The sequence below is a fragment of the Triticum aestivum genome, chromosome 3D (genome assembly GCF_018294505.1).
Source record: "Triticum aestivum cultivar Chinese Spring chromosome 3D, IWGSC CS RefSeq v2.1, whole genome shotgun sequence".
NCBI lineage: Eukaryota > Viridiplantae > Streptophyta > Magnoliopsida > Poales > Poaceae > Triticum > Triticum aestivum.
The window spans coordinates 191,864,906-192,153,263 of record NC_057802.1 but is presented as its reverse complement, the minus strand read 5'-3'; positions in this window follow the sequence as shown (position 1 = coordinate 192,153,263).

Below are 288,358 nucleotides of genomic sequence, written 5' to 3'. Positions count from 1 at the left end.
ACCGTTTTTACGTACTATTGGTGCCGTGATTGATATGAAAGAATGCAATATTAAATTTCAATTTCCACTAATGAAGGGTATGGAACACTTCCCTGGAACAAGAATTAAGCCACCATATGAATCAATCATGAGGGCATCCTATGGACCTAGAACCAAAGATGACAATACTTATATCTTTGCTTTATGCCTAGCTAGGGGCATAAAATGACAGTGCTTGTTGGGAGGCAACCCAATGAATAAGTTTTTTACCTTTTTCTATCTATTCTTGAGTGTTTGCACAATTATGCCTCTGTTATGATTGTGTTTTTTTACATTTTAATTAGTGTTTGTGCCAAGCAAAGCCTTTGGGATCTTATTGGATGATAGTTGATTTGATCTTGTTGGAAACAGAAACTTTTGCGTCCAGTAAAACAATTTTGAAAAATCACATAAGCGACGCAAAATTCTGATTTTTTACACAAGATTGATATACAAATTGCCTACGTTGTCCTATTTTTTAGAATTTTTGGAGTTACAGAAGTATACGAAGTTTTCATATTTCTACAGACTGTTCTGTTTTTGACAGATTATGTTTTCTTTGCGTTGTGTGCTTATTTTGATGAATCTATGGACTCTTTCGGGGGGTATGAGCCATAGTAAAGTTGGAATACGGTAGATATAATTCAAGAATAAAATATTAATGGGTTTGCAACAGTACTTAGAGTAGTAATTCGCTTTGTTATACTAACGGATCTCACGAAGGTTTTGTTGAGTTTTGTGTGATTGAAATTTTCAAGTTTTGGGTGAGATCACGATGGTCGAAGGAATAAGGAGTAAGAAGAGCCTAAGCTTGGGGATGCCCCATGGCATCCCAAGCTATTATCTAAAAGATAAGGAAGCAACTAAGCTTGGGGATGCCCTCGAGTGGCATCCCCTCTTTCTTCTAACGACCATCGGTATTTTACTTGGAGCTATATTTTTATTCGTCACATATCATGAGTTTTGCTTGGAGCGTCTTGTATTATATGAGACTTTGCTTGCTTTCCTTTTTTTGTCATCTATCCTTGTTGGACACACCTATTTGAGAGAGCCAAAATTATGTTATGATTTGTTGGAATTGCTCTAGTGCTTCACTTATATCTTTTTTTAGCATGGCGTGCTTTATTGTTTTTGAAGAAATGCTGATACGTCCATTTTGCATCATGCTTTTATATCGATGTTTATTGCATTATGGGCTATTATTACACATTATGTCACAATACTTATGCCTATTCTCTCTTATTTTACAAGGTTTATATGAAGAGGGAGAATGCCGGCGGCTGGAGTTCTGGGCTGGAAAAGGAGCAAATATTAGAGACCTATTCTGCGCAGCTCCAAAAGTCTTGAAACTCCACGGAAGTTATTTTTGGAAATAATAAAAAATACTGAGCGAAGAAAATACCAGAGAGGGCCCACACCCTGGGCACGAGGGTGGGGGCGCGCCCTACCCCCCTGAGCGCGCCCCCTGCCTCGTGGGCCCCCTGCTGGCCCTCCGGTGCCCATCTTCTGCTATATGAAGTCTTTCGTCCGAGAAAAAATCATAAGCAAGCTTTCGGGACGAGACTCCGCCGCCACGAGGCGGAACCTTGGCGGAACCAATCTAGGGCTCTGGCGGAGCTGTTCTGCCGGGGACACTTCCCTCCGGGAGGGGGAAATCATCGCCATCATCATCACCAACGCTCCTCTCATCGGGAGGGGGCCAATCTCCATCAACATCTTCACCAGCACCATCTCCTCTCAAACCCTAGTTCATCTCTTGTATCCAATTCTTGTCTCTAAGTCTGAGATTGGTACTTGTAGGTTGCTAGTAGTGTTGATTACTCCTTGTAGTTGATGCTAGTTGGTTTATTTGGTGGAAGATCATATGTTCAGATCCATTATGCATATTAATACCCCTCTGATTATGAACATGAATATGCTTTGTGAGTAGTTACGTTTGTTCCTGAGGACATGGGAGAAGTCTTGCTATTAGTAGTCATGTGAATTTGGTATTCGTTCGATATTTTGATGAGATGTATGTTGTCTCTCCTCTAGTGGTGTCATGCGAACGTCGACTACATGATACTTCACCATTATTTGGGCCTAGAGGAAGGCATTGGGAAGTAATAAGTAGATGATGGGTTGCTAGAGTGACAGAAGCTTAAACCCTAGTTTATGCGTTGCTTCCTAAGGGGCTGATTTGGATCCATATGTCTCATGCTATGGTTAGGTTTACCTTAATACTTCTTTTGTAGTTGCGGATGCTTGCAATAGGGGTTAATCATAAGTGGGATGCTTGTCCAAGTAATGGCAGCACCCAAGCACCGGTCCACCCACATATCAAATTATCAAAGTACCGAACGTGAATCATATGAACGTGATGAAAACTAGCTTGACGATAATTCCCATGTGTCCTCGGGAGCGCTTTTCTCTATATAAGAGTTTGTCCAGGCTTGTCCTTTGCTACAAAAAGGATTGGGCCACCTTGCTGCACTTTATTTACTTTTGTTACTTGTTACCGGTTACAAATTACCTTATCACAAAACTATCTGTTACCGATAATTTCAGTGCTTGCAGAGAATACCTTGCTGAAAACCGCTTATCATTTCCTTCTGCTCCTCGTTGGGTTCGACACTCTTACTTATCGAAAGGACTACGATAGATCCCCTATACTTGTGGGTCATCAAGACTCTTTTCTGGCGCCGTTGCCGGGGAGTGAAGCGCCTTTGGTAGGTGGAATTTGGTAAGGAAAAATTTATATAGTTTGCTAAAATTTACTGTCACTTGTTACTATGGAAAGTAATCCTTTGAGGGGCTTGTTTGGGGTATCTTCACCCCGACTGGTCGAGCAAATTGTTGCTCCTCAACCTACTGAACCTACTGAAAATGTCTACTTTGAAATTCTTTCGGGTATGATAGAAAAAACTGCTAGCTAATCCTTTTGCAGGAGACAGAACATTACATCCTGATGAGCACCTAATCTATGTGGATGAAGTTTGTGGATTATTTAAGCTTGCAGGTATGCCCGATGATGTTATCAAGAAGAAGGTCTTTCCTTTATCTTTGAAGGGAGATGCATTGACATGGTATAGGCTATGTGATGATATGGGATCATGGAACTACAAACGATTGAAATTGGAATTTCATCAGAAGTTTTATCCTATGCATCTTGTTCATCGTGATCGTAATTATATATATAATTTTTGGCCTCGCGAAGGAGAAAGCATCGCTCAAGCTTGGGGGAGGCTTAAGTCAATGTTATATTCATGCCCCAATCATGAGCTCTCGAGAGAAATGATTATTCAAAATTTTTATGCTCGGCTTTCTGACAACAATCGCACCATGCTCGATACTTCTTGTACTGGTTCTTTTATGATGAAGACTATTGAATTCAAATGGAATTTATTGGAAAGAATTAAATGCAACTCTGAAGATTGGGACCTCGATGAAGCTAAAGGGTCAGGTATGACACCTAAGTTTGATTGTGTTAAATCTTTTATGGATACCAATGTTTTCCGTGAATTTAGCACTAAATATGGACTTGACTCTGAGATAGTAGCTTCTTTCTGTGAATCATTTGCTACTCATGTTGATCTCCCTAAGGAGAAGTGGTTTAAATATAATCCTCCTGTTGAAGTAAAAGTAGTTGCACCTATTAAAGTTGAAGAAAAGGATATCACTTATAATAATCCTATTGTTCCTACTGCTTATGTTGAGAAACCACCTTTCCCTGTTAGAATAAAGGATCATGCTAAAGCTTCAACTGTAGTCAACAAAAGTAATATTAGGACACACAAACCCCCTGAGCAAGTTAAAGTTGAACCTAATATTGCTATGGTTAAAGATCTCTTGGCTGATAATATTGATGGGCATGTTATTTACTTCTGTAATGAGACTGCTAGAATTGCTAAACCTAGTGCTAAAGATAAACATAGACCTGTGGTAGGCATGCCTGTTATTTCTGTTAAAATAGGAGATCATTGTTATCATGGCTTGTGTGATATGGGTGCTAGTGCTAGTGAAATACCTATTGACTTATACAAAGAAATTATGCATGATATTGCACGCGCTGAGTTAGAAGAAATTGATGTCACCATTAAGCTTGCCAATAGAGATACTATTTCACCAATTGGGATTGTTAGAGATGTTGAAGTCTTGTGTGGAAAAGTTAAATATCATGCTGATTTTCTTGTTCTTGGTTCCCCACAAGATAGCTTTTGTCCCATTATTTTTGGTAGACCCTTCTTGAATACTGTTAATGCTAAGATAGATTGCAAGAAGGATGTTGTTACTATTGGTTTGGATGATATGTCTCATGAGTTTAATTTCTCTAAACTTCATAGACAACACCGTGAAGAGGAATTGCCTAGTAAGGATGAAATTATTGGTCTTGCTTCTATTGTCGTACCTCCTAGTGATCCTTTAGAACAATATTTGCTAGACCATGAAAATGATATGTTTATGAATGAAAGAAGGGAAATAGATGAAGTATTCTTTAAATAGGGACCTATTCTGAAACACAACTTGCCTGTTGAAATCCTAGGGGACCCTCCTCCACCCAAGGGTGATCCCGTGTTTGATCTTAAACCATTACCAGATACTCTTAAATATGCTTATCTTGATGAAAAGAAGATATATCCTGTTATTATTAGTGCTAACCTTTCAGAGAAGGAGGAAGAAAAATTATTGAAAACTCTGAAGAAGCATCGTGCTGCTATTGGATATACTCTTGATGATCTTAAGGGCATTAGTCCCACTCTATGCCAACACAAAATAAATCTGGAGAAAGATGCCAAACCAGTTATTGATCATCAATGACGGCTGAATCCTAAGATGAAAGAAGTGGTAAGAAAGGAAATACCAAAGCTCCTTGAGGCAGGTATAATCTATCCCGTTGCTGATAGTCAGTGGGTAAGTCCTGTCCATTGTGTCCCTAAGAAGGGAGGTATTACTATCGTTCCTAATGATAAAGATGAATTGATTCCGCAAAGAATTATTACAGGTTATAGGATGGTAATTGATTTCCACAAATTAAATAAGGGTACTAAAAAAGATCATTACCCCTTACCTTTTATTGATCAAATGCTAGAAAGATTATCCAAACATACACATTTTTACTTTCTAGATGGTTACTCTGGTTTCTCTCAAATACCCGTGTCAGCTGATGATCAAGCAAAGACCACTTTTACTCGCCCTTTCAGTACTTTTGCTTATAGACGTATGCCTTTTGGTTTATGTAATGAACCTGCTACCTTTCAAAGATGCATGATGACTATATTCTCTGATTTTTGTGAAAAGATATGTGAGGTTTTCATGGACGATTTATCCGTTTATGGCTCCTCTTTTGATGATTGCTTGAGCAACCTTGATCGAATTTTGCAGAGATGTGAAGAAACTAATCTTGTCTTGAATTGGGAGAAGTGTCACTTTATGGTTAATGAAGGTATTTTCTTGGGGCATAAAATTTCTGAAAGAGGTATTGAAGTGGATAAAGCTGAAGTTGATGCTATTGAAAAGATGCCGTGTCCCAAGGACATCAAAGGTATAAGAATTTTCCTTGGTCATGCCGGTTTTTATAGGAGGTTCATTAAGGACTTCTCAAAAATTTCTCGGCCTCTGACTAATCTCTTACAAAAAGATATACCTTTCGTTTTTTATGATGATTGTGTAGAAGCATTTGAAATACTTAAGAAAGCATTGATCTCTGCACCTATTGTTCAGCCACCTGATTGGAATTTACCTTTTGAAATTATGTGTGATGCTAGCGATTATGCCGTAGGTGCTGTTCTAGGGCAAAGAGTTGATGAGAAATTAAATGTTATCCAATATGCTAGTAAAACTCTAGAAAATGCCCAGAGAAATTATGCCACTACTGAAAAAGAATTCTTAGCAGTTGTATTTGCATGTGATAAGTGTTGGAAATATGCCCTAGAGGCAATAATAAATGGTTATTATTATATTTCTTTATTCATGGTAATTGTCTATTGTTCATGCTATAATTGTATTGTCCGGAAATCATAATACATGTGTGAATACATAGACTACAACGTGTCCCTAGTAAGCCTCTAGTTGACTAGCTCGTTGATCAACAGATAGTCATGGTTTCCTGACTATGGACATTGGATGTCATTGATAACGGGATCACATCATTAGGAGAATGATGTGATGGACAAGACCCAATCCTAAGCATAGCATAAAAGATTGTGTAGTTTCGTTTGCTAGAGCTTTTCCAATGTCAAGTATCTTTTCCTTAGACCATGAGATCATGCAACTCCCGGATACCGTAGGAGTGCTTTGGGTGCACCAAACGTCACAACGTAACTGGGTGACTATAAAGGTACACTACGGGTATCTCTGAAAGTGTCTGTTGGGTTGGCACGGATCGAGACTCCGTGTGACGGAGAGGTATCTTTGGGCCCACTCGGTAATGCATCATCATAATGAGCTCTATGTGACTAAGGCGTTAGTCACGGGATCATGCATTGCGGTACGAGTAAAGAGACTTGCCGGTAACGAGATTGAACAAGGTATTGGGATACCGACGATCGAATCTCGGGCAAGTAACATACCGATTGACAAAGGGAATTGCATACGGGATTGATTGAATCCTCGACATCGTGGTTCATCCGATGAGATCATCGTGGAACATGTGGGAGCCAACATGGGTATCCAGATCCCGCTGTTGGTTATTGACCGGAGAGGCGTCTCGGTCATGTCTACATGTCTCCCGAACCCGTAGGGTCTACACACTTAAGGTTCGGTGACGCTAGGGTTGTAGAGATATGTGTATGCGGAAACACGAAAGTTGTTCGGAGTCCCGGATGAGATCCCGGACGTCACGAGGAGTTCTGGAATGGTCCGGAGGTGAAGAATTATATATAGGAAGTCAAGTTTCGGCCACCGGGAAAGTTTCGAGGGTTACCGGTATTGTACCGGGACCACCGAAAGGGTCCCGGGGGTCCACCGGGTGGGGCCACCTATCCCGGAGGGCCCCGTGGGCTGAAGTGGGAAGGGAACCAGCCCCTAGTGGGCTGGGCGCCCCCCATGGGCCTCCCCCCTGCGCCTAGGGTTGGAAACCCTAGGATGGGGGGCGCCCCACTTGCCTTGGGGAGCAAGGCACCCCCTTGGCCGCCGCCCCCCCATCTAGATGGGTTGTGGCCGGCGCCCCCCCTTCCAGGGGGCCTATATAAAGGGGGGAGGGAGGGCAGCAATATTACAGCCTTGGGCGCCTCCCTCCCCCCTGCTACACCTCTCTCTCTCGTAGAAGCTCGGCGAAGCCCTGCCGGCATCCCGCTACATCCACCACCACGCCGTCGTGCTGCTGGATCTCCATCAACCTCTCCTTCCCCCTTGCTGGATCAAGAAGGAGGAGATGTCGCTGCACCGTACGTGTGTTGAACGCGGAGGTGCCGTCCGTTCGGCACTCGGTCATCGGTGATTTGAATCACGGCGAGTACGACTCCGTCATCCACGTTCATTGGAACGCTTCCGCTCGCGATCTACAAGGGTATGTAGATGCACTCCTTCCGCCTCGTTGCTAGTATACTCCATAGATGCATCTTGGTGAGCGTAGGAAAATTTTAAAATTATGCTACGATTCCCAACAGTGGCATCATGAGCCAGGCCTATGCGTAGTTACTATGCACGAGTAGAACACAAAGAAGTTGTGGGCGTTAATGTTGCCAATTCTTCTTGCCGCTACTAGTCGTTTCTTGTTTCGGCGGCATTGTAGGATGAAGCGGCCCAGACCGACCTTACACGTACGCTTACGTGAGACAGGTTCCACCGGCTGACATGCACTAGTTGCATAAGGTGGCTAGCGGGTGTCTGTCTCTCCTACTTTAGTCGGAACGGATTCGATGAAAAGGGTCCTTATGAAGGGTAAATAGAAATTGGAAAATCACGTTGTGGTCATACGTAGGTAAGAAACGTTCTTGCTAGAAACCTACAAACCACGTAAAAACTTGCAACAACTATTAGAGGACGTCTAACTTGTTTTTGCAGCATGTGCTATGTGATGTGATATGGCCAGAAGATGTGATGAATGATATATGTGATGTATGAGATTGATCATATTCTTGTAATAGGAATCACGACTTGCATGTCGATGAGTATGACAACCGGCAGGAGCCATAGGAGTTGTCTTTATTATTTTGTATGACCTGCGTGTCATTAATAACGCCATGTAAATTACTTTACTTATGTTGCTAAACACGTTAGCCATAGAAGTAGAAGTAATCGTTGGCGTGACGACTTCATGAAGACACAATGATGGAGATCATGGTGTCATGCCGGTGACGAAGATGATCATGGTGCCCCGAAGATGGAGATCAAAGGAGCATAATGATATTGGCCATATCATGTCACTATTTGATTGCATGTGATGTTTATCATGTTTTGCATCTTATTTGTTTAGAACGGCGGTAGTAAATAAGATGATCCCTTATGATAATTTCAAGAAAGTGTTCACCCTAACTGTGCACCGTTGCGAAGGTTCGTTGTTTCGAAGCACCACGTGATGATCGGGTGTGATAGATTCTAACGTTCGCATACAACGGGTGTTGATGAGCCTAGCATGTACAGACATGGCCTCAGAACACACGCAATACACTTAGGTTGACTTGACGAGCCTAGCATGTACAGACATGGCCTCGGAACACGGAGGACCGAAAGGTCGAGCATGAGTCGTATAGAAGATACGATCAACATGGAGATGTTCACCGATCTTGACTAGTCCGTCTCACATGATGATCGGACACGGCCTAGTTAACTCGGATCATGTTTCACTTAGATGACTAGAGGGATGTCTATATGAGTGGGAGTTCATTGTGTAATTTGATTAGATGAACTTAATTATCATGAACTTAGTCTAAAATCTTTACACTATGTCTTGTAGATCTAATGGCCAACGTTGTCCTCAATTTCAACGCGTTCCTAGAGAAAACCAAGCTGAAAGATGATGGCAGCAACTATACGGTCTGGGTCCAGAACCTGAGGATCATCCTCATAGTAGCCAAGAAAGATTATGTCTTAGAAGCATCACCAGGTGAAGCACCAATCCCAGAGAACCAAGACGTATGAACGCTTGGCAGCAGCGTGCTGATGATTACTCCCTCGTTCAGTGCGGCATGCTTTACAGCTTAGAACCGGGTCTCCAAAAGCGTTTTGAGAAACATGGAGCATATGAGATGTTCGAGGAGCTGAAATTGGTTTTCCAAGCTCATGCCCGGGTCGAGAGATATGAAGTCTCCGACAAGTTCTTCAGCTGTAAAATGGAGGAAAATAGTTCTGTAAGTGAGCACATACTCAGAATGTCTGGGTTGCACAACCGCTTGACTCAGCTGGGAGTTAATCTCCCGGATGACGCGGTCATTGACAGAATCCTCCAGTCGCTTCCACCAAGCTACAAGAGCTTTGTGATGAACTTCAATATGCAGGGGATGGAAAAGACCATTCCTGAGATATATTCAATGCTGAAATCAGCGGAGGTGGAGATCAGAAAAGAACATCAAGTGTTGATGGTGAATAAAACCACTAAGTTCAAGAAGGGCAAGGGTAAGAAGAACTTCAAGAAGGACGGCAAGGGAGTTGCCGCGCCCGGTAAGCCAGTTACTGGGAAGAAGTCAAAGAATGGACCCAAGCCTGAAACTGAGTGCTTTTATTGCAAGGGAAGTGGTCACTGGAAGCGGAACTGCCCCAAATACTTAGCGGACAAGAAGGCCGGCAACACCAAAGGTATATGTGATATACATGTAATTGATGTGTACCTTACCAGTACTCGTAGTAGCTCCTGGTATTTGATACCGGTGCGGTTGCTCATATTTGTAACTCAAAACAGGAACTAAGGAATAAACGGAGACTGGCGAAGGACGAGGTGACGATGCGCGTCGGGAATGGTTCCAAGGTCGATGTGATCGCCGTCGGCACGCTACCTCTGCATCTACCTACGGGATTAGTTTTAAACCTCAATAATTGTTATTTAGTGCCAGCTTTGAGCATGAACATTGTATCTAGATCTCGTTTAATTTGAGATGGCTACTCATTTAAATCCGAGAATAATGGTTGTTCTATTTATTTGAGAGATATGTTTTATGGTCATGCCCCGCTGGTCAATGGTTTATTCTTGATGAATCTCGAACGTGATGTTACACATATTCATAGTGTAAATACCAAAAGATGTAAAGTTGATAACGATAGTCCCACATACTTGTGGCACTGCCGCCTTGGTCACATTGGTGTCAAGCGCATGAAGAAGCTCCATGCAGATGGACTTTTGGAGTCTCTTGATTACGAATCATTTGACACGTGCGAACCATGCCTCATGGGTAAGATGACCAAGACTCCGTTCTCCGGAACAATGGAGCGAGCAACCAACTTATTGGAAATCATACATACCGATGTGTGCGGTCCAATGAGTGTTGAGGCTCGCGGAGGATATCGTTATGTTCTCACTCTCACTGATGACTTAAAGTAGATATGGGTATGTCTACCTAATGAAACACAAGTCTGAAACCTTTGAAAAGTTCAAGGAATTTCAGAGTGAAGTTGAGAATCAACGTGACAGGAAAATAAAATTCTTACGATCAGATCGTGGTGGAGAATATTTAAGTCACGAATTTGGTACACACTTAAGGAAATGTGGAATAGTTTCACAACTCACGCCGCCTGGAACACCTCAGAGAAATGGTGTGTCCGAACGTCGTAATCGCACTCTATTGGATATGGTGCGATCTATGATGTCTCTTACTGATTTACCTCTCTCATTTTGGGGCTATGCTTTAGAGACTGCCGCATTCACTTTAAATAGGGCTCCGTTGAAATCCGTTGAGACGACACCGTATGAATTATGGTTTGGGAAGAAACCTAAGCTGTCGTTTCTAAAAGTTTGGGGATGCGATGCTTATGTCAAGAAACTTCAACCTGAAAAGCTCGAACCCAAGTCGGAGAAATGCGTCTTCATAGGATACCCTAAGGAAACCATTGGGTATACCTTCTACCTCAGATCCGAAGGCAAGATCTTCGTTGCCAAGAACGGGTCCTTTCTGGAGAAGGAGTTTCTCTCGAAAGAATTGAGTGGGAGGAAAGTGGAACTTGATGAGGTGATAGTCACCCCTTCCGAACCGGAAAGTAGCGCAGCGCGGGAAAATGTTCCTGTGGTGCCTACACCGACTGGGGAGGAAGTTAATGATGATGATCATGAAGCTTCGGATCAAGTTACTACTGAACTTCGTAGGTCCACAAGGACACGTTCCGCACCAGAGTGGTACGGCAACCCTGTCCTAGAAATCATGTTGTTAGACAATGGTGAACCTTCGAACTATGAAGAAGCGATGGCGGGCCCGGATTTCGACAAATGGCTAGAAGCCATGAAATCCGAGATAGGATCCATGTATGAAAACGAAGTATGGACTTTGACTGACTTGCCCGATGATCGGCGAGCCATAGAAAACAAATGGATCTTTAAGAAGAAGACAGACGCGGATGGTAATGTGACCATCTATAAGGCTCGACTTGTCGCTAAGGGTTATCGACAAGTTCAAGGGGTTGACTACGATGAGACGTTCTCACCCGTAGCGAAGCTGAAGTCCGTCCGAATCATGTTAGCAGTTGCCGCATACTATGATTATGAGATATGGCAGATGGACGTCAAAACGGCATTCCTTAACGGCTTCCTTAAGGAAGAGTTGTATATGATGCAGCCGGAAGGTTTTGTCGATCCTAAGAATGCTAACAAAGTATGCAAGCTCCAGCGCTCAATCTATGGGCTGGTGCAAGCGTCTCGGAGTTGGAACATTCGCTTTGATGAGATGATCAAAGCGTTTGGTTTACACAGACTTATGGAGAAGCCTGTGTTTACAAGAAAGTGAGTGGGAGCTCTGTAGCATTTCTCTTATTATATGTGGATGACATACTATTGATGGGAAATGATATAGAATTCTTGGAAAGTATAAAGGCCTATTTGAATAAGTGTTTTTCAATGAAGGACCTTGGAGAAGCTGCTTATATATTAGGCATCAAGATCTATAGAGATAGATCAAGACGCCTCATTGGTCTTTCACAGAGTACATACCTTGACAAGATATTGAAGAAGTTCAATATGGATCAGTCCAAGAAGGGGTTCTTGCCTGTATTGCAAGGTGTGCAATTGAGCACGGCTCAATGCCCGACCACGGCAGAAGATAGAGAAAAGATGAGTGTCATCCCCTATGCCTCGGCCATAGGGTCTATTATGTATGCCATGCTGTGTACCAGACCTGATGTAAACCTTGCCGTAAGTTTGGTAGGAAGGTACCAAAGTAATCCCGGCATGGAACACTGGACAGCGGTCAAGAATATCCTGAAGTACCTGAAGAGGACTAAGGATATGTTTCTCGTTTATGGAGGTGACGAAGAGCTCGTCGTAAAGGGTTACGTCGACGCTAGCTTCGACACAGATCTGGATGACTCGAAGTCACAAACCGGATACGTGTATATTTTGAATGGAGGAGCAGTAAGCTGGTGCAGTTGCAAGCAAAGCGTCGTGGCGGGATCTACATGTGAAGCGGAGTACATGGCGGCCTCGGAGGCAGCACAGGAAGCAGTCTGGATGAAGGAGTTCATTACCGACCTAGGGGTGATTCCCAATGCGTCGGGCCCGATGACTCTCTTCTGTGACAACACTGGAGCTATTGCCCTTGCGAAGGAGCCCAGGTTTCACAGGAAGACCAGGCATATCAAGCGTCGCTTCAACTCCATTCGTGAAAGTGTTCAAAATGGAGACATAGATATTTGTAAAGTACATACGGACCTGAATGTAGCAGATCCGTTGACTAAACCTCTCCCTAGAGCAAAACATGATCAACACCAGGACGCAATGGGTGTTCGATTCATCACAATGTAACTAGATTATTGACTCTAGTGCAAGTGGGAGACTGTTGGAAATATGCCCTAGAGGCAATAATAAATGGTTATTATTATATTTCTTTATTCATGGTAATTGTCTATTGTTCATGCTATAATTGTATTGTCCGGAAATCATAATACATGTGTGAATACATAGACTACAACGTGTCCCTAGTAAGCCTCTAGTTGACTAGCTCGTTGATCAACAGATAGTCATGGTTTCCTGACTATGGACATTGGATGTCATTGATAACGGGATCACATCATTAGGAGAATGATGTGATGGACAAGACGCAATCCTAAGCATAGCATAAAAGATCGTGTAGTTTCGTTTGCTAGAGCTTTTCCAATGTCAAGTATCTTTTCCTTAGACCATGAGATCGTGCAACTCCCGGATACCGTAGGAGTGCTTTGGGTGCACCAAACATCACAACGTAACTGGGTGACTATAAAGGTACACTACGGGTATCTCTGAAAGTGTCTGTTGGGTTGGCACGGGGATTTGTCACTCCGTGTGACGGAGAGGTATCTCTGGGCCCACTCGGTAATGCATCATCATAATGAGCTCTATGTGACTAAGGCGTTAGTCACGGGATCATGCATTGCGGTACGAGTAAAGAGACTTGCCGGTAACGAGATTAAACAAGGTATTGGGATACCGACGATCGAATCTCGGGCAAGTAACATACCGATTGACAAAGGGAATTGCATACGGGATTGATTGAATCCTCGACATCGTGGTTCATCCGATGAGATCATCGTGGAACATGTGGGAGCCAACATGGGTATCCAGATCCCGCTGTTGGTTATTGACCGGAGAGGCGTCTCGGTCATGTCTACATGTCTCCCGAACCCGTAGGGTCTACACACTTAAGGTTCGGTGACGCTAGGGTTGTAGAGATATGTGTATGCGGAAACACGAAAGTTGTCCGGAGTCCCGGATGAGATCCCGGACGTTACGAGGAGTTCCGGAATGGTCCGGAGGTGAAGAATTATATATAGGAAGTCAAGTTTCGGCCGCCGGGAAAGTTTCGGGGGTTACCGGTATTGTACCGGGACCACCGAAAGGGTCCCGGGGGTCCACCGGGTGGGGCCACCTATCCCGGAGGGCCCCGTGGGCTGAAGTGGGAAGGGAACCAGCCCCTAGTGGGCTGGGAGCCCCCCATGGGCCTCCCCCCTGCGCCTAGGGTTGGAAACCCTAGGGTGGGGGGGCGCCCCACTTGCCTTGAGGGGCAAGGCACCCCCTTGGCCGCCGCCCCCCCATCTAGATGGGTTGTGGCCGGCGCCCCCCCTTCCAGGGGGCCTATATAAAGGGGGGGAGGGAGGGCAGCAATATTACAGCCTTGGGCGCCTCCCTCCCCCCTGCTACACGTCTCTCTCTCATAGAAGCTTGGCGAAGCCCTGCCGGCATCCCGCTACATCCACCACCACGCCGTCGTGCTGCTGGATCTCCATCAACCTCTCCTTCCCCCTTGCTGGATCAAGAAGGAGGAGACGTCGCTGCGCCGTACGTGTGTTGAATGCGGAGGTGCCGTCCGTTCGGCACTCGGTCATCGGTGATTTGAATCACAGCGAGTACGACTCCGTCATCCACGTTCATTGGAACGCTTCCGCTCGCGATCTACAAGGGTATGTAGATGCACTCGTTCCCCCTCGTTGCTAGTATACTCCATAGATACATCTTGGTGAGCGTAGGAAAATTTTAAAATTATGCTACGATTCCCAACAATAAGTTCATACCTTATATTGTTGATTCTAAAGTAACTATTGACACTGATCATGCTGCTATTAAATATCTTATGGAAAAGAAAGATGCTAAACCTAGACTTATTAGATGGGTTCTCTTGCTACAAGAATTTGATTTACATATTATTGATAGAAAGGGAGCTGAGAACCCCGTTGCAGACAACTTGTCTAGGTTAGAAAATGTTCTTGATGACCCACTACCTATTGATGATAGCTTTCCTGATTAATAACTGAATGTCATAAATGCTTCTCGTACTACTCCAAGGTATGCTGATTATGCCAATTACATTGTTGCCAAATTTATACCACCTAGTTTCACATACCAGCAAAAGAAAAAGTTTTTCTATGATTTAAGACATTACTTCTGGGATGACCCACATCTTTATAAAGAAGGAGTAGATGGTGTTATTAGACGTTGTGTACCTGAGCATGAACAGGAACAGATCCTACGCAAGTGTCACTCCGAGGCTTACGGAGGACACCACGCTGGAGACAGAACTGCACATAAGGTATTGCAATCCAGTTTTTATTGGCCTACTCTCTTCAAGGATGCTCGTAAGTTTGTCTTGTCTTGTGATGAATGTCAAAGAATTGGCAATATTAGTAGATGTCAAGAAATGCCTATGAATTATTCACTTGTTATTGAACCATTTGATGTTTGGGGCTTTGATTATATGGGTATACACATATTTTAGTTGCTGTTGATTACGTTACTAAGTGGGTAGAAGCTATTCCAACTAGTAGTGTTGATAATAACACTTCTATTAAGATGCTTAAAGAAGTTATTTTCCCGAGGTTTGGAGTCCCTAGATATTTAATGACTAATGGTGGTTCACATTTTATTCATGGTGCTTTTCGTAAAATGCTTGCTAAGTATGATGTTAATCATAGAATCGCATCTCCTTATCACCCACAATCTAGCGGTCAAGTAGAATTGAGTAATAGAGAGCTCAAATTAATTTTGCAACAGACTATTAATAGATCTAGAAAGAATTGGTCCAAGAAACTTGATGATGCATTATGGGCATATAGAACTGCATATAAAAATCCTATGGGTATGTCTCCGTATAAAATGGTTTATGGAAAAGCATGTCATTTACCTCTCGAACTAGAACATAAGGCATATCGGGCTATTAAAGAGCTCAATTATGATTTCAAACTTGCCGGTGAGAAGAGGTTATTTGACATTAGCTCACTTGATGAATGGAGAACCCAAGCCTATGAGAATGCCAAGTTGTTTAAAGAAAAATTTAAAAGATGGCATGACAAAAGGATACAAAAGCGTGAGTTTAATGTAGGTGATTATGTATTGCTATACAACTCTCGTTTAAGATTTTTTGCAGGAAAACTTCTCTCTAAATGGGAAGGTCCTTACGTTATCAAGGAAGTCTATCATTCCGGTGCCATAAAATCCAACAACTTCGAAGGCACTAATCCGAAGGTGGTAAACGGTCAAAGAATCAAACATTATATCTCAGGTAATCCTATAAATGTTGAAACCAATGTTATTGAAACCATAACCCCGGAGGAATACATAAGGGACACTTTCCAGAACGTTTCAGACACCGAAAAGGAATAAGTATGTGGTACGGTAAGCAAACCGACTCCAAAACAGTTCTAATGGCAATTTTTCTCTGTTTTGGAATATTTAGAAAAATAGAAAAATAAGAAGCAGCCCGGGAAGGACACGAGGGCTCCACAAGGGTGGAGGGCACGCCCCCCACCTCGTGGGCACCTCGTGCGCTCTCCGGACTCCGTTTTCTTGCACGATACTTCTTCCGGTCGGTAAAAATTCATTATATAATCTCCCGAAGGTTTTGACCACTGTATCACGCAAATATCCTCTGTTCTTCTTTCGAGCTGTTTCTGCCGCAGAATAGAGCAAGATGTCATCTCAGGATTCTGACGGAGAGAGCTATGTCTCATACCTCATTGCTGACCCCAAGACCTATGGAGATTTATATCCTTGTGGTCGAACTACGGATGAGGAGGAGGATGCTCATTTGATGAAGATCAAAGATTCAAGTTCGGAGGAGGAAGATGTCCCCCTACCTCGACCTTGGGATATGCACGTGAAGTTTAAGAAGTCTAGTCTCCCTAAGAGGGCTAAACTGTCTAACAAGCGATCTATTCCTTCTCGTTTTCGGCAGAAAAGCAAGGGAGATTTATGTGACAAGATCTTGAAGCTGGAGTCGGAAGTCGATGATTTAAAAGAGGAAATTGCTCTCCTCAACTACAACATGAAGAAGCTGAAAGCACAGTTCACATCATCAACAACTCCCTCATCATCACCCTCGAAGAAGGAAATATAATCACATGGGTATGGGCACTCCCCTTGGCAACTGCCAAGCTTGGGGGAGGTGCCCCGGTAGCGTATCACCATCACACTCCTATCTTTACCGTTTTCTTAGTTTGATCCTTTTAGTAATATCTTGTTCTAGTAGAATAAAAGTTTTTGGTATGATCTAGTTTTGAGTTTTGCTTTATGATCCCTCTATGTAATCGAGTCCGTGAGCTATATAATAAAGATTAGTGTTGAGTCAAGGGCTTGATTATCTTGCTATGATTATGAGGGAATAAAAGAAAAAGAAAGAGTAAAAAGAAATAAAAAGAGATCATATTGATCTTATGGAGAGTAATGACTTCACATAGAAAGAGTATGATGATTAAAAGTTGTTGAGAGTTGACAAACATAGCTTTGGTCATTGTTGCAATTAATAGGAAGTAATAAAGAAAGAGAGGTTTCACATATAAATATACTATCTTGGACATCTTTTATGATTGTGAGCACTCATTAAAATATGACATGCTAAAGAGTTGATGTTGGACAAGGAAGACAACGTAATGGGTTATGTTTTTTTATATCTGAAATAAAGTATATTGTCATGGATCATCCAACATGTTGAGCTTGCCTTTCTCCCTCATGCTAGCCAAATTCTTTGCACCAAGTAGAGATACTACTTGTGCTTCCAAATATCCTTAAACCCAGTTTTGCCATGAGAGTCCACCATATCTACCTATGGATTGAGTAAGATCCTTCAAGTAAGTTGTCATCGGTGCAAGCGATAAAAATTGCTCTCTAAATATGTATGATTGATTATTGTGTAGGAAATAAGCTTTATACGATCTTGTGATGTGGAAGAAATAAAAGCGACAGACTACATAATAAAGGTCCATATCACAAGTGGCAATATAAAGTGATGTTCTTTCGCATTAAGATTTTATGCATCCAACTATAAAAGCACATGACAACCTCTGCTTCCCTCTGCGAAGGGCCTATCTTTTATTCTTGTCTTATACCTTATACAAGAGTCATGGTGATCTTCACCTTTCCTTTTTACATTTTATCCTTTGGCAAGCACAGTGTGTTGGAAAGATCCTGATATATATATATCTAATTGGATGTAAGTTAGCATGAGCTATTATTGTTGACATTACCCTGGAGGTAAAAGGTTGGGAGGCAAAACTATAAGCCCATATCTTTCTCTATGTCCAATTAAAACTCCGTAACCACAAGTATTGCGTGCGTGTTAGCAATTGTGAAAGACTAAATGATAGTTGAGTATGTGGACTTGCTGAAAAGCTCTTATATTGACTCTTTCTGATATTATGATAAATTGCAATTGCTTCAATGACTGAGATTATAGTTTGTTGGTTCTCAATGAAGTTTTTGATTCATACTTTGCATTGTGAATAGATTATTACTTGAGCATAAGAAATCATATGACAATATCCATATATGTTGATGTTATAAGAATAATCATGATGCCCTCATGTCCGTATTTTATTTTATCGACACCTCTACCTCTAAACATGTGGACATATTTATCGTTATCGGCTTCCGCTTGAGGACAAGCGAGGTCTAAGCTTGGGGGAGTTGATACGTCCATTTTGCATCATGCTTTTAGATCGATATTTATTGCATTATGGGTTGTTATTACACATTATGTCACAATACTTATGCCTATTCTCTCTTATTTTACAAGGTTTATATGAAGAGGAAAATGCCGGCAGCTGGAATTCTGGGCTGGAAAATGAGCAAATATTAGAGACCTATTCTGCGCAGCTCCAAAAGTCCTGAAACTCCATGGAAGTTATTTTCGGAAATAATAAAAAATACTGAGCGAAGAAAATACCAAAGGGGGCCCACACCCTGGGCACGAGGGTGGGGGGCGCGCCCTACCCCCCCGGGCGTGCCCCCTGCCTCGTGGGCCCCCTGCTGGCCCTCCGGTGCCATCTTCTGCTATATGAAGTCTTTCATATGAGAAAAATCATAAGCAAGCTTTCGGGACGAGACTCCGCCGCCACGAGGCGGAACCTTGGCGGAACCAATCTAGGGCTCTGGCGGAGCTGTTCTGCCGGGGACACTTCCCTCCGGGAGGGGGAAATCATCGCCATCATCATCACCAATGCTCCTCTCATCGGGAGGGGGCCAATCTCCATCAACATCTTCACCAGCACCATCTCCTCTCAAACCCTAGTTCATCTCTTGTATCCAATTCTTGTCTCTAAGTCTGAGATTGGTACTTGTAGGTTGCTAGTAGTGTTGATTACTCCTTGTAGTTGATGCTAGTTGGTTTATTTGGTGGAAGATCATATGTTTAGATCCATTATGCATATTAATACCCCTCTAATTATGAGCATGAATATGCTTTGTGAGTAGTTACGTTTGTTCCTGAGGACATGGGAGAAGTCTTGCTATTAGTAGTCATGTGAATTTGGTATTTGTTCGATATTTTGATGAGATGTATGTTGTCTCTCCTCTAGTAGTGTCATGTGAACGTCGACTACATGATACTTCACCATTATTTGGGCCTAGAGGAAGGCATTGGGAAGTAATAAGTAGATGATGGGTTGCTAGAGTGACAGAATCTTAAACCCTAGTTTATGCGTTGCTTCGTAAGGGGCTGATTTGGATCCATATGTTTCATGCTATGGTTAGGTTTACCTTAATACTTCTTTTGTAGTTGCGGATGCTTGCAATAGGGGTTAATCATAAGTGGGATGCTTGTCTAAGTAAGGGCAGCACCCAAGCACCGGTCCACCCACATATCGAATTATCAAAGTACCGAACGCGAATCATATGAACGTGATGAAAACTAGCTTGACGATAATTCCCATGTGTCCTCGGGAGCGCTTTTATCTATATAAGAGTTTGTCCAGGCTTGTCCTTTGCTACAAAAAGGATTGGGCCACCTTGCTGCACTTTATTTACTTTTGTTACTTGTTACCGGTTACAAATTACCTTATCACAAAACTATCTGTTACCGATAATTTCAGTGCTTGCAGAGAATACCTTGCTGAAAACCGCTTATCATTTCCTTCTGCTCCTCGTTGGGTTCGACACTCTTACTTATCGAAAGGACTATGATAGATCCCCTATACTTGTGGGTCATCAAATGCTCTCATGCTTCACTTAGATTTATTTCAGAGTTAGTAAATTTTTTAAAGAAATTCTCTCATGCTTCACTTAAATTATTTTGAGAGAAGAAATTTTTTATGCTCATGTTCTTCACTTAGATTTGTTTGAGCTATCAAAGCAACATATGAAGTTAGTCCCAAAGTGATATATATTCAAGAGGCATATAATAAAAACTTTCATGAAGATCATTGGACAAAATAAACTTGATTCTTTGTAATAGTTTGGCGGTATGATGATATAATATGTGAGTCATGTTGATGAGTAATGATGCTTTGGTAAAAATATTGATGTTAAGGTTTGTTATTCCCTATGTAAGCATGAAAGTCAATAGTTATGCAATGAAATTACATCCTACTTGTGGTGCATTATTCGGTGTTAGTTATGCTTAATGCTCGCTTATGAGATTTTTCGTTTCTTGGTTGGAGGTGATACGTCTCCGTCGTATCTATAATTTTTGATTGTTCCATGCCAATATTATACAACTTTCATATACTTTTGGCAACTTTTTATACTATTTTTGGGACTAACATATTGATCCAGTGCCTAGTGCCAGTTCCTGTTTGTTGCATGTTTTTTGTTTCGCAGAAAATCCATATCAAACGGAGTCCAAATGGGATAAAAACTAACAAAGATTTTTTTGGAATATATGTGATTTTTGGGAAGAAGAATCAATGCGATACGATGCTCGAGGGGGCCACGAGGCAGGGGGCGCGCCCCTGGGGGTCAGGCACGCCCTGGGCCCTCATGGCCACCCCGTAAGGCGGTTGGTGCCCTTCCTTCGCCGCAAGAAAGCTAATATCTGGATAGAGATCGTATCCAAAATTCAGCCCAATCGGAGTTACGGGTCTTCGGGAATATAAGAAACGGTGAAAGGCCAGAATCTGTAACGCAGAAACAGAGAGAGACAGAGAGACAAATCCAATCTCGAAGGGGCTCTTGCCCCTCCCACGCCATGGAGACCAAGGACCAGAGGGAGAACCCTTCTCCCACCTAGGGAGAAGGCCAATGAAGAAGGAGAAGGAGGGGGGCTCTCTCTCCCTCGCTTCCGGTGGCGCCGGAACGCCGCCGGGGCCATCATCGTCACCGCAATCTACACAAACAACTTCACCGCCATCATCACCAACTCTTCCCCCTCTATGCAGCGGTGTAACCCCTCTTTTACCCGCTGTAATCTCTACTTAAACATGGTGCTCAACGCTATATATTATTTCCCAATGATGTATGGCTATCCTATGATGTTTGAGTAGATCCGTTTTGTCCTATGGGTTAATTGATGATCGTGATTGGTTTGAGTTGCATGTTTTATTATTGGTGCTGTCCTATGGTGCTCTCCATGTCGCGCAAGCGTGAGGGATCCCCGTTGTAGGGTTTGTAATATGTTCATGGTTTGCTTATTGTCTGTGTTGCGTGAGTGACTGAAACACAAACACGGATAAGTGGGTCATGGCATATGGGAATAAAGAGGACTTGATACTTTAATGCTATGGTTCGGTTTTTCCTTAATGATCTTTAGTAGTTGTGGATGCTTGCTAGAGTTCCAATCATAAGTGCATATGATCCAAGAAGAGAAAGTATGTTAGCTTATGCCTCTCCCTCAAACAAAATTGCAATAATGATTACCGGTCTAGTTATCGATTGCCTAGGGACAAATAACTTTCTCGTGACAAAAAGCTCTTTACTAAAACTAACTTAGTTGTGTCTTTATCTAAACAGCCCCTAGCTTTTTTACGTGCTCTTTATATTCTTGCAAACCTATCCAACAACACCTACAAAGTACTTTTAGTTTCATACTTGTTCTAGGTAAAGCGAACGTTAAGCGTGCGTAGAGTTGTATCGGTGGTTGATAGAACTTGAGGGAATATTTGTTCTACCTTTAGCTCCTCGTTGGGTTTGACACTCTTACTTATTGAAAGAGGCTACAATTGATCCCCTATACTTGTGGGTTATCAAGACCTTTTTCTGGCGCCGTTGACGGGGAGTTATAGCGCGGGGTGAATATTCTCGTGTGTGCTTGTTTGCTTTATCACTAAGTAGTTTTTATTTTAAGATCTTGTTTTCTATCTTTATTTATGGGTAGGAAACGCAAAATACCAAAAAATTAGTTGTACCTACTACCCCAATGGTTGAAGAACCACTCAAAATCTATCACACTCCTGAAGCTTTTTACTTGGATCATCTTCGATCCCTATGTGCTCGTGCTGAAACCCCAACTAGCTTAGTTGAGGGCAAATCTTTAGATGAGCATGCTTGTTATGTGCGACACCGCATATCTGAAAAAGGGAAACTTTTACTGGATCAAATTCATCGTTTGCAGTGCTATGCTTGGAATTTATGTGAAATATATGATTGTACTTGTTGTTCTAAAACCCCCAAGAAACACCTTCCTTACCAATGTGAGTTTAGTGATAATGGAATCGTATCTTCGTATACTAAGGGTGTTTATAATTACTATGATGTTCAACAAATTGAAGAATTTGTTGCTTTTAGGGGTACTGGTGAAATTGCTTCTTTTATTGAAGAGTGTGATAACTACTCTCTACAAATCCGAAAATTTGGCCATACTTAAATATTGCTATGATAATTATGCTTCTAATACTTATATTAAACCATATATTGAGGACTCCTCCGCTGTCCAAGAAGAGACTAATATTTTGCTGGAGTCTATGGAAGAAGGAATTGATGAAACTGTGAGCTCATTGGATGAAAAAGATGATGAGGAGAGCGAAGAACAAAAGGAGGAAGAGCGGATTAGCTACCCGTGCCCACCTTCTAATGAGAGTAACTCTTCAACTCATACATTGTTTAATTTCCCTTTGTGCTTACCGAAGGATGAATGCTATGATGATTGTTATGATCCCGTTGATTCTTTTGAAATATCCCTTTATGATGATGCTTGCTATGCTTGTGGCCAAGATGCCAATATGAATTATGCTTATGGAGATGCACTTGCTATAGTTCCTTATGTTAAACATGAAATTGTTGCTATTGCACCCACACATGATAGTCCTATTATCTTTTTGAATTCTCCCGACTACACTATATCGGAGAAGTTTGCACTTATTAAGGATTATGTTGATGGGTTGCCTTTTACCGTTGCACATGATGATTTTGATGAATATAATATGCATGTGCTTGCTGCTCCTACTTGCAATTATTATGAGAGAGGAACTATATCTCCACCTCTCTATGTTTCCAACATGATTAAATTGCAAGAAACTGTTTATACTATGCATTGGCCTTTACTATATGTGCATGAATTGTTCTTTTATGACATGCTGATGCATAGGAAGAGAGTTAGACTTCGTCATTGCTTGATATATGTTGCTTTGTGCTCACTACTAAATTCTAAATCATTGTTGATTCAAATTGGCTTTGATATACCTTGGGATCCGGGTGGATCCATTACTTGAGCACTATATGCCTAGCTTAATGGCTTTAAAGAAAGCGCTGCCAGGGAGACAACCCGGAAATTTTAGAGAGTCATTTATTTCTGTTGAGTGCTTTTATAAAGTTTAAAAACAAAAAAAATAAAGAGGGGAACCTAAAAATTTTTCAAAAAGAAAAGCGAAAGTGAGAAAGACGAGCATTGTTAAAGTGGGAGCTAGCCTTGAACTTTGTTCATGCTCACAGAAACTTTGTGAATCTTGATTACAGAAACTTTTCAACAAAAATAATTATCCCCTTGTACAATTCCATTGTATAATAAAAATAATGTGCCAAGGTTTTCCTTTAGGATGTTTACAATGCTTGTTGGTTTGTGTGGTGTAGGACAGAAACTTTGGTTGTGGTGCGCGATTTTATATTTTTTACTGGAATGTCAAATGGTTCTGAAACTTTTTGCACTGTCTTTCTATACAAATTTTTTATTTTCCCTAATTTTTGCAGAATTTTTGGAGTACCAGAAGTATGGTGAGTGTTCAGATTAGTACAGACTGTCCTGTTTAAGACAGATTCTGTTTTTGATGCATAGTTTGCTTGTTTTGATGAAACTATCAATTTCTATCAGTGGATTAAGCCATGGAAAAGTTATATTACAGTAGCTACAATGCAAAAACAAATATGAATTGGTTTGCAACAGTACTTAGAGTAGTGATTTGCTTTATTATAATAACGGATCTTACCGAGTTTTCTGTTGAGTTTTGTGTGGATGAAGTGTTCGAAGATCGAGGAGGTCTTGATGTGAGGAGAAGGAGGAGAGGCAAGAGCTCAAGCTTGGGGATGCCCAAGGGACCCCAAGTAAATATTCAAGGAGACTCAAGCGCCTAAGCTTGGGGATGCCCCGGAAGGCATCCCATCTTTCTTCAACAAGTATCGGTATGTTTTCGGATTCGTTTCGTTCATGCGACATGTGCAAATCTTGGAGCGTCTTTTGCATTTAGTTTTCATTTTATTTTATGCACCATGCTGGTATGAGATAGTCCATGGTTGATTTATAGAATGCTCATTGCACTTCACTTATATCTTTTGAGTATGGCTTTATAGAATGCTTCATGTGCTTCATTTATATCTTTTGAAGTTTGGATTGCCTGTTTCTCTTCACATAGAAAACCGCCATTTGTAGAATGCTCTTTTGCTTCACTTATATTTGTTAGAGCATGGGCATATCTTTTGTAGAAAGAATTAAACTCTCTTGCTTCACTTATATCTATTTAGAGAGATGACAGGAATTGGTCATTCACATGGTTAGTCATAAAATCCTACATAAAACTTGTAGATCACTGAATATGATATGTTTGATTCCTTGCAATAGTTTTGCGATATAAAGGTGGTGATATTAGAGTTGTGCTAGTGAGTAGTTGTGGATTAGTAGAAATACTTGTGTTCAAGTTTGTGATTCCCGTAGCATGCACGTATGGTGAACCGTTATGTGATGAAATCGGAGCATGATTTATTTATTGATTGTCTTCCTTATGAGTGGCGGTCGGGGACGAGCGATGGTCTTTTCCTACCAATCTATCCCCCTAGGAGCATGCACGTAGTACTTTGTTTCGATGACTAATAGATTTTTGCAATAAGTATGTGAGTTCTTTATGACTAATGTTGAGTCCATGGATTATACGCACTCTCATCCTTCCATCATTGCTAGCCTCTTCGGTACCGTGCATTGCCCTTTCTCACCTCGAGAGTTGGTGCAAACTTCGCCGGTGCATCCAAACCCCGTGATACGATACGCTCTATCACGCATAAGCCTCCTTATATCTTCCTCAAAACAGCCACCATACCTACCTATTATGGCATTTCCATAGTCATTCCGAGATATATTTCCATGAAACTTCCATCATCATCATATACATGACTTGAGCATCATTGTCATATTGCTTTGCATGATCGTAAGATAGCTAGCATGATGTCTTCATGGCTTGTCCGTTTTTTGATATCTTTGCTATGCTGGATCATTGCACATCCTGGTACACTGCCAGAGGCATTCATATAGAGTCATATGTTTGTTCTAGATATCAAGTTGTAATATTGAGTTGTAAGTAAATAAAGTGTGATGATCATCATTATTAGATCATTGTCCCATGTGAGGAAAGGATGATGGAAGCTATGATTCCCTCACAAGTTGGGATGAGTCTGCAGACTTTATGAAAAATAAAAGAGGCCAAAGAAGCCCAAATAAAAAAAGAGAGGCCAAAGAAGCCCACCAAAAAAAAACAAGAAAATGAGAGAAAAAGAGAGAAGGGGAAATGCTACTATCCTTTTACCACACTTGTGCTTCAAAGTAGCACCATGTTCTTCATATAGAGAGTCTCTCGAGTTATCACTTTCATATACTAGTGGGAATTTTCATTATAGAACTTGGCTTGTATATTCCGACGATGGGCTTCCTCAAATGCCCTCGGTCTTCATGAGCAAGCAAGTTGGATGCACACCCACTTAGTTTCAGTTTGAGCTTTTATACACTTATAGCTCTAGTGCATTCGTTGCATGGCAATCCCTACTCCTCGCATTGACATCAATTGATGGGCATCTCCATAGCCCGTTGATTAGCCGCGTCGATGTGAGGCTTTCTACCTTTTTGTCTTCTCCACACAACCTCCACCATCATATTCTATTCCACCTATAGTGCTATGTCCATGGCTCACACTCATGTATTGCGTGAAAGTTGAAAAGGTTTGAGAACGTCGAAAGTATGAAACAATTGCTTGGCTTGTCATCGGGGTTGTGCATGATTTGAATATTTTGTGTGGTGAAGATGGAGCATAGCCAGACCATATGATTTTGTAGGGATAACTTTCTTTGGCCATGTTATCTAGAAAAGACATGATTGCTTTATTAGTATGCTTGAAGTATTATTGTCTTAATGTCAAATGATAGACTATTGCTTTGAACCACTCGTGTCTTAATATTCATGCCATGATTAGATTATATGATCAAGATTATGCTAGGTAGCATTCCACATCAAAAATTATCTTTTTTATCATTTACCTACTCGAGGACGAGCAGGAATTAAGCTTGGGGATGCTGATACGTCTCCGTCGTATCTATAATTTTTGATTGTTCCATGCCAATATTATACAACTTTCATATACTTTTGGCAACTTTTTATACTATTTTTGGGACAAACATATTGATCCAGTGCCCAGTGCCAGTTCCTGTTTGTTGCATGTTTTTCGTTTCGCAGAAAATCCATATCAAATGGAGTCCAAACGGGATAGAAACTGACGGAGATGTTTTTGGAATATATGTGATTTTTTTAAAGAAGAATCAACGCGATACGATGCCCGAGGGGGACACGAGGCAGTGGGGGCACGCCCTAGGCCCTCTTGGCCACCCCGTAAGGCGGTTGGTACCCTTCTTTTGCCGAAAGAAAGCTAATATCCGGATAGAAATCGTGTCCAAAATTCATCCCAATCGGAGTTACGGATCTCCGGGAATATAAGAAACGGTGAAAGGCCAGAATCTGTAATGCAGAAACAGAGAGAGACAGAGAGACAGATCCAATCTCGGAGGGGCTCTCGCCCCTCCCACGCCATGGAGACCAAGGACTAGAGGGAGAACCCTTCTCCAACCTAGGGAGAAGGCCAAGGAAGAAGGAGAAGGAGGGGGGGCTCTCTCTCCCCCTCGCTTCCATTGGCGCCGGAACGCCGCCGGGGCCATCATCGTCACCGCAATCTACACCAACAACTTCACCGCCGTCATCACCAACTCTTCCCCCCTCTATGTAGCGGTGTAACCCCTCTTTTACCCGCTGTAATCTCTACTTAAACATGGTGCTCAACGCTATATATTATTTCCCAATGATGTATGGCTATCCTATGATGTTTGAGTAGATTCGTTTTGTCCTATGGGTTAATTGATGATCGTGATTGGTTTGAGTTGCATGTTTTATTGTTGGTGTTGTCCTATGGTGCTCTCCATGTCGCGCAAGAGTGAGGGATCCCTGCTATAGGGTTTGCAATATGTTCATGGTTTGCTTATTGTCTGTGTTGCATGAGTGTCTGAAACACAAACACAGATAAGTGGGTCATGGCGTATGGGAATAAAGAGGACTTGATACTTTAATGCTATGGTTGGGTTTTACCTTAATGATCTTTAGTAGTTGTGGATGCTTGCTAGACTTCCAATCATAAGTGCATATGATCAGAAAAGAGAAATTATGTTAGCTTATGCCTCTCCCTCAAATAAAATTGCAATAATGATTACTGGTCTAGTTATCGATTGCCTAGGGACAAATAACTTTCTCGTGACAAAAAGCTCTTTACTAAAACTAACTTAGTTGTGTCTTTATCTAAATAGCCCCTAGCTTTTTATTTACGTGCTCTTTATATTCTTGCAAACCTATCCAACAACACCTACAAAGTACTTCTAGTTTCATACTTGTTCTAGGTAAAGCGAACGTTAAGCGTGCGTAGAGTTGTATCGGTGGTCGATAGAACTTGAGGGAATATTTGTTCTACCTTTAGCTCCTCGTTGGGTTCGACACTCTTACTTATCGAAAGAGGCTACAATTGATCCCCTATACTTGTGGGTTATCAGGATGCTTCTCAATCTTTTGCTAGCCTTCACTTGTACTAAGTGGGATTACTACTTGTGCATCCAAAATCCTTAAACCAGTTTTACCATATGAGTCCACTATACCTACCTATATGTGGTATTCTTTTGCCATTCTAAGCAAATTTGTATGTGCCATCTCTAATCTTCAAAATAAATTTCCTTTTTGTGTGCTCGTACCGCTCATGAAACGGTAGGGGGTGGCTCATATTTTTCCATGCTAGATGTGTTATTATCAAGATGAGTGTTTATTCACTTGTCATTGCATGAGAGTACGGCAAATGTATTAGGGATGCCCAATCCCGAAATGGAAAATGAATTTACTTTATGTTTTCCAATAATAAATTCCTTGGAAAGTGTTGGTATGGACGGTACCCGTGGATTCGGTTAGCCGTGGAATGTGAAAGTATGGTGGAAAAAGGAATGAACTTTATTTTCTATTTGGGAACCGCTTATGATATATCTAGCATGGAAAGTATTGGGAACTACTCGATCATTTTCGTTGACAGGAAAGGCATGCCACTCAAAATGTTTTATCTCTATCTTTTTCACTTTGAGCTCTAGCACCTCTACAAATCCCTGCTTCCCTCTGCGAAGGGCCTTTCTATTTACTTTATGCAATTTTTACTTTTATTTGAGTCTCCATCTTCTCTTATAAAGCACCAACTAAGGGGTACTATGATCGTACTTGAGCATTGGATGTAGCTAATATGCGAGTGTATTTCATGAATGGATCAATGATTGAGCATAATTGGCTAGGGATAACTTGCTTTAGTGTTGATATTTTGAAAGACATGGTTGCTTGTTGATATGCTTGAGTATTGAAATCTTCATGTTAAAACTAGACTATTGCTTTGAATCATATAAACGTCCAAATGTCCATGCTACAAAGAAAGGATATGTGATGAACATGTTAGGCAACATTCCACATCAAAAATTCTGTTTTTATCATTTTACCTACTCGAGGACGAGCAGGAATTAAGCTTGGGGATGTTGATACGTCTCAAAAATTCTGTATTTCTTCTTCGAATCTTTGGTTTAGTTAGGCCGACTAGATCGATTTTTCTTGCCATGGGAAGAGGTGCTTTGTGATGGGTTCGATCTTACGGTGCTCAATCCCAGTGACAGAAAGGGAAATGAAACGTATGTATCGTTGCTATTAAGGATAACAAGATGGGGGTCTATTCCTACATGAATAGATCTTGTCTACATCATGTCATCATTCTTATTGAATTACTCCGTTTTTCATGAACTTAATACACTAGATGCATGCTGGATAGCGGTCGATGTGGAGTAATAGTAGTAGATGCAGGCAGGAGTCGGTCTACTAATCTTGGACGTGATGCCTATATAATGATCATTGCGTGGATATCGTCATAATTATTTGAAGTTCTATCAATTACCCAACAGTAATTTGTTTACCCGTCGTATGCTATTTTTCTCGAGAGAAGCCACTAGTGAAATCTACGGCCCCCAGGTCTCTTCTTTATCATATTTGCCTTCGAGATCTATTTTTATTCGCTTTTATTTTCAGATCTATTAATCCAAAAACCCAAAAATACTTTGATGAAATTTTTTTATCTCGCGTTCCCGCGAGATCTATTTATCCAATCTACTACAATTTTATCTATCTTTTACCCAGGAGGGATTGACAACCCCTCTTTCACGTCGGGTTGCAAGTATTTGTTCTTTGTGTGCGGGTACCGTTTACATAGTGTTGCGTGGTTCTCCCACTGGTTCGATAACCTTGGTCTTACCTATCGTAGCTATGCTGCATCATCCCTTCCTCTTTGGGGAAATACCGATGTAGTTCAACCGCATCACCGTTGCCGGGGAGGTGAGTGCTTGAAGGTATATCTTTAGATCTTGAAATTGAATCTTTTAGTTTCTTGTTTTATCACTAGTTTGGTTTATAAAATAAAACTACACAAAAATGAAAATGAGTTTGCCTCGTATTATTCATCTTTATAATGTCTTTCGTGAAAATGATGGAAGGGAAAATTGTGCTCAATTGATAGAAGAAGAATTTAATAAAATGTTTGGCATAAAATATATGAATGATGAGCATGATTACAATGTTGTTAGTATGCTTGCTATGAATATCCATTACACTAATGATATGCAAAGGCATAAGCTTGGGGATGCTATGTTTGATGAAGATGATATTTTTAGTCCCCCAAGTTTTCATGTGCAAATTTGTTATGATGAAATCATGCCACCTATTTATGATGATTATATTGATGAAAGTGGGTTTAGAAGAGTGTCAACTCTAGGTACTAAAGATCCCACTATTTTGGAGGGTGTTGAATCTTATTGTAATAATTATAAAAGTGGATTTGGAGAGGTCATGACTTTATTTAATGATGAATCCACTATTTTGGAAGATTTTCCAATTGATTATGAGAACAAAGTTGCTATATATGATGATTTGTAACATCCCAAATTTTCAATTTGGAATGTTATACAATAGATCATCATTGCATATCATATTTTTTTTTTGCATCTTGGCTAGATCCTAGAAATTCTACGCAACTCAAGGACCCACAGAGAGAGTTGGGGATTTCGTTATTTTCATATTTGGGTTTTCTCAAACTTTGAAAATAGGATCATTTGATTTTATTTATTTTATCTTCAATTATTTCAATAATAAAAAGAAGAGAGAGGGAATAAAATGACTTTCCCAAAATAAAGAAATATTGGGATTTAATAATAAAATCAAATAAGATTTTATTTCGGATTTTATCGCTATTTTATTTGCCTAGGAAAAATATGCGTTTTTCAAAATTTCATTTTAGGCCAAAATAAATGTTCATCTTGTCCGTCTTGTGTTTAGAGGACGGGGAAAATTTATTTCGGGATTTTTGGAGTTTGTTTAGTATTTCTTTTATTTGTTTTTCTGCGCGGAATATTAAAAAAAAGAGTCCACCGCCTTAGCCGGGCCGTACCCGACCCGGACTCGTCCGGCCGGCCCCTTTGAAAGGCCGCGGCCCGACCCCGCCGCCAGCCCAAGTCGCCGCCCCCGCAAACCCTAACCCTAATCGGAATCAGGCGATTCAAGCGCCTAGAGTTTCATCTCGAAACCCTCTTTCCGTTTAACCAACTTAAACAAGTTTTTGCTACTGTAAAATTTGACTTAGGTCCAGATTAGTAAACGGAGATTGTTTCTTTCACCGTTTGAGTTTTGTTGCTTCATTCGATTTGATTCTTTTTGCAAACCGGGGTTCCTAAGTTGAACTTTCTGGTTAGATCTCTTATTTTGAGTATTACCCGTGCACCCTTGCTTATGTATGTATTGTTTGTTTGTGATAGAGTAACCGGAGTGCGAAGCGTGCTACTACGAGTCTCTAGGTTTCACGGATCATCAACAAGGCAAGTAACACTTTGATCATACATCTTTACCACCCAGTTTTATTGCATTAGATCAACCCTCAAACTATTGCATGGTTAGGAACTGTTTAATATGTGGGTTTTGGGAAGTAGATGAGGTAGTACCTATTGCCCTGTTTATTATCAAACCGTTGGGAGTTACTTCTACGTTTGCTTATATTGCTATGCTATGCTCGTAGACGTGGATTGGGTGTGAGTGAATTTCCATGACAGATGTGAGGATGTTAATTAATGGTTCAACTTAAGGTGGTTACTTTAATTCACATCTGGGTGGATTGAGGCACCTGGGGAACCCAGTGTTGCCTGTATTTTTGGATATCCCGGAGTACCCGTGAGATTATCCTATGGACCGCCACCCAGGCTCAAAGGGATCATGAGATTATTCATGCTAGAAACTTTCGTGTGCAGCCACAAGCTATTATGGGCTCTAGCATAGTTGAGTATGTTGCATGACCTCTTTCAGTGGTGGGCTAGCAGATGTAGGGGAAAGTAGGTGTAACTGTCCACCCGGAGTAAAGAGTTATTTTTTTCTGAAAGACTGTGTCTCGGTCATCCGTTTCTCAAACACCATGTAGTGCGAGAAATCAAACGGAGGAGATCGAGTCTTGTGGGGAAAAGTGCGCAAACCTCTGCAGAGTGTACAAACTAATCATGGTTAGCCATGTCCCCGGTTATGGACATCTTGAGTATCTAGTTCTTGGATTATCATGTGAATCTCATCATCATGTTACTTAATTTAATTTGATTGGGTTAATCACGTTCTTAATTGGGATTGAGTTGGAGGTACCTTCTCAATGTTTAACAACCACCACGATAGTTAAATAAAATTTATTTCTTTGCTGTAGGGAAAATTTGGCTTTTCGCAAAACTATACCCATAGAGCTTTCCACCAGCCATATATGCATGTAGAGATAGCATTATTATGTTCATTACTCTCTATGTGTTACTTTGCCAGCATATTCCATGTGCTGACCCGTTTTCGGGCTGCAACGTTCATGTTGCAGACTTTTCAGACGACGAGTAAGGTGCCATAGGTCGTGGTCTTATACTCGGTGATGCCGTTGGAGTTGATGGACTCACTTTATCTTCCAAGCCTTCCGCTGTTATCGTATTTAGATGGCCTTAAGCCATATTTATTGTAATAAGTTCTCTCTAGAGACTATTCGATGTAATAAGTGTGTGATTGCTACTCTGTTATAAATCCTTCAAGTACTGTGCGTGTCAGCATTACCGATCCAGGGATGACACTGATGCACAGAGACTAGACTGTTTGAGGTCTGGTCGCTACAAGATGGTATCAGAGCACATGCTCACTGTAGGACACGACCACTAAGCTAAAGCCCTAGATCACTACTCTCTGCTCATTTCTGACTCCTCTCCTTTCTTCCACTCTTTTAGGATGGCGGATGCAAGGAACAAGTTCGCGCAACCGGATGAGGATACACCTTTTGGATGACACTTGAAGGAAGTTACTAGGTACCTGAACATCGGAATACCAAGCTTCACCGGGACCTACAATGCCACACTACCAGAAGAGGAGCGCTGGATGATTCAAGTTCAAGTTCCAGGAAGGACGTTCATGCCAGTCACTAAGCCCATAGAGTTTTCCTTTGATGCACCAACCTGAAGTTCAGGAAAGAGCATGGCAGCCCACATCACCATGGGACGCATTGGAGAAGTGTACCACAATGATCTCAAGGATACTATCTATCAGATTTGTGGGCGCCGAGACGAGCAATGGGAGATGATCAGCACCAGGAAGGATAGATCTATTGCAGCTTTCATTCAGGAGTTAAACCAGCACATTCGTCGCCAGGAGAACCAGATGTGCGCAGGCATGATAGATCTGAAGAAAGCAATGACCAGGATCACGGAGCTGGAGGAAGAACTCAAGTCTACACGCGATGGATATGAGGAGGAAATCGCAACATTATTGGAGAAGAATGACGACGTGATAAAGAAGATCGGAGTATTCATGGGAGACCCAGCACCAGGAGGAGATGACGACGATTCTACTTGTCCAGAGAACTACATCATCATCGACGACACCGACTCGGACCCCAGTGATGATGATTTGGAGGATGAAGCCGGAGCAGATATCATGGAGTCTTTGACCGATCAAAATTTCTAGTAGACCACCAAATTAGTAGTAGTATTTTCCCCATGTATATAGTATAGTCCAAGCACTTTGTAACGATAGTTAGATCGATTGTATGCCTTGTTTGAATTGATTGGAGTGATATGATTGTGTTTGTCTCATGTGCATATGGGTAGTGTTTTCCCTATAGATCTCATTCTATCCTATTTTCTCATCTTTTCTAAACCCATCAGATGCCTCCGAGACGCGACACCGGATTTGTTTTCCCACTGGAGATCACTCAGTTGATTCAGCAGCATAATGCCCTGATGCAAGTGCTAGTTCAGAACCAAGGCAACAACAACCCACCACCACCACCACCTGTTGATCACTTAGCCCGTTTCTTGAGGCTGAATCCGTCGGTGTTTTCCAGCAGCACCGAGCCGATTGTTGCAGATGATTGGCTCCGCAAGATTGGAAGGGAATTGACCACTGCGGCATGCACAGATGCAGAGAGACTGCGTTTTGCCGCACATCAGCTTGATGGACCCGCAACATCATGGTGGGAGAATTACACAGCCACTCACCCCATTGACACTGTCACATGGGACCAGTTTCAGCAAGCTTTCTGTACTGCCCATGTTTCAGCAGGAGCTATGGCCATGAAGAAGCGTGAGTTTCGCAACTTACGCCAAGGAGGACGTACCGTTGGCCAATACGTGGAGGATTTCAGTAAGTTAGCACGTTATGCCCCAGATGATGTTGCTACGGATGCAGCTAAGCAGGAGAAGTTTCTGAAAGGACTGAATGATGAGCTGAGCATGCAGTTGATGGTGGCAACTTTTAACAACTACCAGGAGTTGGTAGACAGAGCTCTCATGATTGAAGGGAAGTAGCAGCAGATTGAGAGCCGTAAGAGGAAGTATGGACAAGGAAAGTACAGTACAGGAGCTCATCAGAAGCCTCGTTTTACCCCGAACTCGGGAGGACACCTTCAGCATAACCATGGAGGTCACAATCACAATGGAGGGAGCTCGCACAATCATAGTGGCCCCAAGAATGGCAATGGGAACGGAGGAAGCAACAGACAGAACCGTACCAACCCATCAACCCCAGCCAAGAGGGATCTGAGCCACATTACTTGTTTCAAGTGCCAGAAGACTGGACATTATGCAACTGAATGTCCGGAAGCTAAGAATGGAAATGGCAATGGAAGCTCGGGGAAGAAGCCGAACCCTTTCAACAGGGGACAGGTGAACCACGTTAGCGTGGAGGAGGTTGAAGCACAGCCTGATGCAGTAATAGGTAAGTTTTTGGTTAAGTCATTTACTGCAATCGTTCTTTTGATACTGGTGCATCACATTCATACATATCAAGGGGATTTGTGGATAAGTATAAGTTACCCACCAAAGTTCTTAGAACACCTATGTTAGTAACCTTGCCAGGAGCAGAGTATATGGCAAGCCAAGGATGTTTTCAGATGCCATTGGCCATAGGTAGGCATGTTTTCCCCTCAGACCTAATAGTTTTGGAGTCGCAAGGTTTGGATGTGATTTTGGGAATGGATTTGCTATCGATGTATGGAGGAAACATCGATTGCGCCAGTAAGACAATCTGCTTACTACCCCAGAAGGAAGAAGGATTAAGTATGTATCCCGGCATGTGCCGAAGAGGACTCAAGTGAATTCCTTATCAGGAGTTGTACAGGAGGAAGTGCCAGTGATGAAGGATTTCCCTGACGTATTTCCCGAGGAGTTGCCAGGCATGCCACCGGATAGAGACATTGAGTTCTTGATTGAGCTTTTGCCAGACACAGGGCCGATATCTAAGAGACCGTACAGGATGCCCGCTAAGGATTTGGAAGAAATTAAGAAGCGGATTAAGGAGTTATTGGATAAAGGATATATTCGCCCAAGTTCGTTACCTTGGGGATCACCAATACTTCTAGTGGAGAAGAAAGATGGATCGTTGAGGATGGTTGTTGATTATCGTGGATTGAATGAAGTAACAATCAGAACAAGTACCCACTGTCGATGATCAATGATCTGTTTGACCGACTACAAGGAGCTAAAGTATTTTCCAAGATTGATTTGCGATCAGGATACCACCAGTTGAAGATTCGAGAGCAGGATATACCCAAGACAACTTTTACCACAAGGTATGGGCTATATGAGTACACCGTTATGTCATTTGGCCTGACTAACGCACCTGCCTATTTCATGAACATGATGAACAAAGTGTTTATGGAGTTTTTGGATAAGTTCGTCGTAGTGTTCATTGATGATATTCTGGTCTACTCGAATAATGAAGAAGAGCATAAGGAGCATTTGCGTTTGGTACTTGGAAAGCTTAGAGAACATCAGTTATATGCCAAGTTCAGCAAGTGCGAGTTTTGGTTAAAGGAAGTTGGATTCCTTGGACATGTTATATCCGGAGAAGGAATAGCAGTAGATCCCACCAAGGTTAACACTGTGACAAATTGGGAATCACCCACGTCAGTTGGAGAGATCTGGAGTTTTCTTGGACTCGCAGGATACTATCGGAGATTCATTGAGAATTTCTCGAAGATTGCAAAACCTATGACCGAGTTGTTGAAGAAGGACACCAAGTTCAATTGGACGGAGGAATGTGAGGTTAGTTTCCAGGAGTTGAAGAAATGTTTAGTTACAGCACCAGTGTTGATTTTGCCAGATCAACGCAAGGATTATGAAGTATATTGCGACGCTTCTCGTCGAGGACTTGGAGCAGTGCTAATGCAGGAGGGAAGAGTTGTTTCGTATGCCTCACGACAACTTAAACCCCATGAGTTGAATTATGCTACACATGATTTGGAGTTAGCAGCCATAGTGCATGCGTTGAAGACGTGGAGACATTTTCTCATCGAAAACCATTGTGAGGTGTACACGGATCACAAGAGTTTGAAGTACATTTTCACGCAGAAGGAGTTGAATCTCAGGCAAAGGAGATGGTTGGAGCTCATCAAGGATTATGATATGAGATTGCATTATCACCCAGGGAAGGCTAACGTAGTAGCTGATGCGTTGAGCCGCAAGAGCCATGTCAACACACTCATGACCGGAGAGTTACCCAAGGAGTTAGCCGAAGATCTTCGTGAACTATGTTTGGAAATAGTTCCAAGAGGCTTTGTAGCAGCATTGGAGATTCAGTCTACTTTGATGGATAAGATCAGAGAAGCTCAGAAGACAGACAAGGATATTGCTGAGATAAAGGAAAGGATGAGCAAAGGAAAAGCCAAGGGATTTCGTGAGGATGAGCACGATACCTTATGGATTGAGGACCGCGTTTATGTGCCCAATGATACAGAGATTAGGAAGTTGATCTTGCAAGAGGCCCATGATTCACTGTATTCAATTCACCCAGGAAATACCAAGATGTACCTGGATTTAAAAGACAGTTTCTGGTGGACCAGAATGAAGAAGGATATTGCGGAGTATGTAGCAGTTTGTGATGTATGTCAGAGAGTGAAGGCAGAGCATCAGAAGCCAGCAGGATTGCTACAACCATTGCCGATACCCGAATGGAAGTGGGATAAACTAGGCATGGATTTTATCATGGGATTTCCCAGGACTCGTTCAGGCTATGAATCGATATGGGTTGTAGTCGATCGTTTGACGAAGGTAGCTCATTTCATCCCAGTAAAGACCACTTATACTAGTGCTAAGTTGGCAAAGATATACATGACCAGGATCGTATGTCTGCATGGAGTTCCAAGGACCATTGTATCAGATAGAGGAACCCAGTTTACCTCAAAGTTCGGGCATCAGTTGCACGAGACTTTGGGTACCAGGCTAGAGTTCAGTACAACCTTTCATCCACAGACAGACGGACAGACCGAGAGAGTCAATCAGATTTTGGAGGACATGCTGAGAGCTTGTGCGCTAGATTATGGATCCAGTTGGGATGATAATTTACTGTATGCAGAGTTTTCTTACAACAATAGCTACCAATCCAGTTTGAAGATGGCCCCTTTCGAAGCTTTGTACGGAAGGAGATGCAGGACACCGTTGTTGTGGGACGAAGTTGGAGACCGTCAGTTGTTTGGACCAGATTTGATTAAAGAGTCTGAAGAGAAGGTTAAGCTGATTCACGATAGGCTCAAGGTAGCCCAGTCCAGGCAGAAGAGTTATGCGGATTCTAAACACAAGGAGACAGTTTACGAAGTCGGAGACAGAGTTTATCTTCGTGTGTCCCCACTTCGAGGAGTTAAGCGTTTTGGAGTTAAGGGAAAGTAGCACCACGTTTTGTAGGACCATACAAAGTTTTGGAGTGTATGGGAGAAGTTGCTTACAAATTGGAATTGCCCGAAGGATTGTCAGGAGTTCACGATGTGTTCCATGTTTCTCAGTTGAAGAAGTGCCCCGCAGAGATGGCTGATATTCCTCTGAGAGATACAGTGCCCCTGGAAGCGATTCAGTTGGATAGCGATCTGACCTACGAGGAGAAACCAGTTAAGATTCTTGAGTTTGCCAGCAGGGTCACCTGCAGCAAGGTTATCAAGTTTTGCAAAGTTCAGTGGAGCCACCATACCGAGGATGAAGCCACCTGGGAGCGAGAGGAAGATCTATGGAAGGACCACCCTCACCTATTTTCTATCCAACCCGAATCTCAAGGGCGAGATTCATCTTAAGGGGGGTAGGTTTGTAACATCCCAAATTTTCAATTTGGAATGTTATACAATAGACCATCATTGCATATCATATTTTTTTTTGCATCTTGGCTAGATCCTAGAAATTCTACGCAACTCAAGGACCCACGGAGAGAGTGGGGATTTCGTTATTTTCATATTTGGGTTTTCTCAAATTTTGAAAATGGGATCATTTGATTTGATTTATTTTATCTTCAATTATTTCAATAATAAAAATAAGAGAGAGGGAATAAAATGACTTTCCCAAAATAAATAAATATTGAGGATCTAATAATAAAATCAAATAAGATTTTATTTCGGATTTTATCGCTATTTTATTTGCCTAGGAAAAATATGCGTTTTTCAAAATTTCATTTTAGGCCCAAATAAATGTTCATCTTGTCCGGCTTGGTTTTAGAGGACGGGGAAAATTTATTTCGGGATTTTTGGAGTTTGTTTAGTATTTCTTTTATTTGTTTTTATGCGTGGAATATTAAAAAAAAAGAGTCCACGGTACCCGACCCGGACTCGTCCGGCCGGCCCCTTTAAAAGGCCGCGGCCCGACCCCGACGCCAGCCCAAGTCGCTGCCCCTGCAAACCCTAACCCTAACCGCGCCCGGCGCCACCGCCGCCGCTGCCGCCGCCGGTTGCCGCCGCCGACGCCGGAGCCGCCGCCGGTTGCCGCCGCCGACGCCGGAGCCGCCGCCCGACGCCGCTGCCGCCGCCCCGTCGTCCCGCCGCCACCCGCCGCCGCCCCGCCGTCCTGACGACCCCGCTGGAGCTGCCCGCCGTCGCCGGAGCCGCCGCCGTCCCGCCCGCCGGAGGTAGCCGCCGCCGCCCCGCCCGACCGCCGGTTTTCTCTGAAAACTGATCGGTTTTTTTCGCGAAAACCCTAGATTCGTTTTTTTATTTTTTTTCTCGGTTCGGTTTTTTTTTGGTTTATTTATTTTGCGGACGTTCGTCCATACGTTCTTTTTAACGAACGGTTTTCGTCGTTTAACCGCAGACAGCGAACGTTCGTTCGTTAGCCTGTTCGTCAGTTTTTCTTTTTCTTGGATTTTTCGCGATTATTTTCGATCGCGATTTTCGATCTGTTTTTCGTTTTAGTATAACTTTTCGCTCGTTTATCGGAATCAGGCGATTCAAGCGCCTAGAGTTTCATCTCGAAACCCTCTTTCCGTTTAACCAACTTAAACAAGTTTTTGCTACTGTAAAATTTGACTTAGGTCCAGATTAGTAAATGGAGATTGTTTCTTTTGCCGTTTGAGTTTCGTTGCTTCGTTCGATTTGATTCTTTTTGCAAACCGGAGTTCCTAAGTTGAACTTTCTGGTTAGATCTCTCATTTTGAGTTTTACCCATGCACCCTTGCTTATGTATGTATTGTTTGTTTGCGATAGAGTACCCGGAGTGCGAAGCGTGCTACTACGAGTCTCTAGGTTTCACGGATCATCAGCAAGGCAAGTAACACTTTGATCATACCTCTTTACCACCCAGTTTTATTGCATTAGATCAGCCCTCAAACTATTGCATGGTTAGGAACTGTTTAATATGTGGGTTTTGGGAAGTAAATGAGGTAGTACCTATTGCCCTGTTTATTATCAAACCGTTGGGAGTTACTTCTACGTTTGCTTATATTGCTATGCTATGCTCGTAGACGTGGATTGGGTCTGAGTGAATTTCCATGACAGATGTGAGGATGTTAATTAATGGTTCAACTTAAGGTGGTTACTTTAATTCACATCTGGGTGGATTGAGGCACCTGGGGAACCCAGTGTTGCCTGTATTTTTGGATATCCCAGAGTACCCGTGAGATTATCCTATGGACCGCCACCCAGGCTCAAAGGGATCATGAGATTATTCATGCTAGAAACTTCCATGTGCAGCCACAAGCTATTATGGGCTCTAGCATAGTTGAGTATGTTGCATGACCTCTTTCAGTGGTGGGCTAGCAGATGTAGGGGAAGTTAGGTGTAACTGTCCACCCGGAGTAAAGAGTTATTGTTTCTGAAAGACTGTGTCTCGGTCATCCGTTTCTCAAACACCATGTAGTGCGAGAAATCAAACGCAGGAGATCGAGTCTTGTGGGGAAAAGTGCGCAAACCTTTGCAGAGTGTACAAACTAATCATGGTTAGCCGTGTCCCCGGTTATGGACATCTTGATTATCTAGTTCTTGGATTATCATGTGAATCTCATCATTATGTTACTTAATTTAATTTGATTGGGTTAATCACGTTCTTAATTGGGATTGAGTTGGAGGTACCTTCTCAATGTTTAACAACCACCATGATAGTTAAATAAAATTTATTTCTTTGCTGTAGGGAAAATTTGGCTTTTCGCAAAACTATACCCATAGAGCTTTCCACCAGCCATATATGCATGTAGAGATAGCATTATTCTGTTCATTACTCTCTATGTGTTACTTTGCCAGCATATTCCATGTGCTGACTCGTTTTCGGGCTGCAACGGTCATGTTGCAGACTTTTCAGACGACGAGTAAGGTGCCATAGGTCGTGGTCTTACACTCAGTGATGCCGTTGGAGTTGATGGACTCACTTTATCTTCCAAGCCTTCCGCTGTTATCGTATTTAGATGGCCTTAAGCCATATTTATTGTAATAAGTTCTCTCTAGAGACTATTCGATTTAATAAGTGTGTGATTGCTACTCTGTTATAAATCCTTCAAGTACTGTGCGTGTCAGCATTACCGATCCAGGGATGACACTGATGCACAGAGACTAGACTGTTTGAGGTCTGGTCGCTACATGATTATTGTGATGACATGTATGCTATAAAGAATAATGATAACCATGGAACTTTTCATCATGGTTTTAATTTTCAATTGGATTATGCCAATCAAGTATCACATGATAGTTATTTCATTGAATTTGCTCCCACTATTATGAATGAGAAGAAATTTGCTTATGTGGAGAGTAATAAAAATTATATGCTTATGCATCATGAAAAGAATGCTTTATGTGATAGTTATATTTTTGAATTCATTCTTGATGCTACTAAAAATTATTAAGAGAGAGTAACATATGCTTTTACATATCTTAATAATATCAAGTTTCCTCTATATGTGTTGAAAATCTTGAAGTACTTCTTGTTTTGCCTTCCTATGCTAGTTGGTTCTTGCTCCCATAAATTGTTTGCTCACAAAATCCCTATGCATAGGAAGTGGGTTAGGCTTAAATGTGCTAGTCATTTGCTTCATGATGCTTCCATTATGTTTCAATTCATATGTTTTATGTGAGCATCATTGAAATCATCATGCCTAGCTAGAAAGGCATTAAAGAAAAGCTCTTGTTGGGAGACAACCCAACATTTACCCCTACTATTTTTGTGTGTTCACATGATTAAGCTACTGTAGTAATCATGTTTTATAGCTTTTGTTTCAATAAAGTACCAAGTAAAGCCTTTGGGATAGTGTGGACGATAGTTGACTTGATTGTGTGCAAAAACAGGAAATTTTGCGCCCAGTAACAGAATTGTTAAATCATTGGAGCGTTGATTTTTTTTTTGAAATTTTACAGATAATTGATATACAAATTGTCTATGTTTTTCTAATTGTTTAGAATTTTTGGAGCAACAGAAGTGTATCCAGTATTCAAATCTTTACAGACTGTTCTGTTTTTGACAGATTCTATTTTCAATACATAGTTTGCTTGTTTTAGTGTTTCCATAGCTTATATTAAGTGATATAAATTTTTGAAATGATGGAGTACATTAGGCATTATGTGGAAACAATTTTGAATCTTGTCTTGACAGTACCAAAGTGAATGATTTGTTTTATCATACTAACCCATCTCACGAAGTTCCGTTAAGTTTTGTGTGATTGAAGTTTTCAAGTTTTGGGTGAGATATCAATATGAGGAAAATAAGGAGTGACAAGACCCTAAGATTGGGGATTCCCAAGGCACCCCAAGATAATATTCAAGGAAGATCCAAGCAACTAAGCTTGGGGATGCCCCGGAAGGCATCCCCTCTTTCGTCTCCAATATCACCGGTAACCTCACTTGGAGCTATATTTTTATTCTCACATGATATGAGTTTTGCTTGGAGCGTCATTTTATTTTATTAGGACTTGCTTGCTGTTATTTAGAATAATGTTTTGCATATTTATTTCAATAAAAATGTCAAGTATAGCCTTTACCATGCTTATTTTGCAAGTCGATATGTTGCTGTTTGAAAATAGAAAGTTTGTTGTTACGTTTGGAATATTTGTGAATAGTCAGGACATGATAAAATCTTGAAATTTTTACACGTTGAGATATAACAAATGTTATACAATGTGGTAATTTTAAAGAATTTTTGGAGTTAGGTAAGTATGAATATTATTGCACTCTTTACAGATTGTCCTATTTAGACAGATTGCTGTTATGTTTGCATTGTTTGCGATAGGAGTATTAAATATGTAGAGGCATTTAGTGTGCAATGTTAAATTATAATTTTAGTGATTTGCTACAGTATAGAATGATAAGGCTTTGCATTGATTTATACTAACCCATCTCACGAAGTTCTTGTTGAGTTTTGTGTGGGTGAGTTTTTAAGAATTAGGGAAACCATGATATGAAAGGAATTAGGAGACACAAGAGGTCAAGCTTGGGGATGACCAAGGCATCCCTAGTTAACATTTCAAGAAGTCTCAAGCATCTAAGCTTGGGGATGCCCTGGTTGGCATCCCACCTTTCTTCTTCAACAATGATCGGTCGGTTTTGGTTAAGCCTAAGTCTTTGCTCCTTCACATGATATGTGCTATTCTTTGAATCTCATTTTTTTTGTTTTGCTTGCTGTTTGAATAAAATACATAAGATCTAAAAAAATATGAGAGAGTCTTCACATAGCTACTTAATTATTTGACTACTCATTTGATCTTCACTTACATCTTTTTGGAGTAGTTTGTCATTTACTCTCGTGCTTCACTTATATCCTATGAGTAAATGGTTGAATGAATTGAATATCATAAATCTAAAATTATATATGTTTAATATGCTTATCCCATGGGGAGTAATGACTTCACATATAAGTATAGATGGTAAAATTTATTGAAAGTTAGCAAACACAACATTGGTCACTTGAACAATTCATGAAAGAATATTGAAGGAAGAGAGATTTCACATATAAATATACTATCTTGGACATCTTCTATGATTGTGAGCCCCATTAATTATTTTCAAACTTGAGCAAATTAGTTGAAGTTGGACAAGGAAGACAACGTAATGAGTTATGTTTGGGTATATTTGTATAGAAGTTATATTGTTATGGATCCTCCAACATGTGGTACTTGCTTAGGATCTTTTGCTAGCCTTCACCTATACTAAGCGGGAATACTGCTTGTGCATCCACTTTCTTAAACCCGAAGTTATTCCATTTGAGTCCACCATATCTACCTATATGCGGTATTTACCTGCCGTTCCAAGTAAATTTGCATGTGCCAAACTGTAAATCTTCAAATAACAATATGTTTTGTATGCCCAAATCACTCATGAAGCGACATGGAGCGGCCAGTATCTTCCATGCTAGGTGGGTTATTCTCACAATGAGTGTTTTTGTGCTTGTCATCCACGACAAAGTGGCTGGTAATTGGGATGCCCAGTCCTATGATGAAAATCAAAATAAAAATATAATAATGAAACAAAATGATACGTCTCCAACGTATCTATAATTTTTGATTGTTCCATGCTATTATATTATCTATCTTGGATGTATTATATGCTATTTTATATGATTTTTGGGACTAACCTATTAACCTAGAGCCCAGTGCCAGTTTCTGTTTTTTCCTTGTTTTTGAGTTTCGCAGAAAAGGAATATCAAACGGAGTCCAATTGACCTGAAAATTTACGAAGAATATTTTTGGAAAATATAAAAAATACTGGATTGAAAAGATATCTGAGAAGAGTCCCGAGGCCACCACAAGGGTGAAGGGCGCCCCCCGTCCTTGTCGTCGCCTCGTGGGCCCCCTTGACTTGTCCCCGACGCCAACGCCTCCTATAAATCTCAAAACCTCCAGAACAAAACCTAGATCGGGAGTTCCGCCGCCGCAAGCCTCTGTAGCCACGAAAAACCACTCGGGAGCCCGTTCTGGCACCCTGACGGAGGGGGAAATCATCACCGGTGGCCATCTTCATCATCCCGGTGGTCTCCATGACGAGGAGGGAGTAGTTCACCTTCGGGGCTGAGGGTATGTACCAGTAGCTATGTGTTTGATCTCTCTCTCTCTCTCTCTCTCTCTCGTGTTCTTGATTTGGCACAATCTTGATGTACCGCGAGCTTTGTTATTATAGTTGGATCATATGGTGTTTGTCCCCCTCTACCTTCTTGTGATGAATTGAGTTTTACCTTTGAGGTTTCACTATTATTGGATTTGAATACTGTTATGGATTTGAGAACACTTGATGTATGTCTTGCGTGGTATACCCGTGGTGACAATGGGGTATTATATTGATTAACTTGATGTATGTTTTGGCACTCAACTTGCGGATTCCCGAGGTGACATTGGGGTAATCTATGCATAGGGGTTGATGCACGTTTTCGTCCTTGTTTCTCTGGTAGAAATCTTGGGGCACTCTTTGAGGTTTTTTGTGCTAGATTGAATATTATGAATCTGAAGTTGTTTGATGCATATCGTATAATTGACCCACAGATACTTGTGGTGACATTGGAGTATCTAGGTGACATTAGGGTTGATTGATGTGTGTCATATGGTGTTATTTACTATGAACTCTAGGGCTGTTTGTGACATTTATAGGAATAGCTCAATGGATTGATCGGAAAGAATAACTTTGAGGTGGTTTCGTACCCTACAAGCAATTTCATCTTATGTTCTCCGTGATAGGAACTTTGGAGTGACTTTTGTCGCACATTGAGGGATTGCCATATGATCTAATTATGTTATCGTTGTTGAGAGAACTTGCACTAGTGAAAGTATCAACCCTAGGCCTTGTTTCCAAGCATTGCAATACCGTTTTCGCTCACTTTTACTACTTGCTACCTTGCTGTTTTTATATTTTTCAGATTACAAAAACCTGTATCTACTATCCATATTATGGTTGTATCACCATCTCTTTGCCGAACTAGTGCACCTATACAATTTACCATTGTATTGGGTGTGTTGGGGACACAAGAGACTCTTTGTTATTTGTTTCTAGGGTTGTTTGAGAGAGACCATCTTCATCCTACACCTCCCACGGATTGATAAACCTTAGGTCATCCACTTGACTAAAATTTGCTACTGTCATACAAAACTCTGCGCTTGGAGATCCAACACGAGTCTACAAGAAGAAGGTTGTGTGGTAGACATCAATCTCTTTTCTAGCGCCGTTGCCGGGGAGGCTAGGTTAGCGGCACTCACATCCCGTCAACGAAGATCTTTTCTGGCGCCGTTGCTGGGGAGGTTAGTGCTTGAAGGTATATCTTTAGATCTTGCAACCGAATCATTTAGTTTCTTGTTTTATCACTAGTTTAGTCTATAAAGAAAATTACAAAAAAATGGAATTTAGGTTGCCTCATATGCTTCATCTTTTTAATGTCTTTCGTGAAAATGATGGAAAGGAAAATTGTGCTCAAGTGTTAGAAGAAGAAGTCTATAAAATGTTTGGCACTAAATCTTTGAATGATGAGCATGATTCCAATGTTGTTAGTATGAATTCTTTGAATATCCATGATGCTAATGATATGCAAAGCCACAAGCTTGGGGATGCTATGTTTGATGAGAATGACATGTTTGAGAATTTATTTGCTGCAATTAATGTTTGTCCCAAGCTAGGGGATGCTATGTTTAATGAAGATGATATTTTTAGTCCCCCAAGTTTTGACGTGCAAATTTATTATGATGATAGCATGCCTCCTACTTACGATGATTGCAATATTTATGAAAGTGGACTTGGAAGAGCGTCAACTTTAGATAATAGTTATCCCACTATTTTGGAGAGTGTTGAATCTTATTATAATGATAAAAGTGGATTTGGAGAGGTCATGACTTTATTTAGTAATGATTCCACTATCTTGGAAGAGGTTTCAATTGATTTTGATGAGAACAAAGTTGCTACTTATGATGATTATTGTGATGACACTTGTGTTATAAAAAGTAGTGATGATTATATTTATAAAAATTGTCATGATTATGATTACCCTTTTTCTGAACATTACTCTTTTAATGTGGAAACAATTTATAGTATTCGAGTTTCGTATGATACTCCCACTATTCCGAATGAGAAGAATTTTGCTTGTGTGGAGAGTAGTAAAATTTCTATGCTTATGGATCATGAAAGTAATGCTTTATGTGATGGTTATATTGTTTAATTCATTCATGATTCCACTGAAAATTATTATGAGAGAGGAACATATGCTTTTACATATCTCAATAATACCAAGTTTCCTCTCTATGTGTTGAAAGTTTTGAAGTCATCTTGTTTTGCCTTCCTATACTAGTTGATTCTTGTTCCCATAAGTTGTTTGTTCACAAAATCACTATGCATAGGAAGTGGGTTAGACTTAAATGTGCTTGCCACATATGTTTCATGATGCTATCTTTGTGTTTCAATTCTTTACTTTTATGCGAGCATCATTGAAATCATCATGCCTAGCTAGAAAGGCATTAAAGAAAAGCGCTTGTTGGGAGACAACCCAATATTTATACCTAATGTTTTTGTGTGTTCCCATGATTAAGCTATTGTATTAATCATGTTTTATAGCTTTTGTTCCAATAAAGTGCCAAGTAAAGCCTTTGGGATAGTATGAATGATAGTTGACTTGATTCTCTGCAAAAACAGAAACTTTTTCTCCTAGTCCAGGAATTTTGAAAATTCACTGGAACGTGTGATCTGAATTTTTTACACAAGATTGATATACAAATTTTATAGATTGTCCTAATTTTTCAGAATTTTTGGAGTTACAGAAGTATGATTTCGATTCAGATCTTTACAGACTGTTCTATTTTTGACAGATTCTATTTTCGATGCACAGTTTGCTTGTTTTCTTGTTTCTATGGCTTATATTGCTTAATATAAATTGTAGAAATGATAGGGTACGGTAGGCATCATGTGAGAAAAATTATGAATCTTGTCTTGACTGTACCAAAGTGAAATGGAGCTTATGAGTTTTCTGTTGAGTTTTGTGTTGTGAATTTCTCAAGTTTTGGGTGAAGTTTTGATGGACTACAGAATAAAGAGTGGCAAGAGCCTAAGCTTGGGGATTCCCAAGGCACCCCAAGGTAATATTAAAGGACAACCAAGAGCCTAAGCTTGGGGATGCCCTGGATGGCATCCTCTCTGTCGTCTTCGTTCATCGGTAACCTTAGGTCATCCACTTGAGGGAAATTTGCTACTGTCCTACAAAACTCTACGCCTGGAGGCCCAACACGAGTCTACAAGAAGAAGGTTGCGTAGTAGACATCACACAACTCCCCCGGATCGTTGTTGGTATGGAGGGCACCTGAGGATTCGGCTAGCCATGGCTTGTGTTTGTTACTGGAGGGGGGTAAAAACTTTACCTTTCTGTTTGGGAACCACCTATAATTTGTCTAGCATGGAAGATATTGGGAACTCTCGGTCGTTACGTTGACAATGAAAGCATACCTCTCAAAATTATATTCATCTTTGTTTTAAAAGCTTCGAGCTCTGGCACCTCTGCGAATCCCTGCTTCCCTCTACGAAGAGCCTATCTTTTACATTTATGCAAGAGTCAGTAGTATTCCTTCTCATTTCAACCTCAATTATTCTCTAGTTTTCAAGTATCATGTGGTGGGGAAAGATCCAACCATATATGGACATTCAAATATATTTGATCATGAATTATTATTTGACTGACCACAGCTTCCGGGGAGCAGTCTGCTCCCGGGATGCAGAGGCGTCCTCACAGTCAGCCAAAAAAGCTTTGAATAGCTCTTCCGAGTTAGTGGGTCCAGAGGGAGGCATTGAAGGGCCTGGGTCCACTGGATCTCTTCCCGGGGGTACCCCTTAATTTCAGGTTAAGAAGATGGTAAATCGCCTTTCTCTCTATAAGAACAGTGCGTTCCGAGGTGTGAAGTGGGAGAGAGGGGATGTGATGATTGAGGTTTTGAATAAGACGACCTTTTCATTTTAGATTTGGATATTTGTCTTATTTCAAATTAGTGAAAAAGTCAAATAAGAGGTGTTAAGCTTTTTATCATTCTGGCATCGAGCTATTTTGCCGCAGGACCTCCCATACAGTATCGTCATCGCGGTAGAGTTTAACCACCAAATCGGGATGGAATGGTGTGGTGCAATTCGAAGTCTTACTATTTTCTCAAAATGGACTCAAATGGTTGATTGAACTTCACAGAGGACTAAAGCCGATCAATAGCTAGCTCATGTGTTTCAATTGAATCAGACCTCTTGGTCAGTACAACAGTGCCGGGGGCCCTCTCGAGGGCTTGCTTATGAATAAGTAAGAATAATCTTATGGAAATAGCATGGAATAAGGTTTGATCTTATTCATGGGGATTCCGAGATCTTCCCCTTTGGCATGAGAACCGCCAACCCACGCTAACGTAACTAATGCATATGGCGTAAGTTAGTAGTTCTCGTATGTTGTATTGAGAGCGGGCGGGTGACATGCATTAAGCGAATTCAGTTGTTATGTTTTTGATATTATTTGCGCGAGAAGACCCTTTACTAAGGAGACGTGTTTGGCTTGGATGATGTCGCTATGCTCGACTACTGGAACCACAAGGAAAACGGAACACGAGCGGGAATGTGGGACTGGGTCCTTGCATATAGTTGGCTTGATGACCCTTGTGGACAGAGTCTGTTCTCATTAGAGAATTGACCTTAGAACTTTGTGATCAAAACCCGTGGTTAGTCCAGTAGAAACTTGATCTCTGGAAAGGAGGTCCGCTTATTTACTTATCTGAAAAAGTTGACAATTATCTGTATGATAAATAAGTTGGGAGGCGAAACATTAAGCCCCTATCTTTCTTTGTGTTCGATGGATGCTATTTGTTCTAAAAATATGCTTTGAGTGTCAGCAATCATGGAAGACTATATGATAGTTGAGTATGTGGAATTTGCTAAATCAAAGCTCTTACAGAGACCCTTCCTGAAAATAAGATGAATTGCAATTGTTTGATGACCGAGAACATAGTTTGTTAGTTTTCAAGAAAGTTTCTGGCCTATGCTTTAACATGTGAATAACTTGTTACTTGATCATGAGAAGTTTTATGAGATGAGCTATTGTTTATGATAAATAACGATGCTAGAATAAGTGTTTGGAACTATCATTGATCAAATTAATGCACTATGCTAGCATTCACACTTCATAAATCGTTTCTCTTATCATTTACCTACTCAAGGACGAGCAAGAATTAAGCTTGGGGATGTTGATACGTCTCAATGTATTTATAATTTATGAAGTATTCATGCCATGTTTACAATGATTTTATATGGTTTTGGTATGATTTGCTTATAACTAACCCGGACTAACGTTGTTTTTAGCAGAACTACTGTGGTGTCTTTTTTTGTGTAGAAATAAAAGTTCTCAGAATGGGCTGAAAATTTACGGTGATCATTTATGTACCAGAAGAGACCCACGGAGCGCTGGAGCTGGACCGGGAGGTCACCGAGGAGGCCACAAGCCTGGGGGGCGCGCCCACCCCCAGGGCGCGCCTCCCGAGCTTGTGGGGCCCTCGGGCACCCCCCTGACTTGATTCCAACGCCAAATACCCATATATATGCAGTAACCTCTGAAAAGAACCCTAAATGAGAAGTTCCGCCGCCGCAAGCCTCTATAGCCACAAAAAACCAATTGGGACCCCATTCCGGCACCCTGCGGAGGGGGAAATCATCACCGGAGGCCATCTTCATCATCCTGACAGCCACCATGATGAGGAGGGAGTAGTTCACCCTCGGGGCTGAGGGTATGAACCACTACTATGTGTTTTATCTCTCTCTCTCTCTCTCTCTCTCTCGTGTTCTTGATTTGGCACAATCTTGATGTACCGCGAGCTATGTTAATATAGTTGGATTTCGTGGTGTTCTTCTGATGTCTACTACGCAACTTTATTCCTGTAGACTCATGTTGGGCCTCCAAGCGCAGAGTTTTGTAGGATAGTAGCAATTTTCCCTCAAGTGGATGACCTAAGGTTTATCAATCCATGGGAGGCGCAGGATGAAGATGGTCTCTCTCAAACAACCCTGCAACCAAATAAAAGAAATCTCTTGTGTCCCCAACGCACCCAATACAATGGCAACTTGTATAGGTGCACTAGTTCGGCGAAGAGATGGTGATAAAAGTGTAATATGGATAGTAGAAATATATTTTTATAATCTGAATAAATAAAAACAGCAAGGTAGCAAATAACAAAAGTGAGCACAAACGGTATTGCAATGCTTGAAAATGAGGCCTAGCGTCCATACTTTCGCTAGTGCAATCTCTCAACAATGCTAATATAATTGGATCATATAACCACCCCTCAAATTGTGATGAAGAATCACTCCAAAGTTCTTATCTAGCGGAGAACATAAGAAATTGTTTGTAGGGTACGAAACCACCTCAAAGCTATTCTTTCCGATCGATCTATCCAAGAGTTGGTACTAAAATAACACCAAATCAAATTCAGATTCGTAATACTCAATCCAACACAAAGAACCTCAAAGAGTGCCCCAAGATTTCTACCGGAGAAACAAAGACAAGAACGTGCATCAACCCCTATGCATAGATTACCCTAATGTCATCTCGGGAATCCGTGAGTTGAGTGGCCAAACATATATCAAGTGAATCAATATAATACCCCATTGTTGCCACGGGTATTCGTATGCAAGAGATATATCAAGTGTTCTCAAATCTAAAAAAGTATTCAATCTAATAAAACAAAATCTAAAAGGGAAAACTCAATTCATCACAACAAGATAGAGAGGGGAAAACACCATATGATCCGACTATATTAACAAAGCCCGTGATACATACAGATCGTGACATCTCAAGACCACGGGAGAGAGAGAGATTAAACACATAGCTACTGGTACAAACCCTTAGCCCCGAGGGTGGACTACTCCCTCCTCATCATGGTGGCTGTTGGGATGATGAAGATGGCCACCGGTGATGATCTCCCCCTCCGGCAGGGTGTCGGAACTGGCTCCCAATTGGTTTTTGGTGGCTACAGAGGCTTGCGGCAGCGGAACTTCTGATCTAGGGTTACCCCGAGAGTTTTTGGAATATTTGGTGATTTATAGGGCAAAGAGGGGGTGCGGGAGGCCACCAAGGATGGCACACCCACCGGGGGCGCCTGGGGGCCAGGCGCGCCCTGGTGGGTTGTTCCCCCTCGAGGCACCCCCAGGTGCTGCTGTGGCCCATTGGATGTCTTCTGGTCCATAAGAAATCCACAAAAAGTTTCGCTGCGTTTGGACTCCGTTTGGTATTGATTTTCTGCGATGTAAAAAACAAGCAAAAAATAACAACTGGCACTGGGCACTGAGTCAATAGGTTAGTCCCAAAAAATTATATAAAGTTGCTATAAAATGATTGTAAATCATCCAAGAATGATAATATAACAGCATGAATACTTCATATATTATAGATACGTTGGAGACGTATCAGCATCCCCAATCTTAATTCCTACTCGTCCTAGAGTAGGTAAATGATAAAAGAAATAATTTATGAAGTGTGAATGCTAGCAAAGTGCATAAGTTTGATCAATGATAGTTTCAATCACTTTTCCTAGCATCATAATAGCAATTCTTTCTCGTAAAACTCATCATGGTAAAGTAGCAACCAATTCACATGTTAAGGTTCAAATAATGAAGTCTCTTGAAACTCAACAACCTATATTCTTAGTCACCAAACAATTGCAATTCAACTTATTCAACAGAGTCTTAAGTAAGAGCTCCACATAATCAACCATCATATAGTCTTCTATGATTCCTAACACTCACCGCATACACATGAGCAAAACGTTTCAACCGGACACATAGAAAGATAGGGGCTTACAATTTCGCCTCCCAACGTATTCACCTCAAGGGTGAGGTCAACAATAATAACTCATGCTACCCATATCCGACTGGATATATGTGCCTAGGAAAGATCTTTCCTCACCACATGATGCTTGCCAAAATAGAAAAATAAAAAGGAATAGAGAGCAAATTTTTGACTCTTGCATGAAAGTAAATACATAAAATTAAAAGATAGGCCCTTCGCAGAGGGAAGCAGATGTTGCCATGCGCTTTTTGTTTGTATGCTCAACCCCTTAGTGCAAAAGAACGTCACGTTATATTGCCCCTTATGATAGCAACCTTTATTATGGAGTCTGTCACTTTTATTCTTTGCCATCACAAGTTCGTACAACGCTCAATTTTCTCTTACACTAAATGATCTAACACTTTTAGAAGCAATTTTTATTGCCTTATTGCGCCAATGACAACTTACTTGAAGGATCTTACTCAATCCTTAGGTAGGTATGGTGGACTCTTGAAAATAAGATTTGGGTTTAAAGTTTTTTGGATGCACAAGTAGTATCTCTACTTGGTGCGGAATTTTTGGCTAGCCAAGATGGGGGCAAGCACCAGACATTGAAGGATCTATGACAATATAACTTCTATGTGAATATGAACAAACATAAATCATTACATTGTCTTCCTTGTCCAACGACAACAATTTTGGCATATAATATTTTGATGGGGGCTCACAATCACAAAAGATTTCCAAGATAGTGTATTTGCATGTGAAAGTTCTCTTCCTTCTACTTATCATTCACGAATTGCTTGTATGACCAATATTGTGATTGTCAAGCCTCAAAAGATTTCACTTTCTAAACCCATTGTGAAGCTACCACTAGGCATGATATTAACATATAATTTCAACTTCATTACAATCAATTTATTCAACAAGTTACTCATAGGATATAAGTGAAGCACAAGAGTAAATGACAAGCTACTCCAAAAAGATATAAGTGAAGATTGATCGAGTAGTTAAGTGAATAGATAGCTATGTGAGGACTCTCTCTCTTATTTAAAACTTTTAGATCTAAGTATTTTATTAAAACAGCAAGCAAAATGAAAATAAAATGACATTTCAAGGATCGCACAACTCATGTGAAGAAGCAAAAACTTAGGATCAACCGATACTAACCGATAATTGTTGATGAAGAAAGGTGGGATGCCTACCGGGGCATCCCCAAGCTTAGATGCTTGAGACTTCTTGAAATATTATATTGGGATGCCTTGGACATCCCCAAGCTTGATCTTTTGTGTCTCCTTAATTCCTTTTATATCACGGTTTCCCTAAATCTTTCAAAACTTCATCCATACAAAACTCAACAAGAACTCGTGAGATAAGTTAGTATAAACCAATGCAAAAACCTTATCATTCTCTGCTGTAGCAAATCATAAAAAATATTATTCTAGATTGCATACTAAATTTTTAATTAAAAAAGGAGGAGGACCCCGGGCCTCTGCATCTGGACGATGCATGCAGCCACTTTATTAATTATTCACACAAGACCTTACAAAGTGATACAACAGTAAGACTAAAGCCACCGTCTAGGCAACATCTGTCGCTACTCCTATCCAGTTGATGAAGGGATGCTGATAGTCTGGGCCTAATACCAAACAGACCTCGCAGCCAAACCTAACATCTAAGACCTGAGGTCCCAACCAGGACGCCTACGGGGTATGGGGCACCCTCCAGTCTGGCGCACTTCTCAACCAGGACGTCTGCCGGGTATGAGGCCGCCGCAGCCACCTGCCACCAATCCATCTTCAGTGTTCTATTGCTGCATCCACCTTGCCCGGCCTCTCTGCCATCGATGCCACCATGACACCAGACAACGTCACCCTCCTGCGCGAGTCCCTCGCCACACATCGGACGCCGAGTCTCCACTGCGCCACGCCGCCGAGATACGCCACCATTAATGTCTAGGATGAAGCACCGCTCCACCAAATAATCTGTCCACTGGTCGCTCGAGCCCGTGCACACCTCTAAGAATGACGCCCCAAGAGGGAAATGACACAATAATGCCGCCGTGATCCAATCTACTAATCTAGGGTTTCCCCCGGAGGTAGCAAATAGTGGCCTGGAACTTCTCAATAGCGATGCCTTCAACAAGGGAACGACACCGAATAGTGCCGCCATCACCGGCCTCGGCAGCAGCCGCGAGCAGGTTTTCACCCAGATCTGTTCCAATGGCCTCCATCAAGCTTCTTGTGCACGGATTGTCCAACACCGCGGCCGCCGCATCGCCCATCGCGAGTCCACAGCCGCCGACACATCCTCCGCCGTCCCGGGGCCGCCGCCCCGGGATCCAGCCCTTGCCGGCCGCCGAGTCCGGCCGCCGCACGCTCGATGCGCATCGGACCGGGACGCCGCTGGCCGCGACCAGGCCGCGACCAGATCTGGGAAGAGGAATCAACCTCCAGCGCAGCATCTAGCCATGCGCCAGAGCATCCAAGCGCCGCTAGCCCCCGGCCAGCGCCCGCCATGAAGCCCCACACGCCTAGGTCGTCGCTCCCGCAAGTCCAGATCGAAGCTCCCGCGACCCTCCTCCAACCGCTAGATGCTCCCAAGACGAGAGGGAAGAATAGACCTTGGGGAGACGCCCCACCGCCACCGTCACTGGAGCCCGCCCGGGCTTCGCCGGCGGCGCCTCAGGCGGCAGCGCGACGAGGGAGGAGAAGGGGAGGGCGATGGGTGTCGCTGGGAGTCGCCCCCATGTCGCCAGAGGAGGGCGACGCGGGGGTTAGAGTTCTCACATTGCATACTAAATGCCTCTGCATATTTAATACTCCTATCCTCAAATAGAATCATTAAACAAGCAAACATAACAGCAATCTGCCAAAACAGCACAGTCTGTAAAGAATGCAAGAGTATTAGTACTTCTTTAACTCCAAAATTATGAAAATTTACCACACTGTAGAAAATTTATTAGAGCTTACTGTGCAAAAAGTTTCAACATTTTATCACATTCTGGCTTTTCTCGGAAATTTTTGCAACATCGATAAACTTTCTGTTTTGAAACAACAACTCATATACTTACAAAATAAGCATGGTGAAGGCTATCCTTGACATTTTTATTGAAGTAAAAGATGCAAAACATTATTATAAATAACAGCAAGCAAATCCTAACAAAATAAATTGATGCTCCAAGTAAAAGACATATCATGTGACGAATGAAAACATAGCTCCAAGTGAGGTTACCGATAATGTTGCAGACGAAAGAGGGGATGCCTTCCGGGGCATCCCCAAGCTTAGTTGCTTGGATCTTCCTTGAATATTACCTTGGGGTGCCTTGGGCATCCCCAAGCTTAGGGTCTTGTCACTCCTTGTTCTCCTTATATCGATATCTCACCCAAAACTTGAAAACTTCAATCACACAAAACTTAACGGAACTTCGTGAGATAGGTTAGTATGATAAAGAGCAAACCATTTCACTTTGGTACTGTCAAAGACAAGATTCATAATTGTTTCCACATAATGCCTAATGTAGCATATAATTTCTACAATTTTATATTGAGAAATATAAGCCATAGAAACTAGAAAACAAGCAAACTATGCATTGAAAACAGAATCTATCAAAAACATAACAGTCTGTAACGATATGGACAACTACCATACTTCTACTTCTCCAAACATTCCGAAAAATTAGAACTACGTATAAAATTTGCATATAAATCAGCTGTAAAAAATTCAGAATTTTATCACGTTCCAGTGAATTTTCAAAATTCCTGGACTGAGCGCAAATGTTTCTGTTTTTGGACAGAATCAAGTCAACTATCATCCACACTATCCCAAAGGCTTTACTTGGCACTTTACACTGGTACGCGCCGGTCCTAAACAAACAGTTTTTAACACCTTTTCGCGACGACATTTGGAACCGTAGCCAAGTGAGTGTGGGCGATGGGGGGGGGGGTCCTTCCCACACGACCTAGAAATCGTCGGGGATAGGCCCTCCTGGGACCCAGGCTGGGGCCATGTGCGATCGAGCGAGGCATCGAAACCCAATCATTTCCGTAGGTATGTACATCCCACATGGTAATCCGAGAAAAACATTTCTGTAGGTATGTACATCCCACACGGTGAATCCTAGAAAAACATTTCCGTTCGTATGTATATCACACACAGTCAATCCAAGGAATACGTTTCCGTTCTTATGTACATCCCACACAGTCAATCCAGGGAAAACGTTTTCGTTCGGACGTACATCCCACGCAGTTTTATGTGTAGGCTTGTGTGTGAAAGGTGTAACTATCACACACGGTCTGCCTTGGTTAACTATTTGCTTTTATCAACTATATCACACACGATTTGATGAAGAAAACCGTGTGGCATTGGGCTATCCATCGCAAGCGCTTTTACTGCTAGAACCGTTTGCAAAGGTCCATGACACATTTAGCAGGTTTATTAGTTTACAATTAATAATTCCAATATTACGCAAATTCACATTTCATGTCGAACAACTGTTTCCAATTTCATATAAGGCACATAAATATATTATAACATCACAATACGGTAGCTACATGAAAACACCACAATACACCATATAGCTAGTTCAACTTCATAAGAACAATATATTCATTTCGCTAATCGAAATCATCCAGGCTCGTCTTATCCACCTCTGCTTTCAGTTCAGTAAGAACCCGTTTTGCACGGGCCAACTGGGAAAGTGCCTCCTCCTTCGCCAACACCATCTTAGCAAAGTCAAAAAATCTGAGCTCATTCTCCACCTTCAACTTTTTATCCCGCATCTTGAAATATGCTTCAGCGTTGACAACTGTTTCTCTAAGTCTACGTGTGTTCTCTTCCTCATACATGCTCCAGAGCTTCGCTAGGCATATCTTCAACTGTGGCCACTCTTGATCAACCCACTCCAAGTAAGAACACTTCCGTTCATCCTATAATATTTAAAACTAGATCAGTAACAATTGTAGGGGAAATGGGTTTATAGCAACATAGAAAATCACCAATGCTTATTTTGAAAAACTGAAGAAACATGTTAATTATGACATATCTTCTCAAAAAGATCAATGTGCAAATGAAATAATTGGTACTGAGACAACAACCAAATTCTATAACATCAGAAGCTATAATTAACTACAACGATGCTACAAGTTCTTACTCATGTACAATAAATAACAAATTGAACATTTTATGAGGAGGGTAAATATAACTGCAACAGCATAGCGACAGTGTTTGGATGACAACAAATTGATACTAACAGGTGTGTACATGCACAAATTTAGCAGCATAGAACTAATAGCACTAAGGCCATCCACTATGTATGCCAAAACTGGGGTAAAGACAACTGTTGCTACATCTCACACCGGTGCCTTGCACTGGCAAGCCGATGCAGCGGAAAAAAAATCAGGGACCCGGACTCCGGAGCACGTAGTTGCTCCGATGCCCAGCTCCTTCGTGCCATCAAGATTTAGTATTTTACTGCTTGGCTGCTCGGATGTGTGGACCAAAGTTGGCTGCACAAACTGCTGAAGCGGTGCCAAATAATTTTCTAATGGCACCGCTGATGAGATGGCAACAATTTAAGATACTAGGTACAACTGTGACACTGTCTTAGGATGCGTTTGGTTGAAGGTGCGGTATGAATGGGTTGGGACCGTGACAGTGTCTGAATCACATCTAACAAATTATTTGTAGCAACGAAAGAGGGTCTAACCTTCTCTGCACATGCCAGAAACTTCCTCCCACTGTCCACAGAATCAAACGCAACTAGCTTCACGCATGGAGATTGATGGTGACAACGAGCAGATAGATCTTCACCCACCCCGCTCCATTCGTTGCCACTGATGGTCCTAGGGAGCTACAAGAGGAAGAAATGACTCAAATCGACCGTCGGGTAAAAATCCTTCATTCCAAGTCATTGCCCAAGAGAGAGAGAGAAGAGAGGCATACCCGGGTGGTGAAGGAGTAGTCGCCAGAGGAGGAACCGCTGGAGAGGTCTTTGAAGAAGACCATGCGAACCCGATGGTAGGATGTGAGACGGCGAGAGCGAGGAAGCGGCTATAGCTTAGCAAGCAAGCAAGGAAGGAGGAAATAGGGGAAATGTGACTTGTGGTCGGGGAGAAAAGGGGGTGGGGGTAATTATTTTTGCCGTAGGCCAAAATTTTGGAAATGTGGAGGGAAACTTTGCGCGCGGTGCCGCCGGACCATTCACTTTGAACGATTGTGTGCATCGCAAACGATTCTTCTACTTTACGCGCATGGGATGAGTTTGATAATTCAAATTTTGGTGGAAATTTCCTCGGGTATGTCATTGCATAATTTAACATCGCTTGCTAATTTGGGCACACAAAAGAGCGTACAGCAGAAAGACCACACTTACTGAATGGAGCAATTTTAGTAATTAAACAGAGCCAGTTGACCTAAACATTGCTCTAACAAAAGACCAGCATTAAAAACAAAGCCTAAGTACGCATAATTTTAACAAATCCACCGCCGCGCCGGCCTATGCATCGCTGCTGTGAGATGAGACGTGATGACTTTTCCTAGCGACATGCCGCCGTTGGTGGACTCCGCGTCCCCCGTGCTGAAGTCGACCGCGTCCTCGTCCTCGGCGCCGCCCTCAAGGTTGTAGTACTCGTAGTAGTGGCTGCGCCAGAGCTCGCGTTGGTACTCCAGCGCCGATTCCTCGACGGACAGACTCTTCTCTACCTCGACCTCGGCCACGCGCAACTCCTCCTCCCGGCGCTCCTCGATCTCCGCCGCCTCCTGCATCTCCAGCTCCCAATCGGCGACCTCATGAGGAAGCAGGTGCTCCATGGACATCGCCGGCTTTTCAGACATGGGTTGCATGCTGGAGTCCGAGGTGGCCTGGAATATCTTGGCGTGTGCATCCTCGATCTTGGCGTGGATGGCCTCGACCCTGGCCAGGGCAACATCGACGGCACGGACGGCAGCTCGAGCGCTCTCGGCGTTTGCAGCCGCCGTCGCAGCAGCAGCTGCAGCCGTCTCGGCTGCTGCAGCTGCCCTGTCGGCTGCTGTAGACGCCCTCTTAGCGGAAGCGGCCGCGCTCAATGCGGATGCGGCGGCACTCTCGGCGTAGGCGGCGGCGCTCGGGGGGGACGCGGCCATCGTACGGGCCTTCACGAAGCGTTTCCATGGCATCATCTTTGCAAGAAGGGGGTGCGGGAATGGGGATCGAGATTCATGGATTCGAGGGTTACCGACACTAGAGCAGACGTGCCGGCGAAGCTTAAGGAGGGAGACTTAAATAGACCCAGATATTTTCATCGCAAACGGTTCCTAGAAAACAACTGTGTGTGATGTTGTAGATATTTTTATTAGCTATGAAAGACGAATTTGGAGTAAAGTGCCAACGGATGGTGTTTTAAATGAACGAGAAATTTTGTAGTACTAATACAACTGTCATGTCAAATTTTGGAAAATTTCAGGGGTCATTTGACCTTTTAAGACATTTAAGTGATTTTCTAGCCATTTAATGACCGTAATTGAAATTTGAACTACATGTACATGCAACAGCTAACCATAACGGTTTGAAAACTCATATTTCGTGTACTTGTGTGTGATTTAATTCCATGTGCAGTAAATTGGAAGGAATTTTCAAACATATTGGTCTAACGGCTATGACATAATTAAGCATGGAGTGACATGGCATTTTAATTCCAAAAATAAAAAAATCAGAAACACATGAAACCTTGGTTGATGTAATGTCATGCCACCAAGATGATGTGGTAAAAAATTGGCATGTTTGACGAAAGTTTGGACACACACCCCTCACAAACCGGAGCAACTCACTAGAAGGCTCGTGGTTCCGGGAGGGAACAATGCATGTTTGATGACAAACGGGAGATAGCTTCCTCTTACGGCCTTCAATTTTTTTCTACGTCTAACGTGCACTACTACAACTGTAATGTGAAATTTTTGAAAATTCTAGGGGTCATTTGACCTTTTAAAGACATTTAAGTGATTTTCTAGCCATTTAATGACCGTAATTCAAATTTGAACTACATCTACATGCAACGCCTAACCAAAACGGTTTGAAAAAACATATTTGTGTACTTGTGTGCGAGTTAAATCCATGTGCAGTAAACTAGAAGGAATTTTCAAACATATTTGTCTCACGACATGGACACATGCATGCATACGTATGCATGGAGTGACATGGCATTTTAATTCCAAAAAAAATCAGAAACACATGAAACCTTGGTTGATGTAATGTCATGCCACCAAGATGATGTGGTAAAGAAATTGGCATGTTTGACGAAAGTTTGGACACACACCCCTCACAAACCGGAGCAACTCACTAGAGGGCTCGTGGTTCCGAGAGGGAACAATGCATGTTTGATGACGAATGGGAGATAGCTTCCTCTTACGGCCTTCAATTTTTTTCTACGTCTAACGTGCACTACTACAACTGTAATGTGAAATTTTGGAAAATTTCAGGGGTCATTTGACCTTTTAAAGACATTTAAGTGATTTTCTAACCATTTAATGACCGTAATTCAAATTTGAACTACATCTACATGCAAAGCCTAACCAAAAGGGTTTGAAAAATCATATCTGTGTACTTGTGTGCGAGTTAATTCCATGTGTAGTAAATTAGAAGGAATTTTCAAACATATTGGTCTCACGACATGGACACATGCATACGTATGCATGGAGTGACATGGCATTTTAATTCGAAAAAATAAAAAATGATCAGAAAAACATGAAATCTTGGTTGATGTAATGTCATGCCACCAAGATGATGTGGTCAAGAAATTGGCATGTTTGACGAACGTTTGGACACACACCCCTTACAAACCGGAGCAACTCGCTAGAAGTTCGTGGCTCCGAGAGGGAACAATGCATGTTTGATGACGAATGAGAGATAGCTTCCTCTTACGGCCTTCAAATTTTTCCTATGTTTAACATGCACCAATACAACTGTCATGTAAAAATTTGGAAAATTTCAGGGGTCATTTGACCTTTTAAATACATTTAAGTGATTTTCTAACCATTTAATGACCGTAATTCAAATTTGAACTACATCTACATGCAATGCCTAACCATAACGGTTTGAAAAATCATATTTTTGTGTACTTGTGTGCGAGTTAATTCCATGTGCAGTAAATTAGAAGGAATTTTCAAACATATTGGTCTCAAGGCATGGGCACATGCATGGAGTGCCATGGCATTTTAATTCCAAAAAATTAAAAAATGATAGAAAAACATGAAACCTTGCTTGATTTAATGTCATGCCACCAAGATGATGTGGTAAAAAATTGGCCTGTTTGAAAAAGTTTGGACACACACCCCTCACAAACCGGGAGCAACTCGCTAGAAGGTTCGTGGTTCCGAGAGGGAACAATGCATGTTTGATGACGAACGGGAGATAGCTTCCTCTTACGGCCTTCAATTTTTTCCTACGTTTAACATGCACTAATACAACTGTCATGTGAAAATTTGGAAAATTTCAGGGGTCATTTGACCTTTTAAAGACATTTAAGTGATTTTCTAACCATTTAATGACCGTAATTCAAATTTGAACTACATCTACATGCAACGCCTAACCATAACGGTTTGAAAATCATATTTTTGTGTACTTGTGTGCGAGTTAATTCCATGTGCAGTAAATTAGAAGGAATTTTCAAACATATTGGTCTCAAGGCATGGGCACATGCATGGAGTGCCATGGCATTTTAATTCCAAAAAATAAAAAATGATCAGAAAAACATGAAACCTTGCTTGATTTAATGTCATGCCACCAAGATGATGTGGTAAAAAATTGGCCTGTTTGACGAAAGTTTGGACACACACCCCTCACAAACCGGAGCAACTCGCTAGAAGGTTCGTGGTTCCGAGAGGGAACAATGCATGTTTGATGACGAACGGGAGATAGCTTCCTCTTACGGCCTTCAATTTTTTCCTACGTTTAACGTGCACTAATACAACTGTCATGTGAAAATTTGGAAAATTTCAGGGGTCATTTGACCTTTTAAAGACATTTAAGTGATTTTCTAACCATTTAATGACCGTAATTCAAATTTGAACTACATCTACATGCAACGCCTAACCATAACGGTTTGAAAAATCATATTTTGTGTACTTGTGTGCGAGTTAATTCCATGTGCAGTAAATTAGAAGGAATTTTCAAACATATTGGTCTCAAGGCATGGGCACATGCATGGAGTTCATGCCATGGCATTTTAATTCCAAATAAATAAATAAGTAATGACCAGAAAAACATGAAACCTTGCTTGATTTAATGTCATGCCACCAAGATGATGTGGTAAAAAATTGGCCTGTTTGACGAAAGTTTGGACACACACCCCTCACAAACCGGAGCAACTCGCTAGAAGGTTCGTGGTTCCGAGAGGGAACAATGCATGTTTGATGACGAATGGGAGATAGCTTCCTCTTACGACCTTCAATTTTTTTCCTACGTTTAACATGCACTAATACAACTGTCATGTGAAAAATTTGGAAAATTTCAGGGGTCATTTGACCTTTTAAAGACATTTAAGTGATTTTCTAACCATTTAATGACCGTAATTCAAATTTGAACTACATCTACATGCAACGCCTAACCATAACGGTTTGAAAATCATATTTTTGTGTACTTGTGTGCGAGTTAATTCCATGTGCAGTAAATTAGAAGGAATTTTCAAACATATTGGTCTCAAGGCATGGGCACATGCATGGAGTGCATGCCATGGCATTTTAATTCCAAAAAATTAAAAAATGATCAGAAAAACATGAAACCTTGCTTGATTTAATGTCATGCCACCAAGATGATGTGGTAAAAAAATTGGCCTGTTTGACCAAAGTTTGGACACACACCCCTCACAAACCGGAACAACTCGCTACAAGGTTCGTGGTTCCGAGAGGGAACAATGCATGTTTGATGACGAACGAGAGATAGCTTCCTCTTACGGCCTTCAAATTTTTTCCTACGTTTAACGTGCACTAATACAACTGTCATGTGAAAATTTGGAAAATTTCAGGGGTCATTTGACCTTTTAAAGACATTTAAGTGATTTTCTAACCATTTAATGACCGTAATTCAAATTTGAACTACATCTACATGCAACGCCTAACCATAACGGTTTGAAAAATCATATTTTGTGTACTTGTGTGCGAGTTAATTCCATGTGCAGTAAATTAGAAGGAATTTTCAAACATATTGGTCTCAAGGCATGGGCACATGCATGGAGTGCATGCCATGGCATTTTAATTCCAAAAAATAAAAAAATGATCAAAAAAACATGAAACCTTGCTTGATTTAATGTCATGCCACCAAGATGATGTGGTAAAAAAATTGGCCTGTTTGACGAAAGTTTGGACACACACCCCTCACAAACCGGAGCAACTCGCTAGAAGGTTCGTGGTTCCGAGAGGGAACAATGCATGTTTGATGACGAACGGGAGATAGCTTCCTCTTACGGCCTTCAAATTTTTCCTACGTTTAACGTGCACTAATACAACTGTCATGTGAAAATTTGGAAAATTTCAGGGGTCATTTGACCTTTTAAAGACATTTAAGTGATTTTCTAACCATTTAATGACCGTAATTCAAATTTGAACTACATCTACATGCAACGCCTAACCAAAACGGTTTGAAAATCATATTTTGTGTACTTGTGTGCGAGTTAGAAAATCAACAGATGATGTAAATATCTGGTGTTCAAAAAAGAAAATGTAAAGATCTGGCAAGACAACCGGCCCCCACACGATTGGCACTCTATCTCGCTGCTCGAGGTTTGGTAGGTGATTGGCGGGGATCATTAATCAGACACGGTTCTGTATTGGAAACCATCAGCTATTATGTTCACACATGGATTTTGCTGCGGAAATCGTGTGTAATTCAAACTACAGTACTCGTAAATTCGGCGACCGGCGTGTGTACTGTCCCCGTCAATCTAGGTTCCGGCCGCCAATAAATACTACCTTGCTCATGTCGTCCCGCCTGCATTCTCATCTACATCCTCCCCTCGCTCGCCTCTCTCTCTCTCTCTCTCTCTCTCTCTCTCTCAAATCTCTGCCATGTCGCCGCCCCCCGAGGACGCTCACTCGATTAGCAGCGACGAGGACCCCTACGCGCCGCCTAACAAGGTTGCGCCGGACCCCCCAACTTTGGATTGGTTTTGGGGCCAGTGCAAACTTTGTCTGTGGAAGTCGCTGCCGCCGGTTAAGAAAGCAAAGCAAGTGGCGTTCAAGAAGGAGATGGCGGAGGAGGAAGCCAGGTACCAGGCGGCCTGTGAAGCCCGTGATGCCGCCTAGAAAAAGGAGGCAACAGAGCTTTGGGGGCGGGCGCGTCATTGTGCCGAGGAGGTGTACAAAGACGGGTACTTCGCGAGGAAGGTCATAGGCACTGGGCGCCTCGTAGCTGCGTGGAGGTTGGCCGATAAGCTCCAGCGTGCCACCGACGAGGAGCTCCGGTGGGCGCCCAACGAAATGGCAAGATCGGCCGCACGCGTCCGCCAGCAAGAGGCAGATCGGTATGTCAAGCGCTGCGAGGCGGAGGAGTCAGAGTACTGCCTCCGCACTGGGAAGACGCCGCACACCAGGGAGCTGTTGGCGAGGGGCTACCGGAATACTGGCCCGAGGAGGGATTATTAGTTTTAGTATTGTTCATTTTCAATTTTATGCATTGTACCTATTAGTTAAGTATCATCATGTATATGTGATGATATTATATATATATTCTATGATGAACTAATGAACAATTAATATATATATATATATTATGAATTTCATTTTCTATCTGTTTTTGTATACTAATTTGAATCTAGCTGTTATGATCCACATATACATAATGGAAAGTGTATATACACACATTGAAACAGAACATATAAGAATGGAAAACATAGTACACACATTGAAACAGAGCAATAAATAGAGCAATACTATGATTGCCGTGAATACATAGCTATCCACGTCGAAACGACTTTTCAAAATAAAACGCGTCCATGAGACCATGACCAGCAGCCCTTGCCTAGGGTAGCTCTTGGCTCTGCCTGAACTTGTGCAGGCGTTCGTCCAAGCGGTCGACACGCTCGCGGTACATCTCGAGCGCGATCTTGAGCTGCAAGTTGGCTATTCATCAAAGAACACCAGCTCGAGGATGCGACGGCCATGTTCCTCTACTGCGCCCAGGTGGACACCTGGGCCAAGGAGGCGGTCGAGCCTACGGACCAGCGCGTTGGTATCTAGCAGGCCACGGACATGGCGAACGGCGGCACCCATGCGAACGGCACGGCGGGCGTCCGGTGCAAGTACGGCATGGCCGGCCTCCGGTGCAAGTACGGCGCTGATGGCCTCTGCCCACTCCTGGCGAGGAATGGGGGTATTGAAGGGACGTGTACCCAGCTGCGACGTCGTGTCGACAGCAGGCAAGCGCCGATGGATCCGCTCTTGCTGTGCGGCGCGCCGCGCCTCCCGCTCTGCGGCGCTCCAACGGTCTCGCCGTGCGGCAAGCCGCAGCATATCAGCGCGGACACGCCTAGCTTGCTCTGCGGCACGCCATTGATCATGTTGTGCGGCGAGCTGCAGCTTGTCGGCGCTGACATGCCTATCTCATGAACAAAAGCAATTATGGCATCGCACACAGTTTCGTCGAAGGGTCTCTGATCGTAGTGTCGCGTTAGCAGCAACCTGCAATAGTGTTATTGAAACAAAAGCAACAAAACATGATTACTACAGTATCCTAATCATGTGAACACACAAAAACAGTAGGTAAAAGTGTTGGGTTGTCTCCCAACAAGCGTGTTAGGACCGGTTTTCGGGATATTAATTTCCCAGAAAATGGCCCTTGTGCTCACCAGCCCCAAGATTACTGTTAGCTGATGAGGCACCAACTTGATACAGAAATTCCAAGCAAAGTACAAAATATGTAGTACAAGACCATTGTGGCCAATGAGTACACACCAGCTTAACTTACCGGTGTCTGGAATCACCCACGACACCTGTCAAGCAAAACTATAAGTGGGGAGGCTACAACCTCGCGTAGCATGGGATCAAATTTATATCGCGCGCTCTAAGGGGTGCCCCCCTCTCGGTCCCAACCGGAAACACCCATGCCCCCGGACCAGGTGGCATGCCTACTGGATGCATCCGGTATCTTCCACCATGGCCTCTCTGTACGGTGTGTGCTAGGAAGGGGTTGACAACTTACTGAACCGTACCCTACCTGCGGCAGGGACAAGTGGTAGTACGACACAAGTATGGGGGTTACTGGAACAAGACTCGATCTACGACCGACTCAGGAGGCTCGAGTATTCCCTGTATGATTAGCATAACAAACATATTTCAATTAAAATATAGAATCACCACTCATCATACCTCATCATGCCATACGGGACACACTCGTCTCGACGAGGAACTAGGGACAAGCTCGTGTCTACCCAAGACAGAGACTTTCCCAGCTGCCTTCCGGTATGCATGAAAAGCATACGAAGATGATTACTATCACAAGCATATCCATTTCTAACAGCAAAGAATCTTCATTATGCACTCAGGCGTATGATTGTATCGTCACATAAAATAACGAATGCTCCATGTCAAGGTGGTGTTGTAACCATATCAAACAACACACAAAAACTATTATGCTAGGGTTCAGAATGCTTGCCTTCAAGAGTATGCAAGGGGGTGCACTTTTTGAAAGTTGCTTCCTTCTTCAAAAATCCTATTTTTGAAAATATTCAAATTAACACATACTTTAAAAACAGCACAAAAAGTTGTCCTAGATATTTTTGAAATAAATCTTAAAATAAACTAGGTGGAATTTGAGAGAGGTAGGAAAAAGAATTAATTCATTTGGAGTTTTATTTAAAAAGATATAGCCAGTCAAAATTTAGTCAAAATCCTATTTTTAAAATAAAACAGAAAAGAAAACGTTTCGGACGAAATACGCTTTCGAGAGGAGGACACGTACTTCGGGCTTTACGCCTCCACTTAACCCGCGCGGGCCGACCCGTGGGTCACTGACAGTGGGCCCCTTGGGTCCACTGGTCAGGTGTGACCAGTCGTCCCCGCCTTCCTTTCTTCTGGCCGAACGGAGGCGGAGCTCCGGCGATCGCCGTCGGCGAACGGAGGCTCCTCGCGGGGTTCTGATGGCGGGGATGGATCCGCCAGTCCAGGGCGGTCCTCCCGGTGGTCGACAGGCTGGCGGGGGCGAAGGGAGTCGCCGGCGGCGAGGTCCGCGGCGGAGGTGGCTTCGGGAGGATTTGGGGGTTTGGGCTACGGTGGCTCCCCGTCGAGTTTGAGGTGCTGGGTGGCTCCGCGAGACCGAGGGGAAGAGAATGGGAGCACTGGATTGACGGGAGGGGTTCTGGTTGTGACTAATTGGACCGAAGGGCGGCGGCGGCTGTACTAGCCGGAGATGGGGGAGATGGCCTCCCGCCGTCGATTGCTGGCTGTGGGGGCCCTAGGGGGATGGCACGAGGTTGCTTGAGGGCCGGACGAGCTCGGGGGGGGGGCTCCATTTATTGTGTAGCTAGGTCGGTTCCGCGGCCGAGGATAAGAACGTCGGGGAACCGCCGTTCTGTAGCCTGCAGGACGACGTGGCGGCGACGGGCGCTAGTGGACGAGCTTGTGGAGGAGTTCGGACTGCTCCAGAGGGCAGCTGGCGCACGCGTGTGGCTCGGGCGGCGCCGTCCATGGCAGGGGCTGCTGTGGCCGGCCGCTGGCTGCCATGGCCGACCTGACGACGGCGCTGTACGGTGCCAGGAGCGGCCCTGCGGCAAGGGAGGGGTCGGGGCATGCTGGCGGTGAGTGGGGAGGGGCCAGGATGGGCGCGGAGGGGAGGCAGTGGGACGCGGCGACTCGTGCGCACGCACGTGCAAAATGCGTGCTCTGGGCACGCCCAGCGCACGCACGCTACGTGCTCGACGCAATGCCAGGGCGTGCTAGAGGATTAGGATGAGGCTGGTGATTAGCAGGCCTAGGTTAGGGTTAGCTACGAGCTTAGTGGACAAGCTTGTTGGGTCAGAAGATCAAGTTTACAATGCAAACAAATGATCATGCCAAATCTGTGCATGCACTCAAGGTGTTTGACAGAATGCCAGGTGCATCTAGGCAGCTCTTGGGGTGGCCAAAAGCTCCAGGCCAGTGTCTCTTTAGGTGTAGGTGATGGTGGCCAGGTCAGTTGGTCAGGACTAGAAACTTGATAGTGCAAGTTTTTGGGAAAACCATTTCTGGACAAAAAGTAAAAGGCATAGTTTCATGGGCCACAAATACTCTAATAGGTCCATTCTCCTGTACTTAAGGGTTTGGTAGAGTGGTCTATAAGCAGGAAAAAGAATCATGGGTAAAAGGGCAAGTTAAAATATGGTTGCAGTAGAAAATACCAAACTGGGCCAGAGAGCAAAAGAGGATGTTTTGCTCAAATTTTCCATAGAACACCAGTGGGTTTTTGAATAAAGTTGAATAATATACTCCTACTAACATCCCCTAATTTTGGTGGAAGTTTTAAAGAAATATTTAAATAGGTTGTAGTGCAAAAGTGCAAACTGGACCAGATTTGAAAACTTGAGGAAAAGCTCAAAATCTTCAAATGACTAAAGAGTATTTTTGCACAAAAGTGATCTAGGAACATCACATGTCATCCCCAAATTTTGGTGGGATTTTTAAATGAATTTATCAAAGGGTTGCAGTGCAAATGGGACCCGAAAACTTATGAAAACCCATTTTAGAGAAATACAGCTCATGGAAAAATAATTATAAATAATCCCACTGATAAACGAATTGTTTTATTAGAGAGTGTAAACAATTCCAATAATAATTGGAAAGTTTTCACTTGGGGTGAAAACTCCACAACTTAGGAGAAAAGAGAGGTTCTGAGATCAAAAATAAATATAGAAAAAGAAAATTTAATTTCTTAGCAAAATTTTAATAAACAAAACATGGTTAAATTTTTGGGGTGTTACAACACTACCCCCCTTAAGAAAAATCTCGTCCTCGAGATTTGCTAAGGACATATTTTGCAAAAAGATTGCTCGTACCATGCGATAATCGTAACATGGAACGCGGTTACTCCACACACGTGATAGGACGGGGTCACAGTAGAATCGCTAACTAAGGTGCAGTTGTGGTGTACTAGCAAGGTAATCGATTAGGTGATAGAAGAACGCGCGGTCGTGTATTTAGTGTATGCGTCTCGCGAGTTGTATAACGCGAGGGCATGCAAATTAATTATTTTTATTGAGAAAAACATTTTTCATCGCAGTGGTCTTTTAAGAAAAAGCTTACTATGAAGTTTGCTATAATAAAAAACAATCGATTTTATTTTATCACGAGAAACAACTTCAACCAATGCAATATACTAATACAAATTTTTTTAAAGCACAACACAGTTATCACAACAAGGAGTCAAACGATACACAAACGGATATAACCGCGGTGCTGACGGTTCAGGAAATAAGCTATATGTTACGAGGAAAAAATATTCCTTTCAATGGGATATATCTCTCGTCTACTCGGAGCGGATGGGGGACTCACAAAAGGTGTCTCTCTTAGTCTGGCCCTCAGGGGTCTGCTAATGGCGACTAGGGTCTTACACAGCAAGGGTCTGGAGAAAAATCCATCACTTGTTGGGTCAAGTGCTCTCGAGCGATGACATAGTGCACCAGCTCAATTAGCGTCGGACTTTTCTCTACTGAGGTGTAGGGAAAGGATGTGGTTTCTCTGGCTGCTGCACCATTCGGAAAACAAAATAGCCACATTCACGGGCATAGGGTACCATGAATTGAAGACGGGTAACCGTTCCATAAGCAGCAATCTTAATTGCCATTGTTGGAGTGGGTATGGATTTTCCCGATGAAGGGAACTTCCGTAGGATCTTGGTTTGGGTCTACCTACGGGGTGTGCCTGGCTGTACAATATTTCGAGGGGGTGAGAGTGACCCTCGATTTGAACAGATTGTACCAGGATGGCTGGGGAAAACCCATGGTACTATGATCAAAATCCCACAATTATTTTGATAAAATTCCCTCGGGGTGGCATCCGGGGTCTTTATATGAATCCCAAGGTGCGACCTGAAAAACAAATGGTTGTGAAGGCAGTGCACAAGGTGAGGGATGTTTGGTAAGATCACGGAGTGGCCTCATGTATAGCATCTGGGTTGGATGACATATCGTGTTGTGGGGGCAATATTAATTGTCGGTTGGGGCAAATGTTCCCTTTATATAAAGAAAACGGAGTCTTCCTTCGCACGCTTGCGAATGGGGCAACTCAGGTGTCGATCACGGGCGTGTAGCTTACTGGGCTAGTCTGATAGGTTGGGCACCGACTGCCAAAAGCTGTCGGGGTCACTGTGGGGGCTATCGGGTAGGATAAGCTTGGTTGTGGTGAGGTTAAGGTCTGGTGGGTGGGTTAACCTAGGTTTTTTTGACTTGGCTAAGATAGGATTAGCCAATGGTCAGCCTGGCTCTGATACCAAGTTTGTCAGGACCGGTTTTCGGGATATTAATTTCCCAGAAAATGGCCCTTGTGCTCACCAGCCCCAAGATTACTGTTAGCTGATGAGGCACCAACTTGATACAGAAATTCCAAGCAAAGTACAAAATATGTAGTACAAGACCATTGTGGCCTATGAGTACAACAACTGGTTTCTAGTGGTTGATGGCGGAAGCAGTTTGTGGTTCATCAGTGGCCATGGGACTCCATTTCCCACAGGAACAGCTGACCAGGTTAACTCCTATCTTCGCGAGGCTGTTGTCACCATTGCGTGGGTTCCGGGGCTGTCATCGCAACGCTCCTCTCCAAGCAGGTAATCTGGCCAAGACAATAGCCAGGGACAAGCCAGTGAGTACTTTTGAATGTACTCGCAAACATTATGAACACGGGTATAATATAACAAATGATAATCACGCTCTAAAATATTCTATGATCGCAATGTCAGTCACGAAATAAACAAAATCCATGATGCACGCATGCAGGTTGTTCATATAAAACATGAATATGCAATCCGAGAATAGAAATAAGAAAAATGCACCTATCGGGTGTCTGAAGCGACGCCTTGAAAGGACGACAACAGAAAGTGTGCCTCAGTCGGGCGTCTGGGCGACACCACATAAAGGGCTTATAAAGTAAACAAATAACAAGCATGCCACAGACGGGCGTCTGAGCGACACCACATAAAGGGCTTATAAAGTAAACAAATAACAGGCATGCCACAGTCGGGCGTCTGAGCGACACCACATAAAGGGCTTATAAAGTAAACAAATAACAAGCATGCCACAGTCGGGCGTCTGAGCGACACCACATAAAGGGCTTATAAAGTAAACAAATAACAAGCATGCCACAGTCGGGCGTCTGAGCGACACCACATAAAGGGCTTATAAAGTAAACAAATAACAGGCATGCCATAGTCGGGCGTCTGAGCGACACCACATAAAGGGCTTATAAAGTAAATAATCACAATGAATATCCAGGAGGTAGAACCGTCCCAGGGATACTCAATAATTCAAGTAATAAAAAGGGTTAGTCCAATATAATAATAATCACAATCATCATAAGTCACAAGTCATGATCCATGTTCCGGTTTAGTAGTTTCTCCTCCGAAGACCGACACTAAGACCGATACTTGACCCATCTCAGACTGTAGTCCTTACCCGTGGACACGGCTATTCCAATAGATTTAACCTCTGCAGAGGGTGTACTCTTTACCCACGAGTAATGGATTCCTTTAGTCCGTCGGGACTAATTCCATTTACGGTCTTTTAATTGAAAACACACCTGACCCGCACACAGCAGCTTAACTTATCGGTGTCTGGAATCACCCACGACACCTGTCAAGCAAAACTCTAAGTGGGGAGGCTACAACCTCACGTAGCATGGGATCAAATTTATATCGCACGCTCTAAGGGGTGCCCCCCTCTCGGTCCCAACCGGAAACACCCATGCCCCCGGACCAGGTGGCATGCCTACCGGATGCATCCGGTATCTTCCACCATGGCCTCTCTGTACGGTGTGTGCTAGGAAGGGGTTGACAACTTACTGAACCGTACCCTACCTGCGGCAGGGACAAGTGGTAGTACGACACAAGTATGGGGGTTACTAGAACAAGACTCGATCTACGGCCGACTCAGGAGGCTCGAGTATTCCCTGTATGATTAGCATAACAAACATATTTCAATTAACAGATAGAATCACCACTCATCATACCTCATCATGCCATACCGGACTACTCGTCTCGACGAGGAACTAGGGACAAGCTCGTGTCTACCCAAGACAGAGACTTTCCCGGCTTCCTTCCAGTATGCATGAAAAGCATACGAACATGATTACTATCACAAGCATATCCATTTCTAACAACAAAGAATCTTCATTATGCACTCAGGCGTATGATTGTATCGTCACATAAAATAAGGAATGCTCCATGTCAAGGTGGTGTTGTAACCGTAACAAACAACACGCAAAAAATATTATGCCAGGGTTCAGAATGCTTGCCTTCAAGAGTATGCAAGGGGGTGCACTTTTTGAAAGTTGCTTCCTTCTTCAAAAATCCTATTTTTGAAAATATTCAAATTAACACATACTTTAAAAACAGCGCAAGAAGCTGTCCTAGATACTTTTGAAATAAATCTTAAAATAAACTAGGTGGAATTTGAGAGAGGTAGGAAAAAGAATTAATTCATTTGGAGTTTTATTTAAAAAGATATAGCCAGTCAAAGTTTAGTCAAAATCGTGTTTTTAAAATAAAACAGAAAAGAAAACGTTTCGGACGAAATACGCTTTCGAGAGGAGGACACGTACTTCGGGCTTTACGCCTCCACTTAACCCGCGCGGGCCGACCCGTGGGTCACTGACAGTGGGCCCCTTGGGTCCACTGGTCAGGTTTGACCAGTCGTCCCCGCCTTCCTTTCTTCTGGCCGAACGGAGGCGGAGCTCCGACGATCGCCGTCGGCGAACGGAGGCTCCTCGCGGGGTTCTGATGGCGGGGATGGATCCGCCAGTCCAGGGCGGTCCTCCCGGTGGTCGACAGGCTGGCGGGGGCGAAGGGAGTCGCCGGCGGCGAGCTCCGCGGCGGAGGTGGCTTCGGGAGGATTTGGGGGTTTGGGCTACGGTGGCTCCCCGTCGAGTTTGAGGTGCTGGGTGGCTCCGCAAGACCGAGGGGAAGAGAATGGGAGCACTGGATGGACGGGAGGGGTTCTGGTTGCGACTGATTGGACCGGAGGGCGGCGGCGGCTGTACTGCCCGGAGATGGGGGAGATGGCCTCCCGCCGTCGATTGCTGGCTGTGGGGGCCCTAGGGGGATGGCACGAGGTTGCTTGAGGGTCGAACGAGCTCGGGGGGGGGCCTCCATTTATAGTGTAGCTAGGTCGGTTCCGCGGCCGAGGATAAGAACGCCGGCGAACCACCGTTCTGTAGCCTGCAGGACGACATGGCGGCGACGGGCGCTAGTGGACGAGCTTGTGGAGGAGTTCGGACTGCTCCAGAGGGCAGCTGGCGCACGCGTGTGGCTCGGGTGGCGCCGTCCATGGCAGGGGCTGCTGTGGCCGGCCGCTGGCTGCCATGGTTGACCTGACGGCGATGCTGTAGGGTGCCAAGAGCGGCCCTGCGGCAAGGGAGGGGTCCGGGCGTGCTGGCGGTGAGTGGGGAGGGGCCAGGACGGGCGCGGAGGGGCGGCAGTGGGACGCGGCGACTCGTGCGCACGCACGTGCAAAACGCGTGCTCTGGGCACGCCCAGCGCACGCACGCTACGTGCTCGACGCAATGCCAGGGCGTGCTAGAGGATTAGGATGAGGCTGGGGATTAGCAGGCCTGGGTTAGGGTTAGCTACGAGCTTAGTGGACATGCTTGCTGGGTCAAAAGATCATGTTTACAATGCAAACAAAAGATCATGCCAAATCTGTGCATGCACTCAAGGTGTTTGACAGAATGCCAGGTGCATCTAGGCAGCTCTTGGGGTGGCCAAAAGCTCCAGGCCAGTGTCTCTTTAGGTGTAGGTGATGGTGGCAAGGTCAGTTGGTGAGGACTAGAAACTTGATAGTGCAAGATTTTGGGAAAACCATTTCTGGACAGAAAGTAAAAGGCATAGTTTCATGGACCAAAAATACTCCAATAGGTCCATTCTCCTGGACTTAAGGGTATGGTAGAGTGGTCTATAAGCAGGAAAAAGAATCATGGGTAAAAGGGCAAGTTAAAATATGGTTGCAGTAGAAAATACCAAACTGGGCCAGAGAGCAAAAGAGGATGTTTCGCTCAAATTTTCCATAGAACACCAGTGGGTTTTTGCATAAAGTTGAATAATATACTCCTACTAACATCCCCTAATTTTGGTGGAAGTTTTAAAGAAATATTTAAATAGGTTGTAGTGCAAAAGTGCAAACTGGACCAGATTTGAAAACTTGGGGAAAAGCTCAAAATCTCCAGATGACTAAAGAGTATTTTTGCACAAAAGTGATCTAGGAACATCACATGTCATCCCCAAATTTTGGTGGGATTTTTGAATGAATTTATCAAAGGGTTGCAGTGCAAATGGGACCCGAAAACTTATGAAAACCCATTTTAGAGAAATACAGCTCAGGGAAAAATAATTATAAATAATCCCACTGATAAAAGAATTGTTTTATTAGAGACGGTAAACAAGTCCAATAATAATTGGAAAGTTTTCACTTGGGGTGAAAACTCCACAACTTAGGAGAAAAGAGAGGTTCTGAGATCAAAAATAAATCCAGAAAAAGAAAATTTAATTTCTTAGAAATTTTTTAATAAACAAAACATGGTTAAATTTTTGGGGTGTTACAAAGCGCTTTTATTTAATGCCTTTTAGCTAGGCATGATGATTTCAATGATGCTCGCATACAAGATAAGAATTGAAACACAAAGAGAGCATCATGAAGCATATGACTAGCACATTTAAGTCTAACCCACTTCCTATGCATAGGGATTTTGTGAGCAAATAACTTATGGGAACAAGGATCAACTAGCATAGGAAGGCAAAACAAGCATAACTTCAAAACTTTCAACACATAGAGAGGAAACTTGATATTATTGCAATTCCTACAAGCATATATTCCTCCCTCATAATAATTTTCAGTAGCATCATGAATGAATTCAACAATATAACCATCACATAAAGCAATCTTTTCATGACACAAAAGCATAGAAAACTTATTACTCTCCACATATGCAAATTTCTTCTCATCAATAGTAGTGGGAGCAAACTCAACAAAATAACTATCATGAGAGTGAAAATTAAAATCATGATGACAAGTTTCATGGTTATCATTATTCTTTATAGCATACATGTCATCACCATAATCATCATAGATAGAAACTTTGTTATCATAGTCAATTGAAGCCTCATCCAAAATGGTGGATTCATCACTAAATAAAGTCATGACCTCTCCAAATCCACTTTCATCATTATAATCACCATAAATAGGAGGCATGCAATCATTATAACAAACTTGCACATCAAATATTGGGGGACTAAAAATATCATCTTAATCAAACATAGCATCCCCAAGCTTATGGCTTTGCATATCATTAGCATCATGGATATTCAAAGAATTCATACTAACAACATGGCAATCATGCTCATCATTTATACCAAAAATTCTATTGAATTCTTCTTCTATCAATTGAGCACAATTTTCCTTTCCACCATTTTCACGAAAGACATTATATAGATGAACAATATGATGCAACCTCAATTCCATTTTTTGTAGTTTTTTCATTATAGAACCAAACTAGTGATAAAACAAGAAACTAAAAGATTCGATTGCAAGATCTAAAGATATACCTTCAAGAACTCACCTCCCCGGCAACGGTGCCATAAAAGAGCTTGATGTCTACTACACAACTTTATTCTTGTAGACTCGTGTTGGGCCTCCAAGCGCAGAGTTTTGTAGGACAGTAGCAATTTTCCCTCAAGTGGATGACTTAAGGTTTATCAATCCGTGGGAGGCGTAGGATGAAGATGGTCTCTCTCAAACAACCCTCCAACCGAATACAAGAAATCTCTTGTGTCCCCAACACACCCAATACAATGGCAAATTGTATAGGTGCACTAGTTCGGCGAAGAGATGGTGATAAAAGTGTAATATGGATGGTAGAAATATATTTTTATAATCTGAATAAATCAAAAAACAAGGTAGAAAATAACAAAAGTGAGCACAAACGGTATTGCAATGCTTGAAAATGAGGCCCAGGGTCCGTACTTTCTCTAGTGCAATCTCTCAACAATGCTAATATAATTGGATCATATAACCACCCCTTAAAGTGCGATGAAGAATCACTCCAAAGTTCTTATCTAGCGGAGAACATAAGAAGAAATTGTTTGTAGGGTACGAAACCACCTCAAAGCTATTCTTTCCGATTGATCTATCCAAGAGTTGGTACTAAAATAACACCAAAGCAAATTCAGATTCGTAATACTCAATCCAACACAAAGAACCTCAAAGAGTGCCCCAAGATTTCTACCGGAGAAACAAAGAAAAGAACGTGCATCAACCCCTATGCATAGATTACCCCAATGTCATCTCGGGAATCCGTGAGTTGAGTGCCCTAACATATATCAAGTGAATCAATATAATACCGCATTGTTACCATGGGTATTCGTATGCAAGAGATATATCAAGTGTTCTCAAATCTAAAAAAGTATTCAATCTGATAAAACAAAATCTAAAAGGGAAAACTCAATTCATCACAACAAGATAGAGAGGGGAAAACACCATATGATCCGACTATATTAACAAAGCCCGTGATACATCAAGATCGTGACATCTCAAGAACACGAGAGAGAGAGAGATTAAACAAATATCTACTGGTACAAACCCTCAGCCCCGAGGGTGGACTACTCCCTCCTCATCATGGTGGCCGTCGGGATGATGAAGATGGTCACCGGTGATGATCTCCCCCTCCGGCAGGGTGTCGGAACAGGCTCCCGATTGGTTTTTGGTGGCTATAGAGGCTTGCAGCGGCGGAACTTCTGTTCTGGGGTTACCCCGAGGGTTTTTGGAATATTTGGTGATTTATAGGGCAAAGAGGGGGTGCGGGAGGCCATCGAGGTGGGCACAAACCACCGGGGCGTGCCTGGGGGCCCAGGCGTGCCCTGGTGGGTTGTGCCCCCTCGGGTCACCCCCAGGTGCTGCTCTTACCCACTGGATGCCTTCTGGTCCATAAAAATCCACAAAATGTTTCGTTCCGTTTGGACTCCGTTTGGTATTGATTTCTACGATGTAAAAAACAAGCAAAAAACAGCAACTGGCACTGGGCACTGAGTTAATAGGTTAGTCACAAAAAATGATATAAAGTTGCTATAAAATGATTGTAAAATATCCAAGAATGATAATATAACAGCATGAATACCTCATAAATTATAGATACCATGACAAAAAAATACACTTCCGTGATGATACGTGTTTGTCACAGTAGGTCACGTTTTCTGTCATGCATGTACATCCATGATGATTTTATGACAGAATCAAGATAGGCATACACGTGCTGTCGTAGAAGTGTTCCATGACACTACCAAAATTAGCATCACAGAAGTGTCCACTTCCATGATGATAAATCGCGCGTCATAGAAGTGCTTTCGTCAAGGGTAAACGACGCGTGGCATCCACCGTAACGGGTCGCCGTTAAGCTATCGGGTTTCAGTTTGGATCCGATAACCCATTAACAGCCCGGACCAATGGGGATTTTCCACATGTAAAATTCTCGTTCGTTGGTAGATCCACATGTTGGCCTGGCATTCGGACAGTTGTCATCCAGCGAATGGACGGAACGTGCCTATGATATGTCGACACGTGGCTTGGCCCAACAGTGGCCCATTCAAGTTAAAAGGTTGGGCCTGTCAAAATAAGCGGGCCGGCCCATTGGCGGCCTACTTGAGTCAGGCCCATTCACAAGCACGACCCATACAAGTTACATAGAATTGGCCCATCAAAGGCCCATTCTAGATTTCACAATTTCCAGCCCATCGTCAGTTTCAGCCCGTTAACGACCCGCTACGTCTTTGGGCCCAATTACGGCCCAAGCTTCTTTCGGCCTGTTAGTAGCCCATCATCAGTTCCAGCCCGTTAACGGCCCGGAACGTCTTTCAGCCTTTTCTCAGCCCATTCTGCAGTTGGGCCAATTCTAGCTCGTTGTGACTTTAGGCCTATCGTCGGCCCATTTGGTAAATGGGCCAATTCCTAGCCCATTTTGTCTTTCGGCCTGTTAACAGCCTGCACAATAGTTGGGCCTTTGACTTTGGGTCCATTAGGGGCCCACGTTCCGCAGGGCAAAATTTCAGCCCGACGCGACTTTCGACCTGTTAAAAGCCTAGTTTGCAAATTGGGCCTCCTCTAGCCCATAACACTTTCGGCCTCTTACTGGCCCGTAAAGTAAATGGCCCTAGAAAAAATTGACATTTATTTCGTCCTGCTAGAGGCCCGCGGGCCATTTCCATTTATACGGCCATATCAAGCTTTTGGCCTGCTAACGGCGTGCTAAGAGCCGTTGTTACGGTGGGCCACATCATTTGGGATCCACTAAATATTATTTTGACCAGCCGAGTTAAGGCCCGCTTTGACTACACATGTTTGTTCGTTGTATGGCATCCAGCAAATGTTTGGGCGTGATATAGCATATTCAAGAATTATCCTACTCTATACTATCGCCTCTAAAAACATACACTATACAATAAAAAGACTAAGGCATAAAAATGTAGAATAATCCTACACTATACAATAAACAAATTACAGCCGAATATACCCACTGGGCATTATAGTTCGACACCAGTGATAATAAAGCGTACACAAACAACAAATTACATACACTGGACAAATAAAGCTCATACATCATGGACACGCATCAACGGAACTTACCATTTGAACTATAATCTCTTTAGAAAATATGATTGGCCGGATTCAGATAGCACAAATTTCAGTCTGCAAAATCTCCAATTCCTTCGTGGTTACCTCAGTGTCTCGTTTCATTTTTTTGTCTCCTACATCTAATACCTGCAAGTCCAGTCTCACCTTATGATTGTACGTTGAGAATCATGTACACGTTGTCTTGCCACCTCTAGTTGATTCTCGAGAACATTAGCACATTCCAATTCCAATCCATAATCATTTGGTAACGGCCATGCCGCACTGCTCGCAGATCTTTGTGTTGATGTCACTTCATCCTGAAATGTTTTTGTAAGTAAACATGACTAGTGCAAAAATATAGTTACAACAGTGAAGCGAGCAAGATAGACTATTTTGTACATGGAAAAATAGGACTAACAATAATGTTACATGTCATGAAGCATAAACATGTGATATTATAAAAATTATAAAAATGGTAGTCTGTGCAGCCCACATACAGAAATCTCTCTTAGCTCACCAGAGGAGCATGATGTTGGGGCCAAATCCAAAACACAGACATGTTACAAATTTAGACAACACATTGCATATAAGTAAGCAAGCGGTTGGCCATTCTTTAGCTCAATTAAAGTCTTAGGGAGCATAATGAACAACCGAGGGATTCATACAAACCTACTAAAACAAGAAAAACTATGCAATCATTAGCCTAATATAAACTAGATTGTGAGCCTCATGCAGTAATAGTTGGTTCCCAGACTTCAAAGCTTCAGGCACACTTCGCCAGAGTAATTAAATGGTAAGGCCTTTAATTATCTCATCTAATAGTTATACAAGTACCCAACATCAGGCGTCATTGTTTGGGCATCTCATTAACTGAGGAAAAATAAAGCAATTGAAAAGAGCAATTTAACTATGCCTGAAACAAACAAGCAATTGAACTGTTGAGTTGGATATAGTGACTTACCTTAAACGGTTGAACAGGCTCAGCGCCGCTCCTCCTTCTCTTGCAAGGCTCCTTCCTAACATCTTGTACTTGGAAATCCTCAGTCATATCTTCATTGCACCCCCTCTACAAGGTGACACAAACTAGTTACTTGTCTCCTTGGAAGATAAATATGCATACTTTCCAGTCTGTGAACAACACAAAAGGATGAGATTAAACAAAACAACACCACATAATGAAACATGCCACATCTCTTGCACACAATGAAATGAGCATTAATATGTGTGCACTATGTAAAACTAGGCATGCCTTCGAACTGGATCTCCAGGTACTCTTGGAGAGCCTACTTTAGTGTACAGCCAAACCTTTATGTCACCTATGAGTTAGACAAGCCCCCACTACAGCAGCCCTTAGTGTTCAAATCATTGACAAGCTCTGTAGAGTGTTAGGTCAAGAACAACAAGTAATCAAAGCAAACAGTCCTAGTATGGATGGCTGATACAAACAAGCAATTGAACAGATGTGTGAGCAAATCTTACATATCAAGAAAAGAAGCAAAGAAGGAGGCTTAAAGACCATCACTTGACTGACCAGATTTAAGGGGCATTTAAACATCATGTGCAACATATGAACTAACATAAACATTGCATATTCCAGATTCTACAACGGAATGCACATGTATTAGGTTATGCCATGTATGATGATGCCTAAATGTACACTATAGCAGGCAGGAGTGATTCATCATTGCACGCACAATTGAATTGCAGGTTAAGGGCCAGTTCTATTCCGCCTTTTTAGAGCTTATTGTCGAAATAAGCCATACAATATGTAAAGAAGTCATTTTTGAGTTATGGGCTTGGGCTTAACTTATTTCGCTCTGGAGGGGGGTGTTTCGGGTAGAAGCTCACTAAAAATTGAAGGCAAGGGGAATAGTGAAATGACTCTATTGTCTGCCTATATTACACTCAAAATGCCACTGCTTATGCCGGCGTCACACCTGACCCTCAAGTAAAAACAAACACGCAAGCGTTCATTGCCGTGCTCGCTTGCATCTGCTCTCCCCTTTCCCTCTACCTCGATCCCCTACCTGCAGCATTAGGGTTCCTCTAGCGAGCCGTCGCCACTGGTCCCATCTGGCCTGGTCCTCGATGATGCTCTGTCCAGCTAGGCTACATGGCCGGTGGGTAGGGCCAAATCTCCCCGACTGCTCCTCCCTCTGGCACCGCCCCTCATTCTCATGGTCTCCAGCAGATGCTCCACTATGGTCCGTCCAACACACTACTCGCACAACTATGGCCGATGCCACACTGCGGCAGAAGGTACCTCATTCCCCTCCCCTCCTCCCAGGCCGTGGCCTTGAGGTGCCATTGAAGGATGAGCTCATCCAACAAGGTGAGGATCTCCTCTGATTTTTTGCCAAATTTTCATTCTTATCCACTAACGATGAATTGCTATGAGCTGCTTCTGTTCCTGCTATATGATGCATTGCTATGAGCTGCTGCTGTTGCTATATGATGAATTGCTATGAGCTGCTGCTGCTATATGATGAATTGCTATGAGCTGCTGCTGCTATATGATGAGTTGCTATAAGCTGCTCCTGCTTCTGCTATATGGTAAATTGCTATGAGCTACTCTTGCTGCTGCTATATGATGAATTGTTATGAGCTGCTCCTGTTGCTGCTATATGATGAATTGCTATGAGTTGCTACTGGTATATGATGAATTGCACACTGCTGCTGCTGCTGTATGATGAGTTGCCATCAGTTGCTGCTGCTATATGATGCTTTTAGGTGGTGCTACTATATGATAATAATAACCAACCACTTGGACCATCGAATTTTGATAAATAATTGTTCTTAATTTAAATTAGGGTCATGCATTCTTCATTTAAATTAGGCAATGGGATCTCTATGGAAGACACTGACCAAAGTAGATTGTGCCAACTAGATGGTATCTTTGTATTTGCATTTTGAACAAGTAGTGATGGTTTGTTTTCCTATCATATTAATTACTGCACTGGGTTCAATTTGTGATGTTTGCAAGTCAAATTAATTTTCATATGGGCAGCAAAATGACAAAATATAATGCAATCTAGACTTTTCACTGATCATACCAAAGATAAGTTGAAAAGGAAGGCAACGAAAAGAACTGGTTGGCTTATTACCTGGAGCTTATATTCACAGGTGCTTATTTTCTTAGGATAACTCGTAATAACTGTCCCTAAGAAACTTAGCCAATAGAACTGACATACAAATAACATGTCATGATGATTGCAATGGAGGCCCAGTTCTTTTGCCAGATTCTCCCAGAATCTGACCCCTACCCAGATTCTCCCAGAATCTTTGAGCCCGATTTGTTTTACAATCCTATCTAGTTAGGGTCTAATTAGTAGGATTGTAAAACAAAAGGGGGTCAAAGATTCTAGGAGAAGCTAGAGAGGGGTGGATTCTAGGAGAATCCTGCAAAAGAACTGGGCCAGAGTGACCTACCATAGCACACTGTATAGGCTCACCGCAGCCTTCCTTTTTTGGCAATGTTCCATGAAATTGCCACATACATCTTGTACTTTTTCATTGCGTAACCCTATCTGCAAGTTGACACGGCTAATTTCAGACATCCCTACATGATAATACATTGCATATCCCTTGCGCATATTTAAACCACCAATTAACGATTGTGTGTGTAGCATAAACTAGCCATGACTCTGTGTGCTGGATTAGCAGGCACTCTAAGGGAGCCTAATGTAGTGCACTGGAATTCCTACATGCCACCTATGATTTTGTGTAATGTACTACCTCTGTTCCTAAATATATGTCTTTGTAGAGATTCCAGTATGGACCACATACATATGTATATAGATGCATTTTCGAGTGTAGATTCACTCATTTTTCTCTGTATGTAGCCTATAGTGGAATCTCTAGAAAGGCTTATATTTAGGAACGGAGGTACGAGGTAGTATCATGTATGACACCTACATATCTAATTTAGTAGCCAGTAATAGAAATCATTGTCTGCACAAAGGGATTACTGGTCGAAAATCCTAGCAAAGCACACTGGCAGGCACACAACAATACAGGAGAGAGAGACGCACTTACAAGATCATAGCAATGCCTCAGTCCAGGATCTTGGTTGGCCAAGCTGTTTGATCCAGAAGAAACATCGTCCTTGTAGTTTTTGCCAGCTGCATAACATGTAACAGCGACCTGTTAGTATATTTGAAGTACATCGGGCAGGTGATGCTGGACGGGTTTAAAGTTGACAAGTACCTAGGCCGTGCGGGTGCTTGGCATCTTGCCAGACGGTGGGAATCAGGTTAGAAACGTCAAGGGTGATGACGCTGCGCTGGCTGTCGGGGTCTGATAAGGAGATCTAGAACCGTCGAGTAGGGTGTTTGTGGAGCGGCTCCGGTAGGGTGGACTACGGTGTGGGCGAAGCGGATCTGAGGCCGTGGACGAGGGCGTCAATGAAGCTGCTCTGGTGGTTGGGTTCAGGATGGTGTCGACGATGCGGATCTACGGTCGTGAACGGGGCGTCAGAAGTTGCTCCGGTAGGTTGGACGAGGGTGCGACGAAGCGGATCTGAGGCCGTGGACTTGTAAGTTGGCAAAGTGGCCCCGGTAGGGTTGAGAATGGTATAGGTGAAGCTACTCCGCTAGGGTTGACGATGGTGTCGGCAAAGTGGCTCTGGTAGGGTTGAGGAAGGTGTCGGCGAAGAGGATCAGAAGCCGTCGGCGGGGGCATCAGTGGGGCGGCTCCGGGGGGGGTGTGGACGAAGCGTCTCCGGTGGGGAGTACGAAGGAGCCACTGCATATGCGCTGCGGTTGACGATGAAAGATCATGGATGTCGCCTAGAGGGGGGGTGAATAGGCGTTTTAAAATATTTACGGTTTAGGCTTGAACAAATGCGGAATAAACCTAGCGGTTAATTTGTCAAGCACAAAACCTACAACAACTAGGCTCACCTATGTGCATCGACAACTTATACTAAGCAAGATAAACAACTATGTGATAGCAAGATATATGACAAGAAACAATATGGCTATCACAAAGTAAAGTGCTTAAGTAAAGGGCTCGGGTAAGAGATAACTGAGGCACGCGGAGATGACGATGTATCCCGAAGTTCACACCCTTGCGGATGCTAATCTCCGTTTGGAGTGGTGTGGAGGCACAATGGTCCCCAAGAAGCCACTAGGGCCACCGTAATCTCCTCACGCCCTCGCACAATGCAAGATGTCGTGATTCCACTAAGGGACCCTTGAGGGCGGTCACCGAACCCGTACAAATGGCAACCATTGGGGGTGGTCACCGAACCCATACACTTTGGCAACCCTTGGGGGCGGTCACCGGTACCCGCCAAATTGCTCGGGGCAATCTCCACAGCCTAATTGGAGACCCCGACGCTTGCCCGGAGCTTTACACCACAATGATTGAGCTCCGAACACCACCAACCGTCTAGGGCGCCCAAGCACCCAAGAGGAACAAGCTCAAGGGCACCAAGCACCCAAGAGTAATAAGCTTCTCAACTTGTAACTTCCACTTATCACCGTGGAGAACTCAAACCGATGCACCAAATGCAATGGCAAGGGCACACAGAGTGCCCAACTCCTTCTCTCCCAAATCCCACCAAAGAAACTAATGCTAGGGAGGAAAATGAGAGGAAGAACAAGAAGGAGAGCACCAAGAACTCAAAGATCTAGATCCAAGGGGTTCCCCTCACATAGAGGAGAAACTGATTGGTGGAAATGTGGATCTAGATCTCCTCTCTCTTTTCCCTCAAAAACTAGCAAGAATCCATGGAGGGATTGAGAGTTAGCAAGCTCGAAGAAGGTCAACAATGGGGGAAGAACACGAGCTTAAAGGATAAGGCTCAATGAGGAAGAAGACCCCCCTTTTATAGGAGCTCCCGAATCCAACCGTTATGTGCTCAGTCCGCGCATGAGAGGTACTACCGCTCAGGGGAGCGGTACTACCGCCCGGGCGGTAGAACACAGAGAGCGGAGCAAAACAGAGGGCGAGGCAGAGCCGAATGAGCGGCACTACAGCTGGAGCCAGCGGCACTGCCGCTTGGCCCAGCGGTACTACAGCTGGGACCTCGCACATCGCCTACCACGAGCACAAGGAGGAGGGCCATTGAGCGGCACTAGGGGTGGTGGTAGCCACGGTACTACCGCACATGAGCGGTACTACCGCTCCTACTGCCGCTGAACCCGACACGAGAAAACCACGTCTCGAGTCGAGCCGGTACCAGCGCGGAACCGGAGCCGTACTACTGCTTATGGCCATGGGCGGTACTACCGCTATGAGACAGCGGTACTACCGCTTGTGGCGATACGCGGTACTGCCGCTCCGGCCCAACGGTACTACCGCTGGCACCATTCTTATGCCACTGCCACGAAAACAAGTATACTCCAAGCAAAACCAGAACTGCCATAGCTTCTGCAAATGAGCTCTGAATCAAGCAAACTAAAGCTTGTTGGAACAAGATGACGAGTAGCATCAAAACAGCATAACCTCCAACAGAGAAGAACCGGCATAACCTCCAACATCGAAAACATCATAGAAGATGTGAGTGAACTCCGTTTTTGATGAACTCGAGCTTGTCATCAAGATGACCATAAGCTCCAAAACTCACAAAGAGAAGAACCAAACAAGAACCAATAAAGATGATGCAAGGATGTAATGGTTTGAGCTCTCTAAGAATGATACGATCAAGCTACTCATCGAGAGCCCCCCTTGATAGTACGATAATCGATCCTATAACCCGGTCTCCAAACTACCACCATGAGACCGGTAAAATAGAAAACCTATCAAGGGCAAACCTTTGCCTTGCACATGGTCCACTTGAGCTAGATGATGACGATCTTGACTCCCTCAAGATGGATCACCTTTCTTGATTGCGTTGGCTTGATGAAGACTAGTTGATTGCTCCCCCATACTCCACTATGGGTGAGGCACTCTTCCGCACATCTTCACAAGTCCATTGTCACCACAATGGACGACAAGCTTCAAGCATTTGATCTCTTCGTGATGCTCCACTTGAACTTGCACACCGCAACCTAACCCAACAAAGAACTCTCACGTAGACCATGGGTTAGTACACAAAACATAATGGATAATGCTTACCATACCATGGGATCACTTGATCCCTCTCGGTACATCTTCCATGCTTTGTGAGTTGATCAACTTGATTCACTCTTGACTTAGTCTTGATCAACCTTGCATCTTTCCAACTTTCTTTATTTTGATGACGTGTTGAAGGTAAACATGAATGATCACACAATCTTCTTATTTTTCAAGACATGCATGCAATAAGCTCAACACTCACATGACCAATCTTTGGATAATTCCTTAATAGCACCTTGGTCAACTCATAAACTCCTTGAAACCAACACATGGACTTCAAGAAAAGCCTATGGACAAATCCTTCAAATATAACTCAAGGCAACCATTAGTCCATAGAGATTGTCATTAATTACCAAAACCAAACATGGGGGCACCACATGTTCTTTCATATAAGAGTACCATCAAAGCAGATCCGGCTCCGTGGACAAGGCCGACACTGAATGGGCAGTGGTACAGTGGTGGATGAGCAGTCTACTTGTTTCTAGGGGAGGTGGGAGGGGTAGATGCGGCCGCAGAAGCAGATCCAGCGAGGTGGATGCCGCTGGTAGTGAATGTGCTCTAGTACGCCGGTGGATGAGCAGTCTAGGGTTTCAAGAGGGGAGGGGTAGAAAGGCCGATGAAGTATGGACTGCGTGATGTAAGATGCTCGGGTGCTATGGAGTTAGTAGTTTTTGTGGGAGGGGGAGAGGAAATGGGGGTGCCGTGTGGTGGGGGGAACCGGAAGTTACCAAAGCAGCCCCGACCTATTATGTAAATGAGGGCGGTATTGTAACTGTTGTTCTCCGTGCACCAAGGACAAAAGGGGAATTTCACTTGCTAAAGACTAGGTGGCAGAAATTTTAGAAGGAGGCGGGAGATTTTGCCGCCCGCGGGATCATTCGTACCCAGTTTCAGCTAATTTTGGATAGTGCTAGCGGGAAGGTCATGCGAGACTGTGTACATGGGGCATGCGTCAGCAGTTAATAACTGGTGTGAAGTCCACCCCAGAAAAAAAGATAATAACTCGGGACGATGCACCGATAACTTGGACATTCACACGGGCGCGGCCAATCGTACGGGTGTAGAGGCGCGTTCACAAAAAAGGGATCAAACGCTCAACCTATGTATTTCTCGTGTAAATAGATAATTTAGTGCCATTGGTTATTTACTTTAAACAATGCATTGACGTGTTATTGTAGAGGCGCACAAAAAGAAATGGATATTGTAGTCCCACAAAAGAAATGGATATTGTAGTCCCACAAAAGAAATGGATATTGTAGTCCGCTACTTAAAAGTGTTACCTCATATGATTACATAGCCTCCATTTCATAAATTGCGCACCCGTTGAATTCATATATGAATATTACATATATTACTTCATAATAGAACCTTAAATCATCCAAGACTAATGAATTTGAATGCAAGACTAACAATGGTGCATGTACATGATAGCTACATTGGTTGTTTGAAGAAACATCACTGTAACTTTGGCATGCACAATTGAAAAGGATTATTTAGAAAAAAATGTGATATGTGAGTGTCCAATCTTTAAAGCGTTGAATCGATATTGTATCTTTGGCCATGATACGAAGTAGATATTGATTTATGTTCAAGCGATGCATGTCCACGATCGCTAGATAGTGATACGTGAATGAATTTTGCAATCTCTCTCACACGCATACATATCTCATTTCTCCATGGGCATCGGAATCACACACGCGCACTGCGTGTATTTCTCTCCCCCCGTCAAGGTTAGAATTCGTCTTTATACCCCGTCCTACAAGTCTCTCACATAGAAACACACACGCTCTCTCTGTCGAACACGCCCACCCCTTTAGTTCCGCCCACCCACCGCCACTAATGTCTCAAAGTATAATTATGTCTCTCACACATATGCGTAAGGTTAACTCGAGTTCCGGAACCATATAAATACATACAATGGGATTCCAGCAGAGCACCTTTTGTTTTGAGATTTCGCTCTCTCTCTCTCTCGCTCTCTCACTCTCTCTCTCTCTCTCTCTCTCTCTCACACACACACACACACACACACACACACACACACGCGCGCGCGCGTGTAGACATTGTTTCTCGCTTCATTTTTTTCCTGCACTTGCATGCACACCGTTTGTTTATCTTCGTGATGCTTTAAGTATGCCTCGCACACATGCTATCTACCTATCCCTTAATATAGATATATGTCGCACAAACTCCTTCTCCTTATATCTAAGTGTCACTGCCCCCCACACCCACACACACACACACTGCCCGACACCGAAGGAGTAGGTTGAGACCTCGATCTTGATACCAATCTATCTACTAGCTTCTCTCTCAAACACACGCACTACCCAACACCGAAGGAGTAAGGTGGCACCTCGATCTTGATAGTAATCTATCTACTGGCTTCTCTCTCCAACACACACACCTACACACACACTCGCTAGTTGTGCCTCTGTGCCTACCGCGCGCACACTCTCGATACGTCTTTCTCTCCCTCCCCCTCCCCACCCCCAACAATGACAGCAGAAGGGTGACAACTCGATCTTGATCTTAATCTATCAATTGGTTTCTCTCTTAAACACACACACACACGCTAGTTGTGTCTCCGTGCCTCGCTCAGACACACTCGATACGTCTTTCTCTCCGTAGCCCCCTCAATATGTAGACTTCTCGCACGCGCACAGCTGTAGTGACGATGGTGCTAAACCCAGTGTGCCTTGTTTTTACCGGCCTCGTGTGATAGTTTTCACCCTGTTTTCTGTTAATTAACAAGGCAACCTTTTCTTTGTTACTACTAGTGAATTTGAAATCATTCGGGGCAGACATAAAATATATCACTTCAACCCAATTATCGCAGTAACTATTTTAAAAGAAACTAGCTAGATGCCCATGCATTGCACGGAACATTAAGATGCCTTTGTATGAGTAGTTTATCTTGTGAGAGAAAAGGATGAATGAGGGAAGGCCTTATTTGCAAATGTGGAGAGGGGTGTGGGTATATTTTTGCAAAATTGTCATAGTTTCCTTCCTATCCGTTAGATATAAATCCGACGGCCTATATTGCAGGATGGCACGCACACCATCATCACCAACTCTGTTTTCTACTCCCTCTGTTCCTAAATATTTGTCTTCTTAGAGATTTCAACAAGTGACTACATATGGAGCAAAATGAGTGAATTTACACTATAAAATATGTCTACGTACACATCCGTATGTGGTAGTTCATTTGAAATCTGAAAAGACAAATATTTAGGAATGGAGGGAGTATAAGAGTAGACATAGAGATATATCTCCAGCATGGTCCACAACAAAAATGTGTTGGACTGGTTAGCGCCGGATGCTCGCAATGCGACGACCTGATTTCAAATTCTGTCTTTAACTTTAGATTTTTATATTATATATTATTTAATATACACTTCTTTCGCTACTGTATTGACAGTGGAACCCACATAGTACTTAGAATACAAGATTAAGGATGGACTTGTTTCTTTTTAACTTTCTGTACGAAGCTGTAGCCACCCTACAAGTCACGTGTACACTGTACATGCAATTAACTTTTTATAGAGGGAGAATCATATACGCAATTAACTCAAATGGATTGGATGTGACTCTATTATTTCCAGCATAAGAGCATCTCCAACGGCAGCCGGCAAATTTCCTCCCGCTTCCTTCCACGGAGGACGACATCAAACGCCAACGTCATACATGTTCACAACTCTAACCAACTAGAGGAAATTCGTGCAAACACGGACTGATTTCATATAAGCATGAATGATTTCGAATAAAAATGCCGGATCTTCATACAAACATGATGGATTTCATTACATTTACATGAACTAAGCGGTGCTAATCCGGCTCTCGTGGTATAATTACTACTTCCTCCGTCCGGAAATACTTGTCCTAGAAATGGATGCATCTAGACTTATTTTAGTTATAGATACATCCAATTTATCCATTTTAAGAACAAATATTTCCGGATGGAGGGAGTACCTAATCTAAATGGCCGCCAGCGGATCCCTTTGTCTTCCTCATGTCCGGCAGACACTTGCGGGGTTGACGAAGGTCCTCAGAAGAGACGAAGCAGCAAAGAAACCACCTGAATACGTAGTCTTCACCTCGGCGGTGGCCTTCATGGGACCCAAGTGGTGGTGGACTCCCGTGTTCTACTTCTCCTCGATGATGGCGGCGGACACGGAGAAGCTGGCCACCAACTCGTCGCTCTCCACGCGCCGGCTTCTGTCTCTGCCTGCATGGCGCTGATACAGGCACAGGAGGCCCCCCCACAGACACGGGAGGCGTGGCCACCGCAGACACTGGTGGCGCGGTATGACGCGGCAGCGACGACGCCCGTGCCGCCGTGCTCGCCGCCGTGCCGGCGTGGAGCAGCTCGCCACTCCTCATCGAGCTGAACTGGAGTGGCGAATTGCTGAACCACGCGCCGGCTTGGGGCGGCAACTGGCTCCATCGGGCCAAGCGAGGTTGGTGAAGCACCAGGCAGCCTCGTTCATATCTGGAGGGCTCGGCGGGCCACCCAGCCGGGTAGTATGCCAGAGAACGGCTCCTTGGAAGCCATCGGAAGAGTGGAGAAAATGGTGAAGGAGGAGATAGGGGAGCGGCGGAGGGGTGCGATTCTTGCCCGCTGTCTGTCTGGCTTGTTTAAATAGAGGGCGGACAGGAGGAGCTCGGCCGGCGTAGCGTTTAATTCCGTCCCGCTCATGAACGGACGTGTGGCTGGAGTAGGTTTCTCGGTTTGCATGCGGGTTTAATGGAGGCGTTTGATGGAGGCGAGGAGGCGTGTTCAGTCGGGCGTGCAGCGGGTGGCGCAGTACTATTCGATTTGACAGCTACTAGTAAACCAGGATAGTTCCCGATACGGCTTTAATGCAGACAAGGGAGAGGGTAGCGGTTCCCGAAATGTTGAATGGCCAATGATGCATACTCCTTCAATTAGCATCCTAAATGCATGAGGGAAGCAATGGGAGGAGGACGGGGAAAAGAGGCAGCACAATGTGAATGCAACGCAGTTTGCACTCATATAAAGGCGCCCCTCCATTCCAATGCATCTACAACATCGTACACACCTAAGCACCTACACTAAGCACAAAAGTGCTCACTCCAGACCCATGGCGGTGATGCGCGCGAGCGGCCAGCGGCTGTGCCAGATGGTCCACGATGCCGGCCTGCGGCATGGCACCGAGGATCGTCTCCAGATGGTGTTCGCGACCGGCTGGTGGATGGGTGAGGGAGTCCTGGATTAAGGGGTCCTCGGGCGTCTGGGCTATGTGACGTGGGCCAGACTAATGGGCCATGAAGATACAAGACAGAAGACTTCCTCCCGTGTCCGGATGGGACTCTCCTTTGCATGGATGGCAAGCTTGGCATTCGGATATGAAGATTCCTTCCTCTATAAACCAACTCTGTACAACCCTAGGCCCCTCCGGTGTCTATATAAACCGGAGTGTTTAGTCCGTAGAGGCAATCACAATCATACAAGCTGGACATTTAGGGTTTAGCCATTACGATCTCGTGGTAGATCAACTCTTGTAATCCTCATATTCATCAAGATCAATCAAGAAGGAAGTAGGGTATTACCTCCATCAAGAGGGCCTGAACCTGGGTAAACATCATGTCCCTCGTCTCCTGTTACCATCAACCTTAGACGCACAGTTCGGGACCCCCTACCCGAGATCCGCCGGTTTTGACACCGACATTGGTGCTTTCATTGCAAAAGATCCGTTGTGTCGTCGCCAGAAGGTTTGATGGCTCCATCCATCATCTACAACAATACTGCCCTAAGGGAGGTCTTTCTCCCCGGCCAGATCTTTGTGTTCGGCGGCTTCGCACTGCGGGCCAACTCGCTTGGCCGTCTAGAGCAGATCGGCAGCTACGCCCCAGATCACCAGATTAGTTTTGGAAACCTGGATTATGTCGCTGATATCCGAGGAGACTTGATCTTCCAAGGATTCGCGACCCCAATCCCCGCTCTGGCCTTAGATCCGGAGCACCTCACTAGGTCCGAAGACGGGATTCTCGAGCCCGCCGGACTCTCTGCGGCCATTGAGCCTAGCATGGGAGAGCCAGAGGAAGTAGTATCATCGACAATCATCATGAAGCCGAACTCTTCTCTGAACACTGGCCCTGAACCCCCGGAGTCCGCATTATGTGAGCCCGTCCAAGGGATTTTCTTCCCGCCGTACTCCACGGATTCTCTTTTCCCTGGCCGAACCTCGCCTTTAAGCGAGGCTCTAGCCCTAATGCGATCACTCGTCATTACAAAGGAGCAACGTCCGAATTACGCCCAGCTCAGACTAGGGGCTGAGGGAGGGGAATTTTACGTCCCACCCACCACCCACTTCATAGCCACTGTCGAGGACCTTACCTACATGCTTGACCATAACTCCGAAGACATCTACGTTATGGACATTGATGCCCGAGACGAACAAAGCCAAAACCTGCCGCATACCACACGCTGGGCGGCCACCTCCACATTCGACGTATGCATGGTAGATACGCCATGAGAGGATGGCGGTGAGGGCAGTACGGATCCAATCAAGGACAATAACACTGATAAACCAGCAAAGAAGCGGCATGAGCGACGGCGTTCAAAATCACGCCGCGGCAAGGAAAGCAATACCGGCAATGGAGACAATAACACTCCAGAGAACGCCGAAGACCCAGATGCCCCCGTCAAACCAACACCCGAACATGATGATAGGGAGGAGTGGCAGGGTAACCCTGACGAGCCAGTCGGAAGCGAGGACTCGGAGGACAGCAATTACATGCCACCCTCCGAAGATGACATAAGCCCCGGTGATGAAGATTTCATCGTGCCAGAGGAGCCCCTCGAGCAAGAACACTTTAATCAACAGCTCATCGCTACCGTGAGGAGCCTGAAAAGGAAGCAGCAACGGCTTCAAGCCGAACGGGATATGCTCAACGACAGATGGACTAATGTCCTGGCAGCCGAGGAATACGGCCTTGCACGACCAACCAAAAGCTACCCGTAGCATAAGCTGCTACCTCAATTCGATGACGAGGCACTGGAGCCCGTACCAACAGTGCGTAACGCGGCTGACCGACCACCACGTGGCCGGGACAAAACGGCAACTCAAGCCGAATACTAGCCCATACTACCTCGCCGTAAAGGTAGAGACACAACAGCTCGGAGATATACATATGACCCGCGGCAGTACCTGGAAAATAGAGCAGGTCAGACCAGATCGATCTACGGATCGTGGGGGCGTGCCCCGGCACGCGACGACGGCTATCTAACCGGACGTGACAAGCATAACCACGTCCGGGCCAAAAACCGCAGATGGACTCCATCCGAGCTACGTCGCGACTTGGCCCGATATAGAGGTGCCGCACACCCCCTCTGCTTCACTGATGGAGTAATGGAGCACGAATTCCCAGAAGGGTTTAAACCCATGAATATTGAATCATATGATGGAACAACTGACCCCGCAGTATGGATTGAGGATTTTCTTCTCCATATCCACATGGCCCACAGTGATGATCTCCACGCCATTAAATACCTCCCATTAAAATTAAAGGGACCAGCTCGGCACTGGCTAAACAGCCTCCCAGAGAACTCCATTAGTAGTTGGGAAGACTTGGAAGACGCCTTTCGCAACAATTTCCAAGGTACATATGTCCGGCCTCCGGACGCCGATGACCTCAGTCACATCATCCAGCAGCCCGGAGAATCAGCCATGAAACACTGGACTAGGTTCCTAATTAAAAATAACCAAATTGTTGACTGTCCGGATGCCGAAGCACTCACGGCCTTTAAACATAGCGTCCGCGACGAGTGGCTCGTCCGCCACCTCGGCCAAGAAAAGCCAAAGTCCATGGCAGCTCTCACCGCACTAATGACCCGCTTTTGCGCGGGAGAAGATAGCTGGCTCGCTCGTAGAAGCAATAGCGCGAGCGATCCTGGCACCTCCGAAGTCAGGGACGGCAATGGCAAGCCATGACGCAATAAAGACAAGCGTCGCAACAATAATGCAGGAACCCAAGACACAATGGTCAATGCTGGATTTAGTGGCTCCAAAACCGGTCAACGGAAGAAGCCATTTAAGGCAAACAGAGATGGTCCATCCAGTCTAGACAAGACACTGGATCGGCCCTGTCAGATCCATGGCAGCCCCGACAAACCCGCCAACCATACCAACAGAAATTGTTGGGTTTTCAAACAAGCCGGCAAGGTTAATGCCGAACACAAAGGGAAGGAGCTGCCCAGTGACAGTGAAGAAGAGGAGGCTCGCCTATCGAGCACCGGGGGACAGAAGCAATTTCCCCCCGAAGTAAAAACAGTAAACATGATATACGTGACGCATACCTCTGAAAGGGAGCACAAGCACGAACTACGAGATGACCATGCCATAAAGCCGGACGCCCCAAAATTCAACCCAGGGGCGGCCTGCTCGATCACTTTTGATCACAAGGACCACCCAACCAGTATCCATCACGGAGGTTCGGCAGATCTGGTCCTCGATCCAATTATCGGCGGATTCCATCTCACGCGAGTCCTCATGGACGACGGCCGTAGCCTCAATTTACTCTATCAAGACACTGTTCGCAAAATGGGCACTGACCCTTCAAGGATCAAGCCCACCACAACTACCTTCAAGGGAGTAATACACGGCGTAGAAGCTCACGTCACAGGCTCAATCTCACTGGAAGTCGTCTTCAGTTCACCGGAAAACTTCCGACGCGAAGACTTGATATTCGATATTGTCCCGTTCCGCATTGGCTACCACACACTGCTCGGGCGGACCGCTTTGGCTTGTTTCAATGCGGTCCCAAACTACGCCTATCTAAAGCTTAAGATGCCCGGTCCACGCGGCACCATAACGATCAACGGAAACACGGAACGCTTCCTCCACAAGGGGCACACTATGGTAATCACAGCCGAAGTACAAAGCGGCCTCCTCAAGCCGCATATCTCATCGGTCATTAAACCGCCGGCCTCTACTACACAGGACCGGCCAATTTTAGAGCTGGATTAGCAGCTCCGCCTCCATCGTTCGACTCTTATACCCACGGAGTTTGTACCACGCATACATAATTATGCACTCAAAATACCTTGGTCATCGGCGGAGGCACAATACGGACAGGCCTACAAAGCGGTTCGTCCGGACTTCAGCCTTTTCTCTTTCTAAATATTTTCTTATCTTTTTGCCACAGGTGAATCAATACATGTCCATCCTATGGACCTGAAAGGACTCTTTATGATCCCGGCTTTCCTACAAATAACCGAGGATTTCTCCCTTTAAGGAAGCCTTTTCGCAGAAGCACAGGCAGCGCAAACGTGCGACAGGAGGTCCAAAAGATTTTTTGTAGACCAAAAACTCTATTTGAAACCTGTCTAGAGCCTTTTTCCTCAGCCCTCGACCCCTGGCACGTAAAATGGCTGGGTGGTGGTGTCATAATCTGCAAGATTACGTTTGACGTATCAATCAGATTTTAGTGAACATAATCCGTCTTTAGTATTTGCTTTTCCGCATACAAACATACCTTGCTTCTTCGGTTGTTTCACGCAGACACCTCGGCACAAATCGCCAGGGGCTTGATACGGCAACATATGGGTTGCCGAAAAAAGTCTGAACAACTCTATAGCATACTTCAACATCACGAGTTTGGCATTATATGCATCAGCTCCGAATCATGTCTTTGGTCAATAGTTGGGTTGCCCGGCTCCTGTGCTTGCTACCCTACCTTCCGTCTTATCGGCTAGGGTAGTAAAGGGAGAACTACTGCGATTGTGTTTCCGGTTCACCTGGTCAAACACCTCAATAGAGAAAGCCGAAAACTGACTGTCATGATGTGGCAAGAGCTGGTCAACCACTCGGTGACTTATCAAAATCTTCTGCGATTTCTTCTGTATTACACAAAGGACCATTTTTCTGGTCACCTATGTAACACAACGGTATTCGGATAACTACGTACATACCAGGGGCTACATCGTAGACCCACCATAAAACTCCTATGGCTAAGTGAAGTTGTTAAAGCCCTATAGTCCGATTGCCTAGTTCGCCACACTGACACCTACGTTCCGGACCAAGACGTTGGGTCAAGAGTGACCAGGTTCTATTCTAGACATCCCCGTATTATATGCGAGGGGGCCGAAGCCGACGACTGGCAAACTTTCAGGTTATAAGAAATGGCTGCACAGGAGGAAATAATGGCAAAGGTATATAACACAGCTTTAACGTATCATAATATTGTTTTCACAATTCCGGTACATTTATTCAAATATAATATCCTTCGAGCACTGACCCTCTATCAAGCGGGCGCCCTCTAGGACGTCCTCCAAATAATGCACCGCGTGCGATGGTCCTTGCCTCCGGGCGGACCCTTTGTTGCAACATCGGTGGCCTTCATCTTTGCCCAGTACATCTTTGATGCGGGCGAAGGCCATCTAGGCACCTTCTATGCACACTGACCGCTTGACGGCGTTAGTACGCGACTCTGCATCGACAAGCCGCTTCACCAAACCGAAATAGCTGCTCGGAACGGGTTCGGCTTGCCATAGCCGAACCACGACGTCCTTCATGGCAGCTCCGGACATCTTGTGTAGCTCGGCGCACTGGGTCATCTATTCGTTCAGCAGCGCCGGACGCCTTGCCACGTTGAATTGCGACCAGAAAAGCCTCTCCGCAGCACGTCCTTCCTGTGCTTGGAAGAACTGCGCCGCGTCGGAAACACTCTTCGGCAGATCCAAGAACGCATCTGGAGAACCCCACATTTGGTTAAGCAGAGCATACTTTGGGTCACCGAACTTAGTCTGTAAAAGAAAGGGCTTACCAGCCGCTATCTCCCCAGCCTGTCAGATCTCCTCCCGAGCCGGGCTAGATTCGGATCGCGCTTCTTTCGCCTCTACTAAGGCATTGTCGAGTTTGGCTGCCTTGGCTTTTTTATCCTCCTCGAGGGATTTGCATTTGCTAGTGACATCCTTAAGCTCCCGCTCCATGGTAGATATTCTCTCCTGGCACTGGCCCTGAGCGGCCCGTTCGGACTTTAAATCCATAGCCGCCTTCTTGGCAGCCGCGTCGCTCACTCTGGCCTGCTCCTTGGCCCGGGCAAGTTCAGCCCGAAGGGTCTCAACCGCGGCAGCACCATCTACAGTTATGCATATCACAGTATATGATTGTCAGCCTCGTGCTCATAATAGTATACATGCATAAACAAGCTGCCCCAACACATAACTTGTGCGTCGTCGAGCCGCCTATTAATAAGAGTGATGTCCTCATCCACTAACTCAAGTTTCTGCTTTAGATCTGCAGCTTCCGTAGCTTGGGCGGTCGCCATGGACGTAACAGCTTGTGTTCAAATTAATTAGGTTACTTCCTGAGCATATCTTTTTGATCCTCTAATCGCCTCCCTGTGGAAGCCGACCAGAGCCTCAGGGGCTACTATCTGTACACAGGCGCATTGTGCATGTAAAAATAGTTAAGCTATTACATTGCATACCTCGAAGCCTCTCAACAGGCCCATGAAATCTTCATTCAATCCGCTTCTCGTGGACAGAACCCTTTCAACTACCGTACCCATTAAGGTATGATGTTCCTCTGAGACGGACACACTTTGTAATGTGCCCATCAGAGTATCCGGCACCTCCAGATTCCTGGAGGCTGCTGCGGGAGTATGCATTCCCTTCAAAGGGGTACATCGGCTCGACCCTAGAGTCGTCTTCGGCTATAAGCCGGATAGTTCGGGGCCTTCATTGCTGGCCCCCGTAGGGGCTGCGCCCCCGGACCCTTGATGATCGAAGTACCACCCTCGGGCATTGTCTTCATTGTCCCCCACGCCGCTTGATGGTCAGGGAAGATTCTCCGAGATGACACCTCGAAGTCGTCCGCCCTAAGAGGCAAGGAAGCATGAGAAGGCTTCTCGCTTTCCATCATCCCCGGAGATAAGTCCCCTGATGAGGAGGACTGTCGGGGTGGACTGTGGGCCGAACTGCAAGCATATAGTTTAAATGTTACCCCTGCAACCTGAAAAGAACGGGATATGTCTAGAGCATCCTTGTTCACTTATGATTCGGCAAGGGGCTTGTCCCTAGAGAGGTGCCTTGCGACGACATCGGCTTCGGAACCCGAACCATATGGTAGGGATACCTTCCCTCTCTTGGGTGCTTCCACCTCCAAGTCTTCGGATGCAGCCCTTTACTCCCATGAGGGGAAGGGATATCACCTTCTCCTTCCCCTTCGTCTTTCGAAGAGGGAGCTTCAGTCTCCCCGGACATAGTGTCTGGCATACCTGTAGAGCGGAGGCCGCTTTCGGCCTCTTTGCTCTTCTTCTTGTCCTCTTGCGCTAGCACTTGATACAGCGTCGGGACCAGCATCCTCGTCAACACACGATCGACCGAGTCTTCGGGAAGTGGAGCTGAACACCTAATTCGTTCCGCCTTCTTTATCTAGCCCTGGTCAAAGATAGAGCTCTCAGTACATCGCTATGGGTAATCAACCGAGTTATGGTCAGAAATTGGGTGCTTACCGAGGTATCCGGATGGTTGCAGTCAAGACCTATGTCCTCTGATGTGTCCGGCCACTGCTTTTGGGTCTTGAAGAATAGTTTCCACATCCCTTCATGCGTTGTGCCGAAGAATTGCTGAAGGGTCCGCGGTCCTTCCGGATTGAACTCCCACATACGGAGAGGCCGTCGCTGGCATGGGAGGATCCGACGGACTAGCATCACTTGGATCACGTTAATAAGGGCAATGTCCCTTTCAAGGGATACTCCGTATACGACTTTGCAGCATTTGTACTTCATCAGCTGATCCCCAGTCTAGGCCCTTATTTATCCACGATGCAAGCCGCAATGGAGGGCCAGATCGGAACACAGGTGCAGCTGCCCATTTGGTGCCGTGGGGTTCGGTGATATAGAACCACTCCTATTGCCATAAGTTGGAGGTTTCCGTGAAGGTTCCTTTCGGCCAGATAGTGTTGGCAAGCTTGCTCACCATAGCACCGCTGCACTCCGCTTGCTCCTCGTTAACTACCTTCGGCTTCAAATTAAAAGTCTTGAGCCATAGGCCGAAGTGCGGGGGGGGGGGGGGGTGCGGAGAAAGGCTTCACACATGACGACGAATGCCGAGATGTGGAGAAAATAGTCCGGAGCTAGATCGTGAAAATCTAGCCCATAATAGAACATGAGGCCGCGAACGAAGGGGTGAAGAGCGAACCCTAGCCCGCGAAGGAAGTGGGAGATGAATACAACCCCCTCGCCGGATTTTGGTGTGGGGATGACCTGCCCTTTAGTTGGGAGCCTGTGGGGGATTTCCGCAGTCAGGTACCTCGTCTTCCGAAGCTTCGCGATATCCTCCTCGGTTGATACGTCTCCAACGTATCTATAATTTATGAAGTATTCATGCTATTATATTATCCATCTTGGATGTTTTATGGGCTTTCCTATGTAATTTTATATTACTTTTGGGACTAACCTATTGACCCAGAGCCCAGTGCCAGTTTCTGTTTTTTCCCTTGTTTCAGTGTTTCGCAGAAAAGGAATATCAAACGGAGTCCAAACGGAATGAAACCTTCGGAAAAGTTATTTTTGGAACGGAAGCAATCCAGGGGACTTGGAGTGCACGTCAAGGAATCAACGAGGAGGGCACGAGGCAGGGGGCGTGCCCTCCACCCTCGTGGGCCCCTCGTGGCTCCCCTGACGTATTTCTTCCTCCTATATATACCAATATACCCTAAAACCTTCGGAGAACAGAATAGATCGGGAGTTCCGCCGCCGCAAGCCTCTGTAGCCACCAAAAACCAATCGGGACCCTGTTCCGGCACCCTGCCGGAGGGGAGGATCCCTCACCGGTGGCCATCTTCATCATCCCGGCGCTCTCCGTGACGAGGAGGGAGTAGTTCACCCTCGGGGCTAAGGGTATGTACCAGTAGCTATGTGTTTGATCTCTCTCTCTCTCTCGTGTTCTTGAGGTGATACGATCTTGATGTATCGCGAGCTTTGCTATTGTAGTTGGATCTTATGATGTTTTCTCCCCCTCTACTCTCTTGTAATGGATTGAGTTTTCCCTTTGAAGTTATCTTATCGGATTGAGTCTTTAATGATTTGAGAACACTTGATGTATGTCTTGCGTGGGATAACCGTGGTGACAATGGGTTATTATATTGATTCACTTGATGTATGTTTTGGTGATCAACTTGCGGGTTCCGCCCATGAACCTATGCATAGGGGTTGGCACATGTTTTCGTCTTGACTCTCCGGTAGAAACTTTGGGGCACTCTTTGAGGTTCTATGTGTTGGTTGAATAGATGAATCTGAGATTGTGTGATGCATATCGTATAATCATACCCACGGATACTTGAGGTGACATTGGAGTATCTAGGTGACATTAGGGTTTTGTTTGATGTGTGTCTTAAGGTGTTATTTTACTACGAACTCTAGGGCTGTTTGTGACACTTATAGGAATAGCCCAATGGATTGATCGGAAAGAATAACTTTGAGGTGGTTTCGTACCCTACCATAATCTCTTCGTTTGTTCTCCGCTATTAGTGACTTTGGAGTGACTCTTTGTTGCATGTTGAGGGATAGTTATATGATCCAATTATGTTATTATTGTTGAGAGAACTTGCACTAGTGAAAGTATGAACCCTAGGCCTTGTTTCCTAGCATTGCAATACCGTTTACGCTCACTTTTATTATTAGTTACCTTGCTGTTTTTATATTTTCAGATTGCACAAACCTATATCTACCATCCATGTCGCACTTGTATCACCATCTCTTCGCCGAACTAGTGCACCTATACAATTTACCATTGTATTGGGTGTGTTGGGGACACAAGAGACTCTTTGTTATTTGGTTGCAGGGTTGCTTGAGAGAGACCATCTTCATCCTACGCCTCCCACGGATTGATAAACCTTAGGTCATCCACTTGAGGGAAATTTGCTACTGTCCTACAAACCTCTGCACTTGGAGGCCCAACAACGTCTACAAGGAGAAGGTTGCGTAGTAGACATCAAGCTCTTTTCTGGCACCGTTGCCGGGGAGGTGAGTGCTTGAAGGTATATCTTTAGATCTTGCAATCGAATCTTTTTGTTTCTTGTTTTATCACTAGTTTAGTTTATAAAAGAAAACTACCGAAAAAATGGAATTGAGTTTGCCTCATACGCTTCATCTTTTTAATATCTTTCGTGAGTATGATGGAAAAGAAAATTGTGCCAAAGTGTTAGAAGAAGAATGCATTAAAATGTTTGGCACTAAATCTTTGAACGATGAGCATGATTGCAATGTTGTTAGTATGAACTCCTTGAATATCCATAGTACTAATGATGATTGCACTAGTTATGATGAAAATGTCTCCTATAAACATGTCAATTTTTGTGGAGTGCATTGGGTTTGCAAGTACACACCAAATAGGGAAGATAGATATTGCAAGAGGCATAAGCATTTAGAAACTAAATGGTTGCAAGAAAGGCTAGATGTTTGTGCTGAAAATTTAAATTTTCTTAGCCGTACTTGTGAACTTTGCAATGAACATGATCATTTCAGTACCCAATGCAAATTGTTTCATGATCGTATCGTGTCCAAAAATTGTGATGACTTGATTTCCCTTGCACATCATAATGAACTTAGTTTGCTCTTGGGTTATGAAGAAATGAAACGTATAACTAAGGTTATTCCAGAATTTGCCCTTGATAGAGTTCTTCATTTTGATCTAGAGGAAATTTATATGTATTGCGCGGTGAATTGCATTGAAAATCCTTATATTGCCAACTACATAAAGAAAAGAAAACAAATAGAAGATGAAGAGAATACTAATGAAAGGGAAGAGACTTCCCAATATCCTCCTATTATTTCTTATGATGAATCAGGTAACGAGGAGGAGCCTTCTATTCAACCAATTTCATTAATAAGGAGCTCCAAAAAGAGGATTGAACCCACACATGATGTGGTGAAGAAGAAGAAAAGAAAAAGGAGGAGAGGTAAAAAGATATCTCTCCCAAATAATGTTGCTCCTATTATTGTTGTGCCTCATGAAAATGAAGATGATGCACTTGATGATGATCTCGTTATGCCTATTGCTTGTTGTGATGATTATGATTGGGAAGATAATGATACTTCTTATGATCTTGAAAATCTTTTTGGCACTTGCTTGGAATATGACAATTGCTATACTATTGGTGCTATCCATACTATTAATGATGAGAGTGATTATGCTTATGATATGAAAAGGCCCAAGCTTGGGGATGCTATGTTTGAAGAAGATGATGTTTTTGAGAATATATTTGCTGCAATTAATGTTTGTCCCAAGCTTGGGGATGCTATGTCTAATGAAGATGATATTTTTAGCCTCTCAAGTTTCGATATGCAAATTTATAATGATGATAGCATGCATCCTACTTACGATGATTATATTGATGAAAGTGGGTTTGGAAGAGTGTCAACTTTAGGAAGTAATGATCCCACTATTTTGGAGGATGTTGAATCTTATAATATTTATGAAAGTGGATTTGGAGAGGTCATGACTTTATTTAGTGATGTATCCACTATTTCGGAAGAGGTTTCAATCGATTATGATGAGAACAAAGTTGCTACTTATGATGATTATTGTGATGAAACTTATGCTATAAAAAGTAGTGATGATTATATTTATAAAACTTGTCATGATTATGATTACCCTTTTTCTGAACATTACTCTTTTAATGTGGAAACAATTTATAGTATTCAAGTCTCTTATGATACTCCCACTATTCCGAATGAGAAGAATTTTGCTTATGTGGAGAGTAGTAAAATTTCTATGCAAGTAGATCATGAAAAGAATGCTTTAGGTGCTGGTTATATTGTTGAATTCATTCATGATGCTACTGAAAGTTATTATGAGGGAGGAATGTATGCTTGTAGGAATTGCAATAATATCAAGTTTCCTCTCTATGTGCTTAAAGTTTTGAAGTTATGCTTGTTTTACCTTCCTATGCAAGTTGATTCTTGTTCCCATAAGTTGTTTGCTCACAAAATCCCTATGCATAGGAAGTGGGTTAGACTTAAATGTGCTAGTCATATTCTTCATGATGCTCTCTTTATGTTTCAATTCTTATCTTTTATGTGAGCATCATTGAAATCATCATGCCTAGCTAGGGGCGTTAAACGTTAGCGCTTGTTGGGAGGCAACCCAATTTTATTTTAGTTTCTTGCTTTTTGGTTCTGTTTAGTAATAAATAATCCATCTGGATTCTGTTTAGATGTGGTTTTATGTTTTAATTAGTGTTTGTGCCAAGTAGAACCTTTGGGAAGACTTAGGTGAAGTCTTTATGATCATGCTGTAAAAAACAGAAACTTTAGCGCTCACGAGATTAGCTAAAACGTTTTACTGGAGAGTGCTATTTAGTTGATTCTTTTTGAAGATGATTACTATACAAATTCCTCAGGTCCACCAATTTATCTTAGAATTTTTGGAGTTCCAGAAGTTTGCGTTAGTTACATATTACTACAGACTGTTCTGTTTTTGATAGATTCTGTTTTTCGTGTGTTGTTTGCTTATTGTGATGACTCTATGGCTAGTAAAATAGTTTATAAACCATAGAGAAGTTGGAGTACAGTAGATTTAACACCAATATAAATAAAGAATGAGTTCATTACAGTACCATGAAGTGGTGTTTTGTTTTCTTTCGCTAACGGAGCTCACGAGATTTTCTGTTAAGTTTTGTGTTGTGAAGTTTTCAAGTTCTGGGTAAAGATTCGATGGACTATGGAATAAGGAGTGGCAAGAGCCTAAGCTTGGGGATTCCCAAGGCACCCCAAGGTAATATTCAAGGACAACCATGAGCCTAAGCTTGGGGATGCCCCGGATGGCATCCCCTCTTTCGTCTTCGTTCATCGGTAACTTTACTTGGAGCTATATTTTTATTCACCACATGATATGTGTTTTGCTTGGAGCGTCATTTTATTTTATTTTGTTTTGCTTGCTGTTTGAATAAAATACCAAGATCTGAAATTCTTAAATGAGAGAGAGTCTTCACATAGCTACATAATTATTTAACTACTCATTGATCTTCACTTATATCTTTTTGGAGTAGTTTGTCATTTACTCGTGTGCTTCACTTATATCCTATGAGTAAATGGTTGAATGATTTGAATGTCATAAATCTGAAATTATATATGTTTCATATGCTTATCCCATGGGGAGTAATGACTTCACATATAAGAAGTAGAGGTGGTAAATTTATTGAAGGTTAGCAAACATTGTATTGGTCACTTGAACAATTCATGAAAGAATATTGAAGGAAGAGAGATTTCACATATAAATATACTATCTTGGACATCTTCTATGATTGTGAGCCCCATTAATTATTTTCAAACCTGAGCAAATTAGTTGAAGTTGGACAAGGAAGACAACATAATGAGTTATGCTTGGGTATATTTGTATAGAAGTTATATTGTTATGGATCCTCTAACATGTGGTGCTTGCTATTTAGAATCCTTTGCTAGCCAAAATATCTGTACTAAGCGGGAATACTGCTTGTGCATCCAAACTCCTTGAACCAAGTTTCTTCCATGAGTGTCCACCATATCTACCTATATGCGGTATTTACCTGCCGTTCCAAGTAAATTTGCATGTGCCAAACTCTAAACCTTCAAATAATAATCTGTTTTGTATGCCCGAATCGCTCATGTAGCGACTAGGGGCTAGCAGTATCTTCCATGCTAGGTGGGTTATTCTCACGATGAGTGGACTCCGCTCATCATTCACGAGAAAATGGCTGGTAACTGGGATGCCCAGTCCCATGATCAAAAGATCGAAATCAAATCAAAAATAATTGCAAACAAAACTCCCCCAGGTTTGATGTTAGTTGGAGGCACCCGTTGTTTCGGGCAAGCCATGGATTGATGATTGTTGGTGGAGGGGGAGTAAAAATCTTTACCTTTCTGTTTGGGAACCGCCTATAATGTATGTAGTATGGAAGATATTGGGAACTCTTGGTCGTTATGTTGACAATGAAAGCATACCTCTCAAAATTATTTTCATCTCTGTTTTTGCTTCGAGCTCTGGCACCTCTGCAAATCCCTGCTTCCCTCTGCGAAGGGCCTATCTTTTACTTTTATGCAAGAGTCAGTAGTATTCCTTCTCATTCCAACCTACTCTTTAGTTGGCAAGCATCATGTGATGGAAAGATCTAAGCATATATGGCCATTCAAATATATTTGAGCATGAATTATTACTGTTGACATTACCCTTGAGGTAAAAGGTTGGGAGGCGAAACATTAAGCCCCTATCTTTCTCTATGTTCGATGAATACTATTTGTTCTAAAAATATGCTTTGAGTGGTAGCAATCATGGAAGACTAAATGATAGTTGAGTATGTGAAGTTTGCTGAATCAAAGCTCTGACATAGACTCTTCCTGAAAATAAGATGAATTGTAATTGTTTGATGACTAATAACACGGTTTGTTAGTTTTCAAGAAAGTTTATGATCTATACTTTAACATGTGAATAGCTTGTTACTTGATCATGCAAAGTTCTATGAGTTGAACTACTGTTATGACATATAATGATGCTAGAAAAGGTGATTGAAATTATCATTGATCAAACTTATGCACCTGCTAGCATTCACACTTCATAAATTATTTCTTTTATCATTTACCTACTCGAGGACGAGCAGGAATTAAGCTTGGGGATGCTGATACGTCTCCAACGTATCTATAATTTATGAAGTATTCATGCTATTATATTATCCATCTTGGATGTTTTATGGGCTTTACTATGCACTTTTATATTACTTTTGGGACTAACCTATTGACCCAGAGCCCAGTGCCAGTTTCTGTTTTTCCTTGTTTAAGTGTTTCGCAGAAAAGGAATATCAAACGGAGTCCAAATGGAATGAAACCTTTGGAAAAGTTATTTTTGGAACGGAAGCAATCCAAGGGACTTGGAGTGCATGTCAGGGAATCAATGAGGAGGGCACGAGGCAGGGGGGCGCGCCCTCCACCCTCGTGGGCCCCTCGTGGCTCCCCTGACGTATTTCTTCCTCCTATATATACCAATATACCCTAAAACCTTCGGGGAACAGAATAGATCGGGAGTTCCGCCGCCGCAAGCCTCTGTAGCCACCAAAAACCAATCGGGACCCTGTTCCGGCACCCTGCCAGAGGGGGGATCCCTCACCGGTGGCCATCTTCATCATCCCGGCGCTCTCCATGACGAGGAGGGAGTAGTTCACCCTCGGGGCTGAGGGTATGTACCAGTAGCTATGTGTTTGATCTCTCTCTCTCTCATGTTCTTGAGTTGATACGATCTTGATGTATCGCGAGCTTTGCTATTATAGTTGGATCTTATGATGTTTCTCCCCCTCTACTCTCTTGTAATGGATTGAGTTTTCCCTTTGAAGTTATCTTATCGGATTGAGTCTTTAATGATTTGAGAACACTTGATGTATGTCTTGCGTGGGATAACCGTGGTGACAATGGGTTATTCTATTGATTCACTTGATGTATGTTTTGGTGATCAACTTGCGGGTTCCGCCCATGAACCTATGCATAGGGGTTGGCACACGTTTTCGTCTTGACTCTCCGGTAGAAACTTTGGGGCACTCTTTGAGGTTCTATGTGTTGGTTGAATAGATGAATCTGAGATTGTGTGATGCATATCGTATAATCATACCCACGGATACTTGAGGTGACATTGGAGTATCTAGGTGACATTAGGGTTTTGGTTGATGTGTGTCTTAAGGTGTTATTTTACTACGAACTCTAGGGCTGTTTGTGACACTTATAGGAATAGCCCAATGGATTGATCGGAAAGAATAACTTTGAGGTGGTTTCGTACCCTACCATAATCTCTTCGTTTGTTCTCCGCTATTAGTGACTTTGGAGTGACTCTTTGTTGCATGTTGAGGGATAGTTATATGATCCAATTATGTTATTATTGTTGAGAGAACTTGCACTAGTGAAAGTATGAACCCTAGGCCTTGTTTCCTAGCATTGCAATACCGTTTACGCTCACTTTTATCATTAGTTACCTTGCTGTTTTTATATTTTTAGATTACAAAAACCTATATCTACCATCCATATCGCACTTGTATCACCATCTCTTCGCCGAACTAGTGCACCTTTACAATTTACCATTGTATTGGGTGTGTTGGGGACACAAGAGACTCTTTGTTATTTGGTTGCAGGGTTGCTTGAGAGAGACCATCTTCATCCTACGCCTCCCACGGATTGATAAACCTTAGGTCATCCACTTGAGGGAAATTTGCTACTGTCCTACAAACGTCCGCACTTGGAGGCCCAACAACGTCTACAAGGAGAAGGTTGCGTAGTAGACATCAGCTGCCCACCTGCCTTGGGAGATGGATCCGGACATAACTAGAGGGCCTGGTAACAATGGAAGAAATCGAATCCTGGGTGCTGGAGCCTGAGGTTGGGAAGGTTGAGGAAGAGGTAGGCGTGGGGGGAGAAAGATGGGTCTGTACCCCTTTATAAAGGCGAAGGATATCGAACGCCTCCTCATGGGCCTTAAAGCTCGCCTATTCCCAAAGGGATCGCCAACGACACGGTTGGATTACCCACACCCATATTGATGAGGATCCCGTGATAAGGGGACACGATCTCTGCTTCGACAAGACGTGCCAATGGAAACCGCATCTCGAAACATGGAGCGGGAGGCTAAAAAACGGTTTGAAATAATGACCGTGCGGAGACGTGGCGTCTCACTACAAAAGATGTCAGTAGATGGGACTTGTTAAATATTATACTCTTTGCGGAGCTTGTTTTGTAGAGCCGGACACGCTCTCTGTGTTCGAGGACTACTTTGAAGTATTCGGAGGAGGAACCCGCCTTGCAATGCCGAAGAAAATCTGCGCGCCGGGCACATCGTCATTGAAGCCTGGTTCAGGGGCTAATGAGGGAGTCCTGGATTAAAGGGTCCTCGGGCGTCCGGGCTATGTGACATGGGCCGGACTAATGGGCCATGAAGATACAAGACAGAAGACTTCCTCCCGTGTCCGGATCGGACTCTCCTTTGCGTGGATGGCAAGCTTGGCGTTCGGATATGAAGATTCCTTCCTCTGTAAACCGACTCTGTACAACCCTAGGCCCCTCCGGTGTCTATATAAACCGGAGGGTTTAGTCCATAGAGGCAATCACAATCATACAGGTTGGACATCTAGGGTTTAGCCATTACGATCCTGTGGTAGATCAACTCTTGTAATCCTCATATTCATGAAGATCAATCAAGTAGGAAGTAGGGTATTACCTCCATCAAGAGGGCCCAAACCTGGGTAAACATCGTGTCCCCTGTCTCCTGTTACCATCAATCTTAGACGCACAGTTTGGGACCCCCTACCCGAGATCCGCCGGTTTTGACACCGACAATAGGCATCATCTGAGGGAGTCCTGGATTAAGGGGTCCTCGGGCGTCCGTTTTATATGACATGGGCCGGACTAATGGGCTATTAAGATACAAGAGAGAAGACCTCTTCCCGTGTCCGGATGGGACTCTTCTTTGTGTGGATGGCAAGCTTGGCGTTCGGATATGTAGATTCCTTTCTCTGTAACCGACTTTGTACGACCCTAGTCCCCTCCGGTGTCTATATAAATTGGAGGGTTTAGTCCATAGAGGCAATCACAATCATACAGCTTGGACATCTAGGGTTTAGCCATTACGATCTCGTGGTAGATCAACTCTTGTAATCCTCATATTGATCAAGATCAATCAAGCAGAAAGTAGGGTATCACCTCCATCAAGAGGGCCCGAACCTGGGTAAACATTGTGTCCCCTGTCTCCTGTTACCATCGACCTTAGACGCACAGTTCGGGACCCCCTACCCGAGATCCGCCGGTTTTGACACCAACATTGGTGCTTTCATTGAGAGTTCCGCAGTGTCGTCATAGGAAGGTTCGATGGCTCCATCCACCATCTACAACAACGCTGCCCTGAGGGAGGTTTTTCTCCTCGGCCAGATCTTCGTATTCGGCAGCTTCGCACTGCGGGCCAACTCGCTTGGCCTTCTAGAGCATATCGACAGCTACGCCCCAGGTCACCAGATTAGTTTTGGAAATCTGGACTATGTCGCTGACATCCGAGGAGACTTGATCTTCCAAGGGTTTGCGACCCCAACTTCCGCTCTGGCCTTAGATCCGGAGCACATCGCCTGGTCCAAAGACGGGATTACTAAGCCCGCCGGACTATCTGCGGCCACTACACCCAGTACGGGAGAGCCGAGGGAAGTAGTGTCGCTGGCAGCCAACACGAAGCCGGACTCTACCCTGGACACTGGCCCCGAACCCTCGGAGTCAGCATCGTGTGAGCTCGGCCAAGGAATTTCCCTCCCGCCATACTCCACGGATTTCCTTCTCCCTGGCAGAACCTTGCCTTTAAGCGAGGCTCTGGACTTGATGCGATCCCTCGTCATTACAGAGGAGCAATGTTCGAACTACGCCCAGCCCGGACTAGGGACGGAGAGTAGGGAATTTTACGTCCCACCCACCACCCACTTCATAGCCACCGTCGAGGACTTAACTGATGATACATCTCCAATGTATCTATAATTTTTTATTGTTCCATGCTATATTATATTCTGTTTTAGACATTAATGGGCTTTATTATCCACTTTTATATTATTTTTGGGACTAACCTATTAACCGGAGGCCCAGCCCAGAATTGCTGTTTTTTTTGCCTATTTCAGAGTTTCGCAGAAAAAGAATATCAAACGGAGTCCAAACGGAATGAAACCTTCGGGAACGTGATTTTTGGAACGAACGTGATCCAGAGGACATGGACCCTACGTCAAGACATCAACCAGGAGGGCACGAGGTAGGGGGGCGCGCCTACCCCCCAGGCGCGCCCTCCACCCTCGTGGGCCCCATGTTGCTCCACCGACATACTCCTTCCTCCTATATATACCTACGTACCCCCAAACTATCAAATATAGAGCCAAAAACCTAATTCCACCACTGCAACCTTCTGTACCCATGAGATCCCATCTTGGGGCCTGTTCCAGAGCTCCGCCGGAGGGGGCATCGATCACGGAGGGGCTTCTACATCAACACCATAGCCTCTCCGATGATGTGTGAGTAGTTTACCTCAGACCTTTGGGTCCATAGTTATTAGCTAGATGGCTTCTTCTCTCTTTTTGGATCTCAATACAATGTTCTCCCCCTCTCTCGTGGAGATCTATTCGATGTAATCTTCTTTTGTGGTGTGTTTGTTGAGAACGATGAATTGTGGGTTTATGATCAAGTTTATCTATGAACAATATTTGAATCTCCTCTGAATTCTTTTATGTATGATTGGTTATCTTTGCAAGTCTCTTCGAATTATCAGTTTGGTTTGGCCTACTAGATTGATCTTTCTTGCAATGGGAGAAGTGCTTAGCTTTGGGTTCAATCTTGCGGTGTCCTTTCCCAGTGACAGCAGGGGCAGCAAGGCACGTATTGTATTGTTGCCATCGAGGATAACAAGGTGGGGTTTATATCATATTGCATGAGTTTATCCCTTTACATCATGTCATCTTGCTTAAAGCATTACTCTGTTCTTTTGAACTTAATACTCTAGATGCATGCTGGATAGCGGTCGATGTGTGGAGTAATAGTAGTAGATGTAGGCAGGAGTCGGTCTACTTGTCTCGGACGTGATGCATATATACATGATCATACCTAGATATTCTCATAACTATGCTCAATTCTATCAATTGCTCAACAGTAATTTGTTCACCCACCGTAATACTTATGCTCTCGAGAGAAGCCACTAGTGAAACCTATGGCCCCCGGGTCTATTTTCCATCATACTAATCTTCCAACACTTAGTTATTTTCATTGGCTTTTATTTTACTTTGCATCTTTATAATAAAAATACAAAAAATATTATCTTATCATATCTATCAGATCTCACTCTCGTAAGTGACCGTGTAGGGATTGACAACCCCTTATTGCATTGGTTGCGAGGATTTATTTGTTTGTGTAGGTGCGAGGGACTCGTGCGTGGTCTCCTACTGGATTGATACCTTGGTTCTCAAAAACTGAGGGAAATACTTACGCTGCTTTACTGCATCTTCCTTTCCTCTTCAAGGGAAAACCAACGTGGTGCTCAAGAGGTAGCAAGAAGGATTTCTGGCTCCGTTGCTGTGGAGGCTTACGCAAAGTCAAGTCAAGATTTGAACTCCCGACAACGAGCCATTTCTGGCGCCGTTGCCGGGGAGTCTACGCAAAAGTCAACATACCAAGTACCCATCACAAACCCTTATCTCCCGCATTACATTATTTGCCATTTGCCTCTCGTTTTCCTCTCCCCCACTTCACCCTTGCCGTTTTATTCGCCTTCTTCCCGTATGCCTTTCTGTTCGTGTTTCCACGTGCCTTCTATTTGCTTGCATCTTTGCTTGCTAAGAATCTATTGATATGGATCCACTTAAAGTGTTCTACTTGGATCATCTTCGATCCCTATGCGCTCGTGCTGAAACCCCAACTAGCCTAGTTGATGGGAAATCTTTAGATGAGCATGCTCATTTTGTGCATCACCGTTTGTCTGAAAAGGGAGACTCTTATGGAATCAAATAAACAAATTGATGTGTTATGCTTGGAATCTTTGTGAAATTTATGATTTTACTTGTTGCTATGAAAACATTAAGAAACACCTTCCCTACCAATGTGAGTTTAGTGATAATGGAATCGTATCTTCATATGCTAGGGGTGTTTATAATTACTATGATGTTCAACAAATTGAAGAATTTGTTGCTTTTAAGGGTGCTTATGAAATTGCTTCTTTGATTGAAACGTATGGTGCTACTCTTTACAAATCTGAAATTTTTGCCATACTTAAATATTGTTATGATAATTATGCTTCCAATGCCTATGTTAAACCATATATTGAGGACTCCTCCGCTGTCCAAGAAGAAGCTAATATCTCGCAGGACTCTATGAAAGAAGAAAATAATGATATGCATGAATCTATAGATAATTATGATTCCGATGATTTGGTTGAAATATCCCTTGATGAACATGATGCTTGCTATTCTTGTGGCCATGATGCCAATATTTATGAAGATGAATTTGCTATAGTTCCTTACATTAAACATGAGATCGTTGCTATTGCACCCGTACTTGGTAGTTCCTTTGATGAAAAGCATGATTGCAATAATTTTACTATAAATTTTCTTAATGTCAATTGTGCTAATAATATGCAAAGCCCCAAGCTTGGGGATGCTAGTTTTGCTATGTCTACTATTTGTTGCAATGATCATGATTGGGGTGATTCTTCTTATGATCTTGAAAATTTATTTAAACCCCATGATGAATATGAGATTGACAGTAATGTTTGCAATAATATTGAAAGTGGGTTTGGAAGAGTGTCAACTTTAGATCCCACATATTTGGAGAATGTTCAATCTTATGAAATTTTTGATAAAAGTGGATTTGGAGAGGTCATGACTTTAGTTAATATTAATCCCACTATTTTGGAAGAGTGTTAACTTTGCATACATGTGGATCGTGTTAAGAATATGTTTTGTGATAGCTATATTTTTGAATTTTTTATGATCCTACATGTAATTATTATGAGAGAGGAAAATATGGTTGTAGAAATTTTCATATTACTAAATTACCTCTCGTTATGTTGAAATTGCTATTGTTTCTTTCCGCTTCCTTGCATATGCTAGTTTTTGCTTGCCTTAATAATTTGTTTCCCTATAAGATGCCTATGCATAGGAAGTATGTTAGACTTAGATGTGTTTGTCACGTGTTTCATGATGCTCTCTTTGTGCTTCAATTCTTATCTTTCATGTGAGCATCATCGAAATCTCAATGCCTAGCTAGGGGCGTTAAACGATAGCGCTTGTTGGGAGGCAACCCAATTTTATTTTTAGTTTTTTTTGCTTTTTGATTCTATTTAGGAATAAATATTTGATGTAGCCTCTGGTTAGATGTCTTTTTATGTTTTAATTAGTGTTTGTGCCAAGTTTAACCTATAGGATCTTCTTGGATGATAGTTATTTGATCTTGCTGTAAATTCCAGAAACTTTCTGTTCACGAAAATAATTGTTAAAAATCACCAGAACGTGATAAATATTGATTCCAATTGCTTCTGATCAATAAACAATTTGTCTAGGTCTTCCTATTTTGGTAGATTTTTTGGAGTTCCAGAAGTTTGCGTTAGTTACAGATTACTACAGACTGTTCTGTTTTTGACAGATTCTGTTTTTGTGTGTTGTTTGCTTATTTTGATGAATCTATGGCTAGTAAAATAGTTTATAAACCATAGAAAAGTTGGAATACAGTAGGTTTAACACCAATATAAATAAAGAATGAGTTCATTACAGTAACTTGAAGTGGTCTTTTGTTTCCTTTCGCTAACGGAGCTCACGAGATTTTCTGCTGAGTTTTGTGTTGTGAAGTTTTCAAGTTTTGGGTGAAAGATTTGATGGATTATGGAACAAGGAGTGGCAAGATCCTAAGCTTGGGTATGCCCATGGCACCCCAAGATAATCTAAGGACGCCTAAAAGCCAAAGCTTGGGGATGCCCCGGAAGGCATCCCCTCTTTCGCCTACTTCCATCGGTAACTTTACTTGGAGCTATATTTTTATTCACCACATGATATGTGTTTTGCTTGGAGCGTCTTGTAATATTTGAGTCTTTATTTGTTAGTTTACCACAATCATCCTTGCTGTACACACCTTTTGAGAGAGTCACACTTGATTCAGAATTTATTAGAATACTCTATGTGCTTCACTTATATTTTTTGAGCTATATAGTTTTGCTCTAGTGCTTCACTTATATCTTTTAGAGCACGATGGTGGATTTGTTTTATAGAAACTATTGATCTCTCGTGCTTCACTTATATTATTTTGAGGATCTTAAAATAGCATGGCAATTTGCTTTAATTAATATCATGAGAAATTTGATGCTTGTTAATTGTTTTGAGATATAAAGGTGGTAATATCATAGTTGTGCTAGTTGAGTAATTGTGGAATTGAAAAATACATGTGTTGGAGTTTGTGATTCCCATAGCATGCACGTATGGTGAACCGTTATGTAATGAAGTCGGAGCATGAGGTATTTGTTGATTGTCTTCCTTTGTGTGGCGGTCGGGATCACGCGATGGTTAACTCCTACCAACCCTTCCCCTAGGAGCATGCGTAGTAGTACTTTGCTTCGAGGGCTAATAAATTTTTGCAATAAGTACATGAGTTCTTTATGACTAATGTGAGTCCATCGGTTATACGCACACTTACCTTTCTGCAATTTTCTAGCCTCTTCGGTACCGTGAATTGCCCTTTCTCACCTTGAGAGTTGGTGCAAACTTCGCCGGTGCATCCAAACTCCGTGATATGATACGCTCTATCACACATAAACCTCCTTATATCTTCCTCAAAACAGCCACCATACCTACCTATCATGGCATTTCCATAGCCATTTCGAGATATATTGCCATGCAACTTTCCACCGTTTCGTTTATCATGACACGCTCCAGTATTGTCATATTGCTTTGCATGATCATGTAGTTGACATTGTATTTGTGGCAAAGCCACCGTTCATACTTCTTTCATACATGTCGCTCTTGATTCATTGCATATCCCGGTACACCGCCGGAGGCATTCATATAGAGTCATGTTTTGTTCTAAGTATTGAGTTGTAATTCATGAGTTGTAAGTAAATAAAAGTGTGATGATCATCATTATTAGAGCATTGTCCCAAGTGAGGAAAGGATGATGAAGACTATGATTCCCCCACAAGTCGGGATGAGACTCCGGACTAAAAAAAAGAGGCCATAAAAAAGAAAGAGAAAAGGCCCAAATAAAAAAAAGAGAGAAAAAGAGAGAATGGACAATGTTACTATCCTTTTACCACACTTGTGCTTCAAAGTAGCACCGTGATCTTCATAATAGAGAGTCTCTCATTTTGTCACTTTCATATACTAGTGGGAAATTTCATTATAGAACTTGGTTTGTATATTCCAATGATGGGCTTCCTCAAATGCCCGAGGTCTTCGTGAGCAAGCAAGTTGGACGCACACCCACTTAGTTTCTTTTTGAGCTTTCATACACTTATAGCTCTAGTGCATCCGTTGCATGGCAATCCCTACTCCTCGCATTAACACCAATTGATGGGCATCTCCATAGCCCGTTGATTAGCCCCGTTGATATGAGACTTTCTCCTTTTTTGTCTTCCCACATAACCCCTACCATTATACCTTACTCCACCATAGTGCTATATCCATGGCTTGTGCTCATGTATTGCGTAAGAGTTGAAAAGGCTGAAGCGCGTTAAAAGTATGAACCAATTGCTTGGCTAAAACCGGGGTCGTACATGATATGAATATTTTGTGTGGGGAAGATGGAGCATAGCCAGACTATATGATTTTGTAGGGATAACTTGCTTTGGCTATGTTATGTTGATAAGCCATAATTGCTTAGTTAGTATGCTTGAAGTATTATTGTTTTTATGTCAACATTAAACTTTTATCTTGAATCATATCAAATCTCAACATTCATGCCACAATAAGAAGAATTATATTGAAATTATGCTAAGTAGCACTCCACATCAAAATTTTTGTTTTTATCATTTACCTACTCGAGGACGAGTAGGCATTAAGCTTGGAGATGCTTGATACGTCTCCAACGTATCTATAATTTTTTATTGTTCCATGCTATATTATATTATGTTTTGGACATTAATGGGCTTTATTATACACTTTTATATTATTTTTGGGACTAACCTATTAACCGGAGGCCCAGCCCAGAATTGTTGTTTTTTTTGCCTATTTCAGAGTTTCGCAGAAAAAGAATATCAAACGGAGTCCAAACGGAATGAAACCTTTGGGAACGTGATTTTCGGAACGAACATGATCCACAGGACTTGGACCCTACGTAAGGACATCAACCAGGAGGGCACGAGGTAGGGGGGCGCGCCTACCCCCACAGGCGCGCCCTCCACCCTCGTGGGCCCCATGTTGCTCCACCGACGTACTCCTTCCTCCTATATATACCTACGTACCCCCAAACTACCAGATACGGAGCCAAAAACCTAATTCCACCACCGCAACCTTCTGTACCCGTGAGATCCCATCTTGGGGCCTGTTCCGTAGCTCCGCCGGAGGGGGCATCGATCACGGAGGGCTTCTACATCAACACCATAGCCTCTCCGATGATGTGTGAGTAGTTTACCTCAGACCTTCGGGTCCATAGTTATTTGCTAGATGTCTTATTCTCTCTTTTTGGATCTCAATACAATGTTCTCCCCCTCTCTCGTGGAGATCTATTCGATGTAATCTTCTTTTGCGGTGTGTTTGTTCAGACCGATGAATTGTGGGTTTATGATCAAGTTTATCTATGAACAATATTTGAATCTCCTCTGAATTCTTTTATGTATGATTGGTTATCTTTGCAAGTCTCTTCAAATTATCAGTTTGGTTTGGCCTACTAGATTGATCTTTCTTGCAATGGGAGAAGTGCTTAGCTTTGGGTTCAATCTTGCGGTGTCCTTTCCCAGTGACAGCAGGGGCAGAAAGGCACGTATTGTATTGTTGCCATCGAGGATAACAAGATGGGGTTTATATCATATTGCATGAGTTTATCCCTCTACATCATGTCGTCTTGCTTAAAGCGTTACTCTGTTCTTTTGAACTTAATACTCTAGATGCATGCTGGATAGCGGTCGATGTGTGGAGTAATAGTAGTAGATGTAGGCAGGAGTCAGTCTACTTGTCTCGGACGTGATGCCTATATACATGATCATATCTAGGTATTCTCATAACTATGCTCAATTCTATCAATTGCTCAATAGTAATTTGTTCACCCACCGTAATACTTATGCTCTCGAGAGAAGCCACTAGTGAAACCTATGGCCCTCGGGTCTATTTTCCATCATATTAATCTTCCAACACTTAGTTATTTTCATTGGCTTTTATTTTACTTTGCATCTTTATTATAAAAATACCAAAAATATTATCTTATCATATCTATCAGATCTCACTCTCGTAAGTGACCGTGTATGGATTGACAACCCCTTGTCGCGTTGGTTGCAAGGATTTATTTGTTTGTGTAGGTACGAGGGACTCGTGCGTGGTCTCCTACTGGATTGATACCTTGGTTCTCAAAAACTGAGGGAAATACTTACGCTATTTACTGCATCACCCTTTCCTCTTCAAGGGAAAACCAACGCAGTGCTCAAGAGGTAGCAAGAAGGATTTCTTGATTACGGCTCCGAAGACATTGACGGTATGGACAACGATGCCTGAGAAGAGCAGGCCCAAAACCCGCCGTTTACCGGCCGCTGGAAGGCCACCTCTTCGTATGACGTGTACATGGTGGATACACCCAAAAAGGGTAACGGCGATGACAAAGAGGATCCAGTTGAGGATGTACCTCCTTTGGTACAACCAAAGCGCCGACGTCAGCGGCGCCGCTCTAAATCACGCGACGGAAAAGACAGCAATGCCGACACAGGAGATGACAACACTCCGGACGGTGCTGAAGACAAAGAAGACCCCGTTGAGCCAACTTTCGAAGGGGACGATCGGGAAGATGGGCAGGTTAGCCCTGACGAACAGGCCATAAACGAAGACTCGGAGGATAGCAACTATCTACCACTCTCCGAGGATGAGGTGAGCCTCGGCAACGAGGACTTTATCGTGCCCGAGGAACCTCTCAAGCAGGAGAGCTTTAAGCGCCGGCTAATTGCCACTGCAAGGAGCCTGAAAAAAAGCAGCAACAGCTGCTGCAAGCTGATCAAGGTCTGCTCAATGACAGGTGGACTAATGTCCTGGCAGCCAAGGAATACGGCCTCGAGCGCCCAACCAAAAGTTACCCAAAGCGCAGATTACTACCTCAATTCAATGACGTGGCCCTTGAGCCCGTACCATCAGCACGTAATGCGGCTAACCGAACACCACGTGGCCGGGACAAAATAGCAACTCAAGCCGAACACTAGCCCATACCACCTCGCCGTAAAGGTAGACATACAACAGCTCGGGGATATACATATGACCTGCGTCAAGACCTGGACAGTAGAGCAGGTCAGACCAGATCTTTCTATGAATTGCGAGGGCGTGCCCTGATACGTCTCCAACGTATCTATAATTTTTGATTGTTCCATGCTATTATATTATCTGTTTTGGATGTTTAATGGGCTTTATTATGCACTTTTATATTATTTTTGGGACTAACCTACTAACCGGAGGCCCAGTGCAAATTGCTGTTTTTTTTTTCAAATTTCAGTGTGTCGCAGAAAAGGAATATCAAACGGATCCAAACGGAATGAAACCTTCGCGAGGATCGTTTTTGGAACGAACGCAATCCAGGAGACTTGGAGTGGACGTCAAGGAAGCAACGAGGCGGCCACGAGGTAGGAGGTGTGACACCCCAAAATTTTTGACCTTGTTTTATCAATTTAAAATTTTGCCAGGAAATAGAACTTTTCCATTTGTCTCGATTTACTCTTTGGATATTATGGGTTTTTACCTCAAGTGGAACTTTCAAAAGTTTTATTGGACTTATATGCCCTTTTTATAAAAACAATTCTATATCAGTGGATTTATTTGCACAATTAATTGCCAGGAACTTTAATGCTTTTAAAATGATCTTTCATAATTTTGGAACCCCTTTTTGCACTGCAAACTTTTGATAAATGCATTCAAAATTTTCACCAAAATTTGGGGATGTCATGTGATGTTTCCACATCACTTTTATGCAAAAATATCTTTTGGTTAAGGGAGATTTTGAGCTCTACATCAACTTTTCAAATCTGGTCCAGTAGGCATTTTTGCACTACAACCTATTTAAATCTTTCTTTAAAAATTCTTCCAAATGTTTGGGGATGTCAGTAGATGCATATAATTAAGTTTTATGCAAAAACCCAATGATGATCTTTGAAAAATTTGAGTGAACCAACCTCTTTTTTCATTCTGGCCCAGTTTGGTGATTTGAACTGCAACTCTATTTTATTTTGCTCTGGTGCCCATGACCCTTTTTCCTACTTGTAGCCCTCCCTTCAAAACCCTTAAGTCCAGAAGAGTGGACTCATTGGAGGTTTTGAAGTGCATGCAATAAACCCTTTTTCTTTCTGTCCAAAACCAGAGTTTTGCAAAACTTGCACTAACAAGTTTCTGGTTTTGCCCATATGATCTTGCCACCATCTTCTGCATCTAAAGAGACCCTGATCTGGAGACTTTGGCCACTCCAAGAGTTGCCTAAGTGCATTTGGCATTCTTTCGAGCACTTGGTGTGCACAGTCAGCTTGGGGCATGTTTTCTAGTTTGCACTGTGAACTTGCTCCAATGACCCAGCAACCTTGTCCACTGAACTCCTAGTTGCATCTATCCTAGTCCTGTTAATTGCCAACCTCATCCTCGCGCTCTAGACTGCCCTGGCATTTCGTCGAGCAGGTCCCGTGCGTGCTCTGGGCGCGCCCAGAGCACACATTTTGCACGCGCGCGCACTGAGCCGCCGCGCCGCACTGCCGCACTCGACGCGACCCGTCCCTGGCCCCTGCTCCACCGCTGAACCGCGCACTAGCTCGCCCCCTCTCCACGCCATCTCTGGCGCCCTGCAGCGCCGCTGGCAGAGCCCTTGGCGGCACGCCGGCGTCGGCAGCGGCCTCTGTCATGTTCGGCACCGCCCAAACCACACCAGCGCGCCAGCTGCCCCTATGAACAGCTCAGTCTTATCCCGGAGCTCGTCGGCACGCGCTCGTCGCCGCCACGTCGCTCTGCAGCTACAGCACGGCTGTCGTCGGCGATCTTATCCTCAGCCGCCGCGGTCCAGCCTCGAGCGCCTATTTAAGGGATCCCCGGCCTCGTTCAAGACCTCAGGCGACCCCCAACCTTCCCTCTAGAGCTCCCCAAGCAGTGGATTGGCCGGGAGAGGCCATCTTCCCCAACTCCGGCCAGTTCGGCCGCCGCCAAGCTCCGGTGCAATACGTCGCAGCCAGCCACCCCCTCGCCTATCCAGCGCCACCAATCGCTTCCTCTTGTCCTTGCGGAGCTGCCCAGCGTCTCAGCCTCGATCGGAGATCACCGGAGCCCAAAGCTCACTTTGCTCCCGAACCTCCGTCCGCCGCGGAGCTCGCCGCCGGTGACCTCCTCCGTCCCCACCTGCCTAGCGCCCACCGAGAGGACCGCCTCGGTCTGGCCAACCCATCCCTGCCCTCAGATGCCCTCGAGGAGCCGCCGTTCGCCATCGGCGATCGCCGGAGTTCCGCTCTCGTCGGGCAGAGAAGAGGAGGGAGAGGGAAGAACGGTCAAACCTGACCAGTGGGCCCTCTGGACCCAATGTCAGTGACTCGCACGCCCGCTCTCTCTGGTTAAGTGATAGCGCAAGTCCCCGAGTACGTTTCCTCTGCTGCGAAAGCGTATTTCCCCTTGAAACGTTTTCTTTTCTGGTTTTATTTAAAAACAGAGATTTGACCAAACTTTGACTGGCTATAACTTTTAAAATAAAACTCCAAATGAGTTGATTCTTTTTCCTACCTCTCCCAAATTTCATCTAGTTTATTTTAAGATTTATTTCAAAAATATTTGAGTCAACTTTTTGTACTGTGTTTGAAATATTTGTTATTTGGATATTTTGCAAAATAGGGATAATGGAGAAAAGGGAAAGCTTTCAAAAAGTGCATCCTTTGCATACCCTTGAAGGCAAGCATTTCTGAACTCTGGCATAATGTTTTGTTGTGGTGTTCCGATACGATTACAACACCATTTGACTTGGAGTATGCGTTACAAAGTCTCGTGCACGAGTGCTTTTTTTTGGAGTTATTTTGTGGTCAGCAATGGATACGCTAGTGTTTTGGATCATCCTGGTGAGCTCCTCATGCATACCGGAAGGAAGCCGGGAAAGTCGTGGTCTTGGGTAGACACGAGCTTGTCCCTAGTCCCTCATCGAGACGAGTATGTCCGGTATGGCATGGTGAGGCTTGATGAGTGGTGATTTATTCCATTAATGGTAATATTGTTGGAGGACACCTGGACCACCTGAGTCGGTCGTAGGTCGAGTCTGGATTAGTAGCTTGCCTATTTGTTGGTACCACCACTTGTCCCTGTCACATACGGGGTATGGTTCAGTAAGTTGTCAACCCCTTACCAAAGCACACACCATACAGAGAGGCCATTGTGGAAGATACCGGAGGCCTCCGGTAGGCATGCCACTTGGTCCGGGGGCATGGGTGTTTCCGGTTGGGACCGAGAGGGGGGCACCCCTTAGAGCGCGCGTATAGAAATTTGATCCCATGCTACGTCGAGGTTGTAGCCTCCCCACTTAGAGTTTTGCTTGGCAGGTGTCGTGGGTGATTCCAGACACCGGTGAGTTAAGCTGGTGTGTGCAGGTCAGGCGTGTTTTCAATTAAAAGGTCGTAGGCGGAATTAGTCCCGATGGACTAAATAAATCCGTTACTCGTGGGAAAATAGTACTCCCTCTGCAGAGGATATATCCTGTTGGATAGCCATGTTCATAGGTAAGGACCTCAGTCTAACTGGATCATAGTAACGGTATTCGGATGGAGAACGAATTAGCTAGAACTCAGTGACGGTCTTCGGATGGAGAAACGGCTAGACTAGATCCTTGTTTATGACCTGTGACATCTGAGGATTATGTTTATTATGGACTAACCATTTACATTATGTATTTTATGGAGTATCCCTGGGATGGTTCTACCTCCTGGATATTCACTGTGATTATTCTTTTATAAGCCCTTTTTGTGGTGTCTCTCAGACGCCTGACTGCGGCATGCTTGTGGTTTATTTATTCTTTTACAAGCCCTTTATGTGATGTCGCTCAGACGTCCGACTGTGGCACGCACTGTCTTTCTTTTTCTGTTATAAGCCCTTTATGTGGTGTCGCTCCAACGCCCGACTGCGGTATGTTTACTCTTGCATTTTCCTCTCGAGGAGTCATTCAGACCCTCGTTTGGCACCGGCATTATTACTGCGGCATCGTTAATTTAATTGCAACCTTTCAAGGAATCATTTTAGACACTCGCTCAGTGCATTTCTTTTACTCCCGTATTGCACGTCCATATTTTTATCTGCACACATGCATCACAGATTTTTGTTTACTTCACGGCAGACTTATCATCATAAGTGTTTCGGAGTACGATTATCTGCTGTTATATTATACCCGTGTTCTAAATGTTTGCGAGTACATTCAAACGTACTCACTGGCTTGTCCCTGGCTATTGTCTTGGCCAGATTCCTTGCTTGGAGATAAGCATCGCGATGACGGCCCCGGTACTTGCGCAGCGACGATAGCAGCCTTGCGAAGATAGGAGTTATCCTGGTCAGCTGTTCTTGTGGGAAATGGAGTCCCATAGACGCAGATATATCCAACCGCTTCCGCCCTCAACCATTAGAAACCAAATGTTGTACTCCTAGGCCACAATGGTCTTGTACTACATATTTTTGTACCTTGCTTGGAATCCTTGTATCAAGTTGGTACCTCATCAGCTAACAGTAATCCTGGGGCTGGTGAGCACAAAGGCCGTTTTTTTCCTGGGAAATTATTATCCCAAAAATCCGGTCGTGACAGGAGGGCGCGCCCAGGAGGGGTAGGCGCGCTCCCTCCCTCGTGGGCCCCTCGTGGCTCCACCGACCTACTTCCTTTGCCTAGATATACTCTTATACCCTGAAAACATCCAGGAGCACCACAAAACCCTATTTCCACCGCCGCAACCTTCAGTACCCGTGAGATCCCATCTTGGGGCCTTTTCCGGAGCTCCGCCAGAGGGGGAATCGATCACGGAGGGCTTCTACATCAACACCATAGCCTCTCCGATGATGTGTGAGTAGTTTACCACAGACCTTCGGGTCCATAGCTATTAGCTAGATGGCTTCTTCTCTCTCTTTGGATCTCAATACGAAGTTCTCCCCGATTCTCTTGGAGATCTATTCGATGTAATACTTTTTGCGGTGTGTTTGTCGAGATCCGATGAATTGTGGGTTTATGATCAAGATTATCTATGAACAATATTTGGTTCTTCTCTGAATTCTTATATGTATGATTCGATATCTTTGCAAGTCTATTCGAATTATCAGTTTGGTTTGGCCTACTAGATTGAAATTTCTTGCAATGGGAGAAGTGCATAGCTTTGGGTTCAATCTTGTGGTGTCCTTTCCCAGTGACAGCAGGGGCAACAAGGCACGTATTGTATGGTTGCCATCAAGGATAAAAATATGGGGTTTATATCATATTACTTGAGTTTATCCCTCTACATCATGTCATCTTGCTTAATGCGACTCTGTTCTTATGAACTTAATACTCTAGATGCATGCTGGATAGTGGTTGATGTGTGGAGTAATAGTAGTACATGCAGAATCATTTCGGTCTGCTTGTCACGGACGTGATGCCTATATACATGATCATGCCTAGATATTCTCATAACTATGCACTTTTCTATCAATTGCTCGACATTAATTTGTTCACCCACCGTAGAATTTGCTATCTTGAGAGAAGCCACTAGTGAAACCTATGGCCCCCGGGTCTATTTTCCATCATATAAGTTTCCAATCTATTTTATTTGGCAATCTTTACTTTCCAATCTATACCATAAAAATACAAAAAATATTTATCTTATTATCTCTATCAGATCTCACTTTTGCAAGTGGCCGTGAAGGGATTGACAACCCCTTTATCGCGTTGGTTGCAAGGTTCTTAATTGTTTGTGCAGGTACTAGGGATTTGCGTGTAACCTCCTACTGGATTGATACCTTGGTTCTCAAAAAACTGAGGGAAATACTTACGCTGCTTTGCTGCATCACCTTTTGCTCTTCAAGGGAAAACCAACGCATGCTCAAGAGGTAGCAAGAAGGATTTCTGGCACCGTTGCCGGGGAGGCTTACGCCAAGTCAAGATTTGATCTCCCGCCAACGTGCGATTTCGGGCACCGTTGCCGGGGAGATCTACGCACAAGTCAAGACATACCAAGTACCCATCACAAACTCTTATCCCTCGCATTACATTATTTGCCATTTGCCTCTCGTTTTCCTCTCCCCCACTTCACCGTTGTCATTTTATTCGCCCTCCTTCCGTTCGATCTTGTGATAACATGTGCCTTCCTTTTGCTTGCACCTTCGCTTGCTAAAAGTTTATGGATCCTCACCCCTTGCTAATGTTTTTAAGAGATCCAATTATGATGAACCAATTTTCTAGTGATTTGAGTGCACTAGATTATCTTTTCGAGGTTTTGCTTGAAATTCGTGAATCTGAAAATTGTGATGAAGAAATTTATGAAGAGATTCACGATAGCTCCTTGAATAAAAAGCATGATTGCAATGATTTTACTATAAATTCTCTTGATGTCAATTGTGCTAATAATATTCAAAACCCAAATCTTGGTGATGCTAATTTTGCTATGTCTACTACTTGTTGCAATGATCATGATTGGGGTGATTCTTCTTATGATCTTGAAAATTTATTTAAGCCTCATGATGAATATGAGATTGATAATAATGTTTGCAATAATATTGAAAGTGGGTTTGGGAGAGTGTCAACTTTAGATCCCACATATTTGGAGAATATTCAATCTTATGAAGTTTTTGATAAAAGTGGGTTTGGAGAGGTCATGACTTTAGTTAATGTTAATCCCACTATTTTGGAAGAGTGTCAACTTTGCATACATGTGGATCGTGTTAAGAATATGTTTTGTGATAGCTATATTGTTGAATTTTCTTATGATCCTACATGTAATTATCATGAGAGAGGAAAATATGGTTGTGGAAATTTTCATGTCACTAAATTTTCTCTCGTTATGTTGAGATTGCTATTGTTTCTTTCTTCTTCCTTGCATATGCTAGATCTTGCTTGTCTTGCCAATTTGTTTTCCTATAAAATGCCTATGCATATGAAGTATGTTAGACTTAGATGTGTTTATCACGTGTTTTATGATGCTCTCTTTGTGCTTCAATTCTTGTCTTTCATGTGAGCATCATTAAAATTATCAATCCCTAGCTAAAAAGGCTTTAAAGAAAAGCGCTTGTTGGGAGGCAACCCAATTTTATTTTTGCTTTTGCTATTTGGGTTCTGTTTAGTAATAAGTATTTCATCTAGCCTCTGGTTAGATGTGGTTTTATGTTTTAATTAGTGTTTGTGCCAAGTAAAACCTCTAGGATCTTCTTGGGTGATAATTATTTGATCTTGCTGAAAAAGACAGAAACTTTCTGCTCACGAAAACAATTGTTAAAAATCACCAGAAAGTGATAAATACTGATTCCAATTTCAGTATATCAATAAACAAATTATTTAGGTCTTCCTATTTTGGCAGAATTTTTGAGTTACTTAAGTTTGCGTTTGATACAGATTACTACAGACTATTCTGTTTTTGACAGATTCTGTTTTTGTGTGTTGTTTGCTTATTTTGATGAATCTATGGCTAGTATCGGGGGGTATAGACCATAGAGAAGTTGGAATACAGTAGGTTTAACACCAATATAAATAAAGAATGAGTTCATTACAGTACCTTAAAGTGGTGGTTTGTTTTATTTCGCTAACGGAGCTCATGAGATTTTCTGTTGAGTTTTGTGTTGTGAAGTTTTCAAGTTTTTGGGTAAACATTTGATGGATTTTGGAACAAGGAGTGGCGAGAGCCTAAGCTTGGGTATGTCCAAGGCACCCCAAGGTAAAATTCAAGGACAACCAAAATCCTAAGCTTGGGGATGCCCCGGAAGGCATCCCCTCTTTCGTCTTCGTCTATCGGTAACTTTACTTGATGCTATATTTTTATTCACCACATGATATGTGTTTTGCTTGGAGCGTCTTGTGTGATTTGAGTCTTTGCTTTTTAGTTTAACACAATCATCCTTGCTGTACACACCTTTTGGAGAGACACAAATGAATTGGAATTTATTAGAATACTGTATGTGCTTCACTTATATCTTTTGAGCTAGATAAATTTGCTCTAGTGCTTCGCTTATATCTTTTAGAGCACGGTGGTGGTTTATTTTATAGAAATTATTGATCTATCATGCTTCACTTATATTATTTTGAGAGTCTTTTAGAACAGCATGGTAATTTGCTTTGGTTAAAATTTTAGTCCTAAAGTGATGAGCATCCAAGATAGGTATAATAAAAACTATCATATAAAGTGCATTGAATACTATGAGAAGTTTGATGCTTTATAATTGTTTTGAGATATGAAGATGGTGTTATTAGAGTCATGCTAGTTGACTAGAGAAATACTTGTGTTAAAGTTTGTGATTCCCGTAGCATGCACGTATGGTGAACCGTTATGTGATGAAGTCGGAGCATGATTTATTTATTAATTGTCTTCCTTATGAGTGGCGGTCGGGGACGAGCGATGGTCTTTTCCTACCAATATATCCCCTAGGAGCATGCACATAATACTTCGTTTCGATAACTAATAGATTTTTGCAATAAGTATGTGAGTTCTTTATGACTAATGTTGAGTCCATGGATTATACACACTCTCACCCTTCCACCATTGCTAGCCTCTCTAATATCGCGCACCTTTCGCCAGTATCATACACCCACCATATACCTTCCTCAAAACAGCCACCATACCTACCTATTATGGCATTTCCATAGCCATTCCGAGATATAGTGCCATGCAAATTTCCACCGTTCCATTTATTATGACATGCTCCATCATTGTCATATTGCTTAGCATGATCATGTAGTTGACATCGTATTTGTGGCAAAGCCACCATTCATGATTTTCATACATGTCACTCTTGATTCATTGCATATCCCGGTACACCGCCGGAGGCATTCACATAGAGTCATATTTTCTTCTAAATATTGATTTGTAAGTAAATAAATGTGTGATGATTATCATTATTAGAGCATTGTCCCAAGTGAGGAAAGGATGATGGAGACTATGATTCCCCCACAAGTCGGGATGAGACTCCGGACTAAAAAAAAGAGGCCACAAAAAAGAAGAGAGAAAGGCCGAAACAAAAAAGAGAGAAAAAGAGAGAAGGGACAATGTTACTATCCTTTTACCACACTTGTGCTTCAAAGTAGCACCGTGATCTTCATGATAGAGAGTCTCCTATGTTATCACTTTCATATACTAGTGGGAATTTTACATTATAGAACTTGGATTGTATATTTCAATGATGGGCTTCCTCAAAATGCCCTAGGTCTTCGTGAGCAAGCGAGTTGGATGCACACCCACTTAGTTTCTTTTGTTGAGCTTTCATACACTTATAGCTCTAGTGCATCCGTTGCATGGCAATCCCTACTCACTCACATTGATATCTATTGATGGGCATCTCCATAGCCCGTTGATACGACTAGTTGATGTGAGACTATCTTCTCCTTTTTGTCTTCTCCACAACCACCATTCTATTCCACATATAGTTCTATGTCCATGGCTCACGCTCATGTATTGCGTGAAAATTGAAAAAGTTTGATAACATCAAAAGTATGAAACAATTGCTTGGCTTCTCATCGGGGTTGTGCATGATTTAAATATTTTGTGTGATGAAGATGGAGCATAGCCAGACTATATGATTTTGTAGGGATAACTTTCTTTGGCCATATTATTTTGAGAAGACATAATTGTTTTATCAGTATGCTTGAAGTATTATTAATTTTATGTAAATATTAAACTTTTGTCTTGAATCTTTCGGATCTGAACATTCATGCCACAATAAAGAAAATTACATTATGCTAGGTAGCATTCCAAATAAAAAAATTCTGTTTTTATCATTTACCTACTCGAGGACGAGCAGGAATTAAGCTTGGGGATGCTTGATACGTCTCCAACGTATCTATAATTTTTGATTGTTCCATGCTATTATATTATCTGTTTTGGATGTTTAATGGGCTTTATTATGCACTTTTATATTATTTTTGGGACTAACCTACTAACCGGTGGCCCAGTGCAAATTGCTGTTTTTTTGCCTATTTCAGTGTTTCGCGGAAAAGGAATATCAAACGGAATGAAACCTTCGCGAGGATCGTTTTTGGAACAAACGCAATCCAGGAGACTTGGAGTGGACGTCAAGGAAGCAACGAGGCGGCCACGAGGTAGGAGGGCGCGCCCAGGGGGGGTAGGCGCGCCCCCACCCTCGTGGGCCCCTCGTGGCTCCACCGACCTACTTCCTTCGCCTATATATACTCTTATACCCTGAAAACATCCAGGAGCACCACGAAACCCTATTTCCACCACCGCAACCTTTTGTACCCGTGAGATCCCATCTTGGGGCCTTTTCCGGCGCTCCGCCGGAGGGGGAATAGATCACGGAGGGCTTCTACATCAACACCATAGCCTCTCCGATGATGTGTGAGTATTTTACCACAGACCTTCGGGACCATAGTTATTAGCTAGATGGCTTCTTCTCTCTCTTTTGATCTCAATACAAAGTTCTCCCCGATTCTCTTGAAGATCTATTCGATGTAATAATTTTTGCGGTGTGTTTGTCGAGATCCGATGAATTGTGGGTTTATGATCAAGATTATCTATGAACAATATTTGGTTCTTCTCTGAATTCTTATATGTATGATTTTATATCTTTGCAAGTCTCTTCGAATTATCATTTTGGTTTGGCCTACTAGATTGATCTTTCTTGCAATGGGAGAAGTGCTTAGCTTTGGGTTCAATCTTGCGGTGTCCTTTCCCAGTGACAACAGGGGCAGCAAGTCACGTATTGTATTGTTGCCATCGAGGATAAAAAGATGGGGTTTATATCATATTGTTGAGTTTATCCCTCTACATCATGTCATCTTGCTTAATGCATTACTCTGTTCTTATGAACTTAATACTCTAGATGCATGCTGGATAGCGGTCGATATGTGGAGTAATAGTAGTAGATGCAGAATCGTTTCGGTCTACTTGTCACGGACGTGATGCCTATATACATGATCATGCCTAGATATTCTCATAACTATGCACTTTTCTATCAATTGCTCGAGAGTAATTTGTTCACCCACCGTAGAGTTTGCTATCTTGAGAGAAGCCACTAGTGAAACCTATGGCCCCCTGGTCTATTTTCCGTCATATAAGTTTCTGATCAATTTTATTTGGCAATCTTTACTTTCCAATCTATACCATAAAAATACCAAAAATAGTTATCTTATTATCTCTATCAGATCTCAGTTTTGCAAGTGGTCGTGAAGGGATTGACAACCCCTTTATCGCGTTGGTTGCAAGGTTCTTATTTGTTTGTGCGGGTACTAGGGATTTGCGTGTAACCTCCTACTGGATTGATACCTTGGTTCTCAAAAAACTGAGGGAAATACTTACGCTACTTTGCTGCATCACCCTTTCCTCCTTAAGGGAAAACCAACACATGCTCAAGAGGTAGCATGCCCCAACGCACGACGACGGCTATCTAGCCGGACGTGACAAGGATAATCACGTCCGGACCGAAAACCACATACGAACTCCATTCAAGCTGCGTCGCGACTTGGCCCGTTATAGAGGCGCCGCACACACCCTCTGCTCCACAGATGAAGTAATGGAGCACGAATTCCCAGAAGGGTTTAAACCCGTGAATATCGAATCGTATGATGGAACAACAGATCCCGCGGTATGGATCGAGGACTTTCTTCTCCATATCCACATGGCCCGCGGTGATGATCTTCATGCCATCAAATACCACCCGCTCAAACTCAAGGGACCAGCTCGGCACTGGTTGAACAGCTTGCCTGAAAACTCAATTGGCAGCTGGGAGGACTTGGAAGACGCCTTCCGCGACAACTTCTAGGGTACATACGTCCGACCTCCGGATGCTGATGACTTAAGTCACATAGTTCAACAGCCCGGAGAGTCAGCCAGGAAATTATGGACTAGGTTCTTAACTAAAAAGAACCAGATCGTCGACTGTCCTAATGCCAAAGCCCTAGCGGCCTTTAAGCACAGCATCCGCGACAAATGGCTCGCCCGACACCTCGGCTAGGAAAAGCCGAAGTCCATGGCAGCCCTCACGACACTCATGACCCGCTTTTGCGCGGGCGAAGATAGCTGGCTAGCCCGTAGCAATAATAATTCAAGCAAACCTGGCACCTCTGAAGCCAGAAATAGCAACAGCAAGCCCCGACGCAACAGGCACAAGCGTTGAAACAGCGGTGACAATATCGATGACACGACGGTCAACGCCGGATTCAGTGGCTCCAAGTCCGGCCAGCGGAAGAAGCCATTTAAAAGGAACAATCCGGGCTCATCCAGCTTGGACCGCATACTCGATCGTCCATGTCAAATACACGGCACCCCCGATAAGCCAGCCAATTATACCAACAGAAGCTCTTGGGTCTTTAAGCAGGCCGGCAAGTTAAATGCCAAGAACAAAGAGAAGGGGTCGCAGAGTGAGGACGACGACGAGGAGCCCCGTCAACCGAACACAGGGGGACAGAAGAAGTCCCCCAGGTTAAAACGGTGAACATGATATATGTTACCCATATCCCCTAGAGGGAGCGCAAACGTGCGTTCAGGGACGTCTATGCGATAGAGCCGGTCGCCCCAAAGTTCAATCCATGGTCGTCCTGTCCAATCACCTTTGATTGCAGGGACCATCCGACCAGTATCCGTCCTGGCGGTTCAGCCGCACTGGTCCTCGACCCAATCATTGATGGATTCCACCTCACGTGCGTCCTCATGGACGGTGGCAGCAGCCTTAACCTGCTCTATAAGGATACAGTCCACAAAATGGGCATCGATCCATCAAGGATCAAACCCACAAAGACTACCTTTAAAGGAGTAATACCAGGTGTAGAGGCCCGCTGCACGGGTTCAATCACATTGGAAGTTGTCTTCGGATCTCCGGACAACTTTCAAAGCGAAGACTTGATCTTCGACATCGTCCCCTTTTGCAGTGGCTATCACACGCTGCTCGGACGAACTGCATTTGCTCGATTCAATGTGGTGCCACACTACGCTTATCTCAAACTCAAGATGCCCGGACCACGCGGTGTCATAATAGTCAATGGAAAGATGGAGCGCGCCCTCCGTATTGAGGAACACACCGCAGCCCTTGCAGCAGAAGTACAGAGCGGCCTTATCAAGCAGAACATTAATTCGGCGGCCAAGCTCCCGGACACTGTCAAGCGAGTCTGGACTACTCTGCAGCAGGACAGCCCAGCTCGTCAAAAGCTCGACTAGCAATTCGGCCTCCGTCTCAGTCCCGACCAAATGGCAGCGTACGTACCGCGCGTACATAACTACACACTCAAAATACCATGGGCATGGACGGATGCATAACTTGATTGTGGCCCATCATGCGGCTCAAACACATAATTTTCCTTTTTCCGTTTTACCATTTTTTGGTCTCTTTTTCACAGGCCCCTCCCGACGGCCTGATCATCGGTCCTTTCGAAGGATAGATATCCCAAGGCGGCAAGCAGTACATACGTGTGGGGAATCTCTAGATGTTCTTCTTGATGATCATTCTACCTGTTTTCAGGACCTTCACGCAGCTCCCCCTTGGTCTTGGCATGTTAAATAGCCAGGTTGCTTATCGCACTATTTGTACAAATACGCTTTGACGTATCAATCAAATTATAATAAAAACGGTTTGCGGCCCAACTTACATGGCACTAGCTTACTACTTCATTTTATTATTCTCGTCGATTGCACCCATACACTTTGGTACGCTTCAATTCGCCAGGGGCTTCATTGCGCTCCATACTACGGCAACAAGTCCGAACACTTTTACAGTATAGTTCGGCACGCCGAATTCAACATTATATGCATTGGCTCCGAATCATATCTTTGGTCAATAGTTGGGTTGCCCGGCTCCTGTGCTTACTACCTTACGTTCCGCTATATCGGCTAGGGTAGTGAAGGGAGAACTACTGCGGTTGTGTCCTGGTTTATCCGGATGAGCACCTTAGTAGAGAAAGCCGAAAACTGACTGTCATGATGCAGCGTGAGCCGGTCAGCTGTTCGGAGGTTAAAATCTCTTGCGATCTTTTCCGCATTATGTGATGGATCGGCCTCCACTTGATCAGGTTAACAAAATACCAACCAGGGGCTGCGCCTACATTTTTCATTGTCAAACTCCTATGGCTAAGTGAGGGTGATAAAGCCACATAGTCCGATTGCCTGGTTCGTTGTGCTAAACACTTCCTTCAAGGACCAACCTTTGGATCAAGAGTGTTTAGATTCCATCCCGAACACCCTCGTACTACCTACGTGGGGGCTGAAGCCGATGACTGGCCAACTCTCAGATTTAACAAAACAGCCGCACAGGAGGTAAAATTTCACAAATAACAAGAATTATATTACATAACGGCTTTGTTTCATAAAACAGGAAGGGATAACATGAATGACTTCATTCAAAGATAATGTCTTTTGAACACTGGCCCTCTACAATGCGAGATCCCTTCAGGACATCATCAAAATACCGCTCGGGCGTGCGGTGCTCCTTGCCCGTGGGCGGTCCCTCGGTCGCGAGCTTGACGGCGTCCATCTTCGCCCACTGCACCTTGACACGAGCGAAGGCCATCCGCGCACCTTCAATGCAGACCGACCGCTTGATGGCATCAAGCCGAGGGCAGGCATTGACCAACCGCTTCACGAGCCCGAAGTAGCTGCTTGATACATCTCCATCGTATCTACTTTTCCAAACACTTTTGCCCTTGTTTTGGACTCTAACTTGCATGATTTGAATCGAACTAACCCGGACTGACGCTGTTTTCAGTAGAATTGCAATGGTATTATTTTTGTGCAGAAATAAAAGTTCTCGGAATGACCACCTGAAACTTCACGGAGAATATTTTTGGAATAAATAAAAAATACTGGCGAAAGAATCAACACCAGGGGGCCCACACCCTGTCCACGAGGGTAGAGGGTGCGCCCCCTGTCTTGTGGGCCCCCTGAGGCTCCACCGACCTCAACTCCAACTCTATATATTCACGTTCGGGGAGAAAAAAAAATCAATGAGAAGGATTCTTCGCGTTTTACGATACGGAGCCGCCGCCAAGCCCTAATCTCTCTCGGGAGGGCTGATCTGCAGTCCATTCGGGGCTCAGGAGAGGGGAATCTGTCGCCGTCGTTATCATCAACCTTCCTCCATCACCAATTTCATGATGCTCACCGCCGTGCGTGAGTAATTTCATCGTAGGCTTGCTGGACGGTGATGGGTTGGATGAGATTTATCATGTAATCGAGTTAGTTTTGTTAGGGTTTGATCCCTAGTATCCACTATGTTCTGAGATTGATGTTGCTATGACTTTGCTATGCTTAATGCTTGTCACTAGGGCCCGAGTGCCATGAATTCAGATCTGAACCTATTATGTTTTCATGAATATATGTGAGTTCTTGATCCTATCTTGCAAGTCATTAGTCACCTACTATGTGTTATGATCCGGCAACCCCGAAGTGACAATAATCGGGACCACTCCTGGTGATGGCCGTAGTTTGAGGAGTTCATGTATTCACTAAGTGTTAATGCTTTGGTCCGGTAGAGGCCTTAATATCCCTTAGTTTCCAATAGGACCCCGCTGCCACGCGAGGGTAGGACAAAAGATGTCATGCAAGTTCTTTTCCATAAGCACGTATGACTATATTCGGAATACATGCCTACATTACATTGATGAACTAGAGCTAGTTCTGCGTCACCCTATGTTATAACTGTTGCATGAAGAATCGCATCCGACATAATTATCCATCACTGATCTAATGCCTACGAGATTTTCACATATTGATCTTTGCTTAGTTACTTTTCCGTTGCCACAGTTACAATTACTACAAAACTGCTAATACTTGAGAATATTCTTTGGCTCCCCTTGTGTCGAATCAATAAATTTGGGTTGAATACTCTACCCTCGAAAACTGTTGCGATCCCCTATACTTGTGGGTTATCAAGACTATTTTCTCGCACCGTTGCCGCGGAGCATAGCTTTATTCTTTGAGTCACTTGGGATTTATATCTGCTGATCACTATGAGGAATGTGACGCCCGGATAATTAAGCTACAGTAACCTCTACTAATGATGCCACGTCACTTTGATTACTGTTGCTAATCTCGCGTTAGTTTGAAATCGATTCAAATTCAAATTCAAAATCAAGCAAACAATAAAAATTTTCAAATATTAAAACTAAAATGTTCGAAGTGAACCAAAAATTGCATAGGTAATTAGGGTGGAGAAACCATATTTTTATAAGATAATTAAATGCACTCAGGTAATTAAAATAACAGCTAAAACATTAATAAAATGCCTTTTATAAATTATATAATATTAAGACATCTTAATTAGGGGTCAAACTTTTTGTGGCCGTGGGTTTAAAGATAATACTAATTTAGAAGTTTGTTTTGTATTTCAGTTAAACTAAAATACATTAAAGACTAAAATAAAACAAATAAATAAAAGAAAAGGAACAAAAGGAGGAAACAAAACGAAAAGATAGGAAAAGAAACCACCCCCCACTGGGCTCCGGCCCAGCAGGCCACCGGCCCAACTGGGCCATCTCCCAGCCAGGCCGGCCCACCCCGGCCTACACATACCCCCCACCGAACCGAACCCTAGCCCTGCACCCCCACGACCCCCCACTCTCTCTCTCGCCCACACTCTCGCTGGATCTGGATCGGGAGGGCCCGATCCCGACGCCCCACGCCGGAGCTGCCGTCCCGACACCCCTCGCCGAAGCTGCCGTGCCATTGCCGCTCGCCGGACTGTCGTGTCCTCATCTCCTCCCCAACGAGCTACGGCGAGCCTCGCCGCCCCGATCCCCTGCAACAGGGGTGAGCCACAACCCCTCTGCCTCCTCTCTCCTGTGGTCACCACGTCTCGCCTCGCCGTGCTGCTCGCGCTCCCCACCGTGGCCACCGCCCGCGCCGGCGACCTGGTCACGCGCCCGCGTCGGCCAATCCCCGCCGCCCCGCGCCCGAGCTCGCACTCTGGCAGCTCCTGGCTTCCTAGCCGTACTCGGCGATGCTCGCAACCGCGCTGTGCCTCGCCCAGCCGCGCCCTACCGCTCGCCTCGCCGCCCGCACCTCTGCCCGTTGCTGCCCGTGCGGGCCGTGCCTACGACCCCCGCTCCTGTCGCCGCTGACACCGGTCCGATGGACAGCCGGCCACCCATCGGCTACCATCCCATTCGCGGCGCCGTCCGCTCCCCAACGCGCCCGCTCGCGCCTTCTCTCGTCGCCGGAATCGGCCGGCCGAAGCCCCCTCTGTCGCACCGGCTAGCGGCAATGATAGCCACTGTCGCGGCCTAATTAGTGCTAAGCTAATTACCCCCCACTTAATTAGCCCCACTAACCCAGCCCCTGTTAAAAAAAGAGAGATGGAAAAATGTAGTTAAAAAATAAAAATAATAATATTTAATCAATTAATTTAATTGCATTGATTAAATTAGTTAATCTTAATTAATTAACCTAATCCTGTAAGCTAAATTAACTAGGTTAATTAGCAGATCAGAGAATGACATGGGGCCCCACCCCCTGTTGACCAGTCAAACTTTGACTGGTCAACTGGCCCCCCTGGCCCACATGTCAGCCGTTGTGTACATTCTATGTACACAGGGCTGGGTACCCATAGCAATTTATTCATTCAATTTCGAATTAAAATAAATCTAGGAAATTGGAAAAAACAATTAAAACTTTGAAAATTAATATAAAATAATTCGTAGCTTGGATGAAAAATACTTTATACATGAAAGTTGCTCAGAACGACGAGACGAATCCGGATACGCGGCCTATTCGTGCGCCACACATCCCTAGCATAGCGAACACGCAACTTTCCCCCTCCAGTTCATATGTCCGAAAACGCGAAACACCGGGAATACTTTCCCGGATGTCACCTACTACGGCGTTAGGGCACATCTAGCACCGCGTTTGTCATGTTATGCTTTGTGATGCTTTGATTGCTCTGTTATTTATTGTGTTCCCCCTCCGTTACTTCTTTCCGGTACACCCTGAGACCGATACCGGTACCCCTGTGATCGACTACATCGACGATGAACCCTTCTTGGCAGAGCAACCAGGCAAGCCCCCCCTTGATCACCAGATATCGCCTATTCTTCTCTCTACTGCTTGCATTAGAGTAGTGTAGCATGTTACTGCTTTCCGTTTATCCTATCATGATGCATAGCCTGTCCTTGCTACTACTGTTGTTACCTTTACCTGCAATCCTAAATGCTTAGTATAGGATGCTAGTATTCCATCAGTGGCCCTACATTCTTGTCCGTCTGCCATGCTATACTATCGGGCCGTGATCACTCGAGAGGTGATCATGGGTATATGCTATATACTTTATACTATTACATTACTTATGATACTATTTGGAGATGGGGGCTGAAGGGGCAGGTGGCTCCATCCCGGTAGAGGTGGGCCTGGGTTCCCGACGGCCCCTGACTGTTACTTTGTGGCGGAGCGACAGAGCATGTTGAGACCACCGAAGAGAAAGGTGGGCCTGGACCTGGTCGGCGTCCGTGGTTACTTCATAATAACATGCTTAACGAGATCTTGGTATTTGATCTGAGTTGGGTCGTTGACCTTATACGCACTAACCACCATGTGGGACAAGATATGGGCAACCGGCTTCGTGGTATCGGCCGAAGCTCTTCTTGACGTCAGCGACTGAGCGGCGCGCGCCGCATTGGACCGTAAGCTCGCGCTTGTATTAAGGGGGCTAGGTCTGCTTCCGGCCGCGTACGCAACATGCAGGTGTGCAATGGGCGATGGGCCTAGACCCCTGCGCGCATAGGATTTAGACCGGCATGCTGACCTCTCTGTTGAGCCTAGGTGGGGCTGCGATGTGTTGATCTCCCGAGGCCGGACATGACCCAGGAAAGTGTGCCCGGCCAGAGGGATTGAGCGTGTCGGGTAATGTGGTGCACCCCTGCAGGGAAGTTGATCTATTCGAATAGCCATGTCCACGGTAACAGGCGACCCGGAGTTGTACCTTGACCTTATGACAACTAGAACCGGATACTTAATAAAACACACCCTTCCAAGTGCCAGATATAACCCGGTGATCGCTCTCACACAGGGTGACGAGGGGAGGATCGCCGGGTAGGATTATGCTATACGATGCTACTTGGTGAACTTACCATCTACTCTCTTCTACATGCTGCAAGATGGAGGCTGCCAGAAGCGTAGTCTTCGACAGGATTAGCTATCCCCCTCTTATTCTGGCATTCTGCAGTTCAGTCCACCGATATTGCCCCTCTACACAGATACCCATGCATATGTAGTGTACATCCTTGCTTGCGAGTACTTTGGATGAGTACTCACGGTTGCTTTTCTCCCTCTTTTCCCCCTTTCCTTTCTACCTGGTTGTCGCAACCAGATGCTGGAGCCCAGGAGCTTGACGCCATCGTCGATGACGACTCCTTCTACACTGGAGGTGCCTACTACTACGTGCAGGCCACTGACGACGACCAGGAGTAGTTTAGGAGGATCCCAGGCAGGAGGCCTGCGCCTCTTTCGATCCGTATCCCAGTTTGTGCTAGCCATCTTATGGCAACTTGTTTAACTTATGTCTGTACTCAGATATTGTTGCTTCCACTGACTCGTCTATGATCGAGCACCCCTGGCTTGTATTATGATGCTTGTATGACTTATTTTATTTTTAGAGTTGTGTTGTGATATCTTCCCGTGAGTCCCTGATCTTGATCGTACACGTTTGCGTGTATGATTAGTGTACGATCGAATCGGGGGCGTCATAAGTTGGTATCAGAGCTGACGGCCTATAGGAATCCCCCTTCCACACTCCTTGGCCGAAGTCGAGTCTAGTCATTGCAAAACTTTTACTAACATGGCTGTGTGGCTTATGGGCCCACGTCGCCATTGGGTGGTAGTAGGATCTTTTACTCCCCGACCTTTACTCTGGGACTCTGAACTCTCTTCTATTCGGGTTAAATGAATTTACTAACTCTGACTCTAGGTTCCCGTAACTACTTTCACCCGGAGAGCCCCTTATTGCAGATGATCGCTGGCTGCACCAGAAGATTTCGATGTTACTCTCCGATACTCTTTTGAGACTTTGTGCCCGTTGATTTTGCAATTCCTTACGACCGAAGTATCCCTATAGATAAATACATACACTTGTCGTTCTTACTTTTATTCCCGGTTGATCTTGTTATGACAAGATACCCTGAAATCCTCTCTATTGTTTCGAGAATATTTTGTGCCTACTGCCTTGTAGTTCTTTGCCACATGAATACCACTACGGATAATTTCTCTCCCTTATCGAGTATCCGCTCATCCGAGTTGATTCATGTATTTCACAAAGGTCTTCGAAATACTATTCGATCTTCCAAAAATCCTCAACAACTTATTGCTCTTGAATTCTTGCTTGCTTGCATTATGGTTAATCCCATAAGTATAGTAATCTTATTGGCATCCTTTGCCACTATCATTTTGAGCCCATTGATTCAATTAGTGTGAATGCTCGCAATCCTCAACCAGATCCTAGAATTCATCCTTCCGACTCAGACGTCATTTTAAACATGAGCTGGATCTCGACCAATCAACTTGCCATCGATGGTACCCCTAAGCCTACTCCACTTATCCATCCTTAATTAGAGCATTTGCTTCTGATCCCTTGAATTGGAAATCATAATTCCTTTGCATTTGAGCTTTGAATTAGTCAGTTGTTTCTATACTCCAGTGCCTTTGCATTGTTTCTTCGTCTGATTGTGTGCCGATGCTCACATCAGCTCCATTATGGACCGTCAGTTCCTTTGTTGGGTTTTATCTGACAACGTCCTTCCAATTCAATCACTTTGGAAGTTCTTTCCCTGATACATAATGCCATTGGTAAATCCTATTCTCGGATTTGGCCAACCATGCCCTGTTTTTGAGCTGGTGATAATTACTCTCGAAGCTTGAGGTATATGTTTCTAAGATGCCCCGATGGGTTGAAACTATGCCTTCCTTAATCTGTGTGAACCCGAAAGTTTTCCAAGGTTCATACTCCTCTGGTAATTCACCAGGTAGATCTTCGCACTCAAATCATTTTTAGTAGAGCAGTGAATGAAAGGTTATGCATTGGAGAAGTGGGAGTCGACCTTGAACTTTGTGTTCATGCCCATGGACACGATGTAGATCTTATCATTAAAGCTTCTCTTAAATTAATTATTCCCTTGGTATAAGTTCATGTTATATCTGGGATCTGGCCTTTTGCAATCGTGGTTCTGACCATGTTATCCTTTAAATACCATTTCTCGTGCAAGTTTAAGCACTTGTCTTCTACAGAGCAATACCCTAGTCCAATCTCTATTTTGATCTGTCGTCGAGTATTACCCCCTGGTATCTCGAGATTATCTTGGAACTACATAACTTCTAATGAGTTCTTCATCAACTACTACATTCTCACTGATTACAATTTTTCATGGGCTCTGAGTTATTAAACACTCAAAGACACCGATAACTGAACCGAGTCCGCACTATAGTTCAACAACTCTTAGTAATCTTCTTTAAGTACAAGTTTGTACCCTATCACGCCATTCCTAGCCTGTTTGGCTATATCATTATCGTGCTAAATTTTAACTTTGCTACATGGTCCTTCTTCCCGGAGCACAATTTTTGACGATGAGCTAAGCTTACGTCGATCTTCCTCATCATATCATTTCGCTTTGGACAACAAGCTTTGTTTGGAGTCTGTGTCATACCCTTGGTTCCATTAACCTTTAGCTTCATCATTCCTTTGACTTGATGTCATCGCTGATCTATTACATCTTCGTGGAGCCTTTCGACAAAATTTGTCATGATCATCATCAGCATTTTGAGCTCTTCCAGGATATCAGTTGAATTCATGTTGAGTAATACCATCCTTGCCCTCGATGATTTGTGTTATCATCGACCACTTTATTGCCTTCCGTTAAACACAAAACTTGTTCATGTTTTGTGTTATACCTTGAGTTCCTTGCTATCCAACATTTGTTCTTCTTTAGCTTGGAATATTACCACCTTTTATGTGAAAAATGTCGTGGGAATTTCACCACCTCTTGAGAATTCTTGATACAAGTGATACTTATCACCATCACCATTCCTTCTTGTTCCCTGTGTTGATTCTAACCGGGATTCCAACAAGGGAATGATGCTACTTGGATTCTGTACTTCTAGCAAACTTATTACTTTGAAGTTAATGTTCGATAGTCCATTCTTAGACTATTGGTTATTAAATCACCATTCTAACATTGATCATGCTACCCATGCCCATATTTCGGGTGCACTTGTCAACCAATGTTTAACTGTGGATGTTTTCCTCGGACATACATCATTATATCATCTGCTCTGACAAATGTTATCTCCTTGTTCACATAATTGTGGAAATCCATCTTTTGTTAATCTCAATGGATTGTCGCTGAGTCCATCAGCCACCTCCTCGTCCTCTCCTTGGTTTAATGATGAACTCTTGATTCGGGTCTTGCTTCCATAATTCATTCCTCGAGGATCTTGCAACACCACCTCATCAAATTGTGTTGCACCCCTTCCTTCTTAGGCATCCTGAGTCTGAGGTATCCTGACAACAATCAGATCTGAATCTCGGTCAGATATGATGGTTGGAATATTTTCCAAGAGTCACAACATTGGTCTTTTTATGACCCGGTAAGGTGATGACATGCCTAGCACACCTGGCCGGAGGACCTATTGTTATAGTTTCCATCTTAGCAAGGTTAACCATTATTCCATGTGGAAATTGTAAGACTTATTCTATAAGTTGTTCCTGATGAATCCTTTGTATATCCAAGTCCGACCTTTGCTTGAATACCATGTCAATGCTATCTCGAAGCATGTCTGTGGTACTCCGATTTTCAACAAGAACATTTGAAGCCCAATGCTAAATGTTTCTTGATCAATTATCCGAACACTGCTATATGGGTAATGTCATGAAGTTTCTCTCCCCTTACCTGAAGGGTTTTCTACATTATATATTGTCACAGATATCATGCTCTGCTTGTCCTTGGGAAGGTTATACCCCTGAAATATGTGTTTAAACACATTATCCTTTTTTTGGCTGTTTAATCTGGAAATCACATTTTCCTTTCCATTGTTTTGTTTAAACTTTCTTGTGCACTATATGATATAAGCAGAAATAATTTCCTGCTTATGTAAGCACCTCGTTGTACAACTATGTCAGTAAGACCCTGTTACCATTGTTGATGACATTCCGGTAACCACCGATGGACGAGAACTTTGCCTATTGGTCCGCCTCGTTCAACGAGCAGGAAAATGGTTCTCTTCGTCCCTCGCCCTTGGTACCGACATTGTTGCCGACATAACTGATAGGCTATCCTCTGACATGTCTTGCTATCATGACCGTGCAAGATGTCAACGCCCTTCCTACTTTTAACCACATGGTGGGCCCATAACCCACAGTTCCACAGGATCGAAACCTGACTATCCTGTACACCCCATGTTCCCAAAGTTATTCCTCATGCGTGGCCTCGTATGTAATTCACGGGCCACCGTCCTAGTGATCTATTCTGGTAATAGACGCAATACTCAATCTCGTTGCTCTGGACCCCTTTCGCATGTTGTTTTAGACATCGAAAGATTGCCTATCCATTTTAAACTTCTCATGGTACCTTCTTACTTTACTCTTGATATTTTCTTAAGTATCTATTCGAGAGTTACTTTCTACCACATTCTCTGAGTTATCTGCAAGATAGTCAACCTTGTAAGGTCCGTTCTTCCGAAGTTACCCCTTGTCCTTTCGTAAGTACGATAAAGTTCCCAAAGAAAGGACGACAACTTCATCATGATGCATTGGAATAAAGAATTGAAGACATCAACGAAAGGGATTAACTTCTTCAAGAAGATCCATTAGAATATCGTAACCAGAACTTTCCCCCTTACTCCCCTCCTAAATCTCGGGACGAGATTTCTTGCAGTGGAGGAGAATTGTGACGCCCGGATAATTAAGCTACAGTAACCCTCTACTAATGATGCCACGTCACTTTGATTACTGTTGCTAATCTCACGTTAGTTTGAAACCGATTCAAATTCAAATTCAAAATCAAGCAAACAATAATTTTTTTCAAATATTAAAACTAAAATGGTTAGAGTGAACCAAAAATTGCATAGGTAATTAGGGTGGAGAAACCACATTTTTATAAGATAATTAAATGCACTCAGGTAATTAAAACAACAGCTAAAACATTAATAAAATGCCTTTTATAAATTATATAATATTAAGACATCTTAATTAGGGGTCAAACTTTTTGTGGCAGTGGGTTTAAAGATAATACTAATTTGGAAGTTTGTTTTGTATTTCAGTTAAACTAAAATACATTAAAGACTAAAAGAAAAGAAATAAATAAAAGAAAAGGAACAAAAGGAGAAAACAAAACGAAAAGAAAGGAAAATAAAGCACCCCCCACTGGGCTCCGGCCCAGCAGGCCACCGGCCCAACTGGGCCATCTCCTAGCCAGGCTGGCCCACCCCGGCCTACACATACCCCCACCGAACCCTAGCCCTGCACCCCCACGACCCCTCACTCACTCTCTCTCGCCCCCCACTCTCGCTGGATCTGGATCGGCAGGGCCCAATCCCGACGCTCCTCGCCGGAGCTGCTGTCCCGACGCCCCTCGCCGGAGCTGTCGTGCCGTCGCCGCTCGCCGGACTGTCGCGTCCTCATCCCCTCCCCAACGAGCTACCATGAGCCTCGCCGCCCCGATCCCCTGCAACGGGGGTGAGCCACAACACCTCTGCCTCCTCTCTCCTGTGGTCACCATGTCTCGCCCCGCCGTGCCCCTCACGCTCCCCACCGTGGCCTCCGCCCGCGCCGGCGACCTGGTCATGCGCCCGCGTCGGCCAATCCCCGCCGTCCCGCGCCCGAGCTCGCACTCTGGCAGCTCCTGGCCTCCTAGCCGTACTCGGCGACGCTCGCAACCACGTTGTGCCTCGCCCAGCCGCGCCCTACCGCTCGCCTCGCCGCCCGCACCTCTGTCGTTGCCGCCCGTGCGGGCCGTGCCTACGACCCCTGCTCCTGTCGCCGCTGACACCGGTCCGATGGACCGCCGGCCACCCCTCGGCTACCATTGTAACATCCCAAATTTACAATTTGGAATGTTATACATTAGATCATCATTGCATAGCATATTTTATTGCATTTTGGCAAATCCTAGAAATCCTAAGCAACTCAAGGACCCTCGAAGAGAGTTGGGGATTTTCCCGGTTTTCATATTTGATTTTTATCAAATAATGAAACGAGGATTTTTGGTTCTAATTATTTTTCACTCCGAAAAATATTTCATATTAAAATATATGAGAGGAGAAAATATTACTTCTCCAAAATAGTTGAAATATTGGAGGAAAAATATTAAAATCAAATATTTGATTTTATCGGATTTTTATTTGCATTAGAAAAATTGCACGTTTTCAAAACTGCATTTTTAGGGCCAAGTAAATGTTCATCTCGTTCTAATTATTTTAATTAGACGGTGAAAATTTATTCTGGCATTTTTAGATTTTTATTTATTTTTCTAGGATTTTTTTTAGTTTTGGCGGAATTATTAAAAAAAAGAGATCCCGCGCCCGACTGGGCCGAGGCCCAGCCGAGCCAGGCCGGCCCATGCCCCGTCGTCGTCTCCCACCTGGAGACCGAAGCCGCGCTGCCGCCCGATTCCGGGAGGACCACGCCGCCCCGCTGCCTTACCCCTCCCCCAAGCCGAAGCCCCCCCTTCTATATAAACTCCCGCCGCCCCGCCACCTCTCCCCACCCCCGACCGGAGCCGCCGCCTCCAACACCCGCCCCGCCGGAGTCGCCGAACGCCGCCGCCGCGAGGAGCCACTGCCCCGACGCCGAACCCCGCCGCCCGACGCCCCGTCGACCCCGCCGCCTCACCCGCCCCTGGCCGCCCTCTCCCGAAGCCCGCCGGAGCCCCGCCCGACCCCGCCGGAATCCCGCCGGACCGAGGTAGCCGCCGCGCCGGTTTTCGCCAGAAAACTGATTCGGTTTATTTTTTTATAGATCGGTTTTTTTCGGTTTAGTTAGTTAGTGAACGTTCGCCGGTCCGTTCGTTTTAACGAACGTGTTCATCGTTTAGTTGCTGTTAACGAATGTCCGTTCGATTAACTGTTCATCAGTTTTCTTTTTCGTCGGATTTTCCGCGATTTTTCCCGATCGCGATTTCCGATCTGTTTTTCGTTTTGGTTTAACTTTTCGCTCGTTTATCGGAATCAGGCGATTCAAGCGCCTAGAGTTTCGTCTCAAAATTCTCTTTCCGTTTAACCAACTCAAACAAGTTTTTGCTACTATAAAATTTGACCTAGATCTAGATTAGTAAACGAAGCTTGTTTGTTTCGCCGTTTGACTTTCGTTGCTTCGTTTGATTTGATTCTTTTTGCAAACCGGAGTTCTTAAGTTGAACTTTCTTGTTAGATCTTTTATTTGAGTTTTACTTGTGCATTAGTTGAGTGCTTACTGTATGCTTGTTTGTTTATGATAGAGTACCCGGAGTGCGCCGCTTGCTACTTCGAATCTCTAGGTTTCACGGATCTTTAGCAAGGCAAGTAACACTTTGATCATACTTCTTTTACTACCCAGTTTTATTGCATTAGATCAACCCTCAAACATTGCATGATTAGGATCTAATTAAATTGTGGGTTCTGGGAAGTAGATGAGGCAGTACCTATTGCCCTGTTTATTATCAAACCCTTGTGAGTTACTTCTACGTTTGCTTATATCGTTCTGCTATGCTAGTAGACGTGGATTGGGTTTGAGTGTTACCATGACAGATGTGAGATTGTTAATTAATGGTTAAACTTAAGGTGGCAACTAAAACACACATCTGGGTGAATTGAGGTACCTGGGTATTCCAGGATTGCCTGGGCTCAAAGGGATCATGAGATTATTAATGCTAGAAACTTCCGTGTGCAGCCACAAGCTATTATGGGCTCCAGCATAGTTGAGTAGGTCGTGTGAACTCTTACAGTGGTAGACTAGCATATGTAGGGGATGTAGGTGGTACTGTCTACCCATTCGTAAGGTGCAAACACTTCCGAAAGACCGTGTCTCGGTCATCCGTTTCTCAAACACCATGTAGTGCGAGAAATCTAACGGAGGAGATCGAGTCTTGTGGGGAAAAGTGCACAAACCTCTGCAGAGTGTATAAACTAATCATGGTTAGCCGTGTCCCCGGTTATGGACACCTTGAGTATCTAGTATCTGGATTATCATGTGAATCTCATCATGTTACTTTAATTAATTTTGTTGGGTTTTGATGATGATACTTAATTGGGATTGAGAATGCTGTCAACCATTCTCAATGTTTAACAACCACCATGATAGTTAAATAAAATTTATTCCTTTGCAGTAGGGAAAAATTGGCTTTTTGCAAAACTGTAACCATAGAGCCTTCTACCAGCCATATATGCATGTAGTATAGCATTATTCTGTTCATTACTCTCTATGTGTTACATTGCCAGCATATTCCATGTGCTGACCTGTTTTCGGGCTGCAACGTTTCATGTTGCAGACTTTTTAGACGATGAGTAAGGTGCCTTAGGTCGTGGTCTTATACTCAGTGATGTCGTTGGAGTTGATGGACTCACTTATCTTCCAAGTCTTCCGCTGTTATCGTTTTAGATGGCCTTAAGCCATAATTTGTCATACTTATTTCTCTCTTGAGATACTCGATGTAATAAGTGTGTGATTGCTACTCTGTTATAAATCCTCCAAGTACTGTGCATGTCAGCATTACTGATCCAGGAATGACACTGGTGCATGGTAGATCAGACTGTTTGAGGTCTGGTCGCTACAACCATCCCATTCGCGGTGCCGTCCGCTCCCCAACGCGCCCGCTCGCGCCTTCTCTCTTCACCGGAATCGGCTGGCCGGAGCCCCCTCTGTCACACCGGCTAGCGCCAATGATAGCCACTGTCGCGACCTAATTAGTGCTAAGCTAATTACCCCCTACTTAATTAGCCCCACTAACCCAGCCCCTGTTAAAAAAAGAGAGAAGGAAAAATGTAGTTAAATAAAATAAAATAAAAATAATTAATTAATTAATTTAATTGCCTTGATTAAATTAGTTAATCTTAATTAATTAACCTAATCCTGTTAAGCTAAATTAACTAGGTTAATTAGTAGATTAGAGAATGACATGGGGCCCCACCCCCTGTTGACCAGTCAAACTTTGACTGGTCAACTAGGCCCCCCGACCCACATGTCAGCCATTGTGTACATTCTATGTACAGAGGGCTGGGTACCCGTAGCAATTTATTCATTTAATTTCGAATTAAAATAAATCCAGGAAATTGGAAAAAACAATTAAAACTTTGAGAATTAATATAAAATAATTCGTAGTTCGGATGAAAATACTTTATACATGAAAGTTGCTCAGAACGACGAGACGAATCCGGATGCGCGGCCTATTCGTCCAGCACACATCCCTAGCATAGCGAACACGCAACTTTCCCCCTCCGGTTCATATGTCCGAAAACATGAAACACCGGGAATACTTTCCCGGATGTTTCCCCCCTTTGCCGATATCACATACTACGGCGTTAGGGCATATCTAGCACCACGTTTGTCATGTTATGCTTTGTGATGCTTTGATTGCTCTGTTATTTATTGTGTTCCCCCTCCGTTACTTCTTTCTGGTAGACCCTGAGACCGATGACGGTACCCCTGTGATCGACTACATCGACAACGAACCCTTCTTGCCAGAGCAACCAGGCAAGCCCCCCTTGATCACCAGATATCGCCTATTCTTCTCTCTATTGCTTGCATTAGAGTAGTGTAGCATGTTACTGCTTTCCGTTTATCCTATCCTGATGCATAGACTGTCCTTCCTACTACTATTGTTACCTTTACCTACAATCCGAAATGCTTAGTATAGGATGCTAGTATTCCATCAGTGGCCCTACATTCTTGTCCGTCTGCCATGCTATACTATCGGGCCATTATCACTCGAGAGGTGATCATGGGTATATGCTATATACTTTATACTATTACATTACTTATGATACTGTTCGGAGATGGGGGCTGAAGGGGCAGGTGGCTCCATCCCGGTAGAGGTGGGCCTGGGTTCCCGATGGCCCCCGACTGTTACTTTGTGACAGAGCGACAGAGCATGTTGAGACCACCTAGGAGAGAGGTGGGCCTGGACCTAGTCGGCGTCCGTGGTTACTTCATAATAACATGCTTAACGAGATCTTGGTATTTGATCTGAGTTGGGTCGTTGACCTTATACGCACTAACCACCATGTGGGACAAGATATGGGCAACCGGCTTCGTGGTATCGGCCGAAGCTCTTCTTGACGTCAGCGACTGAGCGGTGCGCGCCGCATTGGACCGTAAGCTCGCGCTTGTATTAAGGGGGCTAGGTCTGCTTCCGGCCGCGTACGCAACGTGCAGGTGTGCAATGGGCGATGGGCCTAGACCCCTGCGCGCATAGGATTTAGACCGGCATGCTGACCTCTCTGTTGAGCCTAGGTGGGGCTGCGATGTGTTGATCTCCCGAGGCCGGACATGACCCAGGAAAGTGTGCCCAGCCAGAGGGATTGAGCGTGTCGGGTAATGTGGTGCACCCCTGCAGGGAAGTTGATCTATTCGAATAGCCATGTCCACGGTAACAGGCGACCCGGAGTTGTACCTTGACCTTATGACAACTAGAACCGGATACTTAATAAAACACACCCTTCCAAGTGCCAGATATAACCCGGTGATCGCTCTCACACAGGGTGACGAGGGGAGGATCGCCGGGTAGGATTATGCTATACGATGCTACTTGGTGAACTTACCATCTACTCTCTTCTACATGCTGCAAGATGGAGGCTGCCAGAAGCGTAGTCTTCAACAGGATTAGCTATCCCCCTCTTATTCTGGCATTCTGCAGTTCAGTCCACCGTGCATATGTAGTGTAGATCCTTGCGTGCGAGTACTTTGGATGAGTACTCACGGTTGATTTTCTCCCTCTTTTCCCCTTTCCTTTCTAACTGGTTGTCGCAACCAGATGCTGGAGCCCAGGTGCTTGACGCCACCGTCGACGATGACTCCTTCTACACTGGAGGTGCCTAGTACTACGTGCAGGCCGCTGACGACGACGAGGAGTAGTTTAGGAGGATCCCAGGAAGGAGGCTTGCGCCTCTTTCGATCCGTATCCTAGTTTGTGTTAGCCATCTTATGGCAACTTGTTTAACTTATGTCTGTACTCAGATATTGTTGCTTCCGCTGACTCGTCTATGATCGAGCACTTGTATTCGATCCCTCGAGGCCCCTGGCTTGTATTATGATGCTTGTATGACTTATTTTATTTCTAGAGTTGTGTTGTGATATCTTCCCGTTAGTCAATGATCTTGATCGTACACGGCGTCACAAGGAACTTGAAAGATGAGAAAACCAAGATTTATCCCTCAACTACGAGGGGAGGTAAGGAACTGCCATCTAGCTCTGCACTTGATTCTGCTTCTGTTTTGAGTAAACTTACGACATGTAAGTGCATCTAGTGCCACCCCTAGTTGGTTTTCGAGTATTGACGACAAACCTGGTTGAGGGACTAATGTGTTTGTGAGAATTGCAGGATAACACAAGTAGTAGTCCCTCATTGATTCGGTTTACCTACCGGTGATGACCCCTAAAAATGTGTGAAGACATTAAAGACAATGGTGGTATGTGAAGATATTCACAACGAAGATTATGACTCAAGAAGACATTCACGTGAAGACTATGGAGTGCGAAGACATAGCTGTTTCGTAGTTTCCTTTTCTTCTTTGTTGAGTCATAGGAACCACCGTACTGTTAAGTGGGGTCCAAGTGAACAAAGTCAGAGTGACTGAAGTGATGCTCAACCAAATCCTATGTCTTCGAGCGAAGACAATGAGAGCAAATCTTATCCAAAGCTGGATGAGTCAGCTTTACTTGTAGCCCAAGTTAAGCTGCCGCGTGTGTTTGAAATCTGACCGTTGGAACACGTGTCAGTTCCTTAGTGACCCAGGGTCATTTCGGACAAATCAGGTCGGGTTGCCTGGTGGCTATAAATAGCCTACCCCCTACACCATAAATTGGTGGCTGCTCAGAGTTAGTGCACGGCTTTTGTTGTTGGAGAGCAACCCACCTCCGAAGCATTTGAGAGAGAGATCCTTGCGAGGACAAAGCCCAAAACACCCAGAGCCCAAAGAGTGTTTGGCATCACTGAAGTCTTTCTGTCTACGTGACCTGAAGACTTGTTACACTTGAGGACTGTGAATCCTCCTGCCGGTTAGGTGTCGCGTTCTGAGCATCCAAGAGTCATTGTGGATTGCCGGTGAACGAAGTCTATGAAGGTTCGGAAGTCTACCTTGAAGACTTACCAGAGTGATTGGGCGAGGACTAAGTGTCCTTAGCTCAAGGGGAATAAGGTGAAGACGCGGTCTTCTGAGTTGAATCTCAGCCTCCCTAACCAGACGTACAGTTGTCACAACAACTGGAACTGGTCAAACAAATCCTTTGTCTTCACCAAGCAACTGGTTCTATCTCTTCCTTCATTTATTTACAGTTTGTCTTCGTGAAGTATTTTGCTTGCTTGTCTTATCTGTTTAACTTCACTGTGTGACGACTATTGTTGTTTGGCTTCATACTGTCTTCCATCTTGACCCATACTACCTAGCTGCTAATAGTCTTCGTGCTCTAGCTTCATTACTTGCTTGACTATGGCTTGTCTAGTGTAGTCTACCTTCCGCTGCATGTCAATAGGTTCATTTCTATCGTTTGTCTTTGAAACTCCCATGTTTTGAAGACTTTCATAAAAATCGCCTATTCACCCCCTCTAGTCGATAACTAGCACTTTCAATTGGTATCAGAGCAAGGTACTCCCTTGTTCTATGTGATTCGGTTTAACCACCTGGAGTTTTAGCTATGTCAACTGTAGGGATAATCAAAGTCTCCGCTGCGTGCCCTGTCTTCGATGGCACTGATTATCCCTACTGGAAGAATAAGATGCGCATGCATCTTGAAGCCATGGATATTGATATATGGTTTGTCGTCAAGAACGGCGTTCCCAAGACTGGTGAAGGTGTCACCCCTGCTGATGTCAAGAAGTTTGTTCAACTGGATTCTACTGCCAAGAACATCATCTGTGGTCATCTGACCAAAGGACAGTATGGTCGTGTGAGTGCTGGAAACGTCGAAGCTAGTCTGGGACCGGCTCTCCAAGGTCAACGAAGGCGTCTCAACCAAGAGAGATCAAAGGATCAGTGTCCTTCGCAACGTCTTCAACCGCTTCAAGAGAAATGACAATGAGAATGTCCAGCTCACGTTTGATAGCCTCACTGATATCACAAATGAGCTCCATGCTCTCGGCGCCACTGAGATCACCAAGCATGAAATCGTCAAGACACTCCTGAGATCACTTGACAGCTCGCTTGACACCCTAGCCCTGATGATTCAAGAACGCCCTGACTTCAAGACACTCGATCCGTATGACATACTTGAGAGGCTCAACACACATGAGTTTCAGTTATCTGAGAAAAGAGATATCTATGGTCCCAACTATGGCCGAACTCACGATTTGAAGGCAAAGGCTGTTTCCTCATCTGAAGAAGAATCTGACTGTAGTTCTTGGGATCCTGAAGACATTGGAAAGGAGCTTGCTATGCTTGTGAAGAAGTTCCAGAAATTCACCAAGAAGAAAGGCTTCAGAAAGTCTTCAAGATCCAGCTCGAGAAATGATGAAGCTTCCACTCATGACCACAAGAAGAGAACATGCCACAAGTGCAAGAAACCTGGTCACTACATCTCTGAGTGTCCACAATGGGACAATGAGAACAAGAAGAAGAAGAGCAAGGAATGTGATTCTGATGACAAGAAGAAGAAGAAATCCTCAAAGTCTTCTTCCAAGTCTTCATCGAAGTCTTCATCACATAAGAAGAGCTCATCTGGCAAGGCTCGTGCTTTTGTTGGCAAGGAGATGGATTTAGAGGAGGAGTCTGCTTCTGAGGAGGCGGAAGTGGAGTCTGAGGAGGAGTCCGACTCTGGCGTTGCAAGTCTGGCTTTAGCTACAGCCTACGTTGCCAAGTCCATCTTCAACACTGAAGACAATGGCTCCGTCACCAACGCTGATGCTAATGACAAGGATGACTCCGCTCCCACCTACTACTTCATCGCACGTGGTGCCAAGGTAAACTCACGCGATGCTTACTTTCAAACATCAAGTGAAGATGACTCTGATTGTGAATCCAAACCCAGCTACAAAACACTTGCTAAAATTGCAACTGAACAACAGAAAGCTATGGAACATATTCAAAAACTGTTAGACAAAAGCGATGACCTATTGGACGCGGAAATGACCCGATCTCAGTCCTTAATTGAAGACATAAAAAATCTTCATGTTAAGTATGAGGAACTTGAAAGTCGTCATGAAACGCTCTCAACAACTCATGAAAAGCTTTCCTATGATTATCTTCAAAGGAAGCAAGAACTTGAGAAATTGAGAGCAGTTCATGAAGATCTTCAAAAAGAAAACGAGTCACTTCGCGCTCAACAGATCAGTCCCGCTCAGGAAGGATTTGAACCACCATGTCTAAAATGCCTTGAGCGTGATAACGCTACTTCTGTTGCTGAATGTTCTACTGCTGCTACTGTTGCAATATCTTCAATTGTTGATGTGGTAACTAACCCCTCTGCTGAGGATGCCACTGCTATTGCTGATGAAAATGCTAGGTTGAAGACATTGCTTGAGACAGGGGATGTACAAAAGTCTCAAAGGGCATCAGACACTATGTGATGTCCTCAAAAAGCAGATTCTGAACCGAAACCCTAGGAAAGAGGGTGTTGGGTTCGAGAGGAAAATGAATGTTGATGGTTCTTACTGGAAGCCTGAGGAGTACACCAAAACCACATGGGTTGCTGCAAAGGGACCTTCAGTGGACCCATCCACCTTATCTGGCTTCACTTGTGCTAACCCGATTATCATTGATGAATCCTTTGATGCAAACTATAAACTATTTAAGAATCAAAAAGGTGAAGTGTTTGCCAGGTATATTGGTACTAATTGCAGGAATGGACCGCCTGTGAAGAAGATCTGGGTAGAATCTTCCTGTGAATGTCATCATGACACCACAAGGGAAGAAGACAAACACCAGACCAAAGGCTTCATATGGCCCAAAGGCTTCATACAGACAGAGGACTCACCCGAGTCACCCTAACGCCAATGTTTTGCAGGGAAATCATACTCAGATGTATGAATATGAGCGTGTTTCTTCAAACCGCTATGTTCATAAAACTAAGAACTTTTCTGCTTATTCATATAAGTATTATTCACCTCCTGCAAGGCTATTTTCTAGGGCTCCAAAGCCGAAGTTCTCTGATGCTGCACTTAGACTCATTGCTTCGAAGCCACCCCTGAAGATGTGGGTGGTTAAGAAAACTTAACTCTCTTTTGCAGGGATAGGTCTCCAGTCAGAAATCAAAGGCGTCCGATGCTATTGCTGGGGACCTAAAACATCTTGTGGGGCACAAGATAAAATGCCCAAATGGTCTTACTATGTATTTTGTTCCTGAATCGCTAGCCAATCATCCTATCAGTCCTAACCTTGATCTGAGCTTTGATAATCCTCTTGTCCGTCAAATGTTTATGCTTCACAATACTCTTGGTGAAGCCTATCCCCCTAACTGTACTGTAGGGTATGACACCACATGCTTCAGAATGGATTACGGACAGCGGATGCACTAATCATATGACTGGTGATCGAAGTCTTCTCATGGACTCAACTTTACGTCCATCTGACAAGAGCCACATCACATTTGCTGACACTGGTAAAAGCAAGGTATTAGGTCTAGGTAGAGATGCAATCTCAACGGATCAGCACATGGATAAAGTGATGCTTGTTGAATCCCTTGGTTTCAACTTAATGTCTGTCTCAATGCTTTGTGACTTAAACATGATTGTGATATTTGGAAAATATCGTTGCCTTGTTCTAATGGAATCTGACAAGTCTCTAGTCTTTGAAGGGTATCGGAAAGATGATTTGTACATGGTAGATTTCTCAGCAGTACCACAGCTAGCCGTTTGTCTTCTAGCAAAAGCTTCAGAGTGCTGGCTCTGGCATCGGAGGCTAGGGCATGCTGGCATGAGGAACCTGTACACTCTCGCGAAAAAGAAACACGTCGTAGGCATCGAGGGTGTCAAATTCAAGAAGTATCATCTGTGTGGTGCCTGCGAAGCTTGAAAGATGACAAGGGCCAAGCATCCCTCGAAGACAATCATGACGACATGTCAACCCTTTGAGCTGCTACACATGGACTTATTTGGCCCTACTCACTACTCTACTCTCACTACCACTGCTTGTCTCTATGGCTTCGTCATTGTTGATGATTATTCAAGATATACTTGGGTGCATATAATCCTCTACAAGAATGAAGTATAGATTGAGAAGATAATTGATAGCATCAATGCACCTGGTCCACTCACTCATTCAAGAGCAACACAGCTAGCAAATTTCTGTGGGCACTTTGCATTTGTCTCAATATCAGAACCCAAGAAAGTTGCTGAAGCCTTCATGGAACCTGAATGGATTCAAGCTATGCAAGAAGAGCTCCAACAGTTCAAGCTGAACAATGTATGGGAATTGGTCAAGCGCCCTGATCCTCATAAGCACAATATCATTGGCACCAAATGGATATATCGCAACAAGCAAGATGAGCATGGTCAAGTTGTCAGAAACAAGGCTCGTCTCGTTGCTCAAGGATACAGTCATGTTGAAGGGATTGACTTCGATGAAACATTTGCTCTTGTGGCTAGGCTTGAAGCCATTCGCATACTGCTAGCCTATGCAAATCATCACAACATCCTTCTGTATCAAATGGATGTGAAGAGTGCCTTTCTCAATGGCAAGATTTGAGAAGAAGTGTATTTTGCACAACCACCTGGCTTTGAAGATCCAAAACATCCTGATATGGTATACAAACTTAACAAGGCACTGTATGGCCTCAAACAAGCCCCTCGTACTTGGTATGACACACTCAAAGACTTCCTGAAGAGCAAAGGGTTCAAACCTGGTTCCCTGGATCCCACACTCTTCATGAAGACATATGATGGTGAACTGTTTGTGTGCCAAATATATGTGGATGACATTATCTTTGGCTGCACTGACAAGAGATACAGTGATGAATTTGGACACATGATGCAAGAGCAATATCAGATGTCCATGATGGGTGAGCTGAAGTTCTTCCTAGGTCTTCAAATTTGTCAGCAAAGCAACGACATCTTTATATCTCAAGAGAAATACCTCAAAGACAGCCCGAAGAAGTTTGGAATGCAAGACTGCAAAGGTTACACGACGCCAATGCCAACCAAAAGTCATCTGGGTCCTGACGCCAATGGTAAAGAGTTCGATCAAAAGGTATATCACTCCATGATTGGTTCTTTACTTTATTTGTGTGCATCTAGGCTAGATATCATGCTTAGTGTTTGCATGTGTGCCCGATTCCAAGCGGCACCAAAGGAATCGCATCACTTAGCTGTGAAGCGAATTCTCCGATACTTGGCTTACACCCCAACACTAGGATTATGGTATCCAAAGGGCTCAGAGTTTGATCTAGTTGGATTCTCGGATGCTGATTATGCTGGTGACAAGGTGGATCGCAAGTCTACATCAGGCACATGTCACTTTCTGGGACGATCACTTGTCTGTTGGTCTTCAAAGAAGCAGAACTGTGTATCGCTGTCCACTTCTGAATCTGAATACATTTCTGCTGGATCTTGCTACGCTCAGCTTCTATGGATGAAGCAAACACTGAAGGACTATGGCATCCATCTGAAGCAAGTACCACTCTACTGCGACAATGAAAGCGCTATCAAGATTGCCAACAACCCAGTTCAGCACTCGAAGACAAAGCATATTGAAATTCGTCATCACTTTCTCAGGGATCATGTAATGAAGGAAGATATTGATATCATTCACGTCAACACTGAAGAGCAATTGGCAGATATCTTCGCAAAGCCCTTGGCTGAGAAAAGGTTTTGCAAGTTGCGGTGTGAGCTAAATATCTTGGAATCCTCAAATGTCCTGTGATTGGACACACATCCTAACACTTATGCATGTTGATGACTTAGATGCGCAACACATGAAGTAATGTATATCTTCAATCAATGAAGACATACGCTCTAAGTGTGAATACATTAATGCGGAATTTGACTTCGGAGTGCCACGATAATTGTGCGCCATGTCTGGGTCTAATACTTCCTATACGGTGGGTAATGCCACGACCAAACTTTTGTTTGAAGTTTTTCTCTTGGCGTTATATTTGCGATGTCTTCGCATTTGATTTATCTTCAACATTGATTTGTCTTCATGTTGATCTTCACGTTACTGATTTGGTCTTACTCAGCTATATATACATATATCTGTGTTTTTTCCTCTACAGCATTCACTTATAGCTGAGTCTTCTCGTTCTAATCTTTTGGACTAAGTGAATGTGATCGGACCCTAACCTCTTCTATGCTTCTACCTCATTTCTATCTATCCAAATCATATGCATTCTATTGAAACTGTTGATACATCTCCAATGTATCTTAAATTTTTTATTGTTCCATGCTATATTATATTCTATTTTGGATGTTTAACGGGCTTTATTATACACTTTTATATTATTTTTGGGACTAACCTATTAACCGGAGGCCCAGCCCAAAATGCTGTTTTTTTGCCTATTTCAGAGTTTCGCAGAAAAAGAATATCAAACGGAGTCCAAACAGAATGAAACCTTCGGGAACGTGATTTTCGGAACAAACGTGATCCAGAGGACTTGGAGTCTACGCAAAGTAATCAACGAGGAGAGCATGAGGCAGGGGGTGCGCCTACCCCCTAGGCGCGCCCTCCACCCTCGTGGGTCCCATGTTGCTCCACCGACGTACTTCTTCCTCCTATATATACCTATGTACCCCCAAACCATCAGAGGCATCCACGAAAACCTATTTCCACCGCCTCAACCTTCTGTACCCGTGAGATCCCATCTTGGGGCCTTTTCCGGCGCTCTGCCGGAGGGGGCATTGATCACGGAGGGCTTCTACATCAACACCATAGCCTCTCCGATGATGTGTGAGTAGTTTACCTCAGACCTTCGGGTCCATAGTTATTAGCTAGATGGCTTCTTCTCTCTCTTTGGATCTCAATACAAAGTTCTCCATGATTCTCGTGGAGATCTATTTGATGTAATCTTCTTTTGCGGTGTGTTTGTTGAGACCGATGAATTGTGGGTTTATGATCAAGTTTATCTTTGAACAATATTTGAATCTCCTCTGAATTCTTTTATGTCTGATTGGTTATCTTTGCAAGTCTCTTTGAATTATCAGTTTGGTTTGGCCTACTAGATTGATTTTTTTTGCAATGGGAGAAGTGCTTAGAATGGGTTCAATCTTGCGGTGCTCGATCCCAGTGACAGAAAGGGAAAGGACACGTATTGTATTGTTGCCATCGAGGATAAAAAGATGGGGTTTATATCATATTGCATGAGTTTACCCCTCTACATTATGTCATCTTAAAAAAATACAATTAGATTAGCTCTTCATAGACAAACTTGGGGTTTGCGTTAAAGCTTTACTCTGTTCTTATGAACTTAATACTCTAGATGCATGCTGGATAGCGGTCGATGTGTGGAGTAATAGTAGTAGATGCAGAATCGTTTCGGTCTACTTGTCGCGGACGTGATGCCTATATACATGATCATACCTAGATATTCTCATAACTATGCTCAATTCTATCAATTGCTCAACAGTAATTTGTTCACCCACCTTAATACTTATGCTCTTGAGAGAAGCCACTAGTGAAACCTATGGCCCCCGGGTCTATTTTCCATTGTATCATATCTATCAGATCTCACTCTCGTAAGTGACCGTTGAGGGATTGACAACCCCTTTATCGCGTTGGTTGCGAGGTTCTTATTTGTTTGTGTAGGTGTGAGGGACTCGTGCGTGATCTCCTACTGGATTGATACCTTGGTTCTCAAAAACTGAGGGAAAATACTTACGCTACTTTATTGCATCACCCTTTCCTCTTCAAGGGAAAACAAACGCAGTGCTCAAGAGGTAGCAAGAAGGATTTCTGGCGCCGTTGCCGGGGAGGTGTGCACCAAGTCAAGTCAAGATTTGCTCTCCCGACAACGAGCCATTTCTAGCGCCGTTGCCGGGGAGATTCGCGCCAAGTCAAGTCAAGTCAAGACATACCAAGTACCCATCATAAACTCTTATCCTCGCATTACATTATTTGCCATTTGCCTCTCGTTTTCCTCTCCCCCACTTCACCTTTGCCGTTTTATTCGCCCTCTCTTTTCCGTTCGCCTCTTTTTCGCTTGCTTCTTGTTTGCTCGTGTGTTGGATTGCTTGCTTGTCACGATGGCTCAAGATAATACTAAATTGTTTGACTTCACCAATACCACCAACAATGATTTTCTTAGCACTCCGATTGCTCCTCTTACCGATGCTGAATCTTGTGAAATTAATGCTGCTTTGTTGAATCTTGTCATGAAAGATCAATTCGCCGGCCTTCCTAGTGAAGATGCCGCTACCCATCTAAATAGCTTTGTTGATTTGTATGATATGCAAAAGAAGAAATATGTGGACAATGATATTGTTAAATTGAAGCTATTTCCTTTTTCGATTAGAGATCGTGCTAAAGTTTGGTTTTCGTCTTTGCCTAAAAATAGTATTGATTCATGGAATAAGTGCAAAGATGCTTTTATCTCTAAGTATTTTCCTCTCGCTAAAATCATCTCTCTTAGAAACGATATTATGAATTTTAAGCAACTTGATCATGAACATGTTGCGCAAGCTTGGGAGAGGATGAAATTAATGATACATAATTGCCCTACACATGGTTTGAATCTTTGGATGATTATACAAAATTTTTATGCCGGATTGAATTTGCTTCTAGAAATCTTTTAGATTCGGCCGCGGGAGGCACTTTTATGGAAATCACTTTAGGAGAAGCTACTAAACTCCTAGATAATATTATGGTTAATTATTCTCAATGGCACACCGAAAGATCTACTAATAAAAAAGTGCATGCGATAGAAGAAATTAATGTTTTGAGTGGAAAGATGGATGAACTTATGAAATTATTTGCTACTAAAAGTGTTTCTTCTGATCCTAATGATATGCCTTTGTCTACTTTGATTGAGAATAATAACGAATCTATGGATGTGAATTTTGTTGGTAGGAATAATTTTGGTAACAACGCGTATAGAGGAAACTTTAATCCTAGGCCGTACCCTAGTAATTCCTCTAATAATTATGGTAATCCCTACAAAAATTCTTATGGAAATTTTAATAATATGCCCTCTGAATTTGAGACTAGTGTTAAGGAGTTTATGAATTCACAAAAGAATTTCAATGCTTTGCTTGAAGAAAAATTGCTCAAGGTTGATGAATTGGCTAGGAACGTTGATAGAATTTCTCTTGATGTTGATTATTTGAAACTTAGAACTATTCCACCTAAGCATGATATCAATGAGTCTCTCAAAGCCATGAGAATTTCCATTGATGAGTGCAAAGAAAGAACCGCTAGGATGCGTGCCAAGAAAGATTGCTTTGTCAAAGCGTGTTCTTCTAGTTTCTATGAAAATAAAGATGAAGATCTAAAAGTTATTGATGTGTATCCTATTAAATCTTTGTTTTGCAATATGAATCTTGATAATGATGGGACAGAAATGAGCCACCTTTACCTAGAAGGTGTTCCAAAAAATTCGGAGTCTTTAGATCTTGATGCAAGAATTGGTAAAAGTGGGATTGAAGAGATCAAAACTCTAGATATTAATAAACCCACTATTTTGGATTTCAAGGAATTTAATTATGATAATTGCTCTTTGATAGATTGTATTTCCTTGTTGCAATCCGTGCTAAATTCTCCTCATGCTTATAGTCAAAATAAAGCTTTTACTAAACATATCGTCGATGCTTTGATGTAATCTTATGAAGAAAAACTTGAGTTGGAAGTTTCTATCCCTAGAAAACTTTATGATGAGTGGGAACCTACTATTAAAATTAAAATTAAAGATCATGAATGCTATGCTTTGTGTGATTTGGGTGCTAGTGTTTCCATGATTCCAAAAACTTTATGTGATTTGCTAGGTTTCCGTGATTTTGATGATTGTTCTTTAAACTTGCACCTTGCGGATTCCACTATTAAGAAACCTATGGGAAGAATTATTGATGTTCTTATTGTTGCAAATAGGAACTATGTGCCCTTAGATTTCATTGTTCTTGATATAGATTGCAATCCTTCATGTCCTATTATTCTTGGTAGACCTTTCCTTAGAACGATTAGTGCAATTATTGATATGAAGGAAGGGAATATTAGATTCCAATGTTCGTTAAGGAAAGGCATGGAACACTTCCCTAGAAAGAAAATAAAATTACCTTGTGAATCTATTATGAGAGCTACTTATGGATTGCCTACCAAAGAAGGCAATACCTAGATCTATCCTTGCTTGTATGCCTAGCTAGGGGCGTTAAACGATAGCGCTTGTTGGGAGGCAACCCAATTTTATTTTATTTTTTTGTTTTTTTCTTCTGTTTAGGAATAAATATTTGATCTAGCCTCTGGTTAGATTTCTTTTTTATGTTTTAGTTAGTGTTTGTGCCAAGTTAAACCTATAGGATCTTCTTGCATGATAGTTATTTGCTCTTGCTGAAAATTCCAGAAACTTTCTGTTCACGAAAACAATTGTTAAAAATTACCAGGACGTGATAAAATACTGATTCCAATTGAATCATATCAATAAACAAATTTTATAGGTCTTCCTATTTTGGTAGATTTTCTGAGTTCCAAAAGTTTGCGTTAGTTACAGATTACTACAGACTGTTCTGTTTTTGACAGATTCTGTTTTTCGTGTGTTGTTTGCTTATTTTGATGAATCTATGGCTAATAAAATAGTTTATAAACCATAGAGAAGTTGGAATACAGTAGGTGTAACACCCATATAAATAAAGAATGATTTCATTACAGTACCTTGAAGTGGTGTTTTGTTTTCTTTCGCTAACGGAGGTCACGAGATTTTCTGTTAAGTTTTGTGTTGTGAAGTTTTCAAGTTTTGGGTAAAAGATTTGATGGATTATGGAACAAGGAGTGGCGAGAGCCTAAGCTTGGGGATGCCCATGGCACCCCAAGATAATCTAAGGACACCAAAAAGCCAAAGCTTGGGGATGCCCCGGATGGCATCCCCTCTTTCGTCTACTTCCATCGGTAACTTTACTTGCAGCTGTATTTTTATTCACCACATGATATGTGTTTTGCTTGGAGCGTCTTGTATGATTTGAGTCTTTGCTTTTTAGTTTACCACAATCATCCTTGCTGTACACACCTTTTGAGAGAGACACACATGATTCGGAATTCATTAGAATACTCTATGTGCTTCACTTATATCTTTTGAGCAATATAGTTTTTGCTCTAGTGCTTCACATATATCTTTTAGGCCACGGTGGTGGATTTGTTTTATAGAAACTATTGTTCTCTCATGCTTCACTTATATTATTTTGAGAGTCCTACAAAACAGCATGGTAATTTGCTTAAATTGAAAAATTAGTCCTAAAGTAATAGGCATCCAAGATTAGTAATTTTTTTCTTATAAGTGTGTTGAATACTATGAGAAGTTTGATGCTTGATAATTGTTTTGAGATATGAAGATGGTCATATTAGAGTCATGCTAGTTGAGTAGTTGTGGATTTGAGTAATACTTGTGTTAAAGTTTGTGATTCCCGTAGCATGCACGTATGGCGAACCGTTATGTGATGAAGTCGGAGCATGATTTATTTATTGATTGTCTTCATTATGAGTGGCGGTCGGGGACGAGCGATGGTGTTTTCCTACCAATCTATCCCCCTAGGAGCATGCACGTAATACTTTGATTTGATAACTTGTAGATTTTTGCAATAAGTATATGAGTTCTTTATGACTAATGTTGAGTCCATGGATTATACGCACTCTCTTCCTTCCACCATTACTAGCCTCTCTAATACCGCGCACTTTTCGCCGGTATCATACGCCCACCATATACCTTCCTCAAAACAGCCACCATACCTACCTATTATGGCATTTCCATAGCCATTCTGAGATATAGTACCATGCAACTTACCACCGTTCCGTTTACTATGACACACTCCATCATTGTCATATTGCTTCGCAGGATCATGTAGTTGACATCGTATTTGTGGCAAAGCCACCGTTCATAATTATTTCATACATGTCACTCTTGATTCATTGCATATCCCGGTACACCGCCGTAAGCATTCACATAGGGTCATATTTTGTTCTAAGTATTGAGTTGTAATTCTTGAGTTGTAAGTAAATAAAAGTGTGATGATCATCATTATTAGAGCACTGTCCCAAGTGAGGAAAGGATGATGGAGACTATGATTCCCCCACAAGTCGGGATGAGACTCCAAACGAAAAATAAAAATAAAATAAAAAAGAGGCCATAAAAAGAGAGGAGAAAAGGCCCAAATAAAAAAATGAGAGAAAAAGAGAGAAGGGACAATGTTACTATCCTTTTACCACACTTGTGCTTCAAAGTAGCACCATGATCTTCATGAGAGAGAGTCTCCTATGATATCACTTTCATATACTAGTGGGAATTTCTTATTATAGAACTTGGCTTGTATATTCCAATGATGGGCTTCCTCAAAATGCCCTAGGTCTTCGTGAGCAAGCGAGTTGGATGCACACCCACTTAGTTTCTTTTGTTGAGCTTTCATATACTTATAGCTCTAGTGCATCCGTTGCATGGCAATCCCTACTCACTCACATTGATATCTATTGATGGGCATCTCCATAGCCCATTGATACGCCTAGTTGATGTGAGACTATCTTCTCCTTTTTGTCTTCTCCACAACCACCATTCTATTCCACATATAGTGCTATGTCCATGGCTCACGCTCATGTATTGTGTTAGATTGAAAAAGTTTCAGAACACCAAAAGTATGAAACAATTGCTTGGCTTGTCATCGGGGTTGTGCATGATTTAAATACTTTGTGTGGTGAAGATAGAGCATAGCCAGACTATATGATTTTGTAGGGATAACTTTCTTTGGCCATGTTATTTTGAGAAGACACAATTGCTTAGTTAGTATGCTTGAAGTATTATTATTTTTATGTCAATATTAAACTTTTATCTTGAATCTTTCGGATCTGAATATTCATACCACAATTAAGAGAATTACATTGAAAATTATGCTAAGTAGCATTCCACATCAAAAATTCTGTTTTTATCATTTACCTACTCGAGGACGAGCAAGAATTAAGCTTGAGGGATGCTTGATACGTCTCCAATGTATCTATAATTTTTGATTGTTCCATGCTATATTATATTCTATTTTGGATGTTTAACGGGCTTTATTATACACTTTTATATTATTTTTGGGACTAACCTATTAACCAGAGGCCCAACCCAAAATGCTGTTTTTTGCCTATTTCAGAGTTTCACAGAAAAAGAATATCAAACGGAGTCCAAACAGAATGAAACCTTCGGGAACGTGATTTTCGGAACAAACATGATCCAGAGGACTTAGAGTCTACACAAAGTAATCAACGAGGAGAGCACGAGGCAGGGGGCGTGCCTACCCCCAGGCGCGCCCTCCACCCTCGTGGGGCCCATGTTGCTCCACCGACGCACTTCTTCCTCCTATATATACCTACGTACCCCCAAACCATCAGAGGCATCCACGAAAACCTATTTCCACCGCCGCAACCTTCTGTACCCGTGAGATCCCATCTTGGGGCCTTTTTCGGTGCTCCGCCGGAGGGGGCATTGATCACGGAGGGCTTCTACATCAACACCATAGCCTCTCCGATGATGTGTGAGTAGTTTACCTCAGACCTTCGGGTCCATAGCTATTAGCTAGATGGCTTCTTCTCTCTCTTTGGATCTCAATACAAAGTTCTCCACGATTCTCATGGAGATCTATTCGATGTAATCTTCTTTTGCGGTGTGTTTGTTGAGACCGATGAATTGTGGGTTTATGATCAAGTTTATCTATGAACAATATTTGAATCTCCTCTGAATTCTTTTATGTATGATTGGTTATCTTTGCAAGTCTCTTCGAATTATCAGTTTGGTTTGGCCTACTAGATTGATCTTTCTTGCAATGGGAGAAGTGCTTAGCTTTGGGTTCAATCTTGCGGTGCTCGACCCCAGTGACAGAAAGGGAAATGACACGTATTGTATTACTGCCATCGAGGATAAAAAGATGGGGTTTATATCATATTGCATGAGATTATCCCTCTACATTATGTCATCTTACTTAAAGCATTACTCTATTCTTATGAACTTAATACTCTAGATGCATGCTAGATAGCGGTTGATGTGTGGAGTAATAGTAGTAGATGCAGAATCGTTTCGGTCTACTTGTCGCAGACGTGATGCCTATATACATGATCATACCTAGATATTCTCATAACTATGCTCAATTCTATCAATTGCTCAACAGTAATTTGTTCACCCGCCGTAATACTTATGCTCTTGAGAGAAGCCACTAGTGAAACCTATGGCCCCCGGGTCTATTTTCCATTATATTAATCTTCCAACACTTAGTTATTTCTATTGCCTTTTATTTTACTTTGCATCTTTATCATAAAAATAACAAAAATATTATCTTATCATATCTACCAGATCTCACTCTCGTAAGTGACCATTGAGGTATTGACAACCCCTTTATCGCGTTGGTTGCGAGGTTCTTATTTGTTTGTGTAGGTGTGAGGGACTCGTGCGTGATCTCCTACTGGATTGATTCCTTGGTTCTCAAAAACTGATGGAAATACTTACGCTACTTTACTGCATCACCCTTTCCTCTTCAAGGGAAAACCAACGCAGTGCTCAAGAGGTAGCAACTATCAAATGTCTTCTCTGCGTCCTTGTCAGCAGAAGACATAAAGAAAAAATTATATATGTTTTTAATGCTATATCCTCATGGCCTGAAACCCGGAGAAGCCGGAACGACCACCCGACAGTCCAGGCGTGCGTGGGAACATGGAACAACTTCCAATGTGTTGCATGTTCGCCATGTGTCCCTAAGATGTGAACCGCCAGGGGCACCTGCGTAATTGCGTTGTGCTGTCCCTTTCCTTATAAATACATATCACATCGCGGTCAAAATACTTCTTCCACCTCTCCACCTCGCACAACTCCCGACGACGCCGACGATGAAGCGCTTAGCTTCTGCGACCTCACCGACGCCGTCCTCACGCCGGCCGCGAACCTCGTCTTCTCCGCCGCCGCCGTAGGTGTCCTCCGTCGCCAAGTTAGGGCACGGAAGATCGAACTGCTCGGCCTCCTCTCTACTTCGTCTGGCAGTTCTTCTTGTGGTAATTAAAACTCACTTTTACTGTCTTTCTGATCCGATAGATTCATCCTTCTTCACCAAAAGTGGTTTCTACCCCCACAAACTTGGATCTATCCTGTTCTGCATCTCATAACATGCCTAGTATATTCACTTATGCTTCACACATAGTTAGATTCCTCACTTGTACCTATTCTTGGATTCGTACAAATCTGGAACCAACTCCCAACATATAAGTGAATGTCTTCGCACTATGAGGTCAATGTCTTCAAAACTGATTTATCTTCAAAATCTTCTGAGAATGCATATGACCTCTTCCCCTTCCCTCGCATCTCTAATGCTGTCACAGGTACATGTCCGTGGGAGAATCCCTTGGTTCTCATAGTCTGCATTCATTTGCAGAATTCTTACAGCATCACATCAATTCTCCTGAAGCTAGTTCTTGTCTGACCAGCAGACGGAAGCCTTTGCAAGTTTTGAAGCCATTCAGTTTGAACTACATGGCCACAGAAAAGTCAGCAAGGAAGGGAGGCAAACAGCGCCGCAGGGGCACTTCAATGGATTTTCCTAAAGATCTCTATGAGTTATACAAAACTGATCCTGAAGAGAGTTATGGCCAACGCAAAACACGAATCCAATGGATTCGAAGATATTGGGCCGAGCAATGGTTCAAGTATAGATTTGTCACCAAGGAATATGCTGAAAAGAATGCAATCAAGCGTCCTTGGGGAGATATTCTCTATAGAAATCTTCAACCCAAGACCAAATCTGAAGCATTGCTCAGGGTTTCTACCCTTGCATGATCCGTGGACCATAGCCTGCAGATGCCGACCCATCGTCTCTGTTATGGTGTCACGAGGACAGTTTGTTCAAGCCCAACTACAAGTTTGCCAAGGACTCTGCAGTAAAGAACAAGAAGAGCCTCGAATGCAACTTCAATCCTGGTCCTTCTGCTCCTAGGGTTGATGGCACACATGATGCCAATCCCAATGTCATTGGCCCCTTCGACAACTTTGATGGTTTTCTCTCCTACATCACCGCTCAGAGGGCCACAGTGGATCAGTCTGGAGATGATGATGATTCTGATGAAGCTCCTGCTCCGCCGAAGCCACAAAAGCAAAAGAAACCAAAGGCTTCAAAACCTGCTGCTGCACCAAGCGCTTCGCGTGCGAAGCCTCTGGCCACTGCTCCTCCTGCACCAAGTGTGCATTTTGAAGATCTTTCTCGTGTCTCCAAGAAGACAAAGAAGACCCAGAAGAAAATTGTCAAGAGTTCTGGTCAAGCACTGACCCCAGCTGCCGTTCTGAGGAATGAGAACGAAGCCATTGATCTGTCAAGTGACGAAGATCTTGGCGACGATGCTCTCGAGCTGCTGATAAAGAGCAAGCAAGAGGCGGAATACTTCAATGATTTGCCCCTCTTTGACATGGACATATTGAATAACTTCATTGATGAGTGGTTTGAAAATCCGAACCTCAGCATCGATGATCTTCAGCTTCCTATTGGCATCAGTGTCTCCTTCCATGGAGCCATTGCAAATGAGCTGGCTCTGGCTCAGAAAATAGTTGAACTGAAGAACAAAATCGACTATGAGAAGACTTAGTTCAAGAAGCACATGGCCAAGCTTAGCGTGGCTGATGTTCAAAACTTCAAGCAGATGCTACATGACCTCAAAGAGCAGTTTCAGCAGAAACGCGAAGTAGCAAAAGTATCAAGAGAACGTATGAAGCTCTCCGCTGCCAAATGTGTTCAAGCTCATAATGAGGCTGAGAAGCGCAAGGCTCTTGGGCGTCCAGGCATTGACCCCAAGATGGCTGCCAAGAAGAAGAAGCCTGCTGTGGCCCCAGCTTAAGCATCCAGGCGGGAGGAACCTCGCATTGTCTTCCCCGCCAGCATGACAGGCGTGAAGCCTAAGGTCCCCACTGTAGCTTCGGAACTTAAGAAAACAAGGGCAGCCGAAGCCGAAGCCCGAAAGCACAAGAACAAGAACACGATTGACGATGCTCCACCGACCAAGAAGAGGAAGACAAAGAAGAAAGATCGGGTTGATCCCACAGAGCCCCTTGTTGTCGAGCCCATCTCTGTTGCTCGTCCTGCATCTGCACACCAAGAGCATCGTTTAATAGTTCATGAGCCTGCTACCACAGAGGCTCCTGAAGCTGAAGACATTCCAGCTGCTGACACCTCCACAGCTGAAGACATTGGTCCCCAAGACAATGTAAATGACGATGAAGTCCTTCCTCAGATTGAGCACCAAATGGTATCATCGCCTGTTCTCACGAACAACGAACTAATCAGCATTGGTCTTCCTTTGACGCCAATTGCTCAGGATGATTCATGGGCTGATCACCCTCAAGACTCCCCCCATCAAGAAGAATCACCACATACTCCCCCAACTCAAGTCACCACTTCGGTGCTTGATGATGACGACTTTGTGGCCCAGCCAACTCCCTCTCCAAAAGCGTCGCCCGCATTTCGTAGGCTTCGCAAAGGACCAAGGCCACAAGTCACTCTATCGAGTGTTCCAGAAGGAGAAGAGCACCACAACTCAGTATCACGCCTAGTGTTTCCTGAAGCCACTTCAACTGCGAACGTCTGAGAATCTGAAGCCAAAGCTGCTGAAGATACACCGGCTGCATCAGCCGTAGAACAACTAGAAACCCGTGAAGAAGAAGAAGAACGTGTTGCCACACCCCCTACCAACCAAGAAACTATTCTCGAGGAGAACGTGTCCGACCCTCCAGCTACTCAAGTAGAGGTTGATAATATTGAGGCGGCCACCAACACCAATACTGAAGCCAATGACGTTGTCATGCTTGAAGCAAATGTGGTGCCTGAAGTTAATGTGGCGCCTGAAGTGAATGCACCTGAAGTCACTATTGCACCTGAAGCCATTATACCACTAGCAGCTCATGTCAATGCCGATGCTCCTGTACCGCCTCCAAAGCCACACACTATGGAGCTGGCATTTGATCGTGGGCAACCTGTCATGGTTCGTTGGCCTATTCTGGTTCCTCTTCCTGCTCCTGGACCTCAATTTGACTATCATGTGGAGCACATGCCTCAGGTCCAGAAGCCAAAGCCCAGGCTACCTAGGTTTCCGGGTACAACAACTTCACCAGGATCGTTTAATGTGAATGGCTTCATTGCACACAACACCTTCTTTGATAGCGACAAGAACCCATACTCGAAGCCAAGAATTTCATCTGATCGGTTCTGGAGCTATCAGCAGCGCAGTTACTACTCTTGTGTTCTTTACGATCAAGGGCGCATCTTTCCCATATGCGTCTAGACTGCGAAGCTATTGCTGGCCTGCCCTGCTTAGAAGAAGCCCTTGGTTGTTTGAAAGGATCGAGAAGAGGCGTCTAGAGGGGGGGGGTGAATAGACTCTAAGAAGAAAAGTTGCAGTTTTTAATTTCCTTAAGTTGATGTGGAGTTTTGGCACAAGTTTAAATATTCACAATACATATCAAGCAAGCATGCCAAGAGTATATGAGCAGCGGAAAGTAAAGCATGCAAGTTGCAAGAATGTAAAGAGAAGGGATTGGAGTGTGCAAACGCAATTTTGAGACACGGAGATTTTTATCCGTGGTTCCGATAGGTGGTGCTATCGTACATCCACGTTGACGGAGACTTCAACCCACGAAGGGTAACGGTTGCGCGAGTCCACGGAGGGCTCCACCCGCGAAGGGTCCACGAAGAAGCAACCTTGTCTATCCCACCATGGCCGTCACCCATGAAGGACTTGCCTCACTAGGGTAGATCTTCACGAAGTAGGCGATCTCCATGCCCTTACAAACTCCTTGGTTCAACTCCACAATCTTGACGGAGGCTCCCAAGTGACACCTAGCCAATCTAGGAGACACCACTCTCCAAGAAGTAACAAATGGTGTGTTGATGATGAACTCCTTGCTCTTGTGCTTCAAATGATAGTCTCCCCAACACTCAACTCTCTCTCACAGGATTTGGATTTGGTGGAAAGAAGATTTGAGTGGAAAGCAACATGGGGAAGGCTAGAGATCAAGATTTATGTGGTTGGAATGGAATATCTTGACCTCAACACAAGTGTAGGTGGTTCTCTCTCAGAAAATATGTGTTGGAAGTGTAGGCATGTTCTGATGGCTCTCTCCACGAGTGAAGAGTGGGTGGAGGGGTATATATAGCCTCCACACAAAATCTAACCGTTACACAGAAATCACATAACTCGATGGGACTGATTCAGAGAACTCGGTCAGACCGATTTGGTTCATAATGTGTCCGTTAGGTATTTCGGTGGGACCGACATAATCAACTCGGTGGGACCGATGTGCTAGGGTTAGGGTAACAGCTCATCTCGTTTTGACCGATTACACAAACTCGATGGGACCGATTTGGGTAATAAGCGAAACAGAGAGTTGGCCAAGCAAACTCGGTGGGGCCGATTGCATATCTTGGTGGGACCGAAATTAATGCAATAGCTAACAGAGAGTTTGCAAGCCCATCTCGGTGAGACCGAGATCCCATCGGTGAGACCGAATTGATTAGGGTTTCAGGCAGTGGCTATGTCAACTGAACTCGGTGGCTCCGGATATGAAATTTCAGTGGGGCCGAGTTGGAATTTTTGGTTTGGGACATATGTGGATGTGAGAAAGTAGTTGAGGGCTTTGGAGCATATCACTAAGCACTTTGAGCAAGCAAGCCATTAAGCAACACCTCATCCCCTCTTAATAGTATTGGCTTTTCCTATAGACTCAATGTGCTCTTGGATCACTAAAATAGAAAATGTAGAGTCTTGTGCTTTGAGCTTGAGCCAATCTTTTGTCCTCAGCATTTTGAAGGGGTTCCACATCCTCTAGTCCATGCCACTCCATTGTTGAACTTATCTGAAACATACTAGGTAGAAGTATTAGTCCAACAACAGATATGTTGACATTAATTACCAAAATCACCCAGGGAGCACTTGTGCTTTCATTGTTTCAGAGATGCTGGTCTACTACAATTTGTGACTGATAAAGAGCACTGGAACGAAGAGCTTCTGCTACAATTCTTTGCCACCCTCCACATTCGCGGCTACAACAGGGATCCGAAGACATGGATCCTTGAGTGGATGACAGGCAATGTACACCACGAAGCCAAAGCTCTTGATATTATTGAGCTCACAGGCCTGCCCACTCCAGGTGAACTCTTTGAGCCTGGTTGTGAGCTTCACTACGATGCTTTGGACAGCATCTTCCAGAAGCCTGAGCCCAACATGAGCCAAATGCTGAGAATGATGAAGCCACTGCCACGCGACGCTGAATATCCAAGGGAATTCTTTGTTGAAGACCTAGAGTATCTGCCCCGCACTATTTATCATATCATCCCGCGAACTCTATGGCCTGCCAAAGGACATTCTCCTGCAGTGAATCTTGAATGAGCAATGAAGACATTGGTCTTCTACATCTTCAATGGCATCAACTTCAATGCTCAATACTTCTTCGTCAGGCAATTGGCTGCATCTGGCTCTGATCTTTTTGGACTGAAGTTTTATGCTCCATGGGTAATGCGCCTTATCAAGCTTCATTCTGCTGTCAACTATCAGCCTTATGCACACAATCATCTCATATTCTTGCCAGAGGTTGATCTGTCTGTCGAAGCCATATACCCAGAGCCTGCCAAGGAGCCAATTTATCTTCACAACGCCGATCACCAAAGCTTCACTCAGCCCATTGAAGAAGTTCTTGCTGCAACTCGTGTTTATCCTTTGGCTGGACATACACGTGCACCTCATCGTGCCCATACTGAAGCCACTGACAGCACAATTGCTCAAAGGCCACGGAAGCGTTCTCATGTTCTCAATGACCGAGAGCTTCTCGTTGCCCTGCATCAAAAACAGGATAAGCATCATGACTGGCTGAAGTGTCAGATGCAAAGCCTCTTGGTGGATGTTAATCGCAGTCGCAACCTTGCCACCAAGAATGCTTTTGTCACTCATGAAACCTGTCGGCGGTCATGGAAGAGTCTGACATTAACGAGCTCTGAAGATGATCTCCAACAAGATGGCTTCACAGAGAGATTCAAGTTTGATTCCACTCCTCCCAGGAATGTTGTCTTGCGTCGGACTCCCTCACTCGAAGATTCTGAGTACCCCTCCTCTACGGCAACTATCAATGCAAGAGTCAATGATGATGAAGATGATGCTACTTCACCACCTCCAACTTCGGCGCGTATCGACACTGCACCGAGTTCTTCTGCACCACCGAACCTCAACGACGACCCTGCTGCTTCTCCTACTCCTCATGGGAACGAGTAGAAGCTCTATGTCTTCAAACCTTTTTGGTCCTTACTCACAAAAGGGGGAGAAGCATATGAGTTGATAGTCTTCAAGCGGGTCCATATGGGTGGTTGCTATACTTTTGCCAAGTGCTTACAACTCTCGCTTTTGATACATTTGGTTCTTTGAGTTGTAACACTTAAACTTGATGGTCATCTGCTACTTTTTCTGCTATTCTGTGATGCGATGATAAATTCCGCATGTGCGATGATAAATCCCGCATGAAGTCATTTTGCAGACGTCCATTTTCATTGTGCATGCCATTACCTCCGTTATATCCCTTCATGCATGATGAATTGTCTTCATTAGTTGAAGAGGATCTCCACAAGTACAACCTGCCATGTGCATTTGCATTCAAAAGCAAAATACTTATATGCACATCTTCAGGGGGAGACTTTTGCTACTTATGAAGACAATATCTTAATCCCACATATTTGGGAGTGTTCAATCTTGTGAAATTTTTGATAAAAGTGGGTTTGGAGAGTCATGACTTTAGTTGATGTTAATCCCACTATCTTGGAAGATTATAAAACTTTTATGCATGTGGATCATGAAGAGAAAATTTTACACGATAGCTATATTGTTGAATTTGATTATGATCCCACATGTAATTATTATGAGAGAGGCAAATATGGTTGTAGAAATCTTCATGTTACTAAATTACCTCTCATTATATTGAGATATTCAATGTTTTATTCCTCTTCTTTGCATATGTTAGATGTTTCTTGTCTTGATAATTTGTTCACTTATAAAATTCCTATGCATAGGAAGTATGATAGACCTAAATGTGTTTGTCATATGCTTCATGATGCTCTCTTTGTGTTTCAATTCTTATCTTTTGTTTGAGCATCATTGAAATCTTATGACTAGCTAGGGGCGTAAAATGATAGCGCTTGTTGGGAGGCAACCCAATGAATTAAATTTATTTTTGTCTTCTTCTTTCTATTCTTGAGTGTTTGCACAATTATGCTACTGTTATGATTGTGTTTTTTATGTTTTAATTAGTGTTTGTGCCAAGCAAAGCCTTTGGGATCATATTGGGTGATAGTTGATTTGATCTTGCTGAAAAACAGAAACTTTGCACGCCAGTCGCCGAATTTTTCAATATTGGTCAATATTTTTGTTCTCGTGGTCCTAAATTTTTCAATATTTTTGGAGTTACAGAAGTATTCGAAATATCCAGATTGCTATAGACTGTTCTGTTTTTGACAGATTCTGTTTTCTTTGCGTTGTGTGCTTGTTTCGATGACTCTATGGTTTTCTTTGATGAGTTTTTGCCATAGAAAAGTTGGAATACAGTAGATATAATGCAAAAATAAAATATGAATTGGTTTGATACATTACTTATAGTAGTGATTTGTTTTCTTATACTAACGGATCTCACGAAGGTTTTGTTGAGTTTTATGTGATTGAAGTTTTCATGTTTTGGGTGATGTTATGATGGAGGAAGGAATAAGGAGTAAGAAAAGCATAAGCTTGGGCATGCACATGGAATCCCTAGGTATTATCCAAATAGAAGCAAGCAACTAAGCTTGGGGATGCCCCGAGTGGCATCCCCTCTTTCTTTTAACGACCATCGGTATTTTACTCGAAGCTATATTTTTATTCACCACATACTATGAGTTTTGCTTGGAGCGTCTTGTATGATATGAGTCTTTACTTGTTTTGCTTTGTGTTCTAAGTCTTGAATCCTTGCTGGACACACCTATTTTAGAGAGCCAAAATTATGCCATGACTTATTAGAATTGCTCTCTATGCTTCACTTAAATTTTTATGAGCTATGGAATTGCTCTAGTGCTTCACTTAAATCTTTTTGAGCAAGGTGTGCTTTGTTACTTTGTTACTTAAATCTTTTAAAGACATGGTTGCTTGTTGATATGCTTGAGTATTTAAGTCATCATGTCACAACTAGACTATTGCTTTGAATCATATAAAAGTCCAAATGTCCATGCTATAAAGAAAAGAATATGAGATCACATGTTAGGCAGCATTCCACATCAAAAATTCTGTTTTTATCATTTACCTACTCGAGGACGAGCATGAATTAAGCTTGGGGATGCTAACACGTCTCCAACGTATCTATAATTTTTGATTGTTCCATGCTGTTATATTGTCATTCTTGGATGTCTTATAATCATTTTATAGTCATTTAATATCATTTTTTGGTACTAACATATTGACATAGTTCCAAGTGCCAGTTGCTGTTTTCTGCATGTTTTTACCAAACGGGGTCCAAACGCAGCGAAAATTTTTGTGGATTTTTTTGGACCAGAAGACATCCAGTGGGCCGGAGAAGCGCCTGGCGGGGGGTGCTCCGAGGGGAGCACAACTCACCAGGGCGCGCCTGGAGGCCCAGGCGCGCCCTGGTGGGTTGTGCCCACCTCGGGTGCCCCCCGGACCGCCTCTTTCCTCTATAAATACCCCAATATTGTAGAAACCCTAGGGGAGTCGACGAAAATCAATTCCATCCGCCGCAAGTTCCAGAACCACCAGATCCAATCTAGACACCATCACGGAGGTGTTCATCATGCCCATTGGTGCCTCTCCGATGATGCGCGAGTAGTTCTTTGTAGACCTACGGGTCCATAGTTAGTAGCTAGATGGCTTCCTCTCTCTCGTTTGATTCTCAATACAATGGTCTCTTGGAGATCCATACGATGTAACTCTTTTTGCGGTGTGTTTGTTGGGATCCAATGAACTTTGAATTTATGATCAGATCTACCATTTTATCCATGAAAGTTATTTGAGTCTTCTTTGATCTCTTATATGCACGATTACTTATAGCCTCGTATTTCTTCTCTGATATTTGGGTTTTTATTTGGCCAACTTGATCTATTTATCTTGCAATGGGAAGAGGTGCTTTGTAGTGGGTTCGATCTTATGGTGCTTGATCCCAGTGACAGAAGGGGAACCAACACGTATGTATCGTTGCTACTAAGGATAAAACGATGGGGTCTATTTCTACATAAATAGATCTTGTCTACATCATGTCATCGTTCTTATTGCATTACTCCATTTTTCCATGAACTTAATGCACTAGATGCATGCTGGATAGCGGTCGATGTGTGGAGTAATAGTAGTAGATGCAGGCAGGAGTCGGTCTACTAATCTTGGACGTGATGCCTATATAATGATCATTGCCTGGATATCGTCATGATTATTTGAAGTTCTATCAATTGCCCAACAGTAATTTGTTCACCCACCGTTTGCTATTTTTCTCGAGAGAAGCCTCTAGTAACCTACGGCCCCGAGGTCTCTTCTTTATTATATTTGCCTTTGCGATCTATTTTTTTGCTTTAATTTTCAGATTTATTAAACCAAAAATACAAAAATACCTTGCTGCAATTTATTCTATTTGGCGTTCGATCTATCGATATTTACAACTCTCTCACGTCCGTTTGCCTATTTCAGGCGCCGTTGCCCGAAAGGGATTGACAACCCCTTTTACACGTCAGGTTGCGAGTATTTGCTATTTGTGTGCAGGTGTTGTTTACGTAGTGTTGCTAGGTTCTCCTACTGGTTCGATAAGCGTGGTCTCATCATTGAGGGAAATACCTACCGCTGCTGTGCTGCATCATCCCTTCCTCTTTGGGGAAATATCGATGTAGCTTCCAGCCACATTAGGATGGTGTCTGTTTATCACAATCTTCTACAGGAATTTTTATTCTGGTTTGTAGGTCAGTGATGCTTTTCAAATCAAGGTTGTATGGCGCTAGCTTCTATTTGTCCCCTTTGATGGCTGTCCCACAGAAGTATATATCCTCCCGAGACAAGAAATCACGGAGCTCACCTGGTATGGAGGGCGCGTGTATGATGTGGTACAGCAAAACATCATTTTCGAGCCACAACTGAAGGACGGCGGCGCGCTGGATCTTCCCAGTGGCATGCTCCGTGTATTGTGCGTCGAGACCGATGACCTTCATCTCTACCTTTTGGATAGAGTTGGATACATTGTTGATCCACTTCCGAACAACCCTTGGGTGGTCGGTGACGGTGGCAACTATGCTCAACGAGCCTTTGACGAGGACATGTTGGACGCTAAAAACCTGCATCTGGATCTCTTTCGCCATTTGGAACCACTGGACCGGAGGGCTATGGTTTGGAGAATTAGGATTAGATGGCTAGTCTAACTGAAGAAGCTGATTATTTAAAGGGGCTTCGGAATTACTCCAGGAGCATGTGAAGAGGTTAAAATAATGTGAATGCAGTGGGGTTTGGATGCAAATGAAGATGAAGGAGAGGTGAAGAAGCCGAGGAAAATCTGTTCCCGATGGAGAAGTAAATGGGAGAAGTGGCCTGCAGGCAGTTGATTAGATGGCTAGGTAGACTAAAAGAAAAGGCTATGCGGGTAGACTGAGCAGTGGTACCTATCCGTGTACGTGCCCATCCTTCTAGCACTACATGTGCCACCGGCTAGTTGAGGTCACTCTTTCGAATCACCGTGGCGAGATATTTTATGATTCCTTTTTATTTCTGCACCCCTCCAGACAGGTGGGACCTATGCAAACAGATATAAAAATGTGTCGTAGCTGGTTCGGATGGATATTGGCGCGTGCGTGGGAGACACAACATTCTCTAGTTAAGGAATATGCGATTATCCTCAAAAAAGAAAAAGAAAACCATCTTCGCGCTTCCGCATGCACGAGAATTTGGTTCTGCTCGCAATATGGATGATACCTGGAGGATGAAGTGAACCCAGAGGCATGCTAGCACAGGAGACCTATTTCTGCTATACAGTACTACTCCGTATGTTCCTACTAGTAGTAGCACAACTGTGGTACACTTGATGGTCCAAATATTATTCATCCGGTCCTCATAGTGAAGTGACCAGACCCTGCGCCCGAGGTGACACCAGTTCAGGCGGAGTGTTCAGGTTCCTCGCCTCGTCTCCCTCTCCCCTAGCACCACTCCATCTCCATCTCTGTCTCGCCGAAGATCCTGAGGTCACTCTTCATGATCTCACTATGCCCCCGCGTACCCTCGCCTTGCTCGCCTCCCCCAGTACCACTATTCCCTCGCTAGCCGCTCCAGCACCGAGAGCCTTCTCCCCCGTAAATCAAGCCCCCAAAGACCCCACCTTCCAATCTCCACCATGGCCGAACGCGAACCGCGCAACATCTATATGAGCCGCGATTGGAGCAATCTCCCCAGTGACATCCTCAACCTTTATTGTTCATGTATGGATACGTTGAGCACCCTGCGGCTGGCTGCATGCTTGAGGGACATGCACACGGCCATTGTCGAAGCGAGGCCTAAGCTTTTCAAGACACCTTGCTTGCTGCTATCTAGTCATGAGAGATTTGCTCACCATGATATGGAGACGTACATGATGCCCCTCGACTTCAATCCAACCTCCATTAGCTGAAACTTCTTTGCAAGTATGTAGCGGGTCGCCATACATTATTTCCCTCGACTTCGATCTGATCACCATCGCCCGAAACTTCTTGGCAGGTATGTACTGGGTCGGCATGAACTCCCACTGGATGGCTGCCGTCAGACAAGACCGGAAAAGTTGGTGCTCGTGAACTTCCACACCTCCCATGAGATTATCCTTCCTACGTTGGATTATATAGGGTTTTACCGTCGCGGTCCAAGTCATCTAGATTACAAAGTCAGTTGGATGAACCTTGTTTTACAGAAGATAGTAATCTGCCAAGTGCCCACATGAGATGCAAATTACGCAGACTTCAAGCTAATTGCCTTGTTTCACCGCGGACTCGCCTATCTTTCCGCTGGTGCCTTCTTTAGCTGGAGACAGCTTGATACGTCTCCATCGTATCTACTTTTCCAAACACTTTTGCCCTTGTTTTGGACTCTAACTTGCATGATTTGAATGGAACTAACCCCACCGAGAACTGTTCATCCATAACAAACCAACCGGCTCGACTCACCACGTCTCGACTCGTTCTACGAACTGCGCGCATGGTAGGAACGGTCACTGTTCATCGAGAGGCAACCCAACACCGGCTGGCTATGTCTCGCATGAGGGCTCGATCGGCTCTAGTAAGCAGCACCAGTGATCGATCGCTTGGGTTCAGTTAGCAGCAGCAGTGAAGGAATTGCTCGGGTTCAGTCAGCAGCGAATGAATCGCTCGGGTTCAGTTAACAGCCAAGGGATCAATCGCTCGGGTTCAGTAACGTGCGATCGCTCCGGGTTCAGCACACGTGCGTACACGAGAGAAAGACGCAAACCACAGTGCATTGCTCGGCCCCGACCACCCACCGTAACCGGGAACTCCCCGATATTTTCCTCGCCCTCGCTTCTACCATGGTTTTTTCTGTCATGGACGTCCCAAAGAATGTCATGCAGCTGCGTCTCTGGCCCACCCAGGATGAAAAGCCCATTTTTTGTCATGATTTTTTGTCATAGAAGTAGGAGCCCACCACATCTATGATGATACCGGATTTTGGAAACAATTGTCGTCATAGAAGTGTCATAAGCATGATAGAAAAAAATTCGTTCGGCCCAAAATGTCACGGATGTGTCTTTTTTTGTAGTGTACGTTGGAGATGTATCAGCATCCCCAAGCTTAATTCCTACTCTTCCTCGAGTAGGTAAAGTATAAAATTAATAATTTATGAAGTGTGAATGCTAGCAAAGTGCATAAGTTTGATCAATGATAATTTCAATCACTTTTCCATCATAATAGCAATTCTTTCTCATAAAACTCATCATGGTAAAGTAGCAACCAATTCACATGTTAAGGTTCAAACAATGAATTCTCTTGAAACTCAACAACCTATATTCTTAGTCACCAAACAATTGCAATTCAACTTATTCAAGAGAGTCTAAGTAAGAGCTCCACATACTCAACCATCATATAGTCTTCTATGATTGCTAACACTCACCGCATACACATGAGCAAAACGTTTCAACCGGACATATAGAAAGATAGGGGCTTACAATTTCGCCTCCCAACGTATTCACCTCAAGGGCGATGTCAACAATAACAACTCATGCTACCCGTATCCAACTAGATATATGTGCCTAGATCTTTCCTCACCACATGATGCTTGCCAAAAGAGAAAAATAAAAAGGAATAGAGAGAAAAACTTTGACTCTTGCATGAAAGTAAATACATAAAAGTAAAAGATAGGCCCTTCGCAGAGGGAAGCAGAGGTTGCCATGCGCTTTTTGTTTGTATGCTCAACCCCTTGGTGCAAAAGAACGTCACATTATATAGCCCCTTATGCTAGCAACCTTTATTATGCAGTTTGTCGCTTTTATTCTTTGCCATCACAAGTTCGTACAACGCTTAATTTTCTCTTACACTAAATGGTCTAACACTTTTAGAAGTTATTTTTATTGCCTTATTGCACCGATGACAACTTACTTGAAGGATCTTACTCAATTCTTAGGTAGGTATGGTGGACTCTTGCAAATAAGATTTGGGTTTAAAGGTTTTTGGATGCACAAGTAGTATCTCTACTTGGTGCGGAATTTTTGGCGAGCAAAGATGGGGGGCAAGCACCACATGTTGAAGGATCTATGACAATATAACTTCTATGTGAATATGAACCAACATAAATCATTATGTTGTCTTCCTTGTCCAACGTCAACAATTTTTGCATATAATATTTTGATGGGGGCTCACAATCACAAAAAATTTCCAAGATAGTGTATTTGCATGCCAAAGTTCTCTTCCTTCTACTAATCATTCATGAATTGCTTGTATGACCAATATTCTGATTGTCAAGCCTCAAAAGATTTCACTTTCTAAACCGATTGGTAAGCTACCACTAGCCATGATATGAACATATAATTTCAACTTCATTACATTCGTTTTATTCAACAATTTGCTCATAGGATATAAGTGAAGCAGAAGAGTAAATGACAAGCTAATCCAAAAAGATACTCCCTCTGTTCCTTGATATAAGGTGTATAGATGTTTGAGAAAAAATCTAAAATATAAGGTGTATTGCGTTGCACCACTCATTTGGATAAATATTTTGGGTTTTGATTACATTTCCTTATATCAGGCAAGCTCCTCTATTTTCTCATATCAATTAGTTAGGTGGAATCTCACCCAAAACTTGTGAAATTTTCCCTCCACATGCGTTCTTTAATTTCCGCGTCAAAAATTATACACCCTATATTTAGGAACGGAGGGAGTATAAGTGAAGATCAATCTAGTAGTTAAGTGAATAGATAGCTATGTGAGGACTCTCTCTCTTATTTAAAACTTTCAGATCTATGTATTTTATTAAAACAACAATCAAAATGAAAATAAAATGACATTTCAAGGATAGCACAACTCATGTGAAGAAGCAAAAACTTAGGATCAACCGATACTAACCGATAATTGTTGATGAAGAAAGGTGGGATGCCTACCGGGGCATCCCCAAGCTTAGATGCTTGATACTTCTTGAAATATTATCTTGGGATGCCTTGGGCATCCCCAGGCTTGAGATTTTGTGTCTCCTTAATTCCTTTTATATCACGGTTTCCCTAAATCTTAAAAACTGCATCTATACAAAACTCAAGAAGAACTCGCGAGATAAGTTAGCATAAACCAATGCAAAAACCTTATCATTCTCTACAGTAGCAAATCACAAAAAATATTATTCAACATTGCATACTAAATGCCTCTGCATATTTAACACTCCTATCTTCAAATAGAATCATTAAACAAGCAAACATATGCAAACAATGCAAACAAAACAACAATCTGCCAAAACAGTACAATTTGTAAAGAATGCAAGAGTATCAATACTTATTTAACTCCAAAAATTATGAAAATTACCAAACTATAGAAAATTTATCAGAGCTTGCTGTGAAAAAAGTTTCAACATTTTATCACATTATGACGTTTCTCGAGAATTTTTGCAACATCGATAAACTTTCTGTTTTGAAACAGCAACTCATATACTTGCGAAATAAGCATGGTGAAGGCTATCCTTGACATTTTTATTGAAGTAAAAGATGCAGAACATTATTATAAATAACAGAAAGCAAATCCTAACAAAATAAATTGATGCTCCAAGTAAAACACATCATGTGACGAATGAAAAGATAGCTCCAAGTGAGGTTACCGATAATGTTGGAGACGAAAGAGGGGATGCCTTCCGGGGCATCCCCAAGCCTAGTTGCTTGGATCTTCCTTGAATATTACCTTGGGGTGCCTTGGGTATCCCCAAGCTTAGTATCTTGTCACTCCTTATTCTCCTCATATCGACATCTCACTTGAAACTTGAAAACTTCAATCACACAAAACTTAACGGAACTTCGTGAGATATGTTAGTATGATAAAGAGCAAACCATTTCACTTTGGTACTGTCAAAGACAAGATTCATAATTGTTTCCACACAATGCTTACTCTAGCATATCATTTCTACAATTTATATTGAGAAATATAAGCCATAGAAACTAGAAAACAAGCAAACTATGCATTGAAAACAGAATCTGTCAAAAACAGAACAGTCGGTAATGATCTGGACAACTACCATACTTCTACTACTCCAAAAATTCCAAAAAAATAGGACAGCATAGAAAATTTGCATATCAATCATCTATAAAAAATTCAGAATTTTATAACATTCCAGTAAATTTTCAAAATTCCTGGACTGAGTGCAAAAGTTTTTGTTTTTGGACAGAATCAAGTCAACTATCATCCACACTATCCCAAAGGCTTTACTTGGAACTTTATTGAAACAAAAGCAATAAAACATGATTAATACAGTATCCTAATCAGGTGAACACACAAAAACAGCAGGTAAAAGTTTTTGGTTGTCTCCCAACAAGCGCTTTTCTTTAATGCCTTTTAGCTAGGCATGATGATTTCAATGATGCTCACATAGAAGATAAGAATTAAAACACAAAGAGAGCATCATGAAGCATATGACTAGCACATTTAAGTCTAACCCACTTCCTATGAATAGGGATTTTGTGAGCAAACAACTTATGGGAACAAGAATCAACTAGCATAGGAAGGCAAAACAAGCATAACTTCAAAACTTTCAACACATAGAGAGGAAACTTGATATTATTGCAATTCCTACAAGCATATATTCCTCCCTCATAATAATTTTCAGTAGCATCATGAATTAATTCAACAATATAACCATCACATAAAGCATAGTAAACTTATTGCTCTCCACATAAGCAAATTTCTTCTCATCAATAGTAGTGGGAGCAAACTCAACAAAATAACTATCATGAGAGTGAAAATTAAAATCATGATGACAAGTTTCATGGTTATCATTATTCTTTATAGCATACATGTCATCACTATAACCATCATAGATAGCAACTTTGTTATCATAGTCAATTGAAGCATCATCCAAAATGGTGGATTTGAAAGTGCTAGTTATCGACTAGAGGGGGGGTGAATAGGCGATTTTTATGAAAGTCTTCCAAGCATGAGGTCTTTGAAGACAAATAGTAGAAATGAACCTATTGATATGCATCGGAATATAGACTACACTAGAAAAGCCATAGTCAAGTAAGCAATGTAGTGAAAGTACGAAGACTATCAGCAGCTAGGTAGTATGGATCAGGATGGAAGACAGTATCACTACAAAAAAAATACACTTCCATGATGATACGTGTTTGTCACAGTAGGTCACGTTTTCTGTCATGCATGTACATCCATGACAAATTTATGACAGAATGAAGATAGCATACCTGTGCTATCGTAGAAGTGTTCCATGACATTACCAAAATTATCATCACGGAAGTGTCCACTTCCATGATGATAAATCGCGCGTCACAGAAGTGCTTTCGTCAAGGGTGACCGACACATGGCATCCACCATAACGGAACGCCGTTAAGCTATCGGGTCCGGTTATGGATCCGGTAACCCGTTAATAGCCTGGACCTTTGGGGATTTTCCACGTGTAAAATTCTGATTGGCTGACGGAAACACGTGTCAGCTCCGCGTTGGCACATGTGTCACTCATCCAATGGGCGAGATGCGCCTATGATATGCTGACACATGGACCGGCCCAAAAGTGGCCCATAAAGTTTAAATGAGCCAGCCCAACTAAAGGCCCACAAGATTTTGCGGTCCATAATGGGCCAGCCCAGAAAAAGGCCCATGAGATTTTGCGTATCATAATGGGCCGGCCCAGCTAAAGGCCCACGAGATTTTGCGGGCCATAATGGCCCGGCCCAGCTAAAGGCCCGCGAGATTTTGCGGACCATAATGGGCCAGCCCAGCTAAAGGCCCAACATTCTTAGTTAAGGCCCGTACGGCTAGTGTCAAATCCGCCCGTCAACTGCCTATCCTGAACTTGTCATCATCGCGGCCCATGGTCACTTCTGGCCCGTTAACAACCCGCTAAGTATATGGGCCGAATTACGGCCCGGTGTATTTCCAGCCTGTTAAAGGTCCTGCTTCATTTGGGCCCATTTACAGGCCATTGAAACTTTCGGCCCATAAACGACCATGAAGGATTTGGGTCATATTCGGCCATGTCTGACATTCGGCCTGTTAGAGGCCCACTATAGATTTGGGCCACTTTCGGCCTGTTGTGATTTTTGGCCTGTTAACGTCGGACGAAATCCATGGACCATATGTGGCCCAACGTCACATCGGGCCCATTAATGGCCCATTTAAAAATGACGATAATCTAGCCGGACCGAACTTCCGGCCTGTTAAAGGCCCGTGTATTAGGTCGGCGCATTTACGGCCCGTTCGAATTTCGGCCTGTGAAAGATCTGCATCGTAAATGGGCCCAATCTCACTTTCGGCCTTTCAAAGGCCCATGTTTTTATGGGCTCGAGATATTTACACCTATAAACGGCCTATTGTTACTGAGGGCCCAAATTATGTTCAGGCCTGTTAAAGGCCCACTATGGGCACAGGCCTACCAGAAAAATATGAAATCTTATGCTGATTTAGGCCTAGATATTTTTAGTGGGCTACATGCAAATTTCGGCCCATAATCCTTTTTAGCCCAATTGGAATGGGCCCGACGAATGTTGGCATGTTGGGCTCCTACGAAGCTTTCGGCCGAATACGTTACTAAGATAAACCTACAATATACAAAAATAGCGTCATAATTATTGCAGCCTTTGGCAGCATCATAAATGCTGTATCACAACAAAATGCATGTTGGCATAAAGTTTACAGTCCTTGCAGATAAAAGCACCATCAGATGTATAGAAGCACAGATCATTTGACCTGAGTGCTAATGTTTCAGGTTGTAGAATCTGATGGAGCAGCACGATCTTCACCTTTTTTCCGCCATTGCTCTTGAAGAACGAAGCGAATGTATGATAGTCTGGTTTCAAAACCATTCATATCTTGACGACATTTGTCAACCACTATTCTTGTTTCCAAAACGACGTCCATTAGGGATTGGACTTGTGTCTGGAGCACAGATATATCACTCTGTCTAGCAGCAAGATTTTGTTCAGTAGGTGATTTGGACGAGGTTACCTTGACAACCAACCCAGAATTATGCAGGAAGGTGCTTTTTGCACTGTTAGTGGAGAGATACTGACGCACTGCAGCAAGAGGTGACATTGTGCCTGTGGTAGCCTCGTCACCTTCAGGTGGTTGTGGCTGTTCAATCATTTTTTCCATAGCTTCCTGAAAGTTTGAACTTGTAGATTAGTGTACCGGATAAGTTACTAATGAGACAAAAACAAACAAAGTAGGTTACACGTTTATACATAACTTATTTTGGTGAACTACTGTAATACATTAGCATGTATTGTAGTGCCAACTACATAATAAAATCACTTTCGGAACATATGTCCATGTAGCATGCCTACTGTATTGTCTATTTCCTCACATTCGTTGACATCTAAGGATAAAGAGACATGGTTTAAAGTAGGATGAACATAGTATGACATCATTCATATCATGGGCAAACAGATATAAAACAAACAGACTATTTTATCATTGTGTGCGCACATGAACATGACAACTAGAATACAGATCAAGACCAAAAGAATATCCTTCATCTCTTTTAAACCATGTAAGGTGAAATGATACGTTAAGACAACTGTGTATAAAAGTGAACAGAGTAACTGGCATTGGCTGCAAACCAAGTAGTTAAATGAATAGATCACAGTACCAATCATTTCAAATGTAGGAGGAGTAAGGACTTACAACAGCGGCTTGAACTGGTGTGCTCATGCCCTTCATCTTGCTGGGGTGGCAATCCTTGAAGATTTGCACTGCATTCGGTTCAGGTTCTTTTTGGTCCGCACATGCTTTCCTCTATATTTGGAACAAGTCAATATAGATACGATAATATGGCACAGAAAAAAGAAGGAAGTAGCAGCAATTTACAAGAGCCTCGCAGTGTGCAATATAGCTACGAGATCCTATTGTCTGTTGGAATTTCACTTTAGAACGGTTGGTCTTTTTCTTCAAACAGTTAGCCTAGAATAAGATACACTTGTAAGGCACATACATAAATACAAGTTCAATATGTGGTCTGATCAAATACATATAGCCTACCTGATACTTTGGATCAGACCATTGTTTAACGAGGGCTGTCCAGTCTTCATCTGTAATATATTCCACTGGAGATGTTTGGGCGATTTCATTGCTAGCCTTTCCTTCAAAGTGAGATTTTCTAAGGTGGTACCGATACTGTCGTAGAGCAGACTGAAAAACATGAGTGCATGCTTGTTTAGTTGCATCATCTTTCGGATCCAACTTGAACCTCATCTGTTGAAAAAAGAATGTGAGTCTTATTAGGAGGAAGCTAGAAAGTATGGGACAGAGCAAGACAATATTACTAATTTCTATGAATAACATTACTTACGGATAAATGGTCAAGGAAGGTGTTAAACCGGGTATTGTCTTTCTCATTCCTGTACTGGATCCACGTTGGGAGGATACGTGCATGACACCTAACGGCAACGGCTGCCTCTGATACTAACTTGGCTGACTCTGTAGCATCACGTGGCCTTTTTAAACCTGCCTCAAAATGGATCTCCATTCTTCCTCCTTTAGATTTTGGTAAACTGTCAAGCATTATCCCTGATGTCTGTTTCCGCTTGCATCGTGGTGCTAGTTCAACAACGAATATGGAAAGTGCTAGTGTACATCAAACTGTGTGAGTACATATAAAGGAGCATGCAACTGCAACTTGACTCGGTCAGGTACCGTCTTGGTGTTGATGCTCATGAGGTTCATCTGATCTTGCCAAGTCCTGTTGTGTCAGCAGTGCTTCGGAAGTAGTGTTAGGTGTGAAGGCATCTTGGGAACTGGCCAGTTCTGGAGCAAACGAACGAGTAACTCGTTGAGATGCTGGTACAGTTGAAGCGGATGCTGCAGCTGGTGGAGCAGGTGATACTGTGTTTGTAGATTTAGCCAGTGGACTTGGACCTTCTACTGCACTATAAGTACCAGCAGAATCTGGACGGCAGATCCTTTTCCGTTTCACCCGACGAGTAACACCACTCCCTACTATATTATTTTCCTTGCTCTTTTTTGACTTTGCCATGTCAAGCCGTACCCACAACACAAAAGAATAAAATCGCTCTTCATAACTCATTGATGCGTGATACAAACAAGCAGTACTTTGATGTAAGACAACCGTATGAGGATGGAATATGTAAGAAAAATAGGACGGCATGACATATTCACAGGTACGATGTGTAAACTAAGCAGAAGGATTTTCAAGAAAATAGAAGTAATGCAAGCTAGACACCATGTGAAAGATGCAACCAATATTACTCTGCCAAGTTAAAAGTGTCTTGTCATAAGTGGCAATTCTAAAAATTAGAAGCAGTACAATGTAGAAATCAATGCAAGATGCAACCACTATCAAACTGCCATGTTAAAAGTGTTCAATCATGAGTGACTGATGCGGGATACACAACAGCAGTACTTTGATGTAAGAACATGGTATGATAGATAGATGAAGTGTATTCTAGACACAGAACGCCATGTCATATGCACATGTATAACGTATGAACTCAGCAGGTGCAATTTAATCAAAATAGAAGAAATACAGGCTAGACAACCTATGCAACATGAAACCAATTATCACACTGTCAACTTAGAGAAAGCACCTGCGATGGTGGAGTACGAGAGATGAACTCATCATGTAGACTTGGGACTTCAACTTCATTAGCAGTAGCAGTGGCAAATCTAGAGAGTCTCTATTTGCGTCGGTGCGGAGGACCACCAACATCCCCTAACTTACTCTTTTCCTTCCTATTTTCTGATATTGCCTTATGAAGTCAAAACCACAAGAAGATGAATAAAATTAGCTCTGCATAACTGGTTGATGCATGATATAGACAAACACTAGTTTGATGTAAGGCAAGCGCAGGATAGGAGGATGGAATATATACAAAAAAAGACAGCGTTTCATATTCACACATACGATAGGAGGATGGAATATGTATGAAAAAACAGTAAGCGGAAGGCATTTCAACAAAACTAGAAGAAATGAAAGCTAGGCACCATATGAACATGCAAGCAATATCACTCTATCAGGTAAAAAGTGTCTCGTCGTAAGTGCCATTTCAAGAAATTAGAAGCAGTACAAGCTAGAAGACAATGCAAGATGCAACCTACATCACAGTCCCAAGTTAAATGTGTCTTATGGGTAAGTGATCATTGCAGGTATAAGTTGTAAGCTACGCAAATGCAATTCAACATAATCAGAAGCAATACAAACTAGACATCATACAGAAAACGCAACCACATATAACAGTTCCAAGTTAGAGCAAGCACCTGTGATGGTGGAGTAGGGGAGATGTGCTCATCATGTACACGTATGTTCTAGAAACAGGAACACGTGTCATATTCACAGGCATTATGTGTAAAGTAAGCAGATGCAATTCAACAAAGTTAGAAGCAATACAAGCTAGACATCATACGCAACATGCAACCACATATAATAGTGCCAAGTTAGAGCAAACACCTGTGATGGTGGAGTAGGGGAGATGTGCTCATCATCTACACAGCTACGTTGACTGTCTAGCCTTGCGTTGTGTTGCGAATCTTGTTGGGAGGATGGCAGAGTAGAATCTGTAGAGAACCTCCGTTTCAGTTGCTCAGAGGGACCACCATCATCCAATGCCTTGCCAATTTCCTTCAACTTTATTGATTTTGCTTTGCGAGGTCAAACCGACAAGAAAAAGGAATATAATTCGCTCTTCAGAACTCATTCATGCATGATACTGACAAAGACTACTGTGATGAAAGGTAAAGGCATGATACGAGGATGGAATATGTACGAAACAATGGACGGCTTGACATATTCACACCTATGATGTGGTAACTAAGCAGAAGGCACTTCAACAAATTAGAAGCACTGCAAACTAGACACCATATGAAAGGTGCAATCAATATCACTCTGCCAAGTTAAAACTATCTCGTCATAGGTGGCGTTCATCAAACTAGAAGCAATACATGCTAGAAATCATATTCAAGACGCAAACCAATATCACACTGCCAACTTAAAGGTGTTCCATCATAAGTGACTGATGCAGGATACACAAGAAGAGTAGTTTGATGTAAGAACATGGTGTGATAGACAGATATAGTATGTACCAAAAATAGGAAAGCGTGTCATATTCACACGTATCATGTGTAAGCTAAGAAGATGCAGTTTACACTAATTAGGAGCAATACAAGCTAGACACCATATGCAACATGCAACCAGATATCGCACTGCCAAGTTAGAGAAAGAACCTTGGATGGTGGAGTAGGGGAGCGGAGACTTGGACCTTGTAATGCACTATCAGTACAAGGAGAATCGGTACAGATGCTCTGTTTACGTTGCTGCAGAGGACCACCATCATCGCCTTTGTCGTGGAATTGTCACGGCAGATGTCCTTAGTGTCAGGACTTAGTCGCGAGGTCAACGTATCTATGTGGTAGCTTGAGAGGGGTTGAGCGGAATCGAGAGACGCAACACAAGACAAGGATTAAGACAGCTTCGGGCCCCGGGAAACATCATCCGGTAACAACCCTACATGCTGTTTGAGGCTAGGTCTCATTATGATCACGGGAGAGTCGCCGGGAACCGGCTCTCGGTGTCTAGCCCTAGAGATTGTTTCTTGTTACTTGTCCCTCTCTGGGGTGCCCTGCCCCTCCTTATATAAGTTAGAGGGGCGGGTTACATGTGGAGTCCTAGTAGGACTAGGACTAGTCTATCTTCTCTTACAAGTTAATTACAAGTCCAGGTCTTGCTTCCGTGTAAAGGAAATATTCGTCATCCCTTTCCTTTTAAGCCGGCCCATCATAAACGTGAGCCGGCCTTCTGGGCCTTGGGCCTAGTCTTCTGTCTAACCCGCCGTCGGGGTCATCCGTGAGTCATCTGGTAGTGAGTCGTCTGACAGTGAGTCGTCTGACAGTGAGCCGCCAGACCCGTGAGTCGCCAATCTTCCGGCGGGTCACGGTGAAGCGCCAAGTCCGGCCGGGTCATACTTCCGGCCGGGTCATACCGCGGGGTATATCCCCGACATTAGCCCCCAGTTTAATTTGGTTTCATCCATGTTAAACTAATCTGCAATATAAACACAAGAACAAATTTGACAGGTTGTGTTCCGGGTTAAATACTCTTTGTAAGCCGACACTTGATCATCCTTAAGTCCTTGTCATCTTCCTTCTTGATATGTATCCGTAATCTCATAGCAAATCTCTTTAGCAGATATGTTCAAATTTTGCCAATGCAAAAAATCCAGATACTTCCTTTGAAAAAATCCGGGTCAACAGGCCAGCTTCAGAATCAATTTGCTGACATTGGTCTTTTGTTGAGAAATATTGTAAGAGACAATCCACTTGAGTCGGCTTTCAATGCTCTGACTTGACAAAAATATTGGTCTTCAAATATTCAACTTATATTCAGCCGGCTTAAAGATATAAAACTTGCCGGTTTATGAGTACCAAAATTGCCGGGTTATAAATAGATGATGCCAAGTCATAATTGTCACCGGCGCCGGCTTGTGATTTTTGCAGACACCAGGTCAATCTGATTTACTCAAAACTGAGAATTTGAAGATATTTCTCCTTATATCCATATTACCTGTAGCCCCCAAGGGCCGGTTTAATCAGCATGAATAAGCCGGGACTTATCACCATGGCTTTAAATAAAATCCAGTTGTGTAGCCCCCATGAGTCGGCTATAGTCATAGTAGTGTAGCCGGGTCATCCTAGAATTGTCTTGAATTGTTTGACAGGAGCAATTGGTAGTCCCCAAGGGCCGGCTCATTACGATGTGATGAGTCGGGTCTTCAATGAGGTGAGCAAAAAATGACTTTGCATTAGCCCCCAAGTGCCATGGTGCATGCTGGCAGTGACATGGGACTTGCATATTCGATGTAATCTCGATTTGAACAATGTAGCCCCCAAGTGCCGGGTCGTAAGCCTGCAGCGACTCGGGACTATTTCCTCCATTGTAAAATAAATCATGCCCATTGATAAAAATAATAGCCGTTGCGCTAAAGCGACTTTGAAAACCTCAATCATAACACTGGTTATTGATAATCACAATAGAAATCCAGCCATGTTGGCTATTCAAGATTTGAATAATATAATCCGGTATGAAAACCTCAATCATTCAATATCATCATGAAAATTCAGCCAGTTTTGGCTATTAAAGATTTGAATACCTCATCGGTTGACAAGTAAAACCGGAGTTTAAATACCTGGCGGCTCTTGGCCAATGACGACTTAATGTGCCTTCATTGTAAGCCGGAATTTTTGTAACCCGGTGGCCTATAGCCCTTAAGAAAACCAATAATTGATAACCCCTGCACATAATTAGATCACAAGATCCCTTGGCGGTTTACCGCAGGGCGGGTCATAATATCTCACATATAACCACTGTGATATTGAATTTGCACTGCCGGTTTACATGACCTGCGCAGTAAGGGTGATAACCCAATCCTTAGAAGCCAATGCTTCCACATAGATGATGATTGCCATAAGCTGGCGATTTATCATTGGAAATCAAGCCGGGTTAAATAACAACCACTCATATACACTTTAGATATGAAAAAGAGCTTCCAATAAAATCCAAAAATTGTTTGCAAAAAGAGACTTCAAAGTTTTTGAGGCTTCTGATTCGAATACGATCAGAAAACCGTCCCAAAGGGGTTAAGCTAAGATTCGAATACGATCATATAGCCCCAGTGGCTTTGGTGTTGCCGATCAAGAGGGTACCGACAGCTATGTTCTCTTTGGTTCGAATACGACCTATGTTTGAACAGGAAGCCCCCAAATGACCTTGAGAGTTGTTTAACGACGCTGATTCGAATACGACCCACGTCGGTTCCTAAAAGGGGTTGAGCTATGATTCGAATACGACCAAGAAGCCCCCAATGAGCTCGGCAGTGTGCCGATCAAAAGGGTACCGACAGCTACGTTCTCTTTGGTTCAAATACGACCTATGTTTGAACAGGAAGCCCCCTAGTGATCATGAGAATATTTAACGACTCTGATTCGAATAGGATCAGGGTCACACCAAAAGGGTTAAGCTAAATTTGAATATGATCAGCTCCCAATGGTCCTTAAAGTAGGGTACCTATGTTTGAGTTGTGCTTTGTAACAGACTCTTTGGTCCCTTTAATTTTCCCTGAGAACTCGAACTTTGCGAGAGATAATTTCTTCTTAAATCAGATATTGAGAGTTTCAAAGTTTTGTGATAGACAAATTTACCTTGAACCAGATTTTGAACCGGATTTGAGAGCTTCAAAGCTTTGTGGCAGATAAATCTCTGAACCGGATTTTAAACCGGATATTACGAGCTTCAATGCCTTGTGGGAGATGTCAAGTCTCTTGAGCCGGATTTAGACCGGCCTCATTTTTAAGCCGGAAATTTTCTGACGGCCTTTAAACTTTTTACCAATATGGCGGTAGCCTCCAGGACCGGGTTATTTTTCCCTCCAATGACCCGGAGTTCTTGAATGCATTGAAACCGACCAATGCTGCCGAGTCATATTACTGTAGCCCCCGAGTCTCCAGACGACTCGAGGAGTTGGCTTGAGATTCTCCATATTGACCATATAAGGTGTATATCATTGGTGTTGATAATGCGATGTGAATCCACAGAAGGTTGAGGTGACTGCGGCGTGTTATAAATGATCCCGTATGAGCCGTGTCAACAACTCGGCTAATGGTTCCTTCCAACTGGACGTTTTGAAGTTAATCAAACTGTAGTGGCGGCGACTTGTGCGCATGCCCATTGAGCCGTCCAATGCCGACGGCGGCTGACAACACATGACAATTTTCCTCCAAGCTGTTGGAAGAAAACCGGGCTTCCCAAGCAGTGACTTGCTCATATTCAATAATCCGCTCATGCAGACAGTTGCAGTCCTGGTGTGTCGATGTAGACCCGGCCGCAATAGACAGATGGAAAAGACGACCGCCGCGTCAGAGGCAGCTCAAACAGATGATCCGGCCGTGGCGTTGTAAGCCGGCGCGGATGAGCGAGTTAACCACATCGTTTTCAAGTAGTGAACAATTGTCCTGCATCAACACTACTGCAGACCAAGACAAAGATAAACTGCTCTTTGATAAAAAATAATATGTACCAATAAAATATATTTTAGATGGATATCACCTGATGTGCCAGGCCGGAAATAATCCGCCATGAAATTAATGATTGCTAGGTGAAGTTGAAGTCGCTCACGGGTGAACCGGCCGCGGCGTGGTAAACCGGTGCAGACGGGTGAGTCGACCGTGGCATTGTAAGCTGGCGCAGACACGTGAACCGGCCGCGAGGGCGGACGGGCGAGTCGTCCGTGGCGTTGTAAGCCGGTGCAAACGGGGAAATTGTGCTCCTCGTTGTAAATCGACGCGGTCGCAAGAAACGGCCATGGAGTGGTAAGCCGCCACGGCCGCAAGAGACGGCTACGGTGTTGTAAGCCAGTGCGGTCGCAAGAGACTGCTACGATGTTGTAAGCCGGTGCGGGGGTCCGTTGAATAATGAAGACCACCTGTGCCAAAAGATGTTGACGTGCCTCCACCTCCGCAGCATAATATCACTTTTTGTCATAAATAATTGCCCTGCATAAACAATATTGCAGATCAAGGCAGAGATAAGCTTGTTCCTTGACAAAACAACATGTGCTAATAAAACAAACTTGGATGGATATCACCTGATTTGTTTGGACGACGGATGATCCGTTTATCGCGATAGAGGTGGCTCAGGTAGACCAGCGACACAATATAGTTCCGGCGGCTCAGGCAGACCGGCAACTTAATATAGCCCCGGCGGCTCAAAGGGCAAGGGCGGCTCAACACGGCTCCGGCGGGTTGATGTAAATTAAGCTGCACGGGCGGCGACTTGCGCACACCTATGCATGTCTACTGTAGCACCAGCACCCACATGAGTCTTCCTCTGTCTCCCTTTTCTGAATAACAATCAGCTTTGAATGCCTTGAGATCCAAGTCGCTGTGCTTGACGCATAGCAAGTGTTCATTAGTAATTGATGCATGTGGATAGCATCGCTACCCCTACTGCTGAATAATGGTTTTCTCGTAGTGTATCAGACTGATCATCGGAGTCGCTTATCCGGGCACAGCAATGAAAAATTGACCCAGTATCCTGTACCCCTCGGCCTGTCCCTTGTTCACATGCTAATGCACGAGAGAAGTAGCCCATAGCGCGAGCGTCCATCAAGAAAACTGTCACAACTTTTCCATGCCTACACCTCCGCGCGGGGCGAACCCAGCGGCTCAGAGGCCATAGGCACGGCGGCTCAGCGCAAGACCACGGTAGAGGCGAAAGTGACGTGTAAGATCCGGTCGGCGGCTCAATGCAATGGCGAGGTGAACTCGAAGCGGAGGTGTTGCCGGCGAAACTGGGGAGTGAGCGCGACTCGCCGATGCGGTGAGGCAGAAGAAATCAGCTCGTGTGGCATGGAACCCACAGGGGCGGAGGCAGACGCGACCCGGCATGGCAACTCATGCAGAAACAGAGGGGCGTCAGCGTGGGCGACTCGTCCAATGGCAGCGAAAAACGGAGGTGAAAACGACGCACCAGCAGGCGGCTCAGGCCAGTGGTCGCTCCAAAGTGGCTCTACTCAGTTGCGGGGTAGAGCAAGGAGGAGAGCCGCTGTAATGAACCGGGGACAGTAGACTTGAAAATGCCCGGTCCGAAGCGAGCCGCAGGGCGAGGCCGTGAAGGCATGATCGATTCCCATCATCTGACCTTGCTCATCCTGGTGTTTTGTCTTTACTTGCATATTAACCCCAACATCTAGTACCGGGACGGATTGTCTGACCATATGAGAGCTTCAGTCTTTCTTAATATTAGTATATATTTTCTCTATGAGTTTGCAAAGGCAATTCCGATCTGGTCACTTCCCCATGTAGCAGTTTTGGCCAATATAAAATTTGGTGTTGTAGATCAACCTGACCATCACGTGGCAGAGTACTAATTGAAGTATTATGATAGCTACTGTTGTCTTGTACGAACAGAGGTGTCTTCCCATTGTTTTGAGGACACCACATCTAGTCCGATTCCTTTGTGCGTGTGCCTCTTGATTGGCCGACCAGAAGAAAATAAGGATTCCAACTATTCAACCGCTTGGTCTCGGCGACTTGCAGTAGTAAACAAACCACAACCCAAACCCTAATTTCTCTTGAACTTTGAACGGGACTTGATCCGACCGTGCGCCTTTGAGACAATGTAAATCTTTCTGCAATGATTCCTCTTCACCCAGAAAATTGCGAATTTCTTGATCCCTGATAAAGATCCCTTCAAGAACTCAACACCACCGTGCGCAGGCCCCACGGTGGGCGCCAACTGTCGTGGAATTGTCACGGCAGATGTCCTTAGTGTCAGGACTTAGTCGCGAGGTCAACGCATCTATGTGGTAGCTTGAGAGGAGTTGAGCGGAATCGAGAGACGCAACACAAGACAAGGATTTCGACAGCTTCGGGCCCCAGGAAACATCATCCGGTAACAACCCTACATGTTGTTTGAGGCTAGGTCTCATTATGATCACGGGAGAGTCGCCGGGAACCGGCTCTCGGTGTCTAGCCCTAGAGATTGTTTCTTGTTACTTGTCCCTCTTTGGGGTGCCCTGCCCCTCCTTATATAAGTTAGAGGGGCGGGTTACATGTGGAGTCCTAGTAGGACTAGGACTAGTCTATCTTCTCTTACAAGTTAATTAAAAGTCCAGGTCTTGCTTCCTTGTAAAGGAAATATTCGTCATCCCTCTCCTTTTAAGCCGGCCCATCATAAACGTGAGCCGGCCTTCTGGGCCTTGGGCCTAGTCTTCTATCTAACCCACCGTCGGGGTCATCCGTGAGTCGTCTAGTAGTGAGTCGTCTGACAGTGAGTCATCTGACAGTGAGCCGCCAGACCCGTGAGTCGCCAATCTTCCGGCGGGTCACGGTGAAGCGCCAAGTCCGGCCGGGTCATACTTCCGGCCGGGTCATACCGCGGGGTATATCCCCGACAGCCTTCCTTACTCTTTTCCTTCCTCTTTCTTGATTTTGCCTTGTCAAGTCAAACCCACAAGAAAAAGGAATAAAATTTGCTCTTCAAAACTCATTGATGCATGATACTGATGAACACTACTCTGATGAAAGGCAAAGTCATGATATGAGGATGGAATATGTACGAATAAATGGACGGCTTGACATATTCACACCTATGATGTGGTAACTAAGCAGAAGGCACTTCAACAAATTAGAAGCACTGCAAACTAGACACCATATGAAAGGTGCAACCAATATCACTCTGCCAAGTTAAAACTATCTCGTCATAGGTGGCGTTCATCAAACTAGAAGCAATACATGCTAGAAATCATATTCAAGATGCAAACCAATATCACACTACCAACTTAAAGGTGTTCCATCATAAGTGACCGATGCAGGATACACAAGAAGAGTAGTTTCATGTAAGAACATGGTGTGATAGACAGATATAGTATGTACGAAAAACAGGAAAGTGTGTCATATTCACATGTATCATGTGTAAGCTAAGCAGATGCAGTTTACACTAATTAGGAGCAATACATGCTAGGCACCATATGCAACATGCAACCAGATATCACACTGCCAAGTTAGAGCAAGCACCTTGGATGGTGGAGTAGGGGAGCGGAGACTTGGACCTTGTAATGAACTATCAGTACAGATGCTCCATTTACGTTGCTGCAGAGGACCACCATCGTCGCCTTCCTTACTCTATTCCTTCCTCTTTCTTGATTTTGCCTTATCAAGTCAAACCCACAATAAAAAGGAATAACATTTGCTCTTCAGAACTCATTGATGCATGATACTGACGAACACTACTTTCATGTAAGGCAGCCGCATGATAGGAGGATGGAATATGTATGAAAAATAGGACGGCGTGACATATTGACATGTATGATGTATAAAGTGTAAACTAAGCACAAGGTGCTTGAACTTGTTAGAATCAATGCAAGCTAGAAACCATATGAAAGATGAAACCAATATCACTCTGCCAAATTAAAAGGGTACCCTAACAAATGTATTTGACCAAATTAGAAGCAATACATGGCAACAGGCTAGAAATAATATGCAATATGCAACGAATAAAGGTGACTCATCGTAAGTGATTGATGCAGGATACAGAAGAGAGGTAGTTTCATGTAAGAACAAGGTTAACACATAGATGTAGTGTGTACCAAAAATAAGGAAGGCATGTCATATTCACAGGTATAATGTGTAAACTAAGCAGATGCAATTTACCCTAATTAGAAGCATTACAAGCTAGACACCGTATGCAACATGCAACCACATATCACACTGCGAAGTTAGAGCAAGCACCTGTGATGGTGGTGTGGTGGAATTGCGGTCATCAACTAGAGAGCTATGTTGACTATCTTCATTTAGCGTTGCTGTTTCTTGAGAATCATGTGGGGAGGATGACATTTCACTCTTTAAGCGAGTATGGCGTCTCATAGTAACCCACCCAGGTGACTGTCTGTAGGATCGAAAATATGTCTAGAGGGGGGGGTGATTAGACTACTTGACCAATTAAAAATCTAGCCTTTTCCCAATTTTAGTTCTTGGCAGATTTTAGCAACTTAGCACAAGTCAGGCAATCAACCTACACATGCAATTCTAAGAGTTTAGCAGCGAAAAGTAAAACAATTGCATATGAAGGTAAAGGGAGGAGATTGAGGGAGCAAACGCAATGTTGACACGGAGATTTTTTATCCGTGGTTCTGATAGGTGGTGCTATCGTACATCCATGTTGATGGAGACTTCAACCCACGAAGGGTAATGATTGCGCGAGTCCACGGAGGGCTCCACCCACGAAGGGTCCATGAAGAAGCAACCTTGTCTATCCCACCATGGTCGTCGCCCATGAAGGACTTTCCTCACTTGGGTAGATCTTCACGAAGTAGGCGATCTCCTTGCCCTTACAAACTCCTTGGTTCAACTCCACAATTTTGACGGAGGTTCCCAAGTGACACCTAGCCAATCTAGGATACACCACTCTTCAACAAGTAACAAATTTCCAACAAGTAACAAATGGTGTGTTGATGATGAACTCCTTGCTCTTGTTCTTCAAATGATAGTCTCCCCAACACTCAACTCTCTCTCGTAGGACTGGATTTGGTGGAAAGATGATTTGAGAGGAAAGCAACTTGGGGAAGGCTAGAGATCAAGATTTATGTGGTTGGAATGGAATATCTTGCCCTCAACAAAAGTGTAGGTGGTTCTCTCTCAGAAAATGTATGTTGGAAGTGTAGGCATGTTCTGATGGCTCTCTTCACGAATGAAGAGTGGGTGGAGGGGTATATTTAGCCTCCACACAAAATCTAACCGTTACACACAATTTACCAAACTTGGTGGGACCGAATCGTTAAACTCGGTCAGACCGATTTAGTTCATAATGTGACCGTTAGGATTTTCCGTGGGACCAACACGTTAACTCGGTGAGACCGATTTCGTTAGGGTTAGGGCATAACGTAATCTCGGTGAGACCGATTACACAAACTCGGTGAGACCCATTTTGGTAATATACAAACAGAGAGTTGGTCAGGCAAACTCGGTGGGACCGATTCGCTCATCTCGGTTAGACCGAAACGTTACGAAAGGGAAACAGAGAGTTTGCATTGAAATCTCGGTGGGACCGATCGCTCATCTCGGTTTGACCGAAATGTTATGAAGGGAAACAGAGAGATTACAATCCCATCTCAGTGAGACCGAGATCCCTATTGGTGAGACCGAAACGACTAGGGTTTCTGGCAGTGGCTATGTCAATTGAACTCAGTGGCGCTGGATAGACAGTTTCGGTGGGGCCGAGTTTGACATTTGGTTTGGGACAAATGTGGATGTGAGAAAGTAGTTGAGGTTTTTTGGAGCATATCACTAAGCACTTTGAGCAAGAAACTCATTAAGCAACACCTCACCCCCTCTTGATAGTATTGGCTTTTCCTATGGACTCAATGTGATCTTGGATCACCTAAAATGAAAAAGTAGAGTCTTGTGCTTTGAGCTTGAGCCAATCCTTTGTCCTTAGCATTTTGAGGGGTCCACTTTTCTCATCCATGCCATGCCAAGCATTGAGCTTTCCTGAAATATTTATCTTGAAATAGCATTAGCTCAATGAGCTATATGTTGTTAGGAATTACTGAAACCACCCAGGGATAGTTGCACTTTCAATGTCCCCCTTTTTGGTAATTGATGACAACATATAGATCAAAGCTTCGACAAATGATAATAAGATTGAAAAGCATCGTCGCTTTGAGAAGTATGTGATAAGCAAGAGCTCCCCCTAAATTTGTGCATTATTTAAAATTTGCTTTTGAATGCAAATGGACAATCGATTAGGATCATGGGTTACTCTTCCATGTCACATACATCTTGGTGGAGCGCTCAAAATGATAGAAGTTAAAAGCATGCACTCATCACCAAGCAAGTGAATGATCATATAAGGATAGCATATGATCAAACACATGATCAAACAAGTATCTCACAAGGACATAAAGTATCTCACACGAGCACACAATAAAAAGTTTCAACCAAAATAGCAAGAGAGATAAAATGCAACACTCTCTCTCGAAGCCTATGATCTATACATTTTTCTCCCCCTTTGGCAACAAGTTACCAAAAAGTTCAAAAATGCATAGTGCTAAACGACTCTCAGGCTTGATCTTCGGTAGGTGGTGTAGAGATGACTCCAAGGATGAAAGCTTCTGTTGATGTAGCTGGAGCTGGTGGAGTGGCTGCTGGAGGTGGCACTGGAGCTGTAGCTACTGGAGCTGATGTTGTAGGTCGAGTATCTATGACTGGCACTGCAGCAGATCTCTGTCCCCTGGGCACTCTAGCAAAAGCATTTGTAGTAGACTTGCCCTTCTTCTTCTCTGCTTCTTCCTGTAGCTGCTCAACTGCAGTTTGGATCTCAGTTACCTTGACATCCAGATCATAGAATTTCTGCTCAATGATCCTCTCCAAACACTCCTGGTTTTGAGTCAGGGTGGCCAAGCCCTTCTCAATCCTCAAAGTAGATTGGATCAGATATCCAAGTTGATCTTGTTTGGATTTCAAGAACACTTGAGATGCCTCTTCAACAGTTGGCATCTTTGTAGCTTTCTCTGCCCTTGCCTTCTCTCTCTTCTCATGTGCTTGAGCTGATGATGGTTCATTTTCATTCATGACAACAGTGTTGTCTTCAAATTCAGGGTAGATGGGCAGGTGCTCCTTATCCAATAGATATTTGCCTGTGCTCATCTTGGAGTTGATGAGCTCCTGAATTTGTGGGGCATACCCACAACTTCTCTTCTGATCAGCTGTTGTCCTTTTGATTGTCTCCACAATCAGACTCATGACTTTGAACTTTTGAGGCACATCAAACAAATGTAGCAAGTTGATAGCATGTCCTCTTATCATCTTGTGATCACCTGACTTGGGTAGCAATGTGTGCCTTAGGATCCAATTGATGGTAGGCAGACCAGACAACAAGAACTGGACAGATCCAAACTTATGACTCTCCAAATGTAACGCCCCGGATCCGATGCGCCAGGTGTCTGCCAGTTATTCGTCGTTGTTGCCATGTCGTTTGCTTGCGTGTTGCATTTTGCCATGTCATCATCTGCATTTCATCTGCATGTTTTTCAAACTTGCATCCGGTCCTTTTCCCCGTTGTCCGTTTCGTGATCCGACACTCTCGCCGCACCCGTTGCACCCCCTCTGTTTTCTTTTCGTGAGCGGGAGAAAAACCTTCTCGGAATGGGTCGGTATTTGCCGAGTGGCCTTGGTATAGCACCGACAGACCGCCCGTCAAATTTCGTCGCATTCGGAGTCCGTTTGATAGCCCAACCGTTAAACTTATAGCGGTATCGTTGACGGTACCTTCATCGGACGTTTCGGTCTCCGAAACCATCACCGGGCCTCTCCCTCTCCTCTCCCACAGTCCAAGTCCAGCCCACTAAACCCCCCCTCTGACCAGTACCGTTCGATTGCGATCGGAGGGCTCCGAAACCCCCTAACCCTAGCCCCTACCCTTTATATACACCTTCCCCTTCCATTTTTGGCAGCCTACCCCTCTCCTCCTCGTTTTCAGCGCCTCCTCCCACCTTGAGGGTCACGCCGCAGCCTCCCTTCGCCACTTGGCGAGCTCCCAGTGGTCAGCCGCCGCCGCGTCATCGTTTCCAGCCATTCCGGGAGCGCCACGTGGCCTCGCCGCGTCCCCTTGTCCTCCCCCGTGCCGCCCAGGGCCCGGTCGGCCCATCCGAGGCCCGCCCCAGGTTGGATCCGGGCCGAGTGCCGCCCATGCCCGAGGCGCCTCGCCTCCGCGCGCCCCCGCGCCCTCCGCCCGTCACCGGCGAGCCTCCTCCGCCCGCCGTCCGGTCGCGCCCCGATCCCGCGCCACCACGCCGCTCGCCGCCGGCGATCTCCTCCTCGCCGCCTTCGCGCACCCTCGCCCCGTCGCCGCTCCCCGCGCCTTCCCCGGCGTCGCGCGCCTCGCCGGAGGTCGGCTCCGTCGCCGGCCGCCACCTCGTCGCCGGATCCGGCGGGTGGGATGAGATCCACCCGCCCGGCCATCCAAACGCCTTCCCCCCGCGCCATACGCCTCCGTCCCGGATCATCCCGTCCACTTTGTCCCCGGGGTGAGAATTCTTCCAAGTCCCAGAGTTTTCATCATATGTTGCTCCGTTCATCCTACTGTAACTTCGTGCTTGCTGCTCCGTTTCTTGCATACGATATATCAAAATGTTCATTGTGAGATGCTCTACATTTCATTCCACTGTGCCATGCTTGTTTGAGTCTATCTTGATGCCCTAATCATCGTTGCAAGACTATTATATGCTGTTAACTGTTGCCTGTTTACAGAACTTGATGATTTGTCTTTTTATTGCATTTTGTGTGTGCATCCTATGAGCATGAGCTCTACATGTGTTTTGAACTACAATATGCCATCTTTCAATGGTGCTTGTATTGTATTTTTGTGATCTATGTGGTGACTAGCACAAGCATGTAAAGTAGCCTCCGTGATGTGCTGATTTATGTGATCTGTCTTAGTCTATTATATTTTGTTGCCATGTAAACCTGCTGCTACAAGTCATTCTATGCATGATCTGGAGATATTCACTAAGGATGTTTTGTTATACATGTTATGCTCTATCCATCCATGCCCATGTTTGTAATTATGAATTGCTCTAGCATGTCTTAATCTTGCTTTAATTTTGCTATAAAATGTTCCTGGCAGATTGTTTACATGTTAATCAATTTTGCCATGGTTGTTACTAGTGATCCATGTACCCTATGACTATGATATTGCCATGCTTAGCTTCATAATTACACTTTCTTACTGTTCGTTACCTTGTCATGCCATGTTTTGCTCTGTGGTGAGTGGTTCAAGCTCACCAACATGCTTTCTTACTGTTATTTCTGCCATGCTCTGTTTTTCTTCCACGTCTGAATCTGTTTATGAAACTTGCTATGTTTACATTGGTGCCATCATATCTTCTGTGCCTTTTTGGCTCATGTTTATTAAGGGACTTTTGTTCTATGCAATTAGTAGATTCATGGCATGCCTTTGGTTGCCATGATAATTTCCTGTAGCATGTTGTTTGTTAGCTCTAAACTTTGCAACCTGATGTTATTTCTGCCATGTCCAGTGATTTCTGCAAAGTCTGTGAATCTGTTATTATTTGCAATTTTGCCATGTCCTTTTGAGCATGTTCTAGTGATTTCTGGAGGTAGCTCAGTGATCATGTTTTGTCATGCTTTACCTGTACATCATGTCCATGCCTTTTGTATTCATGTTGAGTTGCTGTAGCATATTTTTTTGATGCTTGCTAGATGCCTAGTTGCTGTTTAGGACAGATTGTTGCTATATCTTGTTTGGAGTGTATGTGTTGCACCGTTGCTCCGTTTTGAGCATGCTCTATATGAAACTTGCTTAGTTTTGCATGTAGTTTCATATTCCCATGTTGCATCCTTGTTTTGAGGTGTTTGCTTGATGATTGAATGCAGTTTGCATCAATGCCATGCTTAACTTGTTTTGCTCATATCTTCTAGAGCGTAGCTCCGAATCTAATGAACTTTATATGTAACTTGACTAGAATTTCGTGTAGATCATCTTGGTGCGTCTTAACTTGCTGTTTAACAACTTGAACATAAGGTTTATTCAGTTCTGGACTAATTTCGAAATTTGCATATGAGGACTTACCGGAATTGTTATATGTTGTTTCCGGCCTCATTTAAACTTGCTTTGATGTGTTGTTCTTGTATGCATCATCTCTCGTCATGTGTAGATTCATGTAGCCTTGTCATGCATCATACTTGTTTGAGCATCATGCCTTGTTCATGTGTGGTGTGTTTACCATGTTGTGTGCTTGTTCTCGATAGTTCCCGTGTCGTTGCGATCGTGAGGATTCATTCGTCTTCGTGGCTTCATCTTCTTCATGGACTCGTTCTTCTTCCTAGCGGGATTTCAGGCAAGATGACCGTCACCTTGGATCTCATTACTATCATTGCTATGCTAGTTGCTTCGTTCTATCACTTTGCTGCGCTACCTATCACTTGCTTTTCAAGCCTCCCAAATTTCCATGAACCTCTAACCTTTGTCACCTTCCTAGGAAACGGTTGTTTGGCTATGTTACCGCTTTTGCTCAGCCCCTCTTATAGCATTGCTAGTTGCAGGTGAAGATGAAGATTGCTCCATGTTGGATTATGTTTATGTTGGGATATCACAATATCTCTTATTTAATTAATGCATCTATATACTTGGTAAAGGGTGGAAGGCTCGGCCTTATGCCTGGTGTTTTGTTTCACTCTTGCCGCCCTAGTTTCCGTCATACCGGTGTTATGTTCCTTGATTTTGCGTCCCTTACGCGGTTGGGTGATTTATGGGACCCCCTTGATAGTTCGCTTTGAATAAAACTCTTCCAGCAAGGCCCAACCTTGGTTTTACATTTGCCTCACCTAGCCTTTTTCCCTTGGGAGTCGCGCTCCCGAGGGTCATCTTATTTTTACCCCTCGGGCCAGTGCTCCTCGGAGTGTTGGTCCAAACTAGAGCACCGTGCGGGACCATCCCTTGGCAACTTGGGTTACGTCGGTACCTGTACGCTTAGCTTATCCGGTGTGTCCTGAGAACGAGATACGTGCGACTCCTATCGGGATTGTCGACACATCGGGCGGCTTTGCTGGTCTTGTTTTACCATCGTCGAAATGTCTTGTAACCGGGATTCCGAGACTGATCGGGTCTTCCCAGGAGAAGGAATATCCTTCGTTGACCGTGAGAGCTTATGATGGGCTAAGTTGGGACACCCCTGCAGGGTATAAACTTTCGAGAGCCGTGCCCGTGATTATGTGGCAGATGGGAATTTGTTAATACCCGGTTGTAGAGAACTTGACACTTGATTTAAGTAAAATGCATCAACCACGTGTGTAGCCGTGATGGTCTCTTCTCGGCGGAGTCCGGGAAGTGAACATGGTTTCTGGGCTATGTTTGACGTAAGTAGGAGTTCAGGATCACTTCTTGATCATTACTAGTTGACGACCGTTCCTTTGCTTCACTTCTCGCTCTCTTTTGCGTATGTTAGCCACCTTACTTGCTTAGTCGCTGCTGCAACCTCACCACTTTACCCCTTCCTTACCCATTAAGCTTTGCTAGTCTTGATACCCATGGTAATGGGATTGCTGAGTCCTCGTGGCTCACAGATTACTACAACACCAGTTGCAGGTACAGGTTTTGCGATGATCATGACGCGAGAGCGATGTTTCTTGTTTTGGAGTTCTTCTTCTGCTTCTTCTTCGATCAGGGGATAGGTTCCAGGTCGGCAGCCTGGGCTAGCAGGGTGGATGTCGTTTGAGCTTCTGTTTGTGTTTTCATCCGTAGTTGGATGTGGATCTTATGTATGATGTATTGATGTATTCTTGCGGCATTTGTATGCCTTGTATGTATCCCCATATATTATGAAATGTTGATGTAATGATATCCACCTTGCAAAAGGATTTCAATATGCGGGTCTATCCTTGGTGGGACCTTCGAGTTCCTTGCGGATAGGGTCGCATATTGGGCGTGACACCAAAGCATCATCTGGGATCTCTCTGTACATGTTGGCCATCGTGTTATGGTCTTTCTTCTTTTCAGCGTAAACATCCAAGTCATCCTCACTTTCTTCTGGGGCATTGATTAACTGAGCCCATTCTTCAATAGAAGATTGGTACCTTGTACCTTCAGACATCCAAATGATCTTCCCATCAGGGTGGAAGTGGGCAGTGGAGTAAAACTGCATGATCAGCTCATCATTCCACTTGGTGAGCTTCTAGGCAACAAATGTATCAACTCCACATGCCTTGAAGCTTTCATATACACCTGGATAGTGATCTTCATTCTCCTTGATGTACTCCCAGTCAACCCATCTCATGTCACACACTATGGGCTTCTTGTCAAGCAAAATTGTCTAATAGAAGTCTTGCTGTTCCTTAGTGTGAAACCTGTAGTCAACAGCAGTTCTCCTCCTGACAGCATATGGATCAGACTGTCTCCATAATCTCAGTCCCGAATCCTTCCTGATTTTCATGTTCTCTGCAACAGGATGTGCATCATTGTGGTCAGGGATCTTGGGCTTCAGCTTTCTCAAAACAAGTGAATCATCTTCTTCTTCAGCAGCAGCTTCAGGCACTGGGGCCTTGTTCTTCTCCTCAGCAGGAATACTGCTGGTGTTCCTCTTGGGTTTAGGCTTCTGAGCTGGAGCAGCAGCCTTGGGAGGAGCTTTGGGCTTAGATGGAGCAGCCCCTTATCTGATTGTATCTCCCATGAGCTTCTGAGCTTTGGGTGCTGGTGCAGCATCCTCTTGTTCTTCCTCTTCTCTTTCAGAGTCTCTCTTCATTGAGGGCTTGCCAAGAACTCTGGTAGTAGTGGTTCTTGCCCTCTTCTTCTTCTTACCATCACCTGCTGCTTCACCATCTTCTGATTCGATGGTGAACTTCATAGTTTCACCTGTGGCAACTTTCTTTGGATTGGAAGCTTCAGCAATAGAGGCTCTGGCTTTTGACATTGGAACTCTTCTTGCTGGAGCCTTTGTTTTCATTCCAGGCTTTGTTGCAGCAGCAATGCTATATTCCTTCTTCAACACCTTCTTTCTTGAAGTGGCCTCATCCTCAACATCCACATAATCTTCATCTTCAGAATCTGAGGTTTTCTTCTTCCTTGTCCTGGTAGCTGCCTTGGGTAAGTTACTAGGTGTGCTCCAGTTGCCCTCATCATAGCTCCCTGAGGGACTAGTGCCCTCACTCAACTGAACCTGCTCTTCAGACTTGTTCTGACTATCACTTTGATCAGACATCTCTTCAAGATCACTGACAGCAGACCCTGTGAATAGGTTGTAGATGAGTATCACAAAGTACAGGAGTTTTGCAAAACAATTGAGTCAAAAAGTTTAGTTTTAGTTCTCTACATAAGTGATCTCGGAGCTACCGAATTGACAAACTCGGTGATACCGAAGCAACACTTGGAACCTAAACTAGTGAACTCCGTAGAGCCGAGTCACAGTTCGGTGGCACCGAGATTGCTAGGGTTTCACAGAATCCTGAACTCGGTCACACCGATTTGCATGTTTTGGTCAGACCGAAAAGCGCATGTGCAATGGCCAAGGCCGAATCGGTGAGACTGATTTCTACAGTTCGATCGGTCCGAGATGAGTTCTGCGGAGAGCTAACTCTAAAATTTTCGAATCAATCTAGACCTAAGGAAGTTTTTGCTGGAAGGATCAATCTCAATCGTGGCAAGAAACATGGCATTGTCCTTGTGCTAGGAATCGGAGTGAAAAGGACAGCACAAGGGGTCGAACACTTACCCTAGAGCGGCAAGTGTTCACTACTGCGGCAACGGCGGAGCAGATTTCCATTGACGGCGGCGGAGACCAGCGGCGGAAGGTCGCTGGCGGCGAGAAGACGATCCGGAGACCCGAAGAGGCAGAGCAGGTTACGCGCGGGTGAAGGGTTTCGATTTTTTTTCCAAATTTGACCCGTCGGTATATATAACCTGACCCTGTCGGTGTGACCGAGTCGAACAACTCGGTGGCACCGAGATGCAAAACTGCAGGCAGTTACTGCAACTCGGTGTGACCGAAAGGTTCTAATCGGTTGTACCGAGATTGAAAACCTAGATCAACTTAGTGACCTTGGTAGGACCGAAAAGTATGAATCGGTCAGACCGAAATGCACAAAGAGGTTTTGGAAGTTTAAGTCTATGACAAATCGGGGACTCCGAGTGCTCCTCACACAGAGTGGTTCGAATCTGACTTGATCAAACTTTGTGATGTAGCATGAATAGAGTTTGAGACGAGAAAAGCATAGATAGCTAGAGGGAGTTCTTAGGCATTCTTGTCCATCCATTTGGGAAAAGAGAAAAAGCCAAACAATCAAAGCAACAAATGGATGTCCTCGAATGAGAAAAATATGCATTCAACATGCTCACTCAATTAAAATGGCAAATGAAATATGTGACAAAGCATGCACAAACACTCTAGCATCTATCAAGCAATTGGCGATGACTAGGTCATCTATATATGAGTATATTGACTTAGGAGTCAAATGAGAACATTTGATAATAGGTCATACTCATCTTGTAAGCACAACTGGGGTTACCACTTTTACATAAAGCATTGTTGTGCTCACACCATTAGAGTTGCTTTAGCTCAATTTTAGAGTAAAGCTCCCCCTAGATGTGATATCCCCCCTAAGAGGGATGAACTAACCTTGGGTTTTGTCAATGATGACTTCATGTAGGTGTTGAAGATGTGGATGCTCAAAGTTGATGTAGATCATTCGGAGCGATCCATTGGAATGAGTTGCACTTTCAATACATACATGGGTTAGTCCCACAAGGAACAAGCAAGGATATCCATAGACATAGAGTGATGTATACACAAGATGTTGTCCATGAAAGCATTAGGTTACCTTGTCCCTTGTCTTACCAACAAGAAGGTTTGTGACTCCTTGGACTAGTGCAAGATGTGGAAGTTGTTTGCACTTGTCATTGCCAATATGATAAGAGTGAAGTATGTTGGCGGAGTCACCCTCAAGAACTCTCTAGTTCTTCTTCTTCGGGATCCACACCATCTTGATGGGAATCCTTGGAGTTGTAGTCGTACTTGATGAAGTAGAACTTGATGTAGTTTTGGGAACCCACTTGACTAAGGCCTTAGGTGCTTCTTCAAATGCATCAATTTCCTCTTGAAGCTTGTCCTTGCCTTTTTGCTTGTGGTCTTGTGGCGGAAGATCATCTTGAGCTTGTGTTCCTTTGAAAGAAGTAGGATCATACTTCTCTTGTTGAGGAACAAACTTCGTCTTGGGGTATTGATCTTCTTCCCACTCAACTCCATTGGTATTGAACTTTCGTTCAAAACCAACACCTTGATTCTTCCGGTGCCTTCCTTGCTTGCGTACAATTTTCTCAAATTGCTTACTTCCGACAAGGCTCTTGCAAACACCTTTCTCTATAATTCCCTTCAATAAGCTATTTTCTTGCTCAAGTGTAACTTGGCTAAGAGAATCATTAGTGGAATCATGAGAACTACTAGAATCAGCATCATTGGATTTAGCATGATTGTTGTTACTACTAGATGAAGAATCTTTCTTGTTCTTGTTGTTAGATTTAACTTGTGGCATGCAAGTAGACAAGAGTAAACGCTTGGCAATGTAAGAAGAACTTTTCTTGCGAAGATCATCATTGATCGCCTTTAAAAACTCATGCTCTTGCTCAAGGTTGAGCTTTTCAAAGCGTAGCTTCTCATGAGTCTTTAAAAGTTCTCGATGATTTTCCAAGGTAGTTTCATGAGCTAACTTAAGAGTTTTTAGTTCTTTAGTTAGACGCTCAATCTCCTTCTTATCATCATCATTCGTTTTGTCTTGATTATCATGATTAATAGCAAGCTCATCATAGTTTTCATAACTAGAGTTGTCAACAAGTAAATCATCATGTCCTAGCAAATCATCTTCATCATTATTGAAATCAACATACTCGGGGTGTGTTACCTTTGGACCTTTAGCCATGAACCATCTCCCAATTCCTTCATTTGGTGAGTCAAATATGTCGTAGGAGTTGGTTGTCACAAGTGCTAGTCCGGCAACACCTTCATCTTGAGTATATTCGGAGTCGGAGTGATAACTTCTTTCGGAGTGATTGTCGGAGCCGGAGCCGGATACCCATTCACCAACATGAGCTTGATGTCTTCTTTTTGTGTAGCTTCTTGATGACTTATCCTTCCTTTCCGATCCTTGCTTCTCCGAGAGGGTCTTCGTTCATAACGATCATCTCTACTACTTCTTTCTCTTGATGGTGATTCTTCTCTTCCATTCCTTCTTTTGGGAGAATCTTCTCTTCTTTTGTAGGGAGCCATACACTCATTGGAATAGTGTCTGGGTCTTCCACAATTGTAGCAATTACGCTCACGACTAGACGATCTTTTGTCATTGTAGGACCTTGACTTGGAACTTCTCTCCTTGCTTCTACTTTTGTAGAACTTGTTGAAGTTCTTCACCATTAGGCTCAATTCTTCATTGAAGGTTTGTTTCTCACTTGATGATGTGAAGCATCACACGAGGCTTTGTATGCACCACTTGACTTGTTGTGAAGCTCTTCCTTATCCTTGAGTGACATCTCATGAGCAACAATTCTTCCAATGACTTCCGTTGGCTTGAGATCTTTGTAATTGGGCACCATTTGGATCAATGTGCACACGGTATAATATTTTCCATCCAAGGCTCTTAGGATCTTCTTGATGATGAATCTGTCGGTCATCTCTTCACTTCCTAAGCCGGCAATCTCATTTGTGATGAGAGCAAGCCTAGAGTACATTTCAGCGACGCCTTCACCATCCTTCATTTTGAACTTGTCAAGTTGACTTTGAAGCACATCCAATTTGGATTCCTTGACGGAGTCGGTACCTTCGTGCATATCAATCAAAGTATCCCAAATTTCCTTTGCATTCTCAAGACGGCAGATTTTGTTGAATTCTTCGGGGCACAATCCGTTGAAGAGAATATCACAAGCTTGAGCATTGTATTGCAGCATCTTCAACTCCTCCACGGTAGCTTCACGGTTTGGTTCTCTCCCATCAAGGAGTTCACCTTGCAATCCAATACACACAATAGCCCAAACGGCCGGGTTATGTCCAAGAATATGCATTTTCATCTTATGCTTCCAACTAGCAAAATTTGTACCATCAAAGTAAGGACCTCTACGGTGGTAATTTCCCTCGCTAGACGCCATACCTCCTAGATTGTGAAACCAAGGCTATGACCACCAAGAGCTATGGAAATCAAAGCAAATGGAGACCAAAGCTCTGATACCACTTGTAGGATCGAAAGTATGTCTAGAGGGGGTGATTAGACTACTTGACCAATTAAAAATCTAGCCTTTTCCCAATTTTAGTTCTTGGCAGATTTTAGCAACTTAGCACAAGTCAAGCAATCAACCTACACATGCAATTCTAAGAGTGTACCAGCGGAAAGTAAAACAATTGCATATGAAGGTAAAGGGAGGAGATTGAGGGAGCAAACGCAATGTTGACGCGGAGATTTTTTATCCGTGGTTCCAATAGGTGGTGCTATCGTACATTCACGTTGATGGAGACTTCAACCCACGAAGGGTAACAGTTGCGAGAGTCCACGGAGGGCTCCACCCACGAAGGTTCCACGAAGAAGCAACCTTGTCTATCCCACCATGGCCGTCTCCCATGAAGGACTTGCCTCACTCGGGTAGATCTTCATGAACTAGGCGATCTCCTTGCCCTTACAAACTCCTTGGTTCAACTCCACAATTTTGACGGAGGTTCCCAAGTGACACCTAGCCAATCTAGGAGACACCACTCTCCAAGAACTAACAAATGGTGTGTTGATGATGAACTCCTTGCTCTTGTGCTTCAAATGATAGTCTCCCCAACACTCAACTCTCTCTCATAGGATTGGATTTGGTGGAAAGATGATTTGAGTGGAAAGCAACTTGGGGAAGGCTAGAGATCAAGATTTATGTGGTTGGAATGGAATATCATGACCTCAACACAAGTGTTGGTGGCTCTCACTCAGAAAATGTATGTTGGAAGTGTAGGCATGTTCTGATGGCTCTCTTCACGAATGAAGAGTGGGTGGAGGGGTATATATAGCCTCCATACAAAATCTAACCGTTACACAGAATTTACCAAACTCGGTGGGACCGAATCATTAAACTCGGTCAGACCGATTTAGTTCATAATGTGACCGTTAGGATTTTCGGTGGGACCGACACATCAACTCGGTGAGACCGATTTCGTTAGGGTTAGGGCATAACGTAATCTCGGTGAGACACATTACACAAACTCGGTGAGACCGATTTTGGTAATAGACAAACAGAGAGTTGTTCAGGCAAACTCGGTGGGACCGATTCGTTCATCTCGGTTAGACCGAAATGTTACGAAAGGGAAACAGAGAGTTTGCACTGCAATCTCGGTGGGACCGATCGCTCATCTCGGTTTGACCAAAATGTTACGAAGGGAAACAGAGAGATTACAATCCCATCTCGGTGAGACCGAGATCCCTATCGGTGAGACCGAAACGACTAGGGTTTCTGGCAGTGGCTATGTCAATTGAACTCGGTGGCGGCAGATAGACAGTTTCGGTGGGGCCGAGTTTGACTTTTTGTTTGGGACAAATGTGGATGTGAGAAAGTAGTAGAGGGTTATTGGAGCATATCAATAAGCACTTTGAGCAAGAAACTCATTAAGCAACACCTCACCCCCTCTTGATAGTATTGGCTTTTCCTATGGACTCAATGTGATCTTGGATCACCTAAAATGAAAAGGTAGAGTCTTCTGCTTTGATCTTGAGCCAATCCTTTGTCCTTAGCATTTTGAGGGGTCCACTTTTCTCATCCATGCCATGCCAATCATTGAGCATTCCTGAAATATTTATCTTGAAATAGCATTAGCTCAATGAGCTATATGTTGTTAGGAATTACCAAACCACCCAGGGATAGTTGCACTTTCACTGTCTCATCATAAGTGATTGACGAGCGATACAAAAGAGCATTAGTTTGATGTACGAACATGGTTAATAGACATATGTAGTATGTATCAAAAACAGGAAGGCATGTCATTATCAAAGGTATAATGTGTAAAGTAAGCAGATGCAATTTAACCAAACTGGAAGCAATACAAGCTAGATACCATATGCAACATGCAACCACATTTGACAGTGCGAAGTTAAAGCAAGCACTTGGGATGGTTGTGTGTGGAAATTGAGATCATCAACTGCAGAGGTACGTTTACTGTCTCCAACTGCTGGCACTGCATCCTTTAGAGCGCTGAAATGCTTAGTGCTTATCTTCGAATTACACTGGAGTGACTTCTGTCTTTTCTTTTCAGCATTCATCAACACTGCGTCAGAGTCTGAAATACCCATGCATAAAAAAAACAATAGTGTGAGTATGGGTGAAGTGTGTGCACAATTAGTAAAGTGTAAAGGTAGCAGATAGCAGGTCGGTCAGAAATAAATGACGGGAGACATATGATAACTCTACAACATGCATGGCACATTTGACTGAAAACAAGTAGGTCAGTCCATTTTTTCTGCACCGTCCGATGTACAAAGAACGGGCAGATCGCCTTCATCTACCTCCAGCCAGTCAGTGTTGATGATCTTCCTCGAAACGGCAGCGATCATCGGCCCAGTCCCCTGCCTGCGCCCTCCCCTCGACCTCACCGCACCGCCGTGCTGGGCACCGCCCCCCGGCAATCCATTCAAGGCCTGCCGACCTCCAGATCGGGCGCAAGCAACTCCTACGCCCCACACCCCTATGATAGACACCGATGCGCCGCTTCCCCGGCGAACATGCGGACTAGGTGCTCCGCGCGCCTAAGCGGGTGCTGCTTCTTTTAATTGCGGTTCGACTGACCCTGAATTGAAATCCAGGCAGGCTACTAACCTCTAGCAAAGGTGAAATACTAAAGGGAGGAAACCTTGTGCATTTTATCACGAAGAAGATGCAGTAAGAAGCGCTCAACTAGTTTCTTTCGTGGGATGAATACGGTGTGAGCAGAGACGTATGGTTTGCACGAATAAGGGAAGAGGAGTACCTCTTTTTGCTGGCAGTGCTGTGTCCTCCTTCTGTTTTTCCAACGATCTTCTTGTTGTTCGCTGGAAACGAGAAGTTGTGGAGGGCGGTGCAGCCTTGGACGAACCCATGGCCAAGTTGTTGAGTGTGGTGCGGTGGCCGTCTGTCGGCGGCGGGGAAGCAGATCCGAGGCGACGAACGATGGCATAGCAGGAACAGCTCCGGTGCGGTGGACGGTTGCGATAGTGGAGCGGCAGCAGTGAGGCGCAGGACAGCGCGGTCGGAGTGTTCTGGTACGGCGCATGTCGGCGTCGGCGTCGTGGAGGCAGCTCTACCTCGGCTTCAGCTGCTAAGTCCTTGAGGGTGTTGTGGTTGCGGTTGCGTTGGACGACGACGTCGGGGTACCGGCTCCGGCATAATGGAGTTGGGCGGCAGTGGATTGGGCGCTATGGGGTGGAGGACGGAGGAGGCTGGGGTTTCGCGGCTGGTGGAGAGGGCGTTTTGGCGCCCACGGAGTATGAAGGGGGAAACGGAGGGAGGTGGGGAACTAAGTGGGAACAATGTTTCGGTTTGGGACGCGCTTGTTTGAAATTTGGGGAAAGTTACAAACTTTGCCCCCACCAAAAATTTTGGACATATTGCGGGTTGGGGGTAGGACAGTAATCTCAGGTGTCCCAAATGTGGGCGGAATAGATTTCGGCCGAGCGCATGGGTGTTTAGGCGCCCACGATGTATGAATGCTTCTCGGAGGCGGTTGAGACTGGCGGCTTGGTGAAGTTACAAACCTACCCCGGTTTAGACCTTTGGACATCGGGCCGATAGGCTACACGGGCCAGAGTCAGGACAGTAATTTCCTACCACCAAACATTTGTCTCGCGCGGTTTTGGGTGACCAGAGGCCTATTTGGCGCTTCGTTCAATATTTGGGAGCAGAAGCATTAACGTTTTCGGTTCTCTTGAATTGAACATTCAGGATTTGTCAAACTTCACAAATCTTTACTCTTGAAAATCCTAAAGCTATGATTATTTTGGAATGGAGGTGGTACATTTGAATATACATTGTACACGAGTATATATTAAAAAATATGCAACTTACCTCAGTTCATGCATGGTTCCAGATATAATCTCCTTGGTTGCAAAAAAAAGTTAGACATGCGTATGAATATATATAGCATGTTCAAACGCACAACAAAGATTGATGCCCCCTTTTACATCTGATTTACAAATGCCATTATCTCGGGTTCAAATAGATGAATGCACTTCCTATGAATTCGAATCTTCGAAACCCCCTTTATGTTGAATTCGACATGTATTCTATTTCGTAGCTAGCAATTTGGAATGTATCCATGCAAGTGACAAATGTATAAAGTGCTTCACACTAACAACATGGAGTGCACTAATTAATGTTTATATATGAATTGCAAAAGCATCCATTGCCTGTATTTCAAACCGCTCTCACTCTATGGATCGATAATATGAAATAAACACATGCACATGCTAGAATTCAATAGAGTATGGGTGTCTGATAGACCGATTTTCGTCCATACGCAATTTGCAAAATTCATGATCTCATCCAAAAATAATAATGCCATTTATATTTTAATTTAATGCGTAGAACCGCCTTTTACACGTAGATGCACTATGCCTCGGCCCGTTCTCACAAACGCGCTATATATCTCTCTATCTACCGCATAAGTGCACACACTTTATATGCATCGGCATTTCTCTTTCACACATGCTCACAATCTCTCTCGGGGTGTCGGGGAGTCTCACGCACATGCTCTCTCTGTATCTCTCTCTCTTTCTGACTACTATGTACCACTCTTTTCACTAATCTCAGTTGGAAAACACTATTTCTCTCACATGCATATATACACACGCACGGTCTCTACTAGCCCTCTATACGCACATATATGTGCCTACGTGTCTCCCGCACGCACATTATCTTTAGGCCTCTCTCGCACACATTGCCCCCCCCAGACACACCTCTCTCTTAGTAGTTGGCAGATATGATTCCATCATATCATTCGGTAGGATATCCCTGACTGTTAGGCTGGATGGTAATACGAGGCAAAGTTTTACCCTAGTTCGGACCCTTGCAGTTGAGGAAAAAGCCTACTCCTGGTACTGTATATTAGTGATAGGGGTGTGTACAAAGTACACGTGAATACCAGGCATTGTGCGTGTGTGTATACTATCGACGAACTAGCCCCCAAGCTTCTATAACATACTGGGGCCTAGGGTTACAAATCATATATAGTCGGCTTATCACCAGTGGGGATAGAGTCCTCCGCGACTCTGGTAGCTAGCTTCGTGTTGTACGCCGAGTCCTCCACATGGGTCTTCGTATAACGCGTCTCGATCCAACCTATGTGGCGCAGGATGGAACCGACCCATGAGTCCTCATGTTGACCCACCACAACTAGAAATGATGTGCCCACCACACCACACACGCAATCGGCCACTAAGAAAATAAGCATATACAATAGTACAATGTTATACATGAAAGTTAATTGCATGGTGCATCCAAAAATATTTGTTCTGCATTGTGAATGTTTATATATTCTCCTAAAATATTAGTCACGGGAAAGAGAAACGAAGGGCATATCTCTCCTTGTCTCCACCGGACATCCCCTCTTTCTACACCACTTTCACGTACGCACACAAACTATCTCTCGGCCCTCTAAAAGTATGCATGCCCACGACACATTCACGCATGACGGTCACTGTATTTCAAGCTAAAGCACTATACGGTCACTGGAGTTCAGAATATGCTCATTACGGTCACCGTATACATTCTCGTGGTGATCATACGGTATCTAGCTCATGATACGTCTCCGTATTTTCTTGATGACACTGACGGACTTTGCATTTGATGCGTGCTCCGTATTTTGTTGACGACACTTACGGTCATTGTATTTGAAGCGAAAGCACGATATGGTCACTGGACTTCAGAATAAGCTCATCACGGTCACCACATACATTTTGTCGTGCTAACCAACATGTGGTTGGATGGTTAGGAGGACAGTGGTTTCTCGAGCCCACCAGGGTTAAAGTCCCGGTGCTCGCATTTATCCTGGGTTAATTTCAGTATTTTCCGGCGATGTGCGTTCAGTGGGAGGAGACGTTCCACTCGACTACGAGGCACCTATGGTGACTTCGTAAAATCTCAAGATCATATGCTGGCCCACTCTCTCGAAGGTGCTCATAGGGGTAGGGTCTGCGTGTGTGCGCTTATAGCGGTGAGTGCTTGCGCGTATATATGAGCCCTTGCGTCTGTACCGTGTTAAAAAAATACATGTCATGATTATACGGTCACTGGCTCACCCGTACAACTCCGTATTTTGTTGATGACACAATCAATTGACCAGTCAAACGTTCCACGTGGCGCAACTAGTGTTGCACCATCGGGGTGCGTAACCGTGGGGCCCACATGTCAGCCCGTATATGAAAGAAAGAAATGGTAGTTTGAGTCTGTACTGTGTTAATAAAATACATTTTAGGGTGATCATACGGTCACTGGCTCACCATACAGCTCCGTAATTTGTTGATGACACGATCAATTGACCAGTCAAACGGTCCACATTCAGCAGCGCACATTACCCTAGGGCCCACCCGTCAGCGCGTATATGAAGGACAGAAATGGTAATAAATTAGTGGTCGGTGGGTACTCGAAGTCGTGAGACCTCTGGTTGGCAGTCGCCGGCGGTGGGGGCGCGTTGATTGGGCGGTGGGGTGGGGATCGCCGGAGAAAAAGCTCGGCGCGGGGGGGGCCTAGAGGGATGGCCGGTGCGGTGGCGGACCGGCGGTGAGGAGTGGTTTCGGGGCGGGCGTGGCAGCGCGGGCCGGCCGCGGGCGGCGGGGGCCGGCGGTTCGGCCGGTGTTGGCTGGCGGCTCAGGGGGGTGGAGTTTGATGATAAACTGCAGGCCCTTGATTCCGTATCCAACGGATGGAAATTCTAATGACCAGAGAAGAAAAAGTAAGTCGACTGACGTGTAGCCTCACCCCGCACGTACACATGCACGCACGCAAGACACGCACTCATGCAGGCGTGCAACACTAACACGTACACATAACGAACACACGCACGCATGCAGGCGTGCAACACTGACGCGTACACATGCACTCACGAACACACGCATGTACGCACACATGCATGCAACACTGAAACGTACCCTAGCATGCACACAACACTCGCACGCCTGCATGCACACAACACACGACGCAAGACACACACTGAACCTATACGTACATGCACCCTTTGTTAAGGACATGGATTGTTACAGGTATTAATCAATCTTATCTGTGATAAGCAGAACATTGATGTTTGTAGCGGTCTTTATGAATCACAACGTATCGAACAAGCTATCAACATAGTAGGATTATCTACATGAAAAGGATGACGTCACACTCAATGAACAATCATCGGTTTATGAAATGCCCGCTTCTGACCCCCTTGGCCCACCAAAGGTTCCTCTGCTGTGCGCTGCCTGCGTTGGGTCACTGACATGCAGGCCATGTACCCAAAGAGCCCACACGTCAGTGGAAGAACGGCGCGCTGTCCTACGTCAGAGTCGAGGGCGCCACTCGCTGCATGCCCGGCTGAACACGCCTCCTTGCCGCATTCAAACGCCTCCATGAAACCCGCCCGTGGGGAAGCCGAGAAACCCACTCTGGACACACGTCCGTTCATGAACGGGCCGACATTAAACGCAACGCCAGCCGAGCTCCTCCCGTCCGCCGTCTATTTAATCTCCTATTTAAACGAGGCCAAACGCCGGCCAAGAATCGCACACCTCCGCCGCTCCCCTATCTCCTCCTTCACCATTTTGTCCACTCTTACAATGGCTTACGAAGAGTAGTTATTCCGCATCCAAGCCGGCTGGGTGGCCCGCCGAGCCCGCCAGATACGAGCTATGCAGCTCGCTGATCCACCTCCCTCCCCTCGCCCGACGGAGCCAGTTGCCGCCCCAAGCCGGCGCGCGGTTCAGCAACTCGCCGCTCCAGGCCAGCTCGACGAGGAGCGGTGCACGGGCGTCGTTGCTGCCGTCCACGCCGCCGCCTCGTACCACGTCTCCCGTTTCTGTGGCTGAGACTCCCATGCCGGCGACCGCGCCATGCAAGCAGCGACAGAAGCCGGGTGCGCGGAGAGCGACGAGTCGGTGGCCAGCGCCTCCGCGTCCGCCGCCATCATCGAGGAGAAGTAGAACACGGGAGGCCGCCGCCGCTTGGGTCCCATGAAGGCCACCACGGAGGCGACGCCGGCGTACACAGCAGGTGTCTTGCCGGATCCTTTTGTTGCGAGGACCTTCGTCGACCCCGCATATACCTCCGGGGCTCCCGGCAGTCCGGTGATCGTGCTGCCGGACATGAGGAACACAAATCGATCGGCGGGCGACCATTTAGGCCAGGTATTATATACCTGTGCTGTCTAGAACTAGCACCGCGTAGTTCATTTGAATGTAATGAAATCCGTCATGTTTGTATGAAAATCCGGTATCTTATATGATTTCCGTCGTTGTTTATATGAAATATCGCCGTGTTTGCGTGAATTTCGTCCGGTTGGTTGACTTGCTGTCATAATGTGTGCGGCTACGGTTGGATGGCGTAATTTGCGGGTCGCCGGTCGGTCTGCGGGCGGCTCGGGCGGCGTGGTGGGACAAAAAGAACACAGCTCGTGCGAGCTCGTCTCCAACGTGCGCGCTGGAGGATGCATGAGAACCCGAGCCATTCCTCGTTCATCGGTGGCAAAGGCACCGGTGGACAAAAGGGTCGCCAATATTTTGGCTACCCCGGGCAAGATCCAAACAGCCCCTCCCAACAGATTCAAATCCCTCGTTCGCCGTGGAATTTTGCCATGTGTTGTTTTCATGGACTAGCAAGATGCCCGTGCATTGCACGGAACATCAAGATGCATTTTTTTACAAAACACCTGTTGTGATTGACCCATGCAGGAGTAATCCCATTTTGTAAAAACTAATGATTGCTCGAGAATTTTATCGGATAAATGGTATCTCGAGAATTTTATCGGACTCCATTTTTGTATACAAGGCCACAAACCCATATTACAGGTACCAAGGCAAAAATTAATGTCTTCTAACTCAATGTTGCAAGCCACCTTGTTTCCTTGTTTGCCGTGTAAATTAATGTGTATTCTTCTCTTTCATGCACATCAAGCCAATGCTCACACTCCCGCATGCATGCAAGGGATAATTAATGTCCTCCTTTGCTAGTAGTACTACGAGGCAAACACCATTAATATTGCATCGATTAGTGTTAGTGGCCTTGTATATCTGCAAATTGTAATTTTGATAGTGGCCTTGTATATAAAAATGGAGGGAGAAAGATGAGAGATAAGGTGAGGAGGAGTGGGGCGTGGTGGTGACTGGTGGTCGGACTGGGCGGAGGCATGGGGATGGACGGCGCATTATGTCTAGGTTTGTATCTCTATAGTCCCTCTCACACACACCCACGTAGGTGGGGGACGTGCACGAAGAGAAGAGGTGCACGCACGGCGCACGTACTCCCGTCTCTTTCCCAACCACACCCGCGCGGGTACACGGTGGAGCTCATTTCTGTACGAAAAGGCAGCCCACGTGGTAACTTGACACGTGTACTGGTTGTCCACTAGATGGAGGGAGGATCGTCTACCACGGGTGAACAAACAAATTGCGACTTGACGCGTTATGTTAAAAAAGAGGCAAACCATGTGGGGCCTACCTTAGAGGCAAGGCTCTATACACTGGAGTACTTTTGATGTGTCCCGTCAACTCGCAGAACGAGGAGAAGCTTGCTTAGTACGCCGTCTCCCCCGCCCACGGGCGCGGTGGCTCGCAGGATGAGGTGAAGCTTGCTTACTACGCCTTACGCCCGCTCCCTCGCCCACGCGCGCGGTGGCTCGCAGGACGAGGAGAAAATTTTACTACTCCCTCCGTTTACTCCTCGTCCCTACTACCTTGGTTAGAGAGATTATCATATTGTTTGGAATATATATGTCCTTTAGTACTCCCTCCATTTACTTATACAAGGCCACTATAAAAAAATACATTTTGCATCTATACAAGGCCACAAATAGTAATCGAGACAAAAGTTACTACTCCCTCCTTTCCAGTTTATGGCTCAATTTCAAAATCTCTCCAACCAAGGTAGACGGTGAGTGGTCGAATTAATTTCGTACTCCTAGTTTGCACAAGTAATTAGTACGCTCGTTTTTCTCAAGAAGTTATGTTTACCGAGGCATTAATTAGAACGAATGCATGAATGACCACTAAATTTCCATGAACTTCTACATGCATTGGTGAGTTTTCTCTTGACACTGCTTGCATCGGGTGATCTAACGCACCTCGAAATCCAACATGTGATGGTACTACTACTAGTAGTAGAATTGAGACTTATAAAACGGAAAAACGAATGTTTTTTAGATGAGCCCTATAAACCCTAGTGGGTACGTACTCCGTAAAATCAGATTTTCCCAAAACTAAGTCGCTCAACCTTTATTTGCTTGTTTCCCTTCCTGCCTCCTTGCCTCGAACAGACTATGCCAAACTCCCCTGCCTGCCGCGCGGGAAAAGACCCGCCCTCGCCTTTTTTAGTCCGGGTTTGTATCGATGGATCGCGCGAAGCAGCAAAAACCCAAGCCGTGTCTTGTACTCCTCCGTCGACGCTCGCTTTCATGAATTCTGTACTTCCTGTCGCCGACATGTGGGACATATAGCAACCGGGTCGACGTGTCAAGCACCAAATAACAGTGCAGAACAGCAGGGGGACGCACCCCAGTCGTACCGCCCCAGTAGTAGTAGTAATGAGCAATGAGACGTCAAATCACAATGCCGCACCTTCCCAGACGGACGAAGCAACCATTATTTCACACTTCGGTTCGCCATCATCTCAAACCACGTAGTATTGCTTCTGCCTCAAGAGGGACACGCGCATCGCCTTGGTACATCATGACACGTGGGACCGCATGACAGGCCATGCTCCCCCGCCGATCGCTCGGTAAAATCACCTCATTTTTACTACTATACTTCCTCCGTATCGGTTTACATGGCATGCACGTCGTTCTAGGTTGAGAATTTAACTGGCTATATATGTGATGAACAGTATATGTTTAGAAACTACATCCGCTTAATAATCCAATGATATACTTTTTGTGACATAGTAACTCAGATTTAGTTAGTCAAATGGATGACCTAGAACTACGTGCACGCCCTATAAACCGAGACGTCTAAAAAACGAGACGGAGAGGGTAGTTCAGTACGTATCTTTTTAGATCAATATAGTCGGGATTCACCAAGGAGCAAAACCAAGTGGTAGGCTGCACCTGTCGTGTTGGCGTAGCGACTCAAGCAGGGTCAGTCCGCACACGAAATGGCGACACACTTAACAGGACCCCTTTGGCCGACATGTGGCTCATCCACCGTCTTGTTCCACGTGCGATGCACCAAATTACAGTTCGGAGCAGCGGTTGGAATTGGAGGCACCCCGGTCGTAGCGCCGCAGTAGTAGAAAATGAGCGATGAGGGGTCAAATCACAAAGCCCCACCTTTCCCGCATTAAGCTGGACGGACGAAGCAACCATCATTTCACTCTAGGGCGCAAGAGCATAAAGAAAAGAGAAAACCAATGATGCGTGCGGCAGCTACCTAGGGCACCCTAGGGTAGGGGTCTCCACTACAGATCATTTTTTTGAAAGCGCCTCCACTACAAATCGGCTTCTCCCTCGTCCTCTTGAAGAAAACCGATGATGCGTGCGGCGGTAGGGTTTGTAGGAGTACTACTAGGGCGTGCGGGGCCACGTCGTAGTAAACGGGAGAGGGATTGAGTTCGAGTCGACGCCTTAAATATGTGTGGGCCGCTTGGTTTTAGGGGAACGAGGCAGCATTTTGGGTTCGGGGACCAGTGGAGATATAGTACGTACAAAAAATTGTGGACGTAGGTTCGACCGAAAGGCAATGATGCATGGGCCCTGCATTTTGATATACCCGGGGCCGCGTGAAATTTGCTACTCTACTCAAAACTAGTAAGGTACACATGCATTGAACGCATGAGATTTCGAAACCAAATTATGAATAAATACACACTATAGCATGTAAAGCTTTGAGTCATATATGCATGATGTAGATGTTCGTTTAGTTCTTATAGTTCATCTCATTCAAAATCAATTAGTTTTATAAAAATGTTAAGATTCATGGGGTTGTGCATTGTAAAGCATAAAGTAAAAAACAAATAATGGCAATTCATTTAGAAAAAAATCAATTATGATACGGAAGATTCTAGAACAAAGGAGAAGTGCTTGTGTTTTGAGGTTTGTGCATTATGCTTAAGTTCAACCATGGAGTCTTCTAAATTGTACATGTGGCAGATCTGGTGGAATGTTGATGATATCCAACGGCCAGTAGTGCTCGGATTTGCCATCTCTGCACTGTCGGATTAGCTTCATCCAGCGACCATCTTTCAAGTTATTCGCACACTATATAGTTCTTGTGCCATAGTTGCATGTCTTGGAAAAAAGCTACTAGTGGGTTGTACTAGCTATTTAGGAATAGAAGATGTATACATGGAAGTTGTAGGGAAAGAGATGACATGGAGTATCTCAATTCCTATGAGTAGGGATTGGAAAAGAGATGTCATTTGGTTGACATCATAGGAACTTTTCTATTGAATCTAGAGATGACATGTATCTCAATTCCTATGAGGAGGGATTAGAAAAGAGATGTAATTTGGTTCATATCATAGGAACTTTTCTATTGAATATACGCTAATGTTTATTTTCCTTTGAAATTATGGGAGTATAGGAATCCATTCATATGAACCAAGTGGCTCTAAAGCTATAGAAATGATATCATGTTTATTTCCTTTGAAATGTGGAGTATATGAATCTATTCCTATGAACCAATTGGCTCTAAAGGAAAAAATCCTATAAAAATCATATCATATAGAGTTCCTATGATATTCCTCCACACCAAAGGATGGTTGAAATTGCTGCAGGTGATACGATGGTCTTTCTTTGTAGACTCCTCCCCCATCTTTATAGTTACCTCTCGAAGATGAATGAAATGATATATACAGGGTATTCTACATGTGCAATTTGGTACACGAAAACTCGGTAAAAGTTTGCGAGGTTCGAATTTTCAATAAAGCTATATGCACTGCATTTTGGAACGGAGGGAGCATACGGCAGTTGCTAACACTCACGTGGAAGATTTGTGTGTAGGAGGAGTGGCTGTTCTGTTAAATGACATGGCAAAACTGACACTGTCGGATGCCGATCTAACGGTTCTTACGGCGTTCGTCAGGAAAAGGCTTGTGGCGAACGTTTGTCGGATAATGATTTACGGACACATGCATTGCATTGATACGTGCCCCCCTCTCTCTCACGCACACGCACCCACCCGAGTCCTCTCGCACCCACCATCTATCTGTAGGTAGACGTTACACACATATGTGCTCTTCACACCCTACCCTCAGAACTTCTAAAAAACAAAAGACGTCGCGCACATTTTATTTTAGCTCACACGTCACACACTTATACTATTACTCTTGTGGCGAATGTTCTTTGGGCATAGTATATTGTACTCTCACGAAGAGAAGCGGTGCACGCACGCACTAGTTCTCTCACACCCACTCGCGGGTACACGTAGGAGCGCATTTTTTCGAGCTGGTACAACAAAATCACTCCACTATATATATAAGCAGGAGCCTTAGCACTTGCTTTACTATGGTTCCTCTCGTTCACTCTCTCATGCTCTCCAGATCTAAGCAAGACATAGGTGGCCACACTCTCTCTCAGCTCACGGCTGGTCACAAATCCGGCCGGACAACCTCGACCGGGGCAGGGGTGTTGGTTCATCGTTCACGCTGTCGTCGTCGGCGAGGGAGGAGACCAACAGTTGCCCGCACGTCCCGATCGGTGGCCGTGCTGTTCTCTCCGAGAGAGCGCCGGCTCCGATCGGTGGCCGTGTCGTTCTCTCCGAGAGAGCGCCGGCTCCGGAGGGCCTCCGACCCCTTCTTCCTCCCTGCGGTATTGTGGCCAAGATGCGGTCTCCCGACACCGTCTTTGCCACACGCCGACGACCCTCAGGTAGATATTCCTTCAAAACCTGCCTTGCTCTACTGCCCCAGCTCCCCACATGGCTTCGTGTGGATCTTTTTCTACTTCCGTCCGCTATTCCAAAGCCAGCTAGACTTTTACTATTAATAGAGGTAAAGCTAGTTCATACAGTCGACTCTAAGAGTTGGTTCAAATAAGGAAGAAAGTGGGAAAGCTGTAGCATGAATCTAGGAGTTGGTTCTAAGAGGAAACGGGGGAATGTAGTAGATACTGGCTACCCAACAGGTCTCTTGGTTGAAAAGATGAAGAAAGCATGGTGGATGGCGAAGGGTGGGGGGGGGGGAAGTGGACCTATCTCTTGGTTTAAAAAGGAAGGAAAGTGACAGGTGTTGGGGGACAACACAAATGAGAATGAGCAGGTCTAGATTTCCTGTGCTCACATAGGAAAATGTTGCCGAGGAGAAAAAAAATGGGACAAATGGAGACATGCTGCCTGAGTGTTTGCCGCTCTCCGCAACCACATCTGCCTCACAACTTTATGCCTCTGCTGTCCCTACGCCCATATCGCTACCATTAATGTAAAATCACATGAAGCATTAAGCAATGCCACCTAATGTCACTATAAGTAATGGTCTAGTGCCGTCGATAAATTGAAGCAATGCCACCTCCATTTTATGAAGTGCTTCCGTCTTGCTTTATTTCCCATGAATTGTGTTTTTGCAGTTACACTTAAATCTCACACCGCTAACATTGCTTCATCCCAGTGGAACTGCACAAATTTGATTGCACATTTACTGACCTTGTGCTACTCTCATGACAGTAATACTAATGCTATTGTTCTGCATGTTAATCTAGTGGCAGTGTTGATGTGATGTGATGCTACTTACTTAAGGACACTTTCATACTATCAATCTAGTGCCAATTATAACACAATAGATGCTGCTGTTAATCATACGCCATTGAAAATATGTGTCACTGTTTAAATAATCGTATTTCGTATTTGCGCAAACAGGGATGTCTGTCTCCATATCGTTTCGGGATGTCTGTCTCCGTATCGTTTCTATCCGCGCAATCAAAAGCACACACCTCAGTTTTAGTAGAACTGCGCAAAATGAGATGGCTATCCCTTGTTGCCGTCGTCTAACCATCCGTCTTCCAGGTATTCCTACATTGGTAGTTACTAGGTAGAATGACCAACGCAATATAAAAGAAGTTGATTCGTATGTTTTACTTCCTGATTACAGTGTAGGGACAAGAAAAAACAACTGCATCCTAGTCCGGAATGCACTTTCTACCAGTTCATCCATGGACCGAGGACTAGCTGGCACGACTGCACGGCGGTTTTTTGGACAGGTGCGCGGACAAGAGGCATTGTGGTATGCTTATTTCTACAAATAGCGGTGCTTAAATTTAGTGGAATGCACAAGAATTTCAGCTGGTCAGTATACTACATAGTTCAGTTCAGCATTCCAGCTGAGAACACAATTATAATTGGTTATTCTGGAATGAGAGAACCTAACCCTAGATGGTGGCAAAAAGAAAAAACCAGAGTGAACTCCAGGAAATTTAAGCTTGCCGGGAGGCCCTTTTACTCAGAGAAGCCTTGCTTGTTTTTTCCTGATTTGTAAACCTTCTCACAACTTTGTCTTTTGCTGTGAACTAGTATATGTTTGTTATGTTCTATGAATCATTGAGATGTATAAAATTGCTTAACTTATGCTTTTCACGTTTTCTATGAAGCCGAGTTTAATGTGAGTGTTCCACATGAACGCTGGACTAGCGTGTGAACGTTTGGAATTTACATTGTGGCCTCAGTTAACTGCATGAACCACTGTAACAAGATACATAGTTGCTTATATGTCAAACAATAGATTGTTGATTGTTAGCTGGTCGATAGCCTGGTGTTGAAGCAAGCTGAGCCAATGTGCCGTGTTTTGCACAACTACTTACAAGTGGGGTAGCACCAACAGTGTTTACAAGTACTTATGTATACGTCAGCGCATAGTTCTCAAACGAGTACTCTATTTCATCGAAAACTAGTGAGGACGCATCTGTTTCGGCAACAATTACGATGATTCACGGGCACACAAAAGTAGCAGCAGTTCCCATAGACGGATTCAAACAGGGTACTAGCCCCAGAGGGCTCGATAACAGGCAAGGTTCAGATAATTAGATAGAATCCAAACTACTATTAAACACTAGCTGGGGCAAGTATTTCATGCCTCGATCTAATTTGGGCTGGACACAAGACGGACCTTGCCATGAACATCATCGAGGACGTCCGGCAGCAGCTCAATCCTATGAACCTACATGAAGACAACCTTGTGGCCTTGCCACTCATAAACTTGTTTGTGGAGGCATGCCACATCATCTTCCTGCGTAAGCTTGACAAGAACAGTATGCCTTACAAACGAAGGAGTAGCTTTGAACTTCTTGTGCTTCAGTACAACCTGGACAACATGCCTGACAACAGTGAGGCTGGGATACAACTCTTCATTGGTATAAGCGCAAATGGCTTCCAGGATCCAACAGCCTAAAAACTCTGTTTTCCCTGTGCGTATATTCAGGTCATCCGCCTCATAGCGAGTGACATGTACAACCACACAATCCTTGTCTGCATCAGGGCTCTAATTGAAACATAAACAAATTTTGAATTACTTTCCAGTATAAGAAACAGAAGTTATTTAAACCACGATGTATAGCATGGCATCGAAGATAATAAAATTTTGCATTATTCATCACCACATACTTAGATGAAAAACCACAATCGAGATCGGCAAAGAAGAAAATCACCTTGGGCAGCTCAGCGGGGGGGGGGGGGGGGGGCACATCCTCGAAGGGGGAAAACTGCTCCTGCAGTGCCACGGGGGCTGTAACCTCAAACGGGGCGTTGACCATCTCAGTAGTGGCCGTGAGCGTATCTGGGGTCGGCTCAGTGGCTGCCTCCATCTTCTTGGAGCTCTCTGTCTCGTGGGGATCAGCCTCCCGCGTCTGCTCCAATATCCATAGATCTTTGCCTGGTTCTCCTTGGTCCATCATGAAACTGACGAATACTAAGAGACCACTGAAAAGAAAACACAATCGTAATGACAATGAAACAAAAAGGAGAGTGAGGATCGGTTACTGCTTTGCAAAAGTTCTTTTTTTTCTCTGAACGAAAATATACCAACATCACGGATCCGCTTACCTTCCCTTCGTTGGGAGAGAAGAACAGTGGCAGATGCGAGTGTTGGCTTTCTTGAAGACGGTGAGGGAGAAGGGGATTCAGCGAAGAGTGAAATGATGGTTGCTTCGTCCGTCAAACTTAGACTGCGGGGAGGTGGGGTTTTGTGATACGACGGCTCGTTATTGCCGCGCTACGACCGGGGTGACTCTCCGCCTGCATACTGCCTTCTAATTTGGTGGATGGCATTTGGGCCCGCGCGCTGCATGGTCCGCATGTCGGTGAACAAAAGTATAATGGTATTTAGTAGAGGGAGACATTTCGATGACCTAGGAGGAGCCAGAAGCGGTATTGTATCCACTGTACTAGTAGTAATTGTTTTTCTGGGTAGCTGTAGAGTGTCTCCACTGTACTAGTAGTAATTGTTTCTCTGGGCCCAAGACAAAACAGCCCATCCACCCTAGTAAATATTAAAATCAATTCAAAAGTCCATATATTTACTGAATGAGAGGCGCTACCCACACCCAGCACACCGCCCCCAAAAAAACCTGGGCGTTCTTCTTCCTCCTCACTCCCACCCACCTCACGTCAGCTCGCTCCACTCGTACCCTCAAATTCCTCACCTCACTCCTACAGAAAACCCCAGCTCCCCTTCTTCCTCACTACTACAGAAAAACCCCAGCTCCCCTTCTTCTTCACTTGCACTACACCTAGGCTCGTCATTCGTTACTCTGCTCAAATCCGTGAGCGCGACGTGACGCCCTCGAGGAAAATGGAGTCACCTGACCCCAGCGCCAAGAAGATGAGGCTCCCGCCAGCGGCGACGCCTGTTGTAGATCCCGCACCCGGCAGCGCGGGGAGAAGCAGTGACCCCGCGCCGACCGGATCCCAGGAACCCGTAGAATCTTGGGTGGACCGCATCAGTGATCTCCCGGAGGCCTTCCATGGGGAGATCATCTCGCTTCTCCCCACCAAGGATTGCTACCGCACCCAAGTCCTCTCAATTCGGTGGCGCCCTCTATGGCGCGCCGTGCCCCTTAATCTCGACTGTCGTCAGCTATCTCTCTTCAATGATTTTGAAATCCCCAGAGCCATCATCTCCTCCCACCAGGGCTCCGTTCAAAGCCTCTGCATCCCGTCATGCTACCTAAGCAACCATACCATGCCCTGCACGGTGGACACCTGGCTGAATCCCCTGAATTCAGAGAACTACAGCTGCTTGAGTTCTATTATTCCCCTGGAAATCACCTACCAGATATCGAACGCCATCTACCTGTGCCCTCAGCACCGATGTCCATCTCACGGTTTTCCTCCTCTCTCCACACCGCCACCTTTGCGCTGTGCGACCTACCAGACAATCTGGTACTAAACCTTCGACTCCCATTTCTCAAGAAACTTTCACTTGTGCGGGTTCGTATATCGGAGGCCTCATTGCATAGCATCATCCACTCTAGTTGCCCTGCCCTGTAGTGCTTGGTGCTTGTTTTCACAGTTAGAATCGGTTGTCTCCAAATAAAGTCGCCTAACCTTGTAAGAATTGGAATTTGTTTTGACGGAAGGCAGCTCATCATCCAAGATGCCCCTTCACTTCAAAGGTTGATCCTTGATTCTAGTTATTCACCGTTGCAAATAACTGTCCTCTCTGCGCCTAAACTGGAGACCTTGGGTGTAATACATGATCTCTGTGCTCATTTCAATATGGTGTTTGGCTCCACTGTTCTTCAGGTACTTAAAATTATTATATACACTTGTAACCATAAGCTGCATTTTAAATTTCTGCGCATAAGTTATATGTCATCTTGGAGTACACATTTTGTACTAATATTATGTTCTATGCTCAATGAAGAGTTTCTCCATGGATGGCCTATCAATGGTGTTGGATTCTGTCAAGATCTTATATATCCAAATGAATAGTTTTGATCTGAACAAGATTATTGGCTTGCTGCAATGCTTTCCATGTCTGGAGAAGTTGTATATATTAATTTCACGCACATTGGAAGCCTGCATATAGTGTACTAGATTTAACCGTTCAGCTGTTGCTCTTTCAACACTCTTTTTTAAGACCTTAACTATTTTCAATCTTCATGTCTATTTAGGCAACAGGACGGGGTAAGAAAGTTATAACTAATCGGTGGATTCGTAAGCACCGGGATTTTCGCACTTCTCATGAGATTCGATTGAAGACAATAACGCTAGAACGATATGTAGCCAACCGTGCAAACACTAGATTTGTCACATTCTTCCTGCTGAATGCGAGGTTACTATTGTCCATCAGGCTTAAGTTTATCAGGAGCATGGGTTTGACGGATGGGTATGTGGAAGAGCAAAAAAAGGAGTTTCAGGTGCGCAAAAGAGCTTCTGAACGCGTCGGGCTTCTATTTACAACATATTGTGGTCATAATCCAGTAAATTTTACGACCCGGGATGTTCATTCTATGGACCTGACCGATCCATTTGACTGTGACTGCCAAAAACAGTGCTGGAGTTAGATGTTGTTGCCCTTTTCAACCTGGGTTTTTTTGGAAACCTGATGAACAATTAACCCTCATGCTTTTGTATAGTTTGTAAGCTGGAGTTAGATGTTCTTGCCCTTTTCAACTCGGCTGTGACTGTCATATTTTCTTTGAAGCAAGGCAAATGGCTTGCCAATCATTTAATTTAGAGTGAAATATTGTAACAACTAACAAATCCCAACCAAGGGAAATAACATCACTCTCGCCGGCTGCTTGAGCTCACTGTGCATTACAGAAGCCAAGTGATTAGCCCCCACCAGCACCCACAAACTTATTTCCAACTAGCACATCAAATGGGCTGTAAATTTTCATAGGAAGGGATGCATGACCGTGATAGATTTGGATTCTGACATTTGGGACCCGCGAGGAAATAGCCTATCCAAGGTGGTGTCGACTTACTAGCCAGTCAACAAACGATTCTGCCTACCAGCCGTTGGATTGACATCCAACATCTGTCGTGTATCTTCTATCTCTTGTCTTCTTCTTCCTCCAGCCACCCAAACCAAACCACCCCGTCGGCTCCGCCTGCTCCTACCTCCCATGGCTGGCTGCACCTCCGCCGCCCTACCGTACGTACCCTCCAACGTTGGCCAGTCCCTCCCTCTATTCCCCCACACGTCCTGTTATTCTCCGGTGACGTCAGCCCCAACACGCACCCGCACCCGAACCAGTCAACCCTCGTACTCCCCTCCGCCTACGACTGGACCGGCGCATCTTCCACGGCTCCTGTTCATTCCGTCTGATGCCTCGCCGTCGTCCTCCTCCTTGCGGCCTTGGTTCGCTTGCCGTGCACGGTGCGCTGCCCTCTTGCGTTGTCAACGTCGTCAACAACCGAGAGGAACAAGGAGATGAATGTACGTGGAGAGGATGACAGTAGGGACCCACCAGCGTCATGGCAGTACGCAAGCAAGTGCCTCTATATTACAAGCCCAAAAATATGGTTCCTCCTAATGGTTGGACATCTGGGGCTCACGCCATTGTCAACGTAGTCAATAAACGAGAGAATTACAATACGAGTGGCTCGTGTTGTGTCGGCCGTGTGCTCTTTGTAAAGGTTTTAGCTTGGCTTTCCTTAATTAACTGAGCATCGGTTTCTTTACCGCTTCCTCTTAATGAATTGTAGCAGTTCTCCTGCTATCTTTCAAAAACACTAAGAGCGGCTGACACCAGGGACCCAGCAAGTCGCGCAGTTTCTTATTTTGAGGAACAAGCAGTTGTTATTTATACTAGTTTTAGCGATGGATCAGGGTAACAACGGGGCTGTGCGGGGGCTGTGGCCCGTCTAGCGAGGGTTTTATTTATGTTTACCACATCATGAGCCCAGTTGTTTTTCTTTGTTGCTGAAAATGGCTAGCCCAGTTCTATTTTTTTAAAGAAATACCCAAATAAGGCCTACTTGCTTTATCAGCCCTACTGGGCTACAAATCTTTCAAGACAAGGAGAGTTTCATTCGGTTTGCCCAGAAATGGGTTGTACATTTTTAAAACACATCAAACCGGGAATTAGTTTCAATTTTCTTCATTACAAGATTTTAAATTCCATTCATTTTATGCGTGGACAATTATTTGGATTTTATATTTATATAAATTATTTTTCAAAATAGTTTGAATGTGAATCGATATTTCGGGATTAAAAACAGTTGACCGCACCGAAATATGCAAAAAATTCGTATACTTTTTAACCATGGCCACAATATGGGGTGTAATGCTAACAAAAAGAAGATGGGCTCCAAAAAAATTCTTAAGAATTAGCAAATGGGTTGTACATTATTAGAAATAATGCATACGAGAGCAGTGACTGTTGGATGTCCATGCAACGGCTGTCGTGCTTCTTCAATCTCTGCTTTTCCTGCTCCAGCCGCTCAAATAAGCGCCGGCGGGACGGCCTGCTCCCTTCTCCCGCGGCCGTCTATGCTGCCACGCAGGCCTCACCGCCCCACCGTACTCCCATTGCTGGCCTAGCCATCCCTCTACTCACCCACATCCTGCTGTTATTCTCCGGGGACGGCAGACGAACCAGTAAACCCTCGTACTCCTCCACGTGGGAAACAACTGCCGAGTCTTCCCTGGCTCCGTGTCGTTCCCTTCCTAGGCCTCCCCGTCGTCCACCGCCCTGGTGCTCTCGGCGTGGCCCGGTCAACGTGGTTGATGAACGACATCCATCGGAAGTGGACTGTACGTGGAGAGGCTGACAACTGGGTCCACGGCCGCACGCAATGAAATGCCTCCTTATTACGTGCAAAATAATGATTCCTCCACCTGACAGCTAGGACCCACGGGAAGGGCTTCTGTATTTCACGAAAAAAACGTTCCCCCCGCTGACAGGTCGGACCGACCAGCTATATCTTCGCACGCAAGGAAGTGCCTCCTTATGACGCACAAAAAATGAATACCCCCTGCTAGCTGGGACCCACCATAGTGGGTGGCTGATTTGTGGGCCTACTGAGTTGACGGGGACAAAGGGCTTTGTCAACTTAGTCCATGTGAACGATTCTAGCTCTAGTGACCGTACGATGTCCATCCAACGGCCATAGTGCTTCTTCAACCTCTGGTCTTCTTGCTCCAGCCGCCCAAAGCAGCGCCGGTCGTGCCGCCTGCTCCTGCTTCCTGTGGCCGGCTGTGCTGCCGCGGAGGCCTCACCGCCCCCCATACTACTCCCACCGCTGGCCAGGCCATCCCTCTACTCACCCTCACCTACTGTTATTCACCGGCGACGGCAGACAAACCAGTAAACCCTCGTACAGTCGTACTCCCCTCCGCGTGGGAAACAACTGCCGAGTCTTCCCTGCCTCTATGTCGTTCCCTTCCTAGTCCTCACCATCGTCCACCGCCCTGGTGCTCCCGGCGCGGCCTGGTCAACGTGGTCAACGACCGACATGCATCTGAAGTGGACTGTACGTGGAGAGGTTGACAGCTGGGTCCACGGCCGCATGCAAGGAAATGCCTCCTTATTACGCGCAAAATAATGATTCCTCCACCTGACATCTGGGACCCACCGAAAGGGCCTCTGTATTTCGCGAAAAAAATGTTACCGCCGCTGACAGCTCGGACCCACCAGCTATATCTTCGCACGCAAGGAAGTGGCTCCTTATTACGCACAAAAAAATGAATACTCCCCCTGTTAGCTGGGACCCAGTATAGTGGTAGGCTGACTTGTGGGCCTACTAAGTTGACGGGGACGGAGAGCTTTGTCAACTTAGTCAATATGCACGATTCTAGCTCCAGTGACCATACGATGTCCATCCAACGGCCGAAGTGCTTCTTCAGCCTCTGGTCTTCTTGCTCCAGATGCCCAAACCAGCGCCGGTCGTGCCTCGTGGTCTTGCCTCCCATGGCCGGCTGTGCTGCCGCGGAGGCCTCACCGCCCCCTACTACTCCCACCGCTGGCCAGGCCATCCCTCCACTCACCCACACCCCCTGTTATTCTGCAGCAACGGCAGCCTCACACCGCAGCCGAACCAGTGAACCCTTGTACTCCTCTCCGCACGGGCTTCCACTGCCGCGTCTTCCCCGGCTCTGCGTCGTCCCCTTCCCAGGTCTCGCCGTCGTCCACCGCCCTGGTGCTCTCGGTGCGGCATGGTCAACGTGGTCAAGGAACGGCTTCCATCGGACGTGGACTGTACGTGGAGAGGCTGACAACTGGGTCCACTGTCGCAGCAAGGAAGTGCCTCCTTATTACATGCAAAATAATTATTCCTCCACCTGACAGCGGGGACCACCAGACGGGCCACCGTATTTTGCGAAAAAAACATTTCCCCCTGACTGCTGGGACCCACCAGCTACATCTTCGCACGCAAGGAAGTGCGTCCGGGCCAAAAAAAGAAAAAACGATTCGCCCCCCTCACTGTTGGGACCCACTAGCTACATCTTCGCAGGCAAGGAAGTGCCTGACAGTCGGGACCCACCTGGTCGAAGCGTACATAGCGTTGTCATTCTGGTCGCGAACGTGTACGTACATACTGGTCGATGTAGAGGCGCGCACGTGTCGTAGTAGAGGCGCGCACGTAGCATGTACACGTACGTACAGCGGCTACTGTGCAAGAAAGAAAATACGGCCACGTACGTACATACGGGCAGGGTCTCGAACGCCTACTCGCACATACGTACGGCCAGGGCTCGGGTACATGGCTAGGTCGGAACGGAGAAACTGCATCGTCGTCGTGTTCATGGGGAGGCAACGGAATGCGTCGTGTTCATCGGGAGGCAACGAAACACGTGGGAGCCAATCGGCTTGGACGGAACAGCCGATGGAAACGAGGCCTGGCGTACCGCAGAACGGAGGAAACGGCCTTGTGTTCGACCGACCACGTTCGAAACGGGACCCTGTACATCGGGAGGGGACTGGCGTACCGCAAAACGGAGGAAATGGACCTCCTACGGTCGAAACGGGGGTCCTGTTGATCGGGAGGGGTGTGGCGTACCGCAAAACAGAGGAAACGGACTTGTGTTGGAGCGCTACGGTCGAAACGGGGGTCCTGTTCATTGGGAGGGGTGTGGCGTACCGCAAAATGGGACTCCACGAGATACTTGTCGGCGTTCTGGGAACGGGGGTCCCCAGACTTGCCTGCCTGCGGCCCACGGCGTGGCTAGGCCAGCGGGCCGTACGGCCCATCTTCATCAACAAGGCATCCAAGACCCTCGCGAGGGGCCAAGCCTCGCGAGGCGGACGACGCAAGACCTCCTCGGGAGTGGCCTAGTTAGACAGGCTTGCGAGGAGCGGAGATATCAAGGCGGGGCAAACCTCACGAGGCTCTCATGACGTGAGCCATGACGATCGACACCAGGCGGGCGCCAGGCGGGCGCCAGCGCGCACAGCGTCCTTGTTTCCTCTTTGGTGCTAAGGAAGCAGGCACAGGCAAGGAGTACCGAGGCATCAGGCAAAGGTTGCCATATCGATGCAACGAGACCAAGACCAGAAGGACGGCAAGACAGAGGTCATCGTGGAGCCCAAGACGGCGTCACCACCAGAGCTTTTCGCAGGCGAAGACCGCTTTTGTCAGGATAGCTTGTACTGGCTGTCCTCATTCAAATTTGCCCGCCGTTGTTGGCTCCCTTCCCGCTCAATATTAGGGAGAGAGGACCAGGGCCTATATAAGTAGAGCTAGCCACCACAGTAGGGGCATTGAGCAATTCATCCAGCTCTCACCCGCTAAGTCACCAAGCACAAGAACACCTCAACCTCAGGAGGCTGTTCTTTCCCTTGTATTGTTCCTCATCAGCCCAAGAGGCAATCCACCACCACCACACTGGAGTAGGGTATTACACCACAACGGTGGCCCAAACCAGTATAAATCTCGTGTCTTTCTCTTCTGCGAGTTCGTCGAGTTCGTCGGCGAGATTGAAGCGAGCTAGGGCATAGATCGGTAGGAGGGAAAGACTTCGCGCGCACCCCAGTGTTTGAACCTTAAGGGTTCGCCGGAACCCCACATCCGACATTTGGCGCGCCAGGTAGGGGTGCGCCGTAGCTTCCCTCTCGTCGATCAGTCGATCCGTCGCTCCGTCGTCTCCATGGCGGACGCTCGCCGTGCTCGAGCTAAGCGCCGGGCTGCCCTCACCGCCCGCGTTGCTCGGACGGCTCCCGTCAGCGGGCCACCTCGTCGCTATCCGTCTCCCGCCGCCTACGCTGCCACCGGCCCGGCGGGGAACGAGCAGCAGGTGTCCTCGCTGCATCCATTGGTACGGCAGGACGACCACACCGCCACTCCGTCGCTGACCCCGACCGGTTCCTCGTCTCACGCACGCCGCGCTCCGATGGAGGCGCGGGCCGCGCTCCTCACGGTGAACGAGCTCCTGCGCTACCGCCCGGTTGACGACCTCTACGAGGAGTGGCTCGATCGCATCGCCGAGCTCGCCCGCACCGCGGGGGCTCCCCGGCGCCGTCCCTCTCTCTGCCTCACCCTCAGCCAGACACGGGCGACGAGGCTCATGGCGCGCCTCCACCACCTCTACCCCAAGACGGTGCCTTGGCACCAAGGCGCGCGGCCCCGCGGCGTGATCCGCCACGCCCCGTGCCTGCGCGCGAAGAGAGAAGCTGCCAAGAAATCCCTCGGCCGCGAGAAGCTGCACCTGCGCTTCCCGCGCCGCCTCGTCAAGACCGCGCACCGCCCGCAGCGGCGCCGCGCGGACCTCATCAAGACCAAGCTCCACCTCCGAAGTGGGCCCCAGCAACAACGGCTGGCTGCCGCGCCTTCACCCCCGAGCTGCGTAGCGTCGCCTGGCCAGGCAAGTTCAAGCCGGATCTGCCTCCTCGCTACGACGGCACCGCCGACCCCGCGGAGTTCCTACAGCTCTACGAGCTGAGCATCGAAGCGGGCAACGGTGATGAGAAAGTCATGGCGAACTGGTTTCCCATGGCTCTCAAGGATGGAGCCCGCTGCTGGCTCCTGAACCTGCAGCACGGCTCGATTTCCTCCTGGGACGAGATGCGCGACCGCTTCGTCGCCAACTTCCAGGGCACTCGCGACCGCCCGCCGGCCACGGGCGACCTGCCGCATCAAGGAACAACCCGCATCCACAAGATGATGATGTTGCTGCAAAGCGGCAAAAGACACATCATTCTCAGCCTCCTCATGCCCGTTTGCCCCCAATCCAGCAATCAGGCCATCAAATATGAGAAGCTCTAGCCTACCAAGCCTTTCTCAGGGGTGACTGACGGTTCCACCACACCGATAGGGCAGGTCCGCCTGCCTGTCACATTGGGAGAGCGCAAGAACTACCGCACCGAGCTCATCGACTTTGACGTCGCGCATATCCGCCTGCCGTACAACGTCGTCCTCGGGTATCCGGCCCTAGCCAAGTTCATGGCAGTCACCCATCACGGCTACAACGTCCTCAAGATGCCGGGAAGCGGCGGAATCATCACGGTCCCATGTGAAGAAAGAGACGCGGTGTGCTCCCTCGAGCGTGCTTTTCAAGCTGCAGCAATCGACGACCCCGACAACAAAGGCGAGGGCCCTCCTGAGGCCCTCCCCAAGAAGAAGAAGCAGCTGCGCCGTGTAGGATCTCAAGAGGATGGCGTCGTAATTGGAACCTCGTCAGGATCAGCGCCCGCTCCAGGGGCGCCTCCCTCCATCGCATGGAAGGCGCGCCCGGCGCCCTCCTTGGGCAGGGCTCGGGGGCTCTCTTCTGGAGGGCCTCAGACCTTGCCAACATCATGAGGGAGGCGCTTGGGCACCACTTGGAGGCGTGCTTCACGACACGTTTCCCTCAGGAGAGCACATGGCAAGGAGTGCCCACCACTCAGGAGTTCATCACCAAGACCACTGAGGAATTGCAAGACGCAAGAGCCATGCGCGGCGACGGCCACTCACGAGGCGCAGCTCCCCATCCGGGCGAGGATGCTGGGCTACGCGTCTGCATCGACGTCCCAGGGCTCAACAGGGCCGCATATCTGGAGCGCTTCTGGCCTTCGTGTGTGGGCCGCTGCGAGGGCCCGTCACACAGCTATGTTCGCGTGCCCTTCGGCTTTCCGAGCGTGGCGTCAACCTATCAGCGCAACATGCGGCGTGTCTTGGCGGCTCAGGAAGCCAGGTGCCATGCCGTCCTGGAAGAGATGGAGATGGTCTTCAGGGAACCTCCCGAGCCCCCAGAGCTCCCCCGAGGCTCAGGGCCCTGGTGGTTCGTGATGAGCCACTCCTTCGACGCACGCCTTCAGCTACACCAACTCTACTTCGTCTACAGAACCATGTGACATCTTCCAAGCTCGTTTAGCTGGGAGCGCCCCTCGGGCTGCATCATTCACAGGACACATGGGTCCGTCCCTGTTGCATGTATCCCTTTTGCTTATGTCTTTAGCTTACCTTGCTGGGGGCGCCCCTCGGGCTGCATAATCCCCAAGCCGCTCGGGTCGGGCCCAGTGGCATGTATCTTCCTGCTCTCCATGCTTAACCTGCCTACGGCTATCGCATGCTCGATCATCGCCTCCCACGGGACCTTCTCACAGGCACGGCGCTGGCGCATGGGTCTGTCCCTGCCACGTCGACAAATTTGAGCGGTCGAGCTCTGGCTCGCGGCACGCCCCGCGCACGTCACCTCACCAGGCCCTCGGTGCCTTCACTTCATCCAGAGCAACCAGCGGCGGGCTGGCAGCTATAACGGCAAACCATGTTCTTCTTGTGCCTGTTCACAGGGATCCCGTGGGGAGGATAGCAGGCGGCACCGCGAGTCTCCTTTTCTCTCGTGCAATTCGCTTGCGCGTTAAAGGGGGGCTCCTGAGCATCGCGACTCAGGAGCTCTTACTAGCTCTCCAGCCCTCACCCCCTGGCCTTGGCCATGGCATCGCGACCTGGCATACCAGCGGTGGCTGAGCTCGCTCGAGGGCTAGGACCTGAGGATGTAGAGCACTAAGGAGAGCATGGGGGGAGGGGAACTCATATGGACCGGCCTAGCGATGCCGCACAAGTTGGCACGCAGCCCTAGCGCACCGTCAGGAATCGCCACAAAGTCAACAAGATAAGTCTCGCTCTTGGATCGGCTAAATGTTTGGGCCTAATGGTCACTCACGCCTTACCGCAACCCCGTTGCGGCCACGTCAACTCCATTTCTTCCCTTACTATGACCACTTGAGCGCTAAGGGGGACCTCCTGAGCATCGCGCCTCAGGGGCTCTTACTAGACCTCGGGCCGCACACCTCCTGGCCTTGACCACGGCACGCAACCTGGCATACCAGCGACGGCAGTAGCCTGCCTGGGGACCGGGACCTGTCGGCGTAGAGAAACAAGCTATCGCGAGGAAAGAAAAGGGGGGGCGAGCCTTAACGGGACATGCGTTCACCAAATTTTCATAATAGGGAAGATAAGCACATAAGACATTATAGACCCTTACATGCCCCCACGGGGCACTTCATGACTCTTCGCAGGGAACAAAAGCTAAAACTAAGGGGGATCCTATCTACACCCACCCGTGGCGGACGCCATCATCAACAGTGGGCCACGGGAGGCCGGCGCCAACCCCATCCAGATCAGCGACGGCGACGGCCGGACGCCGCAGCTTTGCTCCGAGCACGGCGAGAGCTCGGGGGCACGTAGCTGTCGTTGCTCGTCTCCGGAGTCTCATAGAGCTCAGGAGAGCTGCTGGACTCCCAAGGGCTGCTGCTACTGGAGTGGCCGCGAGCGGAACGCGCGTCAGCCTGGCGCTCCTCTCCGGAGCAGCATTCCAGGCGGCGGCCCTCCGCATCGAAGACCTTGAAGAAGAGCGTGGAGGCGCCGTCGTACTCAAAGTGGATTGCGAGGGAGCCCCTCGCACAGAGACCTGCACGATCTCGCCCCAGCCGCGAGTCATGAAGATCTTGCCGGTGGGACCGCTTTGATCTCTGCTCTGGTCGCCGGAGCGCTGCAGTCGGCGTGCTGCAACCAGAGCTCGAGAGGCCCCCTCGGTGGCATCACGTCGGAGAAGAACCGCGGGAAGCGAATCCAAGAGCTTGGAGGCATCGGCGCCCACAGCACAAGCTCGCGCGAGGAGTCCACAGCATGGATTCCAGGGGCGACAGCGTGTGTCGCCGTGGCGCGGCGACCACGGGCGCGGCCCCGATGGCGTCATTCGTCGCTCTGTCCACCTGAGCCCTCGGCTCGGCTTGTACAAGGGTAGCGGATACCCTGGAGGAGGCCGCTCGCACCAAGGCCTCGTCACCACCTGCATCACCGCTTCATCACAGCGGTGGACCGACCTCTTCTTCGGCGGAAGTGGCCCCGGATCATCGCGGGGGGCCTTTCCTTTCTCTTCAGCAGGGAACCTTCTAATGGGAGCCATTGTTGTTAACAGAGGAGCAGGGAGGAAGGAGCAAGCAAGCAAGGAAGAGATGGGCGACGGGGGCTTCGCCCCCTCCCCATTTATAGCAAGAGAAGGCCAACTGGCGCCTCCCACGATCACAGGTAATGATGGTTTTCCTTGCACGTCACAGGGACTTGTCAAGTCAAGTAGTTGCCGAGGCAGCATGGGGAAGTGGAGACGCCCACGTCCAATCAACCGCCACGCGTCAACCGAGGCCGCAGGCTTTTGGGGCCCGCAACGCTCCAAACTTGACCCTTGGCTTCGCCGCGAAGCCAAGCCCGAGCGCGCCTCGGGCCCGGGGGCTACTATCGGCGTTCTGGGAACGGGGGTCCCAAGACTTGCCTGCCTGCGGCCCACGGCGTGGCTAGGCCAGCGGGCTGTACGGCCCATCTTCATCAACAAGGCATCCAAGACCGTCACGAGGGGCCAAGCCTCGCAAGGCGGATGACACAAGACCTCCTCAGGAGTGGCCTAGTCAGGCAGGCTCGCGAGGAGCGGAGATATCAAGGCGGGGCAAACCTCACGAGGCTCTCGTGACGTGAGCCATGACGATCGACACCAGGCGGGCGCCAGCGCGCGCAGCGTCCTTGTTTCCTCTTTGGTGCTAAGGAAGCAGGCACAGGCGAGGAGTACCGAGGCATCAGGCAAAGGTTGCCATATCGGTGCAGCGAGACCAAGACCAGAAGGACGGCAAGACAGAGGTCATCGTGGAGCCCAAGACGGCGTCATCACCAGAGCTTTTCGCAGGCGAAGACCGCTTTTGTCAGGATAGCTTGTACTGGCTGTCCCCCTTCAAATTTGCCTGCCGTTGTTGGCTCCCTTCCCACTCAATATTTGGGAGAGAGGACCAGGGCCATATAAGTAGAGCTAGCCACCACAGTAGGGGCATCGAGCAATTCATCTAGCTCTCACCCGCTAAGTCACCAAGCAGAAGAACACCTCAACCTCAGGAGGCTGTTCTTTCCCTTGTACTGTTCCTCATCAGCCCAAGAGGCAATCCACCACCACCACACTGGAGTAGGGTATTACACCACAACGGTGGCCCGAACCAGTATAAATCTCGTGTCTTTCTGTGTTGCGAGTTTGTTGAGTTCGTCCGCGAGATCGTAGCGAGCTAGGGCGTAGATCGGTAGGAGGGGAGGACTTCATGCACACCCCAGTGTTCGAACCTTAAGGGTTTGTCGGAACCCCACATCTGACAATACTGTTCATCTCCATCGTCGACCCCCTCCAGCCTCCACGGGCTACTGTTCATCCACCGTCGACCTCCTCCAGCCTCCACCCGCGACTGTTCATCCACGGGCTCCTGTTCATCCAGCCTCCACCGCGCGCTACTCCACCGGCTACTGTTCAACCAGCCCTCTCCACGGGCTCCTATTCAACCACCCCTCCACGGGCTACTGTTCATCCAGCCCTCCACCATCTACTGTTCATCCTGCCCTCCACGGGGTTGTCCTGTTCATCCAGCCCTCCACGGGGTCATGTTCATCCAGCCCCAACCGGCTCGATCGATCGGGGTCCTGTTCATCCAGAGGCAACACCACGGGGTCCTGTTCATCCACCCCCACCAGGAACTGTTCATCCAAACCCCCCCCCCCCCAGCAATGCTCACTGGTCATCCAGAGGCAGCATCGATCGGCTTCAGTTAGCAGCAGTAGCAGAGGAATCGCTCGATCGAGTTAAGTTAACAGCCATCGATCGATTACTCGGGTTCAGTAACGCGTAGCCTGCAGTGCAATCGCTAGGGTTCAGTTATAGCCCAACGCTTCGCACCCACGCGCGTGCGTGTACGAGAGAAACGCGCATCGGCCCCGACCACCCACCATAACCGGGAACACCCTGATATTCTCCTCGCCCTCGCTTCTACCACGGGCTTTTCCGTCATGGACGGCCCAAAGAATGCCATGCAGCTGCGTCTCCGGCCCACCCAGGACGAAAAGCCCATTTTCTGTCATGATTTTTTGTCATAGAAGTAGGACCCCACCACATCTATGATGATACCGGGTTTTGTCACAGTTATCATCATAGAAGTGTCATAAGTATGACAGAATTTGTTTTCGTTCGGCCCAAAATGTCACGGATGTGTCTTTTTTTGTAGTGTGTTAACCAAACCGTAAATAGTCTTCACACAGTGAAGTCAATCAGATCAGACGAGCAGGCAATGACTTCACGAAGACAAACTATAAAGTAAAGGGAAGTGAAGGATAGAACCAGTTGCTTGGTGAAGACAAGGATTTGGTAGACCAGTTCCAGTTGCTGTGACAACTGTACGTCTGGTTAGGGAGGATGAGATTTAACTCAGAAGACCGTGTCTTCACCTAATTCCCCTTGATCTAAGGACACCCAGTCCTCGCCTAATCACTCTGGTAAGTCTTCAAGGTAGACTTCCAAACCTTCACAGACTTCATTCACCGGCGATCCACAATGACTCTTGGATGCTCAGAATGCGACGCCTAACCGGCTGGAGGATTCACAATCCTCAAGTGTAACAAGTCTTCAGATCACGCGGACAGAAAGACTTCAGTGATGCCTAACACTCTTTGGCTCTGGGTGTTTTGGGCTTTATACTTGCAAGGATGTCTCTCTCAAATGCTTCGGAGGTGGGTTGCTCTCAAACGACAAAAGCCATGCACTAACTCTGAGCAGCCACCAATTTATGGTGTAGGGGGTGGGCTATTTATAGCCAAGAGGCAACCCGACCTGATTTGTCGGAAATGTCTCTGGGTCACTAAGGAACCGACACATGTCCAATGGTCGGATTTCAAACCCAGGCGGCAGCTTTACTTGGGCTACAAGCAAAGCTGACTCATCCAACTCAGGATAAGATTTGCTCTCATTGTCTTCGCTCGAAGACATAGGATTTTGGTTGAGCATCACATCAGTCACTCTGACTTTGTTCACTTGGACCCCACTTAACAGTATGGTGGTTCCTATGACTCAACAAAGAAGAAAAGGAAACTACGAAACAACTATGTCTTCGCACTCCATAGTCTTCAAGTGAGTGTCTTCACATGTCATAATCTTCATCGTGAATGTCTTCACGAACCACCAATGTCTTCAATGTCTTCACACATTTTTAGGGGTCATCTCTGGTAGGTAAACCAAATCAATAAGGGACTACTACCTGTGTTATCCTGCAATTGTCACAAACATATTAGTCCCTCAACCAAGTTTGTCGTCAATACTCCAAAACCAACTAGGGGTGGCACTAGATGCACATACAATCTCCCCCTTTTTGGTGATTGGTGACAAACTAGTTGAAGTTTTCAACGGGGATAAAAAATGTGAAAGTTAAGGATTAAGGCATTGTCTTCATAAGTTGCAAAAGGCTCCCCCTGAAGATGTGCATATAAGTAGTTTGCTTTTGAATGCAAATGCACATCCAGGTTTTACTTTGTGGAGATCATCTTCAACTTACGAAGACAATTCATCATGCATATAAAACAATAACAAAGATAATGACATGCACAATGAAAAATGGGCGTCTACAGAATGACTTCATGCGGAATTTATCATCGCATCACAAAGTAGCAGCAAAAGTAGCAGACGACCATCAAGTTTAAGTGTTACAACTCAAAATCCAAATTGTTTCAAAATGAGAGTTGTAAGAACTTAGCAAAAATAATGCAACCACCCATATGGACCCCCTTGAAGACTATCAACCTCATATGCTTCTCCCCCTTTTGTCAGTAATGACCAAAAAGGTTTGAAGACATAGAGGATCTACTCGTTCCGAGTTGGAGTAGAAGATGGAGCAGGGTCGACCTTAGGGTTTGGTGGTGCAGACGGGCGTGATGCAGAATCATGATGTAGTGCAGCCAAAGTCGATGAAGTGGCGTCGTCTTGTTCATCGACGACTCTTGCAACAACAGTTGCAGCCGAAGACGAATGTTCAGAACCTTCAATAAATGGAGTGTGACGCCAGTTTGCATACTGTGGAGGCCTGGAGTCAAACTTGAAGCTCTCTGTGAAGCCATCTTCGCGAAGATCTTCTTCAGGGCAGAGCATTGTGAGGCTCTTCCAGGACCGCCTAGAGGCTTCATGTGCAACAAATGAGTTCTTGGTGGCCAAGTTGCGAATGCGACGAACATCCACCAAGACACTCTACATCTGAGGCTTTAGCCAGTCATGATGCCTATCATGCTTTTGATGTAAAGCCACTAGAAGCTCATGGTTGTTGAGGACACGAGGACGCTTCTGAGGCATTTGAGCTATTGTGCTAGCAGTGGCTTCAGTATTGGCACGGTGTGGCACTCTCAAGTTTCCAGCCAGAGGATAAGTAGGTGTTGCAGCATTAGGCACATGAATCCCTTCAATAGGCTGCGTGAAGCTCTAGAATTTTGCATTCTGAAGGTGGAGTGGCTTCTTGGTAGGCTCGGGGTAGATGGATTCAATAGACATATCAACTTCAGGCAGAAAGACAATATGGTTGCACGCTGAAGGCTGATAGTCAATGGTTGAATGAAGCTTAATCAAGCGCATCACCCATGGAGCATAAAATTTCAGGCCGAACAGATCAATTCCAGAAGCAGCAAGCTGTCGGATGAAGAAATCCTGAGTGTTGAATCTGATGCCATTGATGATATAGAATACCAAAGTCTTCATGGCACCTTCAAGTTTAGCTTCAGAAGAATTTCCTTTGATAGGCCAGAGAGTACGCCTCAGAATATGGTACACTGTGCATGGCAAGTACTGAAGGTCCTTCACAAAGAATTCCTTTGGGTATTCGGCATCTTGGGGCAATGGCTTCATCATGCTCAGCATTTGGCTCATGTTTGGCTCGGGCTTCTGAAAAATGCTCTGCAACTCATTCTGATGAAGCTGGCAACCATGTTCATATAACTCACCTGGAGTGGGCAGGGAAGTAAGCTCGATGATATCCCGAGCTTTGGCTTCATGATGAACATCCCCTGTCATCCACTCAAGGACCCAAGTCTTCGGATCCCTGTTGTAGCCTCGGATATGTAGAGTTGCATAGAACCGCAGTAGAAGCTCTTCATTCCAATGTCCCTTGTCAGTCACAAAGGGCAGAAGACCAACGTCCCTAAAGCAGTTAAGGGCTTCCTCAAGGCATGGCAGCCCAGCCATAGCATCACAACCCACACGTTTTTGCAAAAAAATCCGGTCTTGGTTGTATAGGATGCAAGAGTAATAGCTTCGCTACTGATGGCTCCAAAACCTGTCAGAGGATATCTTGGGCTTCGTGTACGGGTTCTTGGCACTGTCAAAGAATGTATGGTGCTCTCTGAAGCTGAGCACACTGAAAGAGCACTGTGTTGTGGCAGCACTTGGAAGCCTTGGCAGCCTTGGCTTTGGCTTCTGAACATGAGGCCTCTGCTTCACATGATAATCATATTGTGTCCCGGGAGCAGTGGGTGGAACCATAATAGGACTTTTGAGTGTGACAAGATGACCACCACGATTGAGTGCTTGTTCCATTGTATGAGGCCTTGGGGGGTGAACAACATCATCGGAGATGATTGGTGGCACAATGGTGTCAGTGGCAGCATTGTCTTCAGGCTCCACATTGTCTTCACGCATGATAGTGTCATTGGCTTCAGTGGCATTGTTGGTGGCAGCCGCATTGTTTTCAACCTCCATCTGTTCGACAACTGGAGCGTCGAGCACGATCACATTCTCTTGAATGGCTGGATCACTAGAAGGGGGTGTGGCTTCTCTTTCTTCTTGATCTTCTTCTTTTTCTTCCTCGGCTGATGCAACCGGAATGTCTTCAGCAACTTTGGCTTCAGACACAGAGGCAGACGCAGAAGGAGTGGCGTCAGGAAACACTTGACGTGCTACTGAGGTAGTGTGTTGCACTTCTTCTTCTGGAATGCTTGACATGGAGACCTGTGGCCTGAGGCCTTTGCGAAGCCTGGGAAATGCTGGTGACGCCTTTGGAGAGGGAGTAGTCAGCTCCATGTAGTTGTCATCATCAAGCACCAGAGTGGTGACTTGAGGTGGTGGAGTTCTTGGTGTCTCATCTTGCACAGGGGTGTCTTGTTGTTGTCGCTCAGCCCATGAGTCATCTTTAGCAGTTGGCGTCAATGGACGACCAATGCTACTGAGTTCACTGCTCGTGAGAGTAGGCGATGATACCGACTGGGGCTGGAGCTGCGGAAGGACTTCATCATCATGAACATTGTCTTCATGACCAATGTCTTCAGCTGCATTGGGGTCAACGGCTGGAACTTCCTCACTTACTGGAGCCTCTGTGGAAGCAGGCTCATGAATCACTAGGCGGCGTTCTTGGTTGGTAGAGGCAGGGAGAGCGACTGAGATGGGTTCAACGTTGAGGGGCTCTGGGGCAGCACCACGCTCTTTCTTTGAAGACTTTGAAGCCTTTGTCTTCAATTTCTTCTTAGAGGGGGCATCATCAGATGTATCTTTGAGCTTCCTCTTCCTGGCTTCGGCTTCGGCTTGCCTTATTTTCTTCAGCTCAGAAGCTGCTGAGGAGACCTTTGGCTTCGAGCCAGTCATGCTGGCAGGGAAGACAATGCTAGGTTCTCCCTGCCGTTGAGCTTCGGGTATGGCTTCTGTAGGCTTCTTTTGCTTGGAAGCCATCCTGGGGACGATGCCAAGACGCCCAAGAGCCTTTCTATTTTCAGTTTCATTGTGCGCTTGCACACACTTCTGAGCATAGTATTTCATGCGCTCGCGTGAGCCTTTGGCTTCTTCACGCTTCTTGTGGAATTCTGCCTTGAGATCATGCAACATCTTCTTGAAGATTTGCACATTAGCAACACTGAGCTTCTCAATGTTCTTCTTGAAATGCGCCTTCTCATGATCAATTTTGTTCTTAAGCTCGCCGATTCTCTGAGCTAAGGCCAATTCATTGGCAATGGCTCCGTGAAACGTGATGCTGATGTCCACTGGCAGCTACAGGTCATCAATAATGATGCTTTGATCGTCAAACCATTCATCGATGAAGTTGTTCAGAATATGAACATCAAAGAGAGGCAGATCACTAAAGATCTCAGCCTCTTGCTTGCTCTTGATCAGCATCTCTATAGCTTCATCACCAAGATCTTCATCACTGAAGAGATCAATGGTGTCTTCCTCGTTGCACAGAACGGCAGCAGGATTCAAGTCATGCCCTGAAATCTGCTTGGGCTTCTTGGTCTTCTTGGTCCTTTTGGAGACACGAGACAAGTCTTCAGACTACACACTGGGTTCAGGAGGTGCAGCCTTCAATGGCTTCACAGTCGAAGCTTTTGGTGCAGCAGAGGGCTTCGAAGCTTTTATCTTCTTCAATGGCTTCACAGTCGAAGCTTTTGGTGCATCTTCAAAGTCTGCATCATCGGCAGATTGCTCCACCATGGCCCTTTGAGTAGCAATATGGGAGAGGAGCCCATAGAAGCTATTGAAGGGGCCGATGACATTGGGATTGGCTTCACGTGTGCCATCCTATCTTGGAGCAGACGGACCAGGGTTGAAGTTGAGTCTGAAAGCCTTCCTGTTCTTTGCAGCTGACTCCTTTGTGAACTGAAAGTTGCGCTTGAAGAGATTGTTGTCACGACACCATAGAAGAGACGATGGGTCAGCATTTTCTGGCTGAGGTCCTCTGACCATGCAAGGATAGAAGCCTTGGACAATAGCTTCAGACTTTGACTTTGGTTGCAGATTCTTGTAAAGAATATCGCCCCACGGGCGCTTGATAGCATTCTTCTCAGCATATTCAGTAGTGGCGAAGTTGTACTTGAACCACTATTCAGCCCAATATCTTCGGATCCATTGGATCCTGGTCTTGCGTTGATTATAGTGCTCCTCGGGATCAGTCTTGTACAGTTCATGCAGATCCGGAGGCAGATCTAGAGCAGTATTTCCACGGTGCTGCCTGCCACCTTTCCTTGCAGATTTCTCAGAAGCCATAATATTCAGACATATAGGCTTCATGACAGTGAAAGGCTTATGTCTACTTGTCAAGCAAGAACTGGCTTCAGGGGAGTGAATATGATGCTGCAAGAATTCTGCAAATGAATGTAGACTATGAGAACCAAGGGATTCTCCCACGGACATGTACCTGTGACAGCATTAGAGATGCGAGGGAAGGGGAAGAGGTCATATGCATTCTTAGAAGATTTTGAAGATAAATCAGTTTGAAGACATTGACCTCATAGTGCGAAGACATTCACTTATTTGAAGTGAGTTGGTTCCAGATTTGTACGAATCAATGAATGAGTACAAGTGAGGAATCTAACTAATTATGAAGCATAAGTGAAGATACTTTGCAAGATATGAGATTCAGAAAGAGACAGATCCAGATTTGGAAGTGTAGAAACCACTTTCAGTTAAGTGGATGGATTTGACAAATCAAAAAGGCTGTAAAATGTGAGATTTATTTACCACAGACAAACTGCTAGACGAGGCAGAAGGGAGGCCGAGCAGTCCAATCTCCCGCGCCCTAACTTGGCGGCGGAAGACACCTACGGCGGCGGTGGAGAAGACGAGGTCCGCGTCCAGCGTGAGGACAGCGTCGAAGATGTCGCGGAAGCAAAGCGCTTCATCTCCGGCGTCGACGCGAGCTAGTAGTGGCGCTAGGGTTTGAGCGAGATGGCGAGGTGGAAGAGGAGATAATGACCGCGCGTGGGTCTGTATTTATAAGGTAGAGGGCTGCACAACGCAATTATGCAGGTGCCCCTGGCGGTTCATATCTGATGGACACGTGGCATGCATGCAACTCATTGAAAGTTATTCCATGTTCCCATGCATGCCTGGATTGTCGGGTGGTCGTTCCGGCTTCTCCGGTATTCAGGCAAAAGAGATATAACATTAAAAGCAGGTTTAAATGTGTGTCTCTGTATCTTCAGTTGACAAGGACGCATTGAAGAAATTTGACACGTTTCAACAAAATGCATATGACTAGATAGAAAGAATTTGTGGAAGAAGCACAGAAGGGGTTAGGGTCCGATCACATTCACTTAGTTCAGAAAGTGGCAAGTTTGAAGACATAGCTATAAGTGAATGTTGTAGAGGATAGAACACACACACAACCACACACACAGATATATATATATATATATATATATATATATATATATATATATTAGAAAAGACCAAATCAACATTGCGAAGATAAACCTTGAAGTCAAATCAATGTTGAAGACAAACCAAATGCGAAGATAATGCAATTATGACACCAAATGAAAAAAAATCTTCGAGAAAGTTTGGTGGTGGCGTTACCCACCGTATAGGAAGTATTAGACCCAGACACGGCGCACAATTATCGTGGCGCTCCGAAGTCAAATTCCGCGTTAATGTATTCACACTTAGAGTGTATGTATTCATTGATTGAGGATATACGTTACTTCGTGTGTTGCACATCTAAGTCATCAACATGCATAAGCGTTAGGATGTGTGTCCAATCACAGGACATTTGAGGATTCTAAGATATTTAGCTCACACCGCAACTTCCAAAACCTTTTGTCATCCAAGTGCTTTGTGAATATATCTGCCAATTGCTCTTCAGTGTTGACGTGAATGATATCAATATCTTCCTTCATGACATGATCTCTGAGAAAATGATGACAGATCTGAATGTGCTTTGTCTTTGAGTGTTGAACTGGATTTTTGGCAATCTTGATGGCGCTTTCATTGTCGTAGTAGAGTGGCACATGCTTCAGGTGGATGCCATAGTCCTTGAGAGTTTGCTTCATCCATAGAAGCTGAGCGTAGCAAGATCCAGCAGCAATGCATTCGGATTCAGCAGTGGAGAGTGATACACAATTTTGCTTCTTTGAAGACCAATAGACAAGAGATCGTCCAAGAAAGTGACATGTGCCTGATATGGACTTGCGATCAACCTTGTCACCAGCATAATCAGCACCTCAGAATCCAACTAGATCAAACTCTGAGCCCTTGGGATACCATAGTCCTAGTGTTGGGGTGTAAGCCAAATATCGAAGAATTCGCTTCACAGCTAAGTGATGCAATTCCTTTGGTGCCGCTTGGAATCGGGCACACATGAAAACGCTAAGCATTATATCAGCCCTAGATGCACATAAGTAGAGTAAAGAACCAATCATGGAGCGGTATACCTTTTGATCAAACTCTTTACCATTGTCGTCGGTGCCCAATTGGCCTTTGGTTGGCATTGGCGTCGTGTACACTTTGCAGTCTTGCATTCCAAACTTCTTCGGGCAATCTTTGAGGTATTTTTCTTGTGATATGAAGATTCCATTGCTCTGCTGACGGATTTGAAGACCAAGGAAGAATTTCAGCTAACCCATCATGGACATCTGATATGCTCTTGCATCATATGCCCAAACTCATCACTGTATCTCTTGTCAGTGCAGCCGAAGATAATGTCATCCACATAGATTTGGCACACAAAGAATTCACCATCATATGTCTTCGTGAAGAGAGTGGGATCTAGGGAACCAGGTTTGAAGCCTTTGCTCTTCAGGAAGTCTATGAGTGTGTCATACCAAGCGCGAGGGGCTTGTTTGAGGCCATACAGTGCCTTGTTGAGTTTGTATACCATGTCAGGACGCTTTGGGTCTTCAAAACCAGGTGGTTGTGCAACATACACTTCTTCAATTTTGCCGTCGAGAAAGGCACTCTTTACATCCATTTGGTACAGAAGAATGTTGCTGTGGTTGGCATAGGCTAGCAGTATGCGAATGGCTTCAAGCCTAGCCACATGAGCAAATGTTTCATTGAAGTCAATCCCTTCAACTTGTGTGTAACCTTGAGCAACAACACGAGCCTTGTTTCTGACAACTTGACCATGCTCATCTTGTTTGTTGCGATAAATCCATTTGGTGCCGATGATATTATGCTTGCGAGGATCTGGACGCTTTACTAGCTCCCATACATTGTTCAACTCGAACCGTTGAAGCTCTTCTTGCATAGCTTGAATCCATTCAGGTTCCATGAAGGCTTCATCAAGTTTCTTGGGTTCAGATATAGAGACTAATGCAAAGTGCCCACAGAAAATTGCTAGCTGTGTTGCTCTTGAATGAGTAAGTGGACCAGGTGCATTGATTCTATCAATTATCTTCTCAATATGTACTTCATTTGCAACACGAGGATGAACTGGACGAAGATTTTGCCCTTGCTGATCATTGTCTTCATCTTCAGCATTGGCTTCAGGCTGAGCAGTGTCTTCATGCTGATTAGGTGCAGAAATGATGATTTCCTCTTTAGCATGTTCCTCTGAAGGTATGATTTCTCAGTACCCATAAGCTTGATAGATTCACTTGGTGTAGCTTCATCTAGCACATTTCGCAGGTGCTCTATTTGTGAGTCGTTAGTCTCGTCGAACCGCACATCCACAGTTTCAACCACTTTTAGTGAAAGAGGTTGCACTACAAAAAAATACACTTCCGTGATGATACGTGTTTGTCACAGATGTCACGTTTTCTGTCATGCATGTACATCCATGACTAATTTATGACAGAATCAAGATAGTCATACCTGTGCTGTCGTAGAAGTGTTCCATGACATTACCAAAATTATCATCACGGAAATGTCCACTTCCATGACGATAAATCGCGCGTCACAGAAGTGCTTTCGTCAAGGGTGACCGACACGTGGCATCCACCGTAACGGAATGTCGTTAATCTATCGGTTCCGGTTTTGGATCCGATAACCCGTTAACAGCCTCGACCAATGGGGATTTTCCACGTGTAAAATCATCATTGGCTGGAGGAAACACGTGTCGGCTCACCGTTGGGACAGATGTCATCCACTCATTGGACCCAAAGCGCCTATGATACGTCGACACATGGCACGGCCCAACAGAGGCCCATTCCTGTGAAAAGGCCGGCCCGTTTGACTTGGTCAAAAGGTGGCGGGCCGGCCCACGGCAAGCCTGTTAACGGCCTGTTCGCATATAGCCCGTTTACAGCCCGCTAACCCAGGGCCCGTTTACGGCCTATCCGAATTAGGCCCAGTAGCGTCATCTGGGCCGTCCAATATAATTCCAGCCCGTTTTAACTTCCGGCCCATGTATGGCCCATGACGTCTTTTGGCCCATATGAGGCCCTTAGTAACCCTCGGCCCATTAACGGCCCGTGGTAAAACTGGCCCGTAATGAACAGTGTATCACTTTGTACCCATTAACGGCCCATTATTCTGTTGGGCAGTTTCTAGCCCATGTTATCTTTCGGCCTTCCCAGGGCCCATTTATTCTTGGGCTCATTTCTAGCATTCGTTTACTTTCGGCTCGTTACTGTCATTTTCTGCTTGTGGGCCAAATACAGCCCGTGGTTACAGTCGGCCCGTTTGTGGCCCGTTAATACATTGGGCTGTTTTCATAGCGTCACCAAATACGGCCTATTAACGACGGCCTGTTATGGTCAGCCCATGAACGGACGATTTCAACTCTAGCCCATTCACGGCCATAATGTGGTCTGTTATTGGCCCATGTTTGGCCAACCGATCATACGGCCCGTAGAAGGCCCATTGATGATATGGCCTGTAGAAGGCCCATTGTGTCTACGCCCCGTAGAAGGCCCATTGTTTCTACGGCCCTTAGAAGGCCCATTGTTTCTACAGCCCGTAGGAGGCCCATGTTAACTATAGTAAATATGTAGCCCATTGTTAATGTGGCCTAGTTTTAAAAAAATAGGTTATTGCGGCCACTAGCAAATCGCAGAAAAAGAACTGCACTGACTACAAGAAAGCAAATAAACAAGACAACGGAAATAAATAAGCAAGCAACTTATGCTACGCTATCACGGCTATTACACATATTACATCCACTGGGCATCAAAGTTCGCCACAAGTGCAAATATAGGGAACAAAGCAGCATATGAACGCCGCAGCAAATCAAGTACAGAACTGAAACCACTTCAGAAGAGCTCAAGAAACAATATCCTGGGTAACCATAATGCTGGCAAGATGCTTAGGAAGCTTATTAACTTTCTCTTGTTTGGCGCTTAAATCCTCCAGCACTTGTTGTTGCACCAAAAAGTATGCATCTGAATTCTGCAGGGACTTCCTCAGTCCTTCGGCTTCCTGTCGCATAACATCTGATCGATGTCTTTCAACTTGAAGTTGAGACTCATGAATCCGAACTGATTCAGGCAGCGAGTTTGAAGAGCTGGTGCCAGCAGTAGTAGCCAGTAACTCGAACACTACATCAAGACAGGACTTCGGGGTTGTCTCAGTGTCTTCAATATAGTTTTTATCAGCTTTCTTGGAGAACAACAGGGATGTCTCACTATCTTGAACCTTATCTGCATTACTTCATTTACCATTACATAACGGGGTACTCTTCTCCAATATTTTATCCGTGTTCTAAAAGGGAAACAAACAAACACATCACAGGTTTACAATGTAGTATATGAAACTCATTTTGGTAAACCAGTTCAGTAGTAAGGTGGATAGGATAACAGCATGAAACAAACATATATCTATGTAGTATGGTCACTGTATGGTCTATATCATTCTTTGTTGCCAAATCAAGATAGATATAGTTCGAATCATATCTATTTAAGACAAAGCAACATAGACAGAATATAAGTGTGGGAAATTACATAGCAATAACAACACTTGTAATGTGCATGGCATGAGAACATAACTGTTTATTCAATTGAAACTGAAATCAACATAGAGCAAGTTACAACAGCAAACACGTTAAAGAAACAAGTTTAAAACATACCTGTTGCGCCATTGGAGTTTCAATTGCATCCTTCAAATTTGAAATTAGTTGGTATGAGTAAATACAGTGATGCAAGAGCAAAGTAGTATGAACCATAGCTATGGAACCTGACCTGAGAACAATTCTTCTTCTGCTTTAAGCGTTGACTTGAGGTTCGGAGTGGTGGTCCTCGTGCTTTGGGCACTGCAGTTGCCTTACTAACTGATCGTGTTTGGGTGCTCTGTGGTGGAGACGGTGCTGTGTGAACGGGAACTGGGTTACTATCTCTTGGGGTTGGGGTTAGAAGGGGTGTAGCTGGTTCTCTGTCCAACTGGGTAGGGGTACAATCTGCGTGAGTCTGGGTTATGTGTGGTGGGGATGGTTCTTGGGCAAGTACAACCGTGGTTCTGTCTCCATTGACAGGTAGCACGATCTTTTCTGAAGACCGTGTTTTACTCCCACAGATACTGCCATCACCCCCTCCAATTGAAATGGCTGATAAACAAGAAAAGTAATTGAATGTACAGACATTGTAAGATAGACATGTGCAATGGATAATAGGGAAGAAAACAGGGCATGAAATAATTCACATTTATGTTGTCTAACCAAACAGAATAGCAGGACAAAATTTCAAATATATGATGGCTAATTAAATAGGATAGCATGACACAATTTCACATGTATGATGGCTAACTAAACAGGATAGAGTGACATACTTCAAAATATGATGACTATGTAAACAAGATGACATGATATAACTATACGATGTGTCTATTAAAGTGGTTGGCATGCCATAAATCACAAACATGCCGTCGATGGAAACATGATGGCATGATATAATTCATGGATAGAATGACATAATTCAAAATATGATGACTATGTAAACAGGATGAGATGATATAACTATATTACGTCTTTAGAAAATGGGTTGGCATGCCATAATTCAGATACATGCTGTCTATGTAAACATCATGGCATGATATGATTCAAATATATGATTTATATACTAAGGAAGTGAGCAGAGGGCAATCGCATATATGATGCGTCAACTAGGGAGATGGCATTCAATATCGTGTATATGATGTAAAAACTAAGCATTGCAATACAACATATGCATGATATGAGTAATATAACCCTGCCAAGTTTGAGCATACACCTCAGGGGGATAATAGGACTGGTCATCTCCCTCTGAATCCTCCTCTGAAGAGCTATCTGTAACCAGCAACATATCTGCTTTAGCAGGTAGCATTGTCTGCTCTGAAGACCTTGTTTTCACTCCAGATTTCTCCATCACCAATTCAAATGGCTGATGCACAGGAAGAGCAGTTGAATATACAAACATTGTCGACAAAAGCAATGAGAAATACAAAAAAAGGATGGCATGATATAATTCACATATATGACGCTTGGCTAAACAGCATGACATTGCATAATTCACATATATAATGCCTTGCAACAAGATAGCATTGCATAATTCACATATATAATGTCTTGCAACAAGATGGCATTGCATAATTCACATATATGGTAATTAGACACTAAACAGGTGGCATTCACACATGTCTAAACTAAGCAAATGACATAGCAATGCAAGATACCATACGCACGATATGAGCAACATAATCCTGCCAAGTTAGAGCAAGCACCTTGGGGGGGGAATAGGACTGGTCATCTGTCTCTAAATCCTCCTCTGAGGAGCTATCTGTAACCAGCAAGACATGTGCTTCGTCAGATAGCATTGTCTGCTCTGAAGACCTTGTTTCCACTCTAGATTTTTCCATGACCGTGCCAAATGGCTGATGCACATGAAGATTAATTGAATGTACTAAAATTGTTGACAAATTTAACATGTAATAAACAAATGATGTTATGATATAATTCACATATAAGATGACTGGCTAACCAGGGTGGCATTGAAAAATTCACATATATGATGCCTGGCTAAACAAGATGGCATTGCATGATTCACATATACGATAAATAAACTAAACAGATGGCATTGACACAAAGCATGTCTGAACTAAGCAGATGACATGTTTGATGTATACAGTAAGCAATGCAAGGCACCATCTGCATGATATTACCAACATCAACATGCCAAGTTAGAGCGAAGACCTCATGAGGTAAACATGAGTGGTCTTCTGCTTCTAAATCCCCCTCAGAACAGTTATCTTCCTCTTGATTACGATCCGAAATGGGTGGAGGGGGCTGCCTTTGCGTCCACCATGGAGCGACGTCTGCATGAAATTTTATTGCCACGCAAGGCTCGTCTCTTTTGCTCTACATGTTCAGTTCCATTGTGTACAATAACTAACATGCATAGGAATAAAACATAGTGAGATTATGTAAGGAGTGCATGCACAAATCTAGAGTGAAGGTAGCAAACTGTGGAAGACCCAAAACCAATGATAGCAGGCAGATAATAGCTTTAGTTAAAAAATACAGATAATGGCTCCTTTAATGTTTGTTTGCACCCAACATGAAATTCATAGTAGACACCCGAGATTAACCAGATAGTAGACAGATAGTACTGATTGCTGCCCCAATATGTACCCCACAACCATTTAAAAACTCAAGTTTCAGCATAAGTTTGGACCTGAGTCAGAGTCTAATAGGTGAACACGACGATAAAGTAGCATGTCATCATATTAAGCGATGCATAACGTAAGCAGACACGGAAGAGTGCAACCTCTCTTGCGGACCCGTGTAGTCCTCAAGGTCATCTGCTCAGTTGACGATGGTAATGAAGTTGTCATGGCTTCCGGTGGCGGGGAAGAAGATCTGAGGCGGCGAAAGACAGTCTAGAGAGCGGATCCCTGCTGTGGTGAACCCTTCCGTCGTTGGAGCAGCTGAGCTGGGGTGGAACACAGCACCACAGGAGCAGGACAAACCACACAAGGTTTTCTTTGACACATATCTGTAACAGAAGTAATTGTGTAAGGGCTTGATTGAATTTGAGGATTCTAACAATGCAGGGATAGGAAATAGACAGGAATATGATCGGAATGCACGTGCAAAACAGAGAATTTAAAAACACAGGATTTCTGCCAATCTAGGTGTTTGGTTCACAAGAATTGGAAGATCACAGGATGCAAAGAAGCATGGTGAGATTAAGTCAAACCACAAGAAGTGTGAAACCTCTTTGGCAAAGCCATGTAGATCTCAGCGTGATTGGGTTGGTCGGTGAGGATGCTCCGGCTGACTTGGCTGTCGGAGGAGAGGAAGAAGATCTTAGGCGTCTGGAGATGGAGCCCGAGGTACTGCTCCGCTTTGATGGAGGGTTTCATTGTTGGAGCAGCTCCGGTGAGTTGTACGACGCCGAGGCTGAAGCAAGACAAGAGAGACAACGTTAACCTGAGTGGAATTCTAATAGCATCTCCAATAGATGACATAAAATACATAACCACAAAGTGCTAGATGTATACATCAGCCGCTCATCTCTGAACTTAACTGTCGAAACTGAACTTAAATGTCGAACCTGAATTTTGCTGTCGAAACTGAATTTTACTGTCAAAACTGAACGCACTAGAGGTGAGGCTACACGTCAGTCAACTGACTTTTTCACCTCTGGTCAGTCGATTTTGCAGCCATTGGATACGAAATCAAGGGCCTGCAGTGCATCTTCAACCTCCACCCCCCTGAGTCGCCAGCCACCACCGGCCAAACAGCCGCCCCCCGCCGCCCGCGGCCGGCAGTGCGCCGCCCCGCCTGCCTCGAAAACACTCCCCACCGCCGGTCCGCCGCCGACCCGGCCATCCCTGTAGGGCCCCCCGTGCCGAGCTTTTTCTCCGGCGATCCCCACGCCACCGCGCCACCACCGCCGACGACCACCGCCCCCACCCTGAACCCTATGATAGATAGCTGGGTACCTCTCCGGTGAGCCCCCCTCCCCGCTGAGGCTGGTTCTTCCTTAACTCCGGCGAGCCCCCCCCCCCACCCCCTGAAAATCGACTGACCCAAAAGTCGATTCAGTCAACTGAAGTGTAGCTAAATCGGAGCAACATCGCAAGCAAGAGCAAGAGCAAGAGCAGACCAGGCAGGGGACCGAGAGCAAGAGCAGAGAAGCAGCGCGAGCGAGAGCTAAAGCAGCAGCTCCTACTGATGTGGATGTCGCCGCCGAGGGAGCGACGCCGTGGAGGAAGTGGTCGGCGACGCTGCCGTGGATGGAGCCGCGTCGTGTCGGCTCGAGACTGAGCGCCGGCAGCACCGTGATATCGAATCAAGAAGAAAATGCGGCAATTAGTGTACAACCTCTTTGGTGGCGCCGATTAGGCCGCAACTTCATCCGAGGAAACGGTGATGATGATGCTCTTCTGGTGGTGTAGGTGAAGATGGCGGTGTGGGAATGAAGGTGGCGCGAAAGACGAGGGGAACGTCGGGGTAGCTCCTTGGAGGTGGAGGACGGGGTGGCTGTACCGGCGGGACGACCAGATCGACGAAGGATCCTCATCCGGTACGGTGGATGAGGGACGTCGAGGAGTTGCTGTGGACGATGTCGTCGGGGAAGAGGCTCCGGCTGGGTGGCAGACGGAGGAGGGTGTGGGGCTTCGCGGGTTTTCCCGGCCTCGGTGTACGAATGGGTGGGCGGATGGGATGGGAGTGGGGAACCATGGCTTAGGGACACACTTGTCCGAAATGTGGGGTAAGTTATGAAAGTACCCCCACCGATTTGAGGCGGTTCTTTCGGTTCAGGGGTATCACGGGCATTTCGCGTTTCGGGATTTCACAGGAGGTGGGAGTTTTCGCGCGCGTTGTAATTTTGGAATAGCAAGGCGCGGGTTGAGATGGAGGGACTTGTCGAAGCACAACGAGACAAAGATATATCTTAAATATTTCGGGCTAACAAGGCATGGGTTGAAATTTCCCGACAAGCCTAACGTGTACTGTACCAAATCAATTCACACTACAAATGTCATTCAAAACTTTGAATTCATGTTATGTTCAATTAAAATATTTCGCTACGTGTATAATGCATGCAACCTAGTACTCAAATGAACGTGTTAGTGCATTCCAAACGTATATACTACCGCTTCAATATGAACTAAATTTGAATTCATTTCTCTATTTGAATAAGATCTACAATAATGATTGTTGTGAAGTCAAAGCGTTTGAATTCGTTTCTCTGTTTTAATAAGATCTACAATCGTCATTATTGTCAAGTTAAACCATCGTTTGTGTATTATCTTCACAGCACACCACATGATTAGTCTCGAGTTACATATGAACTATGTGTACTATATGAACTCGAACTCGATTTTTCGAATCCACTTTATGTTGATTTCAAATCATAGTACATTTCAAGCTCTAGCTAGATCTTCACAAACTAAACCATGTCTCATATGTATAATGTGTTTATCACATTATGTATGGTGCCCCGCCCCCTATGCCTACAAGTATTTAGATGTGAGTTGCAAACACCACACATTACCACAAATTCAAATAAAATGTAAGAATGTTCGATATATAGTATTGTTTAGATTGTTCGATATTTAGTTGTAAGCTGCAAATGCCACACATTATCACAAATTCAAATAAAATGTGAGATTGTTCGATGTATAGTATGGTTTAGATTGTTCGACATTTAGCTATGAGTTGCAAACGCCATGCATTATCACATTATGGTATAACATGTGCAAAACCACAATACGCGTATCACTGCTATATTCATGCATGCATATGTTTAAAACACTATGATCTCCTATTCAAATATATGAATCCACTTTCATATCAAATTATGATCTTTGTTAGTCTCTTACACCCACACAATCCTCTAACCTTTGTAGCTACCACTAACTTTCTCTCATGCATGCACACGCCCTCCTCGCCCTCCCCTCCCTCGGCATTCTATCCATCGCGCACATTCATTTTTTTCTTTAGGTCGTTCTCCCACAGTCTCCACAACTCGTTTCCGACACACACCAATCAATAAACCTCTCCAGCGATGTCTGCCTACAACATACACATGCACCTTCAATCTCCTCCTTTATGTGTCCTTGCCTCGTGTCTCTCATACAGTCCCACACACGTGTAAACTCTCGCCCCTCTTTTCATCGATCTCACAACCGCACACTCCTCCCCCTATCTAGCTAGTAGCTGGGCCTCTCGCACCACCTCCTAGCTCCATTCTCTCTGTCTATTCGTCTCGCCGGGCCTTATTTGCCTCTAACAAATGGATGTACACCGACCGATCTCCCGCTATACATATAGCTAGCTAGGTCCTTATAACTCGTTTTTCCCCACGTGTCGATCGATCTACCTCATTAGTTATGTCTCTCCCTTCCTCCAACAAACAACAATTGATCTACCGATCTAGTTAGGTTTGCTTACAAAACACATGGTTCCCCTTCATCATCCATGGATGTGTCCCGACAGATCTATCACGCACAGGCACACACATAAACACATCCCCACTCTTATTGATAATATTGCAGTTCCACCCTCAGTTTGTCTAGTAGGCCTCTCCCGCCATCTTCGAGAAGCAACTCCATCAAGACATAGCTGGGTCTCTACCCCTCTCCCTCCCTCTCTCTCTCCTCTCTCTCTGTCCCATCCTATTTCCCGTCCTTCAGTTATGTATGGATGTCGACCAATCTCCCTCAAGACATAGCTGGGTCTCTCCTTCTCAACACATACACGAGTCGTTCTACCTCTATAGTTAGGCCTCTGCCTACCCCTCCCCCACCCCCTCGCGCGCACACACACACACACACACACACACACACCGATACATCGAGCGCTCTAGTCATGTCTCCTTGCCACACACAAACTTCACCTGTGCCCTCTGACGTTTCGGTAGTGTAGCAACCAGATCTCAAACAGTCTATGCTGCTGTGCATCAGTGTCATCCCTGGATCAGTAATGCTGACACGCACAGTACAAATGGAGGATTTATAACAGAGTAGCAATCACACACTTATTACATCGAGTATCTCCAAAGAGAAATAAGTATGATAAATATGGCTTAAGGCCATCTAATACGATAACAGCGAAAGACTTGGAAGATAAGTGAGTCCATCAACTCCAACAGCATCACTGAGTATAAGACCACGACCTAAGGCACCTTACTCGTCGTCTAAAAAGTCTGCAACATAAAACGTTGTAGCCCGAAAACGGGTCAGCACATGGAATATGCTGGCAATGTAACACATAGAGAGTAATGAACATGATAATGCTATACTACATGCATATATGGCTGGTAGAAGGCTCTATGGTTACAGTTTTGTGAAAAGCCAATTTTTCCCTACTGCAAAGGAATAAATTTTGTTTAACTATCATGGTGGTTTTTAAACATTGAGATGGTTGACAACATCTCAATCCCAATTAAGTATCATCATTAACCCAACAAAATTAATTAAAGTAACATGGTGATGAGATTCACATGATAATCCAGGTACTAGATACTCAAGATGTCCATAACCGGGGACACGGCTAACCATGATTAGTTTGTACACTCTGTAGAGGTTTGTGCACTTTTCCCCACAAGACTCGATCGCCTCCGCTTAATTCTCGCACTACATGATGTTTGAGAAACGGATGACCGAGACACAGTCTTTCGGAAACAATAACTCTTTACTCCGGGTGGACAGTTACACCTACTTTCCCCTACATCTTCTAGCCCACCTCTTCAAGAGATCATGTAACCTACTCAACTATGCTAGAGCCCATAATAGCTTGTGGCTGCACACGGAATTTTCTAGCATGAACAATCTTATGATCCCTTTGAGCCTGGGTGGCGGTCCTTAGAAATACAGGCAACACTGGGTTCTCCAGGTGCCTCAGTCAACCCAGATGTGAGTTTTAGTTGCCACCTTAAGTAAACCATTAATTAAAAATCTCACATCTGTCGTGAATATCTCTCAAACCCAATCCATGTCTACTAGTATAGCATGGCGATATAAGCAAACGTAGAAGTAACTCCCAAGGGTTTGATAATAAACAGGGCAATAGGTACTACCTCAACTGCATCCCAATACCCACAATTTAATTAGATCCTAACCAATGCAATGTTTGAGGGTTGGTCTAATGCAATAAAAATGGGTAGTAAAAGAGGTATGATCAACGTGTTACTTGCCTTGCTGATGATCCGTGTAACTTAGCGATTCGAAGTAGCAAGCGGCGCACTCCGGGTACTCTATCGCAAACAAACAAGCATACATAGCACTCATCAAATGCATAGGTAAAACTCAAATAACGATCTAACCAGAAAGTTCAACTTAAGAACTCCGGTTTGCAAAAAGAATCAAATCAAACGAAGCAACGAAAGTCAAATGGCGAAAGAAACAAGCTTCGTTTACTAATCTGGATCTATGTAAAATTTTACAGTAGCAAAAACTTGTTTGAGTGGGTTAAACGGAAAGAGAATTTCGAGACGAAACTCTAGGCGCTTGAATCGCCTGATTCCGATAAACGAGCGAAAAGATAAACGAAAACGAAAATCTGATCGAAAATCGCGATCTGGAATAATCGCGGAAAATCCGATGAAAAAGAAAACTTATGAACAGTTAAACGAACGGACGTTCGTTAACAGTGTCTAACCGACGAACACGTTCGTTAAAACGAACGGGTCAGTGAACGTTCACTACTTAAATAAACCAAAAAAATAAACCGATCTATATAAAAAAACTAGGGTTTCAAAAAAAAATAAACCGGGGTGGTTTTTAAAAAAACGGGACGGCGAACGGCGGCGGCTCCGGCTAACCTCCGGCGAGGCTCGGGACGGGGCTCCGGCGGGTCGGGCGAGGGCGGCGAGGGGCGGCGGGGCTGCGGGCGTCGAAGGGCGACGGGGCGGCGGCGTGCGGCGTCGGGGCGGCGAGCTCCTCGCGCGGCGGCGTCGGGCTCCGGCGGCGGCGGCTCCTCGGGCGGTGGCGGCTTCGGATCGGGGCGGGGAGGGGGTGAGGGAGAGGGGGCGGGGTCGGGGTATAAAAGGAGGGGGTGCCGTGGAGGAGGGGGCAAGGCGGCGGCCGGCGGCGTGCTCGAGCAGGACTCGGCGGCGGCGGCGCTGCGTGCCCGAGAGGGAGACAGGGCGCGGGGCAGGCTGGGCCGTCGGCTGGGCTTCGGCCCACTCGGCGCGCTCGGCGTTTTTTTTTCTTAAATAATATCACCGAATCTAAAAAAATCATAGAAAAATAAATAAAAATCCAAAAATGCTAAAACAAAATTTCACCATCTAATTAGAATAATTAGAACAAGATGAACATTTTTCTTGGCCCAAAAATGCAGTTTTGAAAATGTGCAATTTTTTAACACATTTAAAATTGCAAATAAAATCCGAATAAAACCAAATATTTGATTTTAATATTTTTCCTCCAATATTTCAATTATTTTGGAGAAGTCATATTTTCTCCTCTCATTTATTTTAATACGAAATATTTTTTGGAGAGAAAATAGTTAAAACCAAAAATCCTCGTTTTATTATTTGATAAAAATCAAATATGAAAACCGGGAAAAATCCCCAACTCTCTCCGAGGGTCCTTGAGTTGCTTAGGATTTTCGTGGATTTGCCAAAATGCAATAAAATATGCTATGCAATGATGATCTAATGTATAACATTCCAAATTGAAAATTTGGGATGTTACAAACCTACCCCCTTAAGATGAATCTCGCCCTCGAGATTCGGGTTGGCTAGAAAATAGGTGAGAGTGGTTCTTCCGTAGATCTTCCTCTCGCTCCCAGGTGGCTTCATCTTCAGTGTGGTGACTCCACTGAACTTTGCAGAACTTGATAACCTTGCTGCGGGTGACTCGGCTGGCATACTCAAGAATCTTAACTGGTTTCTCCTCATAGGTCAAATCACTTTCCAACTGAATCGCTTCCAGGGGCACTGTATCTCTCAGTGGTATCTCAGCCATCTCTGCGTGGCACTTCTTCAACTGGGAAACGTGAAATACATCATGAACTCCTGACAATCCTTCAGGCAATTCCAGCTTGTAAGCAACTTCTCCCATACGCTCCAAAACTCTGTATGGTCCGATAAAACGGGGCGCTAACTTTCCTTTAACTCCAAAGCGCTTCACTCCTCGAAGTGGTGACACTCGAAGATAAACTCTGTCTCCGACTTCGTGAACTGTCTCCTTACGTTTAGAATCCGCATAACTCTTCTGCCTGGACTGGGCTACCTTGAGCCTATCGCGAATCAACTTCACTTTCTGTTCTGATTCCTTAATCAAATCTGGTCCAAACAACTGGCGGTCTCCAACTTCGTCCCATAACAATGGTGTTCTACACCTCCTTCCATACAAGGCTTCAAAAGGGGCCATCTTTAAACTAGTTTGATAGCTGTTGTTGTAAGAAAATTCTGCATATGGCAAATTGTCGTCCCAACTAGATCCATAGTCTAGCGCACAAGCTCTCAGCATATCTTCCAAAATCTGATTGACTCTCTCGGTCTGTCCATCTGTCTGTGGGTGAAAGGCTGTACTGAATTCTAGCCTGGTTCCCAAGGTTTCATGTAACTGATTCCAAAACTTCGAGGTAAACTGGGTTCCTCTATCTGATACAATGGTCCTCGGAACTCCATGCAAACATACGATTCTGGTCATGTATATCTTTGCCAACTTAGCACTGGTGTAAGTGGTCTTCACTGGGATGAAATGAGCTACTTTCGTCAAACGATCGACTACAACCCATATTGAGTCATAGCCTGAACGAGTCCTGGGCAATCCCGTGATAAAATCCATGCCTAGTTTATCCCACTTCCATTCGGGTATCGGCAATGGCTGTAGTAATCCTGCTGGCTTCTGATGCTCTGCCTTCACTCTCTGACATACATCACAAACTGCTACATACTCCGCAATATCCTTCTTCATTCCGGTCCACCAGAAAGTATCCTTCAAATCCAAATACATCTTGGTATTTCCTGGGTGAATCGAATACGGTGAATCATGGGCCTCTTGCAAGATCAACTTCCTGATCTCCGGATCATTGGGCACATAAACGCGGTCCTCAAACCATAAGGTATCGTGCTCATCCTCACGAAATCCCTTGGCTTTTCCTTTGCTCATCCTTTCCTTTATCTCGTCAATCTCCTTGTCTGTCTTCTGAGCTTCTCTGATCTTTTCCATCAAGGTAGACTGAATCTCCAATGTTGCTAAATAGCCTCTTGGAACTATCTCCAAACATAGCTCGCGAAGATCCTCGGCTAATGATTTCGGTAATTCTCCGGTCATGAGGGTGTTAACATGGCTCTTGCGGCTCAACGCATCAGCTACTACGTTAGCCTTCCCTGGGTGATAATGCAATCTCATATCATAATCCTTAATGAGCTCCAACCATCTCCTTTGCCTGAGATTTAGCTCCTTCTGCGTGAAAATGTACTTCAAACTCTTGTGATCCGTGTACACCTCACAATGGTTTCCGATGAGAAAATGTCTCCATGTCTTCAACGCATGCACTACGGCTGCTAACTCCAAATCATGCGTGGCATAATCCTTCTCATGGGGTTTAAGTTGTCGTGAAGCATATGAAACAACTCTTCCCTCCTGCAGTAGCACTGCTCCAAGTCCTCGACGTGAAGCGTCGCAATATACTTCGTATTCCTTGCGCTGATCTGGCAGAATCAACACTAGTGATGTAACCAAACGTTTCTTCAACTCTTGGAAACTAGCTTCACATTCCTCAGTCCAACTGAATTTGATGTCCTTCTTTAACAGCTCTGTCATGGGCTTAGCGATTTTCGAGAAATTCTTAATGAACCTCCGGTAGTATCCTGCAAGTCCAAGGAAACTCCGGATTTCTCCAACTGACGTGGGTGATTCCCAGTTTGTTACTGTGTCAACTTTGGCGGGGTCTACGGCTATTCCTTCTCCGGATATAACATGTCCGAGGAATCCAACTTCCTTCAGCCAAAACTCACATTTGCTGAACTTGGCGTATAACTGGTGTTCTCTGAGCTTCTCAAGTACCAAACGCAAATGCTCCTTATGCTCCTCTTCGTTCTTTGAGTAGACCAAAATGTCATCAATGAACACCACGACGAACTTATCCAAAAACTCCATAAACACTTTGTTCATCAGGTTCATGAAATAGGCAGGTGCGTTAGTCAGACCAAATGACATAACGGTATACTCATACAGCCCATACCTGGTGGTAAAAGCCGTCTTAGGTATATCCTGCTCTCGAATCTTTAACTGATGGTATCCTGATCGTAGATCGATCTTGGAAAATACCTTAGCTCCTTGTAATCGGTCAAACAGATCATTGATCATTGGCAGTGGGTACTTGTTCTTGATGGTCACTTCATTCAATCCACGATAATCAACAACCATCCTCAGCGATCCATCTTTCTTCTCCACTAGAAGTACTGGTGATCCCCAAGGTGACGAACTTGGGCGAATATAACCTTTATCCAGTAACTCCTTAATCTGCTTCTTAATCTCCTCCAAATCTTTTGCGGGCATCCTGTACGGTCTCTTAGATATTGGCCCTGTGCCTGGCAAAAGTTAAATCAAAAACTCAATGTCTCTATCTGGTGGCATGCCTAGCAACTCTTCTGGAAATACATCCGGGTAATCTTTCACCACTGGTACTTCCTCCTGTACAAGTCCTGATAAGGAATTCACCTGAGTCCTCTTCGACATATGCTGGGATACATACTTAATCCTTCTTCCTTCTGGGGTGGTAAGTAAAATCGTCTTACTGGCGCAATCGATGTTTCCTCCATACATCGATAGCCAATCCATTCCCAAAATCACATCCAAGCCTTGCGACTCCAAAACTATTAGGTCTGAGGGGAAAACATGCCTACCTATGGCCAATGGCATCTGAAAACATCCTTGGCTTGCCATATACTCTGCTCCTGGCGAGGTTACTAACATAGGTGTTCTAAGAACTTTGGTGGGCAATTTATACTTATCCACAAATCCCCTTGATATGTATGAATGCGATGCACAAGTATCAAAAAGAACGAGTGCAGTAAATGACTTAACCATAAACTTACCTATTACTGCATCAGGCTGTGCTTCAACCTCTTCCACGCTCACGTGGTTCACATGTCCTTTATTGAAAGGGTTCGGCTTCTTCCCAGAGCTTCCATTTCCATTACCATTCTGGGCTTCAGGACATTCATTGGCATAATGTCCAGTCTTCTGGCACTTAAAGCAAGTGACTTGGCTTAGGTCCCTCTTAGCTGGGGTTGAAGGGTTGGTACGGTTCTGTCCGTTGCTTCCTCCGTTCCCATTACCATTCTTGGAGCCATTATGGTTGTGCGAACTACCTCCTCCATGGGTATGCTGAAACTGTCCTCCCGATTTGGGGGTAAAATGTGGCTTCTGCTGAGCTCCAGAATTGTACTTCCCTTGTCCATACTTCCTCTTATGGTTTTCAATCTGCTGTTGCTTCCCTTCAATCATGAGAGCTCTATCTACCAACTCCTGGTAGTTGGTGAAGGTTGTTACCATCAATTGCATGCTCAGCTCATCATTCAGTCCTTCGAGAAACTTCTCCTGCTTGGCTGCATCTCTAGCAACGTCATGGGGAGCATAACGTGCTAGCTTACTAAAGTCCTCCACATACTGGCCTACGGTGCGTCCTCCTTGGCGTAGGTTGCGAAACTCACGCTTCTTCATAGCCATAGCTCCTGCTGAAACATGGGCAGTACGGAAAGCTTGCTGAAACTGATCCCATGTGACAGTGTCAATTGGGTGGGTGGCTGTGTAATTCTCCCACCATGATGCTGCGGGTCCATCAAGCTGATGTGCGGCAAAACGCACTTTCTCCGCATCCGTGCATCCTGCAGTGGTCAACTCCCTTCCAACTTTGCGGAGCCAATCATCTGCAACAATCGGCTCGGTGCTGCTGGAAAACACCGGCGGATTTAGCCTCAAGAAACGGGCTAAGTGATCAACAGGTGGTGGTGGTGGGTTGTTGTTGTTGTTGTTGCCTTGGTTCTGTACTAACACTTGCATCAGGGCATTCTGCTGCTGAATCAACTGAGTGATCTCCGGTGGGAAAACAAATCCGGTGTCGCGTCTCGGAGGCATCTGATAGGTTCAGAAAAGATGAGAATTTAGAATAGAATGTGGTCTAGAGGGAAAACACTACCCATATGCTCATGAGACAAAACACAATCAATATCACTCAATCAAATCAAACAAGGCATACAATCGATCTAACTATCATTACAAAAGTGCTCGGACTATACTATTTACATGGGAAAATACTACTACTAATTTTGGTGGTCTACTAGAAATTTTGATCGGTCGAAGACTCCATGATATCTGCTCCAGCTTCATCAACAAAGTCATCTTCACTGGGGTCCGAGTCGGTGTCATCGACGATGATGTAGTTATCCGGGCAAGTAGAATCGTCGTCTTGTCCTCCAAGTGATGGGTCTCCCAGGAATACTTCGATCTTCTGTATCAGTTCGCCGTTCTTCTCTAACAACGTGGCGATCTCCTCCTCATATCCATCGCGCGTAGACTTGAGTTCTTCCTCCAACTCCGTGATCTTGGTCAATGCCTTCTTCAGATATATCATATCTGAGCACATCCGGTTCTCCTGGCGATGAATGTGTTGGTTTTGCTCCTGGATGAAAGCTGCAATTGATCCATCCTTCTTGGTGCTGATCATCTCCCATTGTTCATCTTGGCGTCCACGGATCTGATAAATAGTATCCTTAAGCTCCCTGCGGTAGACTTCTCCAATGCGTCCCATAGAGATGTGGGCTGCCATGCTCTTCCCTGAACTCCAGGTTGGTGCATCAAAGGAAAACTCTATAGGCTCAGTGACTGGCGTAATCGTCCTTCCAGGAATTTGAACTTGAATCTTCCAGTGCTCCTCTTCTGGTAGTGTGGTGTTGTGGGTCCCGGTGAAGCTTGGTATTCCGATGTTTAGGTACTTAGTGACTTCCTTCAAGTGTCGTCCAAAAGGTGTATCTTCATCCGGTTGCATGAACTTGTTCCTTGCATCCTCCATTCCTAAAAGAGTAGAAAGTGAAGAGGAGTCAGAAATGAGAAGAGAGTAGTGTTCTAGGGTTTAAGCTTAGTGGTCGTGTCCTACAGTCAGTGTGTGCTCTGATACCACCTTTGTAGCGACCAGACCTCAAACAGTCTGTGCTGCTGTGCATCAGTGTCATCCCTGGATCAGTAATGCTGACACGCACAGTACAAATGGAGGATTTATAACAGTGTAGCAATCACACACTTATTACATCGAGTATCTCCAAAGAGAAATAAGTATGATAAATATGGCTTAAGGCCATCTAATACGATAACAGCGGAAGACTTGGAAGATAAGTGAGTCCATCAACTCCAACGGCATCACTGAGTATAAGACCACGACCTAAGGCACCTTACTCGTCGTCTGAAAAGTCTGCAACATAAAACGTTGCAGCCCGAAAACGGGTCAGCACATGGAATATGCTGGCAATGTAACACATAGAGAGTAATGAACATGATAATGCTATACTACATGCATATATGGCTGGTAGAAGTCTCTATGGTTACAGTTTTGCGAAAAGCCAATTTTTCCCTACTGCAAAGGAATAAATTTTGTTTAACTATCATGGTGGTTGTTAAACATTGAGATGGTTGACAGCATCTCAATCCCAATTAAGTATCATCATTAACCCAACAAAATTAATTAAAGTAACATGGTGATGAGATTCACATGATAATCCAAGTACTAGATACTCAAGATGTCCATAACCGGGGACACGGCTAACCATGATTAGTTTGTACACTCTGCAGAGGTTTGTGCACTTTTCCCCACAAGACTCGATCGCCTCCGCTTGATTCTCGCACTACATGATGTTTGAGAAATGGATGACCGAGACACAGTCTTTCGGAAACAATAACTCTTTACTCCGGGTGGACAGTTACACCTACTTTCCCCTACATCTGCTAGCCCACCTCTTCAAGAGATCATGTAACCTACTCAACTATGCTAGAGCCCATAATAGCTTGTGGCTGCACACGGAAGTTTCTAGCATGAACAATCTTATGAGCCCTTTGAGCCTGGGTGGCGGTCCTTAGAAATACAGGCAACACTGGGTTCTCTAGGTGCCTCAATCCACCCAGATGTGAGTTTTAGTTGCCACCTTAAGTAAACCATTAATTAAAAATCTCACATCTGTCGTGAATATCTCTCAAACCCAATCCATGTCTACTAGTATAGCATGGTGATATAAGCAAACGTAGAAGTAACTCCCAAGGGTTTGATAATAAACAGGGCAATAGGTACTACCTCAACTACATCCCAATACCCACAATTTAATTAGATCCTAACCAATGCAATGTTTGAGGGTTGGTCTAATGCAATAAAAATGGGTAGTAAAAGAGGTATGATCAACGTGTTACTTGCCTTGCTGATGATCCGTGAAACTTAGCGATTCGAAGTAGCAAGCGGCGCACTCCGGGTACTCTATCGCAAACAAACAAGCATACAAAGCACTCATCAAATGCACAGGTAAAACTCAAATAACGATCTAACCAGAAAGTTCAACTTAAGAACTCCGGTTTGCAAAAAGAATCAAATCAAACGAAGCAACGAAAGTCAAATGGTGACAGAAACAAGCTTCATTTACTAATCTGGATCTAGGTCAAATTTTACAGTAGCAAAAACTTGTTTGAGTGGGTTAAATAGAAAGAGAATTTCGAGATGAAACTCTAGGCGCTTGAATCGCCTGATTCCGATAAACGAGCGAAAAGATAAACGGAAACGAAAATCGGATCGGAAATCGCGATCTGGAATAATCGCGGAAAATCCGACAAAAAAGAAAACTGACGAACAGTTAAACGAACGGACGTTCGTTAACAGCGTCTAACCGACGAACACGTTCGTTAAAACGAACGGGTCGGTGAACGTTCACTAGTTAAATAAACCAAAAAAAATAAACCGCTCTATATAAAAAAACTAGGGTTTCGAAAAAACTAAACCGGGGTGGTTTAAAAAAAACGGGACAGCGAACGGCGGCGGCTCTGGCTAACCTCCGGCGAGGCTCGGGACGGGGCTCCGGCGGGTCGGGCGAGGGCGGAGAGGGGCGGCGAGGCTGCGGGCGTCGAAGGGCGACGGGGCGGCGGCGTGCGGCGTCGGGGCGGCGAGCTCCTCGGGCGGCGGCGGCTTCGGATCGGGGCGGGGACTGGGTGAGGGAGAGGGGGCGGGGTTGGGGTATAAAAGGAGGGGGGTGCCGTGGAGGAGGGGGCAAGGCCGCGGGCGGCGGCGTGCTCGAGCAGGACTCGGCGGCGGCGGCGCTGCGTGCCCGAGAGGGGGACGGGGCGCGGGGCAGGCTGGGCTTCGGCCCAGTCGGCGCGCTCGGCTTTTTTTTAATAATATCGCCGAATCTAAAAAAATCATAGAAAAATAAATAAAAATCCAAAAATGCTAAAACAAAATTTCACCGTCTAATTAGAATAATTAGAACAAGATGAACATTTTTCTTGGCCCAAAAATGCAGTTTTGAAAACGTGCAATTTTTTTTAACACATTTAAAATTGCAAATAAAATCCGAATAAAACCAAATATTTGATTTTAATATTTTTCCTCCAATATTTCAATTATTTTGGAGAAGTCATATTTTCTCCTCTGATTTATTTTAATACGAAATATTTTTCGAAGAGAAAATAGTTAAAACCAAAAATCCTCGTTTTATTATTTGATAAAAATCAAATATGAAAACCGGGAAAAATCCCCAACTCTCTCCGAGGGTCCTTGAGTTGCTTAGGATTTTCGAGGATTTGCCAAAATGCAATAAAATATGCTATGCAATGATGATCTAATGTATAACATTCCAAATTGAAAATTTGGGATGTTACAGGTAGCTTGGTCAGTCGCCTTATATCTTTGACTTGCACACACACACAATTTCGATGGCTCTCTTTATCGATCTCGCACCCACCCACTTGATCCTCTCTTCGACTCTATCGATATCTATGACACCTCCCTCTCTTCTTGTGGATCGCCCGACCCTCTATATATGATATGGACAGGCCTCCATTTCACACACATTGCATGCAAAATTTTGTTTGAGATGTCATCGACACATATTCCCACAAATACATTCACAAAATCAACCTCCCCCCAAAACAAAAAACACTCACGAACGCACAAGCCATTTGTCTAGGTTTGTATCTCTCACACACACCCACGTAGGTGGGGGACGTGCACGAAGAGAAGAGGTGCACGCACGGCGCACGTACTCCCATCTCTTTCCCAACCAGACCTGCGCGGGTACACAGTGGAGCTCATTTCTGTACGAAAAGGCAGCCCACATGGTAATTTGACCGTGTACTGGTTGTCCACTTGGTGGAGGGAGGATCGTCTACCACGGGTGAACAAACAAATTGCGACCTGACGCGTTATGTTAAAAAAGAGGCAAACCATGTGGGGCCTACCTTAGAGGCAAGGCTCTATACACTGGAGTACATTTGATGTGTCTCGTCAACTCGCAGAACGAGGAGAAGCTTGCTTAGTATGCCATCTCCCCTGCCCACGGGCGTGGTGGCTCGCAGGATGAAGTGAAGCTTGCTTACTACGCCTTACGCCCGCTCCCTCGCCCACGCGCGCGGTGGCTCGGAGGACGAAGAGAAAATTTTACTAGTACTCCCTCCGTTTACTCCTCATCCCTACCTTGGTTAGAGAGATTATCATATTGTTTGGAATATATTTCCTTTAGTAGATTTCAATATGAACTACTAGTACATACTCCAAACACTGATGTACATAGACGTACTTTAGAGTGTAGATTCACTCATTTTGCTCCGTATGTAGTCCATATTGAAATAGACGTAATAGTACGCACTCTCCCTCACCCCTTGACCCTCGCCACGTGGTGGATGTGCAGCAATTCATTCGGTCTCATATAGCCAGAATGATATATACTGCAGTACCATTATTTCTCGACTTCCCGAAGAGGCGAAGAGCCAATCGCAAGGTTAATAGTTTGGAGATGCCAAGCGCAAGGTTTATAGGAGAATGAGTAGTAGGTGCCGCGTCATTTACAAATAAAGTTTTTTTCTTTAGTGGCACGTACGCAATATAAATAGGTTCATATGGAGAGAAAAGGAAACCGCTCCACTATATACATAGGCAGGACGAGCCTACACGGTTGCTTGTTGGGGTTGCTCTCTTCAGTTTTCACACTCTCTCGCACAAAACCACTATGGCCACATCTCTAATATCCCGGCGGATCACGTCCGCCGGGGGAAGGGGTGGATGCTTAGTGTAGATGTGGTAGCCGTCGCCGACGGCGAAAACCCACTGCCAGCACGTCCCGATCAGGGGTCCCCGCCATTCTCTCTCACAAAGCCGGTGAGGTTGCCTTCGTCCATTGCTCACTTCCGCGACATGGGTAGTTGCCTCCTCCTGCCGCCCTCCTCTAGGTTGAGCTACGTCCTGACATCCCTCAGGTAGAACTCCCTTTATAGCCGGCTTGCAGCACTGCTCCAGCTGCCCACATCACTCCATGTGGATATTTCTCTACTTCTTTGCCCCGCACATACCTCTACTGGCTTTTACGTACTGTATTTGTGATGAGTTTATGTCTCATCAACTAGTCCAAGTAATCTTATTCTAATCACGCTTCTTCAATTTCTTTGCCACAGGGATGCTGATCTCGATTTTGGTTAAACTGCACAAAATGATCTGATGGTCAAAGGGTTGCAAACTTCATTTCTTAGGAAGCGCCGACGTTGCCAGCAAATTAAAGCCTGGTTAGGGTTTACGGTTCAAGAGCTAGGGACTGCATGGATCATTTTTTCTCTTTAGCTGTCTCTGTTTCAATGGCTAGGGACTGCATGAGTAGTAGTAGTACTATACGCCTTACGCCCGCTCCCTCGCCCACGTGCGCGGTGGCTCGCAGGACGAGGAGAAAATTTTACTACTCCCTCCGTGTACTCCTCGTCCCTACTACCTTGGTTAGAGAGATTATCATATTGTTTGGAATATATATGTCCTTTAGTAGATTTCAATATGAACTACTAGTACATACTCCAAACACTGATGTATATAGACGTATTTTAGAGTGTAGATTCACTCATTTTGCTCCGTATGTAGCATAAAGTTGAGACACTTATTTTGGAATGGAGGGAGTACATATTTGCTATGATCTGTCAATCCTTGAGATGCAATAGCATGCATGTTAGTCTCCTTCGTATGTGATGAAATTTTGCAACGGGCAACCTTGGACGCAAGATACATGTAACAGAAGCTGGAAGCTTCATAGCATTGTACTATCTCGCTGATAAATCACAGTACGTACTATACAAGTACTTCCTTCGTTCCTAAATATAAGTCTTTGTAGAGATTTCACCATGAACCACATACGGATGTATATAGATGCATTTTAAGTGTAGATTCATTCATTTTGTTCCGTATGTAGTCCACCTAGTGGAATCTCTACAAAGACTTATATTTAGGAACGGAGGGAGTACTATGTAAAGAGTTAGGTGTCGCACGGTGTCCAAAAAATATGGTGATAGTGTGTGGTGGGCCATGTAATCACTGAGCCTGCGTGTTTTCACTGCTCTTGCACTCCTCCGCCGTAAGAATGGAGAAAATTGTAATCTAGTAGTACCTCCTTTCGCCGAAAGCGTGGGACATCCAGCAGTCCTACCACCTCAGTAATAATGACCAATGAGCCGTCTAATCACATAGACCCAGCAGTAAGTTGGACGGACGAAGCAACCATCACTCTTGAATCCGCTTCTCCCTTCAACGCAGGCGCCAGTGAGAGGTCGTGTCCGCTCTGCCCAGACATGAATGCGGCAGCGATTCTTTGGAGCGGCACTGACCGTTTCGGGCAGGAATCGCGCGCGGGCGATGGAGGGGCTTTGGGTGGGCCAGGCTGGTCAGGAGCGGGCGTGGCAGTTGTCCGCCTGTCCCTACCAGACGCCCGGAAACGAGAGGATGCACCGACTCTCGCAGCTAAAATCGTACACTACACACCATCTCTCTGTAGGAGTAGGTCGATCTGTCGCTCTCTCTAACACACATGTTTTTAAACACACACACACACACACACACACACGCACACACAGGTTCATAGAATAGGAAAATCTTGCGAGTGCGAAGCCACAGGAAGTGAGATACAAATGGAGTACCTACAAGAAGAGAAGAGGTGACGAATATTCCATCAAACCTGGACTGAGGATTAGTACTTCCTCCGTCTAGGTGTTAAGTCATCCTACGGAAATCAGATATTCCCAAAATGTTTAGGCATCGTCCATTAACTTCGCGTCTCAATCCCCTCCTGGCCTTGTTGCTAGCGAGCGTTGTTACTTAGGGAGCGTTTGGATCCTTAGCAAGAACAGCTTATAGCGTAGCCGGGCAAGGTTAGGCGTTTGGAACTGTTAAAATATGTTAGCTTTTGTGGGCCAGCTAGCTTGGGTGGGCTAGAAAAGCCTTGCTAGCTCAGGAGAGCCAGATCGGCTCGCTTCGGACGGCAAACTTCGCGTAGTAGTAACATAGACTAGTAACATATGCATGTTGTACTAGTCCAAGTTACTCACCACTATGACCAGCCTAAGCAATGTAACCAAACGCTCCTTAATTACTCTGCCTTGTTATCTCCCCCGGAAACCCAATGCATGGAGCGCAACTACGCGTTGATTAGTCAAGAAATCAAAGTCGGCTTGCATGCGAGTTAATACGTGGCCCTGCATGGTAGCTAAAACGGCATCTCTTAGTTGTTTGGATTAATTGTTGCGTTTAGAGACAGAAATCAGGGCTTTGATTGGAGGAATGACCGGTCAAGTTTCTCCTTCTCCTCCAATCTGCTTGCACCTTGGTCCCGCTGCACCTTCTAACGTGACTTATTACACCTAGACGGAGGGAGTCGTATGAGATACGGTGGCACACTGACTTAGGTCGAATACAAGTGCCAAAAATTGTGTGCATGTTATAATAAGGATTCACTTAAAATAGTACGTGAGCGAACAGAGGGATCAATTGGACAATGTTCCCGAGCAGTAGCGAGATGTGTGAGGTAAGATACACCGCTGGCGCTTTTAATTTTTATTATTAATTTGTTTGTTTCACCCTCTGACTGGTGGGACCCAACGTACTATGTGGAGAGAGGTAAGGTGACTAAGGCTGCATTATTTCTGCACCACTGTGGATAGTCTTACCACCAAAGCCACATCACACGATTATGATTTAAATCCCAATGACTCCCACACACACACAAAACACGAATGCAGGAATGTATAAAAGGTTATTTTCCTCTCGTTGAACATAACGGGAGGGTTGTGTAGCTGGTTAGCCTATCCGCTCATCAAACTTGAGGTCTCGGGTTCGATAACTACACTTGAGCATAATTCGTGTTTCTAGGGTTTGCACTCTTCACACTCTCTCCAGTATATATATACACGCTGGAGCCTCAGCGCTTGTAGTTGCTCTCTTCACACTCTCTCACCCTCTCCAGATCTAAACAAGACTTCGTTGGCCTCTCTCTCTCCCCTCACTGCTGGTCTGCTTGTAGTTGCTCTCTTCACACTCTCTCACCCTCTCCAGATCTAAACAAGACTTCGTTGGCCTCTCTCTCTCCCCTCACTGCTGGTCAAAGAGCCAACAGGATCCGTCCGCCGGGAAGGGAAGAAGGCTTAACGCTGTCACCCTCGGCGAGGGAGGGAATCCAATACCGGCACAGCTGTTCACTTTCACCCAGCGGCGGCGTGGGAGGGCCTCCGACCCCTTCTTCTTCGCCGACGTACATAGTGTGGGTCAAATGGCCTCCGGTCGCCTACCGAACCACACCCCAAGAACCTTAAGGTATAATTTACTTATTCCGCATGCATTGCTCTAGCTGCATGTGGGCTTTTTCTACTTCTGCACTCGAATCTAGGTGTTGGATCAAACAGGAAAGTAGTGGGGAAAGTTGTATACCATGAATCTAGGACGTGGTTCAAAGAGGAAAGGAATGGGGAAAAGTTGTATGGCATGAATCTAGGACGTGGTTCAAAAAGGGAAGGAAGGGGGAAAGTAGTGGGGAAAGTTGTATCACATGAATCTAAGACGTGGTTCAAAGAGGACAGGAATGGGGGAAAGTAGTGGGGAAAGTTGTATAGCATAAATCTAGGACGTGGTTCACAGAGGAAAGGAAGTGGGGAAAGTACTAGTACAGACTGGCTATCCAGCACCTACGTTGGTCGAAAAGGGAAAACAATGACAAACGCAGTACGCACATCTGTAATGAACTAATCTTTTGTTTTGGGGGACAAGGCTGTAGAGTTTGAGCAGGACTAGATTTGCTGCGCTCACATAGGGAAAGGTGTCTAAAGATAACAAAACTGGGACCAACAAAAATATGCTCCTTGGTTGTTTGTTCTTTATTGCAATAGACTGTGCATCACCCCAGTACATCGGTAGATGCACATGGTGCTGGTGCGTCCACTGTCCCGTGCAACTCTTTAGCTGTTGTTAATCTAAGGCCCTGTTTGGTTAAAAACTCCCTAGTCCCTACCTGCTTGGTTCCAGGGACTAAACATGGACTAGAGGTTATTAAATGGCATGCTAAAAGACAATGTTACCCCTAGTAATGAACTAATAGAGATAAGGTGCGATGCGTGGCAAGGGCAACTGTTGGAAAAAGTCCCAAAAAGACTCTCCCTCGGGGTCTTTTTTCTTTAGTCCCAAATGCCCACTTTTAGTCCCTAAAAGTCCCTCCTGTCTGGTTTAGATGGGACTGACACAGAATTTTTTTAGTCCCTCCACCAAAATGTCCCTGTAAACAAGCACCCTCTAATAATGCCGCTGGAAAATTGATGCAATGCCACAGTTAAAAGCAAATTACATGTTTAACGAATTTTATTGTTAATATAATCTCTCTGTTAATATTAATCAATGCCACCGTTTGAGAAATGTTACTGTCTTGCTTTCTTTCCCATTTAGATAAGGAAGATGCTTCTTTTTGTTGGCTTCTGTGTCATCCACCGTTATTGACCACTAGTTGTTTCCTTTGCACCTCTGTGTAAATAGGGTTATCTACTTCACCTCGTTGCCATTGTGACCTTTTGTTGCACTACACAAAACACTTTTGTTTTAAGAGTGTTTTGTGCAGTTCAACCAAAATTTCACACCGACAACGTTGCTTGATTGCTTGATCCTAGTGGAACTGCACAAGAGGAGATCTTACTTCCTATCAGTGTTGGCAAATTTGGTTCAGAACTTCTTCTTGTGAGTTGTTTGAATTCCGCGTCATGAGAGGTCAGTACTAGCCTTCTTTCACATGATTCTGCAATGTGTTTTCATATGTTGTGCTACTTGTACGGTAATGTTGCTTGATTTTAGTGAACTGCACAAATGGAGACAAGACTTCCAATCTGTATGTCCACCGCAATATCCCATTGAGGAAAGATAAGGATATTTCACAACTGTTGGCCTGTATTTTGCCACTTTCATCAGAAAATGAATGTCATTGTTTAGTGCTATACTTGTGCAACCTAATTGACATGCCAAATCTTACATTGAAGGCGAAGCTTGTCTGTTATTGAACCAAGTGATGAAGGGGAAGAACAAGCGGAAGAAAAACAAAAATCAACTCCTGGTGCTGTAATGAAGCACTGGAACTGTGATGACACAAGTAATGATATAGTTTTGCATCTTAATTTATTGCTATGGTTGGAACGAGCAATTGTTTTGCCACTGATTTGATGCCACTCTTAATGTAATACGTAATTATCTCTACTTGTGCAAACAGGGATCTTCTTTGAAGATACCATATATTTTAGTGGAACTGCACAAGAAGATGTTGGAAACATTAATCTAATCGAGGAGTATATAGTAAGCATGGCCACCATAGTAGATAGCAACAGATGGTTCCGGAGAAATGCTTCATCTGTATGCTCTACACAATAAGCCTCCTGACAAAGGTTGGTACTTGCCCACTGATTTCATCCATATGATTGAGCTTTGTCATCTCTATTGGTGTTGTGCTACTGTTTAGATACTGTCATCAAAAAGTGGTATTGTCCTTGAGAAGTGCTTCATCTGTGCTGTTTTAAATATTTCCTTTCCTTTTTTTTCGAGCAAACAGGGATTCTAGCATTTAGTTATCCTCTTGTCTTTGCACAACAGGATCATCCTCCTCTGAAGAAGAATATGGAGTACGTGAAGTGACTAGTTCCGATTATGCCAGGATGAAGAAGCCCTGTCTATCTTCTCATCAGAAGGAGCAGTTGAAGGATGGTTACATTACCCCCCACAAGACCAAACTAACTTCAACTCAGAAGGACTGACAAATCTCCATTTTCTTGCTGTGATGCGTGAGTACAATGTTGTTCTAGGATTCTTTCCGGTGAGTTCCATTTTTCTAAAAGTGTGCTCTACATGGACCATGTAGGTGCCTGTTTAAACTATCAATTCATAGTACAGTTTGCTTTATACTAATCACTTTTTTGTATTTGTGCAAATAGGGGTGCTCAGCTTGATTTCAATTGGAACAGCACAAAATGTTCATGAATACATCAAATCATTCATTTCCACCACAAGAAAGGAGGTGCCGATAAGTTCAAGGCATTGCAACATATAAGGGCGAAATCATACAAGCTACGCGCGAATTTGGTTGATTTTGGTGGAGCTGCACAAAAAGAACAGCTGGTTTATTTAGCATGAGGTGCCATGTCAATGTCCGAACTGATGGCAAACCCTGCCCATTCCACAGTCATAGGCATTTGATATTTTGGAATGGGAAAACCTTGTCAAATTTTGCTCATTGATTTTAGCAAGACGGCATGCGTTTGATATTTTCGAATGGGGTGCCCTTTGCTGTCAGCAGCGTCGATCCATTTTTATTTATTCTTTAGTTGTGAAGTAAATATTGGCTCTGACATGTGAATCGCTGAGATGAATGTTCTCTTTGAATTGCCAGGCCTGTGTGTTTGATTGCAATGTACAGGAACGCTAAAAAGCTGCTCAAACTCTTTGTACTCCTTATGTTCCTTTTTACTTCACACATTGTGAAAGTGCATACTTTTTTCTATAAGATTGGTCAAAGTAGAGATACTTTGACTGCAGACAAAACTTGTATGCAGACTAGAAAGGACCGGAGGGAGTACATGTGAAACTGCTGCAAACGAGGTGATCACCCTGGGAATAATGCTAGTACATATTGTTTTGCATGTTCATCCAATGCCAGTGATACAAGAATTCGAACTAATCGAAATAAATTCATTCATACATGGTCGGATTTCATATAAACATGCCGGATTTCATTACATTTCATACATTCTTCAACTAAAAAGGGGTGCGCTGGAGGTATAATTAATTAACCGAAACTACCCACCTGTGTCCGGCTGAGCCGAACAGAAGCTTCAGTGACTTAACTGCAGGTGCAGTTGCGTAACTGACATGTGGCCCAGATGCCTGTTGGGCCCACGTGTCAGTCAGCCAACTGCACCGGTAGTTAAGTAGAAGCAGCGTCCTTCTCCAACATTGCTCTCCGACTCCACGTCGCCGCCGAGAAGCTAACCGGCTGTTAGTGGTCAACCTGCCTAGCTTGTCATAGCGATTAGGGAAACTAGGAGCCCAATGATCAGGATCCCCACATGACAAACACCTTTCTTCTTGTCATTCTTCTTCTTGAAGTTCGTGTGTTGCACAGACTTGTTCTTCCCATCAAACTTTGCTTTACCATCAAACTTGCCCTTGTTCTAGAACTTGTGGGGCTGGAAGTTCTTCTGTACCAGATTGGCAATAGATCCTCCCTCAATTCCTCGAGCACGTGCGTCCTTTGCTCTCGCCTTTTCTTCCACATCAAGAGTGCCAATGAGATCCACGAAGGAGGAAGCTTAGTGATTATACCTCCGGCAACAAACTTGTCCAGTAGCATACAACTGAAGTGCTCAAGTTCTCCAGCAAATGACTGTATCTCATGAGCTTGCTCAACCACGGAGCGCTCTTCAATCATCCTGTAATCATAGAATTGCTCCATGATGTACAGCTCAGTGCCAGAAACCGGAGGGTAGCAGCGGTGGCCTTACTTGGACCCGAGCGGCGGCGACCTATCGTGTTTTACTCTTCCTCGTTTTCTATGTGGCGCGGCCTTGTTGGCAGCGGGGCGGGGCCTCGGCGGAGCCGGTGATGTCCTCTGTCTAGTTGCCGGTGGGCGGCGCCTCAGTGTAGCGGGGGAAATCCTCCCCCTCGTTGCTGGCAGGGTGGGGCCTCGACGGAGCCGGCGGTGTCCTCTGCCTCGTTGTTGGCGCCGTGGGGACTCGTCGATGCCAGCGGAGCGGGGACTCGTCGGAGCCAGCGGAGCGGGGACTCGTCAGAGCCGGCATTGTCCTCTGCCTCCTCCTCGGTCTCGCCAAACAGCGCCTCGCCCGCTTCATCGCCCTCTTTGTAGGCGGCCGCAGCCTCGGCCACACGCATGCGATACCGCGAGCGCTCGAGGCGGCCCTCGCGGGCGGAGCGGTACGAGTCGAGCAGCGCCTCCTGCTCCGCCCGCTCCGCGGCGATCTGCTCCTCCGCCTGCAGGTGCTCCTGGAGGAGATGGTGGTTGTAGGTGGCGTCGGCCTGCGCCTCCCGGAACTGCTCTTCACGCTTCTGCCTCACCGTGTCCATATATTGGGCACGGGCCTCGCTGATGGTCATGGTGCAATGCACCGGCGAGGATGGCGCGGAGGAGGGGGTTGGCGCCGGATCGTCGACTACCATGTTCTCCATTGGGACGTCGTCGTCCTCCGGCTGCCTGCCGGCCAGCCAGTCGGCAGCAATGGCTGCCATCTCCTTGTCGTCCGTCGTCCGCCTGTCCCGAAGAGCGCTGGAGTGCGAGGAAGCCATGCATGGTGGGCAGTAGTGGTGTGGACAGGAGAATAGGAATTGATGCGGATGACTGCGGCTATGGCCGGCGTAGCAGTTTATATAGCAATGGTGGGCGGCGGAGGGACGGACGTGTGGCGCCGGAGTAGCCGCCTCGACAACCGTGTATCATTAATGTGGGCGGTAGAAGGACGGACGGACGGCACTTGTGTCATTTGAAGGTGGAGCAATCGCATGCACCGGGAAGCGGGGCGGGCGGCGCTGACCGTTTTCGGCGGAAAGCGCGCGCGGGCGAGGGAGGCGGTCTGGGTGGGCCAGGGCAGTCAGACTCGTGCTTGGCAGCGGGTCCGTCCAGCAGCCGGACATGCCGGCTTGCCAGCTACCTCGTCGAGGTGAGCAACGACAATCAGACGATGGACGTAGCTTCCGACCAGGAGCCGACGCCACTGTCCAAGCCGGTTCATGCCGTGTTCACCATAGAGCAGGTGTGGCCGCACTTTGACGCCCTAATGGCGGAAGAGCTACCAGCACAGGAGGACCTGTGCTGCAACCCGGTGAACAAGCGAACGACAATGCCGTCGCGGACATGTGGCCCTATGATCCTCGCTTCCCGAATGAGTAGCGGGCGCTGTATCAGGCCATCCGTAGGGCCCGCGAGGCCCTCTCCGTCGTCCTTCGAGTTGTTGCGCTTGCCGTGGCACCGCCGTCTCACGTTGTCAACATGGTCAACGGACATGAGGATGAGGAGATGACTTTGCTTGGAGAGGATAACAGTGGGGAACCACCAGGGCCGTAGCCGCACGTATGCAAGTGCCTCCTTATTAGTATATAAAACTATAATTTTTTTTGCTTCCTCCTGGTTTCCTGACATCACGGTCCCACACCATTGTCAACCTATGTAGTCAATAAACGAGAGAATTTCACAAGAAGCGGCCGACAGCTGGGACCAAGCAGCTCGAGCAGTATTTGTGTTTTTGAGGTGTGAGCACTGCAGAGTTTTTCTTGAGCGATGTTTAGCCCAGATATTAATTTTTCTCCTCTGAACAACAACGAAAACATCGCTGCAGCTATTAACTAGGCGGGCTATGGCCCGTCTAGCCCAGGCCAGATATCCAGCCCAGATATTAATTTTTTTCAAGCTGAAAATGGCTAGCCCAGCTATACTTTTTTAGGAATACCCAGGCAAGGTCAAGTTGTTATTCTCCGCCCCGCTGGGCTGCAAATCTTTCCTAGGAGGGGTGCATTAGGCTTAACAAGAAAATGGGCTTTAAGAAATAATAAATGGGATGTAATTATAAAAACTGGGCAGTAACTATAAAAAATGCACCAAACACGAAATTACTTTATAAAATATTATTTTTTGATATTGAAAATTTTAATTTCATTAATTGTTGCGAGCGCAATGTTTCATTGGATTTTTACGTAATATAAATTTATATTGAAATTGTATTTAATCTGACTAGAAATTTCGGGATAAAAATATTTCGGATCCCATCAAAAGTGGGAAATTTTATTGAATTCTGTTTTGAACGGTTGGTTGAAATGGGATGTACTTTTAACAAACTGTAAATGGGCTGTAGTAAATTCCATTAGAATTCAAAAATTGGCTGCACATTCTTACAAATCTCAAATGGGCTATAAGTTCTCTTCCACACACTTGTGGCCTTACTAAGTTAACGCGTCCCCTAAAAAAAAGAGTTGACGCGTATGCAAGGCTTTGTCAACTTATAGTCAACACACGGTTCTAGCAGTAGTGGCCGTTGGATGTCCATCCAACGGATGCCGTGCTTCTTCTTCAATCTCAGATATTCTAGCTTCACGCGCCCAAAAAATGATTCCCCCCCGACATATGGGGCGCACCATTTCGGAAGCTGACCTATGGGCCTACTAAGTTGACGCATACCAAGGGCTTTGTCAACTTAGTCAACATAAACGATTCTAGCTGTAGTGACCGTACGATGTCCATCCAACGGTCGTCGTGCTTCTTCAACCTCTGGTCTTCTTGCTCCAGCCGCCCAAAGCAGCGCTGGTCGTGCCGCCTGCTCCTGCCTCTCATGGCCGGTTGTGCTGCCGCGCGGGCCTCACCGCCCCCTACTACTCCCACCCCTGGCCAGGGCATCCCTCCACTCACCCACACCCCCTGTTATTCTGCGGCGACGACAGCCTCACACCGCAGCCGAACCAGTGAACCCTCGTACTCCTCTGCGCGTGGGCATCCACTGCCGTGTCTTCCCCGGCTCTGCGTCGTCCCCTTCCTTGCCCTCGCCGTCGTCCACTGCCCTGGTGCTCTCGGCGCGGCGTGGTCAACATGGTCAAGGAATGACTTCCATCGGAAGAGTACTGTACGTGGAGTGGCTGACAGCTGGGTCCACGGCAGCCGCAAGGAAGTGCCTCATTATTATGCGGAAAATAATTATTCCTCCCCCTGACAGCGGGGACCCACAGGACGGGCCACTGTATTTGGCGAAAAACGTTTCCCCCTGTCTGCTGGGACCCACCGGACGGGCCAACGTATTTCGCGAAAAAAAACGCTCCCCCCGCGGTCAGCTCGGACCCACCGGAGGTGCCTCCTTATTACGCACAAAAAAATGAATACTCCCCCTGCTAGTTGGGACCCACCTTGGTGGGAGGCTGACTTGTGGGCCTAGTAAGTTGACGGGGACGGAGTGCTTTGTCAACTTAGTCAATATGAACAATTCTAGCTCCAGTGACCGTACGATGTCCATCCAACGGCCGTAGTGCTTCTTCAACCTCTGGTCTTCTTGCTCCAGCCGCCCAAAGCAGCGCCGGTCGTGCCGCATGCTCCTGCCTCCCGTGGCCGGCTGTGCTGCAGCAGAGGCCTCACCGCCCCCTACTATTCCCACCGCTGGCCAGGCCCTGCGGCGACGGCAGCCTCAGGCCGCAGCCGAACTAGTGAACCCTCGTACTCCTCTCCGCGCGGGCTTCCACTGTCGCGTCTTCCCCGGCTCCGCGTCGTCCCCTTCCTAGGCCTCGTCATCATGCACCGCCCTGGTGCTCTCGGCGCGGCGTGGTCAACGTGGTCAAGGAATGACTTCCATCGAAAGAGTACTGTACGTGGAGAGGCTGACAGCTGGGTCCACGGCGGCCGCAAGGAAGTGCCTCCTTATTACGCGCAAAATAATCATTCCTCAACCTGACAGCAGGGACCCACCGGACGGGCAACTGTATTTCATGAAAAAAACATTTCCCCCTGACTGCTGAGACCTACTAGCTACATCTTCGCACTAAAGGAAGTGCGTCCGGGCAAAAAAAACGATTCGCCCCCCTGACTGCTGGGACCCACCAGCTACATCTTCGCGGGCAAGGAAGTGCCTGACAGTCGGGACCCACCTAGTCGAAGCATACGTAGCGTTGTCATTCTGGTCGTGAACGTGTACGTACATACTGGTCGATGTAGAGGCGCGCACGTGTCGTAGTAGAGGCGCGCACGTAGCATGTACACGTACGTACATCGGCAGTGTGCAAGAAAGAAAATACGGCCGCGTACGTACATACGGGCAGGGTCTCGAACGTATTCGCGCAACATATGGCCAGGGCTCGTGTACATGGCTGGGTCAGAACGGAGAAACTGCATCGTCATCGTGTTCATGGGGAGGAAACGAAATGCGTCGTGTTCATTGGGAGGCAGCGGAACGCGTGGGAGCCAACCGGCTTGGACGGAACAACCGATGGAAACGAGGCCTAGCGTACCGCAGAACAGAGGAAACACCCTTGTATTTGACCGGCCACGTTCGAAATGGGATCCTGTTCTCAGGAGGGGTCTGGCGTACCACAAAACGGAGGAAATGGACCTCCTACGGTCGAAACGGGGGTCCTGTTGATCGGGAGGGGTGTGGCGTGCCGCAAAACGGAGGAAACGGACTTGTGTTGGAGCGCTACGGTCGAAACGGGGGTCCCGTTCATCGGGAGGGGTGTGGCGTACCGCAAAACGGGACTCCACGAGATACTGTTCATCTCCACCGTCGACCCCCTCCAGCCTCCACGGGCTACTGTTCATCCACCGTCGACCTCCTCCAGCCTCCACCTATGACTGTTCATCCACGGGCTCCTGTTCATTGATAACCCACAAGTATAGGGGATCGCAATAGTTTTCGAGGGTAGAGTATTCAACCCAAATTTATTGATTCGACACAAGGGGAGCCAAAGAATATTCCCAAGTATTAGCAGTTGAGTTGTCAATTCAACCACACCTGGATAACTTAGTATCTGTAGCAAAGTGTTTAGTAGCAAAGTAATATGATAGTAGTGGTAACGGTAACAAAAGTATATTTTTGGTGTTTTGTAGTGATTGTAACAGTAGTAACGGAAAAGTAAATAAGCGAAGAACAATATGTGAAAAGCTCGTAGGCATTGGATCGGTGATGGAGAATTATGCCGGATGCGGTTCATCATGTAACAGTCATAACATAGGGTGACACAGAACTAGCTCCAATTCATCAATGTAATGTAGGCATGTATTCCGAATATAGTCATACGTGCTTATGGAAAAGAACTTGCATGACATCTTTTGTCCTACCCTCCCGTGGCAGCGGGGTCCTAATGGAAACTAAGGGATATTAAGGCCTCCTTTTAATAGAATACCGGAACAAAGCATTAGCACATAGTGAATACATGAACTCCTCAAACTATGGTCATCACCGGGAGTGGTCCCGATTATTGTCACTTCGGGGTTGCCAGATCATAACACATAGTAGGTGACTATAGACTTGCAAGATAGGATCAAGAACTCACATATATTCATGAAAACATAATAGGTTCAGATCTGAAATCATGGCACTCGGGCCCTAGTGACAAGCATTAAGCATAGCAAAGTCATAGCAACATCAATCTCAGAACATAGTGGATACTAGGGATCAAACCCTAACAAAACTAACTCGATTACATGTTAGATCTCATCCAACCCATCACCCCCCAGCAAGCCTACGATGGAATTACTCACGCACGGCGGTGAGCATCATGAAATTGGTGATGGAGGATGGTTGATGATGACGACGGCGACGAAACCCCCTCTCCGGAGCCCCGAACGGACTCCAGATCAGCCCCCCGAGAGGTTTTAGGGCTTGGCGGCGGCTCCGTATCATAAAACGCGATGAATCCTTCTCTCTGATTTTTTTCTCTCCGAAAGTGAATATATGGAGTTGGAGTTGAGGTCGGTGGAGCGTCAGGGGGCCCACGAGGTAGGCGCCCCCCCACCCTCGTGGGCAGGGTGTGGCCCCTTGACGTGGATTTTTCTTCCAGTATTTTTCTTATTTTCCAAATAGATGTTCCGTGGAGTTTCAGGTCATTCCGAGAACTTTTGTTTCTGCACATAAATAACACCATGGAAAGTCTGCTGAAAACAGCGTCAGTCCGGGTTAGTTCTATTCAAATCATGCAAGTTAGAGTCCAAAACAAGGGCAAAAGTGTTTGGAAAAGTAGATATGATGGAGACGTATCATTCATCTAGCCTCAACCGCGCGCTACTCCACCGGCTACTGTTCAACCAGCCCTCTCCACGGGCTCCTGTTCAACCACCCCTCCACGGGCTACTGTTCATCCAGCCCTCCACCGTCTACTGTTCATCCTGCCCTCCACGGGGTGGTCCTGTTCATCCAGCCCTCCACAGGGTCCTGTTCATCCAGCCCCAACCGGCTCGATCGATTGGGGTCCTGTTCATCCAGAGGCAACACCACGGGGTCCTGTTCATCCACCCCCACCGGGAACTGTTCATCCAAACCCCCCAGCAACGCTCACTGTTCATCCAGAGGCAGCATCGATCTGCTTCAATTAGCAGCAGTAGCGAAGGAATCGCTCGATCGGGTTCAGTTAACAGCCATCGATCGATCGCTCAGGTTTAGTAACATGTAGCCTGCAGTGCAATTGCTCGGTTTCAGTTAGAGCCCAACACCTCACACCCACGCGCGTGCGTGTATGAGAGAAACGCGCATCGCTCGGCCCCAACCACCCACTGTAACCGGGAACACCCGATATTTTCCTCGCCCTCGCTTCTACCATGGATTTTTCCATCATGGACGGCCGAAAGAATGTCATGCAGCTGCGTCTCCGGCCCGCCCAGGACGAAAATCCCATTTTCTGTCATGATTTTTTGTCCTAGAAGTAGGACCCCACCACATCTATGATGATACCGTGTTTTGTCACAATTATTGTCATAGAAGTGTCATAAGTATGACATAATTTTTTTCGTTCGGCCCAAAATGTCACGGATGTGTCTTTTTTTGTAGTGTTGAAGACTCTGTAGGAGTGTGAATCCTTTCCGTAGCCAAGCCTAAAACCTTCATGTGCTTTTGGTGCAAATTTTGAAATGTGATGTGGATCCTTGATCCAGCACCTAGCACCAAAGACTCTGAAATAGCTGATGTTTGGCTTCTTACCAGTCAGGAGCTCATATGATGTCTTCTTTAGGAACTTGTGAAGATAAATATGGCTGATGACATGGCATGCAGTATCAATAGCTTCAGGCCAGAATTTTCTTGGAGTCTTGTACTCATTGAGCATCGTTCGTGCCATCTCGATGAGGTTTCTGTTCTTGCGCTCCAGGATGCCATTTTGCTGAGATGTGTATGAAGCAGAGAACTCATGTGTGATGCCCAATGTATCAAGATAAGTGCCGAGGCCGGTATTATTGAATTATGTGTCGTTGTCACTTCTGATGTGCTTGATCTTGATGCCATAGTTGGTCATGGCATGATTGGCGAATCATCTAAAGACATCCTGCATTTCAGTCTTGTAGAGAATTATGTGCACCCATGTATATCTTGAGTAATCATCAACAATGACGAAACCATAGAGGCATGCAGTGGTAGTAAGGGTAGAGTAGTGAGTAGGGCCAAATAAGTACATGTGAAGAAGCTCGAAGGAACGCGTAGTAGTCATGATTGTCTTCGAGGGATGCTTGGCCCTAGTCATCTTTCTAGCTTCGCAGGCACCGCATAGATGATCCTTCTTGTACTTGACGCCCGCGATGCCTATGACATGCTTCTTCTTCACGAGAGTGTGCAAGTTCCTCATGCCAGCATGCCCTAGCCTCCGATGCCCGAGCCAGCACTCTAAAGCTTTTGCTAGAAGACATACGTCCAGCTGTGGTCCTGCGGAGAAATCTACCATATACAGCTCGTCTTTTCGATATCCTTCGAAGACTAGAGATTTTTCAGATTCCATAAGCACAAGCACTACTGCAGGATGGTCCAAACGCGACACTACGTTCAGAGACCCTTCGACGAAACTGTGTGCGATGCCATAATCGCAAACGGTGGTGTAAAAACCCGTCAAAAAAGGTGCAAAACGTTTGCAATGATGGATGCATCGAACACGGTTCAAATTTTAGTTGCATGTGCGATGCAGGGCATACGGTTCAACTCAATTAACTGTTTGGGATGAGGAGGAACAAAAGAAACGGGCAGCCAGATGAAGGCGTGTGCGATATACAACATACGGTTCACTGGGATGAACTGTGTGTGATTAGGCAACAACTGAACAAGATGTGTGTGATACGCGGCAAACAGATCCGTAATCTGAAATGTGTGCGAAGACCAATAATAACACAGACGATTGCTGCTAATAAGCCGTGTGAATTGCTCTGTCTACAGTAGAATAACATGTATATATATAACTGAAATAAACATCCAATTACATAACTGACTATACAGATCATTCACACACACCTCAATAAACAATTGCATGCATTCTAAAGTAGGAGAAACAATCGTCTAGTCATTTACTTCTTGTGACGATCCCGCCACTGCTTTGTGGCTCGATCCCTCGTCTTTTTTAGGAAGATGACACTTCCTCATGTCAACGATCCGCCTGTACATCTCGTAGCTTGTGTACGCGTCCATGGTCGCATACTTGACATGTTGTTCATCCAGTCTCATATGCCACACACTGTGCCAGGCATTCTTGTCTTATTGTTCTCATTCTTCATCTTCGCATAGTAGGGGTCGATGATGGCCGAGGCGAGGTCAAACAAGGAGTTCAGTTTCTTTTTGTCGCTGTCCCAGACCTTGTAGTGGTGCTGGATGTTGACAAGATTCGGGCATTCCAAGTCCGAAACCTTGAGCGCTTTTAGATCGTTGGTGGTGTCCACCACAGCGAAACTGTAGTCCGAGCTGTTGATAAACCTGGAGAAACGCTCGCAAGGCCTTGTGGCAAGGTGGAAGTGGTAGACGAGGACGTCATGTCGCACGCACAACTGGGCAACGGCAAGCTTCTGATCGTACCCAACACGACCGATGGTGTACTCGAGGTCGAAGCCAACCACTCGGTACTTGTCCTCGGCAAGGAACTGCTCCATAGTTTGGATGGAGCTCTCCACCGAGACTGGATCGTTCGCGTACACAACCGAGAGGGGCTTTCCCCTCACGTGGGTGTCCACTACGTGATGCGTGGTGAACTGCCCGCCGTTGTCGTCGTCGGCCGCTGGGAGCGCCATTGGAGCCACGGGGAGCGCTAGTGGAACTGCTGGATGTCCTCTCTGTATGTGTCCTCGTGGGTGTGCTTATTGTGTCATGTGAGACGAGAGATGAAGGTAAATGGCCGCAGGAATAAAAGGGGGTCGGGCGGTGTGGATTCTTGACGCGTCCGCATGGCAGTTTTTGCAGCGGGTAACCGCATCGTCGCGCCGCGCCCGGCGCAACCGCTTGCACACGAACGTCTGTGATCGTGTCCCGACCCCAAACACTGGCAGCACGCGTGGAGGGACGAGGGCAGAGCACCCGGAGGGACGCGAGAGCAGAGCGCGCGCAGCGGGACGTGAGCAGAGCGCGCCATGGCCGCCTGAACCGCAAGCAACCACACGCATAGAGCAGTTGAAGGAAATGGTCGCCTACAAGCCGGCCGACAGTTGCATCGCTACGTAGAGAGCGGCCGTGTGGTACCACCTCCATCTAGTCTATAGTCTCCTTTATATTGCGTGCCATACTTTGCCCTCAAATTTAACCAACGAATGTTAATGCATGTTTTAAAATTATATAATTGGAAACTATGTTCAAATACAAATCCAACTATATAATCTTTGGCGACATGCATTCGTATTTTATTAGTTAAATCATACTTATAAACCAGGATGGTGGTATAGTAGGTAATTAAATCGCAAACATTTTTTATAAACCGTATGTGTACGTGACCTTTCGTCCTCCTCTCGCACGTCTTGTCACCCCGCTGCCGCAGACGGCTTATAGCGCAAGCTTGCGCAGCGCGCGGGGGCGTTCTTTTTGCCAAACGGTGGCGCTAATGAATCGTCGGTGAGCCCCTTCCCGCCCAACTTCGCAGGTTCCCACACAAGCTTCCCGCCCGACTCGGTGAAATCCCCCAAAATCTCAATGCTTACCAGCCTGCTATAAAAACCCTCACGGCCGGCATGTCCCGCGTCGCATTTTCCCCTCCATCCCTGTAGCTTATCTCGTCTGCTTCTCTCACAATCGCCAACGGCACCGGTCCGTCGTCAGCCACTCCGCCGTCATCAGAGGACAGCTCCAGCTAGGAGGCTACACCGCGGCGATGGCACAGTCCCCGGCGTAGTGTAGTGCGCGTGGCGTCCCTGTTGGGTGTGCGCGGAACACCCACCACACGCTCCGTCGCCGGTGCCCGTCGGCAGCTATTGCCGTCCACCGTTGCCGCCACACCACCGTCGAAAGCCAGGGCCATCGCCCTCTCCGCCGCCGCGGCCCGAAGGCGGGAGGTGGCCGTCGTGGCTGCCACCCCACTGCCGGCCACTGTGGCCATCACCCGCTCCGCCACCGCGGCCCGAAGGCGGGAGGTGGTGGTCGTGGCCGCCAACCCGTCGTCGGCCGCCGTGGCTGCCAACCCACCGTCGACCGCTGGGGTCATCACCCACTCCGCCATCGCCACCCGAAGGCGGGGAGCGGAGGTGGATGCCCACACGTGCGTCAGCGACCTTGCGCGCTACACCAAGTTCCTGCGGGAGGAGGAGGAGC